This window comes from Cottoperca gobio, chromosome 7, assembly GCF_900634415.1.
Source record: "Cottoperca gobio chromosome 7, fCotGob3.1, whole genome shotgun sequence".
Taxonomy (NCBI): domain Eukaryota; kingdom Metazoa; phylum Chordata; class Actinopteri; order Perciformes; family Bovichtidae; genus Cottoperca; species Cottoperca gobio.
The window spans coordinates 9,932,245-10,179,596 of NC_041361.1; the positions used below are offsets into that span (position 1 = coordinate 9,932,245).

The 247,352-nt window shown below is 40.8% G+C and overlaps 17 protein-coding genes across 33 annotated transcripts; 5 read left to right on the top strand and 12 right to left on the bottom strand.

Moving 5' to 3' along the window:
- Positions 1 to 2,349: 2,349 nt before the first annotated feature.
- LOC115010534 (homeobox protein Hox-A3a-like) lies at positions 2,350 to 5,114 on the bottom strand. Its single transcript, XM_029435143.1, has 2 exons — positions 4,781 to 5,114; positions 2,350 to 3,489 (listed from the first exon to the last, which is right to left on the bottom strand). The coding sequence occupies exons 1-2, from the start codon at positions 5,112 to 5,114 to the stop codon at positions 2,945 to 2,947; spliced, it is 879 nt and encodes a 292-aa protein (XP_029291003.1). The 3' UTR covers positions 2,350 to 2,944.
- Positions 4,811 to 35,976, bottom strand: LOC115010536 (homeobox protein Hox-C6a). Of its 5 annotated transcripts, none has more exons than XM_029435150.1 (4): positions 35,568 to 35,976; positions 20,379 to 20,420; positions 5,285 to 5,432; positions 4,811 to 4,947 (listed from the first exon to the last, which is right to left on the bottom strand). In XM_029435150.1, exons 1-3 carry the CDS (start codon positions 35,661 to 35,663, stop codon positions 5,301 to 5,303), a joined length of 270 nt encoding a protein of 89 aa, XP_029291010.1. In that variant the 5' UTR covers positions 35,664 to 35,976; the 3' UTR covers positions 4,811 to 4,947; positions 5,285 to 5,300. The 5 variants fall into 5 exon arrangements, with proteins under 5 accessions (XP_029291010.1, XP_029291009.1, XP_029291008.1 ...); XM_029435149.1 differs by having other exon boundaries at positions 4,815 to 4,953; XM_029435148.1 differs by lacking the exons at positions 4,811 to 4,947; positions 5,285 to 5,432; positions 20,379 to 20,420 and adding exons at positions 28,206 to 29,172; positions 29,634 to 29,833.
- hoxc4a (homeobox C4a) lies at positions 13,263 to 15,629 on the bottom strand. The gene is made up of 2 exons (XM_029435145.1): positions 14,992 to 15,629; positions 13,263 to 14,484 (listed from the first exon to the last, which is right to left on the bottom strand). The coding sequence occupies exons 1-2, from the start codon at positions 15,425 to 15,427 to the stop codon at positions 14,114 to 14,116; spliced, it is 807 nt and encodes a 268-aa protein (XP_029291005.1). The 5' UTR covers positions 15,428 to 15,629; the 3' UTR covers positions 13,263 to 14,113.
- hoxc5a (homeobox C5a) lies at positions 24,392 to 27,161 on the bottom strand. The gene is made up of 2 exons (XM_029435151.1): positions 26,684 to 27,161; positions 24,392 to 25,366 (listed from the first exon to the last, which is right to left on the bottom strand). Exons 1-2 carry the CDS (start codon positions 27,159 to 27,161, stop codon positions 25,158 to 25,160), a joined length of 687 nt encoding a protein of 228 aa, XP_029291011.1. The 3' UTR covers positions 24,392 to 25,157.
- Positions 35,977 to 39,238: 3,262 nt separating the features above from the next.
- hoxc8a (homeobox C8a) lies at positions 39,239 to 42,942 on the bottom strand. The gene is made up of 2 exons (XM_029435123.1): positions 42,226 to 42,942; positions 39,239 to 40,790 (listed from the first exon to the last, which is right to left on the bottom strand). The coding sequence occupies exons 1-2, from the start codon at positions 42,659 to 42,661 to the stop codon at positions 40,456 to 40,458; spliced, it is 771 nt and encodes a 256-aa protein (XP_029290983.1). The 5' UTR covers positions 42,662 to 42,942; the 3' UTR covers positions 39,239 to 40,455.
- Positions 42,943 to 46,816: 3,874 nt separating this feature from the next.
- hoxc9a (homeobox C9a) lies at positions 46,817 to 48,954 on the bottom strand. Its single transcript, XM_029435122.1, has 2 exons — positions 48,315 to 48,954; positions 46,817 to 47,263 (listed from the first exon to the last, which is right to left on the bottom strand). Exons 1-2 carry the CDS (start codon positions 48,856 to 48,858, stop codon positions 47,019 to 47,021), a joined length of 789 nt encoding a protein of 262 aa, XP_029290982.1. The 5' UTR covers positions 48,859 to 48,954; the 3' UTR covers positions 46,817 to 47,018.
- Positions 48,955 to 56,945: 7,991 nt separating this feature from the next.
- hoxc10a (homeobox C10a) lies at positions 56,946 to 60,225 on the bottom strand. Of its 2 annotated transcripts, none has more exons than XM_029435119.1 (2): positions 59,463 to 60,225; positions 56,946 to 57,476 (listed from the first exon to the last, which is right to left on the bottom strand). In XM_029435119.1, exons 1-2 carry the CDS (start codon positions 60,127 to 60,129, stop codon positions 57,199 to 57,201), a joined length of 945 nt encoding a protein of 314 aa, XP_029290979.1. In that variant the 5' UTR covers positions 60,130 to 60,225; the 3' UTR covers positions 56,946 to 57,198. The 2 variants fall into 2 exon arrangements, with proteins under 2 accessions (XP_029290979.1, XP_029290978.1); XM_029435118.1 differs by having other exon boundaries at positions 59,433 to 60,225.
- Positions 60,226 to 68,102: 7,877 nt separating this feature from the next.
- hoxc11a (homeobox C11a) lies at positions 68,103 to 71,158 on the bottom strand. The gene is given in 3 exon segments (XM_029435117.1): positions 68,103 to 68,935; positions 70,284 to 71,029; positions 71,031 to 71,158. Coding segments are annotated over 3 exon segments (1,107 nt in total). The 3' UTR covers positions 68,103 to 68,702.
- Positions 71,159 to 82,499: 11,341 nt separating this feature from the next.
- Positions 82,500 to 84,407, bottom strand: hoxc12a (homeobox C12a). The gene is made up of 2 exons (XM_029435121.1): positions 83,819 to 84,407; positions 82,500 to 82,738 (listed from the first exon to the last, which is right to left on the bottom strand). Exons 1-2 carry the CDS (start codon positions 84,405 to 84,407, stop codon positions 82,500 to 82,502), a joined length of 828 nt encoding a protein of 275 aa, XP_029290981.1.
- A 7,885-nt stretch (positions 84,408 to 92,292) lies between these two features.
- Positions 92,293 to 137,232, bottom strand: hoxc13a (homeobox C13a). Of its 6 annotated transcripts, none has more exons than XR_003832542.1 (4): positions 137,059 to 137,232; positions 136,362 to 136,458; positions 136,167 to 136,273; positions 92,484 to 92,549 (listed from the first exon to the last, which is right to left on the bottom strand). XR_003832542.1 is itself a non-coding variant. In XM_029435697.1 (2 exons), exons 1-2 carry the CDS (start codon positions 95,470 to 95,472, stop codon positions 92,293 to 92,295), a joined length of 921 nt encoding a protein of 306 aa, XP_029291557.1. The 6 variants fall into 6 exon arrangements, 1 of the variants encoding a protein (XP_029291557.1); XR_003832541.1 differs by lacking the exon at positions 92,484 to 92,549 and adding an exon at positions 103,320 to 103,592; XR_003832540.1 differs by lacking the exon at positions 92,484 to 92,549 and adding an exon at positions 110,193 to 110,442.
- Positions 133,922 to 146,418, top strand: calcoco1a (calcium binding and coiled-coil domain 1a). Of its 2 annotated transcripts, none has more exons than XM_029435695.1 (15): positions 133,922 to 134,203; positions 135,229 to 135,393; positions 135,482 to 135,584; positions 137,700 to 137,902; positions 138,094 to 138,306; positions 138,585 to 138,733; positions 138,816 to 138,906; positions 139,021 to 139,176; positions 139,691 to 139,945; positions 140,251 to 140,376; positions 140,863 to 140,958; positions 141,788 to 141,875; positions 142,041 to 142,288; positions 142,581 to 142,672; positions 144,351 to 146,418. In XM_029435695.1, the coding sequence occupies exons 2-15, from the start codon at positions 135,262 to 135,264 to the stop codon at positions 144,376 to 144,378; spliced, it is 1,980 nt and encodes a 659-aa protein (XP_029291555.1). In that variant the 5' UTR covers positions 133,922 to 134,203; positions 135,229 to 135,261; the 3' UTR covers positions 144,379 to 146,418. The 2 variants fall into 2 exon arrangements, with proteins under 2 accessions (XP_029291555.1, XP_029291556.1); XM_029435696.1 differs by having other exon boundaries at positions 138,837 to 138,906.
- Positions 146,419 to 149,898: 3,480 nt separating this feature from the next.
- rarga (retinoic acid receptor gamma a) lies at positions 149,899 to 203,284 on the bottom strand. 3 transcript variants are annotated; one of them, XM_029435065.1, is made up of 13 exons: positions 203,143 to 203,284; positions 202,904 to 203,033; positions 191,939 to 192,065; positions 191,704 to 191,809; positions 186,249 to 186,318; positions 178,823 to 179,159; positions 156,029 to 156,177; positions 155,529 to 155,670; positions 154,290 to 154,453; positions 153,673 to 153,849; positions 153,170 to 153,374; positions 152,755 to 152,913; positions 149,899 to 152,623 (listed from the first exon to the last, which is right to left on the bottom strand). In XM_029435065.1, the coding sequence occupies exons 6-13, from the start codon at positions 178,989 to 178,991 to the stop codon at positions 152,259 to 152,261; spliced, it is 1,530 nt and encodes a 509-aa protein (XP_029290925.1). In that variant the 5' UTR covers positions 178,992 to 179,159; positions 186,249 to 186,318; positions 191,704 to 191,809; positions 191,939 to 192,065; positions 202,904 to 203,033; positions 203,143 to 203,284; the 3' UTR covers positions 149,899 to 152,258. The 3 variants fall into 3 exon arrangements, with proteins under 3 accessions (XP_029290925.1, XP_029290926.1, XP_029290927.1); XM_029435066.1 differs by lacking the exon at positions 186,249 to 186,318; XM_029435067.1 differs by lacking the exons at positions 178,823 to 179,159; positions 186,249 to 186,318; positions 191,704 to 191,809; ... (1 more) ...; positions 202,904 to 203,033; positions 203,143 to 203,284 and adding an exon at positions 169,035 to 169,539.
- Positions 193,379 to 204,573, top strand: nr1d4a (nuclear receptor subfamily 1, group D, member 4a). The gene is given in 9 exon segments (XM_029435064.1): positions 193,379 to 193,901; positions 199,106 to 199,355; positions 199,357 to 199,415; positions 199,508 to 199,596; positions 199,690 to 199,834; positions 201,854 to 202,425; positions 202,527 to 202,712; positions 202,829 to 203,039; positions 203,158 to 204,573. Coding segments are annotated over 9 exon segments (1,728 nt in total). The 5' UTR covers positions 193,379 to 193,882; the 3' UTR covers positions 203,355 to 204,573.
- Positions 204,574 to 205,402: 829 nt separating this feature from the next.
- Positions 205,403 to 208,181, top strand: mfsd5 (major facilitator superfamily domain containing 5). 2 transcript variants are annotated; one of them, XM_029436052.1, is made up of 2 exons: positions 205,403 to 205,550; positions 205,921 to 208,181. In XM_029436052.1, exon 2 carries the CDS (start codon positions 206,002 to 206,004, stop codon positions 207,448 to 207,450), a length of 1,449 nt encoding a protein of 482 aa, XP_029291912.1. In that variant the 5' UTR covers positions 205,403 to 205,550; positions 205,921 to 206,001; the 3' UTR covers positions 207,451 to 208,181. The 2 variants fall into 2 exon arrangements, with proteins under 2 accessions (XP_029291912.1, XP_029291913.1); XM_029436053.1 differs by lacking the exon at positions 205,403 to 205,550 and adding an exon at positions 205,601 to 205,759.
- A 432-nt stretch (positions 208,182 to 208,613) lies between these two features.
- On the top strand, positions 208,614 to 214,338 carry LOC115011098 (protein lifeguard 2-like). The gene is made up of 12 exons (XM_029436054.1): positions 208,614 to 209,018; positions 210,752 to 210,836; positions 210,993 to 211,081; positions 211,216 to 211,280; positions 211,379 to 211,432; positions 211,548 to 211,598; positions 211,695 to 211,734; positions 211,967 to 212,004; positions 212,153 to 212,240; positions 212,383 to 212,478; positions 212,732 to 212,785; positions 212,937 to 214,338. Exons 1-12 carry the CDS (start codon positions 209,004 to 209,006, stop codon positions 213,084 to 213,086), a joined length of 825 nt encoding a protein of 274 aa, XP_029291914.1. The 5' UTR covers positions 208,614 to 209,003; the 3' UTR covers positions 213,087 to 214,338.
- Positions 214,339 to 215,489: 1,151 nt separating this feature from the next.
- senp1 (SUMO specific peptidase 1) lies at positions 215,490 to 223,189 on the top strand. 3 transcript variants are annotated; one of them, XM_029435491.1, is made up of 19 exons: positions 215,490 to 216,174; positions 216,408 to 216,466; positions 216,578 to 216,735; positions 216,827 to 216,902; positions 217,014 to 217,206; positions 217,442 to 217,577; positions 217,665 to 217,783; positions 218,217 to 218,500; positions 218,624 to 218,687; positions 218,968 to 219,006; positions 219,104 to 219,188; positions 219,297 to 219,437; positions 219,858 to 219,986; positions 220,486 to 220,689; positions 220,776 to 220,855; positions 220,977 to 221,061; positions 221,370 to 221,393; positions 221,871 to 221,966; positions 222,047 to 223,189. In XM_029435491.1, exons 1-19 carry the CDS (start codon positions 216,041 to 216,043, stop codon positions 222,107 to 222,109), a joined length of 2,169 nt encoding a protein of 722 aa, XP_029291351.1. In that variant the 5' UTR covers positions 215,490 to 216,040; the 3' UTR covers positions 222,110 to 223,189. The 3 variants fall into 3 exon arrangements, with proteins under 3 accessions (XP_029291351.1, XP_029291353.1, XP_029291354.1); XM_029435493.1 differs by having other exon boundaries at positions 218,238 to 218,500; XM_029435494.1 differs by lacking the exon at positions 221,370 to 221,393 and having other exon boundaries at positions 215,491 to 216,174.
- A 76-nt stretch (positions 223,190 to 223,265) lies between these two features.
- On the bottom strand, positions 223,266 to 243,135 carry LOC115010748 (RNA-binding motif, single-stranded-interacting protein 2-like). Its single transcript, XM_029435495.1, is given in 15 exon segments — positions 223,266 to 226,072; positions 226,236 to 226,326; positions 226,422 to 226,502; positions 226,870 to 226,980; positions 227,090 to 227,140; positions 227,942 to 228,035; positions 228,121 to 228,167; positions 228,274 to 228,383; positions 228,483 to 228,537; positions 228,539 to 228,563; positions 228,813 to 228,970; positions 231,160 to 231,251; positions 232,234 to 232,292; positions 235,437 to 235,630; positions 243,064 to 243,135. Coding segments are annotated over 14 exon segments (1,227 nt in total). The 3' UTR covers positions 223,266 to 226,072; positions 226,236 to 226,248.
- Positions 243,136 to 247,352: the final 4,217 nt, after the last annotated feature.

The window sequence follows — 247,352 nt, forward strand, 5'->3', positions numbered from 1 at the left end:
AAAGCCACAGTATTGAAAGAGTTTTTTGTGCTTTTGGAATACAGTTTATAAAATGTTGTGACGCGTGTCAATTATGGGCATTAATTAGTGGTGTAAATAAGTTCACGTATGGATTGTGGGGATGAAAATGTAAAAACGTTAAACACTTCAAATCTAAAGAAACCCCAAAATATGAATGGGGCTTAGATCAATTTTGGGGATTGATTTAGCTCACCAACCAATCAGAGAATAAACAGGCAGAGCATACGCACCAATAACAGTATTTACATTTATTATTATCATGTTTTTCTCTGATAGTGAACCCCATATAATGAAGGGAATTACCACTTCATAACATTAGACTCCAGTAGACACCAGCAGCTCACTGTGATGGTAATATGATGAGTTTCAGGCTTTACGATTGTTGAACGCAGGGGCAAATGCTTTGAGAGATACTTAAAGCAGCACGTGTTTGTTAAGGACACAGCAGTTTCGTTTTCATAGCAGCTTAAGAAAAGTCTTGATGCATAGAGCATTTTTCAAGTCTAACCCCAAAATCAGTTTCACAACAGCTGCAAATGGGACAGTGGAACATCCGTCACTGTAAAGGACATGACGCAAAATTTTGAAATTAATGATGGACCGTAACCAAAGCTGGTTTCATGGCACCACGGCTGGCATCATTTATCACTTCAAAGATCCACTTAATGCATCGCTCCAGTCTGATCAAAGCCCAGAATCTTACAAGAAAACATAAAGGATTTTTGGCTTAGCAGATCTTCTCCCCTGAAAACAGATGTCATCAAACTGGGGTCAAGTGAGTAAAAAGGAAATAATGACTTTAGCTCCTGAGTAGGAGCGACCCAATGTGAGAACAACTGGCTAACCTAATGTTGAAATGGAAGTAGACTGTTCCCCCTTGCACTGGGGCCCTTAGGGGGGCTTTCCTTGACCCTTGGGGATCCCCCTTGACCCCATCCACAGAATTACTGCACTTCAGTGTGTGGATCCTCCTGGCTTTTAGCGTCTGGAAGGAGAATGTGGTGAGGAACCAGAGGTAAAGTTCCTATTGAGCCTCGGCACCATTAACACCATAAATCACCGGGCGTATGCAAGAATCTCAGGAATCCTACACTGTGTGCTTCTTCTTCCTCACAATCCCCCCTCTCTCTCTCTCTTTGTAAACGACATATTTGAAGGAGAGAATTTTTTCTTCATCTCTTTCTCTTGCCGTTATTGCTTTTCTCTTAAATTACCCTGCTGTCACCACCTCTCTGATACAGATATGGTGTAGACCTCATTTTATTTTATTCAAATTTCCAGAGTTATAGCTGTTATATAGCTCCCCTGACACCTACTCAGACCTGCTGAAAATGGTGTCAAATATTTACCAAATGACAGCTGATCCACTGACTGATTAGCTAATGAATTAGGAGCAGGAAGTCATTCTATACAGGGCCACAAGGGGATCAGATTCCTAATTTCATAGCTGTCAGGAGTCCTCTGTGACAGCTCATTTACACTACAGCCACTGATATAAAACTGTCAGCATGTCCAAAAAAATGTGTGGAGTTGTGTTAGGAATATTAACACTCCGGCTCACATTATCAAGTGTACAAGGAGGTTAACTCCTTCATCATGAAAGTTGCTGTCTATGTTTGACGTGTAAAACTGTCGAGTCCCAAGAGAACCTGTGACCCACTTCTGTCAAATAAACGCATAATTCCCTGTGTGAGTAATTTAGCTTATAAAATCATAAATAGCAAGCGGGAAATGTTTCAATGACATCGTTTACATTTGAGAATCCCCTTGTCACAATGGCACAGTGGATGCGGTTAAAAAAAAGTCCCCTCATTGTCCTTTAAGATAATATGTTGTCATTAGTGATTAAACCTCATTGGTCTGTTGTGGCCTATGGGCTGCTGCAAGGGTGTCTAAGCTACACAACTAACATGGCCCCTGAGAGGGAGGCCAGCCCCAACTTGCAGCACTACAATTTGGCTATTGAAAAGGCAAGGGTTGGGAAGGAGGAGGCAACAGATCTTGTCATGGTGCCCAGTGGGTTCAGACTTGTGGTTGGAGTGCTGGAAAGAATGCCTTGTCTCAGTGATTAATGGTGGGGAACTAGGAGGCAGGAGCGAGGGAGAGGCTTATGTGGCAAGATTGTGCAACTTGAATGCACAATACTGTAGAGTTTTCAATGAATCTAAAGCATGCCTTAATTTGATTACTTTCCGATTTTTTTCCCCCTTTGGGATGTAATCCAGGAATCCTTAATCATGACTGCTGGAAAAAATGTAACTCTTATCAGCGATGAATAGGGTAAACATTTCACAAGAGCTACAGTTTTCCCAAATGCATTTATTAAGCATGTACAGTATATGACATCTCAATTAATCAAGAACTGTATAAAAGACTTGCTTTTAATGGCTTTAACAAAAATATAACATCATTCGATATGAACATTATTCTGCCCATTTCACAGTTTCACATTTTACACAAATGATCTGCTATTTACAGTATATAATTAAAAATGGGCCAAATGTGACACCCACTTAGCTTTTATCTGACAACAGAGGGAAATATAACCACTCATAATATGATTCCAACATGCAATAAACATGCAACGACAATATAAATTTAACAGCCACAAAATTACAGCCAAACATGTCATTTTAAATTGCTCGAATGTCTTGTGCATGCAGTGTACGTACAATACGAGCAGCAAGTTTGACCTGCAGTCTTCAGTCACCGCGCCTGAGAAACACAAATGATATCACTGTAGCTCTACTTTAATTAAGATATGTTCATATAGTTTAATTAAAATGTTTCATGAATGGTGAATGTTCAGGGGATTTCAACCCAGGGATGCTAATAAGACGTCCCCTAGTCTTTCATAAGTAAGTGAAAGTGGATGTATCATTGAGATTTTGATGAGCACAGGAGGGATGGCCATTATGGGGCCCTAGGGCCAGTTTGAAATGCCAGCATGGTGATGACTATCAGCGCCTGTACAGGAGGGCGGTGGACCATTTGCAACAGATGGAAGTATGCAGTTTAGATGGGGCTGGTCTGCGGGGTGAATACACTGACCACTGCTGGCCTCACTGTGACAGCCAAAGAGAGAGGAGGACATTGTAGCGTAATCCATGAAGTGCAGCTCTGAGGAGGAGGAAGTTTTACCAACACATGCACCTGGAAACCCCAAGTAGTCCTCACATGAGCTCAAGCTGAGGGAAGGGTCGCAGGGAGACCCCTGGGACGGACCTGCCACCTCTCCATACTTGTGCTCCTTCTTGTACCTCATCCTGCGGTTCTGAAACCAGATCTTGACCTGCCGATCGGAGAGCTGCAGCCCGGCGGCCATCTCAAGCCTCCGAGGACGACACAGGTAAGGGCTGAAGTGGAACTCTTTCTCCAGCTCTAGCAGCTGACTGTTGGTGAAGGCCGTTCTCTCCCTCCTGACACCGAGGCTTCCTCTGCCTGTCAGACCCGCCGCCACGCCACTGACTGATGCAGGAGGAAGCACATAAAGAAGAGAGGGTGTTAAAAGCCACATTTCTAACAAGTCTATCAACCTCCACAGAAGGACTTCAAGTGCAAGAAAGGCCCGTGTTAATCCTCAGCCAATCAACCTGGGACAAAGTAGGGCCCTCAGCTCTTCCTGTGTATTCAGTCATGCTTGAGACGCTATACAAGACTGGCTGTCTACTGTGTCATGTGTTCAGGGAAAGTTACCTCCCGAAGAAACAGTCTGGGGGAAAACATCTGACGCCACTACGGCTGCCTGACAGGCCACATTAATCACAACTACACACGGAAGCAGACCTGTCAAAACCCCATCTCAGTCACTTAAAAGGTACCTTGGGACCACCACTGAAAATAACCACCATTAGAGATTTCATTTGACATGTATATGAGCGATACCAGGGCCCTGTTGATAACAACACAACACACTGGGGTTAATGGATACTTAATAAGGCCTGTGGTGAACTTAACATCCTTAACATCAGACTGAGAGTCTGTAGCTTCCTAGTTGTATGGTAGCTTGTGATGTTTATCTATTTCCCTGGAAAAGATAATAAGCATGTACGCAATAAAAATGTTGATTTGGTGTTTAACATGTACTTATGTTTTGTACATTTAATATTGTTATTATTTTCCATTTATATAATTCTCTTCTTTCTCTTTGGTAAAATGTACTGAGAAACTGTGATTTTACACTCAAAATAAACATATTTAATGATTGTTAGAGGAAACAACAGATCATAAAGTGATGCTATTTGTTGATAATGTTTGTATCTAAGATGGGACAATGCACATTAAATAACAGTAGTTCTGTGCAGCCTACTCACTGCAGCTTTTGAACATTACTTTGCCGACATGACCCCGGAAGAGCAAACAACTCTGGGAAAGACATTGACATTTGTTTAACAGTGCTCCAACATTAACGCTCATGCATAGACTTATTTTTACTTAGTAGAGGAGAAAGATCCTTCACATCTGACGAATGTATTTTTGTGCTTGATAAAAGAACATGACAAGTGAGACTTTTGCTTGCTCTGTTTGTAAATGTGTTATCAAGTATGAAAGACTTGGTGCTGACTGAATATATTCAGTTGCAGCATGTGCCTGCATGCCACAGAGTCGAACAGCTAAGGTCAGATATCAGTTATACATTAAATGCACAAATGAGGGAAATGCTAATTAAATTTGGATTTATGGATTCATCACATCAGAGCATCTAATGAAGAACGTATAGCTCTAAAAAGTAAATGATAATAAAGAAAACCAGAGTTACCAGATTGTTCAGAGTCAGCTGTCCGTGGATTCATCCAGGGAAAAATAACTCCTGAGCGGCAGATGGTGAGTAGACTGCAGCTTCTGCTCTTGATGTCCAGCTTGCCCTTGGCATGGCAGTGAACCAGAGGCTCCAGTGGGCACTGAAACTGTTCACCTGGGTTCAACCTGGAACTGACATGAGCAGAGGAGGTCATGTTTTGCTGATTACGTTCAGCTTCTTGGCCTGCTCCTCCTTCATTGTATCCCTCGCTTAGTTTTGGCACTTGTCCAGAGCTCATAGCAAAACTGTTGCCATGCAGCTGCAGTGGGAGGGCAGACAGTTGGGGGTCCATCATGGACCCAGCTCATCAAACTGTCTCAAATAAAACCAGGAATCCCTCAACAGTAGTAAAGACTAGGACTTCTGTCTGTCTAATATCCGATCACAATTAACCTGAATGTCTAAAGCCATGCAGGGATGAACACTTGGAGTAACCATGTGGAACATTTGAATAATATTTACCAGAAGGGTGCCGTAGTCACGTGTGGCCGTCATCCAATGGCAGAGCTCTGGACTTGCAAAGTAATCCGTTGGCAACTTGGGACACCCGAAGAAGCTTCTGCGATATATCTTCAGACAGAATTTCTATGAGCAGCCTGCGTTTCTTTACCTAGGGATAAAAAAACATATAACAGAATATTAATAGACGCCAAGAACAGTGCAATCCGTGTGTGAGAGAGAAAGGGGGAGATGTGTTTATACGGAGAGAGAGAGAAAATGGCAGAGAGGGGGGAGACAGAGATTTCAATGTGTGGTGAGGAACGTCTCATTACAAAACTGAGTGTTGATTTGTTGTAATATTGTAAATCTCTTGACAGGACGCGTTTATTAGAAGGAGCCACCGCTTGCAGCTGCACATCCTGAACTTTCTGTGGTAGGTTTGATCAGATACAACGCGAGGACTTCATGCTACAGTAGGCTGCTATGAGCTGGAATAATATACTGGATAATAACGCATTATTCACTGCAACTCATTATTTTTTGCTGAAGTTTTTTTAAAGATGTAAATTGCCTTAAAATAAATTGTGTTCCGGGTTATTTTTCCCCCAATTAAATCTAATGATAAATAATATATATTCCCGTACTACCCTACTATAGCTGCTCTATATACGGGCACTCTGCAATAAGCCTGCTTTTTGCCTGTAAAATATATCATTCCGATTATTTTGGATAATTTAGTTTGCAACTCATTTAACTGCCGAGTTAAAAAGAAAAGAATCGGCGGGCTTTTCCTTTAAATAACAGCATATGCTTATAACTGTCGGAGTGGAAATGTAGCTTTGGCTAAATAGGATTCACGGGGAGTGGTCAAACAAAGGCTTGACAGTCATTGCCACACAAAGACAAAGGAGGCAATCATTTGAGATTTTTTTCAGCGCATTTGCATTAATCAGGCATCACTGTACAGTATCAAGTGTCCCTGTCTGTGGCTCTGTGAGGCAGCAATCAAACACTCAGGACGTTTTGGATAGTAAACATCTCGCTTGCTGCGCGGCTGGATGGACAAAAGAGTAGGGGGAGATGTTCAGCAGAGCCCGTATGTGCGCCTGTTTGCACTTACAACATAGAGCATACAAAACACCAGGAACTTAGTTATAGGAATATAGTTATGAAGGCGCAAAGCACTTAAATAAAATATGATTTTTGCAACTTAATTTAAAAAACCCATAATAAATATTTTGGGGGGAAATTATTTGGGATAAATGTTACATGGCCTAACTGAGTTACACTTTGAAAAAAAAAATCTCATTAAACATGATTGCTTAATTTCAACACAGCACAATGTATGCAAAGTGAATAAATAACTAAAAGAATGAAGCCATCAGAATTTTTTTTAATTATGCACATACAAGTATCTTCTAAAACGTGAGGGCTCTGCATATTTTGTGTTTATCAATCTTAGTTGAAGCAGGCTTTAGATATAAGTTCCTTTTGGTATTTTGCTACAACAAAGCTGTCGAGAAAACCCTCTTTAGATGTCTCTCTGCGGTGATGGATTATGCACTCAGGGTTGCATATCTTAGAAGAAGAGGAGCCTTCCCCCTTTTTCGTTTCACCCCTGCACCCACCGTCACTGAGCTTTTACCTGAACACCTCCACAGTGGAGTCACGTCCTTGGATTTTTTAATTTGTTTTAAATAAATGAAATATTTGAAATTCCTTTCAGTTCAGATTAAGTGCTCAATCCAAAAAACCATGTCCCCCATACACTATGGCGTATTTTTTTGGTAACCATTGACATTACAATGACTATTACAAGATGTGATTATTGATCATTATTCAGTTTTAAACTGTATACAAATACTAAACGTTTAGTTTGGAGACTTGACTTTAATTTGGAACTGGAGACAGGTTTAATCTTGTCAGCCAGTCCATAAAAATAGCAGTAAAGTGGTAAATGTCTGTTTAGTTCATCTTGGTATTGGCTGAACGTGGCCATCAGAGCAAAAATAAATAGAAATTAGAATATAATGACATCTGCTTGTATGTTGTTTTGTAACAAAATCCACCAATAATGACAATAGAAATACTAATAATAATAGTAATTATTTTCATTATTATTATTATTATTATTATTATTATTATTATTATTATTATTATTATTAACAGGCGAATTAAGCCGTAAACATCAGCAGTGACTGAAATGGAGTAAAGTAATTAAATTCGTTTTGTTTTCCTTACCTCACACCCTTGAACACACTCTCTGAATTGGAGATAGGATCTATGATATACTAGCTCAGCAAGACCATAATTTAGCTCCTGCGCGCCTCCACCACAATTCTCCGTGAACTCTGTTTGAACCGCCTCAGTGGCAATAAATCATTTTTCTCTCTCACACAAAAGCGCGCCGGTCGCTCTGGGTGTCAACCCTTTTACAATTCCTCCTTACCTTCTGCGCTCTCTCGCCTGCTGACACAAACAACCGAGGAAATCGTCGATAAACTTTTATTTTTCATACCAATAACTAACAGGGAAAACGGTATTGAGGAATGGGGAGTATATGCAACCGCAGGGGGAATCTGCGGAATGCAACACAATTCTTGCATTTTTATTTTGTCTTCTCCCCATAAATTATATATATACCTCACACTCCAAAAACATAATTGTTTTTCAGAGCTTAACGAATGCATGGATCAGTTAATGTATTTCCAGGGGACAGAGCTGGGCAGATAAGAGGAGACTGAGAGAGAGCTGGGGAGAAGACGTTAATGGGCAGAGGATGCTGTCGGTTAAAACGGTGCATACAAATGGCGCTGTCTTGGCAGAGCAAGGAGAAGATTTATGAGCCCGGTGCCCTATATTGCTGTAAACAATGCAGAGTGAAATGAAAGGACTAGAGTTTGCAGACTGCATTTCATACGTGAGGAAAAGACACACATTGTCAATTTCCCAAACAAGTCCTGACTTTTGCATTAGCATGAGCATTAACATAGGGTATTAATTTGGGCCTGTTTAAAGCACAGCTCACTGTAAATCCCGGCCTGTCTGTGGAGAGTGCACACAAACATAAATCCTGCAGCTCTGAGCCAGAGAATATGTGAAAGTGTCAGATTTTGTGGGGGTTTTACTCAGGGGAAATATGGTTTCTTTTCAGAATATTTATAGTTTTAAAATAAAATAAATGCTGCAGCATAAAAACAAATGTTTTATGCATTTTTCCTGTGAAATTTGATTTATAGGGTGTACAATGAGTGTTGATAGTATGTCTTTATAATATCAATATTGACTATTAAATCCCTAATTGTTTTTGTTTCTCAACTGATGGCATTTCATTCCTGTGTTTTATATTTTGGAAGTGAGGTGACCCTTTTGTGTTTACATTCAGACGCAAAGATGCACTTTGCCTCTAACATTAAATGATCTGTTGCATCTTATGCAACAATATGTAACTACACGTAAACATATCACTCCAAATGCTGCAGCAGCTGTCCTCAGACTGTTCAAAGTACGAGAGGACTGCAGTAGAAATGCAACTGGTGGTCTCACAAATACACTGGAGAATCATTTTCAGAGAGAAAATCAAATTTAAAAAAGCATTTTCACTTAACCTATACATAATTGTGGATCTATAGTCTCAGGACCCCATATTCAGATCGCTTTTGCTAATGAAAAGTGAAAAACATAATCATAACTCAATCTAGTGACTGCCTGGGCCCCAGTGACACCTTGAACTGAGGGGAAATGACTGTAATTTCTAAGGTCCTCAACGATGCAGCAAATAGGCTAATGAAAAAATTCTCAGGGAGGCGTTATGATGACATAAAGTATTACTGGCAAGTTTACCCAGGCCATAATTTCCTGTGTAAAATGTGATGTTGAGTCTACAGCGGGATATCAGACTGTTGATTCAAGCTGCTTTGTCGTCCCCCTGCTTGAAATGTTTGCCAACACTGACAGTGAATCATTTTAACATGTCTGATGGAGATTTAAAATCTAGTTTTATGTAAATTAATTTAACACACGCACACACACACACACACACACACACACACACACACACACACACACACACACACACACACACACACACAGAGGCACAAGAACAAAAAAAAAGAAAAGACATGGTGCATCTGCTCCCTAGAGTGAACGGATGGGAGAGAGATTTACGGATTTATGACACACCCACTGCTGGTCAATGCAAGAGAGCCCCGCTGTCCCTGGAAAATAGCAGCGTGACCCCTGTTTCAACTCTCAGTCTTTATGCAACTGCCATGGCTGCCGTTTAAACACACTACACACTAACAATACACTGGCCCCGGACCTTTCATCACACACCAAAGTGGTTGAAGAAGACACTCACCTGAGACGAGTGGAGAAAAAAAAGCCACGTTTGTACTCAGACAATAAAAGCAGATAATAAACCACAGCAACGACACAACAGCTAATCATTTTGGTTTCATATTTGCTTCATGTTCAAACATTTCGATGGCTGTTTGTGTAAAGTTTTTATATCTTCCAAGAGAGAGAGTCCGCGCCTGAGGTGCTCATAAATCACAGGGAGCCTGCAGCGGTGCAATGTGAGCTGAAAATCATGTGTGATTCAACAGTCTCTCTCGAGTCAGAAAAGAAACCAGTTAGGGCTGAGTAAGTGCTGAGGAATTTAAACACTGAACTTCAAACACATGAAATACACGATATTCCTGCGAGGTGCTGAGGTTAAGAATAACTACAGCTTCTCAGTTATTCTACAGATTCTACTGAGGGCAAACGGCTGCTTCAAATATAGACATACAACTAGTTTATTTTAAACTTTAAGAATGGTTCTCATTCATAAGAAATCAGATAAACGATTAAGTATAAGTCTCGGATATCATGTTGTTTTCTTTTTTAAGTTGATCTTCTGACAAGTAAGTCTTACTTTGAAGTTAATAGATTTAAGGAACGATTGGCTTGCTTAGATCACATGTAAGGTATACAATGTAAATGAATATTCTGATGACAAATGTGTGTAAATATTAAGCAATAGTAATGTATCAATTGTGCATTGGCCCAAAGTTTAATAACAAAACGCGGGATAATACTGATTTATGACTGAAAAACGACACAAGCTTTTGTTTAAAATCACACTTTTAGTTTATTCTCATAATAAACAATTCCTTATTTAGCAATTAAATCATTCTTTCAGCTAAGTCAACGGAAAGTCAAGAAAGAAAATCTCTGTAAATTATGCCTCATGTTTCTACACAAATCTTCTTTTATAAGAGCTCACAAAAAGCAACATCCGGTTAGTGTGCAGAGTGTAATTTGAGCTCCACCTGTAGCCTCGAACACACGAGGAGGAGAAGGAATGATCACATACAAATGAGAGACACTCAGATTAGTTGTTTGGGTTTCAGTGTCAGCTGTTTATCTTGGAAGGAATGCTGCCGAATATTTTGTCCTGACCACACAAGAGAGAGCAAACGTTTTCAACGCATCCAAATAAGAATATTAGAGTAAAATCTAAAATAAAGTCTGCTTGCAACGAGAATTTGCAACTAAAGTAAACAGAAAACAGTTATAAATATATATCTCAAGACAGTAGCCCATATGTGTTGGTGTTTGTTACAACAATAATACCTTTGGAGCATAAAACAAAACTTAATTTCTCAGCAATAGGCTATATATGTTACATCCCTTTAATGTGAGGAAGAAAATGCGTTTGGATTAAAAAATAAACTTTAAGGGAAGAGTGGAATGTCAGTGGAAAGTTTGCAAGGTCCCTGTCCATAAACTAATCACAATGACCAACTGTCCCAGTACTGTCAGAAAGACCTGGCTATAATTGGCAGATTGCTTTTGAGTGGAAGTACTGGCACGAGGCCGGTTATTCTCTTAAGACACACAGAAGTCAAGTAACCTCACATACTATTTTTACTGCATAATGTTTTTGGAGACTTCGGGGGGTTGTAATTAATCCCTAGGAAGTGTGACATTTTTAAAGCTTGGTGCTCGTTTTAATGAAATTGTAATTGTATTGGTTTAATGAGAATACATAACATAAAAATGCTTCTGCGAAAAATGTAAAATAATCTATTTTGTTTCACAGTACAGGCTCGTAAAAGCTTGAAACACACAGATTCAGATGCACTCAGAATATTGCTACCATGTGCACAAAACCATTAACTCCGGTGAGAGTCACCACAAATGGTTAGCAGCTCGGTGTCAGATGCGCCAAAGAAGGACCATGTTTGGAAGTCCTGCAGGTCTGCTGGATGCAGAGAAGAGGACTTGTCCGAGAGTTCAACACTGTCCTGGGTCACTCTGATTAACAAAGGGAGCAACACTATCCAGTGATGCCCCGCTGCAGGCCTCTCTAAAGGCTCCACGCAGAAAAATCCACAAAGAAAGCCGAGGCCAAGGGGGACCAGTGAGGGCGCACACAGAAGGTACACGTATAGAGAGTGAGCCAGGTCACAGGGTTGTAGAGGTCGGCCATCCAGACTGAAATGAGCCTAATGGGACATAAAATGTGTCCTCGAGGTGAACTCGGCCTTCTCCTACTTCGCCCCCAAACTTTAATAAAGTACCTTTTCAGCCTCGCGACATGGAGGCGACAGGGCCTAGAAAGGGGTTGGAGGGATGCTGCGACTGTGGCGAGCACATTAATTTCTCTAATCTGTCCGGCAACATAAAGGCTTCTGGATCCATTTCTCAGCGCCGTCTCACCACCATTCTAGTGCCTTTCCAACAGCCACGTCCAGAAAGCAGATGTTAACCGCTCTGGTCCAGTTAATGTGCTTTATTTTAAAGTCAATTTAAACTCTCACGTTTGGGAATAATGGTAAAGGATACGGCCTGGTACATAATATTTGGTAGGATCAAAACTGGCTGTTGTCAGAGCTGTTTTCCAGAACATAACACAAAGCTCTGTAGTGAAAGATTGATGATGGAGAATACCTCTTCCCTTTGTGCTCCTCTGCCCCCCACTACGTGAGGCATTTTATAAGGCCTATTCATGTCACAATTCAATAATCTATCAAATTCTTGCGCGTCTTTAGGTTTAAGTCATGTTGAAACTGAAATCCTTCTGTCCAAAAAGAAAAAGAAAACCTAAAATAAAAATGAATGCATCTTTGTGAGAAAAAAACAATCTCAAGACACTTTAGTAGAGACGTTCAGATTGAGTGATATTTTGTGAAAATGTTGTATGGGTCCAGCAGCTCTGTAGTCGTAAACAGTCCTGCAGTGTGTTGGTCCTCCTGTGGACGATGACGTAGCAGTGAGACGAGACGCTTTTTAAAAAAAATTGTAGTTTTTTTGAAGCGAGCTGCTGCACACTCTGGAGGTAAAGTGCCCACTGGGGAGACAGCAGGTAAATATGGCAAAGTGTGTATACAAGCAAAAGCCAAAGAGTGAACACACAAATAGACATCAGCATTGTTTTTCTTTTAGCTAGGGCACTGCTACAGGGCCTGATAACAAAGGTCAGCTAGTTTACTCCATCACCACCCCAACACCACATGACGCATTATATTCAGTCTATCTGCACGTCTTTATTTAAATGTTTCTTTTTATTTCTTTACATTTGAAAACTCAGCCGCATGGAGCAGTGGACTATAGAAAAAGCAGGGCAACTACTCAGGTTACAAAATGAATAAGAATATTTTCACAACATTTTATAATCTCTAACAAATGTCCTCTAAATTAAACGCATGCAGTTTTGTGTTCAAGTGAGGACGGAGGGAGCACTGGCAGAGGCAGTGCAGAGTGGAGGGCCTCAGTGGCTTCTCTTTAGCGTTAATTGAGTGCCCTTCAGACTGTTGAGGTTGCACATAATGCACAGCGTAAACTATTTCATTTTTTAGAAATAACTTCAGTTCAATATAAATGAGGCTTTAAAATACACACACACACACACACACACACACACACACACACACACACACACTCACACACACACACACACTCTCACACACACACACACACACACACACACACACACACACACACACACACACACACACACACACACACACACACACTGTCTGTACACATTGCTAATTTGAAGACGCAAGAATGATCTGTAGGATTTACAAACACAGTTTGAAAACACAGTGATTCTTGTTTCCCTTATGAAATGTTCAAGTATTCACACATCTGTACACTTGTTAGGGTGATTTCTCAAACAAACAAACAAACTCCAAAATAATAGCAGACCTCATCTTGCCTAAAATGAAGTTCGACCAAACGTATTTAAAACTAGTAGACACTCACTGTTTTATTGACCAATATGATTAGCACAAGTACACTACACTCCGTTTATTGCATTTCACAATAATCTGCTTTTTAACGGTCTAAACACAACATCAACACCACAAAACTAAATTGTAAATCAAATTCCTGTGTCTGAAATACACGAGGTAATTCACACATTGTTATTACCCAAAACATACAAGTTCAAGATCAATGGTGTGTTCCAGCTTTTTTATACCAAAAATAACTATTATTATATTGATTTCCTTCCAGTGTTATTTGAAATAAATAGATTGTGCATTTCACCTTGGGCAGCAGGGCAAAAGAATGGCCCACAATAACATTTTGATAAAATGTATATTTTTTCTCCTTTTTTTTCCTTCATTCAAAACATTTTTTAATAAAAAACATTATTTTAATTGAGCTTCAAATAAATTAAACCCTGTGTCACGTAAAAATAATTCATCGGTATTCGCAGTAATCCATGCTATATAACATGCATTTTATATAACTGTGGACTTAAAGGAAACCGCACAAGATAGCTACGAAAACAAAATATATAATTGTTCTATAAATAACCAGTTCTTTTTCTACCCCCGATCTTGGCTCGTGGTTTTATAACCTGGTAATATCCTCGCCCTGCTGTGCTCCGGAGAGTTCGTCGGGGGCCACAATGTTAGTGGCCGAGGTAGCGGCAACAGCGCCAACAGCGCCGGCTGCTGAGCTTGTGTTGGACCCGGAGGAGGAGGAAGAGGATCTCACTTTGGTGTTCGGGAGCCTGTGGTCCTTTTTCCATTTCATCCTGCGGTTTTGAAACCAGATTTTAATCTGTCGCTCGGAGAGAACCAGGGTGTGGGCGATCTCGATGCGCCTCCGCCGAGTTAAATATCGGTTATAGTGGAATTCCTTCTCCAATTCTAAGACTTGCTGCCGGGTGTATGCTGTCCTAGACCGCTTGGTCTCCGTCCCATTGTAACCCGAGTTCGCTGGAAAAAGGATAAGTGGAGAGAAAGGGAGACAGAGAAGAGAGGAAAGGAGGGGTAAACAAGAATGACCTCAACTGAGATATGGCTAGAAAGATTTATTGGATATGAATGTTTAGCTGGTTGAGAAATTTAAATGGGAATTTAAGAACTTCTCAGGGTAATGAGAGGACACTCACATCCAACTATGAGCTAAATTATTAATGCAAGATTACAAAGCTCAATTTTTTTTCTTATTCATTTCTCCCCCTCTCTCTATCGCGCAATACATAACAGCAGAAGCCACATGGTGATACGGCTGCCCTGAGTATACCTCGGCTATAAAATTTATGGTGGGTGTAATTACCAATGCCGAGTCGTAAATCCGCCTCAATTGTGCCATTTCAAAGGCTTCCCTGCTATCGGAGCAGGGGCTGGCAACGAGATGGGAGTCAGAGGGACTGATAAAGGGAGGGAAAGGGAGAGAGGAGCATGAGGAGTGCAGGGAACATAAACACACAAGTTGCCTACCAGTGCTGACGTGAATTTTCTTCATCCATGGGTACACCACGGGCTGCTTGGAGGAGGCTGTGCTGTTTGGATGCTCCGGGGTAGCTTGGTTGCAGACGGAGGCTGCGGCCGGTGGGGTGGCGGGGGACATGGACAACTGTGGGGTATCACATGAAGCAGGTTGCCCTTTCCCTACCGCCAGGTGCGCAGAATGGGGTACTCCATGTCCCCTTGGCGTGTCAGGTTCAGGGATGCTTGCACAGTTATACTGGCGCTCTTGGTAGCTCGCCCGCGGAGGATATAACTCCTGATGGTGATGCTGGAAGCCAGTCTCCCTTGCGCGGCTGTAATATTCTGGACTATGCTCAGGGATGTAGTTATTTTGCGAATATTCCTCGCATGGAGGAAATTTCGGATCAATGTAGTTAGACTCCATCAAATACGAGCTCATGATCATTAATTTCTGGAGTGGAAAATAATTTTTCTAGCTTTGTCGTTTTTCTGCTCCATAAAGCCCTCCTACTTGCGAGCAGCCCTGTAAAGTTACTTTTACCACGTGACCCAATGGCCCAATAGCAGAGTAAGAGGTAGTTCCCGGATAAGGAACCAGAGGTATTTAGCATACCTACAGTCGCCATTGTGGGAACAAATCTCTCTCTCTCTCTCTCTCTCTCTCTCTCTCTCTCTCTCTCTCTCTCTCTCTCTCTCTCTCTCTCTCTCTCTCTCTCTCTCTCTCTCTCTCTCTCTCCTTCTCTGTATCTCTCTCTCTGGTTGTGTTACCAAGGCAATTGATCTTGGGGACAAAACTAGTAGCTAGTTGCTGACCAAGGAAAAAATAAAACAGGCAAATCCACTGGTCTCAATTATTCAAAGGTAGAATGGGTGATTCGCCAAGGATAAGGCACAACAATAGCAAACCAATCATTTTGTGAGCCTGTACACCTTATATAAAGGTTATCTGCTAATTAATGAAGGCACAAGCTTTACTAACAGCACTTCAGCTGTGAAACTGATTATGGTCCATTAATACACTTAAGAACTACAGCTGCATCAGTTTTGTAAGATGATATCCCTGAAAGCATTTCAGCACTAATATTGAATATGTTTGTTGTGAATCTAAATGTCAGAGAGGACTGGAGTGCTGAGATGCTCTGGAGGTGTGGTTGATTTTTAAAAGTAGGCCTGGTAATTTATAATGTTGGAGGAAGGTGGACAGGAAGAGTCAGGCTGCTTAAACAAAAGCCTTCATTCATTGATGAGATATTTGTCTATTTGGAAATGATGTCCAGTTTCTTCCCGAGGCTATTCATTAAAAGGCTCAGCCTTCAACTTTTAATTGGAAATGGGTGAGGATAACATTAAAAATGGGCCTGATTGAAGCTGTCAGGCAGATACTTTCAGAAGCTGCTTTGACATTCAAAGCAGCAGAAATCAGCTGGAACCAAAGGTGTCGGGTGCTTTACAATAAAGCAAATAAGATGATATGAATAAAGAAAAGTCCTGGTGGTCCGAGTCCTCGACAAGAGTGGGTAAAAGTAGAAAAGCAGACAAAGCCAAAGCGTAACACATGCTTTTAACTTTTAATAATAACCAATAATTCTGAAAAATACAAACACTTATTCAGCAACAGCCTTTGATATGTACATTGAAATACAAGAGAACAAATAGGGAAAAGTCATACTACAATTGTGACATCACAGACCAAACAACAGTGGATCAGCAGCCAACACAGAGCAACAGCACCACTGTGGTGTCACAAATCTGACAACAGTGCAGAGCAGCATCATCATGATGTCACAGACCAGCCAGCAGGGGAACACAAGATGTCACGGAGGACTGATATCCTTATAGAGAGTCTCACAACATTATGATCTGCTGACTTAACTGCAGAGGAGTCGTATTGTGTCACAGAGAAGTTAAATGTGCTCATTGCAGAGCGGTTGAAGCAGTTTCACTCCCTAACATCAGACTGAAGAGCCCTCCCACATGCAGGGCAGTCCTCCTTAGAGATGCATTCACAAAAAAAGACCAAATTCAGCTGAAATCCCCAGTGTTCAAATTGTACTACAAAGATGCTGCTCCTGAGTGTATTCTTTTCCTTTTCTCATGGCTTTCTGTTTTAACAACATTGAAAAGTCATTATCGTTTACTTGCAAGACATGTTGTGATCTTTGTTATGGCCTTCAATAAAAAAACATGTGACCACAATGTAAATCAGCTCAATCTGTGTGTGGACCCATTACAACAAATGCTGAGAGGAAGAATTTGAAAGATGCAATAATGATTTATTATCGTCTTTATTATTATGAATGATCTTGCATGTATTTCCTCTATGTACAGAAATACATGCAATTGATTTATATACTAACATGTTTACAACACCCTATATACATTTCCTTGAAACTAGTCACACTTATTCTTAATGTGTAAAAAATGATAAGAAAATGACTACAATATTTCAGTCTTGCTGCCTCTAAATGTTACATGCTATTCCTGGCTGAAGTCCGGACCATCAGCCACATTACTGGCGGTCTGCTGATGTATTGTAAACTGATCCTGCCTGGCTGTGTAAACTTGTCATGTGCTGTATGCTTCCCATTCTTATTTCAGAGTCAGCTGTAGTCAAAGAGAGAGAGAGGTTAACTCCCCATAATAACTTAGCAGCCTCCCAACAACTTCCAGATTATAATATATTTCTTCTGCTTTTTTATTGTTATGATATTTGTGGTGATGCTGTCATCAACAGCCCAAATACCAAGAAGGAAAAGTACAACAATAATAACAATAATAATAACAATGATAACACATTTAAAATAAAATAGTAATAATAATGATGATAATAATAATAATAATAATAATAATAATAATAATAATAATAATAATAATAATAATAATAATAATAATAATAATAATAATAATAAAAAGGCATAGACTCGCACTTAAAGAAACATTAAGCCTGAACAGAAGTAGCACACTCAATCTATGGGTCAAAAGCAGCAAATTGCAAGTTATCTCATTTCACAGCAATAATTACATAATATGGATAAAAACGAGACGTGAAATGGCATTTCTGGCTGTCCTGTTTGTACAGAATGCGCACGACATTTCTATTACCCCTAGCGAGGATGTTAGAGGCGTTTTATAGAGCAATAAAAGCCGTAAATCAGTCACTTTTAAACGACCCCTGGTTCCTAACGTGTTTTACAGGGTCTGAGACAGTAGTAGTAGCCGCACAGTGCTCACATGGGTTTGCTCTCTGTGGCCTACCTACGCAATCTACGGCTGTCTGGACTATGAATACACTTTGTGACAATGTTATTGCATTACTAGTGCCTGGATGTAGCCTGTATGTGTATATCACTGACGCTTGTATATTCAATTGCAGGGGGAAAAGGAAGCCGGAGAGACGTGAAGAGGAGCAGAAGCAGAAGAATCCATTGGCTGGTGTATTTCAGTTGCCCATGTATTCCTGTAGAGACGTATTTGCGATTGTTTGTACTTCACACAAATTCGGTTCTACAGGGTACATATAGACAACTAATGTGTTTTAGGTTAGACACGGCAAAGGTGATCTCTCAGGCAAACCTCTATGCATGCACGATATCATGTCTGAAGGAGTAGAGAAGTGTCAGGATAAATATTCAGGCCGCGATATAGTATAAATACTTCACAAAGAGAGATGCTGTTTATCACAAACACAATTCAATTCGGCTCTGCTCTTAAAGAAAATACGTCTTTAACATATTTTCTTCCCCAAAAAGATCCGCGTATACAAATCTGCCTGCAGACGCACAAACAAACGCGTCGTGTGCAAAAAGGACAAGAGGGTCTCTTTTCTTAACATTCAACCTCTGCCTTTGAGGTAGCTCATATATGAATATTCAGTCACAAACACGGCAGATACAAAGGGACGGCGTGACAGCACAGATGAAAAATAAGTTTCTATTGTTCCCAACCATTTCTTCAGCTTGCTATTACCATACTGACCGCTCGGTAACCTTTCTCCCTGCCACTCTGGAAGCTAATGAGAAAAGCCTCGGATGAAAAATGCAATATCAGACATGTGACCCGTTTCGGGGTTATTAAAACCAGCAAACATGCTCAGATTGTGAATCAATGAAATTGATTACAGTGGAAATGCACTGGGGACTTTAAACACTGTCAAAAATCATCTCAATCTAAATATTTCTCCACGTGCACTCTATGTATCAATTTCCTAGATTGTTTTTTATTGAGGAACAAAGCATCTTGAGCCAACAAACAGTGAACTAGCGAGGAAATAGTCACAAAAAAATCTAACTCATTTAATTTGGCTTCGTCATATGCTCATCTAAATACACGCTGTTTGTTGTGCACCCTGCCAGAGTGGAGGAGCTGCACACACACCACATACTCCCTCTTGCACCATGCGCTCTGGCGCACGCATTTTAATATTAGTTAGACAGCCTGACCCGCGTTTCACCCCTCGCGTTTGACTGGTTCCAATAGTTCACTGCCAAGGATTATTGATGGAGGGACAGCAATGAATTCTTTCTCCCCACAAATGGCTTTAAGATCGTGCACCTAGTTCAATAACTAGTTATAATGTAGAAGTACAACAAATGAGGCCCTCAGGCGGACTAATTTGATGTTTCATTTGTTCCTTTGAGAAATTGTTAAGCTTTCCTTTTCTTCCCCACTGCAAAATAACAGCAGTACAAGCGTGTTCACACATGTACATATGTAAACAAAATAAATCTGTGCGAAACTATGTGGAGGTTGTCGTTGTGTCCATGCATGGCATGTTTTTAATTTGGTGGCCCAGCAGCACCTGACCGCAGACAGTGCAGTAATAATCTGTTCCCTGATGAAAATGGTTACGATGCGCTTTTAATCAAACCCTTAACCTAATAGCCTTTACAGGTTTACTCTCCCCAGGTGTAATAACGTTAAACTGGATCGTCCAGTTAAAATAAAAAGTTTTAATGAAGTGCAGACAGACTGGAGACTAGTTGGATATGAGGTGGTTTCAGATACTAGATGCCCCACAGAAACCATTGGCTTGTTTGCAGTTCATTAAAGCAATGTTGTGGTTCATTAGACTCATGCTGTAGCTTTAAATCCAGTTCACCTGTGCAGCAAGTGTGCAACTTTTTTGACGATTAACTTGACAGTAGTTTGCAGGAGGACAGTAATTCTAGTTTAAGTACCCAATGTTAGCAATCAAAAAAATGAAAATGGATGTAAAAACAGTGTGATTGTTAAAGCGCAGACCTTATGAACACCAGTTCGTTAAGCGTGCAGGCAGCAGTGCCTGTGGTGTCAGTGGAGCCAGCTGTTTGCCTACAGCCAAATAACAAGCTCCATGAAGTGTCACATCTCTTGACTAAAGCCAGGTGGAAAGGCGTGGGGCGATGGAAAACACTTACTGATAAATCCACGGTCCCACTCATTTTGACCCGATGAACTGTCTGTAAAAAAGACAGAAAACGAAAATTAGATCAGGAGCAGTTTATATTTAAGGTAGGAAGGACTGTATGCATTCAAACTGGAACGTTTCAATTCTACACATTGTTAAATTATTTTTTACATTGTTAAATTATTTTTTATTTTATCAATAAAGTATTCACTGACTATTCCTTGAAATAATTTAGCAAGTGTTTGTAAAGTCACAGCAATCAGGCGTTTAACATTGAGATGAATGGATGCTTTGTGTGTACCATATTTCGTTTTTGCTCCATTTAAAATCACCAACAAATCATACAAGTAATACTAATTAATACAAAGATGAATCAAATGAAATCGATAGCAGCAAATGAAAATAAGCCATATTCATGCAAAGCTTCTTTGCTACAAGTGTCCTACAGTTAATCTCTCAGTGTTCAAACACAGAGCTGTTTTCATATATTGCTTTATTATTTCATCTTAATGATCCTCCAGTTTGTCCCTCTGCGTCCGATCTCTGCTATTTAGCCTAATTGAAGGGAGGCTGCCCTAGAAAGCTTTGACATGTGTGGGCTCCTGCAGAACTGGGACCGAGCACAGTACAATTTAGGACGGGTCATATTCAGACAGTAAAAGTAAATTTACAAGCATTTTGGTATTTCCTTGGGCAAATGTTCTATGAATAGAAATCCCTGGACTTCAGCGGTGCTGAATTATGGCGGACAGTCCATAAAAGATCACGACTCACATTATAAATAAATTCAGTCTGTGTTGGAAAACGATGTAATGGGACTTTGTGGTTCTTATTTGGACTCAGACAAAGGAAAGTCTGTGCTCACCCGGAAATGACCTCTGTGGATTGAATGATGACAGTGTCAGCTCCACAGGTCAAAGAAAGGAATACAGCAGCACGGAACATGGCAGTGAAAACGGATGTTTAGACTGTCCCTCTTCATCTGTAGTGGTATCCGATTGTTTTACGCTGGAGTGACTTTGATTTCAACAACAAATTTCCTCTCAAGATGCAATGCAATGAGAGCAAATGAGAATAAAATAATTTCGATTATAAAAAGGGCACCATCTAAGATGTCATATCACACATACACACATGCTTCCAATTTATTGGAGAATATAAAATATTCTATGTATTCTTTTAAAGGGAAAACAACTGTAAATGTTGGATTATTTTTTTATTTTAGTTTGGGACTTTATGATGATAATGTTCTCCCTCTGATAAGAATAAATATGATAAGACAACTGCTCAAAAAATAGGGCGAAATAATTTAAAATCATGGGATGAAAGAAGCACTAATCCATACTTTTACAAGGACATATTGCCCCCACAGTATATCACCCACACCGGAGCGTGTTACACAGTGCCCCCTATTGGAAGTGTATAATTGATTATCCTGCCCACCTGAAATCCAACAAACTGAAAAAGTAATCCTGATTATTATAATTTTTTAGATTAAATACAATAGAGCAAAGATTGTGTGTCATCACACAGTAGGACATATATCAAAGTGCACAGATTGTATGAAACTCCTAATACTTCATTCTTACTTTAGGCTCTCGTGCTGCAGCGTGTGCTCCCCTGCTGCACTTTGCTCTGTCAGCTGAGCTACACTCACCCAAACAAGACTTAATATCAAAATGAGCCATTTGCAATTCCACACATTGATTAAGAAAAGACCAGTATTTCTAGGCTGAACTGCTTTTCTAAGGCATATGGGCAATTAAATAGAGCAACAGAAAAATGATCGAGCTTATAAAATCACATCGCCTCATCAGTCTCCAAGCTGATCAATTCAGTAATATCTGCCCCTGCAGTGAGGATAACAAGTCAGGAGGGGTACAAGGGTGAAAAAAAAAAAGAATTATTCCTCTATTGTGCAACAAAGGTGCATTTTTGTAAAACGTGCAACAGACACACTAACATCCACACTGTGTTTTTCACAGGCTCTGAGTTTAAACATGCCATAATTACACTGCAAAGTGCCTTTGAATCAAACCTGTCTGTTGGCCCAGACATGACCCTAAAACAACAGATGCTCACGAGGACAAACAATAACCTCAAGGTGACACAGAGAGGTGAAGCATTTTAATAAGGAGCTTTTGTATTTTATAGCTTTTATGGAGCGGTATTTCAATTTAGACAACATTTTAGCATCACGCAGAAGAAAAGTCATATTTTATTTTCAACACATTGTTTCAGTTTCACAATCTGCACCTCTGAAGAAAACTATTAGACTTTACTAAGAATTAAATAAAAATGAAATACAGGTACAAGAGAGAATCCGTGTATGTTTGAGAGAGAAAGAGAGAGGTGGTGGATGGTGAAGCTGGACGCCAGAAGATTTTTGATAGTTGTGGCTGACTTTTCATTTTCCTCAGTCACCTCTCAAATATTTTTCTATTCTCTCATTGGCAGGATAGACATGCAAAGCAAACTGTTGAATCAAACGGGCTGCCACTGCGTCTCTAATGTGTTGAGAGTTATTAAAACGTCCTGGTTGCTTTTAATATCTTCAGATTTAAATATGGTACAAATAGAAAAAAGATGCAGTAAAAAAAGAATAATCCTCATGACAAAACCAATAACCATGAGCGGCATTTCCGCACAATCCCCCTTCTATCGGACTAAATATGCAACACCAAATCTCCTTTAAAATATCGCAAAAACAATTTGCCGATGATTTAAAAACACAATTCTATAATGCGTATTCACCATCAATTAATAGCGTTAATTTGGAAGTTAATCAATTCAACATCCATGCATTCAAAGTCACGCTAATATAAAACATACACAATATATTTTTACGTGGAAATAACGGCACAGTCGCAGGCCTGAGAAGGCAAAGTTAAAAGCAACTTACTGCAGCAGCTCTCAGTCCTCCGCACCACCCAACTACACAGTCCGGAGAAAGGTACTGCATCCTCACTGCCACAAAGCCCTTTCTTCCTCAGATAAGGGGAAGCCAGCAGCTGCGATTCCGGACAGTTAAGATTATATATGATGTGTATATATCGAAGGTTTGTCAGCTCTTCCAGGCCATAAAACCCACTTAAATGACACCACGTGCTTCCTGTGCACCATTCACAGGCACTGCTTGGGGCAATTGGCATATGTAACCTTGTAAACTTTAAAACACCCTAAAAGAAAGACATTCAAAAAGGGATTCAATACATTGTCCACGTATAGGTTAGGCCCAACAGAGCTCAGAGAAAGTGGACGCTGTACTGACCGGTTCTCATAACCGTTAAGGAAGTTGAATAGGAAGCTATTAGTTTGAGAGGTGAGTTGATTTTTATTTTATTCAAGTAGTGCTATAGAGAAATTACCTCATAACCTTGGGTTATGCTGCGTCATACTACTACTTCTACAAAACTGGCATAATTTGAAGTCACCAGCAGATAGTGTTTTTGTTTGTTTTTTTACCACAATGTAATGATGCCAGGATTAAAGAGCAGAGCGATATCATAAAGTTGCCATATGGTCTCAACAGTGATGACACGTTAGTCTGTGGACACAGGAAACCAAAGTTTTGCATCCATGTTGTGTTGTGGGCGAGTGTTATCACAGGCTAGTGTGTCCCTTCCTTCCCTGACAAAACAGGAAACGGGAGTCTGCTTGTGGTGGAGTGCTGGAAAAGGGGCAATAAAGTTTAATGAGGGCCTTAAACTTCAGAGCGCGTTTGTCAGTCAATGAAATTCTGTGGATTCCGAGTCAAGCTAAAAACGTGATCAATGGAATAAAACAAAAGAAAAAGACAAAAACTGTAGTCTTTTTTGAAAAGTACAATTTCTATGGTAGTTAAATTCAGTAGACTTGCAGGTCATTAAATATACGCCAGCTGTGTGATTCAGCTAACTAACACTGATATGAGAAGAATAATGACACAAATGTGCATACTGACCATAGGAAAATTTAATTTAATTTTAATGAGACTTTATTGGTTACAATCGACTATTAAGCCATCTATCAGTTATTCCAGGCACCTTAAGTGTACAGAGGGCAAGAGAAATGGCTTCATTGCACATCACAATATTATCACATACAGTGGCTGAATTATACACAATGATTTAGATTCACAAGGATATGACATACAACAGGGATGATTCCTTCACAGAAACTCACTCACAAAGATATTATCTCACAGAACACCATCACACATTCAACCACTGCAACACATTAGTGAATTTAAAAAGAAAAGGAAAGAGGTGGAAAAGTATTTTTTTTTTACTAGTGGGAAACAATCTCACTGTTGCTTACAGGACAGCTTGTATGCAACAAGAAATATGTTTTGCATTTTTGATTCGCTGATCTTAAAGTTTTATCACAAGATGATATAGAGTTTGAAATGATGCAGGTCACGACCCAGCCTCCACTACTCTTCATAATTAAAAACATAGATTATTAGTAGCATTGTGCAGTCTTTCAGTGCACTGCAGACCACAAAGCCTTGCAGCGTGAAGGACCCAGCTCCCCTCAACCTCTTGTCCCCTTCGTGCAGCAAAGTGAGGTTATCATCGCATGGGCAGCAAATTAATTTAGAAATGTAAACCGATTGATCAAAGAGAGTGATATTCAATACATTAGGTCCCAAACTGCAGCAAGTGACACATAATTGGTGATGAAGCACACAGAGCGGTGTCATGATGTCATTGCTCCTAGCAGTTCATCCGGAGGTCAGGCGGCACTCCAGCACTGTGCAGTGTAGGGCTGAAAACGTGCTGCATGCACCCCGCTCTCTGGTGCACTTTTACTCCTTCACTTTGATCTTTGAGTCCTTCTTCCACTTCATTCGTCTGTTCTGGAACCAGATTTTGATCTGCCTCTCGTTTAGACACAGGGTGTGGGCGATCTCTACGCGCCTGCGGCGGCTCAGGTACCGGTTGAAGTGAAACTCTTTCTCCAGCTCCAGAGTCTGGTAACGGGTGTAACTGGTCCTGGAGCGCTTACCCTCCGATTCTGAAGTGGTATTAAAATCAGTTAGCTTTCAGCAGCATTATAGTGGTAAATAAATAAAATAGTACTAATAGTATTATTACATTAAAAAAAAAAGATTGACTATCCATAAAAATAAGCAATACAAGCACACATCTATTAATTTACTGCCTTCCACCCTCATTTAAAAGATCAAATATATTTATATAACCTAATTTAACCTGATATAAACTTACAGTGGGTACGTGTAATACACATTTATGTCAGGCTGATAAGGATGGTTAACTACATCCAATAAATATATTCACTTTAAAGCAAGGAGGGCCCTCTACATATCGTTCGCATTAAACATATAATATACACAAGACTATTACTTAAGAAATCGTATCTTATTATAATATGTAAAACGGGATAACTAATAATGTGCTGGCCTCCCTGTAAACACTGGCCTCGGCCTACTCGCTGCAGGAGTATAACATCGTGGGAGGAAAAACAGATGTGTAAAATCTAAAGAAGTGGGATTAGAAAATGGAATCTGATGTTTTCCAGATATCTTTCCCTATTTATAGACTTGCTCATGGACAGGCGTGCTAACTTAAGCAACAGGCCTTTTTCTGCTATTGGACTTGAATATTTCTTAACGCTCCTGCTGTGTGCTCCAGGATGTTTGCATATGGAGGAACACAAAACAGAAGTAGCTTCTTTTTGCAGCAAATCTGCTCACTGTCCATCTGCAGTCTAAATAGTCAACCAGTGGCTTCAAGGCATGGACGCCTATTCAAATCTTTTAGAGGTGAAAAGTTCATGATTGGGTCAGGGCATTGGTGTTTCCCAGAGTTCAATTTAAGGCTAAAGCTTCTCTCACACTCACACACACACACACACACACACACACACACACACACACACACACACACACACACACACACACACACACACACACACACACACACACACACACACACACACACACACACACACACACACAGTGAGCCTGGTAATGTAACACATTAACTAATACTATAAACGCAGCAAGGCAAAAACTAATACTTAGAGCTGAATTTGTGAATATTATTTCATAGTTGTATCAGTTTTGTTCTCTTATCCAATTATACCACCATAAATCACGCCACAGATCACCTCTTCACCGTAACAGAGCAGGTTTACGAGCAATGGATGCCTTTGTCATAAAATTTATGACCGCGAGTTTTTATTATTTCCTGCGTTTGGCCTATAAAACTCAAGAGGGAAACTGGATCGGGCAAAAAGAAGTGTTGCAGCGTAAAGAGTGAATAAGGGAAAGCATCTTTAGTCGCACTTTAGAAAATAGGCAAACTTTACCGTGGCTCATGTGCAGTTTTGTCATCCATGGATAAATTTGTGGCCGCTGCTCACTGTCCTGACGCTGGTTCACATTTGTGTGTCGTTTCACCGTTTGCGTATTCTCCGCGTTTCTCTCGCTCTCCTGGCTCTTGTTGCCGCCGGATTTTGCGCTCCTCTCCGGGTCTCTGTCTGCCACTCGTCCCAGCAGCGTGGTGCTGCCGTAGTTCAGCCCGCTTGCTTCCACGGACGAGCTGCTGGAGACCATGGTTATCTGTGGTCCTGACGGGAGAGGTGTATCCGTAATGCCACGCAGGCTAGTTTTCATCTCCTCCCGTTCAACAGAGGTCGTGGGGACGGGACAAGTGAATATCCCGTTCACATTAACACCCTCATAGCGGCTGGACGGGCGCCCAGAAAGATCGAAACTAAACATAGTGTTAGGAGAAGTTGGCTCGCTTGTTTGTCTGAGATTGCAGCTGTCAACATAAGAGCTCATTTTTTTTTAACTATCACCGACACTTTCTTTTTAAACTAGCGATGGTTGCGGCATGTATGTTGCGGTTATTTTCCTGTTTTTGTTGATCATTGCTTTTCTTTGTAGCCGCTTTTGGAAAATTCAGAGCTGTCTGCCCTAAAAAAATAATCCACGATTTATAGGTGGAGTAGGCTTTGGTATCTTTTTTTCAAATTCTTGATCCGACGTGCGCTGCCCAAATATGGGGTATTTGTATGGGATCACGTGCACATGTTGGCCAGTCATAAATTGGCTTTGATACTCAATGGAGATATTGATGAATAGGAGAAACGTGTCCGGTAAACTTTGAGCTGTTGTTGAGGACCAGGCAGAGATCTTTAGCGCAAAAAGGGCAGGACAGTAAGACAAGAGCGTCATCTGGTGTCTGGTATAGGGCAGGACCCTCAGAACCGGCCAGAGCTCTCTGCCCTTGACACACTGCGAGTGCACCAACAGCCTCATATTATAATAATTATAACAATAACAACAACAACAATAGTAGCAATAGTAATAATGATGAGAATTTAAATTGCTCAGTTGGTTAAAATATATTGACGCATATGGACGTGGAAGTTGTGTTATTGAAACATAGCTAAGGGAATGTTATAGTGTTTAACTGCATATTGGACAATTGCTCATTCCCGTGCTCCGATGAAGCCAATAAAGTTGAATATTTTATATTTAAGAGGCCAACATTGGCTTAAAAATCACTTCATTAGCTTATTTGTTACCCACTTGCCTTTACAGCCTCGATTCACCATAAAGGTCATGATGAAATTAATATTTAACAACAAGCCTCCACAATCACGAGGTTTTTTTTGCGTATTTTAAAAAATCTTTCTTTATGAGCCAGCTGACTCAGAAAGTACAATGCTCCCAAAATCACAAGACGATGGTGAAATTTTTACAAATATTTTTATTCCATGATACACAATTATGACAAAACATGAATTCGTAACTCCCAAACAAATGTGAAGAATTACTAGTGTACAAATCTATCTCACAAGGAAAGCCTATTGTGTCAACTGATCAAAAAAAGGGGGCTAAGCGCAATTGTATGTTATGCAGCGTCTATCCAAGCGGCTAAATGCAGTCCTCACAGGATTTACATAGTATACTGTTACTTTGATTATATACAGGCATTTCAGTTGTGTGTGTGGACTGTGGTCTATATCCGTGCAACTTTCATGTTTATTCAGGACGCTTTTTTCTGCGGATGATTCAAGTACTAGATTATACTAGGATCAAGTAAAGTGTCCGCCCGCTCCTTTCCTTTAGTTCGTGGAATGTGCATGTACAACATTAAGTTAAGTCTGACCAACACTGTATTTTTTGAGGTGATCAAAGAGTTCACAGTGATGGATGGAGTGTGTGGGGATAAATACATAGATTTTACTGGCATGAGAAATAACGTAGAAATGAATACTTCTTTTTATTTTCACAATACAAGTGTGACATTGCAATAAACAAAAAATTCAACGCTCCAAATGTCAAAGTGGGCCATACTGTGGCTGAAATAATCTGGATTTCTAAGGCTCAACACTCCTGTGGTCAGCATGGGATATAAGTGGGAGAGCTGCGGGCTAGCCATCATGCAGTGAAGTCGCTCTCAAGTCCATGTAGATTTTTTTTTAGGTAGTTATGTTGGGTTTATGGTCATCAGGTGTTTTTCTTTTTTTAAACTATTCTTTCTTCTTGTCTTCATCCTTCTCTTCTTCAATTGCGCCACTGCGTTCCTCCTCTGGAGAGGCTGCTGTCTGTTCACTTCCAGTCACCGTGGAGGTCAGGTTGCTCTCTTTCTTCCATTTCATGCGTCGGTTCTGAAACCAGATTTTGATCTGCCGCTCTGTTAAACAAAGCGCATTGGCGATTTCGATGCGTCTGCGCCGGGTCAGGTAGCGGTTGAAATGAAACTCCTTCTCCAGCTCAAGTGTTTGGTAACGAGAGTATATTTGACGTCCTCTGCGTCTGTCTGTCCCGTAGCCCACTCCTGCTGAAATAAAAAGTGAAGTCACTAATTTAATATTTTATAAATCGAAGTCACATTTGAAATAAAATAAAAATAGCATGCTTCTGTTTGTGCTCTACTAATACTTTAAAGCAGTTGAGCACAAGTTTTACCTCATTGTTAGAATCATAATTGTAATCCAAATCCACGAAGAAAACTAAACACATTTTAACTGATAGGCAAATCCTATCTGAAAGAGCATATTTGCTTTATCATCTAAAATAATGAAAGCATCATAATATCTTCTCTCTGTCTCACGCTACTGATTATGGCTACTATATCTTTCTTAATATGAAAGCTGTTTGTTTGCACATGTAAAGGCCCATCTACAAGTCGAGGGGATACAGTAATGTTTTATGGGGCCATAAAAAGTAACTTACTCTCTTGGTAAGACATATCGTAAAACTGGCCCATTTCCTTAATTTATTTGTCGTAGTAAAACTCACCGCTGTGTGAGTTCATTCGCTGCATCCACGGGTAGATCGGGATGTTGGTTTTCTGATCCTGCGCTCCTGCTCTTCCTTGATCCAAACTGTACTCTTGAGCAATGTGGCTTTGTGAATTGAGTCCCATGTTTGTTTGTCTGCAACTGGGGAGCACGTCCTTGTCTTGAAGAAATACGTTTGATCCATATTCATATTGTGCCCTGCCAGACCCAAACACGACATTGTCTTGAGGAGAGTAGAAAGGTGCATATATCCGATTCTGGGTCACAGCAGCACCGTACGACGAAAAATGTCTGACTGTGTCATAGGTGGTAGAGTTCAGGGGTACGTTAGGCAAAACATCTTGACCACCGGATAAATGGCAGGAGAGCGACGGGTTTGCGAAATAAGAATTCATACCTTGCCTGTAACCCTGTCTCCAACTCTCCCCACTTCTTTATCGGTCTCTTTTCAATCTCCTTCTCAGTAAATCTCCTTCCCGTCTGTGTCAACCAACCACACCTTTCTCCAAGGTCTTCTTTTTCTCCCCTCGACTTTCTGCTTCTCTAACTGGACGTGGACTACTTTGAGGATTCTATATTATTAATTTCCAATCTCCGGTTAAGGCGCACAAACCCGAGTGTTATAGCCGAGGCTTGGCTCGGTGAGAGACAATATGACAACGTCAGCTGACCATTCTCCACCAATTGAGAGGCAGGAGTTAAGGAGAAACTGTAGCTTTTAGCTCAGAGCTTGAACATTAGTGCTAAATGCCGATAAACACAACGTAGAGTTGGAGTGGCACACTGTAAGCTTGGCTGGATTGCATATTTTTGACATGAAGTTTAAGAATGTTTGATGTTTGAGGAGGAATAGGATGCAAAATGTGGGCAATGTCATTCAGTACAGTGATCACACTCAAAGCAAGGCAGAACATTTGCATAAAAATACACATGAACACAACTCCAAAGGAGTCTTTAAGAGTGCAATTCAGGAAATCAGATATTAAATCAATTTACTCAAATATGAAGCAAAGCCCCTTTCCTGTGATTCTGAGTTATTGTGATTTGTGGGAGTGGTTGTGTGTGTGTGTGTGTGTGTGTGTGTGTGCGTTTGTTTGTTTGTGTGTGTGTTTCCAAAACTCAGTTTTAATTTCACAACACCACTGCAGCAATGGGCTACAATATATACATACTCTTATCCCGCAGCCCTTTGTGGGGAGACTAAAATTAATATTGGCATTTATTGTTTATCTCAGCCATATCGACGAGTTTCTAACATACTGTTAATGTTTCCATTGTGTATGAATTATCTGGCATGTGAGCAATTTCAATGCTTTTGCAGGGAACTGGGGGAGGGTGTAGGTGGTAAGAATGCGTTTATGGTCCCTCTTCTGTGAGGGCAATAAAACAAGTGACGTTCCCCAGCACACCAACAACTATCTCTGCAGCAAAGCCCTGCAACACGAGCAGGCTCAGAAATGAAAGCACTGCACAGCACGTGGAGGCTTAAAGTAAAGGGAAATAGCGTGTATAGGTCCGACCGACTAGTAAAGAACTGCGTCTAAGAAGATACTTTCTGCCACTGTCTTTGAAAATATAAGCAATTATGCGACTGTCCAGCACACGTCAGACAAAATCCTCCACAGGCCAACTGTGCCCGGTGTTCACTATGAGCTGATGGCTCTCAGGTACAGTCTCTTTAACTCTTAACTATACACTGTATGCTTTCAATTTTACGCACAGAAGTTAGAGTTATTAGAGTAAAATGCAACGTGTTAAAATGCTTATGCAGATGTTCCAGTCTTTTTTCCACTGTTCTGATCATACTTCGACATTCCTCTGACACACACAGGGGGAAGGGGAACCGATAATTATCTCAGCAGCAAATTATGGGTTGGAAAATGACTTTAAAGGTGTTCTGCAAAAATTTAACAAGACTTGAACGCCTGTCAGGGCGAAATGTGCTGCCTTTAAATGCGTAAAATTCTACATTAATGACAAGAGACCAGCATCACTCACTCTCAGTTTTCTGTGATCAATATAATTAAATTACTTTTTGTACAGCTGATAAGAGCGCAGTTTTACACCACCAGCGTTTTTTTTTTTTTTGTTTTTTTTTAACAAGCGCGTTCAGACAGGATAACAATATACTCCACAATATCATTCACATTATCTTGGTTTTTCGCAACAGGCCATAATAGATACCAATAAAATAATCAATACAGTTATTGAAAATGTCTGTTAAAACACAGCAGTCTATTGGACCACCTCATTTATTTCTTCAATAGGGTGAATACTTTCAGCCTAAACGTGCAACACTGTTTGGTCTGTTGTTTGGGATCCTGAATAGCCCATAAAAGAGACAAGAACAAAGAGAAGGAAGTAGCTGGTGCAATAAAAGTTTCCCTTCACCTTATTCGTGGCCATATGTGACATCCGCGTCGCACATATTTTAGGCAAATAAAGCACAAAAGTTGAAAGCTGTAAGCAGTCCCACTACTGCTATCCAGGGATTATTTTTTCCTTCTCACATTAATATTAAGTAACAAATCAGTTGATGATGAAACAAACAAACATATATAGCAGAATGAAACTACTGTGAGTCCCAATTTATATAAATGCATTTAACCCACAATGTTACTAAATGTTACCAAACATAACAAATTAAAGAAAACTAAAACAAAGTGTATACGGCAAAATTACATTTAAATTTAAATTCAACCAATAGAAATGAAGCTCAAAATGTGATGAATTTGCTGTGTGGCAGTCAGTGTTACTTTCTTGATTTGTCACGCTCACGGTGTCAGAAATGTGAACAGGATTTGTGAAAGTCTTTGTTTCATTATAACAATTTCTGTTGTCGTCACCATGCAGTTGTTGTAATTTGTTTTGTAATAACTGTTAAAAGCTTTTTTTTCACTAATTTAAATTAAAATATTTGGATTTAAAAAACACAGATTGTCCTTAATTGTTATTCACAGCCCCCCAAAAAACACGCTGTTCCATGAAGTTTAGGTTGTAAATAAAGGCTGAACACTGAAGCCAATGTGTGGACTGGAGAGGCAGGAATGCAGCAGCGGTTGTGCCAGTGTGCAGAATTAGAAAGGTCATTCTTTCCCTCGTGTTTTAGTGTTTTATTGCGGCCCGTGAGGCAAATCACATGCGCGGCTTTTGATGCAGGAAGGAAAGGAGCCGTTTGGTCCACGTTTCCACGATCTTTAAAAGGATATTATGACCGCCGATGAACGAATGAACCAAGAAGGTCTAAGACAAAAATGATAAATTATTAACAATAGCCTGGTACTAAGTACTAACCATGGATATTAATAATAGCCATTAATAATTCATTAATGAATAGTATATCCTCTTCATTTGTAGTTATCAACGGTGAATGCGCAATGAAGGCTAAGCATGATGGAAATAGATAATGCATAACAGGACTATATTATTATTAATATTATTATCATTTATATTATTATTATATTTGTCAGGGTTATTCAGTTAGTTACTATCATGCTGGATCGGTTTTAAATGTGCCTTTTAATTGGTTGCTCTGCAGAAGGCCTAACTTTAACAGCCTGCTCCCCATGCAACACAACAGGGCCCATCCACGTCCATGAACCTTTAACTTCTCTTTTGCATTCTTATACATCAATATCCAACAGCAAAACATCACTTAGAATTAGTTATATGGGACCTGTAAAATTTCTACATTATCGGCCATGATTAAAAACACAGCAAGGGAGGCAAAGTCTGGTCTGCCCCTGATGCTTTCTCCTCTCCCCCGCTTCTAACCTTACTAATAAGGAGTAATTCACATACTAACAATGTAAAGCCCTCTATAAGCACTTTACCATCGCTGGCTAGCCCAATTAATGTCCGGAAGTGTTCGACTTTATGCTCGTTAAGCACTCAGGAAGCTGTTGCCCAATGAGCGCATGTTGATCCACACATCATAAATTATGACCATTAGAAGGCAAAAATTTTGCCCTGTCGGGATTTGTAAGTGAGGTTCTAAATGTGGTGATGCGGACAGATTCATGACTTCATGGAGTTTTACGCGAACCTATCTTTGGTTTTTAAAACACTGCAGGGCAAAACAATAGAATGTGGGTTTCCCCTCTTATTTTAAACCACGATTTACCTAACAACCCAAACATCATGTATTGACTCTCTCTCTACTTTTCCTTTTATCCCCCTCTCTCTCTCTCTCTCTCTCTCTCTCTCTCTCTCTCTCTCTCTCTCTCTGCAGGCATAGTATTTGGCAGCAGCGGACACAATCCATTGCAAAAGCAATGTTTCATAAAGGAAAAGCAAACAACGTTTGTAACAGTAGGTTAAAAGACTTCAAAGGCTTCCAGAACAAGGCTTTGCCAATAAGTGTGTTTTACAAGATTGAAACGCTGAGACTGTTGAGCTTCAGCTGGGGACAGAGACACATGAAATCACTTTATGACACTAACAATATTTTGTCTCTGCACAGACAATAATAAAACACAAGGGGAGCATTTCAGCAACACACACATGCACACGCACACACACTCACACACACACACACACACACACACACACACACACACACACACACACACACACACACACACACACACACACACACACACACAGGTATTTAAGATGTCATTGGATACCTCTGCAATGGGTAGACTACTGTTTTGGGGTGAAAGACCAACCTAGTATCCCTTACCCTTTTAATTTATATTTTCTTTAACACATTTTTGGAGGGTTTCACAAACACACACACACATACACCACGCACCACGCACCACACAGACACACACACACACACACACACACACACACACACACACACACACACACACACACACACACACACACACACAGACACACACACATAAACATGGGTTTCAGCCCCATATGTGTGCTGTTCCACATGCTGACAGTATTTAGAAATGAATCTGTTATTTTTTATTGTCGACATGTTGGAAAGAAATTGAAGTACTGGAGTGTATTTGATTCACATTGAGCCACCATTCATGTATGATTTACTACAAGCAGTTCAAACATAACGCCCTGTTCACTCAAGTTAAAATGACTTGTTTCGTTATTGTTGGTGTTTTTAATGATGATGATGAGGATGATATTTGTGATGATGTTTTGCTAATTGTGTGAATAAAATCTCATGCTGCTCATCGCAATGTCGTCAGTGATTATGTCACAGCATCTTATAACAAAGCACTGCATTTCATTATATCAGAACAAAACCATAAAACAGACCAATCTCTCATTCTCCGAGGTGACAACAACAAATCAGACAGACACTCAGAAACACTCCTTGGTGTCAGCTCGTGCGGTTACTCGTTGGCAGCATTGTATCAGCCGGGTCAGCTGACATCCGCAGTGAAACGCCGCCGAAAACCAGCAGCCATAAACAACAAGCCTCAACATCCGCCCACTTCCACATGCGACACTTCTGATCGCTAGGGGGCACTGCCGGGATCTACACTGTGTGTACATATGTAGCCTATGTGTGCATGCGCGTGCGTGAAATTGCATACAATATTCAGGCCCTTAGCGCAGACTAAATATAACAAGTGACAACAAGTATGGGAACAGGAAATAATTGGAGCACATGAATGTAATTTGTCACTGCCTGGTCAACAGGGCCTATGAGTGATGACAAAGTTTACCATCATTAGGCAATTTATTACAACACATTGGCACAGCATCTCTTAAATGCCTCGCTAATGTAGGCTAATCGTAGGTGCCACTACACCAGCCAGTAAAGTACAATTCAAACTCGCCCAGGGCTTCAGCAGCCTCCCAGGCTACAGGTCAGGTCACAACTACACAGAATAGACATCTCACTCACTCTTCTGCATCATTCATCATTTCAACCCGGCCACCAGCGGCTCATAGCCAAACACAACATGAAAACATTAAGAAAGAGTGATTGAGATATGTGTAATCTTACCCCAGAAGGCTCTCCGTAGTTTGTAGCTTCGCTGAGGTCCAACAGAGCAGCTGAGGGGTCACGATGGCGAGTGGGAAATATCAACAGAGCGCACATCTCCTGCGTACTGTCTTCACATCCCGGCGATAAGGAGCTCGTGGAGGCAAGGCTGTCTGTTTGCCGAGAAAAGTCTTTTTTTAGCAGGGCTTGCTTGCTCCTTTTTCCTTCCCAGACGCGGCTTTATTGCCTCCGGGGGGGATAAACGCAGCGGCTGGTAGAGGCGGCGACTGTCCCGAAGATCCCTCTGTCAGGAAGTCGGAGAACGGATGAATATCACACGAAGCAGCGCCAAAATGTCTGTGCAGTGATTTTATATTAAAGTAAAGAAAAAAGGACGTTTCTACGCCCCAGCTTAGTCTGCTGCTGATACACGGGAAGGACCAGAGAATAGACAACAGCATAAAGTTCATGTTCATAGAGCGTGTGCCACGTGGCTCGCCGCAGCCAATCGCAGAAAGGATTCAGTCGTAAACTTTTATTACTCAGCTGTAAATTTCTCCCTTTAACAACCAGGAATGTTTGCACCCATCTTTTCCCCTTTCTTTTTTTCGATTGCACAAAACTAAAAATGGCCACACGATATGAAGCGCGTTGCTGAGATTTCCCATATGTCACAAATTAGACGTACGTCAAAAAAATATGACAGTTCCCCTGGTGGACAAGCTGTATGCCATAATGTACCCATCCAACGGGAAATGGGAAATAAAAGTGTGTGAGCGAGAAAGAGAGGGAGGGGAGACAGGACGAGAGACTGAGAGACGGATATGAGACATGGAGAGAGAGGAGACGTCTGATTAAACTTCAATTAGCTTAACTATACTTCCATATTAGGGCCTCTGTCTCTCTGACTGACTCTCAGGATGGATTACATGCCAGTAAGTGGATATCACTTTCCACTGTTCACATCAAACGTCCACTAGACGCCCTAGGTAGCTACATGCGCGTTGAAATGAAGATTAGGTCAAATTGAACTAAGTGGCTGGAGGGTAACGTTGTTTTTTAAACTTGAAAAGCAGGAAAGGTGCAGTTTGAGTCTGGAGAAAACATACACGCACACACCACAACAGCCACTCAACTGTCTGACAACATTCACTGTAAATATGGTTCAAACTTTCAATAGGATCTAAGAACAACACACACCGAGCAGGAAAAACAAAATACATTCTTACATGTTAGAAACCAGGAGAACATCAGACGGCCACTGTGTTTACGAGAAAGTTGCTTCACCTTCAACAATAATATTTCATTGAAATACATCTAAAAAAAAATAAGGATTCAAGATGAAGACAACAATAGAGGAGAAATCATTTAATGTGAGCCTAATGCGCAGCTTTTAGCTCATAAATCTCACTAAAGCAGGGCTTCTAGCATTTTTTTAGAAAAAGAAAATGATTGCATACAGTCTCAGTAACGAACAAAAATAAATTCCCTACATCCAAATAATGAAGGAAATGTGAGTTACATACTTGGACGAGCGGTGCATCTTGTCCTTGCAGGCCGTGATCTCCACACTGAGCCTCGGCAAACAGACAAAAGATTCAGACCCATCCAAGCCGTTTACACCGCCAATAAAGTTTACAGCAGGTACACTAAACTTTATTGGTAATGTCAACCCCGTGGTAAAAGTATACACACACAATGGTGCAGAATAGCTGTTACTTGGGGACACATCCGGAATTTTCTAAAGACTACACACACGTAAATAGAGGTATTAACACCCTGGATGAAAAGGCTGAGCTTTGACGCATCATTGTTTCATTCTGAAAAACACAAGACACAATTGAAGGAAATAAACTCTAAACTGAAGATCTGAAAGACCCTATTTTCTTCTGTGGTATCAGTTTGGATTTACATTGAGCAAAAATACTGAAATTAAAAATCAAGTTTGCAAGCAATCCGCCTTTTTACATGGAAAGAATGCAAACACAAAGCCTGTGTGACACTGCTTTCGTTACGATTTCATTCGTTAGGCTACACTAACTTTACCAATCACACAAAATAGATGTTACTCTTCTTTGTTGATCTGCAAGTTCCTTTTACTTAAAATAAATAAATAGATACAACTATTAAGAAACATCTGTCAATTGGAGAAAATTATGGAGCTGTGTTTATATTTCTCTGTGGTCTGAAAAATATGATTCCGTTTAGGTCTTGTTCTTTTCAAATCTCATAATCTACCTTCAACTTTAAAAAAAATAATTAAACATGTTGAGTCAAAGTTAAGGAGCTAATAAATAAATAATATTCCTTTGAGGAATAACAGTCTCCTAGCACTCACACCTTACAGTACTCTCCACGGTGAAGTATTTGCATCCACAATGTCTAACATACAGATCGAATGGATCACTAAAGCTCATTCAGACTATAACTGAGGGGATAAAAAGCAGACAGGCTAGAAGCACACCAGGAGTTTTGAATAATTTAGATGCATGACAGTGAAGCTACACGGAGAGACGGCACTGTTAATTAGTCGAGATGTAGTTCTAATAATACATTACATTTTAAATAAAAAAAAGTCTGTTATTGACCCTCAAATTAAAAATACAGCTGGTCTTTAAATTATGTTGCAAACATAGGCAGAAGAGGAGGAGGTCAAATTACATGATTGGAAAAAGAAGGATGAGATTCCTATGAATATAGTCGAGCTAGTATTTTATCTATGTGACCTACATTTCTGCACAGTTTGTGCTACTTCAATGATATTCTGATTTTATGTTGACTACTCATTTCCTCCATTTATTCTGAACCGTCATCATAAAAGCAGCAGCAGCAGCTGGGCAGGAGAGCAGGAGACACAAGGTGTTACCTGCACTTGGCCTCTTATTTCCGCTTTGATTTCAACGCTCTGATGCTTTCCGGAGGTTTGTCTGGACACCAAGTTTCACACAACACCTTGCATGGTATAGACAGATAGAGCCTCCCTCATGCTTTGCCATTATTTAGTCTGATTATTAACATCACGCCAGATGTTTGTTCATCTCATCTCAAACTGCCATTATTCATCCCAAGATTCATTAAGAAAAGCTTCTTATCCTCCCTGAAGAGAGGAAGTTTCTTATTAAGAGGATGAATCAAACACGACTCAGGCGTTGGAGAGTACGCATGCTGTGAATGGGATTCGCAACCTTTCCTTAAAAGGTAAAGAGATACGTCTGTAAACGCACGTCTGGCGTTTTATTAATCGAATAAGTTGCAAAGTTTAAATTAGGCAAACTTTAGTCAAAAGGCTATTCAATGCACATGCGCCTCCTCTTCCTTCCTGCCGACGCCAGTATATGTGTTGAGCACAAGGCATCATGAAAAACATCAACATTGTTGCACGTTTAGCCATTTCCTCGTTCAATTGTTTTTTGATTGTTTGTATCAAATGACTTCTGGATATGTAAACGGAGGCTCGTATTTGCCCCTACAGCCTCATAAAGTGTATAACTCATAATAGCAGAGAAGAGGCAAATGCATATTAGATCGGACTGTGACTTAGCTTTTCACCTTACGTATGTATACGCCTCATGTGTATGTGTGCGTAGGGGGAGAGGGAATACTTCCAGTAATCGAGGCTGTAATATTAATAAAAAACAGAAATGATTGTGAGCCATCTTGTTTATTTGTGATTTTACATCAACAATGGCGGGGACACACAATTCTGTATTTCACAGGAGAAACACCAGGAAACGAGCATATTGTTAACATCAATATATAACAAGACGTACATAAAGATTATATTCAGTGCAAAACAACTACGCTATGTCACCAGCACATTAAAATAAAAATTCCCTTACTTTAAAATCCTTGTAATTGTAGCAGGTATTATCATACACAGTAAATGTGCGTTATAGGCAGTTTTAGTTGTTGGGGAAATAGCTTGCAATCGAATCAGAGCGATGCCACAAGTGAGGAATATAAATTCAGCAAAGGCAAAGCTCTGAGTTTAGGTAGTGCCGTGGTACAATCTCAAAAATGTTTGCTTGTCTTTGAGCTAATTGTCTTCCCAAGACCCACAAATTGTCTTCAACAAGTGTATATTGTATATTGGGTAAATGCTACATACATAACTTAATAATATAAGGTTGATATAGAACACTTTTAAAATTAAAACCATATGAAATCTCTATATTCAGAAATCTCTATTGCAATTTCCCCAGGTTTAGGTAGCATCAAAGGATTTCAAACGATTGCATTTCCCTGGTAATCCTAGAAAAAAGATGTCTGAGGAGCTAATGGCTATCTTTGTCTAGGCCATTCACATGAAAACGAGTAAAACAGTAACAGTAACAATTATAATAATAAAACTTGTGGTTTCTACACAGACCGTTAGCCGATGTAACTGCTGCGATGATGTTTGAACACTACTACTAAGTTATAGGCCTACATTTCGCTTACATTTTCGGATGGGCTACTCTGAAATGACGTCCATGTTCTTTTAAATGTAGGCTATAATCTATTTACAACACAGGTCGGCACTCGTCATGTTTTGATCTTAATTGGCTATGCTTTTGACACAGTTATTAAAAGCAAATTGTAAAAAATAGCTAAGCCATTTTCCATCTAACATGCGTTTTACTTTGCCCTTTTTTTTGCAAGGGCGAATGTTCTATCAAAGAAAATAAGCTACAAGCGTTTGTAGCTTCTACAGAAAAATTCCAAATGCAACTCATGTTAGGATAATCGTGAGAAGGGAGAATTTTGTCTATTTATGACAACAATATTAAGAAGGATTCCTGTTCCCTCTTGACAAAATGAAAGGTTGGTCATAAAGTTGACGCTCTCTGCCTCCTTGTGACTCTTCGTCTGTTTATGGGACCTCTTTTTTCTCTTTTTCAGCCATATAACCATAAAAAGGACCATAAAATCACTCCTTGGTTTCTTCTTTCTCTTCCGCTTCTTTCTCTTCTGCCTCTTCCACTTCACCGTCCTCGTTGCCCTCTTCCTCAGCCTCAGCCTCAGCCTCAGCCTCGGCTTCAGCCTCTCCTCTCTGACCCGGAAACTTGTCTTTGTTGTTCTCTTTTTTCCACTTCATCCTCCTGTTCTGAAACCAAATCTTCACCTGCCGCTCGGTGAGGCTCAGGGCGTGGGACACCTCGATCCTTCGCTTGCGGGTCAGGTAAGGGTTGAAGAGAAACTCCTTCTCCAGTTCAAGAGTTTGGTAACGACTGTAGGTTTGCCTTCCATTCCGTCTTCCTGGGGCTTGAATGAAATAAAGCCATAGGTTAGCTGGGCTGACCACGGTCCCCCATAAAAAAAATAATTCAGAATACTTATAATAAATTCTGCTTTTGCTTCCCCTCAGCATGAATACTATTCGTTCAGCTTTCACTCCTGTTCACATTCACTCATATAGAGCGGGGGAAGTCCTTTTTTAAAAGTGTGATATGGTTCAATGTATTAGTCTTCAAATATTAGCAATACTGTTCAAAATACGTCTGGAATTTTCCAAAAGTTCTTTTATGTTCATACCATTTACAGACCTGTCTGCAGGAGCTGTGATTTTTTACACCCAGTTCACGAAAGAGTTACTGTGTGAGTGTGAGCAAATACTGTATTTATATAGAAATGGGAATCAATTATTAATTCATTTATCTAGGGGCAAAAGTGTCCTAAATTGCCATCAGTTTATTGATGCTAAATTCCTACAAAAAAAAATCAATATATTGTATTTTAGATTAGTATTCAAACAACATGTAGGAGCACATAAATGAGTATGGTTTTCCTCACAACAGGGCCTATACAAGCCTAGGTGGATATTTTCAGTCACACACACGTACACACACACAGAGTGACACACACACACACACACACACACACACACACACACACACACACACACACACACACACACATATACACACACACACACACACACACACACACACACACACACACACACGAAGAGAGGAGAGGAGAGGGGGAAAGTATGCGAAAAGAGGGAGATTAAGCTACCCTGTAACAACAGATGGGAGCAGGCTAATGATAAATATCTCTGTGAGTAGATAAAAATGAAGCTTACACCTGTGTGGAGTTAATGTAGCCTGATAGCCTGAACAGAATGATCCATGAATGGAGGAGGTAATATCTACAAAGCCCTTATGATTATGGCTGTATGAGTCTGAGCCACATTGGGCCTGTGGGTCAAATTACCCCCAAACCCCGGATTCTGGATAATCGGGCATGTTGTGTTTCAGCTAACCCTCCTGTCACTCTGCATGCTACTGGTGTGTGTGGCAACACCATATTTTAAACTATGACTTATTCATCCTTCCCCCTAGTGCGTTTGCAGTTTGTGAAATATCTTATGTCAACGATAATTGACTTCAAAGAGCGTGTGTCAAGAGCTGTGATCAGCAATTCTGTGTTTAAAGGCACTTTTGAAAGCAAAAATTCAGCCCTGTATGGACATGTGCTGCAGAGCAACAGCAGCCTGCAGTACATGTTGTATGTGCCCCATCATGTTCCTATACTTATTTCGTTTTATAGTTAAGAGACACAGTTACTGTATACTCAGGAATATTTAGCACACGTGCACACAAACACATACACACAGGCAGACACACTGACGCACACACACACGCGCGCTCACACAGAGTAACAGATAAAGAATAGGAAATAATTGTATGATTCTGACCGTGGGGTCTCATCCAAGGAAACATAAGACTGGGAGAGGTGTTTTGATTTAAGTGGCCTTGTCCTTCTCCGGGGTTAGAGCTGCTCGACGATTTACAGTCTGGGTATTGCGCTAGGCTTGCGTCTTGCTGGGTACCATAAAGCGTTTGCCTCGGAAGGGCTTCATATCCATAAAATTTCGTTGCGTCTCCGTGGCAAGCCAAAGCGCATGGGTTTTGCTGGTATCCGGGGTTGGAGATCCCCGTGGTCCCGTGGTGGAAAAAGTCCTGCACATGATGGGACGGGTGCTGAAAGCCCGGTGCGGCTGCTCCGGGTCCGTAAACCAGCGTGTGGCTGCGGGCAACGCTTTGTGGAAACCTGCAGTCGTAGTAAGTTGGCTCCAGTGACTCGCCGCCTTTGTACTTAGAAAAAAGAGGGTTAACAAAATAGGAGCTCATGTTTAGTTAGCATCAAGCAGACGGGCTCTCTCGCAGTAGAATATCTCCTTTAGGATGATGGCAGCCTTTTGTTTAGGGTCCCAACTCGCACAGCGCGCACAGGCAGACAAACCGGAACTAGGAGAAACGCTGCCCCTTTGGACAATATACGGCAGCTCACTCTCTCTGAGCCGTTCCTCTCATCGGATTTCGCTTGCAGTCGTGAGTGTTTTTTTCAGGTTTCGCAGGCTCAAACCCGGCTCATGGCATGTGCTTTGGATGTGCGTTAGCTAAGGTTAAAGCTGGCTTGCTCCAGCGGCACAGTCACAGACGCTGCTCATTTCTTTCTTTTTCCTTTTTTTAGCTTCCCACCGAACCACCCCCACCACAGGCGCCCCCCACCTTCCTCCACCCCCACCCCTTCATCTTCCTACGACCGGTCAGACGTGGGCCCTACGTATATCCACCTTGAGAGGAGCTGCACTAATCATAACCAACAACCCAAGAGGCTTTAAATATGATCAATGTTATGTTTATCACAAAAAGCTTTGTTATAAGAAGATCAATGGAGTTATGAAGTGGTTAAAATATAAAGACTGTGACACATGGTAGTACATTTCCACTATTGTCTGACTTTACAGTGCAGCTTGTTGTCTTTGCATGGAGGTTATGAGGTGTATAAAGCAGGGAAGGTCGCCTCTTTAAAAACGGATAAAGCTGTTATGAGTAGCTGTTTTCTCTGTCATCCCCTGCTGAAGCTTTTACACTGATTTCTAGAAAACAGTTGAGCTTTTATGAGCACCAGGGGGTCAACATAGCATTTGGGAAGTTCATGAAAACCAAAATGTTGCAACAACACAAAACAATACTAGAGAAAGACAGCGTTGAAGCTATGACACACAAGTAAATAATATATGAGAAGAAGACAAACACATCATCCCCGTGTAACCGAGTAAAGGCCAGGGCGACACACTTGCACCATGCGCTGTAAAACACCGACACACGCAAATATAAACACGACCTGTGAATACTAGGTGCCACTTACTGACCCCGTAAAAACCGACGAGGATCAGCAGTAAATCTCCCACGTGGAGGAGTTCATAAAATTTTACATTGGATGTTTAGCTACAATGAGCTCGCACAATTCCCAGCTCAATAGTCGTATGGGCTCTCTATCCAAATATGCTAGTGTGGATTTTGTGGGGTTACTAACGTTTTATACACATCATCGTAAAATATGAAAGGCGCACTGGGCGAATTTATAGACCTTTCACACTCTATAAATATGCAGATTGCCAATCATTGTTGCATACTTCTTGGGGACATTGAGCTACACACGTCACAACCAACACATATTAAGGATATAAAAAATAAGCAGGTTTTTAACTGTGCAGAAGACAATGACATTGTTATTGTTATCATTATTACTATTATTATTATTATCATTAGTTGTAGTTACATTACAGTTAAATTATATTATTAGTAATAATATAGTAATATTATTATTACTTCCTTGTTGCTGTAATATGTGATTATTTTATATAATGTTGTTGCTGTTTTTGCTATTTATGGTAATGATGTTACTTATGCAACTGTTATTAAAAGTCTTTATATATATTTAAAATAAATATGTCTGTGCATTAATTATGTTATTATGTTAATTATGAATGTATGTGTTTTGCAACTTCTTTGTAATTTACACCATGAAAATTAAAACCTACAATTACAAAAACAAATCCAGACAAGGAATCCAAACACATAATGCCGTATTATCCCGTCTGCAGATGCAGATGTTATTGCCCTTTGTCAAAACTAAAACCTGTCTGAGTAAAATTATCCTATTTTGATGAGCATAAAATGGGTAGCAAATAAAACAACAATATAACATCCTAATTAACGTATAAATGTAAGGACATCGGATACGTTTTTTTTTACTGAAATAGTGACAAAAATAAAAATAAAACTGAAAGTCAGAAGATTAAAGAAAAGAAAAAAAATCAAATAGAATAACAAAAATCCTGTTTATGCACACACTTCGTGTCCAACAGAACAACCAGCTCGCTGTAGACGAAGTGCTGCTTTGTGGCCTATTACACATAATGCGGTGAGTGACCATATCTGTCATTTTGTCATCGATAGGTTACTCTTCATTTTTCAGCCAAGCCACAGAGCTGTAAAGAAGCCCTTCAACACACAGACCCTGCTCAAAACGTGGACCAACAGCGTCATCTAGTGTTCAGATGTGTCCCTAAACATGAAAGAATCTACCAATCAGAAACAACTGTGATGTGGACAGAAAGGGTCTCCACATTTGTCCAAACCTTGTATATATCCCATCTTTAAATAAAGCAGAGTTAAAGAAGCTGTTAGCCAGATATGTAACTAAATGCCCCAAGTCTCCTCTGTTTTACAGCAGGCTTGAAATAGTTGTTGTACTGTATCCTTTTCCTGTCGTGGCCGCTACCTGATCTTATATTAGAGAGATACCAGTGTTCTGCAGCACTCGTATTTATGCACAATAACTATTGACGTTTCCTCATCTAATTGTAGGCTAATAGACCACTCATGTGATGAAGTGCGGGAGGGGGGGGGGGGGGGGGGGGGTTGCGGCTGGCCCATCAGGCAAAAGTCCCCTGAAAGGTGCGCATGACTCTCCTTTGAAGGAGTCCACCACCACCGTCCATTAAAACCATAAAGTAATTTAGCCCAGACGTCTAGCCAGTTAGTCGAGTTTGCTTTGTTCGTCTGCATTTGAGACAAACAGCCGAGTTCCAACAGGGGCTGTAAAACTGGCATTTTTGTCAGAGCAGAGCGGAAATGCACTGGATTAGGCTTTGAAATTACAACATCCTGTCCGTATTGTTTGCTACCACAAAAAGGCAATTTAGGCCTATCCCAGGAAACAAACGTGAGACTTGGGAAAGTGTCTCTCACTTTAACTCTCAGAGGTTCAAATTTAGACTCGGATTTTCTGATCGCCATGTGGACCTGCATGGCGAAAGTATAACACTAGCAGTCTATAAGATTATTAAGATGGTAATTCATTAAAGAAAATACCTCATAGCAGTGGTTAAGATTTATAAACGAATTCGTTCGTGGAAATGTGACAACGGCATACAACAGTTGTGGGTACTTTATACTAAAGGCATATAAAACAAATCACACATACCTCATGCATGTATGTTTTGCTCTTTGTCTATCCGAATGTTTTGTGTACAATTTAAGAGAACTATATATTCATTGCTGCTGATCACCCAAATTAGTTAAACGTAAACAAAACAGCAGAATTAATAATTTGCTGCAAACCCGGTGCCTATGCTAAAGCTTATGCGTGTGTTTATTTGGTGTGTGTGTGTGCACTTATCCATGAATACATATTAAACTGAAAATGTACATGGCTGTGGATTTAATACAGCTAATTAAGAACCCAATTTAAAGCAATTTAAAGCTACATTAAAACAATGTTGACTTTCTAAAGCCTGAACTGCACTGACAACTTAAGTTTTCGACCTCGCCATTATTTGCGGTGGCAGAGCTCATTTAGGCCTTAGCTGTACTTGCAGGAATGTTCGTCGGGCAAAACATGTTGGACGAAGAATTGTGAAGGCATAGTTCTTTAGTAAACACACATCTGTTTGCAACGTGTAGCTTAACCAAATGGTAATTCAATTTCCCTGCGGTTTTTTTAATCAGGAAAATAGTTAAGCTGATATTGAATGAGATTCTGTTTGCTAGGCCCTCGCTGCAGCCATGTACTAAATGAGTTTGTTCGCAAACATGATATCCACGTTGAGTCACAATGAATACAGCATACAAGCACTTAGTGATTAAGTTTATATTTGCAGAGGTCTATATCTACACTCTATAGTTAAACTTGTAGGCTACAATCAAAAAAAGAGATGCACAAATACAACAACTATCACAAAAATACAAGACAGATAAGTCCGATCGCAGATGTTCTGTTTCTGTACAAAATACTACACCTGCACAACAACGTACAAAGGAAATAAACATGAAAGAAAACATTCACATCATAAATTATGGGTTTGTGAAATTCAAAAGAATTCAAGTATTTTCTTTCTTCAGACAGTTTTAATGTGTCCAAACTGCACTTGTATAATTTCTCTTACAAAAAAACACAAAGGTATTTCGAAGTGAAAGCCGAATGTAAGTTGATTTTTTTTTTTCTTCTTATACGGTGGACACATACATGTGCACTGGAAAATAACATAATCAGCATTAAACAGTCTCGAAGATAAGGTTAATAAAAAATCCGATAAAGTGATAAATATGAAGAGGAGGGCAAGGGGGTTTTGGTACATCTGTGCTGTCCATGTGACTAGTGGTTATTATGGTTGTTTTGTGACTGCAGTCCACATTATTGTTCTTTTCTGTCGGACCTTTCTTTGTTCATTTTCTTCATCTTCATTCGCCGGTTCTGAAACCAGATTTTGACCTGCCTCTCGGTCAGATTCAGGACCCTCGCGACCTCGAATCGGCGGTCTCTAGTAAGGTACATATTGAACAAAAACTCCTTTTCCAGTTCGAGAGTCTGGTACTTTGTGTAAGGGCATCGCTTCTTCCTCGTGGAGCGGGCGTGTATCCAATTTGCCACAGGGTTATCTGCAAGTAAAAAACATATTAATAATAATACAAAATAACAGAAGATATAGTCAACACTTTGAGACATTTTCTAAACTGAAACCATGCCAAATGACGACAACATTAGTGTTGAGCATTTAGAAAATGTGCTTCTGGATTTACAGCAAATATGTGTGCTCATCACAAGGTGCTACATTTGAAAACAATGTCAAAGCACACACAGGTTTGATGCTTATCATAAAAGCTAAGCTAATAGTAAACATTTTGAGGAAAGATTCTCAGCCTCAGACTACCCAACCCTACACTGATTTGCTTCCTTGTCCCCTTGACTTGTGAGTAACACCGTCGTAAAATACTGAATGCGCTTATTCACTTTATTGGCCCATAAAATGGCCCGTGGTTCAAGCCTTTACAGGTCCGTGGTGAAAGTCCTCCAATATGTCTCTACATTCCTCAAGTTGGCTGGAAAAGTCATGCGAATTAGTTTTCCTAAAAAAAATGTTTATGTGCAACTATATGCATAGCATCTTCTTATTATTATATGGGAGAATAATGTATTTTACCACTCGGGATGAAACAGAGCCTAATGTGGCTTTCCCTCACAAGACGGGCCTACATTAATAAACAGCACTGAAAGTCGTCTTATAGGGCTGCATGTGCCGTGTGTAATGGCACGGGGTCAAAATATGGTCGTAAAAATGCACCATAAAGCATTAACTGATGAATATTATTTCATATGGCCGTGAAGGTTGTTCGCTTAAAAAGAACAACTTGCATGTTTTTAACATTATGCAACAGCCTTCCAAATTCAACGTCTTCCTGTAGGTTTGAGTCCATGTTTACAACCCCGTCTCGTTTTATAGCCCCAATATTAGCCTAGTAGCGTTTGTCAGTTCCTAAAGCTTTCCCCCTAACAGAGGCGATTCTGAGCTGAGCTGAAAAGGGAGGATGAAACACCTTATAATTTCACTTTATGCATGACGTTTAAATGGCTCTCAGCAAAAGCAGTTTTACACATTCACAAACCAAAACTTCCACCCGGTTGTAAAAGACAGTAGGAGCTTGAACTTACTCGGATCTAGCTCTGGCTTCTCGTCTTTATGTTTCCCTGAAGCCAGGAGCTCCGACTCGGGAGAAGGGATATTCTGCTGCGTCTTGTCTCGTATGTCAGTAGATGAGCAGTACAGATAATCCGCGTAGGTCCGTCCGCTGGAGCCGAGACATTCGGCGGCTCTGTGCTCCTGATAGGCGTCGGGCTTCAGCCCATAGTGCCTGCTGTTCCCCGGATAGCCATGGAAAGGCACGGCGCCTGATATCGGCTCCAGCCATGACCGCATATACCTCGAGTCTGTGCCTAAGTGAGGTTGGTGACTGTATGGATGGTAAACCACTGATGACTGGGGGTGTACAGGGGTCCATGAAGTGGAGAAGACGGGAGGCTTGGGTGCAAAGCTGCAGGAAGGATAGTCACCACACTCCGGTACTAGGGACGTCGGACGCGGGCCGGCTGAGTGCGAACCGGCAGCCGAATACCGAGCTGCAGCAAGGACATCCTCGTTTTCATGGTTGATCAAGGAGTCCACATAATAATTACTTATGGGACCCGTGGTCGACATGTCGAAGCTTCCCTGACTCTTTTACATGCATCCGATTATTATATGGAGTGTATGTGTACTTTTTTATCTAGCCATAGAACAATCAAGGCAGGTAATTATTTCTCAACGCTTCCCTGGCTGCGATTGGCTGCTTCACCGACACGTGATTATATTTACCCCCACAAAAATTGTACAGTGGATCAATGCGCCACTCATCCTGGGCTCCCAATGCACATAAATCGGATTAAAGAATTTGCTCTTTTGCTCTCTCTCGGACGTTTTAGAGGTAACTTTAACAACCATGTTTCTTCTTAAAGAAAACGTGTCTTTGTAGAGCTAATGGTGGATCTTTATGTAGTCGCAGTACAGACCTGCGCACATTACGTCTAAAACCGAGCAAGGCACTATTTGATGGTGTAATCAATCTCTGTCTGGCGAAATCCGTAGCCCCTGTTATTGCAATGGATAGTATTACAGCATTTGAGTGTTTATTGAATCGTTGACGCCTTTTATCTTTATCAAAGCGGCACATTTGATAAGGTGTGTCTAACTTCCGGTGGATTGCCGTTTATTTCTTAATAGAGAGAGAAGGCTTCACAGTAGCTACATATAGCCTAGACAGGCGAGAGAGAGAGTCAAAATACGGGATGCAAGATACACCAACAATTAAGTTTGCAACGTTTTAACGAGGGAGCAACAGACCAACCATTTTCCAAATGGGATGTGCGGAGATAGGAGAGGAGGGGATTCAGATTCTTGACAAGCAGCCCACTACAGCGGGTTATATTCGGCTAGTGACCGTCCATGTTTTTATGCCCATCAATAAATTTTAACGAGGACCATTTGATTGTTCATAAACGTGTCGTTAATAAGACTGCATACGGGTTCCTCGCTCAACATAAAACCACTTTATGCATGTGAAACAATTCTTATCAAACAGAAAGGCCGAAGAGAGGAAACAGAAGACTGCAGAGAGCAGAGGAGGTAAAAAGGTTCGTTAAAGAGCTCACAAGATGAAAGCTTTCATAACAGGGACAATGTTACTGTTGCTTCTAATGGCAGGAATTGGCCGTGTTGCCCTGCGATATACGAGTGTAGCTTGTCAGTTAGTGGGCTGTGAAGCATCCCTGAACTCCTCGGCAGGGTTGCAGCGACACAGCAAATAATACATTTCTAATAAACGATGAAGCAAAAGAACCCCACTGTCACAGGGAATACAAATTAGACTAATTGTGACATAAATACTGAAAGTTTAATGCACATGTGCAGACTGGACGAGGTCGATAACAACATCGATGATGTATTATTAAATCCAAAGAGCTGCACACGTTATATTTATGTGGTGTGGTGACTTTGGTGCAAGAGTGTATTCATACATTTTTGAGAAACGGTGATGATGATGCTGATGAGTGTCATTGTGATGGGTTTTAATCTTGCGTGTATGTATGTTTTATCTGTTTTGGTGTGTTGTATGCTATTTATTTTTGTGCGATAGGTATGATGATTACCTATTTTTAGATTTTCTTTCACTTTTTGAAATAAAAGCTAATTGAATTATGGCAACATTTAAGACGAGTGAGCTAAATATAAGAATGTATAGATCTGCAAAAGTGAAATTACAGTAGCAGCCAAAGAAACCACAGGTCGCTATGCTGAAATTAATTCAAACTCATTGCACTGTGTTCCATAAATAAGAAATTACGGTTCAAGCAAAGACTAAATTTCAAAATAAACCTTAATTTACGAGGGATAATTACGCGCTCTGTAGGAAAATAAAAACTGTAAATTGATAGGATTTGAAAACAAATCTCTCCTTTGTCATCGCCAAGCTATAAGGATCACATGACGTCACTACTTAGTCTAGACTAAATACAACTTTAGTTCAAATTAATTCTTACACTTGGGAAATAATTGGTATAATACTCAATAGCTGGACTCCGTGATGTAAAACTAAATGTAAACAGTATGCGCATTAGCAAGTGCGATGTTTGTCATGGCTGCTGAGTTCAGATTCAACCATGAAATTTAAAAGGCCAGACGCCAGACCTTAACCCGGATAACACCAAACGGCGTCCTGGTGAGCGCTGATGAATGCGCAAGTCTGCGGCGAGTCAAACATTTTCCCCACAAGTTTACAGAAATACAGCCATTTAGTAAGTTTACCATATCTTAATTAAGGTTTTAAAGTTTTATGTTTTCTGCATGTTGAAGGTCCAAGTCCGTTTATTCTGCTGCTGCCATTAAAACAGAATGAAAATGCTCTTCGTGGCCATTTAATACCATAACATATGGTCATATAAATACATGATATAGCTCGTATCTCTGTCCGAAGTAATCCACTGAATAATCCTTTGTGTTGTCGTGGGTGTGCGCCTGTGGGTGTATGTCTATGTGTGTGTTTGTGTGTGTGTGTGTGTGTGTGTGTGTGTGTGTGTGTGTGTGTGTGTGTGTGTGTGTGTGTGTGTGTGTGTGTGTGTGTGTGTGAGAGAGAGTGTGTGTGTGTGTGTGTGTGTGTGTGTGTGTGTGTGTGTGTGTGTGTGTGTGTGTGTGTGTGTGTGAGAGTGTGTGTGTGTTTGTGTGTGTGTGTGTGTGTGTGTGTGTGTGTGTGTGTGTGTGTGTGCTATTAAGCATCTCCATGAATGATAAGTGAGGATATTGTTTAACAAAGTATCTATTCCACTCGTATATCCATGTCTGTTGTGCTTTAATAAACACTGTTGCATCATTAAATATTCCTTTGTTGTTGTTGATTCTTATTTCTGGAATATCTTTATTTTACTGTTATTATTCCTGAACACAAGTGGAGTTGCAACAAGAACCTTTAAGATTATACTGCCAAATAAATGCATCGTTTTTGCATTGCAGACATTTTTGTATTTCATATGTTCCCTTCTTCCTTAGCATTTTACACAGACACACACACACAGTCTGATAAACAAAAACAAAAACAAAACGTGCTCTGACAATTTCGTTTCGAATATATTTAATCCAGTATCACCAATATATGAAAAATAAATAATAGAAATTGATAAATGAAGCATCAGTACACATTTAGAAGGAGACACATAATACGAAACTGTTGGGTTTGCGTTTAGGTGGGCCGAGGTTCTCCATCGTCAAGTCAAGTCCATTTTATTCATAAAGTCCCAAATCACAGATGTGCCTGTGAAGGCTTTACACATGAGACCTTCTATCCTCAGCCTCTCTAAGATGATATGGAGCCTACTTTGTGTTTTCATCTTCAGGGATGTACTGGAATTGTCCTCCATCTCAAATGAAAGTAATGTATAGGTTTATAACAAATTAATTATGATGATAACAATTCCTGACACTGACTATACGTTATACGATTCCGTTTTATGTTCATAAAAATGAACACAGCTCTACTTGTGCAGTATGACGCAGAAGACAGGCCTATATAATATTCGCTTTACTGGGGTGAACAATGCTATTTTTGTCTTGGATTTAAGACAGTTATGTAAAGCTTTGAGCCGTTATACTTCAAGTGCACGCTATCGGACACACACATTACAGGGAGAAACAGTTTGGGTGCATTAGCGCCGTCGCAGTGCAGTGACGCTTCATATTAATGTGGAATTATTGTCAAAAACAAGTGTTTAAGGACATACGCCTTTAATCCATTTGCTACTGACCACCTTGGTTGAAGTCTTTGTTTCGCTTAATGTAGTTTTTAGAATACACATGCAAAGAAAGATAACTATTGAACAATGCAGCTTCAATTGGTATCATTAAAATGTCCGTAGGTTAAACAACACGACCCAATCTTCATAGCGGCACAGTACAGATGCGTGAATAGTAGATTATGACAGGCTGCAGATTATTCTTTCTTTTATTATAATCATAAAACAGATAGAAGCACAAGGCTCGACAGGCTGATCGAGGTAAATATGATCCATCTTCAATGTCAAGGGAGTCTGAACATTTGTTTTCACTTCCGTCAGCACAACACGTTTGTGTCATTGCTTGTTGGACGAATAAAAAACGAAAAATGTATGCTTTGCATTGCAACATGACTTTCTCTCATTACACAAGTGCGGTCACATTTGCAGGTTTGTGGGATGACACGGCGGAGGCACATCATCTATTATGTCAATAATGAAGATATTAAATGTAATTTCCACCAGGAAATAGTCCCAGCATATAACAGTATATTTGCCCATGAACCTTCAGATCAAACAAGGCTTTTCACTTACAAAGACACGCACAGTACAGTTTAACCAAATGAGTGGTTTATCTATATAGGCAACATTTAATCCATATTATACGCGCTCTATATAGAAAATGCAAAGTAGATACGACAAGTTATTTACAACTAACATCTGATGAACAGAAAAAAAACGCACAACCAAAAATTACTGTGTGATCTTCTGGAAAGACAGAAAATTATCCGTATTACCCAAACTGTAGCCTACTACCAATGTCCTCGACAACCGCTTAATTTCACAATTTCATCAAAAGACGCCTCTTATAATTCATTATTTAAGACCCAAAAGCATTTCCAGATTAAGAAACTTGATAAAAATTCCTCCGTGTCCTGAGATTTATTCCAGACCAATAGGCCAATAGATATCCTCACGGTGACTGGGCCTGCCGCAGTGATATACATTTTGCATTCTGGTCCTACAGGACAGTTTTTCTTCGTTAAAAAAGACAAAGTAATTCGTATGGGATAGTGTTCATGATCCCTTGAATTAGAAAAGCAATCTCGCTATTTGTGGCATTTTTGTAGCCTAAATGTCGTTTCTGCTATACAGTTTAGTTAATTACAGTTTCAATCAATGCCGATAAAATTGATTCCCAATTGTTAATTGTAATTATTGTTTTGCTGATGTCGCCAACAATGTTTAAAGTAATACAAAATATGAACATTTCCCAGTGAAAGAAAGTTAACGTCCATCGTGTTCTATATTGAATCGTCTTTATCTTAAAAAAAAAAAAGTTTTGTACTAATCATTTCTCCCTATATCTCACAAGAAAAGCTAATAATGTATGTCAAAGAAAGAAGAAAAAAATAAAAAGGAAAGCCGTTAGCATAGTTGGTTCATGTCTGATCATGCCAGTGGCAGTAACACATCTTGAGCTGTCCCAAGGAAGTGGCTGACTAAAGCCTTTAGTTCCTGTGCACCACTACAAAGTGAAATAAATTGCTTTATGTGTATATGGTTTTAGGGGGAATCTGTGCAGCTCTCGGGGCTGTTTCCAGCGCTGTAAAGTCTTTGTCAGTGATGCATTCCAAGGGAGACACTCATTCACTGAGCTGAATGAAAGTGACTTTGGATTCCAGACTGTCTCTTCCAGTTGCACTACCGGGGAGGGGGGCTGAGAAAACAAGGGGAAATAGTGACCAGGATAAACACTGGACTGCCTTAAAGGAAAGATGCTGACTGCGCAACAAGAACAAACTGTTCCATAAATAAGTCCATGTGTTTCTTTTAAGCTCATCACTTTCCTGAAGACTTTTATTTTCCTTAATGGCCTATATTAATTTCACCTCTGCTGAACACATCACTAATCTTAATAATGAAATGGAATACTCGATTAGGCGAGACTTAAATAAAGTTAGGCCTATACTTGTAATAGTTAATGGTTCACTGACGTGCTACCGATATAAGATGCCAGCAATTAGACTAGTTGAATAATTTAGTTACAGTAATCTAAAAATATAATTTAATAGCGAGGCTATTTTAATCAACATAAGATAGAAGTATTCTTATCTATAAACTCGGCTAAAATCTTTAAAATATGGGTCTTAATTGATCAAATTAAGGTAATATAATGCATTAATATAAAATACGGAAAAAGGCCGGAAAAAAAAAAAACCTATTCAATAAAACAAGACAAATAACAATTAAAGCATGATATGAACGAGTTCAGCTATGTAATGCACAAAATAAAGTTTGCAGGAATTTAACTGAAAAATCAAAAATTAAAATCAAATAGGCCTCAATTAGCTAAATGTGACTTCTAATGGGATGATTGCTGTCACGAGTGTCAGTGTAAGTGTTCCTATGTGTGTTGAAGTTTGTGGAAAAAATGTACTTTCAAAGTAAAAATAATTCTAAATCATATAGTAGGCCTATCAAATATATTGTAATATTAGGCCACTTCTCTGTATTAAACGTAGCAGTAAATGTTAAACTGGGATTGCACGGCATTTTGAAATAATACATTTTAAGCAGCCGTGTATTAGCATTAACGAGAACAAGACGTATGCTCACACACATAAAATCATGGAAATGTCAATATGCATCCATTTCCTGTTATAGACCCAGATTAATTTGTCAGATAATTGAATGAGTCAAATATGTGGCATCTATCTACTGGTATCTATCTATTCAGATCATCATAAAGCAGCTGAAACCATTAAACCTCAGCAGACAGCCAGTGATGACAGATGCAATACAACGCAGTCTAAAACTTTACCCCATGTTGTTTACAACCTATTCTCCTTCTGAGAGCCTCAGAAGGTTTTACAGCCCACCACAAAATAACAGCAAAGAAAGAAAGCGTCTCTGTCCAAGGTATTGCAGCTCAGTTCATTTACAATGCCATTTGCGGGGACCTGGATGACTATAGGGGGTAATTCAGCGGAAATTGTGCCCTTGATGAAGACGAACTGACGTAATCAAGGCAGTTTCTTGTTGCCGAGCCAGGAAGCCAACCCCAACAACATGAAACTACCTAAACCACACTTCAGCTTCGCGCAAAAGGGGGTTTAAAATCCATGGAAAGGACAAAGCATGCAAAAGCCAAGAGAGGATTAACACTATTCAGCACAAAGAGAAAAGGCGAGTACCAACACAATAAAACATAACATTGTCTAATAAGGCTGGATATCAAGCTTCTTTCGAATCACAACCTATATAGCCAGGCATGCCTTTACTCGTTTTATCATAAAAACCGTATCAGTCTTAATATGATATTGTCCTTATTCCATAATTAGCATTGAAGCGGTACATCAGAACCATATCGGCTGTTCCAAATAAGCAAAACTTAAAATAAATAAATAAATCGGTCACAGTAAGTAGACAGAAACATAATGCAAAATATTCAACAATCAGCATTTTGATAGCAGCGATAAAGAAAACAAAAATCAGCAGCACGCTGATTGATCCACAACTTATAAACTATCGACGTGTGCAGGCGTGCACCATGCGTGCCACAAGAGCTGTCAAGCAAGCTCCCCCTGACAGATGTGGCATACTTTCCAAAACAGGAAACAACAATATTACGTGAAATGCGAGTCCTACCTTCACTTGCATCCTGCAGACGCCTCTCCGGTGCGTTTAGTTATCCACGTGTTTGCCATGATGCCTGTTGTTATTGTTCCTGCAGCCGTCGCGGTCCCTTTTATCCACCATCTTTCTTATCTCCTGCTCCCATGAAGCTCCATTATCCCGGGTGGAGGCGGCTTGCTCCTTCCAGCCCAGCGCCCCGGCTGGATCCTGCACATTGCAGTCTCTGCTGTGTGGATTAGCCCTCCTCCACACACACCTTTAAACGCATCTTTACTGCTGCAGCACATTATATTTGCAGATCATAAAATCCACCCCCAACGCTTTCCAGGGCGAACCTGACATTAGAATTTTATGACCTTGACTTACTGTGGTCACCTGGATAATATTTAAATCAACGTTATGGTCTCTCACTTCTATTAAAAGTGCCATGATCTCCTTCTCTCATCCGCAGTATCTCTCCCTCCCTCTCATTTGCACCACTATGCCAGGGGAAGGACAAAGTTGGTAATACCTTTCCATTTCCCCCTCCTTTTATTGTTTTGGAATCGTTTGCCATGACATAGCTTCATATCGTCTGGTGCATGCACATTACACTGCACGAATATGCCACAGCAACAGACACCAACGAGGAAGCGGCACAAGTGGCTAAACATTCATTATAGCTCAGCAAAGTGAAACTGCTTACATGCCACGAGTTATTTATAGACTGCTTGGGATAGCCTCCTCCTTTCGTTTGCTTCATGTCATATTATAATTGCCATTACGAGATAATAGCACCTCATTGTTCCAATGCTGCTGCAAGTTTTCACCTGGAACTCAAGTCTAGTCTGCAGCGTTTTAGAGTTCATATCAAGGCACGCCGTGGGTATGTGAATGTGTGTGTGGTGTGGGTGTGGGTGTGGGTGTGTGTGTGTGTGGGAGTGGGTGTGTGTCTGTGTGTGGGTGTGGGTGTGTATGTGTGCACATAAAGAGAAATTTGATAAATGATTATTGAATGCATTACAAGATGACACATGCATGTCTGTCAATATCTGTCATGTACATGCATATGTATGGGGGTGTGTATGTGTGTGGGTGTATGTGTGTGACGGTAGAAATCTCTTCAGGAATAGTTATAAACTGTACTGTGTTCCCTTTCTCGGCTCTCCCTGTTGAATTTCTTGAGCTTCATGCGTCTGTTTTGGAACCAGATCTTGACCTGTCTGTCGGTCAGGTTGATACTCCGGCTGATCTCCAGGCGGCGCTCCCGAGACAGATACATGTTGAACAAGAACTCCTTCTCCAGCTCCAGCGTCTGGTGCTTTGTGTAGGGACACCGCTTCTTCCTTCCACTTTTGGCTGTTAACCAGCTTCCCGTTGTCTTTTCCGCGGATAAATCATCTACCGGAGCAAGAGAAAGACAACAATGAGCAACTGTGGCCAAATCCGGACAGTCATTTTGAGTAGAGATCATATGCAGCTTCTTATCCTCCTTCAATACACTGGATGCTCGGCACACGCCCATATCTCACATGCACATTCAGTAGCGTTCATCTGGATCAAAATAGTTTAGAAGACTAGTTTTACCTAGATGTTGACTCTCCGCGACTCTCACTTGAACAAATGAACACTGCAGAACATCCCACCTTTTGCTGCAACTCCTACTGCTTTCAAATTGCTTTTGTGTGATGTACAGCTATTATTAGATCAAATCAAACTAGGGTGTGTAAGCACTTCTTTTGTCTGTGTTGGACCTCAGACTCCCATAAAATGTTATTACCTTTGCACGCCGGAGTCAAATGAATTTTTTTTTTTTGGAGGTTCGTCCTAAAACCAAAGGAAGTCTCTGTAGCATAATATCAGACTAGAAAAAAAAAAAAAAAGACAAAGAAACAAGGAATGTCGGTGATGGCAGAGAACACACACTGCTGCACATTCAGTTAATTTCTTGATTAGGTTGCACACTCTAGGGAATAACGCCCCTGTTGCGCGCACACGCACACCCACACACGCGCGCGCGCACACACACACACACACACACACACACACACCCACACACACACACACAACATGTAGGTTACAGTAATAATTACCCTAATGTGAACATTCAGTGTGTAGCCCACATTTAATCATTACCAAAACATTTAATTCAGTAATATGAGATTAACAGGACACACACATACACACATACACACACACACACACACACACACACACACACACACACACACACACACACACACACACACACACACACACACACATTCAAAAATACGGTCCTATTGCCTGGCTATATCTTCTAATTAAATTAAAATAAAATAAAATTAGCTTATTGGTCATTATGTATGGAGCTAACGCCATAAATAACTAAACGCACTGAAACTAATTTTAAATAAGAGATAAAGACAAATGGCAGAGGGCTATGCAATAACATCAGTTGTAGCTAGCATCAGTTTCTAGCATCAATGTCTTAAGGGCATAATAATAACTATTAGTATTATTATTATTATTATTATTATTATTATTATTATTATTATTATTATATGCATGTGTGTGTTATCAACCGATCGGTTGATAACATTTTCAGTTAAAATAGTTGTACATATTCGTGTTTTTTTTATCTAACACAAGAAGACAAATTTGCTTCATTCTTATCAAGCTACCAGTGTTAGCATGAAGGAAATGAAGGAAGAATAGTACTCAGAAGTGGACTTTGACTTTAAATTAAAATGTTTTAAATACTGGACTGATCGTGAGTTAACGCTGCATCGACGCAGCGACATGTAAATGTATTTATGATAAATATAATAGTGAGAATTGTTCCCTATGGTTTAAAATAAGCCAGGGCATTGTGACAAAAGGTTTTTAACTGTGGAGCAAAACCGTACCATTTCATGTTGGCTCAATACCAACTTTTTTATGCGTAAAATGGTGCTGTTAAAAATGGTTACGTCTCACAATGTAAATGGCCCATACAACAGAGAGAAATAGTAGGTGAGAGTGTGAGATAAGTGAGAGAGTGGGATATGTGTGTGTGAGCGTGTTTATTTCGATGATAACTGCCCATCTCACATTCTCACATTAAAAGAAAAGGTGTTAAATGCCACGGGAACCGTAACCCCTGCTAGGCGAGGCTGTCAAATGCCCATACAGCCCGTAAGACTGCATTCAAAGACATGTCTGCGTTATTGGGCCATGACACAACACAGCGTGCACACACAGCACTGATAGAATACATGCACGTGTGGAAATACTTTTCCAAATGATCTGTGTATGCATGTGTTTTGTATGAATGGATATGTACGTGTGTGTACGGGAGGGGAGGGGGGGGGGGGGGGGGGTAAAGTAGTGGTCTACCTTTTAATTCCCCGTCCGAGTTATCTGAACAGCTGTCACTCTTGGCCTTCTCTTCCTTCCTGCTCTGACACTCATCTGACTTTGAAACCTGCGCCGATTTGCGGCAACTTATTTTCGATTTTGATGCTGATTCAACAGATGTCGCCAAGTGGGTCAGAGAGAAGACGGAGGGGAACTGCTGGTCGTCGTCATGCGGCCTCTCACCGTTATACACCTGGAAGCCGCCGCTGGACGAGGCGGTTTGCTCAGGCCGGCAGCTATTGTCCCCGAGCCGGATGTAAGTGGCCGACTCTGTTGTCTGTTTCCTCTTATTGCTGTCATCCTGATAGAGGCAACAAAACGCCTCCTCTTTGACGTTGCCCGCTGGAAACGAGCAGTGTTGTAAACACTGGGCAACAGGTTGTTCGTCCCTACTGGTTTTGGAGCCTGGGGTCCATGTGGCCAGCTGTGTTGACAGGTAGGGCGCATCCTGGAAGCCGCTGAGCGACAGACCGCTCGGAGGAACCTCGTCTCTTTTGGAGAGTGAAGATGGTCCAGCCTTCCCAATGTTTCTCATCACTGAATATCCGTACTCTGCAGCTGTGTGGATGTACATCCCGGGGTTGCTGGAATAACCCTCACCCCTGAAGGAAGATGATCCTCCCATTAAAGAATCCATCAGGAAGTTACCGGGAGCTATGTTATTCGGACATGACATTTTTGTATTTGACAACACAGTAATCGTTTAGTGTGTTCCACCCAGTCTGAACTACGGGATTCCTCCAGGAGAATAAGGACAGTATGATGCTGACATCTTTTAGAGGGGGGTGCAAAAATATCAGTAACATAATTATGGATGCTGGGAGACATGTCATGTGATTTTCAGACCAATAGCGGCGTGGAAGTGGCCTTGATGCTCCAGACTAACGTGACGTCAGCGCGGTCAAGTTTGGGAAGCTGGAGGGTTTTTGGTGGAGCAAGAGCGCCACCTAGCGACCAAACGCCTGTCAGGACAGCAGGCCCACACCAGGGGGAACAAAGGGCGACTGCTGCAGTAGAATTTCTTTAAGGCACTTACTACGTGGCCTCTGAGTATCTTAATGCGGTTTAAGTTCAGAACTTCAAATGTTCAAAAGAAAATTAATTTCGTCAACGTATGATTTCCTTTTCGCCCTGGCGCCAGCGATGTGGAGATCGAGGAGCCATCGAGGAGTTACCATAAGAGGGCACAGTGTCTGTTGTTTTTGTTTGTTTTTGTCTATTTGCGTTGTTGTTGCCACCGTTTAAGCAAGGTAAGATGTGCGCAGGTGTGTTATCCAAAAGAAAATCCGAACAGAAATGCGAATGAATCAGAATTAATTCTCAACTTGGAAAACATCGTCAAATGGCAGAGTAGGTTTCACGTTGTGAAGTAGCATAACAATTAAAACGTTCACTTTTGCATTTGACTAAAGTTAAGATTATGATATCTTCTGAAATGTGTTTTACCGACATCCTTTTGTAGATTTACGGTAATACATTTCATGCATTAATTAATAAAAAACATTATACCAGGTCTTTTATTTTGAGATTTCAGATTATTATTTTTTATTTAAATAGCTTTAGCACTTCTTCGTAACTAATTTGTTAACAAGCAAACATATTAGATCTTAATGGACCAATTAGTTCACTTTAACTAGACTGGGCTAACTCTTGAAGCCGCACTTCGCTGTTAAACTGCTTTTCTTCCTGAAATGAGCAACAACATATTAACTAGACGGTGAAATGTGTATACTTGTGGATAGTGGGCCTATAAGGGTATTTATTATTGTGGTGTAAAAGGAAACACATACAGAATTACGTCAAGCGTATTGTTTCACTTTTCTTTTTCTTTTTACAGTTCACACCAAACATCTTACAACCTAATAAATAATTAAGTGCATACCTGAGCGATTGTTATATACGATCCTGTATTATTTTTATGATAATTCTTGTTAATTTCTACTGTGCTTTCAATATTTTAAAGATCTGAAATGAACAGTCTTACTTGGCGTTTTTGTTTGTGTTAAAGTTTTCATTCTGAGACTAGGTGTAGGCCAGAAGAGCTGGCATGTGAGTGAAGTGTGGCTCTCTCATTTCACTGAATGCGTATTCATGCAAAGACACTTTCTTTAATCAAAATATGTTGATACTGTCAACGTTTGATTTCTCCTCAAAACTATTCACATGTTGCCAACATTATTGTTAGACTTTACATTTGTCTCGTTGAGGTGAAAACTCTTTTAAAAAATAGATGTCAGTAGCAACAAGTTTACATTGTGCTGCACCCGAAACCAGCAACGATATTTATAAGGAAGTCCACTATTGCGAAACACCAATACGACACAATGAGCATCTTGTCATAGTTACTCAAACTGACCTCGACTACACGTAATTTAAAACATCTAAATTAAAATACACGAGAACAATATTTTAATAGGCCTATTTCATTCCTATTGGATAGAAAACTAAATGTTCAAATGTTATTTGCATTGAATACCCCAGGGTAGCCTAAATTGTTTTTGTGAATGTTGCATGTTAATACAATGAAGTTAGTTTCTAACCTACATGCTACATTTATTTTCACACTCTGTGTTTTTTGTTTACTGAAAAAGCCCCGTCGTCTTTGTTTTGGTGTTGCTTTGTGTCACGACTATGTTTTCTGTGCTGCAGTCAGTACACTTTAGGACATCCAGTCCAAACAAACCCGCAGTTGCTCGAGGGACAGCTAATACACTGCTGTCGAAACCTCACGAGATCCTGGTTCTCGCTATTGTTTGAAAACTTTATACAGAATCAACCGGTTTAATAAATTGTACAAAGGCGAACACTATTAGTATATTATTATTATGAATTAATTTACATAACAACAAAGTTCATACAACTATTTTTATATTTTTGAGAGGTTTTCTAAAATGTCCTATTTTAAAAATGGCCTCAAAACGCTCAGTGAGGCTGCAGTATTGCAACATGTCAAATACGTATAAGGTTTTATGACTGCCACAAAACTATGTCTCGTCAGCATTTTGGTCTTTAAATAATTGGATTGTATTACTAACAGATCTTTAGCAAACATTTCTGTTGCAAACAAATCTGCTTGCGTCCTCTAGATTGGTTTGTGCGAGATGTGCACGCGCATCTGTCTGCCTGTCTGTGTTCAGTTCAGAATCATTTTCAATGGCAAGGGCAAGATAGGCTCTATTAGAAATGTGTTTCTTTCAATATTTGTTTGCATTTGCATGTGTACAGTGATGTTTCCAGATGAGAAGGTACATTAATTTGCATGTTATACACTGAATGTAAGTGAAATAAATAATGTAAATAACGATAAACAGTGACTTTGTGGTATTTCTCCATTCCTAACATTCTCAATATTTCTGAAAGAAATCATAGCTTCAGATGGAAATCTTGTCACTTTAGTTTTTGTGATTTCTGTATTAACTGAGGATACACGGACGGATAACCTAGAGTGCAGAACATGTTGGGCTCTTGAAACCCTTATAAAGACCATATTATTAACTATAAACTGGCGTGCGCCCGTGAGTTAAAAGTTTAATGAAGTTCCTGAAAAATTTATATTTTGAAGAAAGACGTTTTTCACCCAAGAACAGGAAAATCCTGGAATAAAGGATTATTAAGGTTATAATTTTCACACTCCATCTTTCTTTAATCCACACACACGTTCTGCCTCGCGTAGGGATGCATTAATAACCACACCTAATATAATGTAGCCCACCTCACAAACTCACACCTCTGTCACACAAAAACTGCTTTATGACAGATTCACACCTAGCCTGCAGGCTACCTTCAACTCAGCCCAGTACAAGAAAAAGGCATGCACATAAAACAAATTATATACAACTTTTCAAGGAGCACTGAGCTCTAAATAATGATTACATTTCAAAAGAGAAGCAGAGAACATTGTGACGCCTCAGACCTGCTATTATGATACCAGAGACCTGGCGGTGCAGGGAAATAAGCATTATAATACCATACGCCTGAAATGATAATGGGGACTGTATACTTGCCGGAATGTCACACACCTGAGATAATTATAGCCGAAGTATTGTGATGTCACATTTAGTATTGTTTCAGAACTGGCAGCGAAAAATATGTAAACAATGTGTAAACATGTGCAAAATAATGCCCCAGACTTAGTAACACGAGTTTGGGATTTGACAGTACTGCCGGTTTAGAATGGACATTATCATTGCACCTGGTGACATAAGATCTGAGCCGGGACAAAGCACACGCAATTGTGCAATACACACAATATTATAACACAGAAGTGAGAGAAGCAAACAACTGCTGAACAAAACTACTCTGATGCTACAGACCCAATAGTGGGCAATTACAGAATATATAATAAGTTGGACGGGCTTGTTAGCCCCACAGTTGTATGTGATGAGAATTAAGAACAAAACTGAACTTTTCAAAAATGAAGGAAAGCTTTCACTGAGCATGCATACCTTTCTGCTTCCATAACAAATTGCACATACTATTGCTCTGCTAGGCTTTTGGATGTTTATCCAATGGATGTCTTTACTCATGGAAACCATGTTTTCCCGAAAGAAATTCCGACAAATGTCGTGATCCTCTTTTTGCAGATGTGTCGATCAGTCATTTTCAAGTAAAGTACTCAGTTTGCAGTGAGGATAGTTTGTACATGCTATAGTTTTGAGTGCATTAAACCTTCAAGAATCCACACACACACACACACACACACACACACACACACACACACACACACACACACACACACACACACACACACACACACACACACAAACAGTATTTTATCGTGGTCTTTACACTTGTCTAAACTACAGCCAACACGCCAACACTTTCGCCACTAAATTGTCGTCCAATTGATTGCAAACCTGGAGGCTGTTCTTATATTGCAAACAGGTATGGGTGTTGAATGCTGCGGGACAGAAGGCATGGTAGCGGGTTTCCTTATTGTACTAATCAGGAGCCACTGGGGCGACACAACTAAATTGCTCCTGGCAGCCACTTTGAAATATATTTCCAGTTGGACGTGAGGAGGTTCTGCTTTGTGTCCTCTTTCATGCTGCTGTCCACTCCATGCACAACTGCTAATTTATTGTGCCAGAATCATGTAAGTTCTTAATTAAAAACCAGAATGGTAACCGCCATCACAGTAGAGCAGTGTTACATTATTGCCACTGACGATCACGGCAACTACACACACCAGCCGTTATATCTGACTTAAAACTTTCTACAAGTTACAGTCACAATAAACTCGGTGGCAACCATAAACAAATAGCAGCGTACAAATGCACACAATGTAAATTCAAGCGTTTTGAGAGTTATTTGGTTGCAGCAATAGCGCGAGCTCGTTTTACAGCGTCGAACTGTTTTATGGCCCTATAGAACAGGATAGGTGCTGAGATGCGAATAGTACACTGTAGTATAAAACCATTCAATAGCCTATAACCCCTTGATTATGATGTGCAGATAAAAAACAGGAACACCCCTACATTTACAACACAATTTAAAAACACAATAACAATTTATAAATTATAACTGATGAAGTTTACTTAAATCCGCAAAAAAATTAACTGGAAATGTAAAAAATAAAAAGCATTATCGAAAGCACTTGTCCCCCTCTATAAATACTGTCTTTTGTATTTTTCGAGCTTTTTTATATATTTATTATTTTCATAAAAATGCTTTTCTAAGGTGTTCATTTTATTGCCAAGAATTTTTTTTTTTCGTTTTTATGTAATTCAGTTTATTCACGTTTATAATTCCTTATGTTGCCATACTATTTTAGTATGGTTTATGGGCCTATGGGAATAATTTTACACCTTTCATTATAAATACACACCCTTCCCTGAATATAAGAAGCAGATATTATTTGTTTATAGCCTACTTATATTCCAAAAATAAAATAAAGTCTTATTGGTAGTTTACAGCATCAGATCGAAAAACTGAGATTCTTTAAAACAATTCCTCAGATTTTATGGAGCTGAATCAATCAATTTTCCTTTTACATTTTAATAGCAGCAGGCTACATCTTCTCCCTCCTGCCTCGTCTCATCTACATAAAACACACCGCCATTTTCCTTTACCACAACAACCAAGCCGGACTGAGACATAGCAGGAGTTGCATTCCACCAGAGTGGACTTTACTTTTGTCACACATCACAAAGGATGTATCTAGGACTAATAATACTACTCTGATGTCACCGAGGCATCCATCTCAGGAAATGTTTTCAAGATTCCGTTGAGGAACCAAAACTGTACAGAGGCCGGGAGACTCCTGGCCCTCGTGTGGTTGATAGACAACACTTGCAGGAGCCTCTGTAGCTCTATCCGTTAGTGACGTTGTGTGTTGGTGAAACCTAGGCTACAAATTACTCATGTCACCGTCCCAGGGCCAAGGTTGGTGGGTGTGGCGAAATAGGGGCTCCTATAGCCTTGATCTCCGTTAGTGTGCATCGCCTTTCTTTTGTCAGAACGGCCACCTGTCCTTTCTGATATTACACTGACATATGCAGATTGAGCCTGATCTCAATTCCTGTAAAATTCCTCCCAGGTGTTCGTTAGTACATGATGAATACGCACTAAAAGGTGTGCATCACGTGGATACATCCAGGATAGTTTCCTTTCCTTTTTATCTTCTCTTAATTTACATCAGAAATATTTTAAAACCTTGGCCAAAACCTTTAATTATAACCGTTAATTAATCAAAACGACCCAAACCTTAACTAAACACTCAGGAGTAAATACACAACCATGCAATCATTTGCACTGTAAAATCAGTTTGATCAATTCACCTCAGCCTGAGCAAGGACTCACATCTAACGTCAGAAATCAAAGGATGGGCTGATGCACACACCCACGCGTGTACAAACTGTCATGTTTGCAGAACCATCCATTACCACAGGCACGCTGCGACAGGCACTCGCAAACATGATTTTTGTTTCTTTGGAGAATACAAATATAGGTCTACAGTTTATACCAACATGTTTTAAAACGTCTCATGCGTGAAAACGTAGACATTTTACAAGGACAATAAAGTGTATTTACTGGGCATGCTAAAGCTGGCAAAGTTACCTGCTGTAGTTTAATGCGAGGGGTCAAAGTTGGTCTCTTTACACATTCCATTTTCTGTTCCCACTCACTCCCATTGGCCCATTCCACGCTGCACACATTTCCGGGCTAAAGGGGCTCCTTGATTCCACTTTATTGCAGCGGGTTAAAGGTGAAGGCCTTGACATTATTGAAGTTCAAAGACTACATTTAATTATAAATTGTAGTTAATGCACACGTGCAATCATCATGCACATATGTTGCGGAACACACATACGAAATACACATGCGCTCAACACAAGTCACACACACACACACACACACACACACACACACACACACTCTCACTCTATCTCTCTCTCTCTCTCTCTCTCTCTCTCTCTCTCTCTCTCTCTCTCTCTCTCTAACACACACACACACACACACACACACACACACACACACACACACACACACACATATATATATATATATATATATATATATATATATATTTGAAAAAAAAATTATGATTTCCTTCCCCCTAGCTGTATATTCTTAGAACTATTAACAATCAACAACCATCAGCTGATGTTTAGGATCAGCTCAGACAAATAGACTACTATTTTAAATGTTTGGCTGAAACGGGGCAGACAAACATTAGAATTACACGATCTTAATCGGGCCAAATCTTGAAAATTAAATAAATAAACAAAATTTACTCAAGGGGAAAAATCTCTCCTCTGGAAACACTGGATTTGTTGCATTCCAATATTCAGATTTGAGGAATAGCGGAGATGGCGGTTGTGTGCAGAGGGGGTTGGGGTTTAGACTACACAGACCTAGTTCATGTTGAAATCTCTTGGCATTTTTTTTAACCCCCCTTCGGACATCCAGGCTTGCTTGTTTACTATTTACTGCGGAAGTGGACGCCATTCCCCCGAACAGACGGTGCAATTAAGAGAAAAAAATAGCCATTTAGTGCCTCTGTCTTTATGGCAGTGTCTAGACTACAAGAGTGGCGATTCCATTTAGTGGGCACTAAAGGAGCATATCATTCCACTCTCTTTCTCTACATTTCTAAGATCTGGGCTTTATCCTCGTTTAACACGCTTGCTAAAATTTGATCATGATCTTTCAGACTGGTGCGACCTTAAATTTGTCGAAAATCTGAAAAGTGTATGTCCGCCGACCCTATTCCTCAGTTTCACAAATCTGCCACAGCAAATGCGTGCATCATCATGAACTGACCATTCACACAAGTTTAAAGTGTGCTAATGTCATGTATGTGGGCCAACATTTTTGGGTTATACACACATTTATCAGGCAGTTGCTATTTCCCGAAAAGCTGACTCACGACTGAGTAAAAGCAGCAAACATTGCCGGTCAGTAATCAGTAATTGTAAATTGTGATAATGATAGCACAAAAAGCACAAAGTCGTTGAGTTTTGCCTATACGTTTCTGTTTATTTCATAGGTATTATATTAATGATACACAGGCCAACAATCTGTTTCTCCTCTCTGGAATCCAAAGCACCAATGTTTTAAGCAAATAATTTAACGAGTGTTGGCGTTAAAGCTGTTAAAGTTGTATGGGCAGTGAACTGAAAAATAGCAGCAGGGATAGGGGAAAGGAAATTCAACATATACGCCTATTTACAGTCACTAATGCACATTGCATATAGGCTACTCTGTACAGGGGGATATACTTTCACAGATTGGACGTCACAGTTCTTAATGGTGAAAAAAATGTAGCCAGGATATTTGCTTTAACTTGTTCATACTCTGGTCGAGAAATAATTAGATAAGGATATGCTATATACATAGACCAGAGTGACGGGGAAGAGCTAAAAGTTGTCTGCGCAATAAGGATTCAAACTGTTTGTTACATTTGATATTTCAACAACAAATATGTCTATATGAACAATATAATAACACAATGGAGAATCGTGATAAATAGAGAGACATATTCAAGAACAGCATAGTATAAATGATTATTCTAACCATGTATAGGCCTTTCTGGGGACCAGCAAGAAATTCACCGCCGCCCGTGGGGCAATAAGAAAATGGCGACTTTATCCCATGCAGGCCTATTACTCCCACTGTCCACTTTAACATTGCACTGTTGGTGATATGGGCTCCTTTAGAAAATGGTTATGCCCACGATTACAATTCAATGAGATAAGAGTAGGCCTTAATGTCACTGACCAAGATTGTGACACTTTCTGCTCCTGCTCACAATAGGGGGTTTCCAGAGAAGTACTGGAGGCGATCTCTGCTCAGCTTCTTCTCTTTCATTCTTCTATTCTGAAACCAAATTTTAACCTGGCGGTCGGTGAGGTTTAACATTCGGGAAAGCTGAAGCCTTTTCTCTTTGTTGATGTAAACGTTAAAGAAGAATTCCCGCTCCAGCTCCCGAATCTGGAACTTGGAATATGGACACCTCTTCTTTCTTGTGCGAGGAGTGCCTGAAGAAAAAAGTACAATTTAAATTTAATCAGAATATAAATAGCAACAGAGTCATATGAAATAAAAATAATAATATGGATTCAAAAAGAGGCTTTAGTTCTGAGGTGACTATAGGCTCACCAGATGCTAAGAATTCAGTTTCAGTGACATTAGTATCGATAACATTACAGTCAACATTCATCAGGCAAAGTGGCTGAGGCTATCAGATAAACCAGCCATAAAGAGTGTTACATATCCGAATCGTTTAGACGAAATAATATCAACTTACAGGCTCTAAGTACGTGTTTATCTGTTATAAATATAAAACAACAAAAGTATTTCACCGCATTATGTCCGTCACATTCCTCTGGAGCTAAACTAACTATTTACACAATATTTTGGCAGTGAGTTGAAATGCATCGCCCATGTTTGCAATGGCCTGTGTAGACCTCTGTGGCCCTATAACTTCTTATCAAACAGGTGACTGGGGAAATAGTATTTTTATAGTTTTATTGTTTTGTGTGAGGAAAGAAGGTCAACCTCAGTTAGCTCAGTTGTATCTGCAGCCTGGCTGGGCTAATGCAATGTACATGAGGCTAAACACCAATGTACTGAAATAACAGCCATTTAGGCACTTTAAGTCAATCATAATTTTAATTCATGCTGGTCATTCAAGTTAACAGTAATGCCAGCTTGCATGCAAATCGTTTGTAGAGAGATGAAATGAAAAAGAAAACCAATTTGGACTTAAGTTTATTTTTCAGAGGCTACTGAGGAAATAGCATAAATTGCTAAATGCATTCCCTACTATATATGGACGAGGCAAAACACTCGTTTCTCTACCACTGATTAATTTACTGCCTGCTTGTAAATGGAGGAAACGGTTATAATCTGTCATTAGATGGTTATCTAGATAGATAGATGTATAGATAGATAGAGGTGGGCTCATTTAACCGTAAAGTGTGTAATACTCTGTGCAGCATGTCTTTTGCGGCAAAACCAGTGCTAAAAGAAAATTCACAAGACGCCAAAAGCAATGTTCTGCCCAATTGGTTTTTACTCTCGACAGCCCAACGAGAAAATCCCTTAAAATGCCCAACGCAAGTTCATGATCAAAGTTAACATTTGTCACAATAGCTCTCTCTTAAACATTTCACAGACTCTCACCATAGAGGCGTCTGTGTATAACATCCTCTTTTTTTCAAAGCGCTTTCCCATCGTAAAAATTCTTCTCGTTGCAAGAAAGAGCTTTGTAGGGTTATAATAAAATCCTTTGAATGCTTATAAAACTCCACATAAAATCTGACCGACAAAACACCGGGCTAGTCCCCTTAACCTTCCCCCATTTTACAGCTTCGGTATACCTACTCGAGTGGCTGCTCTTGCTGGCGGTGCCGTCCTTGGTTGTTGCGGAGGAAGAAGTGCATGAGCCTGAATTTGTATGTTCCTCTTCATCGTCTGGGTCTTTTTCCTGCTCCGCGGCTCCGGGTACAGAGGCTATGGGCTGCTGTTGCTGCTGCTGCTGCTGCTGCTGCTGGGAGTCGCTTTCGAGCTTTCCCCCCTCGCCCTTTTGTAAACAATTGTCTGACTGATTGTCCGTGCTGCTGCAGTATGCGGTCTCAAAAAAGCGGTCAAATCCTTGCGGGAGGACACTGTTTTTCCCCACGCCGGAGTAAAAACCTGTGGCGGGGTGATTGGATCCCGGATGGGTGTGATGGTGATGGTGGTGGCTGTACACACTCTCGTTCTTCATAAGCATTTCTGTCATGGTGGATGGTGGAAGACAATCCCTATGCACCAGATCCTCTCCCGAGTAGCACGATGCATAATTGCTTCTGTGGTGCCATTTACTAGCAGGGTCCAAGCCGTATGAAACTTCCCGTACCGGCTGTACTTGGGACAGATTTGTGGAATAGGGGTAGCTGATTTGCCGGGACGGGGCCTGTGGAAGAAACGAGGAGACGGCAGAAAACTCGGGGACGTAGTAGGTGCAGCTGGGGAGGTAGATGTTGGACGCGCAGCCCGTCCTGTCCCCAAACTCGGATGTCCGGTCTTTGCGCGTCTGGGAGCAGAAGTTTCCCAGATTCACCGAGTTAAACATCTTTCTCTCTCTCGTACTCCGTACTATAGATAGATGTTTTGGATACGAGCTGCAGCAGAAGGGGAAAATTTGGGAAGGCGAGATGACGCGCAATCCGTCTAAGTCGCCCCGCAGACACGTGATCGAAAGTAGATATTGTCATATATCAATTTGTAAGAGTTGGATGTGTAGGAGTGGTTGGCTTTAGGTAAGATCGAGGAGGTTCAAACGAATAATTTTCAAACACCACAGGCGCACTAAGAAACCCAGTAACAGATTCCTGCTTGTTGGCGTATGACAATTAGAGAGATATGTGCGTGTGTTTATGTTTATGGGCTGGGGGTAGGCTAGCTAAACAGCTACAGCTCCTTAAACAGGCATAGCACAAACTGCAGGGTGCACTCAGTGACATGCATTTCATAGTGTTATGGAATTTTACAGGTAAGATTATTATATTACTATTATTAAAATATTATTATTTATTAATATAGTCATCATTAAATGAGAATCACTATTCTTATCACAAACTATTGGTCATTTCAATATTTAGGAATTATTCTCACTGACTCTGTTACACACAGTATAACATTTGCTTTAAGAAAGTAGGATAGGTCAGTATAGTCTCTGTGAATGTAGCGCAAATACGGTACAAACCTGTTAAAAAAACAATCCCACGAGCCTAATCATCGATTCACTTTTTACAAAAAGTTTAACAAACCACAGTGAAGGAATCGTTTCCCTCGACAAATCTCTGAGACTCCCCAGGACATTTTCATACTGTGGTCTGTGAATATGCATGAGATCTTTTCATAAGGGTTATCTTTATTTAATATCCTTTCATTCTTCAATAGTGGCTACACGAGTCTGCTGCACACATGATTATTACACATATGAATGAGCTGGTCAAGTATATTTAAAATGATGCGAAATATTAATTCGTCATTCGTTTTATTTAGGTTTTTCTCTGTTTCACTAAACAACAAAACTTGCTACACCAGACTCGTGGTGTACGACTATAATTATGATGTAAAATGAAGTTGAACCAACGGTTAGGCAATGTAGGAAACACAGCATGCATGTTGTCTGTGTCAACTAGAGTAATCAGCCCATGCTCATTATTCCCTTTGACTTTGGATCATGACAGAGTCCATTGAGAACAACTGCGCAATTCAAGACCCAAATTGCTGGAGTTCCTGCAGGAGTACTACCAGTGAAGCCCTGGGACCTTGCATCTCCTCCAGTGGGAAAATGCGCCCTGACGACATAAACACAAACTCTGAAAAACGTAATTACTCCCCTTAAATTGCTGGATTCAGCATTATTCCCTTTGGAGTGGTTATTGACAACACCGCCCAGAAAATCACCGCAATGTGTGAGTCTTTTACTCTGAAAATATTCAAATTGATATGTTGGGATATAATGTCCCATTGGACTCACTAGTCGATCAAATTAAATGTTTTGGGTTACATATTTTGTCTACAAGCTTCTAAGTAGAGCAACAATTAGTCTTCCTGCAAACGGCTACTTGTGTGCCACTTAGACTGGGCCTATTGAACAAGCAGAATGAATGTATCCGACGTGTCCCTCTCAAATTAAATAAGTCCCAGCTGATGATCCAAGCTGCTGTAATCACTTTATTCTCTAACAGAATGTCGACATTTATCTGTGGGTGACTGTTAAACAGAGAGACATGTCATCCGGACTTCTTTTCTATTTTATTTTTTTAATAAAATGTAATAAATGAATAGTTTGGAGAAAAGATGCGCCTGCGTGTTCTTTTCTGCGTCATTGTAAACTTTTAATTATACTGTTGAGGGCCATCTTCGAATCTTTATAGACTAACTGACACTGTCACAAGGTGAAATTAATATGATGGCCCATTGTTTATGATAATAGGCCACTTCCTACATGTTGCAATAGACTTTTGAATTATTATTCAATAGTCCAATAACAATATCGTTCAATAACAATCACTTATAGGACACCTGTGTTGTTTAAAAATAATGGAAAACAAAGTTTGGGTCTTTGGTGATATCCAACAGCAAGGGTCAGAACAAACAACATCATCAGACCTCAGCATTGGAAATGAGAGTCCATTGCAGTCTTATTTGTGGAAAAAGGTGGCATTGGCATTAGCTTGTTTACTACCTCTACAGACAAAAGGTTGTCTCACATGATGCATCCTGCATCCAAGTACAAAGAAAGCAGACAGCTGTCCAGACACAGCACTTGAATTTGACCACTAAAATCCTCTCTACGTCCACCATAAAACTCCGAATGGCTGTAGTAACGCTAAATCCCTTTGTTCTATAGTAAACCATAAACCTTGAGAATGAGAAGAATTTAGATTTCAGCAACTAGATATTCTGCAACTTAAAAAAAAAAGAAAAAACACCAGTGTGCTGAGTTTTCACACCGAACATAATAACGCATTTTCTGCAAGTGGGTTTAGGGTGTCCATTAAAAAACTGTAGCAATTTAGACAACAAGTAATAGCCTAATAAAAACCTCAAATTATGTGTTTTGACATTTTTCGTAAGGACTAACATTGCAGTGAAATTAATCAAAATAATAGAGATTGTGAAAGTGACAAATAGTACGGGAAAAAAAACGAAAATATAAGTGTATTTTTGCCCTGGGACGCCAAGGTACTGGTGTAATTCTCAGTAGATTAACAACTGCAGCTATAGAAATATTTGTATAGATATTCTGGCCTGTGGCCTTAATGGACACATGCTCGACACATGCTGCGGCATTTGTGTTTTGTAGTTGCATAGCAATAACAATAATTGGCACATCAAAATTTCAGTGCCTATTCTAACATTATGAAAGATATAGCACACTGTGTAATTAAAAAGATAAAACTCGGGGCTTGAATTTGAAGTTCATTTCCTAAAAACGGAAAAGCCGCCATGCTAATTGGCCTACAATAAAGGCTATGAATTACGACATTTAAAATGTATCCGTATGTCATCTTCACTCTGATCATAATTTGTATTATAATTAAAAATATCCCATAACAATAAATACAAACTACAAACTTTTCTTTCAGCAGGCAGAAACTATTTTGTCAAAAGTCCTCATCATAATCATTCCAATGATGCGTATCTGTATAAATAAGTAATGTGAGAGTATGAATAAGTGATGCACTAATAAAGTAAAGGGCTTCTAATCAAGACAGCTGAAAACTGCGAATTGGTAGTTTAAGACTACACAGTACACATGAAGAATTAAGGCGTTTAAACCAATGGGACAAAGTCGCAGTAGTTTGTCATAATGTGACAAAATATGACCAACGGCCATCACTTATATCCGCATTCCGAGGATTTACACACTATTCTCGCCTTGGTGCGCTTAGACCATCAGTCAAAAAATAAGGTTTACTATGTGCTAATTTCCCTAGATGGACTCACAGCAGCTGATATTCCGCTAGCAGTAGGACCCATGAAAGTTTAATTTGGATGCACCAAATAAGCAGGCTAAGTATGCAGAGTTCTCACGCAAAAGGGTTTGTATCTGAGTTATAAGTCTCATAATTATCCTATCTTAAAATCACTCTTACAATGATACACACTATTTTAAATGTATGTACCGAGTACTCTAAGTGATGGTCAAAATATTCTGCCGTGTGCTCCAAAGAGAGGGTTGTTGTAAACATTTGCCATTCTTTGCTTAAATATTACTGTTGAAGCACTAACTTTACGACTGTGTCTGTGGAATTTAAGCAATGTATTGTTACCTAGCACCATCATTACAATGGTTAACCTAGGTGCCACTGTCTTGTTTAGAAGAACTCTCAGTTCAAAAATGGCGCTCCTAAATATTGCAGTGTTTTGGCTCTGCGTCGATAAATCCTGTACCAAATGATACAACACTCTCCCCCCCCACACACACACACACACACACACACACACACACACACACACACACACACACACACACACACACACACACACACAATGGGCGCAGTTCACCAAGACTCTGCTGCACAGTTAGCTGAAGTCAAGGCTAAATGTAGGAAGCCCGTGTAATCATATTACTGTCCCCTCATGGCCTAGATAAGTTTAATTGGATGTAAGTCGGGCAGTTAAACTTGGCTGTATGAGCTGCGAACAGTTTCAAGCAACACTAAAGAGGCTTGTTTTTTTTTACTGAGGTCTCAGTGAATGCACCTAGCGTGAAGCGTTTGTGGAGGCAACAATAGCTTATAAGATAAGGATGTGTGTTGCTGTTACATTTAGAGCAATCTCCAGAGTGTATTTCTCTTTCAACCACTAGGACATAAAGCTTTCACAACAATGTGTTAACTTTTTTATTAGAAGTATTAAATGATTTCACATCTCAAGAAATTGCCCAATAGTGACTGCTGGGTCCAGCTTCTATGTGTTATTTAGATGTCCTGGAAAAACCCAGAAGACCTTTAAGCAGAGGGACAGTAAACACGGAATTGTATCCATCTTTGAACACATTCTAGATGACCTAAAAATAAGCTTGTGTGTGATATTTTGCTAGAGGGGCTCATAGTTTCACGGTTAATACAACTACACATCTTTACTATACTAAGTCAAAATAAAGAGCATTTATGTGCTGATACTTGAGGCTATAGACTGTCACATGACGATATATTCAAAAAAAATATTTTTAGGCACGCCCTTTATTAGACCTCTATTATCTGCACAGTTAATCTTCTAACATATTGGACTCGCCTTTTAAAATCAGCAGGGATGATGTGCACAATGTTTGAAAACAATTCAGGGTTGACTAAGTATCCTAATTAAACAGTTTTTGCAATGTTTCGGAAATTACGCACAAGACGGCACAACATTACGCACGACATGCGAACCATTACGCAATGGTTTGTTTTGGAATGTGTTGATTTACAGGTAATGTACTTAGTTTAGTTACAATGAAAAAGTGATTACAAAATCTGAGTTTGATCATATTTTGACATAGCCTGCGTATGTCTGGTAATTATACACAGATATTTTGTAAAATGTTAGATACAAGCGTTCCACTTGATGCTATCTTTTCCGTATTTGGTGCAATCTTGTCTGTTGTAACCAAACTATAGTCGGAGTAACCGTAAGGTTGGGTGAGCATCAGGTGACACATGGATTAAGTGCCTAAAATTGCATAACCCGTATTTGGCGGTGCGTATTTGTATATCAACCTGTATTTAGAACATGTATTTCACATGAGGCGAAAATAACTGTTTCTTTTCGCACCGGGGGTCAAAATGCATTGTTTTAGTTTGTGCTGGCCTTTCACAGGAGTGGTTCAGTATGTGGAGCCAAAATAGAAGCTCTATGCTTTACGGTACAGACTCAGGTATCGTTGAAATGCCTGTTCAAACATTTAGTACTACTGTTTGTTTTGCCGTCTGAGATGCAGATTTTGCAAGCTGTTCCTCAGAGCCAGACCTTTAAACACAGAGAAACTGCATATAGAAATATTAATATTTTTACAGACAAAAAGCCCAGGCTACAGTGAAAGTGTACTGAATCGATACAGGATCAACTTGAACAGGTGGGCAGAGAGTTTGCCATCTTGTACTAAATTGTAAGCGCTTTAAGCAGGCAGCGCCGGTTGTGTAGCTCTGTGCTGCATACTTGACCTTCAGCGTCGGCCTGGAGAGGATAGCCCACCTCCAAAATACTACACGTTTACTAAGAATTAACCTATTTATTCGAAACATTGAAAATCTGACAACAAACTGAGATTGCATAATACGGTGTACATATTACGAAGCAAAATATTGATTATGGCGCTGACGAATGCCGTACACATTGTCACTATATGGTCACACGATTTCAAAAATACAACATGAAAATGGCAATGATGCTACAATAACAAAACAACTCGATTCTATTAAAAAAACTGCTCTAAGAGGAGTCCGGCTCATCCAAGGCAGCAGTGAAACCTTTATACCCTGTATTAAGGGGTTGTTTGTCGTGAGATGCTATTGTAAAACAAATTGATAAGATAGCACATTTCAGAAAAATGGAGCTCATAGAGAACTCATTCCATATCATGTCAAAATCAATATATAACAGTTCTGAAAGGAGTGAAACGATCTTTCTTGTTAAGCATTCTACGTCTTCTATCTTTCTCTATCACATTAACCCTTTTCTTCAAAGCATACACACACACACACACACACACACACACACACACACACACACACACACACACACACACACACACACACACACACACACACACACTCTACACTCACAACCCCACACACGTTAGGAGGAATAACATTGCTTTCTATTTCTCTAGCCAGCTTCGTACCATAAACGGCAGAGGGGTGGCGGGGGACGTAGACCACATGCCACACAAGTTCTCTGCGAAGGGCACTGTGAAGCTCACTGACCTTTCGGACGCGGAGACAGGCCGCCATAAACAGATTTAGCCAGTCTCAAAGTCAAAAGTGCTCAAGAGCAGTGAAAGACCTATTGTAAAGACCTGCAAAGCCAACCGAGATTTCATCCTGTTTTACAATCCAAATATCTCGAGGTTCTTCTCAATGGTTTCTTTTGAGGTGTTTTTTAATTCCCTTCTACATCCTGTATACAGTGAATTATACTGTATATAATATATATAATTAGAATGCAGACAAGGCAAACAAGTGAAAACTAATATTAGCTGTTATGCAATGTTCTTTCTAGCGTTTGAAGAGAAGGGGTGGCAGATAAGGACGCAGTCCAATGTTTAGTGGTTTGTTGGACATCTTAAAAACGTTTCCAGCACAAGATTATTTGTCACAAGCAAAAATAAAGGGTGAAGAAATATCATACACAGAAAAGTTGTGCGTAACATGAGAAGATACGTCTGGTTTGAAGTTCAAGTTAAAACTGCATGTTCAGATATCCGTTTGGCACCGGACCAGACCGCCATGTTATTCAGTCCAAATAATCATACCATTTTACACAGGAATCACCTAACTAGCCAGTAAAAGCACAAACCACTGTTTGAATTATCTAATTTAGGCAGCAAACACGATTCACGTGGTGCTCAATGTTGCAAGTGGTTTATATGCCGACACTATTTTCCTCGCAGTCAAAATACATATGTTTTAACACATTATGCAAATTGTTGCTGCTGTGAATTTAGGTTTACACTTTCCTCAGTTAACTGAACGCTTATTTACCATCATATACATATACATATATATATATATATATATATATATATATATATATATATATTTATTTATTTATTTACTATGGATCCTGGTTAATATATATTCGCTTTCGCTCTCTTTTGCATATCGCCAAATTGTTTGAGCATTTGAGCACAAAACCGTATACACTAGAAATATAAATAATTTAACTTCATTAAGTTATTACAATTGTTCACGTTTAAATGTCAAGAGTGCGTATATGGACACGTTTCATGAAGCCTTTTAAAGTTTTTAGACAATATGTGTAACATAATTGACCTTGAAGATCTTTTGCAAATAATGGCTGCGGTACTGCAGGATTGTCAGGAGCGTCATGGGGCATTTTGCATCCATTATTCTCCTCTAAACCATTTAACTAGGCAACACACAAACATAAGACACTAGTTTATCTCCTTTCGTGATCAACAGCGCATTTGATAGGCTAAAAAGATTGGAGTTGTTATAAACGATGTCCTCTGGATGATCACGTTCAATACACGCAATTTAAGATCTCCTCAGTATTATTTCATAGTCTTGGTTATTATCATAATGAAGCAAATATTTGGTACACTTACTGGTTGTACTTTGCATCAGCCTGACGCCACTTCAAAGCTAATGCACGGTGTGTTCTTTGGATTAAAAACATACACAGACAAGTGAAGTCGTTGGTGCGTAAAAGGGTTCATATCAAACATATCAAACACGCCTGTATATTTCTTATTATGGGTAGGAAATCATTCAAATTCCAATGCTATATTTTCTCTGTTATTCATGTTCAAATTCTAGGTAGTCATTCAACTGAAATAACTATTCAAACCACCTTTAAACAGATGCGTAAATGTACATGGTCAGCATTTTTCCAAAACATAAAACCAGCAGATGCCATATATGTATATCTAGTCTTATTCAGACTAAACAGATGTGGTATACAAACAGTTTGTGTTATTTCAAAGATGTGTTTGTAATATTTACAGAAGCTACCAGCATTTTATAATTAGTATTTGTTGGTATCTGCAAACTGACGCATTGTGCCTGACAAATAGCAGCGCGTCCAGGCAGCCCTTTTCTCACATGGAGGATATTACAGTCTTATACTCATTCTATACATGTACTGTACTCAAATAACTATTAGGCATTATGTTGATGGATGGAGGGCATGTGTAGCCTATTTGGGGAAGGTGAGGGATTGGAATAAGGTAAACAGACACAAATATCAGAGGCTTCTGTTACCGTCACGACAGTGTAGCTACTATGACAGCAACACTTGTACCAGCTCAAAGCCTCGTCTTTATTACATTGAATAAAATACAAATAAATCGTAATTGACAAACGTTCAAGCCGGTAGTTAATACAGCACCTAGAGGATTGTGTTAAGTAATGAGCTCACGTCATCTCACATGTGTGTATTTGTGTTGTGATCATGGACAGACCAACTCAGGAAGCAGAAGCAGCCGTTCACAGTTCACTTAAAATTAAACATCTGATCTCAACATTGGGACAGCACAAGAGTTTCCAGTTGGACCTACTTCAACTAACTGAGACCGGAAGCTGTTGAGGACGAACGCATTAATATGTGCTTAGCTAGCTGATATGAAAACACTGCAAGGCCCTGCATGGCTTTACACTTCCTTGCCAGTAGGGAGAGATTTTTGGATTATAGATATGGGTTATTATACAATGTGTCGTTTGTAAAGATGTATATTTGTGAAAGCATTTCTACCTGATCTGTGTATAGGCCTATGTATTAACACACTATGCTTTGATATGTCGCTATAACTTGTTTGAACCCCTAATGCAAACCAGAAGACACAGGGTGTACAGGCAGTCCAGGAGGCTTGACTATATGGCGCACTGGGGTGTAACCCTATTACTGCTTTACAGAGCTGTTGCGTGGTTCGCTGTGCAGTTATAGGCTTGTAGCGTGCCAGTTACATTGATTAGGTCGAACTTCAAGGGAAACCACTTCAGAAGACTTCAGAAAATGTGAGGAAATACCTTTTGCTTAAAGAAACGTTGTCAAACGGATAAATTGAATATAATATTCAATGAGAGATGGGGTTTAGCATATGCACCTGGCCGCCATTTTGCATTGAAAGATTTCATAGCTACCTATAGCGTATACCTTTGTATCCGAGCGGCCATTGTAAAACAAGGCCAACCTGTGTGGGCTCCTATTGATTATAGTTCACAGCATGTACAATTATGTGCCAACAAAACACCCTCTCAAATACTTCAAAATGTCCCATTAATGTTCATTTCATTGCATTAGACACATGTATTTTTAAACTGTGTTACAGGTCACTACTAATAAAATAATCCCACCAGTCAGCACTCAGAAAAGCTGATTTTAAAGGAGAACATTCAGATGACAGACTGAGGTAACACCAATAAACGTTTCAATATTCTGTTTATTGAAGACCTTACGCATATACATTCATATCATTATTACTTTTACAAGACAACGTAGCAATCCTTACAAGCGCAAAGAAGGGAATGCAATGAGGGACGAAATAAAAGAACGATAACAAACAACTATTACACTGAAAAAGGGTTTCTTTAAATGCCATGTATGGTAAAACTTCTTGCATACCATTTCTTATATCCATTCTTGGCAGTATGATATACTAGGCCTACATATCCAACCCTTACAACCACAAATAGGCTATATGGAATGCGATATTGTACAAGACGATTAATAACATAACGCACTAACATAGCGATAAGGGATCCTCAAACTGGATGCAAATAGTAACATATGTAATTTCATTTTACAAAGTTATACACGAGTACAAGGTAATGAAAGAGACAACATTGAGCACGTTGCAAGGAGCAAGTACATTTAGTAGCCCTAATAGGCTCTCCGTTCCTCAATCCTAATAATAATAATAATAATAATAATAATAATAATAATAATAATAATAATAATAATAATAATAATAATAATAATAATACATTCTTTGTAGACGTTTTTGTCAAAAAAGCTTAAGGTTGTGTTCACTTTTGATTTGTTCAGAAAAGAATTTATAAAAAAGTCACCTACAGAAAAAGTGGCCCGCAGAACATGACTTATAGCTATTTCACATCAATAACATGCTGCAAATACATTTCACTGCTATATCTTACTCGTTATACATGACAGATGATGCACTGCATTCGCTCCGAATTAAGGGAGCACACACGTAGGCCTATGATTAACCTTTCTAAATTTCTACATATTTATTTTTATATTGAGCACCATGTTTCAGAAATGCTCTTTCTGAACCACCCCCCCCCCCCCCCCCCCCACCCCCCCTATAGGCGGTTCCCTTGCTTAACCAAATTGGCCTAAAATATAAAATGTTGAATATTTCCATTACAGATCCTGGCGAGTTTATTGTTGAATACACTATTTTTTAACGGGCACAATCTGGACATGGACTTTTAATAGCAGCTCTAAACCGTATTCACACGGTGATCTCACTCAACTAAAGAAATGCAACCCATGCAGGATTCTGAGGTTGTTGTTAAGACAAGTTGAAAGGTAAGAAAAGTAAGAAAAAAATACCTTTAGAAACTTGTTAGCACATGAACAAAGTCATGGAAATTAGTTTTTTCAATGCGCAGTCATAAAGATATCGATATGATTACGTTGCGGTTTTAGCACTCCCTCTCCTCATGCAGACTTCCAGACTTCCTGCCCGTGACCATGAACGTGCCCACAAAGCGTGGCGAAAACTATAGAAAGGAGATAGGGATTATTTTCCTCTTACCCAACATAATATGGCTGTGGAAGTATTAAGCAGCCGGGAGGGAGATTCCTATTTATCAGTTCATAACCTCAGAGAAATTATTGCGCAGATGCGGCTCCTCTGTTTTTCTAAGAACACTGCTATTTCTAGGCCTATTATTTGAGATTTTACCAAATGACCCCACTCCCCTCCCACTTTTCTCTGACAAAAAAATGGAACAAAAAGGATATAGTCATTATGTATCATCCAAACAGAGCTATTGCCTAGACGGCATATTTCGCGTGGTTTACATGTGACTTATCTCTTGACAAATGAGGAAAAACAAGAGACGCATCAAACACAGAATAACACATTCTCACATCTTTTTGTGCGATTATACCAAACATGAAGGCAGTCTTGCTGACACGTAGACTACAGCTTTGAATGCCAGACAGTGGCTTGTTCAGGACTTGTGTAGCCCGCACCTTTGAGAAGAAATAATATCTGAAAAGGTTGTAATAATTGTCTGCAATGTAAAAGATGGACAGATGAGTGCATGCATTGAAATAAGACCTAAGGGAGCGTAGAAGGCTTGGCTTTTACTGCTTATCGATTCACCTTCTGCCGCATCTCTAAAAGTAGGCCAAGGCTTGCTCCCTCAGCATGAGTCTCTTCTTCTTCATCCTGCGGTTCTGGAACCAGATCTTCACTTGTTGGTCGCTGAGGTTCAGACGGTCGGAGAGCTCCCTCCGCCGCTGCCTGGTGATGAACTCATTCAGCATGAATTCACCTTCTAGCTCAGCCAGCTGAAGTTTGGAATACGGTTTGCGCTTCTTTCTGGTCCGAGTGTGCATCGGGTACCACGGGGCACCTGGAGGAGAGGGAGGAGGAGGAGGCAACAGTTTAGTCACCACAGTTGCAAAATCACGGTCACCTCCAAGGTTATGAGGAGCCTACAGGGGCGTCAGTTGTCCAAGAGAAGCTTGGGTAACTGCTGTACTGTAGGCTGAGTGAATGTAAAATGGAGAGTAGACATACAATTCAATCTAGAAGTCAGATTACATGATAAAGCAAATCCTAAAGATATCTTTGGCCGCGGAAATTTTGACAATCTGATCTCTGTGTTTTGTAAAAGATCCCAGATTCAGAGAACTGACGCCCCTGGAAGCTGTCACTTCCTCCACACACAGCTACACTGGATTTGATTTGTTTTGGTCTCTGGCTGGACATATCTGATCTCAAACCAAATAACAGGAACACCAGAACCCGCCCAATGCTGTGCAGTGATTTATCATAGGGGTTTATTTCGCATATTTTGAACTCTCTTTATAAAGACCAACAGTATACAACGGCTTGTGTCACAAGAAGTTTTATTGTTGCAGTTAAAGTAGCATTAACGTGATAATTAAGCCGTGCTTGCAAATACCCCTACTTATTTGTGAGTTTCAGAGCATATTAAATGACTCTTGAGTACACAGCGACAGATATTAATTCTGTTTACGAGTCATTAAAAACAAAACTCTCTCTTTCAAGGCAGTCAACCAAATCGCCTCTCCTCTTTAAATCACTGCGCTAATTTGTTTATATAAAGAGTAACAATACACCAACCATTTATATGCCTGAATCACAGTTTGGTCGTTTACGGTGTGGAAACGCAATGACAGGGCTGATCATTTATGCAAAAACTGGTGGGCATTATGGTTTGGTGGGGTTATCTGTAACTGTACACAACCACATGGCGCGTGAGGCATTTTAGGGCAACCCCTAGCGGCGTTTGCGCACCACGCAAGTACCCTGCAGGCTAATCTAGGCTGCAATTTGTGCATCAAGATAACGAGCTCTAATCACAGTGTAATACCACAAGTGTACACTATGTGCAAGTCACTTATAAATAATGTGGACGTGCATTTATAATAATTGTGGTAAAAAAATAATAGAAAGAAGCACCCACCTCCGCCTGCAGCTATGTTGCCTGAATGGCTTCCCGGTGACACCAGGGTCTGTGTGTCGCTGGATGGAGGCTTGCTGCCCTCGTTGAGCAGAGAGGAGCTGGAGTCCGATTCCATTGACTGACAGGATGGCGGGTCTTGCGTTAGTTGCTCGGTCCCAAAATCATATTTGGAGAAGGCGGCTGTGCTGCCAATTCCACTGTGCATCCCGTGGTCAGATGTTAGTGATGATGTGTCTCTCGCCCTATCCTCTCGTTTGAGGCTGCTGCCACCTGAACAGGTCTCCCTGTTCCCGTTGCCGTTATTATAATAACATTTACCCTCTTCTGGTCTGCTAATTTCACACGACCGATTGAAAGAGGGGTTAATAGACACGGGGTTGCTAAAGTAGGATTGAGAGTATCCATTGCACGGCTCCGAAGGATTCCACGGGAGGGAGCAAACATTGTCCCTTCTCGGGTAGGAGAGCGACGGTAGCCCCGCCAGTTGTCCCCCTGAGGCTCTAAAATTCGGAAAGTAAAATGTGTCTCCAGTGTGGATGTTTACCAAAGGTCCCACAAACCCTGGATTAAGGAGATTATGCTCGCCCATTTCCGCGGGCCCGACCAACAGCTTCTAGTTTATTGCAATCTGACATTTAACATAGTTAAACCTGGAGGGGCTCCTGATTGGTCATCCCCAAACCACGTGTCCAGGCTAACTTCTGCTACACATGGTACCACCCACTCGGTCCATCTCAGACAAAACAAAACATTAACTTCTGTATTACAGAGGTTTATATGCTTTTTAAAAATACTATAAACCTTTTATTAAAAATGTAGAATCTTGTTTTTCTTGACTTGAGTCATGCAGAGTCCAAAAGGAGCCCAGGCTGCTTCTCCTTTTACACTCGTGGAACTGTCCATGGCCTCGTTTAATATCTTTATAAGCTGGCAAAAGTTTTTAAAATGCTATTTCTTATGAAAACTATTTTTCTTGAAGGAGAGGGTGCATATGACATGTTGTTTTCTAGCAAATTATGGTTGAATCCCATGTCATATAAAGCTGTGATGTCCCAATTTTACAAGCTTGTTTTAAGAAAAGACTGATGCTCATTGCTGCACTCTACTCATATTTACAGTAACGGGGTCAGCAGGTTGAAGCCACTGGCTCTGTAAAAGAGAACGATATTCTACAAGGTTACTTTAAGAGGGTATATTTCACATAATATTCCCTAGTACACCTCACATGAACAACTTTAACAGATACCTCCAATAAACGTTCACAGCCAAACTCTGGTGGGATTGTTACACCTCCACAATTCTTTTATATGAATTTTACAAGATATCAGAGGGCACGTAACTGATTCAATCAACCGAGAGTCTCTGCTTTATATCTCGCTAATTAGTTGATTTGTAGAGGCAGCTCTGAAGACACTAAACAAATATGTAATACAGTAGTCAAGCCTCTGCTCTTACAAAAAAGGCCTCTTTCTACCAACAAAAAAAACTTTGCAGAGACTGCACAACAGAGTGCTTTGTTTGCAGAGGACTTCGCCATGATGTGCAAATGATTCAGGCATTCTGTCAACAGCTGGCGCAAGAATTTCTAATGTGGTCTTTGGTCATCAAACTGCCCAACCATCATCCTCAAACATATTCTCATGACTGACTCTTGCCTTTAGCATTCCTCCCCCGGGTCTACAGTCTTCATTAATTGAAAAAAAATAATATTGGAAGACTATTCAATCGTTTAAAACTTTATATTATGTTACATCAGTCCAGCAACTAGTTAGACTAATCCCCCTTTCCCTTTATACATTCATAATTTACCACATCCCTCCTCTCCATTATATAAGGAAGACTAAACCAATGTATGGATCTCTAAAGTTTTCACAACTCAGCAGTGCGGAGCTGCTTATATCTCAATTATGACATTTAAAAAAGGTCTGACCACGTCAAGGACAAAATGTTTGACTCATCAATGACAAGGATTCCTAAATATAACCAAACACACAGAAGCTACGTCGCGCACACACACACTTCAATCCACTCAAGTTCACGACACAGAGTCACGGTGGCTTGAACTTGATATTGAACTCAAATACTCCATTTAAATGAATAAAATAAGTACAAATTACAATCAATAAAAAAGCCTTTTAGGCTGTGGCAGCTTAAAGTAAGGGCTAACAGCCCGAGTCATAAAAATAATGTGAATATATTCCAAGATACGCCCGTAGCTATTTCACTGATTTAAAAAAGCAAATAAATCATCTTCCTGAACATGGTACGATGAACATTAAAAAAATTGAGAAGAGTCCAAATAATAAAAACAAACATGCTGATTAAATTAATTATGAATGGATAATATGGAGTTAGGGAATAACAAAAAATGTGCAGGGTTACACAGGCTTGTACATGCGTGCTGACTGGTGCTGGTTGCGTGCTACACATTTGCCAATGAAGTGTTATGTGAGAACATTCATTTAAACATTGGTTTGTGAACGATTTGCAAGTCAGACGATATTTGATAGCCGCATCCGTCACTAGCGACCATGTATCCTAGCTAACCCAAAGGCACCAGGCCTTGCTCTAGCCCTAAATAGAAAGACAAATACCAAATGTTTAAACTGGAGAAGCTCCCAGGGATCCATTGCGGCTTCATTTTGTGCTTTGGACTCATTGCCTCTCATACCACTGTACATTCTTGCATCTAGTTAGTGAGTCTCGCAATGCAGCACGACATCAATCCAATATAATATTGTGTGCCTCAGTCTTATGAGGAGCAATGGGGGTGTCATGGTATCACTTCTCCTGGTATTATAACAGCAATTAAAAGTAAAAGCAGTGCATTGGGATGTTTACAACAAAATGGCCCGGGTGGTCATCCAGTGAGTGAGTAACGTGTAGGCTTAAATCACCACTTTACCTCGGAGAATGAGGCCATGTGTTGCGCCTCCTTGCATGGTCTCTCCACGCCTCCGACCCAGAGCTTCCATAGATCCGCATTTCACATTCAAACAACTGATCGTCTGTTCAGTGCATCTTTAGCTCAGCTGCCGATGATGTCATATGTGACCATGAGCTATAGGCCTTGTACTCTCATTTAGCTAAACGAAAATCTGGTGTTAAAAAAAGAGTTTGGTAAACCGAGCATATCGCACTGTCAAGGTCACTGTCTAGTACACCGTCTGCTCGATATTGAAATTACCCTCCTGGAATCCACTGGTCCTGTCCAGACAGGGCAATAGCCTAAACAAAGGGCTTTTCTTTCCCTTTTCTCTCTTTGATTCTCTGCAGGCAGGTTGCCACAGTTATAGCCTTGTGCAACCCCTTTAAAGCTTCCTTCAAGGGAAACAAACCGCCAAGGGAAGCCTAAAGAACCCACAAAAGTGCTAACGTTTAAGATGAAATGTTTGGCTGATCTTTTTTTTTATTTGTTTACAACAGACGATATTTCAAGCGGCTTTGCTACATCAAACTCTCTGACTAAGTTCAGGAAAACAATATGTTTCATATAACTTAAAATATTTTGTTAAGGATAGCCCATATCCATCTGGAAATAAAAAATATATGATTTCCCATTTAAAATATAACATTGATAGCCATACAGTGTGTATCATTTATATGTTCATATATGCAAATTAAACATAACAAATTAAAATTAATAAAGGCATTAAGTCATCTGATATATTTGAACTTGACGGTCATTTTGTATAAAGTTATAATGCTGCGAAAGGCCACAAGGTGTTAGCTCAAATATTGTATTATATTTATTAATTAATTTAAATATATTAGATATTATATTATATTTCTATTCTAGACTTAAGAACTGTAATGGTGTGTGTGTGTGTGTGTGTGTGTGTGTGTGTGTGTGTGTGTGTGTGTGTGTGTGTGTGTGAGAGAGAGTGTGTGTGTGTGTGTGTGTGAGTGTGTGTGTGTGTGTGTGTGTGTGTGTGTGTGTGTGTAATATGTAATGAAAATGTAAAATATAAATCGCTACTAGGACTGTGTATTCATGATCAATAAATGATGAATCTTCCAATCAAACTTGGCTCATGTTGTCAGTAAGATGGGATACATTTTAAAACACTTCATGACAAAGTTACTTTTCAAACAACAGTGTTGTCAAATGTGGGATATATATATTTTATAGCCTTATATCCTAATATCAAAGACATCAAATAAATACATCAATAAATCAAAAACTGAACGTCAAAACCTTCGTTTCTTATACTTCTCCGACATGTGATTTACACATTGTCGGACATATTTCACCAGAAGACTCATCAAATCACAAAACAATGCCAAATTGCATTTATGTAAAATTAAATGTAAACAAACGTCCCATAACAAAACAGCTGAAAACAAAGGAGGACTCCCGGGGCTTCAGTTGTAACTTCTGTAACATTCACTATAAGCAGGACTTCAACTTTAACACTTACAAACATATTCTGCATCATAATGATGAGCATTGTCCACTCCATATTTGATAAATAGTGTTAAATGCCCTGAAATAAAGCACCACCACTGAGCTTAATGAGTCATAACAATGAAACAACACATTAACTGAACGACAACATCCCTAAATTACAGACAGTTGCAGCACTTCCTGATATTTTCCTCTGGTCACCACCAGAGGTTATCAGCCCCCTGTCTCATGTGTCTGTCTGACAGCGGCCTGCAGCTTTGACGCCTCCACACACAACCAAATGCAATGTAACATTTTATACATTTTACGTTTTCAATGCGAAATCAGCAGCTGATGAGGGTGCAAAGCGCTTAAAAGGCTTAAAGTTTTGTTTATTTTGTGTTTTTATTTGAGAAGATGCAGTCTAGATAAGTGAGTTTATTCTGGCTCTTCCTTTGTTCAGCATAGTAAATGTTAATCCCGGGCGTGTCGGCCATTTCTTTATTTTAGTAAAACATTAACTTTCAAGGAAACCGTAAATTGCAGTGCTCGCATAACGGAATATAATTCCAGATTTTCATCCACTATCGTATATAAAACTACATTAAATCTGCGTATATGAATTTTACTGTATTTATCCATTGTTAAATGTTATTATTTTGAAATACATTTCAAATTTAAATTAAACATTCATGTACATTTAAAAGAAAAATTCTCCCTTTGAATAACACTTCAAAAATAATTTCCATAATGTATATTCTGCCAGTCTTATAACATTACGTTGTTTGGATTGAGTGATTTGATGTGGCCGACATAGGCTAGTGCTACACAACTTTAACAAAATGATCATTTCTGCTATTATATTCTTAAATATCAGGAGTTAATAAACTATAGTTAAAGCCGGCCAATTCTTCTCTCAACTTCATTACTGCATCGCGCCCTTTACTGTCATAAAACAAAGTCCAAGTAGGCCTGCTGCCACAGTAGGAAGAAAACGGCCATACCTTTAATCGTTATATAGTTGGCGAACGTCGTATTATCATTTCCTCTCGCTGTGTAGACAGAATGGCTGCTTGCTGCGGATTACTGGTGTTGGTGTGAGACGTCAAAAGTCCTACCTGTCCTTCGTGGTCAATAACACACACCTCACGACGAGTGCATGAAACCATTGGTGGTTCCAGAGTGCATGGGCCACAGCAACTACTTTTAAGAGACTTCTGCACAAAATACAAAAGAACAGAGTCCAAATGTTAATGCAAAGCTCTGAGAGATGGTCAGAAATGCAGGTCAGAGGATATCGCTACACTTCCCGTTTTTTATGTATTTATGGCATGTCATTAAGGCCGGCTGTCTAGACAGGGAAATAACACCTTGTTTGCCTACAAACAAACCGCCAGCATTGGTGTCCAGCCCCCTATTTATTATGCACAATCTGCTGTGATGTCAAGGTCAAAGTGACTGCATAGTCATGGTCAAGGGTAAATCAGGAGACCCAGAACTTTCCACAAGGATTGAAAATCCAGGAAGCAGACAAACAAAAACGTGAAGTCTGACGGCTAAACAGCCTGGAATAAGTGATTTAAGCCAAGACAAACAACTGGCCTATAGAGATTAAAATACCAGAACACTAGCAAACTAACTATTAGTCTTACTAACTATTAGTCTTACTAACTATATTGCAGACTTGATGTTTTGAGAAATAGCTCCATTAGACATATTAGGCAAATATATTTAGGCCTCGGACGGGATTAATTTGGACTAAAACACAGAGGCCGCATTTTTATTCATTTACGTCTAACATCTTACGGCTCATCTGCGTCCTGTTTATTCAGACTAAAAACTGAAATGACAGATTTGAGACGAGTCTCAAGTGTCTTTACGTAAACCACCTTGAACTTCGAATATTCTCAGAATTTTTTTTTTCTCAGAAAGTTTTTAAATATAATTTTCCAAATATTTCCATCTTTCATAGCTACAACTTAAGTAACATACCATGCTTACATGACATTAAGGTCTTGCACTCCAACACCGGCCGTGTGTAAGAAAAAAATCTTTCCGAATCCATACGTACAAAATCTGCAAATAACAAATATAAATCTCTAAATAAAATTGCAGAGACTCAATGTGCCATGGTGCTTTAGATTCATATTTGCGATCAATGTGCGTGAGCGCACGTGTATCATTACCATTTATACCCTTTAGAATAATACAATTGAGCAGTTCGTGAAGGTGATAGAATCAAATGCATCTTCAAGTTCATTGCTAAACTCACCTGTTTTCTTTACATATTGAAACTGTGTGTTACAGCAGGGTCTAACTAAAACCAAATATGCGCGAGTGCTCCACAATACAGGTACCATGTGCTGTAAAGGTACATTTACGCCAGAAAATGCTTTGCAATTTCAGTTTAAGCATGTACTAATATCTTACAGAAAGCATAATCAGCTAAATATGATGTGGGCCTAAAATACACTGGACGGGGAAAGAAAGGTTACCGTTGAACTCTTATAGGGTGCGCGTAATAATGTTCTTATATGTACCTGTGGAATATGAAAAGGTCTGAAAACAGTAAATGTGTCAGTGAGAGTCGTCACATTCATCGCTTATAATTGCTTTTCGGTTTGTGTGCGATTATTCTGAAATGTATCTGCCAAGCAGCCTAACAGGTAAAACATTTTTCACATTCAGTTTCATTAAAAATGCTGTCAGGGCGGGATAGATCTGCACGTACAGTGCGTGGGTTTCTCTCACCCGCCAACTGTGTTTAATCTTAATTGATCAATTCGAAAGATCAGACCCTGCACGCCCTAATATAATATTCCTAGCTGGAATATAAATGTGTCTAAATAATATGATCCAGTTTGTATTTTTCAGTGAGAAAAGGCGCCTTGCTGCTCACTAACCATGCGCAATCACTGTATCATCTCCCAGTGCCAATAACAAGACTCCAGGACGCCCAATGAGTCTTAATCAAGCACTTTGAAACATAAAATCCTCACTCGCACATCCGCTGCTGATATTATGAACCTAACGTGGAGAGGAAAGACGACAGCGCTCAGAGCTTCTGCTGCGTAATGACACCAGTGTAACTTGAAACGATAGGAAATGCTGTAAGGATGGTTGATTGAATATTTAAGCATTTTCATAATCATCATTTATTTATGAAACACGTTACCAGTACGTAATTCAACACCACAATACAGTTCACATACTGCACGAAAGTAGAAATGGCAGGCTTCGTACAAGGCGTGTGATCAGCTGCAATGCTACACTAACAAAGACAAAAAATAATAAAACGATTGTGCATTTATGTTTAATACTCACTGACTTTTAATGGTTTACAATCATTCCAGTTGCATGACAGAATCCTCCACTGACAAAGGATAACATACAGGTCTTGGGATATTCCAGTTTACAGTTCCGCCATACTAGATAATATGAATTAAATAAAAAGGCATTGCACTATACAGATTAACAACATATGAGCATTTGTTTTACCCCAGGCTTAAGAGAACATTTCCCACACAGAGGAACATAGCTTTTAAAATTAAGAAGGAATATTTAAAAAAGAAAATCATTCTTTCTCTCGAAAGTCCTCTGTGAGCTTTTTGTTGAAGAAGTCTCAAGGTCAACGTGTCATTACGCCACAAATTGTGTCCATGTGGCGAGTATCTTTATAAGATGACATCAAATAGTCTCTATGACATCAAATAGTTTCATCTGCTCGTTGCAAGTCTTAGAAATGTCATCAGTCCTTTTGAGATTTGGCTTGAAGGAAAAAGGAAAAAGGAAAACACGCAATACTTGTCTTTGAAATACAGATATCGTTTTAAATATTATATATTTATATATGTACATTCATATAAAACAAATGTGAAGTGAATTTTCAATATTTTCACAGTTTTTAGAGCGTTTCTCTAACTTGAAAACAGGGGACGTGGAGGCATGGTCGATGGACATGATGGAGGTTAAATAAAATAAAAACACTGCCAAAATGTTCTTCAGCCACGATTTTCAATGCAGAGGTAAATATATGGTATGATGTCGGAAGGTATGAGTTGCAGTTTCAAGGAGGTCGCTGATCTTATCAAGTGGTGTGCATGTGATTGCTCTTAGATTTACTGACAAATTTCTTCTCCTTGACTCGCCGGTTTTGAAACCAGATGGTGACTTGACGCTCTGAGAGGTTGGTTCCGGCCGAGATGCGCCTTCTCTTGTCTTTGGTGATGAACTTGCTGGCTGCGTACTCTTTCTCCAGCTCCTTCAGCTGCATCTTGGTGTAAGGGACACGTTTTTTACGCCCACGGCGGTAACTGCTGACCTCAGGCTGCAATGGCACAACATCTGTAGGAGAAAGGATAAGAAAATGCCAGGAAAATATTAGACTATGTGCAAAAACACCGCAATGTTTCACTTCACAAAATTATCAGCAATTGCAGTTGACTCAATTGGTCTATTCCTGAAAAAAGTACAATCTTTAGATTTAGCTACCGACTTCACCTGACCGAAAATAAGAAAGTAGTTTCAAAATCTTTTCATTTTCAAGGTCGATCCACATGTCTCTGTCTCTGTCTCTGATCGTGTGTGTGTGTGTGTGTGTGTGTGTGTGTGTGTGTGTGTGTGTGTGTGTGTGTGTGTGTGTGTGTGTGTGTGTGTGTATGGTGCATGTGCACGCGCGTGCATGTGCTTAGGAGGAAAACGTGGAGGGGTGCGCAACAGAAATGGTTGCAGTCAGGATCTCAGGTGTACTGCACCTGACATGCAAGAACGCAATTATAAAATCGTCTCAGAGAGTTCACTAATGTAAAATGCACTCCACAGTGTTGGGTCATCCTTTGTTTCTGTACATGTACAATCACTATCAAGTTACAGCCACTACAATTGTGCTTTGTTTCCAATGGCACGTGATCAATGTTTTTCCTTAGGCTACATGTCGATACTTAATCTTGTGGTTAACTATCTACTAAACTACACAACAAACCTTGTAAACAGTATCTTAGATAAATCTCTTGTATCTATGTTTAATTGAACGGCGGAGTAGGAGTGTTCAAATATAAACTGCAATAAGCCTCAATGTGGGTGCACTACGCCGGTCAGTGCCTGGTTGGAAAAACTAGATTGGGTTATTTTATAAACACATCCCAGAATTTAACTAATTATATGTATTTTTGTTTTTAAAAAGCCCCAAAACCTTTTGAAAGTGGGGACCTTATTTGTGCAGGTAAGAAAAGTTCTGGGATTACACCCTTTCGCCAAAACTGAAGCTGAGTGCAAGACAGCCAATGCAAAACATGACAGGACAAGTATATGGCAATACCTTGAGAAATAGTGCCAAGCTGTGAAACATGTCGTTGTTTACCTTCATGTCATTTTACAGTCCAGGGTTGTGGATATTTCACCACAGTTTGTGTGAATATAAGATTATGGTAGTAATTCTCTAAATATTCAAACATGAGTTTCATGATATTGTTATTATTCATTAATCAAGTAAATTGAGGATATCTGAGTGGAGTGGACTGTTGTTGTTTTTTTATTTTAAAGAACAATAGTTATGTGTGTCTGTTTGTGTGCATGTGTATATGTTTGTGAAGCGAGACAGAAAGACGTTGACAGCGCGCCCTTGTATTTTTATGCATGTGTGTGCGCGCGCATTTGACTGCGTGCCCGTGCTTGCGTGGCTTGCTCTTGTGTATTTTCAGGGCAAATGTCGTGTGAGAGATCCAGTAGAGGTTTGACAACTTTCCTATCTGAAATTAAAATACCTACAGTTTGCACACAGATAATAAACCCTTATGGTGAAAGAAGCAGTGTAGTAAGCACTCTGTAAACTGCATACTGACCGGGCCCGGTGCATTATCAGATAGCTTACATGTATGACAGTAAGTATAGCAAAAGGCGAGCCTGAATATATATTGTTAACTGACCAGTGGTTGTGAAACACATGGGAAATGCCTAGGTCTGTATGCAATACAAATGTTAAATAAATGAATCCGGATATATGCAGGGGACTGTGGACATATCGCAGGAGATTTATTGGCACCATCCAAACACTGTAGGCTAGCTTAGTCACTATATTGTCAAACAGGGGGCAAAGGTATGCACTTCCTTCATTTTCTACGTGACTGAAACTATATTTATCATATGACTTCAGAAGGAAAAAAAACTGCAAGCTGTCGAAAGCAGATGCTCCGTTTCTGAATTTGTATTAACCATTAAAGGGCCATGCAACTGAAAATCTCCTTGAACTCACAATTCTAATTTTTACGCACACTTCTAGGAAAATGCATAATGATTTGTTTAATGTTAAACTTAACAATATAACTGCCTTGCTAACAGAGTCCATAAAAGTTATATGATAACTGACATAAGACTTGACAGTTGTATGTTTATTCGGCACATTTAGACTTTCCCTGGACGTCTTTGTACATTTATATTGGCACATTAACACATTAAAGTTCATAGACTAAGCAATAACATCTCAGCAGAGTAAACATATCTGACTATTTTTAAATAGTTTACTTTATGAGATAACACGTGTTTTTAAAGCGTGCAGAGACAGCCCAGAGACAGCTTTAAAAAAAATCTAACTTAATTTTTACATACCTGGAAAAGGTGATTTCCAAAGATGAGATGACTGCGTTTGGTCTTTGGAGCAGTACACCTGCCCATCCCAGCCATTGGAGAGAGCCCAGTGTTGGTAGCCCTCCATGGGGATCAAGGCGTCGTGCCTCGGTTCGGGATGGGCACTGATACCGGGCACCACCGACACGTCCAGATATCCAGGGACAGCCTGATATGAGCTGGCGAAACTCGGGTAGAAGGCAAACTCTTTCGCCCTGGTAGACAGTTCTTCCGTGGGCAGCGCTGTGCTGGACTCGGCATATTTATCTGCGGGATGGTACGAGCAAGGCTTCTGCTGCAAGTTCACGTTGTGCGAATGAGATAATCTACAGCCGTAATATGGGTTTCCAAAGGGATAACCGTAACTCAAAGAAGCACTGGAGGATGTTTGAGGAGCGGGACACTGCCGGCCGGTGTCTGGAGAGGAAATATCCGAGTAGACGGAGCCCTGGTGGGTCGCTATGGAGCCAGAATGTCGTCCCAGCGCGGGGTGCGACATCAGGTCCCTGCAGTGGGTCGCAGGGCAATTACCGCTCAGTCCCTCCATTGTTTGGCTTTTATTCTGGTTGTTTTCATTCGGGCTTTTTTCATAAACGTACATCAAGGTGTCCGCCCAGCGTGGATGCAGAACCAGCGAAGTCGTCATATCAGGGGCTGCCGATGCTTTTTAAAAGTCGACTACTCCAAGACGGACACCTCATTTCCAACTACATTTTACACCAAGCGCATGCGCACAAGAGACCCCCGTGTGTCCACTTCATTAAGAATCGAGCACGTGATACGCTAACAAGTCCTACGAGATTGGGTTTGTGAGCTGGGGCAGAGCAGCCCTTTAAAGACCCACTGCCTCACATGTCACAGTTTTTTCCTGCAGAGTACGGAGACATATCATTGGTTTAAATCACCTAGACCCACACCCTTAAAGGGGAGTATGGATACTTTCGCGATTGGGGCAAACGAAAACAACCTGTGAAATTTGGCCGACGAGAATATGATAGCATATGAGACATGTTACAGTTGGCACATGAAAAATAAATATATATACAAAAAAATATATGTATACATATATATATATATAAATTCAAATCTTTGACATGAATCGTTCAACTTGCTTCCTGGAGCATTTGTGCGCAAACTTTGTGTTTCTGCTGTGGTTTAGTTTGATTATTAAATAAAATAATACATACAAGAGGATTTAATCTGGAATATATGGTCTGTTGTCAATTTAATGTCCATCATGTAACAAAGTATTAGACAGTGCTTGTCAACGCAAATATTTCTCCGTCCAATCTTATCAAGACTCCTTTTTGAAGGACGCATTTCCTTTAAACCCGTATACCACAGCCACTGGTCACCTATTTACATGCTGAGATGAGATCCTGTGACTAGTTGTGGACAATTACTGTTCCAGCAGGGCATAATAATTACGTTTACTATTATTGTTGCATTTTATTGTTCAGCCTAAATATAGCAAATTATGACTATTGCATGACGGTATTTAATGTGTATCAACCAGTGAGTTAAAAAAGAAAAGAAGATATTTGGTTTCCACGGGATGTGTGCGTGTGTGTAGTGTGGTAGAACGAGAACTATGAGTTTCATTATTGGCAAAGTTTAATGTGTTGAGTGGGTGTTGTTGCACCTCAGCAATAACAACCACAGGACGAGGTGAAAGCTATGCCAGGTAAGATACCGTCATTTTATTACCTTTCAGTACATAGTGTATCTTTAATTTGAAGGTATAATTACAGTTATCACCTACACTGAATGATAGCTGCCTTTAGTTTATGCAGGCTACAACTATGTTATGATTGAGAAAAGTTAAGTTGTAGTATTCTCGATTGATTTTCAGCGATAACGTGACCACTGAAATGAGCACTAAAAGACTTCATGTGATGCTTCTGGATCACTAAGCTATTCATTCACAACACACAAGTGGATGCTGACGCTTCCAGGCGAAAAATAAGAACACTAGGTTGCTTTCAGGAGATCTGTGTTTGGAATTTTACTCAAAGACACAATCATTGAAACGCGGACCCATAGGAACTCTTCCGCCTCTATTTTACACTCACCCTTCTTCTGATTTGATCAACTGTTCACTGGCTAAAGCTCTCTTCTAAATTCAAAACGTCTTTTTACTTCATATTTTTAGTTTCCGGGCCCTAAAATCATAACCTTACACCCCTCTCCTCTTATTTAAAAATACTTCTGGGTTAATATTTAAAACTCTATTTCTGAGTTTGAAATATTCTCGATGTGATAGGCCCACAATGTCCATAAAGTAGACTTTCTGCAATGCCTATCCTATGAGTCACTCATAAAGCAGGCTACAAGCTGCCCTACGAAGGGTTCCTAGTTAATCAACATTTTTGCACTGCTGAGCTGCCTTGGGAATAATCAGGCCACCGTTTAGTATCTGTGTACTAAGGAAGCTAGACCCCTGTCCTTCCTCGGACAGAGACTATAGTTCTTTTGTCTCAAGGAAATTACAACTACGAAAGGCTCATCCAAACGGCAGCTGCACGGAAGTCCAAGGTCAAGGTAAAAAAACGCAGACAAACAGGGTCGTAATCAGAGTCTAGACAGACAAGAATGAACTTCACACTAGAGTATGCATGCAAACTAGCTGTTATTTAGAGACCCTTACTCTAAATATCTGCTGTGTGTGAAGAGAGAGAACTCCAAATAATCCCTTGTGTTTTTTTTGTTTTTTTTCCAAGGATCAGGAATTTGACAGCTTTTGCGCGACAGGAAACCGGCTCCTTTCAAACTAACATTTTCCATGAAAGCTCAGACTTCAGAAGATCACGTCTTTTTTTTCTTCCAGTCTTTGAATGATAGCATGTTATATTTTAGTTTGGTGCATTTTATTTTCACTCTGCCTAACTTCCACATTATGCCCAAATGTTTGTGGTCATAGTTCCGCCCCGTGTGATATACGGATGATGTAGCGTTGGTCCAACAGGCAGTACACTCTCAGATAATAGTTGAAATTGTTACATTTAGAAATAAATACTATGATTTGATTAAGTTACACTTTATGTTGCAATAATCATAAATCACACGTCAAGCCTGTCTCTGGGTTTCTCCAAAACTGGGATTGAAAAAAATTGATTAAAAAAAACAACAAAAACATTATATCCTCATAATTGAAAAAGAAAAAGAAAAGCATAATAAAGAAACATCTTAAATATAGGGACAAGTAAAGCATTCATAAATGAATAAAATTCTCTTTTTAGCTTTTGCAAGAACTAATAGGCTATAATTATTCTACAGCTATGGTGCAAGAAAAAATGATTAATCTAATATTAAATATGTAAGCGTCTGGCGCATAGGCCTACAGCTAAATGTGCACTGCAGCGGCCATATCTTAAACCACACACATGCCAGCGACGGTACTGTATCTAATACATGCCCTGCAAAATTATTCACAATGAATTCTGTAAGGTATCAATAACTGCTAAATTTTTCTTTCATCAACAGTGGGCAGGTTGTAGACACAGGTGGATTCTTAAAGGATGAAAACGACTTTTTTCACGTTTATGCATGTTCATGTTTGTCTTTGCAGGGCTGTATTATATTTATTGTTACCCCCCTAACTACTTACCAATGTAATAATTAGAAATAAATAATTTAGCCACCGATATACACTCGTTGAGACAGCCAATTGATATGCAAGACGATATTTTCTAACCCTTAATCCAACCTAAACTCTTAGTTTATGCAGCAGAGATGCTATTTGGTTACGTTGGATGTTGCTTTTTTATATAGATTTGTAAATCTTAAATAAGGTTATGATGAGAAAACTCAAAGTTTAATTAATTGGCCCGGTTTGAATGTCAATTTAGTCACCATAGATTGTATTATAATTCCTACCACTCAACCAGTTATAAGTAAGCCATGGGTGAAAGGACAAATAATAATACTCGCGTGGTTGTCAGTATTATATCACAAAATTCCAAAACCAAATCCACCGAATTAAACCAAAATCTAAGACTGCAAGGTAACATGCTAACTGTAACCAGGCGTCATTCAAACAACATGGAATGGATTTTACATTATTTAATATAAACACAGCTGCAGTGTCAGTTTGCACATGTGAAGTGTTTAGATCATCAAGGTGGTGGCTGGTTATTAGTACTCTGCATGCAGTTTATAGTTGAGCTTCACACTTCCTCATTAACGAATATTTGTCCACTTATCTTTATAAATATATTTTTTTTTAAAGCGTAAAACAATCTGCCAGGATGAATGAAATATTTATAATGCGCTGCAGTTTCACTTTATTCAGGAACTGTTAATTGAAACGACTATCAATATCTTGACAACCAGCCATGATGTGCTGCTGTAAATATCTTGACAACCAGACATCATGTCCTTCCAGACAGGCCCTGTCAGAGGAGAGAGAGAGCCGGTCTGAGGCGGAGGTTTGTGGGGGAGGGGAGAGCATCCATCCCCATTCAAATGCTGCCTACCTGCGGCTTCCGCTCTCAAGAACTCATTGCATGTGCACATGAGTGAGCCAATGGATCTTATGTACGAGGAACAAGCTCTTATAAAAGACAGTATATGAGAAGCATCTGCAGTAACATAATACAATGCTATTCTACTCCATCATCCTAATTCTTTCAAAAATAGTATCTCTTATTCACATAACTTCAAAAACTAATGCAAAATAGGGCAATTGTTTTCTTAGCATTGAATTAAGGGGAAACTATTGGCCACATTTTATGCAGAGCAGTCCCTCCATCAAGTCCTTCGTGTTTCATATATATAAAAGGTTAAACGCCGAAAATATACCAGTAAAAAGCAATACTATTACTTGTCAAACAGTATCTCACCGGTCTTGAGAATGATGCAGGTCCATGAGCATAAACAGTCTTTGAAGAGGCGATGTAGCGATCCAAGAATGTGTTGACAGCTTGCAGGTAGAGTCTGCGCCATGCATGGTGAAGTCCGGCTGCATTTATGTTTACGAGTTTCCAGCCAGCTTCAGGCTCAGCTTTGAGATAAAACCATTTTTTATATAATCAAAGTTAACCAAGTAGTACAACGCATTGAAGAGTGGACAACGTCAACCAAAAATAACCAAATAGATTCGCACACTATAGCAGTATAAAGGCCAAGTGCATTTTCAAAATGAGGATTCAAAGATTTAAGTAAATGAACATGTCAAACTGAATGGAATAAACTTTGGACCTATTAAGTGTCTGAACTAATTAAATGGGCAAAAATCTGACTGTAGTGCATACATAAATCTCATAGTAAATCAAGACTGATGCTCATTTGCAAGTTGCGCATGACTCACGAGCTCCATGTCTGGCGTGTTACATGCATTTTGCATTAAGGCTTATGTACATGCAACATTTTCCTCTGCAAAATACAGAATATTGGTATATATGGAATATTACTAATTCATGTTGCTCTATGTTGCCTGTGTGTGTGTGTGTGTGTGTGTGTGTGTGTGTGTGTGTGTGTGTGTGTGTGGGGGGGGGGGGGGGGGGGGGGGTGGTGTGTGCGTGCGTGTTCTGGAGGGAGAGCAAAACAGTTCCACTGTCATGAAAACATTCCTACAAAACTAAAACAGCATCTCAATCTGGTGTTTTCCCGTTCAGTCTGGTTTTAATTTGCGATCTAAAATGTTCATAATCATATAAAACACTGGACCACTGGACTTCATCCAGCAGGCAGGGCACATGACATTGTCAAGAAAATACTAAAATGTGGTCTAAAATACTAAAATGTGGTCTAAAATACTAAAATGTTTTCTAAAATAGGGCAGTGCAGTGTTGGTGAGTGACAAACAATGCTATAAGATAGGGACATTTAAAAAACAAACCGTTAAAATGCGTAAATAGATCAGTATGGAGCGTTTTGTTTCCTATTTCAGCTGGCACAAAGGTTCACGCATTCCTAGCTGTCGCATTTCTCACAGGATCTTGCTGCATGAGCATGAACACATTTTAAAATGCAAGTCCAACAAAAACTAGGGAACTGGGTAGCTCTCAAGTTTTCCAAAAATATATCTAGTGCAACACGGTAAACTGGTGTCATTGGTAGGAAGCTGTGTTTGCCAAGCAAATTCGAAATTAGCTTAAGTATTCGTGAAACGACATACAGTGAATAGAGGACACAAAACGTGTCGAGTTTAAGCCATACAGAGGTATGGGGGAAGGAACCCCCCTTACACTCACTTCACCCACCAACACGTTATTATATATGTGACAGACTCTTCTTAATCGTATCGACGTTATAATGTCCAGTGCAGCACATCTATCAAAGTAGAGGCTTTAAAATCTGATATTAGAGCTTCTCTGAAATTCAGTCACTACGAGGTAAAGACATCTTTTCTATTTACCACTGAATATATAGCCTAGATTATTTACTGTATGGTTCTTGAAGGCTGTTGGAAAGCCATGCGTTAAAAAGACTACCTCCAGTACGGTTTAGGGCTAGTTTACCTCGGATTTGACTCGTTTAACCTCATCCAGAGCAGGTAGACTACGAAAGGATGGCTGTGGCTTAACCGCAAAATAAAGCAGGCAGGCGGAGCCGCGCCCACAGGACAGAGGGCAGGCTGGCAGACCACCGCTACAGCCAGGCCAGAGTGGATTTACAAAAATACAACACAAGCTTTACAGCCTTTTTATTCAGTGAATATCATATTGTTATTAAAACGTCAGTGGTTCGTTACTCGATGCTGACTGCAAGATTTTACTAAATTGGAGAGGTAAATATCTCTGCACGTCCTTTATGCAATATGAAGTGTAGTTTCACAATTTAGAGAACTATACAATTAAAAATACACTACTAGAATACAAGACCGGTAGATTGGCGAGAATGCAAGTCTCGTGCGCTTGCACAATGTCGTACAATATAGTAATCAATAAGCTCTCATAATAGATATTTACAATTTCTACACAGCAACAGTCTACAACTGTAGACAATAAAGTAGATTTGTGTATTCCTAATTAGGACAGAGTTTGGAAATGCGCTGCGGCATGAGATAATACGCGTCTGTACCGCACGACCACAGAATGAGCGTGGTTAATGTAGACAGAATGTTCTAAATTCAACTTTTTGACAGAAGTTACTTCATTAAGATATATTTACCTTTAATACTATTATAGTGCCCACCAACAAGTCATTTCTCGTTAATATTGTGGGTCTAAGTCTGTCCCATCTTATATTTTAATATGGTTTATAAACAAATTGCCTTTTTTAAAAGTTGTTATTATTAGATGCAGACAACACTAGTTTGTTAGTCTACAATTAGTCTTGTAAGAGGTTATCTTAATTTCCCTGATTCACTCTGGTTGGTAAACCGGCGAGAAGCAGACAAAATAAATCCACAGTCGGACACGTCTCGTCGGAAGTCCAAGTTCAAGTTAAGAGAGGCGGTCGCTCCATCCGTCCAGACAGCAAAACAAAAGACCCACACGTCCATCATTAATCATCTCACTTCTTCACTCACAGAATAAAGCGCTTCAAACTTCCTGAGCATATTTCAGACTTGATGCAGGGTAGCCCAAATGGAACAACATGCGTGCAGGTGCATTTATTTTTTAATGTTTTATGCTTCGATTGAAAACAGAGATCTTTGTGCAACTACAACTTTTACTACTACTACTACTACTAACTACAGTATTTATTTATAGAAATAGGTTTGAAAATAGAAAGTTCTTTAAGCCTTAACATGTATAATTTAAATGTGATTATGAGTTGTTATTAATTGATTAAACCGGGCCATTTTGACAATGTTGTGATTTTTGAAGGTCACCTCAGTCTTAATCGGCAGCTTTGCTAAAGTGCGGGAGGAAACTAAGTCCCCAGAAAATGCAATCTGTATTAAAATATATATATATATATTTAACAAGGGTATATTCCGAAATCTTGAGGCTTGCGTTAAAGGGAAATATTGCCACACCACCTAATGTGCATTACAGCCTGTAACACCATGCAACTTTCAAAATGTTCACACGTAGGAAATGTGTCAAAATGCTGAGGACACGCGCTATGAATGTTTGTGAGCTTAAACACGCCGCTTCATCGTCTGCTGAGAAAGTCATTTACCAATACTGTTTCTGAAAACAGACAGTAGGCCGAGTATATGAAGGCAAATTATATCTGTTTTTAATATTGCCTGAAAGGGGATAGTGTGCAAACGGGAAATAACTTGCATTCAATTCAAGCACTGCAAACGTATCCAATACAGTTCTTTCTTTATAATCATACAAACTGAAATAACAAATTCTACTTTGTGTTCTTCAAATCACCTTGTCGTCGTTTCTATGGAGATGCACATTTCCCCCTTACATTATTTATTAATTCTTAAATGTACCTTAATGTTCTTTACAATTACTCATGTAGTTCCTGTGGAGCATGACGGCGACATTACATTTACGCAAAGACACTTCTGGAATAAATAAGATGCATTACTTTCTTTGCATCATTAATAGTAGTTAATAATACAACACGTAGAATCCGTTTTGCTGTATAGAATGTAAAACATGAAGCCAGCTATATTTGGTATAGCAAAATGGTTTATTTATATAGCCCACGCTGTGAAGCCCACTTTGCTTGAAGACACCAAATAAAAATCCGAGAAATGTACAGAAAGTGATTCTAAGGACAACAACTTCCTCGTCCAGTGACTGTATGGAGATCCTAAAGTCAACACGGGTTGTTGGTTTGGAGGAGCTGCGGATTGGAAAATGATGTCTGCACCTGCTTGTTGTAGCATAACTCGTTGTGCAGTGAGGAAATCTGAAAGTGAAATGCACAGGAAGCCATACTCTGAATCATACAAACAAGGTAAAAGCAAAAAGGCACCATTTCTAATGTTCCAAATTGTTAATGAAGAGCTTATGTGAGAAGCCTCCAGGACAATAATATTAATCACATAAACCATTGAAGCATCTGCCAAAGCAGCCATATTAGGATTTAACAGATGTATTTGGTAAGAAGTGAATCTCAATCTTATCGGCCAGAAGCACGTGGCTATGGGAACCTGCTGACTGTATGAGCAAACAAAGTAAGCTATTTAGAGGTGGCATTTAAAAAAAAGTAAAATCCTGCAGCGATGAGGCTTTTCTTTCTTATTTTTAAAACTGACAGTGAAGTCACTGAAAGCTATTTGAATTCTTTAGTTGACATTTGATTTTACAAAAGGACAAGTTGACCAAACACATCAGTTAGAGCTTGTTATCCGCTGTTTGTGAAGGGGAGTTTTAAATGACTTTTCGCGATGTCTGCCTTCGCTATTCACGCGTGGTTAAGATACTGTAGGTCTAAGCCTATAGGCCTATATGAAATTGGAGGTCCTTACACACAATAAACAGCTTGAAATAGATCCAGTTTAGTGTTTGCTTTGTGCAATTGGATATTTCTCAGCGCACCTACCTGCAATCAAACATATGTGGCACTTACGCAACTATTGACTCATACCCTTCAGCATGCAAGTCACGAGCTCGGGGTAAAAATTAAGTATTTGCATTCATGCATGTACCAACATTTGTCAACTGGTGTCCTCAGATCTGCTCATTGATGTCGTTTTCACGCGATGTGTCCAAGAATGTGTTTATGTGAACTCAAGTATAGCAAAGAAGGTGTGCGGCTTAATATTACATTTGATACATTTAATGAGGTGAGAATAGCAAAAGTAGTGAATGCAATTTTAATAAACATACTTTAACAGACAAGTCGTGAAAAAAACAACATTCATTAAATGTGTACAAATATTTCTGATATGCGAGAGACGTGGACCTAATAGTCCAATTACTTCCTGTACAGGTCTAAGATCCTTCTCTTGCGCGAGTATGGAACATATAACACGCGATGAACTGTCGTCCTGAAGACTGAGAGGCCTTACAAAACGAGACCGAACATAAATTCGTCCTTATTTTTTAAATCCCATGCGTCTCATTTTAAACTTCCTCCAGGTCACTACAATTTACTGTACCACAAAAAAAAAGTGGAATTCAAAATGACCAAAGTTTGAGCTAAATGAAAGGCAGATTGGAAACCCAAAGTGGAATTATGGGGAAGTTTGAACTGTCGCCTGTCTGGTGATTCACATCCTGCTCTTGATGTTTTTGTTTTTGCGCAAGGCCTAAATGAACAGAGATGGATTGATAGGCCAACCAGGCAAATTCACCCATGGACTAAAATGAATGTAGGTTCACTCGTGCCATTGTATTGCACATATTATGAAGATGAGCAAGGCGAAGTTCAAGTTCAAAGTCGCTGTGCTCAGACAGAGCTGGATGTGCTCAGGAGATGACTCCCCTCACCTCTCTCACCTCGCTCGTAAACCAAAAACCAAAAACAGTAGCAGTTTGTATAAACGGTGTTCAAATCCGATTCTAATGAAAGAATAGCCGAGACTCCCATTCAACCCGACAACCAACAACGAAATGAAACATAAACTGCGAATAATCTTATCAACGTCTCCAGAGCGGATTCCAGTGACTGACAAAGGGCCAAGAATTCATGCATTTTAAGTAGACTCATCACGGGCCTGCTTTACTCTGATCTATAAATAATTAGGTTAAAGCAAAGAAGACAGATGTAGACATATAATGCTCGTTATCAGATTACTGATCTTTTTGTTGTTTTCAGTCTGAATGACATTAGACTGACTCTCCTCACTCGGGACTAAATCAATCAACAAAGTATCAGTTTTTAAATCCGATCCTAATTCAAATGTAATTAATTTTATTTGTAAGTGTTGTGCCTTGTTCACCCGCAGAGAAACTGTGTCTGGACAATGTTATCCTCTGAATTATTATTATATATTAATATAATATATTCATTATTCATATGAAATCAGGACTCAAAAAAGACGAGCATGATTGCAAGAAATACACAACTTCAGTCAAACTTTAGTTATTTGCAGCATAAACAAATACATTAAATAAAAATCAAGAATCCTATATCAGATCTCCAAACCGGTCCAGGCTGTTTCGGGTTTTCTGTTTTGTTGTTTAAAGTGGTGGTTTTAAAAAGCTGTGCATGGTTTTTCTCTGTGAATTATTCTATAAAGAACACTTAAATACAAACCAGCACTTTTATTAACATATTCAGAGGAGTAATAGGGCGATGAAAAACCACATTCTTTCACTTTTTCTTCCTGCGTGGGATTTTATAGAGAAGCCAACAAACCTCCAAAACTTCGGACCCTGACTTGTGCTACTGTATCACCAGAAAAGTGCATCGGCGCCTCAGAGCTTTAATTATTTTTTCTATTTAATTGCACAATTAACGATTGAAAGAGCTGTAAAATAATCCGCATCGGTAAGATATTAAATGCGTGAGAGGGTTTTACATGTTATGTGGCAATAATTTCGAGACAAAGATACAGGGTATCTATAAAATAATGTGCAACATCGAGCCATCCTGACTGGTTACATAACCTGTTGACTAATAATACAGAGAACAACAAAACAAAAATCTTTTTATAATGTAAAATAAAGAAATGTAAAGAAAAAATGTAAGGATCGATCTGATGTTTGAAGAACCTTTATTTCTAGTGGCAGAATACAAATCAAAATAATAAACTCATGAAATATTAATATTCGTCCTTTAATACATCAGGAAACGTGCTGGTATTACTCATTAACGAATAATAGCATTGCTGACCGTTTTGAGAAGCTAAAACAATAACAGTGCATATTGTTTGGGGGGGAATGTTACCATTTTCAATGTTTGTAATCTTTTTCTCTACATTACTGCAAAAAATGTTTAATATGAGTCACAGCCCTTTTAATTTGGGCAGTTCTACGTTGTATACTTCACTGTAAGAGCAAACCAATGATAAATAGCTACGTGTGTGTATTAGCAGATCAAACTGTAATCCAGTCTAATTTTAGCATTTCTGGAGCAAACAAAACATCTAACAGAGCAGCTGCACAATTGTATTCAAATGACATGCAATCTCTGTTCAGGGCTTTATTCAAAGTACTTCACATTTAAGCATTCAAATGACAAGTGAACACAGTTACACATTGTGAATGGAGAGTGTGCAGAACCGTAGGACAGGAAGTAGATCAAATGTTCAAATAAATCATCTAATTTTTCAAAATGAATACCAGTGGTCCACAAAACCCCTCCTTTGCATAACTCCCGTGCACATGTTTCTGTTAAGCCGGCTTTGACTGTCTTGGAAAGTAGAAATATTTGTGACCTTGCTTTAAAAAGGTCAGAGTAAACACAAAAAGACAATAATCTGTGTGAATACAAGAACTGGTAGAGATGTACAGTATATTTAATAAGCCAACCTTACCATATAAACTGCAATTAAATGACATTCCCAAAACTACAGATTGAACTGACTGCGAGGCACTGGCTCTTAAAGCAGAGAAATTGATCGGGTGGGCAGTTTTAAGCTGGAGCCAGATGTGACAGGCTGCTAAATGAGCACTGTTTTAAATCAATTTGGAACTTCTGCAATACGACGCAGTTGTTCTCACTGTCTTGCTTTACTGCAGTGATGTCAAAACAATATCTTAAATACACCTTAAACATCATTTACTAGAAACACTTGTTAGTGAACATGAAGAACCTCTTTGCTGCAGCCATGAGCCAGTGTCCTTTCTGTAGTTTCATCTTACTTTGTGGCGAGTGTTTCACCAAATCATATATACATTTACAAGACCAGCAATAATACAAGTAGCAAGTAATATGACGTCATTTTGTTCTATTCATGCAATTCTGTTTTACTGCATAATTATATTTCACAAATCCAATATCGTCTTTAAGTAGTCGACTTCGCCACAGTAGTAAACATTAATATTAGTCATTACATTTTATCTTTATTTTTCACTGATTTTTTGTCACAAATGTATTTTAATGTATCTTATGTGCTGTAAACTATACTATCATATAATGTACAATAATCACCTCTGAGTATGTTTCCCATTAAAGTAATCATTATCCTGTTTTGCCTTTAGCCTTTATGTTATGTCTACCGGTAAAGCAAGATCTGAACAATATTACCCAGGATTCAGTTCAGCAGTGTGCATATTTCATTCACTCGGTTATTGCTTCCATAGGAGAAAGACACAGTCTGTGCTGTCTTTGTATCGTCTGAGAAGCGTAACAAAAAACTGAAGTGGGGCAACCCACGAGGGTCAAACAAGTATTTGTGAGAAGAAAAAAAATTGAGATTCACTGGAGTGAGACGTCCCTGAAAAACTGTGATTCACACGTACCTAAAGCTGCATGTGAACACCCGTCAGCACCATAATCAGTTAGGATGTATTAGCAGAAATGGTGCAATTGACCTTTAAAGTATCTTAATAAGGTTGAAACAGCGATTACAGCATCAAACAAGCAAACAGTAAACAGAGAGTAGTAATTGTGTTGTTTCTGCAGCTAAAAACCGACTAATGAATTGTGTATAATTAAACTCAGAACAAGAGAACATATTTGTGAATGTAGGTCATCCGTGTTGGTTGCTAAAACAAAACAAAGAAACCGATGGCTTTATTGTTTAACCTGAAGACTAATGTTTTAATCAAATACCGTCGTACATTCAGAACCTGTACTACTAAAATACAGAATCATTGTCATCAGATATTTCACTGTACAGTTTAATAATATGACGTTATTAGATTGGACTTCATTCATTTGAACACATCATTCACACACACACACACACACGAGTACATTTAGAAACATTTAGAAAGACAACATATGAGATCTGCAAAGATTCTCACAGCCATCTCTTTAAAGACTACGCCTGCACGCTAACACAACTCGGAGCAGTTTGATGGAGAATGATGGACAGTCTGGGCAGAAAGAGTGTGTGTGTTTATTTATGCACTCATTCCACTGAGCAAGGAAATGTCGTTTTTACAGCTTGTTCCCATACTGCGTGTGGGTATAATAACCACAAGAGGAGCTTTTCCAAAACCGGATATCTACCGTTTGGAAAAAAGTCTCAAAGTCTCTGCATATGTGCAGTTCAGAGTTCAGTGCAGAGTCCAAATCACAAGTTCTTACATCTTAGAAACAAACAATCGTCTCCAAATAAAATAAGCAAAAGTTTTTGCTCACTATTATTTTTTCTGTACCACCATTTTTTATAAACGAGCAAGACAACTACAACAGTATCTTTGCATCCTGTACACTGCACATTAATAATAATATATAATACAATAATACATTTTATATTCTTATACAGTGATTCTGTATAAAGTGTATACAGTCTCTGTAAACACGCTATACAGTGTTTTCTGTAGACCTGCTAATCCAAATAAATACAATCTGTACAATCTTGTTTTCTTCCTTGTACAATGAAGAAAATATTACTGATAATACACTTTACACAAAACATATTCTGCATATTTCTTCGTTAATTTCTATGCATGGCGAATTCATCTGTCACTGCTTTCCAAATAAGTTTCATCATACTGCACTGCTCTTATTTTGCACACTAATAGACTAATAGACATCCATCATGTGCTCCCCGTGTTTCGATTGTGCAGTTGCTCCACTATTCTGGTATTATATTTTCATTTTTTTTCTATATCTGTGTAATTTGCTGCTACAATTCGCTTCATAAAGATCATTCATGTTCCATCTCTCGTTATTTTAGATGATAGTAAATCCGTATTTAGAAAAATAAAATGTACTTTATGAAAGTTTAATTTCCCTGGATAATTTACATCAAACCTTTAGGCACTGCGGGGCCAGCTGAGTCACTCACTGACAACAACTTTCAAGTGGCTACAGCAGGTTTTACATCCATTTTATGGCTAGAAGGCAAATAAATCCTGACTTTTCTCCCCCTTTTCACCTTTCCTCTAAATCCTTACTCCGGTGCGTTTGGTTCTTCTCTCCAATAGATGCAGATGCTAAAGCAGGTTTTCAAGAGTGCCTTCTTCACCGCTGATTTTATGGGCTGCGAGTTTGAGGGGGATTAGCAGTTATATAAAAAAAAAGTAAACTTTAATATACTTCTACTAAAGTCTCCAAAACTAGAGTTCTAGTGACAAAGTGTTTCTGAATTGAGGGCTCCAAATTTTGAATTTGTACCCTCAAAGCATACTGTGAGCATGATGTATGTATTAAAGCAGGCAACTGCTCCATAAAATGTTCAAACTCACTAGTTAATGCTTGTTGTCAGTCTGATTAACGGCGAGTGGAGAAACTCTCGAATCTGTATCCTGAATTAAACAAATCCACAGTATATTTTATACTGCAGGAGAGATGTGAACATGTGGAAATAAATACAAAACTACAGATGTCATCTAAATAACAGCTATAACAAATACACGGCTAATCATTTCCATTGAGAGACTTTTCATTTAGTTACACTGGGAGCAGCAAGAGTGTGGTTCATGTCACAGAACAGACGGAAACTGAAAATCTAAATTAGTGGGGAAACTGCAGTAATCTGAAAGTGTCGGCACTGGATTAAAAAAATAACCAAAAATGGTAAAATATGCAAATAAGAGGTTAATGAAAGTCCTGGAAATGTAGTTCAAGTCAGTTGAGATGCAGTTACCTGCAGTTACCTGCAGGAGTGTACCGGAGGTATGTGTAAAAGATCAGTTGGCTGTTCAAACACACAGTGTTCAAGCTGCCCGTTACTGGTCGGGCACGACAGCAGCTGAGAAACAAAATCAAGAAATCATTTTTAAAAAAGGAGAATGTACAAATTTACAAGATCAGTTTCTAAAAGTCACTGCAGGGACTCAAGTAAAGACAGGAAGACAGACATGGGGCACAATGAGTTCAGAATGTCGGGTTGGTTCGGCTTTGAAGAACACAAAAATAAATCAAATTGAAGGATTTCAATACCAACAAATCATGTAACATAATATAAAGTAAGTAACTTAAAGCAGTATAATACATGGATACAAACCCGCAAATCGCTTTATGCCAAAAGAATACCAAGCAGAAGACAGCCAATCGGCAGCATCTTCATTAAAAGGGAATGGGACACTCTTTGCTGTGTAGCGTAGCACAGCCCCGGGGTGTGGCATGCTCATGGGCATTTCCACTGTGCAGGGGGGGGAAACAACGCATATTATGGATTTAATATTATGGTTCTGCTCGACAGCAAGAGTGATCCTTGAAGGTGCCTGCCTGCAACTGAGCCTTCACAGCTATTTGTATCTTTCACTTTTGAGTTTGAGTTTCTGAGATTTGGATTTGTGTTTCACTCCTGGGTTTCTGTGCTGACATTCATCTAAAGAAATAGGAACCTCGCTGTTTTCGGATCCCTCTTTTTTTGGTGTGCCATCAGAGCTGCAGTAACGCCCCTTACTGTGTCAAGCTATTGATAACACAAACTGGAACGCTTTTACTGCGAGGCAGCTGAAACAAGTGTCTTAGCAACCAACTGCTACCTATTTTCTTTTAGTCACACTGAAGCGTGCTGGTCCACAACTTTTTGCCCAGATTAAAATCTCTCAACAGCTCATACATGCAGTGCTACGACATTTTAAACAGAAGTCCTTGGTATCAATATGAATCCTAATGATTTGGGTGATTCTCTGACTTTTCATCTAGCACCACCAGCCGGTGAAATATTTGATTTATCCAGTGAAATGATTGTCAACATTTTTGTATAAACATGTTTGGTTCCCAGATCTTAATAAATGTCATGCTCAAGTTTGCTTAAAACCATTCTGCAGATACAAGTTCAAAAATGATTTGAGAGCATTGCCTGTAATAAATTCATTTATGCGGCAGCTTTCTGTATTTTCTGTTATTCCGGTCAATACATCTCCACAGAGACAGAGTTTTTCCAAACTGCCACCTTTCATATTTATCTGCTGCTAGCAATTGCACTCTGTGATAATCTTATTCATTAGCATCAGAAATGCTCAAAACCCTTTGCTGCACTTTGGTTACGACATCTGTCCCATAACAATAATCAAGAATTAGATCAGTCTTAATCTCAACACTCTAGGATTTTACTAAGGACTCGTAAAGATGCTTTGCGACAAGAGCTGAAACTACAAGTTGATTCATCCGTTAGTCTTTCGACAGAAAATTATCTGCAGCTATTTTAATTATCCAATCAATTATTGGAGTTTTTCAAGGTAAAATGCTAAACATTTGTTAGTTCCACATTTCTCAAATGTGAGGATTTGTTGCTTTTCGCTCTTAAATATAGTAACTGAATACATTGTGTTTTGAGACTGTTGGTCAAACGTTACACAACTTTGAATGTTCTAACATTTCACAGATTATTATTTTTTTTTTTAATGAAGCAAGAAAATAACCATCAATAATGAATTAGTTACTGCCCTGTTTGTGACACATCATTGGTGTTCGATTACACTACCCTACTTTTGATATGATGTCAACAATGTCTGAAGTTTACATGCACAGAGAAAATCTTTCAAGCTATGACCATTTCAGTGTTGAGCCTTTTACTATTTGTAATTTAAAAATTAAATTGCATTAAAACAATTAAAAGATCCTCATTTTTATGACCCCTGAAGCGTGAAGGCAGCACAACTTTCCAGATATTATTGTTCGTAATCTCAATTTTGAGGCAAACACTGTCTTCGGTCTTTGGTAATTAAATAAAAATCTGACAGTTCACCACTGACAATGTGGAAGTTAAAATGTCTTTATGCAGCCTCAACAAAAACTAATTTCCACAACTGTGCTGCTCAACTGATCACAGCAAACCGCCTTTTGTATCTAATTCTACAGGAAAGGCGAGAGCCCCGCTGTTGAAGTAATACTTTGTAATGGTATTAGGAGGGCTATAAAAGTGTCAGAGCCCTGTAAACAGGCAATCAGAGAGTGAGCCATGGTCTGTTGCTTTTGCAGGCACCAATCACTAAGTAATGTATATGAAGTCTGAAAAAAACTGCTGGGCAATTGACATAATGTGATACGTCTACTTTGTTTGGTATTACCGAACGGTAATACTTAAAAGCGTTTTTCCCATAAATGCACAAATATCTGTGCAAACAACTAGTGAACCAGAAAAAAAGGATAAACCTACAAAATACTGTCATCAAATTCAAACGGGGAAACAGTCGCTTTCCCTTCTGCTCGACATTTATGAAACATCAAAATGATGGAAAACAAATAGTTTCATGTTGAACATCAAAAGAAACACGCTTTTCTTATTTTACTTCCAACAGTTTGGATACAAAACAATGACAAAAACAAATCACACGAATATCTAGTTGTGCTTCTTTAAAATTAACTACAGCAAACAGTTCAGAAGTGATAGGAAACAAAGGGACAGAGGGAGGGGAATGATATACAACAATCCAACCAGGACGTTGTGATCACAGTATATGGTATGCTCCAATAGTGTTAGCTTATTAGGATATTACTCTATTGAGATGAATTAATTATGCTACTACTTAAATACTTATTTGTAGTCAATGATATTTAAATTCTACTCTCATTGTTGGGACTTTCATCTAGCACTAGCAACATCAGCCTTAGCTTTGTTGTTTTTGGTACACATGTTAGCATGCTACCATGCTAAACTACGATGGTCAACATGGTAAACATTATACCTGCTTAACATCAGCATGTTATCATCGTCATTGGGAGCAAGTTCACGTGCTGTTGTCAGCTTTTAGATCAAAGCACTGCTGCGCCTCAGCAGAGCCTTACAGATCTGCTAGCATGGCTGTAGACTCTTCGTCTTGTTAATGAATGAGGCAACATATGACCAGTTTATTGGGCAAAGGAGATACTAGAATTCTGAGTAGAAGCGCTTTACTATTCTGTGGCGGTAGTGCTACCGCCAGTTGTGTGAATGATTTGTGTGCTCCCTGCTCCTCTGACAGAAAAGGGCTCGGCTGACTCAGTTTTAGAGAAGGTATAACAGACGAGCCATTTCTTGAAAGTATTCAGACTACCCTAAACATTCATATATGTAAAAGCAGGTGATCGGGCCACTAAAGAAGACTGATGGACATTTTCAAACCAGCCATGCAATGTCGAAAGTATGAAATTCTAGCTACACTGTGTCACTCTCCTATAGAATATATTTGTTTGTGTGTCCACTGACTGAAAAACTAATTAAATGGGTGTGGGGTTGGTGGGCCATCCACTCTTTTCTAAAGATGTTAAATGTTGGATCTTTGACTAAGTCTCTTGCAATAAAGTGAAATGCAATAAAGTCACTGGGGCGATGTGCAATGGTCCCTTTCAGATCAGCTTTGTTCATTTCTGCTCTCTGTTGCTTTTGAAATGCTCGTGTGTTATTGTACCTGAAAAGCAAGTGTACCAACTGAATTAAAATCTCATTATTTGGACAAATTATTTTTGAATATCCTTTTTTTTTTTTATGTTGTTGCGTTAGTTTTACTTGAGTACTATAATAGCCATTTCAACTGTAAGATCATAATAGACCGTTCTAGTCTGGGAGCAGAGTTGAAAAAAAGCTGCATGTCAAATGTTCTTATAAGATCATCTACCAAACCCACAGTGGAAGATCTGAGTAAACGTGAAGGCACATAAAGTCCAAGGAATCTGCAATACAGCACCGGCTAGGCCATCAGGAGCTTTATATACACGCAAAATGACTTCAAAATCAAGTTTTAAAAAGATACAGGGAACAGATGTAGTTCATCTGAATAAGCTCTCTCTCTTTAGTTTTAGTCAGGAGTCTAGAGGAAGACCAGGGGGGAAAGCATTGATATAACATCCACAGTTTTTTTTTGGCATAAATATTTTCTGTCTTGCATTAGTCGAGCTATAGAAAGTTTTAATTTTTTTAATTGCAGTGAGCAAGTATATATTAAATGTAGCTCTACAGACAGGTATAAGCAAAGGCATCCGTTTTTAATTATTAATATAGTTATTGTCTAAAATCACCCATTTGTTTCCCAGTATATATACTGTATGTACACATGTACAAATTAATGATACCTCTCAGTCGAGCTTAAGTTTTAGAAGAGCCCTAACAATGGCCTAAATCAGAAAAAATCTCAGTCTCAAGGTATACACATATGTTTTGGACATTACACAACACAATGTTGGAGTCATATTTAAACAAGACTGAGGGTCTACAGCCATGCTAGTGGCTCCGTGAGGATGCACTCAGATAAAGTGCTGCTTTGAGCTAAAAGCAAATGTCAGCATGGCAACATGCTCACCGGGCCCAGCCCCATGAGGGGGCTTAAGACGGCTTAGCCCCCTCAGTAATAATTTCTGCCACCTCTGTTTAATATTTATGTAGCCTGTCTGTATTGCTCGCTGTTGTCATGTGTACTGTGTAGGGGCCGTGTGTGTGTGTGTAGGGGCGGTGCTGAGCAGAGGAGATCGATAGACAAACAGAACATGTCACTTCTAAGTTTCTAAGCTTGCTTACTATTCGTAGTAAATAGAACTTTGGGCCCTAATTCTATTTTGTACCAATCTACAGACGGGAGACGAGAGAGAGAGAGCGAGAGCGAGAGAGATGAAAGCCACAAACAGCTTTATTGGCAGAGAATCCTTCATAAAATCCAAATAGATTTAGGCTCCAATGGTGCTACGTTGTTATGCGAGTGCTGCGATTCATAAATGTATTCTTTGATTTTAAAACAGCATCTTTGTGCTGTTGGTATTTACCATTTCTGAGTCTATCGCATGGTTTAATTAATGAACTGTATTTATAATCTTTACCTGCGCCCTTAGTCACTTTATCCTGGCGCCTAGCCTGATGCTCACAATGATAATATAATACGTATAATGTTAACCACGTTCAACATTTAAGTTTAGCCTGTCAGCATCTTAACATTTGCTCACCAGCACTAAACAAAGTACAGCAGAGGCTGATGGAAATTAGTTTTGCAGGTATTTAGTCATAAACCAAAGTATTGTTCAACAATGGTGTTAGAAGAAAAGTTAAGGGAGATATAAATGTCTGTAAAAAATGTAATGGAACCCATAAAAGCATTTTTGAGACATTTCAATCAAAACCACAAATGAACCTCAGTGAACCTCATCGATTAATCGTCGGGGAATCACCAAAATCATTAGGATTCTGTTTAGCTTAGGGTTGTGACAATATAGGATTTTTAGACTTTAGAAATACAGGAATCACCACGTACCAAAGAACAGACTCTGCACAATGTTGCTATTTCTAACCAGCCACGACAGCCATGCTGGTATTGTTTTCAGCTTGTGAGTCTGTGTGTGAGTCATCATGACAAAATGTGGTCGAGGAGGCACCTACTGTAGCCTGAAATACCACAGAAGCCATGTTGAGTACTTTGCCAGGTGCTTATATTTCTGTCTGTCTGTGGACAGATTTGTTTTACCGCGATAGCATTACAACCGCGCAAGACGCATTCGCAAAACTTTACAGATGTGTAGTTAAGATCAAAATGAAGGTCGAGTTTCAAAGATGGGCGTGGTCCGAGCAAGGGGGGGCCAAAGGGCCATTGCCGTCCTTGTTGGTCACTAACAAGGATGTTCACAAAAAAGAAACGTGTGTCCCATCTGTGCATTAAATATTTGATACTTAACTAAATGTTATGTTAAGCGATTCCAGTATGTTTTAGTGCCATTTTTAGTGTAGAGTTTAAAGCATTTTTTGATGATAATATCGTGAATCACAATTAATTTGGCCAGGACAATAGTGACATGAAATGTTCGTATCGTCCCATGCCTACCATGGGTATCAGAACCACATTTCAAGGCAATCCATCAACAGTTGTCAAGACACTAAAAGCCAATAATGTCAATCTGCTGGTGTTGCAAGACGTAAAACAAGGAGAAAACCAAATTCATGAGGCTTCATCCTCAGGGGACCTTGAATTTCACAGCATCCATTGGATAGTTGTTGACATACAGTACTTCAGTCTGGACCAATCAACAGACAGACATCCCTAGAGTCATGCCACTTGCCAAAACTCTAGAGCTCAAGACCGCATGTTAAATCCCAGTCTAATAGGGTTATAATGCAGAAATCCAGATAAAATTATTCAGCTGACTGTTTTTCAAGGAAGCAAGTATAGAATATAACATCAGCTGTTGGACATTTAGTGCTAGAAATTAAATTAGAAAATGTATCTTGCATATTCCTCACACTTTACAGTGGAAGCTTGGTAGTGAGGGTCAGAGGTTGTGTCAGCATTTAAGAGCAAATCGATAGAGAACAATTATCTAGATACTCCACTCTGATTTTTATAAATTAATCAATGGACCCAAGCCCAGCATGGTGATGTTCTGTGCCACAATCTTTTCTGTTCAAACTGACGCTCCGTTTGACTGTCAGTTTGAATGTTGAGGAGGTTGTTGTTTACGATCTTAACCATTTAAAGTACCGAGCAAGCGTCACAGTGGATTCAAAGGAATAGTTCAACATTTTGGGAATTTGCTTATTTGCTTTCTTGCCAAGATTTAGATGAGAAGACAAAACCATTCTCACTTCTGTGTGGTTAATATGCAGCTGGTTAGCCAGCTTATATTTTATGATAAGTGCATCTAATATCATATGGTGACAGACACATCACATAATTGAATCTGAAGCCTTTTATTCTTATCGTAAGGAAAGTGCAGATCCAAACAGACGAATCACAGAGGTGGAGACTATCGCAGGGTGGACAGCATCAGACAGTTTGGAAGCTGTGCTTAAGAGCCGTCTTTCCACGAGATCCTCACAAACGTACCAACAGACCATCATATCACCATCTAAGCCAGATAACAGTAGTGCCATTCTTTTAAATGCATTTATCCATCCAAGCAAGACTAAATTATATAGAGACAAAATCTAGACGTGACAGGTTTTCCTAACAAAGCCAGACTGCAGGGACCACACACCAGCCTGCACGCAAATGCACACACACGTAACAAGATGGCTATAAATGCACAGACACGAGGACTCAACCCAGCTGCAGTGAAAAGCATAAATCAAGAAGAATGATTTAAATGGTTTGATTGGTTTACAGTACAGATAAACGGACATAAAGTGATAAAAATGGAGATAAATAGATATAGATGGAATGAATAATTCCCCCCATTTTAAGGCTAGTGTGCTAAATGTAAACTGGCTAGCTTTGCAATTTAAATACTGAATTTAGGAAAATGCCAGTTTTCATGCAAGTTAGATTTCCCAGATTTCTTCTCCACTTATACCAGGTATTAAGGTATAAGGTGTTTTACTGTCCAATAACAACCAACAACCTGGAAATGATACAACACAACTAAATGCACATACAGACACTGGATAAAAATATATTGAACCAATTTCAAGGTGATTTATTAGTTGATGGACAGTTAAATGTTAAGTTTTGGAAAGAAAATCTGCTATTTAGTTTTATTTATTCAGATAAAATCGAGCTTCTTAAACAAAAAAAAATCTATTTTACTGCAGCGACTGGGAAAATGTGAAGAGACAAACTTGTACCTGTAAAATCTCTTCGTAATCCAATATTTGACTGACACATACATGGAGTATAACACTGAATATGTGTTCCCGTTTCAAATTAGGTGTAACAAAAACTATTATACAGTTTTGGCTATATTAGGAGTATTTATAGATATTTCATGAGCTATAGCTTTTCACAGTTTTTTCATCACATCGTAACTCAAAAATAAAGGTCTTCTTTACTAGACCTTTAACAATCAATAAACTGTTTTTTTTAATCTTGTTTAACAGTCACTTACTGTCATTTTTGTATAAAGAACTCAGGCTATAAATTTAGGAATTAAATTTACTCCAATCGCTTGTTTTAACTTTCGGTGGGAGGTTGTCTGTTTGTTTATGATTGCATTTGGCACACGTTCTTAAACTCGTCTACAACTGCAAAAGCTGTGAATCTGACTGCTGCACCTCTACAGAGTTAACCACATACGTCCATTTGACAAGGTCTTTAATTCCCTTCATCTAAGCAGTTTCCCCTCTACTTCACTGTTTTCCATGTCTGCATGAGCACACACCCATGTCTGGAGCCTTAATGTGTCCCTGTAAATAATTACACGAGAATATGCATATACCATTGTCATAAAATCCTTGCAAAAAGTATTATTTTTAATCCGACCACAAAACCCTTTGCATCAAAGGAAGGTGGAGTATAGTGTGGCTTTGGGGACTTATTTGGTCATGTGCGTGTAGTTCAAACTGTACACAGAAAAAGATCCACCCGTTCTTGTCCACTTTGGCCCAAATGGAGGAAATACCCCTCCGCGTAACATGGCTCCACCTTTCCTGCCTTCTTTAACGATTTTTCCATATTAATTATTCAGAAATGTTTCCCGTCTTTTTTTGACACCTGTGAAGGAGTTCAACCTCACGTACCATTACGGCAATGAAGGATATTACGTAATTAGACTTCATATGTTTTCCTTTACATATGCTGATGTCATTCTTTTTCACTACCGCCTTCCAACTCTATGTCTCCACCACTACGAACCATTTTAGAGCAACATGGAAGCCATTCGGTAGCCTCTAATCAAAATGCCAGAAAGCCTTTGTCACTATTTATTTCTGGCTAGATATCGAATGGGTTACAAGGCAAGGTATATTGCAAAATGTCCACCAAAATGTAAATGTACATTTGAAATGAGTCATTACGCCTATGGGCATAGTAGAGCATTGTGGAGCCCATGAACCTATATACATAACTTAAAGCTACAGTTTGAAAATGCATTGTTTTTCTGTCAGTTCTGACGGATTTAATTGAGGCGATAACCTCAAGGAAATATTTATCTCTCAGCAGCTGATGGTATATGGTGTGTATCGGAGATTCTGCTGGTCTTAATCATTTTTCCTCATGTCAAGCGTTGCTTAGGTACTGACATCTGGGCATTTATAGTGCTGGCAAGTACTGGCTGCTGGCTGGGGTTTAGCATACTTCAAGCCATACCTTAGAGGGCTAAGCAGGGGTTTGTTGAAATGGACACATATTCCCGCTCTAATTTGAGCCAAACACAAGCCAAAGGTTTTGCAGTTTAGACTAAACTGGTTGAGGCAACAACCATCTAGTTATTGTGCATATACAATTAGTCTCAGCTGATTCTTTGAAGAGAGTTCTTTCACTGTCAAAATGTAGACAAAGCGTGAAATAGCATTGTAGGCAGCAAAAGTCTGGATTCAGACAGAAATATCAGACATGTATGCGTCACTTTGTCACATGACAGGGAGAAAGAACACAGTTCATGTTATTTTGACTTACAAATTCAAACAAAAGAAACCCTGTATAATATAGTGTAATTGAATACAACATCCCTCCAATGAATACTACCTTTCTCATACTAAGAATAAGTCAGATAATTGTTGGTTTAACTAATTTATCAGTTGTGTTGCATTGTATTATAAGGTGTACCTTAAAAACAGTAAAATGATGGTTGAACACATCTGACAAAAACACAAAGGCATTTTTAACAATCCATTTGCATTACATTTTACTAGAGTGCCAAGCTTCTGTATTTCCATCCATAAAATGGAAATAAATGCTAAATGTTAAATAAAACTTTATTTTTCACACCACTGACAAGACCATAATTCTAACACAGATTTATGTTAGCTCGAGCTATTTTGCGGTTATAAAAATGCCCTTAATGGCATGCAAAGTCATACAGAGCCTCTCTACTCTTTCCCTCATTGTGGTGTCAATCACTGTGTCATCCCCACGAGTGTATAATATAACAATAAATATGTTTATGGCAAGACATAACATTTGACTGTATACATGTCTTGGCCAACACACAAATAAATGGGTATGCTAGTTGACTACCATATGCAACTAATTATGAAGTCTTTTTTGTGTGTTTTAACAAGAAAGTGAGGGAGGCTAGGAGCGATGAAGAGAGACACGACAGTTAATCTTTTGGTGTAATTTTACTCAGCGATGTATAACTTGTGCATTCGTACACAAAACAAGCACACAAAGTAACAGTGTTTCCCTTCACTGTCGTTGCACTGCTATCAAAGAGCTTGGTATTTACAAAAGATGTTGCAGCAACCGACAAATTCTTTGATATGCAGATAGATTTACCCTCGCGATGTTCCAAGTCTTACTCCGGCTCAATGAGAACAGTTTGTTCCTGTGTTTAATCGCTGCTAACTGGCAGGGAGAGACGGCTGTGGTTATGAAATGCAGCCAAACATGTCAGGGAATGCACCAGTAAGGAATAATGGCTTAGCACACTAGCTGTATTTTACATGTTTACTTCTATGGCATTCAGATTCCTATGTGTAACAACTAACCAGTCAATCATTAATGATATTACAAACTCAATTTTGAGACTTCTTTGGTGGCTGATTGAGTTGTCCTTGGTCTTAAGAAACAAAAGACTTAAGGGTGAGCAATAAATCAATGCAGACCTCGTTTCCCCAGGGCTATTCAGCCACTTGGGGTGTAAAACACTCAAAGGCAATGAGCACTTGAAAGTCTGGAGCTACGGCCAGTTTCTGCCCAGCAATTATCCTGTCTGCGTGCCTCCTAAACACTGCATACCAGATATGTTTGGGCTTCTTCAGCAACAGTCCCAGTTATGGAGACACAGATACTAATGACCATATTTGCAGAGCCACAGAGACGGAGGGCCTCTGGCCATCACTTCTAAAACACATGCCACACAGCCTGCACCACCCACACCACACAGACCTGTTATTGATGACCATTGACTGCTCTCCTCTTCACTTGACTCAGGGTGGCCGCCATAGGCAACAAAGCAGTAAATACAACTTGTCAAGGTAACGTAACTTACTCATAACCGCTTATCAGTTAGCTACACTTGTCTTGTTAGTGAGGATAGATATCCTATAAAGACTTGTTCATATATCGACACATTTGCTCTCCCCGTATTAGAGTTGTGCAGTCTAAGACTTTGCGTTTCCTTTTTGGGATCCTGCCCATTAAGGAGCAGACTGACAAGCACCTGTCACATAGATTGATGTGTCCAGCTGGTGAGCAAGAGGTGGGCTAAGAGACACAGGAGCAGGAGCAGCACACATTAAATCTGACGGCCGAGACGAGAGGGGTGTGGTTGAGGCCCAAGCAGAAGGTTTGTAGGTGATAGAACGATGAGGTAAGATTGAGGGGTGGATCATTGAGGGAGAAGGTGACAGGAAGTGACTACCTTGGATACCTTCAAGGTGACTCAGTATGACAGAACATTCCCAAGGGTTTACTACTACAAAGAGAGATAGTCAGGGAGTGAGAGAGAGAGAATTTCAAGGTGCAAAAGCTCTTTGCAGATGTCCAAATACGCAGTAAATCACTCTGAGGACCTGAGGGTGCTCAAATGCTTTTTGACTGAATCTGTCTCCCAGCCCAGCGGCTCCACAATGACTAAAACATTAACAGGAGTCTTCAGGGTAGAGGTAGCAGCAGCAGCCCACCCTTCCCCCACTAGCGTCTGCACAGTCCCAGGGCTGTGCAAACATAAGGCCAAACCAAAATGGCCTCCATTCAGATGTTGTCCAAATGCACGTTTTGTTTGAAACCAAGGGGAATGCTCAACGAGAGGCTTGTACACAAACTATCTATTTAGCCGTGTGTCCCCATTCTCATGAGTCATAAAGTTGCCCCTGGCATTTGAGTAGAGAAGTCTGTGTGTCGAGTTACAGGTGTTCTTTTTAACACGGTTGCTCGAAAAAAAAAAAAAAAAAAAGTTTATGACTTTTCTTCTATGGAGGGCTGAGGAAACAGAAGTGACATTGGGCTTGAAAAACAAGTTTAAACCTAGGATATAATCTCCTTTATAGCACAATAACAGAGAGACCTACACAGCGTGCTATGCAACCATACTTTTGCAATCAACATACAAACACCCGCTAAGCAAAAGCAGCAAATCTTTAATCCCACCGACAGTCAAAGGAAACAAATGACTTGTGAAAACAAACAGCAATATTTAGTTTTATAATGACCTATTATAAACCAATAAATAAGCATTACAACGAATATAAATAATAATACAAAATGGAGGCTGCTTTCAAAACTTGGAATCATTACTTGGTTTTACTTTCTTTGGTTTTAAATAAAAGAAAACCAGTGTGTGAATGTTCGGTAAGAAGTTTAGTGCAGCAGCATTATTCAAATGTGCAATAACATTAATGTATCTATTTCTTATTGCTCATAAATGGGAAATGAGTAGTAGTGAAATGAATGAAATTCTTTTAACAGTTTTATGGGTACAAAATTACAACTACACATTTTGAATTCATTGAACTGTAACTGGCAAGCTTACTTTGGAGAGTGAATAAATGTTCTTTTTATGTATGCAGTTTAAACTTTTTGAATGCTTTAACATTAATGTGTTATAGTCCTAACATTTCTTTTCCCCCTAGACATTGTCCTATACATAAGACCATTTTCACTCCATCCCTCATTTTGCCTCCTCTGACCTCCAAATAGAAAATGACTGACATGATTTAATGCTAATGAAGAGAACATTAATAGGGGATATAAACCAGTGAGTGCTTCTAATTACAGCAGAGCTTCACACAACTATATCCACAACTCAAAATAATAATTCAAATAGTAGTACTAATCTCAACAATGATATATAACATTACACAGATATGCTTGATTAGCAACTTTCTGATAGAAGGACAGAAACTGCAATATTGCCACAAAGGGAGAAATGAAGATCTGCAGAGGCAGGACTGTGACTCTGTGCTGCCTTCTTGTGAGTGCTCGACTGCCCCCTGGCAGATGCAGCCGTCACTGCACTAACATTTCACCAGAAAGGAAAACCACTCCCTAAAACAGAAAACCCCAGAAGGAAAAAAAATCTGTTTTACAAATCTGTCATATTCCCTCTCACCCGCCATTTGCTTTGTTTGGGGTCAATAAGAGACACAACTGATCCAGAGGGGGGGGGGGGGGGGGGGGGGCAAAGAAGCACATCATCTGAAATCCTCAGAGGTTTATTACTTCTTTCAAATCTTTAAAAACACACAAAAAACAATGAGCTTCTGAATACATACATAAGATAAACAATAGTATTCAGAGCATTGCAAAAGTGCACACTCTCAAGTGAAGGCCAGCTTTATGACAGCCTCATCTTTTAAAAACTACACAATAAAACTAACTGCAGCCTTGACAAAGGAAATTGAGACAATTCATGTCAAATGTCTTTGGAGTTATGCATCCACTGCTGAGATCAGAGCCTTTCCTTTTCATTTTCCTTTTCTGGAAATGCTGGAAAGCCAAAACCTATAATTGCTCACCAGTTTTTGGCTGGTGAGCAATTAAACAGTTTACATATGCATGGAGAAGTGTTTCAAGCTGATCCAGTGACCACTGTAGAACAACTTTGATGTTGGAAAAACAGCATGCTGATGACTTTAGCAGCAACAACAATAAGTAACATTTACATGTGTAAAAAAAAAAGATGGTAATAAATGATCAACAAATATAAAGCAAAGTACGAGCATGGTAAAGGACACACGACGGCCTAAATGCATATCAAACCTAAAATGCATGGGAATACAGTACTGCGCACAGAGTTAATGCCTAGTTTTTAAACATTAATGACACTGAGAGGGTAGAAAAGCCTAACCACAGTTGGACAGTATATCTTTGTGACAGTCCATTTTACATAAAGCCTGCATGTTCACTGGTACACTAGCTGTAATGCAGTAAGGTTAGATGTGTTGTTAAACTACCCTCTGTCACAAACACATGCTGTGTGACTGAACTGCAGAGTAGCCCCACCAAAAACTGATGTGGGGAATGGATACTGCATTACAGTACCTAGGTCTAACTAAGGGTGGCAGCACAGCCCCTGACACAAGACTCTGCTAACTGTGATCACTGCCAGAGAGCATCTAAAGTCTCAACATAAACCACCAGGACCACAGAGAACCACTTGGTCGCTGACCAGAAACTTTGGTAAAGGAAGCCAGAGTTGTGTCAGTCCCACATGAACATTATAACTTCATAAACTCATCAGGACTAGAACTATTATACTCTATATTTTCAATCAATAGTCCATTCTATCTTTGTCATCATTTTTAGATGAGAATTACAACGTTGCCACTTTTCACTCCTTAAGGGCTGCTTTGTGCTCAGTAACACCTTCCCCTGATAAATGGACACAGGGCAGAATATACTAGATGGGCCAATGCAGATGAACATGCATCACTGCATCCATTTCGCAGTCCTTAAAGTCTGCTCAGTGCAGGATGACATCACTCAACCAAGACCACTGGAGCAGAACCAGAGCCTGTAAGGCTATTCAAATTAATTAACAAATGACCTTAGATTAAAGAGGGAGTCACAGATCAGACAATGAAGGCATTTATCAATTCAATCGGCAAGGGTACTCTCACATGATGCCTTTATATAATTTCCACACACACACACACACACACACACACACACACACACACACACACACACACACACACACACACACACACACACACACACACACACACACACACACACACACACACACACACACACACACACACACACACACACACACACACACACACACACCCACCCCTTGGGGAGGAAAATTCTACAATAAAGAAGCAACAAGGAATCATGTCACAGTGCTGTCTGATAAAGTGTAAAATAAGTGTCAGCCAAGATGGTATTTTCTTTTATTTCAAGTACAGACTATATCTGAACCATCTCAAAGAGACAAGTCAATCTCAAGGTTCGCTAATACAGTCCCATGGACAGGGGATAAATCCCTGGCAGGCAACAAAAAGTGGATCAATAAAGAAAGCATGTAAACAAACCACAGTGGAAATGAAGTTGAGACTGATGGAGAGTTGGGTAGTGAGGATGACCAGCACTGCTTCAAATGAAGCACATGGCCAGGGACTGAAAGAAGAATAAAAGGGCAGAAAGCCAGGGGGACAGTCAGGGTGAGGAGCAGTGGGAGTGCAAATGAGGAGAGGGAGATGCACGGCCATGAAGGATAGAAAATGAACAGAGAAAAGGGGAGCGAGCGCGTTAGGGAGATGGGGGAAGCGAGAAAATGAGGGAGAGAGAAAAACGGTAGTGTAGAAGTGATTTATGCTAGTTGTATAATTTTCTACAACGCTGCTGCTGCTGCTCCCCCCCCTTCCCCTATATCTCTCCTTTCCTCCACAATATCCAACCCTCCCACCAGGGTGTGCTACTCCTCACTGTCACACCAAGGAACAGTCCCTGGCCACACCAGCCAGTGATTAAGATTCTGCCGTGATGCGACTGCAGCACTTCGCAAATGGAAGACTGGACATAATTTCCCTAAAATGCTGTTTTTTATCACCTATTTCCCCTTCATCAGCTTGCCGCACACGATTGATAGCTGATGGCACCTCTGACAACTTAACGTTTTTATGGCTAGATTTATGGGCTATCTGCTCCTCTCCTTTTACAGCTCAAACTCTGTAAAAATGCTTATTTCTCAGATAAGGAGAGGGAGGGTGTGTGTCTATGGAATGGTATCACACCCAGCTAAATGTACGTATGGGAAAGAAAGGGCCCACCTCACTGCAATGCAGTACAGATCAGTGCTAGGCTTCCAGGGCTTTATAGCAACTGAGACTGAAATTACCTCTGCATAGCACCATGGATTAAATAATACTTCCCACTCCTTGGACAGCATGCCACTCAGCTCTCATCACCGACTCAGCAGCAAACATTTGCCGTCATCCTCTTTCTTGGAAATACTAAACACTCTCTACAGTGCATACAATATGTGTATTCCTATAAGCATATCAAGGCATCATTTAATTTATAGTTTTTACCATGAGGCAAAACAAACGCATAAAACCGAAAGGGTTCGACAATAAACCACCGCCAATATTAGCTCTAAAACATGTTGGTCTTTGTTACCTTTATAGAAAGGCACATGCCCTGTTAGCATGTATATGCATGCTGGTTGACTTGTGTGGAAAAATGGTAAAGATATAGCACCAGAGCTCATTATCACCCTCAGGCTAAGACAAGTTTCGCTAATTGCAGTGACACTAAGTTAGGTGAGCTTTGATGGCAGTGAACACCTGGGTAAAAACTACCTTGTTGAGTATTTGTGTTCATGTGTGTCTGCACATGTTGATGCAAGCAAGAGGTTTTCAGTGTACTGGGGGGCTTCTGGACTTTCTGGGCTGCAAATGTGGCCACTGCAGGTTCCCTTCCCTCCCTTTCTTGGGCAGATTTACAGCTACCACGGACTCCCAGTTAGCCTTCTCCTCTCCTACACTGATGATCCTGGCAGATCCCAGACACACGCCCCAGGGGACTGGAGTGTGACAGGGAATGGGGGAGGGGAGCGAAGGAAGGAGAGAGAAAGAGAGAGATGTGTAGAGTAGGTAGGAGAGAGAGAGAGAGAGAACCAGTCTGATGAGATCAGTGATTCATAGACACCCAGGAGGACACACCCTGGAATGGGGTAATACCACACATTTTAACTGGGCTGGCCCATAATTCATTAGGGTTACCAAGGCTACAAGAAGCACCTTTGGAGAGAGGCCCCAGAAATCATCTCTGCATGTTGTTAGATGCATCCATATAGGGGATGGGGGTTGGGGTTAATATTCAAGGCTACAGTGTGTTCATCCCTTAGTGGAGAAGACCAGCACATCTGATGTCTGTGTATTTCCACATTATGTTGCTCTTGGATTATTTTCCAAGCTCTTTTTTTCTTGGTACGGTGTCTGCATCTGAGGGTGTCAGTGGAAATTTTATGACGTAAAATACCATATGTAACTGGAAAAAGTGCAGCTCTAATGTGCTTAAATACAGCCATCCTCCCAGTGCAATAAACTCAGTATGGTGCTAACCTCTTCCAGAATTTTAAAAGTATTAAATGTTGCAAGTACAATTGTGCCTTATGCTTCATACAGGAGATAAATATAGTAACCACTGTGCACCATATGAAAAAGGAGGGCTGGTCCTCATTAGCAAGAAGAAGAGAATTACATACAATTATCTTCGTTTATAAAAGGTCTTCTAATAAAGCTGCCTTAGCACGTCACGTCCATTTTCAAGTTTAAAGCTACCGGAGCAGATCTCAGGACTACTTATATCTAGATACTGCACAGATAGATATTCAATTGGAAAAGAAAGACTCCCTTCAAATAATTGTATGTAATAAATTAAGCCTACAATGGATTTAACACCTTAAACATCTCATCCCACTGTTGGATTTCAAAGTTTCGGATTTGGTTGTGCATCTTCTGTCTTTGCTTATTTCTTCTGCTGTATTCAGGCCTTTCTTGCAAAAGAAACCTTGATCTCAATGTTATTAGCTGATTAAATAAAGGTTATGTATACACGTCTGCATAAGGGCTGTGCCTTTTCAATATGCATCATGATAGAGGTTAAGATTAATTATATTGCTATATATTGTCATACTGTAAGCAAGGCAATAAATTGCGATTTTTTAATATTTAATTTTAGGAAAACTGCCATAGTGTAAAGAACACACCACTTTTTTATGCAATCAGAACAATGGGGTTAGTCCCTGTAACAGTATATCAATATTTTTTTGACATCCCTAGTCTGCATCACACCCAAGTTTATGAGTACATTATAGTGAAGTGGTGTAATCATGACTAAAACTGTGTAGTTCACCTAAATTCAGAGTGTGTCCAAGACACTGTACTTCTACAACACCCATTGGAAGCCTTTTCCCATGAGTCCGGAAACAGCCCTCAGCTCAGCCCTGACTGGAGAGCTTAATCACTCCGATTATTCTCCGTGATTGCTGTTGCTTTCTCCGTCTTGTGCTTTATAATGGTGCAATGAACAGGTATGTTTAATTGTTGTTTTGGAAAGTGAACACAGCTCATGTTGTTGCAATTCAATTTGGGGCATTTATGCATCACGCTTTGGTTGACTGAGTCAGACTCCTCATTTTCGTTCACCGAAAACAAGGCAGGATTATGCACAGGAGGATGACGACAGTGAACAAGGCCATTACAATCTTACTCAGCACCTGGGAGGTCCCGTATGACTATACTGCATCAAGGTTTATCATCGCCTTGTTTTCCTAACACGGCACCAGCCTGTTGACAGCATATTGTGAAATTCTGAACATATGTGAAGTATTGAAACAAATTCAGAACTGCCAGGTAACAACATGACCTCATTGCAGTAAAAAAACTCTTCATCATCTAAATACAATTTAATAGAAGCCTATTAATCACATAATGTAAAAGCACGGTCTCTTCTAAAAGGCCACAAACTGGGTTATCCATTGAAAAATGGTCTCTTTCTGATCAAGCAATCACATTGCATGCTTACGCTGGCCAGTGTTCATAAATCACTTCAAACATACATGGCATTTGATTAGAAGCCATTAGCAATGAGCAACAGTGTGTGTATGATGTGCACGTGGGGAGGCATGTGCATGTGTCTCATCTCACATTTTCCATGGTCTGCTCTTTAGGATGTTCCTCATTAGTGTGAATATTAATGCGACCAGAAAGGGGGAAGAGGGGAAGAAAAATGTAAAAGGAATTTGGAAGAGCTTTTTAAAGGGGCCATTTCATCAGAATCGTTATTTCTTTGCGGTTCTCTGAAGGCTCGTAACCGGCGGTCTATGAAGAGAGACATGCCGCAGTGGGGCTTAATTTAAAACCAGAAAGGTCACTGCGCTAAGAAAGGTCCTCAGCTCAGCCAAAAATATAAAATGTGGAGGAGAAAGAGAAAGCAGTGGGGGGGGGGGAGGAGTGGGCCAAGAAAGCAAGCAAAATGAAAGGAGATCTGAGGATGCCGAATGGGAAGGGGGGACCCAAGCGGGAGGAAATACGTTAAAATAATTTGGAAAGACAGTGTTATGGAAGAGAATACCAAAATGGAAAAATACTGAGGAAAGAGTAAAACAGAGACGATAATGAAACAGAGTTGCAATTGAACTGGAACGGGCCTAGCATCAAAACAGATGCAAGAGGTTTTTTGTTTACTTTAATGGTGTTTTTGCAAGTAATTTGTTATAATGGGCAACAATTTCAGGGAAAAACACTGCATCCATACACAGTGAAGGATTGCCAATCTGTCCAACAATCTGTGTTGGCAGAAACACAACCCTCCCCAAGCCTTTGCTGAATTAGGCTGCCTGTGCTTGGTACTGGACCAGAGTACTAATGGTCAGATGGGAAATTAGCTTTGCCATATGCAACTCAGCACAAAAAAGGTACAACTTTGAAAACAACATTTCTCCCCAGATCAGTCCGTTTATAAAGTGCTGATGACACTTGATTTGGCTGAGAAATGCATGTTATGTGTTGGACTTGGCCTTGTTAACCATAGTAAACCGTTCCGACAATGAAGTTGCCCTCCCCCAATTCTACCTTACATTCCACAAACTAACATCCCTGTCTTCAATCACTTGTTTATCTATCAGCTCACTTTAATTGTCCGCTGGGTTTTTGACTGCACCACATTACATAAAAGCACACAGGAGCCTCATGGCAGCAGCACGACAGCCTCTGATGTAAAGCCTCACGCTTTGCACAGATAAGACGGGTTCAATTTTAATGTTGCTAGCACACCGAGACGCACCAGGCTCACTTGTAAAACAGAATGCCCCCTTCGCTTGTAAACGCAGCAGCCCAGGAGGAGGAAAGAGATGGGGGTTGGGCTGGCTGAGGTGGGGCTGAATTAAAAAAGGAGAGAAATTCCACTTGTCCAACTCCTGCAATCCATCCAGTGGATCAATTTCTTCACTCAAATTCCCAATCCATTCCCCATCTCTTTTAAAAACTAATACCCAATTCCAATCACAGCTGCAGTAAAGCATATCTTGTAAAAGGTCATAGTGTGACCTCTGAGTTCTCTAAATTGGATGTTGGTTGGTCCACTTTCCTTTGAAATACTGCACAGCCTGAAATAAAAAAAAAACTGCCCTGTACACAATCACACCACCAGTGGGACCTGCATCCAGCCCATCAGTAGGTGTTCATTTTGATGTGAAGTGTCACAGCACAGAGAGTTTAACAAGATATTGGTCGTCTGTGTTGAGGGGAAACCGGAACCAGAACTCAAACCTAAACTACAGCATGGGGACCCGGGGATGATTTTGGGATAGGTATATATGTGTGTGTTTGCCATAGGCAGCAGTCATATAGTGGAGCATCTCTCCTGCAGCCAGCCAAGGGAACTGATCAGATGGACGATCAAACACTAATCATTCCCTCACGGCCCATACCGAGTAAAGCTGTCATTAATTTTGCGGAATTACATCAAATCTGAGACATTCTTTATGTGGCCCACGGCCTGTAGACAGTTATACGACAGGGACTGCTGCGCTAAGCAGATGGGGCAGCTTGGCCGTGCATACTAAATACCACCGTCCCCCATTTCTCCATCTCCGCCCTCCCAACACTCTGCCCTCCTTCCAGGCACTCTGCTCCCGCTCCCGCTTTCTTTGTTTTCTACCCTTCTAATGCCTTTCCTTGACTACATGGTCAAACCGCCTCACTGATCACATCACTCACCCCACCCTGAGAGGCAACATTTAACTCAAAACACTTGATTGCTTCAAACAATTGATCCTTGATAGAAAACAATTATTTCTAAAAGCTCTATTTACACACCAGACCCATTATGCTTTAATTTAGTATAATGAGAAAATAAATTGTTTACCGACATAAATCTTTAATGTTTGTCTCTTGGATGTTGACAACTTTAACAGTTTACTTGCCTATACACAACAGAAGGTCATAATCCCATTTGAGGTTTCCTTGGCAACTGATTACTGCTGAAGGCAAGTTACAATTTATGACTAGTGACACATACCTGCCATTCCCTTTGAATGAGACATGTGGTAAGCTATATTCAGACCACCTCAGGTTATAAAACTGCAGTAGCACTCAGGGCTATACCATTTTCTTATATTGAGAGGAATTCCATGCCAGGCAGCTAGAAATCAGCAGACGACAAGGATTACATTTGCGTGGAATAGTTCTGCAAAAGATAAATAAACCGCATGCAGAGGCTTTTGCCAGAACAGTTGATAAAGTGGGGTGTCTTTCAAACTAATACTTAAAAGTGTTGATATTAGTCCAGCTCACACTTTCCAAAGAAGAAAGTATACATTCAGAGTGTGTGTGTGTGTGTGTGTGTGTGTGTGTGTGTGTGTGTGTGTGGTGTGTTTTGGGGTGGGGGGTTATGACAGACAGAGGAGCCATAACAGCAGGCAGCCAGGTCAAGATCAAGCAGTTTCATGGACAATCCACTTTCAGTCTAGTCTCTATTAGGGTGAAGCCTCACATTCCTTCTGCACAGCCATCTTCTAACAGTGATGCTTCAAAGTCAAGGCTAACTGAGGTCAGCCATACTGTTTTCTAAAACTACTGTGGCAAAAAAAAAAAAAAAGACCAAACAATAATTCAAAACAGGTACAAAGAGAGAAGAAGTCAAAGTGTGTGATTCATTTATGAAAAGTCAGGCTTTTCATACTGGTTATTAATATTAATAATATTAAAGAAACAAGACACCCATTTTGAATCTTTTGCAACTAACAGTTGCAACAAAATCAAACTAGGAGAATTTCCTATATTTTTAATTTTGTCACATGATGCCTAAAACACACATGTAAACAACGGCTACTGGTCTGGATAAGCTAGTCATTGCAGTACAACCCATTTAATTATCCTACTGCATCGAGAGCCACTACAACCAGCACCACTTTGCTCACACAGGCTCAGCACACTATTAATCCACTTAAATACAATTTATAGGGTCTCAACATAGACTGTCCGTCGGCATAAAATTACATGAAGCGTCCTTATAGTGTCTTCAACAGACCAAATTAGCCAAACTGGACTTACTAATTGAGGAGAGTAAAGTACTGTGTGACTGGATTGACTAGTCAATGAGCAGAGATAAATCGGCAGGCAATGGGAAGAACATCAATAACTATAATATAGGATGAGCATTATTTAAACTGCGGTTACTGAGGCACGATTACCTTAAATCTTAAATACTAATTTAAATTCCCACTTCTATGATCTGGGTATCTCCTTTATTGTAGACACAGGCAGCCAACTGTCTCCTATTAAGTGTACTGCAACAGAGATTTGTTTTTACTCCCTTAATGATCATTTTAAATCCTGATTGAAATTCCTGTTTGATTAGAAAGCCAATATTTAAATATGCATGTCAGTTAAAAACTCACAATTAGGCATTTTGGTACAAGCAAAACCTATTTGGCAAATTACTGTAATACACTAACTACTCAGGACAGTCCTATACGTTGCTATTCTGTTGTAATATTTGCTCAATCCTAATTGCAGCAGGCCTAATTAATGCAAAGTATTTTTTTCTATTTCAGATAGATTTATTAAATACATCTCTTACATTATGGAAAAAGACAACAAAAATGTGCACCAGGATGACTTCAGAAGCCTTTGGGAAAGTCTCTGGAGGCTAAAGAACATGCACTGTGTCTTATAGATGGTTTAGGAATATGGTCTGCATGTGACAGCCTGAATATAAAGCATTTGGGTTTTCAAGATGGTATACTGCCATCTGCTGTCCGACGTGATAACATCACAATGCTGCTTAACTTGTACCCCCTCATGTTACAAGGCACACTATGAGATGTGAGGATGTGGAGCGTCTCTTAAAACCCAATTGCCAAACTGTGGCACGCTTCAAAAAGTATGACTGTGTTTGAATAAAACATGAACTCCCCATCAAATCCAAAACACGGATTTATGTCTAAAAAAAGATCTGTTCCAGTTATACAGGTAATTCAGTAATCCTGCTTAACTGACAACTGCAGGACATTGATTCAACTGATCACCAAAAAACAAGGAACTATAATTATAATATAATATAAATAAATGCAGGTGGCAGAAAACCTATAGTATTGTACTGGCATTCAACTTAAAAAGCCTTCATAGTGTGCATTCTCTACTTTCCAGCTGCATGGAAAAATAACAATAGGTAATAATAGTGGTGAAAACGATGTGCAAGATTTGTGTAGCCTATGAGATGTGGTGAGCAAAAAAAACAAAATCACAACAGAAATTGAACAAGGGTCAAATTGCTCTCCCATTCTGCACACATCCGTTACGCCGTATCACGCGCTAATCGTTGTTTTTCTCCTCGCACACCAGGATTCTAAATTCCATTGGTCCGTCTGCACGACTCTGTCGGACAGCCATTGGCTCGCGGTGCTTTGACATCCGATGAGAAAAACAACGGCAGCCGATGAGAAGCATCATATTACGTCCAGTGCGACCTCTGCCATTGTGCTTTGAGGCTGGGGGTTGTAGTTTAGGTGCGGAGTTTCAGCGTAATTGTATCTACGTGGTGAACAACAGCTCCCATAATTCCGCAGTGGAAGTGAAGCTGTCATGCTTGTGTTTTGCTTTGGTTTTTTTGTTATTGTTTCGGGTTATTGGAGCAACTGAGCCCGAGGAGGAAAGCACGTCGGTGTCGCTCATGTTTTTGTTGTTATTTTCTCACGCATTGTGACTGCTGTATTTGATAGAGAGACGGCTCGTTTAGACCGTTTACAGAGACGTGAGAGCGATAAAGGTAAGCGAGATACCCGGCCGAGACGGTCGAGATAATGTGCGCAGATGTCTTCTGTAGTTAACAAAGCCTGTTATTGTCTTGCCTGGCGTGCCTGCGCGGCACATTAATCAAGTAGACATAGCTAATTAACGAGTAGGCCTACAGGTTCAAAATCTACCTTTAGTGGCTTTGTTTACATGTTTGTCCTCCTAAGTTTGCATCGACGTGCACGGGCACACTGTTTTCTCGACATGTGCTGCTCCTGTTGGGCCTCAAGCCTCTTGATGTGTAATGTGAACCCTCCGAAAACTACTGTATATTTCTGTTACTGATCCATGTTTTTTGAAGACATCTGCAAAATTGTCTGCAATATTTACACAATAAACAGTTTCTTCCCTTATTCCTAAATTTAAAAGGATGGTTTACTAAAATAGAAAACTCTACACCTCTATAATTACATTGGATTATGGCTGTACCACAGGGAATATATATAAAGTATGGGAAAGTCGCAGCTAATCCACAATTGCAAACCCATATAGGGTTTTTAGAGTTCTCTCTAAATGTTTCTTTCCTTGCAAATGTTGTCATATTAGTCCGTTGAATTTGTGTCATGATGATAGGGTACATCCAACAGTTACACACATGACATATGGTGGATTCAATACCCCACACAATGCTAAATGAATAAATAATGATTTCTGTAAACCACACGTGTCTCTATGTGATGTGGTTAACTGCAGGCAGGAATTTCCTCAACACACAGAGTGCAATTTGAGCCCTATACATGCTGGATGCCCTAGACACCTTGCCCTTCATGTTACACGTGATGGTGTACAATAGCAAATGATGTGGACGATGACTGAAATAGCCCCAACACCAAACATGTATTATGTCATGTTGTTCAAAGGCCATGCTGTCACTGAGGTTTAGTTTTGGTGTCATCACCTCAAGTGTGCACTCATTTAGGATATCTCCTTACACAGACAACCGGCTCTGTCTTAGTTTGTTCTCTGAACAACATTGAACGTTGTGTTTTTTTCCTGTAGGTGCAAAATAGCCTGCCTTTCTTTTGTGTTGCCATGGAAAAGGCTTGGCGGGTGGAGTTCAGAAACGTGGGTAGCAGTTACTTCCCTCAGAGCAGAGTCGAGTGCCACTACACACTGAGCTCACAGCACAACTGGGCCAGCAATGACTGGATAGGTCTCTTTAAGGTATTGTTAACCTGATGACTGTCACCATAATTGGATGAATAAAGAGTATTCAACAGCAGAATAACAGTGTGCATATTTTGTTCCTCAGGTGGGATGGTCGTCAGTGAAGGACTACCACACGTTTGTTTGGGCACTGGCCCCGGCTGACTATCAAGAGGGCACAGATGTAAACTGCTGTGTGCACTTCCAGGGTACTCATGCCCTTATTTTCTAATTGTATTTTATTTCCCATAGTTAGCCAGAATCTATACTGGTACGGTGCTTAGATCCGCACATTAAACCTTCAGCAGGAGATTGATGTTTCTGTAAATTGAATTGCTCTCTTGTACACAAAAGACTACCGACTGGTGTATTGAGTGGCGGAAAATGTTAGTTATTTCTATCTTAAAAAGTCATTTCCACAGAAAGAATCCTGTACTAAAGACAGAAATCCCTCTCAGCATGGTCTCCAACACAGGCAGAGTCTCTGTCATGGTTTGAATTAATTTCTTTAGGATGCAGGAGGTTGATTAATGAGGATGAGGATGACAAAGACAATGCCTTTGTCAAAGCCTGCTCTGAATACGACTAGTCACTGAAGAATACAGTTCTCACTCTGTCCAGTCTATCAGTTGCAACTGATAAGCCTGATTCAGTGTCAGGGACATATGTGCAGCATTGCAGCATTGACCTCAAGTAGAGAGATTTATCACTAAGCTAAGCATAGTGTCGATGTCATTATTCATTTGAAGAAGAGCAGAGGGGGGAAAGTCAAAAGAAACTTCTGATGGTACCTTATCATCAGCGATGCAGTGAGGTTTCCTGCACTGTGCTGTAAGTTACAATACAGCTCATAAACTTTGCTGTATGTCATTCTTCCATTCTGTTTTCCATCTGGCCCCTTTATGTTGTGAAACGGAAAAAAGTAAATCATTCTAAACATGAAGTTATAGCCTGTGTGAGATAAGGATAACATTAGGTTAGCTTACTTTATGGGCTGGATGAAGTCACAGACTGTGGCTGGCTGCTCTTCGGTCAGAGTGGGAAGCAGGAATAATAATCATCATCATCATCATTAGGTCCTGCCTGTTTAGTTGAGGGATACAAATAAATAATACAAATAATTAAGATTGTGGAGATATGAAAAAATATGGTAAACCAGCAAATAAACTTGAATTCAGTTGCAAGGTTATGTTAATAGAAACTCAACTTTATTTATAAAGCACTCTCATACAATCATGCAGAAATTTAAACAGCACTGACAAAAAAATTAAATAAATAAACAAATACAATTTTATAAGACTAAATATAACACAAATATAAATAAATATTAAAAAATAGTCACTAGAATAAAAAAAACCTTAAGGTCTAAGCATAACTAACGTTACCACTTATTAAGTAGCATTACCAGCCAAACATCAGCTGTGAGTGCAGGCTGCTCCTCAGCACCTGTCCTCAGTGAAGTCACTGGTTTTACTAAGTTTTTGAAAAGATGAAACTTGATATTCTCAAACTAAAACACAAGCGTATCTGGCGAAATGTTAGTATTTATTTTAGCACCGCAACACTTGTTAAAAGTTAGCTAGCACTGAAACAGAACCGTTGGAGTCACCTGCCTATTTCAGGTTCACGCTATCTGCGCTCATTAAGTTCTTTAGCGGTTGAATAACGAAAGCGGGAACTCACTCAAGACAAGCTGGACTTCTCAACGATATATCAGGATAGACAAAGTATATGACATGTCGCTGTAAAGCAACACACTCTTAGCTAATTCGTAAGGATCCCGCTAAAGTGGTTGATTTGCGAACGCTGAAAAATCAAAGATGGCGCTCAACGCCATTTTTCTTCTCGCGCACCTGCGCTGTTTGACTGAGTGCTACCTCTGGTGGTGGGAAGCTTTATTGCAACTGCTCATAAATGAATGTTGCTGCAATACAACAAACATCCATTTGTAAATACAATTTTAATATTACATTTGTAAATGTGATGTTTTATGCATTTCAATATTGAAGCCATATAAATATAAATTAAATGCGTTAACTCTTTGAAGGCTTGTATTGTATGAATACCAAAATACCGTCAGGCTGTTTCATAAAGATTTATAGTAATCTTAAAAGGGGATTTTCTCTTCCAAAATTAGAGGTAGTTAAATTATCTAATCATCTAAAGTACACTTAGCTTCCACCTTGTTCCTGTGTCAACACGATATATATCATAATGGGAAGCCAGCTCAAAAACAACGATTGGGTTAATTTGAAACAATAATAATTATTCTTCACTGAAAATGTATTTCAACATGTCTCATCTTTTTACCATTCACTTCTCAGCCTCCTACCTTCCCAAGCACAGCTCCCAAGACTATGAGTTTGTATACATCGATGCTAAGGGGGAAATGTGCTCCTGCAGTTCCCAATTCAGTTTCTGTGCTCCGAAGCCACTTGAGGATCTGGTGACCGTTGAGGAGGGGCCCCATGGAGAGGAAGGAGGCACAGGCATGTTGCTGGTAGTGCCCAGGGCTGAACTGCTGCAGGTGAGCATAACAAATGCAGAAGAGATTTACTAGATAAGGTAGTGAGGTAGAGTTTTCAGTTTTGCAAAATTAATGAGTGCTGATAAAACACATATGCTGGGAAATCAATACTGTTGTTTACTGCTGGCACACAAAGACTAGAGCACAATTATGATTCCACATCCACTGCCTGCTTCCTTCTGTCTTGTCAGAGTCGACTGCAGGAATGTCTGCGAGAGCGCGCTGAGCTGCTGCAGGCGCTGGAGGCGGCAAAACGGCAGGAGGAGAAAGAGATGGAGGGGTACAAGAGGGCAAGGGAGGCCTGGGACAGACGACGTAAAGGGCTGGAAAGTGATATCAGCAGGCTGCAGGACGAGCTGAAGCAGAGTCAAGAGAAGGTCGAGGAGATGGAGATGGAGCAGAAGGTGGTGTATAGAGCTAGTCAAATGACAAGGGCCGTTTGATTAGGACTAATTTGCTTACATTTCCATACTTTGCTCTGTATCTGTTCCCACATTCTCAGCTGAAAAGCACGTCTTGTATTCATGTCTTTTTCAATTTTCAATTCTAAAGTAATTCAATAAAATGTCTGGGTTGTTATATTAAAATATTAAATGTAATATATTTTTATATGGGTAGCCTAGTCTACATCATGATAAATTAAAATTCCTCGTAAAAAATAAAAATGCCTCTGGTCTGTTAGGAGGAGCAGGCTATTGGAGAATCACTAGCCCAGGAGAAAAGTGCTTTATTGGATGCGAGGGAGGCAAGCAAAGTGCGAATCAAAGAGCTGGAGGAGGATATGAAAACCCTGACACAGAGAACTGTGGAAAGAGAGACTGAGTTGGAAAGGTATGATATTTTCTTTTCTTTTTTTTTGCTATGTATCTTCTTTTAGTTGTATGTGGGTTTCATGAGTACTTTTGATCATCAGTAACCAAAGCTGTGTGTCCAGGATGAAGGAAAGAGCAAAGAGGGCAGGAGCTCAGAGAAAAGAAGAGGACAGTGAGAGAAAGAGCCTGCAGGTAATTGCAATGCAGAAGAACATTGCTGTTCATCACAATAAAACCTGTTTCTGCGTTGTTCTTTTCTTCCAGATCTTACTCTCTTTCCCCATCTGTGTCATGTCTTTCTTTTAGACCAAGCTGGAACAGACAGAAGGTGAACTCCGAAGTCTGTCAAAGGAGTTTCAGGTCCTGAGGAATTCGCTGGCCCAGAGAGACACGAGTGTCCTGCAGCTCCAAAACAGCATCACTACCCTCACCCAGAAACTCACCACTGCCCACAGGAAAGAGGTCAGACATTTCTTTGGAAATCAGATGGGAGGGGATTGAAAGGAGAGTTGAAATGAATGTACGGATTGTTAGTTCAATCTTGATTTGGCAAATTTACATGCAAGAGGCTTCAAATATGTGACATGCTGTGACCATCGGCACACTCTTTTTATGTAAGATACTTCACAGATGTTAAGGAGACATTTTATTTTTTTGATGCAGTACCTCTTATAAGTGGAGAAGTATTTGCACTTGACACCAAAATTTATTTTTAACATGTGGTCTCAATTACTCGATATGAGTCTTTCTTTTTAATTATACCTTTACTTATACATGAATCTTTTCCTTTATAAATATGCTTAGCTTTAAATAAGAGTTATATATGTCAGCACATCTTTGCTAGACTTTGACTTAAAACATGACTTTGGCATTTTAAATTCAGTATTAGTTATTTCCAGGACTGGCATTATGTATCAAATCACCTACAGTCACAGATATGTAGCCAACACACGCATGCTTGTCCCTTTATGGCCAGGCGGAGCACGAGGCCACACTAAAGGAGATGAGGAGCCTGCGGGAGCGGCTGAACCTGAACGAGCGTGCTGCAGAGGGCTTGAAGAGTGATCTAAGTGCCATGGTGGCCCAGAGGGATCACGGACAGGCCGAATTGCATCAGGCTCGTCTGCAAGCTGCCCAACTCACCCTTCAGCTTGCAGATTCCAGTCTGGCCCTGAGAGAGGGAAGAGCCCGCTGGGCCCAGGAGAGGCAGATTCTGCAGCGCACTGCTGAAGTACTGTACCGCTGCAGACACTTAGAACTTAAAGTGCAGAATTTTGGAAGTGTAATTAAATGTGGTAGAGCTAAATAATTTAGTATATTTTTCCATATGTCCCATTTCTGCCCAAATATTTGAGTTAGATGTCATGATGTTTCAAAACAGTATCTGATGGCTTCAAGAAGAAGTTACCCCCTAGCTCTCTAAGTTACATACATTGCTTATCTTATTATGCACTGCAGCTGTGAAGTCGTTACATACATGAACATGTTATATACTAAGTAAATGTGTGTGTGTGTGTGTGTGTGTCACCCTGACAGAAGGACCACGAGCGTCTGGAGAAACTCAACGCCGAGATGCAGAGAACGGAGGAGAGGCTGCAGGAGGAGAGGATGGAGAGAGTGAAGCTGGAGGTCGAGCTTGGGAGAGAAAAGGATTGCAACCGGGTGAGAAAGATTAAGAAGTTACTGCATTTAGTGTTTCTTGTTATATTTAGAGAGAGCGGCTAGTGGGGGTTTGCTCTCGTTCTTAGTTTTTAAACTAACTCTTTTTTTTTTTAAATCACTTTGCACTGTGACTTTTATGACTTGTGTTTGTTGTGTCTTTGTATTAATGTCCTGTCTGTCTGTAACTTTATGTTGGATTGCTGTTGGGTCTTAACAAGGTCTCATATGAGACAGAGACCCAGTGTCTAAATAAAGGTTAATTCAGTGAATTTACCTCCATGTGTTTGCATCTACATTTACCATACAGAAATGAGAGTAGTATCAGTCTTCTCATATAATCTCTTCAGTAAAGAAAAATTCCCCAAATCTTGAGCTATCCCTTTAACTTTCCTGGGATTTACTCAGGATACTCCACAGTTGTCTTTCTAAAGTACGGTAGCTATTGTTCTGACATATCCTGTCGTCCTCTTGATATCTGGACTGTAGGTTCAGCTGAGTGAAACCCGGAGGGAGCTCCAGGAGCTGAAGGCTAGCCTGAGGGTTGCCCAAAAAGAGAAGGAGCAGCTACTTGCAGAGAAACAGGTCAGAAACACAGTTTAATTAGTCACTGAAGACTAATTTAATTTATATTGATACTGTTTTGAGACGGTGTATTCATATGTAAACACTGCATGTATGGTGTCACAGGGACTGACTTTGTGCACTGTTCATTATCAGCTGATGAGACCTCAAGGCTAATGAATTACTTGTATGGATTAAACCCCAATCAACTGCAGTAGTCATTATCATCTTTAAATTTAGTACATGTTTAGTTACAATTTTTTACCACTCTCCAGCTCAAGTGCACTTATAAATAATATTTGTTTTTCTAAAAGCTCTTTATTAATAATGTATTCATACCCTAAAGCTTACTGATATAACATATATGCAAGTATACAGGGATTGTGAATGTCCTAGGTGTTGAGAATCTTCTGTCTGTTGTTGTCTTCTTAGTTGTTATTGTGCAATATAAATTGTTTATAGTGCAATATAAATCAGGGGATTTCAGGGCAGTCAGTGCTGCTGCTGTTAAAGTGCCTACAGAGTTTTTGTTGGCTAACCACCATCACATTCGTTCGCTACTGGCAGAGTAGATGGTCAATGATTTTAAAATCAGTGTCCAGCTTAATTTTAACATCCGCCACATGGGAGCATAGCAGCCAATCTGCGGCACATAATAAATCAAACTAATGTTTAAATGTTTATTGAACAGTGATAATGATATTTATATAATAGCAAGTGTTTTACCATTTTATGTGGCTTTGGCTTTAAGAAGTCGGACATCATGAGTATTATGAGGGGGATGGCAGCTGAAGCCATGATGAAAGTCCTGCCCAGGCATGTGATATGATGGCTGTATTTTTCACTGCAGGAGTTGATGGAGTACATCTGTCAGCTGGAGCAGAAGATGGGAACAGTGGTCAGTGCCAAGTGGAGCGCTGCCCCGATTTCCTCCACAGGTGAATGGAGCCGCACTTTGATCTACTGTATGCTCTGCAGATGTGAACAATAAAAGTGTAAACTATCATTCAACAGCAACGCTAAACATTGCTCAGAATGACTGAAGGACCAGTGCTCTGAGGAAAAGTGACCACCTTTTCTTTGCCAATGTTTCTATCTGGCAGGGCGGCCTGGCAGTGCATTATCTGAGGACGAGGACGAGAACCCCGAGGCTTTGCAGCCCCTCCGTCCACCAAGGCCTCTGGGTCATTACAGCTTATGTGAGCAGGGCCAGTCGGACTTCTTGCTCCTCGCCACCCCTCCTCCCTCCCCCAGGGAGGTGGAGAGGAGCGCGGTGGTCATCAACCAGCCAGCCCCGCTCTCCTCGCCACACCAGGCCGACGCTGACACTCTGGCGCACAGCTCTGATTCGGTGAGTCACGCTATCGGAGCCATTCAGTGTCGCCATAGTCTAATTGCATGTGATACTGAAAATGAGATACGTCTTCATGCTGATAGGCGTGCACACCAGTTAAACGGGGGCAGTGGATCGTTTGATACAGACATTATCTCCTCGGAGCAATTAGTCTGCTAGTCTGCAAGTTATTAGACTGTAATAGCTGCTGTGTGTGTGTGTGTGTGTGTGTGTGTGTGTGTGTGTGTGTGTTGTGTGTGTGTGTGGTGTGTGTGTGTGTGTGTGTGTGTGTGTATTGCTCTCTATAAAGGAGGAGGAATCTGATACACTTCAGTGTGGAAGGCACAGCTCTGCAGAGGAAACAGCACTTTTGCTGCCTGAGCACACGGACACTGTAATCAGGTACAACCTCCCCGTCAAACACACATATTCATACATTAAATATACACACACACAGCACGTGTGGAGAAAAGTACTTTTATCCATTACTCTGGAGTATCAAAGGCGTAATACCAATGTTAAAGTATACATACTGCACGTATTTGCAGTAAAGTGTCCGTCACTTTGAGGAGGAAGCTTCTTTCACCAGTGCTGAAAATTAATTAAGTAACTCATTTACTCAAGTACAGTTTTACTTGTTCTTTACTTGAGTATTTGCATTTATTGCTAATTTAAACTTCTACTCCACAACTCTGCTACATTTCAGAGTAAAATATTGTACTTTTGACTTCTTATAAAATACAATGTGTTAAAGGTTCAGCTATTGGCTTGTGACAAACAAGCCGAGTGTTGCTGGGGCTTCTTCTCATGGTATAGATGTCTATAGTTGTCTATGAGCATTTTTACACAAATTGAGTATTTTTATATTGTTGGAGTGATATTTTTACTTAAGTAATGGATCTGAGTACTTCCTCCACCACTGCCTATCACACTGTAACACATGGATGTGTGTTGCTACTAATATAACGATTTCATATACTACTACTGTAACAGCTTCTAAAATGAAGAAATAACATGCTGCTTGCCTTAGATAAAGAGATCGTAGGGTACTCAATCAAAAATCAAACTAAGGAATGAATCAGACGAAAGATCAGCACACTGTATTAAAAGCTTCCAGAAATGTTGTGCAATGTTTCGATGTAACAGTGACGAAGATCTCTGTTGGACTGAAATAAAATTGCTGAAAGCTTTTAATACAGTGTGCTGGTCTTTTGTCTGATTCATGCTGCTTGCCTTCCCTTGAGATATATACTGTAGGATTTGGGTTAGATTAACGAGGGGCAAGGCAAGTGACGACAAGACAATCACAACAAATCGAGCACACTTGAAGATTTAATGTTCAAAGATGGAGCTTTGCATTGGCTGCATGTTAAAATGAAAATTTCTTTAAAGGCCAAACAAGCCAACACATTTGGCTTGTCATGCTGGCTGGTTTTAAACTTCAGCAATGCGTCATATTTTATGAGCTCATGACTTGATTTGTGTACAACCTTACTCTGCAAAGTAATTAGTAATTAACACAGCAGCCAGATAAATGCACTGAAGAAAAAAGTATCGTATTTCTTTCTTAAATGCAGAGAAGTAAAAGCCTAAAGTATTCCAAAAAGGAAGGAATGAAGTAATCTTACTCAAGCATAGCACCTGCGTACTGAGTTTCCACCTCTGGTCTCGCACAGAAATGGTTTCAGGCGCACACAATGAATTCAAAGCTTACTAATGCACACAGACACATGCAACGGATTATTTATGGTGACAGGGTGAGTATGGCTGGAAGATGGAAGTTTTGAATATGTCGTCGTAAAAGAAGTTGAGTCAGGGTGAGGCGGGGGAGACTGTGTGAGACAGAGCTGGGACGTGGGAGGGGCGAGATGGGAGGACAAGGGGACAGATAAGTTGACAGCAAGCTGTAGGAATGATTTACCTGAGGGCTGTACTGCAGTCACGGGCCAATTTTCAGCATCATTAAAGCCCTCTCTCTCCCACTCACCCGCTCCTTCAGTCTAACCTTCCTCTTTCAACCAGAATGTGTGTTTCTTTCAGTTTTTCACACACGCACACTCTGCTTTGTCTCATCCTCCAGTGATCTGGCCGACACCTCGCTATGGTAACCAGTGAACACTCGGCGGGAGATCAAAAAGAGGAGAAGGGGGTCTTTTTTTGGAGTTAATGTGGGTCCACATTACTTCCACTAACAAGCACATATACAGCTCACTCACGACACACACACACAAAATGTTAATATGCAATTTACATCGTATCTGCCGTGAACCTTGATTTTCCCCTCGTAGACTGTCGTGTTATTGCCTTTGCTGTTTTGTTGTTAGGGATGACATAATGCTTGTGGTGGCAGGTCAGCACCATCTTTATGACTGACATCAGACTGTTGCACAGTTTGAAACGGCGTGCTTTTAGGCTCTGCCGTTTGAGAGTTTGCAGGCTGTAGCAGAATGCTTTCTGTTGAATCATTGCTATGTCGAGGGCCTTACGATGGATGTTATGTTGTTTTTATGACATTTGTGATTAGGAGTCATGACAGGTACTGTAATCATAATGTTTTGTGCAGGCCCGGCTCTGCTGGAAATCACGGCAAAAACTCTTCCAGCATTAAATTCTCCACAGCCGCTTTGAACTCCATTCGCGGCAACATAAAGTTATGATACAGCATCCTGCTAGAATTATATTGCAGTAATGTAGGTCTATGACATCATATTTCTCCCCCATTTACTCAGAAGTAAGATTTGATATGCACTTTCTTGTCCACATTAGAAGTTGATTGTTGATGCAGATGCAGTTAGGGAGAGTTAGTGATGCAGAGGCGCACAAGACGGTGAAGCATTTGAAATAGAAAGCTTATTGAACAGATTGTGTTTAAAATCTATGAAATACATGACAGATGCAACTTTCTACTTCAGTACCTTTATTTCATCATTATTATCAAATTAATGCTCATAAGCTTTTCACTATTTACCAGATGCAGTTTTTACTTTGTAATGACCATGGATTTCCTAATTATTGAAAAGAATTTAATAGCTGGCAATTTGGATATTTAGTGTTTGTTACAGTTTGTATTGTACAGAAATGTCACATTCATGCAGTTTTAAATCTGTGCCTAAAATAATTTTTAAAAAAGAATCAAAGAAAATCAGCTTTATAGATCCTGACATCATGACATGGTGTTGGTATTTTCCCCGAGCCCTACGGCAGTATACTGCCTAATAAAAATAGCTGCCTACCTTTTAATCAATACTGTATGCATTTTTCATGATTTTCTATTTATAATTAACTTGAGTTATGCTGCAATGAAACTATATTCAGGTTTAGTTTGAAATAGGTGTTCATTTTTTCACACACCCGTGAAAAAGTTTTCCATGCTTGGCTAAGTAAATTTGCTCGACACTTTGATGCTTGATGATATTATCTGCTGTATTTGCACCCTATTTTTTACTATAGAAGAGTTTTTAGATGAAAAGTTGATATATGGATACTATAATATGTCAGTTGTGTGTCCTTTCATCATTATCTTAATCATTACCATTGTGTGTTGTGTTTACCTATATTTTATCTACACTTTTTCTTTTTACCTTCTTCTTTCAAATACTCACTTTGACTCTATAAATATTTGATATATGAGTTATATTGTTGCAAGATATTGGTGCTAATGAAAGGGAATGATACCGGCGAGTTTAAGGTGAAGGGATGATTGATTTGAATGTTTAAACAGGATTATGAAAGTAGTGAAAGAAGTAGAAATGTGTGTCCAACGTCTTACTTACTTTGTGTACTCGTTGTTCTGGTGTTGCAGTGTTGATTCTCTTTTTATAGAAGTGGGAATGTTTTGAGCAGCCTGGTGTTCTTTCCCAGAAGATAGCGCACTACACTACATGTATTCTCCATAGTCCTTGTTTGTGGTTGTAATCTGACTTTATGTCTAAGAGAAGTTCTTTTTTTGTTGTCCCACTGAGAGCTCGAGTACGAGTGCTGCTCATCGGGACACCGTCTCCGGTTGCAATAAAGCTCCAGTGGTTATGGTTTGTTTTGAAGTTTTGTGTGTGAAGGTTACCCCACATGTACACCGCTGTGTATTTTCTTATCAGTCATGTACCGGGGTTTGGGTGGGGTTATGTACAATAAAATGGTTTATGTATCCATTATTGTGTATAATGTGTCTTTTTCTGGCCAAAGATCATAGCAATATTGTGATCTTCACATGACATTTCACTGGTAATTAACTATGCCATTTCTTTTCACACAGCTATATAACCTATATTCCCTTTTGGCTCATTGCCTGTTTCAGATAGATTTTCCATTCTGGATTTTCTCTCCACTCACCTTTTGGCTCTCCCGCACTCTCCCCTCAGGCCTGAGCTCCTCATCATCTTCATCCTTGTGCCTCAACACTCCTCCGGCGGTCTCCCGCTCCCTCCACCACACTCCCTCCATCTTAAGTCTGGGGTGACGATAGCTAATTATAAAATCAATGATGCCGGGCTGCCTAGTTTACAGCCCCCTCTAAAACCTTAACTGGGAAATCACTGTGGGATTGATGACTCCCTCACTCTTTATCTCTTTTAATTAGAAATGTAAAAGATATGAAGACCCAGAGGCCAGAACACATCTCCTAGTTTTTATGACCCCGACGCCCGCCTTCCCCAGCTCTCGCTCCCGTTCCTCAATTCACCCCTTCCTCTACCTGGCCTTGTTTATTCCCTCCTCCTCCTCCTCCGCCCCGCTGTTAAACTCTCCATTCTCACTCTTGTCACAGATACCTTTACCCGTTTCTTCATCACTTTCTCCATTACCCTTTCTTTAAGATCGCCCTCCTGCCTCTCTGCTCGCACAGTGGAAAGTTTTTAGATTTATGGTCTTTGCATTTGAAAACGTTTCTCACCTTCCCCTCACCTCTCCTTGCTTCCCTTGACTGATTCCCCCAACCCTCCGTGGATTCGCTGCATATGTAACAAATGACGAAGATGTACTTTTTGTCTCTTCTGACCCGAGCAGGAGACGCACTGTAAAGGATGTTTCACATTGTGACCCCGCTTCCAACTCCATAGCCTCCCAACACATGACTCATACACCTTCCTGTCTTGTATATACGTAGCTTTAGGTGCACATAGAAAGACCCCGCAGTTTCTTTTATAACATCAAACCCAGATCTCATGCACCTCCACTCTCTGCCTTTATCGCACCCTGTGCTCAGGTCCTTCCTCCCTAACTGCTGCCAGGTGCACTTGGGTTCAGTGAGCTTTATCCTCCCGATCACTCTGAGGAGCCAGCCTCTCCTGCTCCATTATCCCTCCCTGTTGACAAAGGTACCACTGCAGTTTGTTCATGTGCAGAGCAAACTCAGTGGATGTGCTCTCTCTAGGTTAAAATATTCAAATTAATTTCTTTGCTATGCCGCACTCATGACCTGCTTTTATGGATTCTTTACTATTTTTTATGAATAATTGATGTCTGAGGCTGCAAGACTATTACACGGGAGATTTTTACCCTTTTTAATTCATTGTACAGTTATACCTTCTTTTTTTTCCAGGGGCCTTTCTTTACACATTTCCATCATTTATTTTTCATTTCCAATGAATAAGCCTTCCTTACTCATGTAATTAGTTAATCCAGCATCATTGATGTGGAAGGATGAGTATATAGAAATCTGGCCCGGCTCCTTTAAATTCCCCCAAGCACACCCAAACCCTTCCCATGGCAACACCTTCCTCAGTATATGAGGCCATTTGATTGTTCCTTGTAAAATAGTGTATAATGTATGGACCTTATTTTAATTCCAGTCTGCCGTTATTGATCTGTCTTTAATGATAGTTAATTAAAGCAATCATATAATTGATAGAATCTCATCTCTGTTTATCACCCTCCTCTGATTCTCTCTCTCGCTCTCTATTAATAAAATCAAGGTGAGGCATTAGTATCCCACACTGGTACGCTGAGAAAAAAGAGATGTTTACTATCAGTAGCCCTTTACAGAGAGGGTTCCTGTTCTTTATCAGGATGTCAAGAGAGCTGGTCTTATCAGTGGCACTGATGTACTCAAGGTAATACATCTGTGACAAATGTATAACTCTGGATTTTTTGGTGGCATTTATAAGGAATCTGACAAATGTTTCAGGGTTTCCTTGTTTTATTCAACTGCTAGTTTCAAATGTATTCTTAGACATGTGTTGGCTTTGAGTTGAGGTTAAGGCTCCAATATCTTTTCACATTTCACGGGTCGTTACCAAAAACAGATTCAGTTTTGGATCTAAAATGCTCTCTTCTGCAAGATCAAATATGGCACCAGTCCAATCAAATCTGAGACCATGTTGGACCCTGTACTGATTGTTTAGCTGGAAGTATCACTTTCATTTTCCTTGGCAGAAGTACAATATGGACATGACTAATATCTGGGGCTGCATCTAACGATTATTTTCATTATCAATTCATCTGCCAGCTATTGTTTTGATTAATGGTTTAGTCTATTAAACATAAAAGAAATAGGGGAAACAACTTGGCAGAGCAGAAGGCGATGTCTTCAAATGTGTCGTTTGTCTAAAAGTCCCAAAGCCAAAGATGTTCAATTTACAATGATGCATTCAATCATTTGAGAAGCTGGAGAGAGGAAATCACAATTCTTACTTGAAAAATGACTGAACCAATTAATCGACTACTAATATCTGATATGTTTAATTTAATGTATCTACAAATTAGATAGAGTATCTATCTTTTTTTATTCGTTGTGCACATATTTCTAAGGTGCACCCTTTTTCTTCTTCTTTTGAGCTCATCTTTCTAAAATTCAATAAATAAATCATAGCAGACAGATTTACTTTCCAACTTCTTCTTTGAGACTAAACTACAGGACTTTTTACACTACCTCCAACTACAGAGTGATCAAATCTTAGGAACCAAACTTTATCTGATGTCCTTGTTCAGCAAGAGGCTGTGATTTATTAGTCTCTGCACCCACAGCTCTGCAAGACCTAACAGGCCCCGCTCTCATCCTCCATGCAGGGGGAACACTGCTGCATGCCGTGCACCCTGCAGTCATGGTGCAAGAGCTCCCTCTACTGTTACATTTGATAATGCAATGTTATATTCACTCAAAGCTACTCATCTACAGTGATAAAAGACTGTATACCTAATGTTTTCCTTGTTCCTGATGTCACTTATGATGCATCAAAGATTATATTAATGCATGAAAATGCATTACATTTTACTTACCACCAACGATGAAACGTTATGATAAAGATTGCGTTGTTATGGATGCATCAATATGCACTTCACTTTGCTTGACACATACAATGATGACTTATGATACTGCATGGGCTATTATAGCACACTGTGAGTCCTTACTTCAGCTGATTGTTGAGGTGTGTATAAGTAGTCAGAATGTATTATAAGCCCCGTTAGTCAACCTCTACTTTATAACAAGTCAAGAGCATCCATGACACTAATAACTCATTATAAGTCACATCTATAATGTCGGTTGATATATTGCATCAGCAAGCATCACGTGTGTTTATGAGTGTAGTCATGAAGCATTATAATTCACTATGAATGCCCTCATAATATACTATAGTTGTGGTCTTTATAGAAAGTGTTACAGACATTTATGCTGAAAAATTAAAATAGTCCAGTAATCTCACAAAAGTAGTTTATTGTGCCTCTTACTGTTTATATGGCTTTTCTTTGTATGACAAGAGTTGACATAAACAGAGGGTAGACAACACCTTGGCCATGTTGAAAAACAAAAAACATGAAACAACATAATCTCATTGTTCTGCCTGCATCACCGTCACTGACATCATGACAGTCTGGCAGAGAGAGAGAAGGGATGAGGTCATCACACAAGAGTTTTTGTGGGACAGCACCGTGCTGACGACATTCACACAATGACTCAAAACATGTTAAAGCATTCACACACATTCCCACACACATTCCCGCACGCACTCACGCACCCACACGCACGCACACACACACACACACACACACACACACACACACACACACACTGAGGAGACCTGCCCATATTCAGAAAATGGGACCTCTCACCACTCCAGAAATATTTTTCATATTGCTTCAAAGAGAGACAGAAAAAACCCTCTGTACTGTATATCAGCCGCGCTCCCCCAGCTGATCGCCTACTGAGACATTTTGGCAATAAAGAAATGATACATGAGAACACATAATCCTCCACAGCTCCTTTAAAAAGAAGTGAGGATATACAAGGAGACAAGATGATATAATGGCTTTTGGGATGAGAAGGCAGTTTGTTGCATGGATGCCGGCGCGAGCACAGGCGGGGCAGTGACGATGACAATGATGATATGCCCCCCGCTGGGAGAGTCATACTGGCATCCATGCTGTTTCTCAGACTTGTCACCTTCTATGTACACGCAGAGGGGTTGAGCTGATCAAAACGGAGTCAAGAATACACACATAAATATTGCCTGTTTCTAGCGTGCCTGAAAGCAGCTAGGGTTTGGTCCTTAGTGAAAAGCCCTGAGTCTGATTCCAAAATGTCTTCCATAAAGATTCCTGCTTTCGACTTGCATATGTCTTTGATCGTTGTGTTGATGCGTGATGTTGCTACTGGATGTTTGTTGTCCGTGCTGAAAGTGTGCATTCGTCTACTGACATCATCGGGGAGTGCTCTAAAGTTGATTGTATTCTATGTGTTGTTGTTGTCATCAGGTTGGACATGCTATCGGAGATATAAGCTCACAGACAGTGACTCTACTCTCAGCGGACGAGATGTGCCTTTGCTTGAATAGAGGATCACAAAAGTGCTACATATACGGTCAAGTGTAAATCTCTGTCCGGGCACTCGATGCCAGGTCGGCACATCTGCTCCAGCTGAGGGCAGAGCCAATGGAGTGTGTGTATGCGTCTGTGTCTGTGTGTGTGTGTGTGTGTGTGTGTGTGTGTGTGTGTGTGTGTGTGTGTGAGTGAGCTTCATGGTGTGTTAGTGCAGGTGTATGAGCCCGCTGTTGTGAGGATCGCTGGATCATGGCTGGAGTCCCTGCCAGTAGTCAAACTCATGCTCCAAAGATGACTTTTCCTAACTTTGGCACAAAGATACTTACTTTCCGCATTGACAGCATTAGTCGGCTGCAACGACAGTAAAATAGAATAATGCCAATTCCCTGATAACAGAAACTGATTAAGTCACTGCAACATAACAATAGTCCTCTGGGTTGATTATCATTGACATCCACAGTGAGCCAAAGTGCCCAAAAAAGCCCCAGCTAAGCATATGTAGCTGGTAAGGAAGACCCAGCCAGTTCTGATTACCCTTCTTTCCCTCGGAATATCTTCTCAGGAAAGCTCTCCAAAGAAAAAACTTGTCTAAAAAGTATTCATATATAAAACCAGAATAACAAATAAAGACAAAAATATAATGGTATATAGATATGTATGGACTTATTCATAAAATTGAAACAAAACAAAAAAGTAAAACTGAAAACAATATTCAAAAGCAATAACCACAAAAACAAAAGATTAGCATACTCAATTTGGTTTTGCCCTGTACTCTTGTTGTCTTTTGAGAAATGTGCTTGTTGTAATCCATCGGAATCAACTGCTCAGTTCTGGTGTCCGTTCCCCTATTCAGATATAAACAACAATAGTGGAAAGAAAGAGACGTTTAGCTTTCTCAAAGAGGTTCTGTTCTTTTTGTCACGTTAACTTCCCTCTTGGCTATGCCAGGAGTTCATGTGATTTACTGTCATCTCCTTTACTTAGTTTTTCTGTAGTTCACTTGTCATGGACCATGAGGCCTGAGTTAGAAGTGTCTGTACACATAAGGCTCTGCTGTGCTCCGCCGTGGAGGACACAGTGATGTGCAGTAAGGAGAGAGAAAGGGTGAAGGGAGGGCCAGCATTTTGTTGAGGTGGGAGAGTGAGTGAGGCTGTGTTGTATGTTTCTAAATATGTTTGTGTGTGTGTGTGTTTGAACCTGTATGTGAGTGTGTGTGTGTATGTATGAAATGTTTGGTTCACTGTGCCCTCCCAACAAGGCTTTTCCTCGCCCCATCTATGGCATCCAGAACCCCCCAGGGCTCCCCATCACTGTCCGAGCCCCTGTCTCGATCTTCATCCCCCGCGTCGTCATCGTCGTCTTCGTCCTCCTCCTCTGGCGATGGCTCGCTGCCGTTCTCTGTGGCCCAGCTGTCGTCCTCATCCTCAGCCTCCTGTTTGACCTGCGCTGGTGGTGGAGGTGGCGGCGGTGGCGGAGGAGGTGGCGGGCTCTCGTTGTCCTCTGTTTGGTCGTCAAAGGCCTCTGGGTTCTCAAGCATCTCCCTGATCAACGGAGGCATTGGCCCTGGGATCTCCATCTTCAGAGTGATGGCTCTCTCTGCACCTGGAAGCAGAGAACATAGTGATGGTAGAATTAGTAATCATGAACTGCTCCCATGACACGAAGAAGACACAAATCATTTGAATTGGTTATAACAGCGGTCAGGCCTTTTGCAAAACTCTCTTCACACTTACCCTTAGTGCTGATGCCCCTGAGGTCGGTGATCTTCATCAGCATGCGGGGGAACATGTGAGGTTTGTTGGGGCGACGGCGGCGGGCGTAGATCTTCAGAGCCTCAAGTAGAGGCTCTTGCAGTTTATCCACTTTCTGCGGCTCCTCTAGATCCATACGGTCTGATAAAGAGTGCAGAAAATACATTATATTCTCTATTATTTACCAGAATTGTACATTGACATAAAAAAAATAAAGAATTGTACCAAGTTCTTTTATAGTTCAAAAATAATTTCACATATCAAAAAATATTTAGCCCTTTTACTTTTCTTTACTAATCCTATCAAATCAGTGACATGTATGCTAAAACCCAGATTTACTAAAGCTACTTCCTCTTTACAACTGATAATGTCCCCGAGTATGTGCACGCTGCAGTACCTCCACAGATGAGACAGATGGCACTGAGGAGGCCGGTCTCTGTGTCGTCCATCTCCAGGGGTAGAAGCTGGCCAGCAAAGGCAAACACCAGGTCTGTGAGTGGTCCGAAGCCGGCGTTGTGCATCTGGGTCCGGTTCAGAGTCAGACCATCTGAGAAGGTCATAGTGTCCTGTTCTGGGGTGTAACGTGTGCAGATCCTCAGCATCTGGGAGCAAAAGAAGGTGGAAAACTATGTAAGCATTGAGCAAAATATGAGAAATATCTTGGTTATTTAACAAGATTTCCTACAGCACACAAACACATATTTATCAGTTCACAGTGTCATGTGTGTATAACTATTACCACACCAAAGATTCAGAAGGCTCAGCATTATTTGGGCAAACCGTCCTGCACTACCACAATATACCACCAGGTGCCAGTGTTCCCTCATCTGTCAAGTAAGTTTATTTGTAAAGAATAGAGCAAGTGGACAAAAGGGAAAAACAAAGACAAGGGTTTCTCACCAGAATGTCCAGGCAGGCCGATTTAAGTAGAGTGATCTGGTCAGCGATGGTGAGGGTGGTGAAACCGGGCAGTCGCTTGGCGAATTCTACAATCTTGATGATGCATTTGGTGGAGAGCTCACTGAACTTGTCCCACAAACCCAGATCCAGCTGGACACGGTGGTCTGAGCTGGAGTTCTGACACACACACACACACACACACACACACACACACACACACACACACACACACACACACACACACACACACACACACACACACACACACACACACACACACACACACACACACACACACAGATCAGTATGTTGTTACAGAGATGGTGTAAAACCCTGTTTGCATCAAGGCCGAGTGTGTCCAAGCTTCACAACACATTTACATTTTACATCAATCAAGGGGGAAAAATCCATTTACATGTTGCATCAATCATTCAGAGGCCACACAGATGGCTTAATGGGGAACTGAATTAGTTAAACCACCACTATGTTGGGAAAGCTACGGTGAATTTACGTCTTTGCATGCAATCTGGGAGCCCTTAGTGACGGCATAGCTTGAAGAATGTTGCCACACACAGTATGGTGAGGTAAGTTTGGGTGTGTGTGGGTGTGTGACTTACGGTGGTGTACTTGCCCAATTGGCAAAGTGACGGGAAGGTTTCTTGGTGAGCTTTGCTGACTTTATTGACCAACTCTTCTAGCTCTCCACTTAGCTCATAGCTCTCTGGAAGCACCAACTCCTCCTTCACATCCTTCTTCTTTTTGTTTCTGTCATTACGCACCGCTTTGTAAAGAAAAGCAAAAGATGCAACATAGATGAGCCACAGAATGTTCCTCTTCTTTATCTGTGCAAAAACATCCACAGCGCTCATGCTCTGTGTCTTTCACCACTGTCAAGGACATTGTGCTTGCTAGTGGAAACCAGAACTCGGTAGCTACGAAGGTTTGCTCTTAACAGTATCATCATATTTCCTTTAGCGCGGGACGGACACTGGCTATCTCTTTCTTATCACCCGCTCTCTTCCTTGGCCATCTCTCTATCCACTTGACCGGTGCACATAAGCCAGTCCTCCACTCTCTGCCTCCTCTCCCTCCTCCTCCCATACTTTCCTTCCTCTCAGGATATCCAGTAATAGCAGAAGCACAATGTGATCCCGGTCTTAACACACATCCCACACAAACATTACACCCACATACATGTCCCACAGGCTCTGTGAAGGGCAAGAAACGGCCACTTACACACACAAGGTCAAACTAAAGAGGTCACAAAACTGTGCGTTTGAGTCGGCACACCGCATGAATACTGGCGCCATTAGCTTTGTCAAAACTCTAAATCTTGTTTTGTGCTCTGTATGTCTTTATGAATGAAAGCAGTGTCTGTGCTGGCCAGAGGGGCAAGGTTCTGTGGTGAAACATCATTTCGTAAAGCGATTAGTCATATGATTGGTACAGTGCCCAGCCTCGCCCCGATCACCACCCCTGGAAGGCTCATCATCTGCTTCTGCTTCTGCTTCTCTGCTGCATAGTTTCCCAGAGTCTCGCTCACTGAACATTAATAGATCAATAAGTTCACACTGTGTGAATCAGGTCAGATCTTTCCTTTGGTGGGAAAAAAGAAGGGGGGAAAAAAAAGGATCGGCGCCAAGTAGAATTTAAATGTCAACTGCTTGCCAATGTCTCCAAGGTACTCGGATATATCATGCTGTGTCTTGATCTATGTCTGAAACATTTGGAGGAGGAATCTGCAGCATTGTGTGTGTGTGTGTGTGTGTGTGTGTTGATATTAACACACGAGTGAATATCCATGTTTTGGAAGTAGGTCTCTTTATATCTTGGGACTCCAGTACCGGAGGGCTCACCTTCCTTGGACATGCCGACCTCAAAGCACTTCTGCAGCCTGCAGTACTGACAGCGGTTGCGTGTGACCTTGTTAATCTGACAGTTCTTGTCTCGGTGGCAGGTGTACACCATGTTCTTCTGGATACTGCGGCGGAAGAAACCCTGGAGCACCAGGAAGCAAGAGACAAAAGGGGAGAGGGCAAGAGAGAGAGAAGGATTGTGTGTTATAGTCAAGTCATCAAATTTAGGACGTGACATTTAACTTTCTCTTTCATAATCCCTCTTCTTTCCTCTTTTTTCTAACTTGAATCCAGAAGAGAAAAGCAATTTATTTTATTTTATTTTTAACTCTTTCCATTATCATGATTCCATTTCTCACACTACGATCTAACCCACATTATAGAAGTAGCTTCAGACTTCCTAAAGGCTGGTAACTAATCATTCTTGTAACCCAGCATTTTATGTATTTAATAAATCCAGAAAAAGCAGAGCTCAAAAGGTTATGGCAGGTTCTTCTCACCTTGCAGCCCTCACAGGAGCTGACCCCGTAGTGGTACCCCGAGGACTTGTCCTGGCACACAAAGCAGGGCTTGTAGACACGAGGTGGGGGAGGTGGAGACGGAGAACTGGGTACCATCTCCTCTGAGCTGGTGCTCTGGGTCTCCACCGCTATTGGAGAAGAAGAAAAAAAGAAAAAAAGACAGCGGACCACATGAGCACATGATTTGTCACAAATCGTTGTCCTACGGCTAGTAAGAAATGTCAAATGTGAACTTGTCAATACATGTGGCAGATGTGGATAATCGAGAGTGTTCAACTGCATTCAAACATGATATGACAGCTGACAGCATTTCCCTTTTCCATTTAATTTGTGCGGCCAGCGAGAGATGCTGAGTAATGGTTATGTTCAGTTTGCCTGGAGGTGGATTTAGATACATTATCACATATTCCTTTTTAGCTCGTCTCTCTGTGGGACATAATTAATTAGATAAGAGCGAGAAAGAGGAATGGAGCAGGAACTACAGGCGGCAGTTTCTATTTCACACCGATTACCAGAGGCAGCACTCAGGTGAGATTATTGTTTTGTGTGAACACAGATAAACAAAGGAAGGATGACAGCAGAGACAAAACTGATTTGTACAGCAGCAGCTGTTGATCGACAGCTTGTCTGATAAGGCCAGGTAACAGAGTGAGCTGTTGCAGCCGAGAGTCAAAGCTGGCTCTTCCTCATTCCATAGACAGACTACAGCTCATGATGACATCTTGCACGCACAGAGTAGACAAATGACAAACACACATGCGTGCAAAGCTCTCCTTCTACCTTTCAAACTGGAACACAACTGTGACATCAGCACAAACTTGAGTCACATGCTTGCTATGGTACATTAAGCTTCCCTATATTCCAAAGAGAAACACATACAGGGTATTTTGGATGTTCAAGTGTATGGATTCCATGCTTCCCCTGAGAAACATAAGCACACATATAGGACCAGACCCCTCGTTACACATGCTACTCTGCAAAAACTCACAGACACATATGTTGTTCTGGGAAAGTATGGAATTCATACGCTGTGCACTTGAACATCCACTTACCTAACAGCACCTCTTTCAACTTTCACCCTTAGTTACCCTTAAACTTCAACCCCCCAACTCTGCATCCCACCACCCCGACACACAACCCCTATTTTCTCTTGTTTCCTGCCCCTAAATTCCTCAGTGCAGCCCTGCCAGGTTTTAATAGAGGCCTAGGCTCGTAAGGCGGCCTATAAAGGCGGTCCGATGGCTGGACTGGAGGCCCCAGCCCGGCTGGCCTACACTTTATTGGGAGTCGGTCACCTTGGGCAGCTATTCACACCACCAGCTGTAGCTCCCAGCCCGTAAAAAAAAAAGCCAATCATAAAATAAAAAACAGGGAGGCTCTAAAATTCAAACTTTTACTACACTCACCTCCCCCCCAGCACCTTCAATGGAAAGCACAGAGGGATAGCCTAAACTTAACCTACAACCCCCCCCCCTCTCTCTCTCTCACACCCAAGGCTGAGGCAAAAACCACCAGCTTGGCTTTTTACAAGAGAGGGGAGACTTCAAAAAGAAGAAAAAAAGGGGGCATAAAAAAAGGAATTTGATAAAAAACAAAGAAAGGGGCAGAGGGGGGAAAGGGGGAGGAGAGGACACAGTTGCTCCTGAGGGCAAGTCTTGTTCAAGACCAAACTGACCATTACTACCACTTCTGCTACAGCTGCTGCGACTGGCCAGCTCCTACCTCATTAATGAGAGCAACAGAAATATGTCAGACATTTTTCATTTGTTGCCTGCTGCTCAAACATCTGTTTTTCATATGCATTTTTATATTTGACTATTCCGAATCCACATTCAAAATTCCTGCTTTGAAAGCCTTACTTTGCTGGAGGCAAAGATGTTTTCCATTAGTTTTATAAGCGCAATCTCAAAGCCAAATGTGCAAATCAATCTGAAACCTGAAGTTTACACCCGCTGAATGTTTCTACAGCAGTTCTCATATCTCCCTGGCCAGAATGTAACAAAGCAGCAGGGTCAGTGGGAGAGCAGAAACCCTCTGAACGTGCCATGAACCTCTGTGTTTATGCAATAATAACAGCAGCAAATGAGGCTCCAGACCGAGCGTTGACAACCCCTAAGAAAAGGACAAACCATATGTGGCGTCAAGTAACGAACACTGACTGACACCGTCTAAATGGAGGAAGAAAGCGAGCCAAAGAGAGAAAGGCCATCCTGGAGAAAACTCGGACAGCGGTGAGAGAGAAAATACATCAGGCTCCATCAACACGTTGAACCTGGGTCCTGCCAGAGAACATGACTCCTGTACCCGCCTCCCAGACCTCGCCTCATTCAGCCCGCTCTATCCAAATCCCCCGCACCACTTACCCCAGGGCGCCACAGTGAGAGGGCCCATTCAGGCAACCCCTTTCCCCAGTCTCCTCAACTCATCTCATCACTGTTTAGAAAACAAAGCCCTGTGAAATGAGAGGCCCTCCTTATCAGCGCTCCGAGGCCCGGGGCACCATTTGCATGACAATCCGCCGGCCGAGGCCTGTGAGCCGATGACGGACGGATGAGATGAGAGTAGTGGGATAGGTGGTTGGCTGCTGTTGTTGGGGGAGGAGAAGAGAAGCAAGAAGGAGGGATAGTTGAGTCACCAGTAGCCACTGTTCGTTTCTTGCTAAGTATCAGTTTACTCCCTAATCCCTTCTCTCAATACTCGCTGTGCACAAGTGGCCCAGCTGCACTGACCAGGCCCTAATCCCCCGGTCATATACACGCCCAGATACTATTCAATGGCTACAAACTACACACGCACCAAACAGGAGGGTAATATTCTCTGGCTACAAACTAGCAAACACACACAACAATCCGCCCTCCCCTATGTTACACTTAAGTGCTTCAGCGTGAGTGGGATGTGCAGGACATCATTCTCCACAACCTCATTAGATGTGAAATGTAACTGCACACGACAGAAATAGCGGTTTAGCTGAAGGTGACTTCAACTAGGTCAATTACATTAAATTCTAGGTCAGGTCAACCGGGCCAATTGACGTCCCCGTAGATTCAACAGATGCAATGGGAGAGAAGAAGAGCGAATAGAAAGAGATTATAAAAAACAAAAAGAACTCTCTGAGTAACACTGAAGCTGCCTGTTGTTCACTCAACTGGAACAGGGAGTGTTTCTAATGTATGTGAGCAAAGGCTGTGACTATGTGGCTCGTGTTTTGTGTTGCAACACACTCCTTTTAACTGAGCCACATATGACATTCTGGCAGGGTAACAAGTATTCTTTCACAATAGCCCTGCAGAATTTGTCTACGTGACTTATTGGTGTGATTGAATCTTCAGTGGGACACTGTTCCAGAAGTCTAGTGTTGACATGTGAGAGTGAATGCACAGGCTGTGTGAGGACAGTGAACATACAATACAGTATGTGAGTGAGTGAGTGAGTGGCAGAGACACATTTCTGTGTTTATGTCGCGTGTGCCTCTCTAGCCTTCGGCTCTGTCCACTTTCTGCAGCTTCTATTTGATTTCCAAATGGAGGACTGTTCATAGTAGTTGGTATAGTGAGCCTCACTGTTCCCCATTCAAATATCCTCCTAGTGCGTGCGTGCATGTTTTCTTTTTTCCTGTTCGTGTTAAACTGCAAGCAGGGGGGTGTGGGGCCTTTGTCTCCATCTCTACCTTCATTAAACAGCCTGTAAAGCTTGCGTGTTCCTGTCGAATGCACTGAGCAGTAAAAGAGTGTGTGAGACTTGGAGGCAGTGTGTGAGAGAGGGGCACACAGTAGGGCTCACTGTGAAAAGAGGGGTGGGCACTGGGCAGACAGCAGTGGCAGAAGGGGAGCAGATTGAGAGAGGATGGTGAACAGTGGGCTGGAAGACTTGCTGGCACACTAGGTGGGGCCTTTGAGGGTGCCTTTGGCCCTCTACCCCTTGGCAGAGGCGACAGAACTACAGGGTTCTCCCTGAGTGACCAGCAACACACCGAAAGCTTTCTATGAAGAACTAGGTTTCACAAAAGAGGAAAAGAAAGTACCACACCCATGTCAGTGGTGCCAGCATGTTTCACACTCCTTCTCTGTTTCTCTGCCCACGTCTTCCTCTGAGGCTTCTGCTACAAGGTCCCACACAACACACTCATTTCCTTCCTCTTGTCAGTACCAGTCTTTCTGGAGGCTCACTGCTTTTGTAGCCGCTTCTCTGTGTCCCTCGCTGCTTCACCTTCTTACATTTGCTCTCATCTCCACCAGGTCGAATAGTACTGCTGCTCCGTTCAAGCTCTGTTGCACACAGTTGAGTCACCTGCAAGCTTTTAGGTGGGAGGTCTATCAAGTCCCTATTGTGTTGCGTTACACAAGCACTCACAATGTAACCTGCCCTCAACGGAGAAAGAAATGGTTTTAATGGTGGGGAAGTCGAAAGCTGGGAGGAGGGAGGGAGGAATGTGTGTGTGTTGACAAGGAGGGGGGGGGATGCTTTCATTAAAGGTGCTGAGCAGTAGCAACACCTTTCAACAGCTGTCAAAAAGCTTATTACCTGGGCTCCTACAGACACACACACACACACACACACACACACACACACACACACACACACACGCCTGTAAAGAGGCGCCGCTAAGCTGTCTTTTAAAACAAGGTCTATGATAAAACTGGGCTGCCGACCAGGAGACGGCTCAGGTTTGAGCGGAGAAAACACAGGAGTAGTGAGAAACCAGACATTGACACACACCTCTCCAGGAATTTACACCCTTCTGTCAGAACCAGCAGAAAGTCATGAAACACAGACAGAGATGGACTCGTGATGCACACTTAGACGGATATGTGGAGTACAACATTTTGGCATGTGTTCATAGCGGCCATGAGTTCCAATGAAGAAAACTCTGGACTTTTGAGAGTGACACAACGTGACATGGCGCACAAACTCTTGCCAACACGCACACACTTCACACTTCTTCATCTATAGCTCCCCCGAAGAAAGCGTACAAACAGAGCAGAGCAGGAAAGGCAGCAGGTGGGATAAGCCTGTATCCTCAGGGCACATTTTAAAAAGTGGAATTACCCCTTGCAATCTGGTGGCGCTCTCAAAACACCCTTTCTTCTTTACAGCACCTCATAAAGGGCCTTTTGATATTTTCTTGATGGAGTCAGCCAAGCCAACATTTGGCAGCAAGCACCCCCCTTTTCCTGCACCACACAACCCTGTCAAGAAACACACAAGTTGGCTTCAAACAGACAAACTTGCCTACCAAGCTGCATGTCCCTCATGAACCCAGCAAAAAAATGTTTCCTTCAAATGTCCTTGAACAAAACCTGAGGAAGGAGGTATTAAACAGAGAGGGGAAATTAAAGGAAACATACTTTCAATGAAGAGATTTTAGTCACTGGCCCTTTTGTGGCTAGTGCAGGAAAAAGCAAACTGTCAAGTGCAGATCTCTGGAAAAAATGTGCCCCCTCATCCCTGTGGTGAGCTCCAGCTGACTCTTCATCTGCCCACCAGAAGATAGCGAGGAACACAGCTCTCCTCCGGTGACTGCAGCGTGAACTCAAACCTGGCAATCCGGCGCAGGCCTGGGCCATTGATAATGTCAAGGAGACAGGACAACTCACGGGCAGGCGAGGAAGCAGACAGAGAGCGGTGGCAGGCCGACAGGCGAGGTGAGGAGAGAAGAGAGGAAAGAAGTCCTTTGATCCTCAGGTTGTTTCTCGTCCTCCCAGGCTTCCTCTCACCATCTGTAGCCCTGGCTCTCACCTGTCTGTCTCTGGCAAGGCCACTAGCGCTCGTTCAATTGCTATTGCTTCCTCCCCACAACAATAGAAACCTACAAAAGTAGAAGTAGCCCAGCTCCGGCAGCAGCCTCGCTCTGTCAGAGGAAGTGAGGGGAAAGGAGGATAATGTAAACAACAACAGTAGTATTCACTCCTGCTCATTGGGGAAGCACCGCAGACCAAAGCGTGCAAACGCAAACCTCTTATTGGAAGAAACAAGCACACCCACAAGTAGTAGCACATAGTTTATTCCCACTCAATATGTAAATGTGCGTGGCAAAGCGTCTGCACACTTGACACTAAGCGCTTCCTCTTGCTGCTTTCCTAGACCTAGCTGTCTATCTAACACATTTGTATTTACAGCAACAATGTTTTTCATTCTGCAGGACTTTAAAAGCAGCACTACAAGAGAGACACAAGCAAAGACAGAGCCTTAGAGTAATATTGACAGATTAAACAGAGCTTCCTGATGTCTGAGTGATTACAGTCCAAAAGGATGTGGTGATTATTGAAACACTGCAAAACTGGCAAAGTCCCCTTGAACATTCACAGTCAAACCGCTCTGAGATACTTCTGCTTTGAGTGGTTCAGTAGAGCAATGATGTATATCAGAGTTTTTCCCTTTTGCTTGGCAACCAACCGCCAACAGGTTGCCCAACTTGCACCTGGGTGGAGGCTGTCTGAGCACTGACAAGAAATTCAGATTGGGGCCCTACAGTGATTCATTTCTTTCTCTGTCTGACTCTCGGTGAGTTGGAAGTTCCATGTGAGATTGATATGGGGCAACAACGTCACATTTTGACTATTACCGTTCAGAGAGTACAAATATGTCACTGAGAAAGTAAGCAGTGCCCATTCAGTCAGTTCCCACAACGGAAGTGCACCCTGAACTCATTCAGCATTGCACAACAAGACATACATCATCCTAAGCAGCACCTAACTCCTTAGCTGGATGGCTTCCTTTCTAACTTGCTGTCTGTCTTGCTGGCTGGTTTTCTCTCAGTGTTTTCTGGCAAATGTGAGTTCAAACAGTGGAGCAGGAGCTGATAAATCCAGGCGGGACAGGAGGACTACAGCCAACTCTCACTCGACCACAGCATATACTAGAGTGAAGACATTGACATAATTGTTATGTGCTAGTTTCTTTCTGTGGGTCCATGCATACCTAATCATGACACACACACACACACACACACACACACACACACACACACACACACACACACACACACACACACACACACACACACACACACACACACACACACACACACACACACACACACACACACACACACACACACACACACACACACACACACAAAGAGCCAGCACAGGGAAGTTATTGCTGTGAATGCAATGCAGTGGGATGAAAGGTAATTACTGTAACTGTACATCCTTGTATTTTAAAATAAATATATCCAAAATCTGCGTTAAACAGAAACAAGAATAAACAAGTCAGTTTCCACAGCTGTAGAGTCGACTACTTGTAAAATTCGAACACATGTGCACAGTAAAATAAAGAAATGTGTGGTCTGAGATTCTTGGTTCAAAAATATGACAGTAGGTTGGAGAGATCTCTGCTAACTGTATGTAAAGTTTTCAAGATGTGAACACATTTTCCTGTTTCCTGGCTTAACCTGATTTCTCCCAATTGCCTGGTTTCATGTGCGCGTGTAAACATGGTCAGTGAGTAAACACAGCAGCACACACACACACACACACACACACACGTTTGTGTAGTGTTTTCTCAATAAAAACTGTCGGCTAATACTGCACCTGTTCCCCCTCAGTGATCACACAGACAGAATACACACACACACACACAAACTAATGCAAGTATATACAAATTAACTCATGCACCATTTCCAGAAAAGTGGACATGGCAGTTGCACACATGCACATTGGCAGAATTTGACTAATGTCCAAGAGAGGACAACGCCAGCGGGCGTCCCCACCCCCCTCCCCGTCCCTCGTCCAACTTCTCTTCCATCACTCTCCACCCCTGAGCCCAGATAATAGCTGTACTACACCAGCCGCCCACCACTCCCTGCCAAACACTGTCGGCTGCGTAAACACAGCCCATTCACACATACACAGAGGGAGGACAGTCGGGCTCGTCTGGGTTTCTAGACCCGGCTTGCCTGTCCGAGCCCTCCGCTTCTCATAACAGTGAGCCCCTAGCAACGCTCGAGCCAAGCCGTCAGTCAATAACATGGTGGTAACAGAACTGCTATATTCACACTCAGCTCACACATGGCTCCGAGCTGACATACACACATACACTCCTATATATATATATATACTATACACAAACACACATGCGCAACAGCACATTCGTGCTCACCAGTGAAATAAACTCTCACAGGTGCATGCATGAGTACAACATGCACACACATACACACACTGCCTGCCAAATGCCCACGCCTTTGGCAGGAAGAGAGCTGTTCTCAGTAAACAGCTACAATAGTAGCAGCCAGACAGGGGTGTTAGGGTGAGCAACCACAATACCTCCGTGACCAGAAAACTATTGTGAAAGAACGTATGAAATTCCACAGTTTACACCCTGCTGCTGATACAAAGGGGCAAACTGCTGGTCCAGTTCCCCCATGACAGCCTGAACGAGACTTCTCTTAATGTTTCAGCAAAAGCACTCTTGTGAAATACTTCTAAAACAAATTAAATCACAAAGATGGACAGAACGTCCAAGGTGACAGATTCAGCCACCACATGGTGTTTGATGAGTTTTATTTACAGTGGTGTGACTGACGCTGCTGAGGGCTATAAACTGCTATTAGAGCAGAGCTGGATTCCAACACAGGCCTGTGGAATCCAGCCTGGCACATTGTCCGTCTCTGGATTTGACACAGCAGTCTGGGTGCCCAACGCCAGCCAAACAGGCACGTAAACACTACATACATTGACATATAGGAATTCACATACAGACTCCACACACGCAAGCACAGGCTGACACGCTCATATTTATGCATAAGCAAAAAACCACGCATGAAAAGGGGGCTTGTGGAAATAACTTTAAGCAACTGCAGGGATTGAAACTGTTTATTTATAGGCGACACTGCCTATTAATGGGCTTGGCTATTACTGCAGAGCTGAGACAGATCTGTTAGCAGGGAGGTGTGATAATGCAGCACAAGTCACCTTTACACTGAAAATGGCTTTGTGGTAATAAAATGTTTTCCACGTTGTAATGTAATATAATAAGTAAATATCATATAACTATTACGTGTTGGAATTACATTTAATTATATGTAATATTCAGTTACATTTTTTGTCTAGCAAGAGTGCAAGAGTGAATACAACAAAAAGATTTACACCTGTCCTCATTGCACTTCATACCCTGATGAAGACTTGTAGATTCGAAACGCATTCAATACAATCAGAGTTACTCATTTTCAGACTGCCAACTAAAACCATGGACTTCAAAGTAATTTGGACAGTAATAATTTTTTGCAGCTGCCTGATTTACTTCAAACTAGAGTATTATTTACTCTGTAACTTTTGTGTGAATCGTTTTGCATTTTATTGTATGCATGTGTGTGATCAGATTTGTGTCTAGTTAAATAAAGGTTAAACAAAAGCTAAATGTAAACATACCTACAGATCAGCCTCTGCATACAAATACTTACAATTATATATACACATAGTAATGTTCCTTTCCCCAGTGAGCAGCTTACTGAAATAGGGACTCTCCATCCACTAAACGCACTCTAAAATTAGGTGCCTTTTCGATTACCGTTTGGAATTAGAGAACAGAAAAGGTTACGCTCATGCTTCAGTGTTTTGTACATTTCACTTTGAACAGATTTTCTACTTCAAACAGCTCATTTAGTTTCTTTAGCATAATTGTTTTCAGAGACAAGTGGAGGCCTTTCCCTCGGTCGTATCAATTACGATTCAGTGACCTTGGACCAGCTGACTACTTAAGCCTTTTAACTTCAGCACATTCATTTGACATTATCTTGAAAGGATCAACAAGGTTTATGTATATATAACAGCACTGACAAGTCCTCATTAGAACTGCAACCATGGTGCTATAAGTCTCTTTCATTCGCTCTCTCATACACACACACATACACACACACACACATACACATACACCACCCCCTACCCAAGAAACCACTATCTATTCCCAGTCCTGCCCCCTCAGGCATTCTAATCTTTTAATTGAATCTTTTGTAATTATAATGAAATAACTGCGGACTTCCATCAGGGAGAAAATGATCGGGGGCCAGAATGTGCCAGTGGTCACAGGAAGCTCTTACTTCTCTGCCATTGCTGCCGAGATATACTCCCATTTCAATTAGCTCCTCAATTCACATTTGAACAGCACATTAAGGGAAAACAAAGAGGCGTGTGTGCCTGTGCGTGTGTGTGTGTGTACGTGTGTGTGTGTGTGTGTGTGTGTGTACGTGTGTGTAATTGCACAGTGATGGATCACTCTAGCAATCTGTTCGTTAATACCATGTCATTCTCTTGTATGTATCGCTTACAAGCATCACAACTAATATCCAAACAGTGTTCAAAAAGATCGAGCTAAGAGTGTGTTTTGGTGAGAAAAACACACTTCTCCTTCTTCTGACCCTGGAGAACTGCTAAGCGTAATTGCCTCATTCTTCTACGTAAATGAACATTGACGGAGAGGGGATCGGTCTGCATAGGCTCTCTGAAATGGCTTCCCTGGCAGTTGACTAATTCAGTTCTCATTGACGTATGACTAAATCAGTGTCCATTATCTCTACGCACAGGGCAGCTCAGATGTAGTACCAGCTCCATGGTATAAGGCACTTAAGAGTATTACACAAGCCAAGCTGGTTGAAAGGGTCTCCTTTTCAGCACGCTGACAAGGCTGCCACACATGGTGTAGATCTGACATTGGCCAGGCCGCAGCCTCTCACTAACCTCTGACATTGAGGTCTCCCACTGCTGAACAAAAAAACAGGAAAACTGACCACACACTTTTAAGTCCTCTGACTGTCCCGGGCTAATGGCCAACAACAGTGACACTTATCACCGCAGGAGATTTACTGCCGAGACAATAGGATGTACTCATTTTGTGGAAGATTTAGGGGGACAAACGTTTTCCACCAAATCATCTAAGAAATACTGACAATTTTAGGATTTCTATCGACGCCCATGTTTTCAAGAAATCCCCCTCAGAGAGCACATTTTTTCACACTGTTGAATTATTTAACACAATTATTTATACACAACAAAAGCACAGTTTGACTGCAGTAATTCATTGTTGAGTATCATGCCAGGTGAATCTCTTCACCAACCCCGTGGTTATTTTGGTGTGCAGAGTGCATGCTTGTGTGAGCGTGGCATTAGGAGCCAGACAGGTCCCTCTGTTGTGCAGCTGGGCTGGCTTAATGAGATATCAGACTCAAACATCAATTCATCAACCTCATTGATGAGGACAATGAGGGGCAACTGCTTCAGCAAAGAGAGGCATTATGGCTCCTCGTGTGTGGATAGGGCTGCCTTGTTTACAAAGGTTATTGGGCACAGAAGGCTTGAAACAGTACACCACACCAGCCTCTGCTTTGCTCTGCTCTGTTAGTCTCAGCTCCCTTACCCTCGGGGCAGCTTCTCTGGACTTTTTTAGCTCTTTGATTTTATGGAACAAAGACCCAAAAGGGAGGAAAAAAAAGTTATTCTGGAATCCTAATTTTTAAATGTGTGCATGTCTGTGAATGGGTTAAAAAGGAGAGGCCATAGAAGTCTGATTGATTAAATAAACAAATCTCATCTTGTTATCATCAGGGCTCCCCTAGCTAAGCAGAGCAGGCTGAGCTGGCTGGAGTCCCCCCTGGCCTCGGCCTCCACTGACAGGGCATCTGTCTTCATTAAAGCTCAGCCAGTGTGCATGACAGCCACTGAAACGCTGGTGTCTTCACGATTAATGAAGACAGATGACTCCCCCTGAGAGGCAGTAAAAAGGAACAAAAAGCAGTAAGATGAACAAACAGAAAAATACCAAATGAAAAATTCAGAACCAAATTCAAAAAGCTTCGCAAAAACAAAAACACAGTTCAGCTGTTTATCCCACCGCTCGATCTCTTCTTGTATTCTTGATTGTTTTTCCACTGTCATATCTGGCTTAGCTCCCTCCACACGTCTCCCACCGTACCATGCATACACACCCCCACTCCTTTTCCACTCTCACACGCTCTCTCACAGCAGTAGAGGCCCCCTGGAAGTGTATGGAAATGGACCCCAGTTTTGTCTGTCCAGAGACAGGCCTGTTGTTAGAGTCAGAGCCTTGTCTCAAGTCAGAGGCGGAAGCAGGGCAACGAAAAATGAGAGACTGACAGAGAAAACTGGAAAAAAGAAAGCTGGCCAGAATATCCCACCGCTTTTTAATTTATATATTAAATAATTCATCTACTTATTAATTCATAGCTCCAGAGGAATATCATTATCCATTTCGTATCCAGAAGCATAAACAAACCCCTGACCTAAGAGACACAAAACTTTCAACATCTGTATTAATAAACAGGCTGTAGTTGCCAATAACCTTTCATGACAAATATATCAGAAACCAAACTTGTAGCGTCAAAGAAAAGAACAGATGAACTAAACCTGTTTATGTATCCAAAGCGTCAGGGTTTTCTCTTCCTGTCACACACACCAACCCCTTTACTCTTTCATCTGAGCATACTCAAAGTTTTGTTTTTAGTATACAGCACCTGGCAAGGTCAAACCTCAGGTGGCTACACATTGTCACTGAAACTTGACTCCATGGGCTCCAACACACAACAGACACACACACACACACACACACACACACACACACACACACACACACACACACACACTAACACACTAACACACACACTAACACACACAGACACAGTGCATATCATATCATAGCAGAGTTTCTTTCAGATGGCTGAGCAGCTCAAACTGGCTGTGGGCTGTGAGGGGGGAGAGGAGAGGAGAGGAGACTGTCTGTCCCAGTCTTTTCCTATGCTGCTCTGTAGCCCCTGACAGCAGCCCCCTTGGTTGAGCCCTGAGGGGTAAGCAGGCCAGCAATAAGAGAGGGAGGGAGGGAGGGAGGGGGAGAGAGAGAGAGAGGGAGAGAGAGAAAGAGCGAGAGAGAGAGAGAGGAGGGAGGGAGAGAGAGAGAGCGAAAGAGAGAGAGAGACAGGGAGAGAGAGAGAGAGACAGACATGTGTCATACAAGAAATCCAAAACAGGACGCCACTTACACTGAACGCTGGCACTGCCCGTCCAAGCAAAGGGGTCCAGCCCCGCAAAGAAGGGGCTCGCCTTCCGCAGCATGCACGCACCGCGGCTGGTGACATCATAGAGCTGACGGGGGCCCATTCCCAGAGCCTCCATACAGTCAAACATGGCACCCCCCGCCCTCAGCAAAAATCACTAAGAGCCCTCAGTCCTGCCCTGCGTCCTGCCCTGCGTCCACGGCTCACGTCACTCGCTGAGGCAGTGACAACAACAAACAGCAGCAACAGCTAGCTGGATCTGCTACCTTCCCGTCCCTGCCTTCACTTATCTCTGGCTGTCACTCTCACTGCTGCCCTTTCCTGCCGATGCTGGAGTTTCCCCTCTTTCCCTCTCAGCTGGAATGCAGATCTTGTTCCTGCCTAGCTGAGCTGAGCTGAGCTGAGCGTGACTCTGATTCTCTCTTCTCCCCCTGCCCTTGGGTGAGCTGCTCCCTGTCTGCTGTAACAGACCTAAATAACAGCCTCTCACAGCTCTCACTGAGCCCCAGACACGGCGGAACGAACCAACTGCCTCGGCATGACGCTCTGAGAGGGGGTGGAGAGAGAGAGAGAGAATGCCAGAGAGGGAGGGCTGGAGAGAGGGACCCAGGAGGAGGGGGAGAAGGGAGGGAGAGGGAGGATAGGGGGCCGGCCAGCAGAGCCTGCACTGGAGGAAGAACTGATCTGGTTAGAGGGCAAAACTCTATTCCCATTCTTCTTTGGTTTTGTTGTCCGTGCTGCTTTTGTGTTTCATATTTCAGCCCAGAATGCAAACAAACACAGTACCCCTCCCCTCGTGTCCCATTCAGATCTGGTCCCTGTCTCGGTCTGTCTTTCCATCGCACCTCCCCCAATTCCCCTGCAGTAAATATGAGCCCCCTCCACTCCCTTCTCTGAGCCCCCGTCTCTAATCATAACCATATTAAAGTCCAGCCACTGGCCGGGTGACTATGTGTGTGTGAGAAAGAGAGCCACAGAGAGAGAGAGAGGGAGAGAGAGACAGAACATTGTGCTGTGGTTGAACCCAGAAACCAGATGCCAGGGTAAATCCCTCCCTCCTCTCTGTCTGTTTGAGGGAACAGAGGATGGGCAGATCTTTCTGTCTTTCCCTGTGGAAGTGCTTTAACACTGATGAATGAGTGCTGCCTTGCTCAATCACCGCAGACAAATACCCCCAATATACACTATGTGCTGGACACACTTCTCACAGGTTCTCTTGACCTTGTTTGTAATTTATCTGATCAACCATCGCAAAGAAATACAGAGAGAGCAAAGCTGTGGTCGTGCGAGTCATTTATTTTAATGTGCCACCTGAATGTATCATTTAGCCAGAAAATCTGCCTTCCACATTTAGCCTTCTTCAACACAGGCTGTTCTGTGTTTCTCTCAAATAATTCAATTTAAAACATAGCAGTGCCCTCACAGTGACGGTAAATCAAAAGGAAATCAATAGGCGGTCTGCGGTCAATAAAAAAGCCTGTCACTGGTCCTAACTGTTGCTCAGCAGATGGATGGACTCTGACTGGGCTAAAGCAAACAGCTTGATACAATGGGAGATATATGATAATAGAATGGCTTTAGTTTGTGTGCCCCGCACAATCATCTCCCCCTGTCAGGCCAGTACAAGTGGTACAGCCCATCAGGCAAAAAAAAAAAAGACAACATTTCCTGTCAATCTGTGCTGCTGGCTACGCTCTCCATAAACACACAGTGCCCTCCCTCCTCCTCTGTCTCACACTCTTTTTCCTGTCTCATGAAAGAAACCATGCTTTTCACCTTTCTGGCTATTTTTGAATGATTTCAATCAAAAATGTTTATTGACATAAAACCCTTTCCTTCAGTTGAGATCTCTTGTTTATTTTGTTAAGCTGGCACACTCATACACACATACAGGCTGATCCTCCTTGCATACACATAGGCAGGCACACACTCTCTCACACATTTAACAGCTCTTTTGTTGCATCAAACAGTAAACAACATCAGTAGTTTTTATGTGTTTCTTCATACAGCTGTCGGGTCATAAAGAGGAAGCTTTATGACAGCAAGAATAGAACAGTGAGGCTAGATAACAAACTGTTATCTATCAAAGATGCCCCTGCTAACAGTTTGTTGTTAAAAATGACTCTTTCTTTTCCTGCCTCTCCACCCATTTACACAATAATTCAAAAGAATGTCCTGATCTGAATGCATTTCAGATTAAATCATCACTTCCACGAGTCACATTTTTATGATCCACAAGCACTCTTCTCACACTCGTCTTTCGTCTGTTTCCTGTGTTGTTGTTTTTTCTTTCTCGCTGCTAGTTTCAAACAGCATCCTGGAAACTTAAAACTGGCTAATCCCCTGGTGTTCAAATGTTCCTTGTAACATTAGCGTTGTTTGCCAGGGCTGCTCTCTGGACCGGCGAGCCGCAACACAATCGATTTATAATATCATGTGCTCACACTTGAATCTTTGTTTTCGGAGATTTATGGACCTTATTCGACTCTCTCCTGGTTTTGACATTTCATTTTTTACTGTGTTTGAGACATAATAATTCAGACCACTAACTCCAGGTTTTCCCCTTATTGGCACACAGCACTGTGAGCTGAGAGTCTTCCAGCGCTTCAGAGGGTTTGCGGAGTGAGTTTAGACATCTAATCTACACATACTCCATACTGCTGCTGACCCAGGCCGGTCCCTGCCTCCCCTTCCTCCTCCCCTTCCTTCCCCAGCCAGAGAGGTTGAACTCTAGAACAAACCCCCACTGGGCCACTAACTTTCCCCCCAAACTTATCCTGCCCTCCCTCCTTCTCTCCCTCACTCTCTGGCTCACAAGTCTCTCCATCGCTCTCCTTAATACTCTCCCCTTTTCATCAAGTTCCCTATGGCCATTTTTCCCCCCTAACGACGTGATTTGTTTTAATTGACAAAGTTCTCGGCTTTTGTTTCTGGTTTTGAAACCATTTTCAGTGGCTGCTAACTCCCTGGTCATTTTGTGCGACTGCTGAGTTCAATCATGTGTAATGCACCGATTAGACCTGACTTCTACACATATTCAAAATATTGAATGTTTCTTTTGTGATATGATGTTTCATCTCTTTATGTGTACAGTAGATAGGGACGCTCTTTCAGCTGCTACCGGACTTCTCATAGCTCCATGTGGGCTGAAACCCAGAGAAATCAGGCTTTACTACTGTCTGACACTCTGATGCCGATTACAGATAAGACGTATACAACACATTGTTGCCACTTCCTCTCAATACAGTCATTCAGTTTCCAGTCAAGCAGTCAACAACACAGTTGTGTGAGAGGCAATAAAGACGGCTTGTTTATAAATGCCTATGCGCTAAATGCAGCGTGGTGATTTTGAAAGGAATGTAGAGCTTTTTCATTGCCGATGTGAACATATGTGCAGTGTGTGGACGTGCTGAAACAGATTGCCGGTGATGATAGAGACACTGAACACCAGTACAGAGCGCCCTCTCACTGCAGACAGATTCAGGTTACTCAGAAACACACACACAGATCCTACATAGGTTGTGCTCTTTACAAATAAAGTAGCTTAAGAAGAATCTAACAAACGAGGACCATGCACCAAAAAAAAAATTCCCCATCTTTTTGATTTATGAACTTGTGAAAAATAGCAATATCTTATGGAGGTGACGGTGCATTGTCATGTTTGATAGTGAAAACAGTCTTAGCAGTCTCACTTATCACATCCATCAACTGGATTTACACATGTTCAGCTCTGACAAGACATGTAACCTTATCCTCTCATCTACCTAACTCTCACAATATATCTCTGGAAGATACCCGAAGTGTCACTGATGGGAGGGATGTCAGGAAGGTCAGGCATGACTTATGAGAGAGCGCGTTTCTCAGAGGCGGCCATGTTGGCCTCTGTTCACATGCTGGTCCCACCGAGGGCCTAACAGAGCTACTTTTCAGAGCTCTATCACTCTTGGCCATCTTTCAGCAAAGTGTTTTTCACTCTCTGTCCTTCTCTCTCCCTCTATCTGCACTGTCATGACATTTCGCTACCCGTGTTTTGTGGGAAAAAAAGAAAGATCTTTTAGTTGTGCGGCCAAAAATACGAACCCCCCCACCCCCCATCGTGTCCTCATAGGCCTGCCCTGTACCCTCCTACGCCTTCTGAGGGCCCATCCCTCCTTTCTCGCCATTACGCGCTCTTCGCCTTGCACGTGCCCACAAAGGCCTGTCTGAAAACAAACCCCTCCCATTTTTAATAGTAGCCTCTTTATCTTCATCTGTCATCGTGTCAGAGCTGTAGTAAACTCTGTGGCCTCTCCTTTACCAGCAACCTTTGCTGACTTTCCACACACGCAGGCAAGCAGGCACAAGAAAGCACGCACACACACACACACACGCACAGAAACACACACTTAATACACAAACACGCAAAGTTTCAGAAAGTTTCCAGCACTTAGGGCAAATTGGCTCCAACTTGCACAGAGGGATAACGAGAGGAAATCCAAGGTGGAGGCTGAGAAGAAAGAGAAGAGAGAAAAGAGCAAGGGAACTCAAGAGAGCATAAGCCGACAGGGTTTAGGTGGATATCATTGGAGGAGCAGATTTTCTACTCAGTTTCACAAAAACTCCTTCAATGGGTGCTTTAAATTGACGGGAAAAACAACGCTGGCCTTTCTGCTTTTTCAAATCATGGCCAGCGATAGTTGAAAAATTAAAAAGAGCAATGTGAGGAGGATCGCTTTCCAAAAATAAAAAGAGGAGTGCCTCGGAGAGCTGTCATCCTGAAGCTAGCGGTTGCTGAGGGAAATGAAAGCAGGGATGTCAGATGATGCAATACTGTTTATTAAAGCAGTGGAGCCTTCGGTCTCACTGATAGATCAAGGACACAGCCAAACTGCGCCGCACGTGCTGTCATCACACACAAGTACACACAAATGGTCCGGTCCTAGCATTGCTAATTTGCTATGTGGATCATGGTCACCGTAGCAGAGACGCCAGCGAGCAGATGGCTGTATAATGGCGCTTTCTTCTGATTACGTTTTTGTCACTCGTAATGGTGTAATAACGGGATGCTTCATAATTTGATGGACTACTATCTTTAACAAGATTCAAAAATTCAAAGCTGTTGCTGGATAGAGATGTGCAGTTTAACATATCCACACTTTTATATACATAATATATATGTTTATATGTTAAGGAAGAAATACAATGTTGGCAAGTGATGATGGAAAAATCAGGTATCAGGGATGATATTATTCATGTGTATCAAAATACACGTTACACACCATTACAGATCCCTTTGTCTGCTCCATTTCAGTCCTTGAAATGATTATAATCCATACGCAATGACCACCTAAGAGGCTGCAATCAATCTTAAATATATTCCTCTCATTCCTGAAGTGTTTCCTGAAATTCTTTGAAATCCTCATTTCAAATGTTTTCACCCCAGGCTCAGGCCATTCTTTTCTGCCCCTTCAATAAATCTAACAGAGATCAGTAAATGACAGAGGGATTGACAGAGGTCAGAGATGGATCGGCTTTGCTCTCAAGAGCAAACAGAAAATCAAACTCTCAGGTGTCTCTGGGGGGCTTTCACAGTTTTAAAAAGAGCAAATAGGAAGAGAAAAAATGGTGACTCTTTTTGTGTCTTTAGGGAAGGAAGTGAGGGGTAACAGGGCTGAGCTCATCATTTTCATATCCATACATAGCTCACTTTCTCTTTTGTCTCCCTCCCTCCCTTCACTCAAATATACAGTATAAGCACGCACATTAAGCAAAATCCAAACCCGACACGTACCCACCTACAGTACCTCCATCAAGACTGGGCTGAAACCCGGCACTTCAACATTTATGAAAATAAATAAAGCGGTACAATGTGCTGTTTATGCTCTGCTCCCCATCCAGCGGAGAAGGCTTCACTCTAGTTGACATCCTTCCCTGCTGTCCCTATCCTCCATTTAAAGTTTTGCTTTCACATTCCCTCTCATACCACATTTCCCACCAAAATGGCTCCTTTACGCAACTCCCCGAGCTCCCTAAGCCAACATGACCTCCTTGTGTGTGTCTGTGTGTGTTTAAGAATGCAATAAGTGTTTTTAATTATGTCACTCTGCATGAGGATAGTCTTTTCTGCTGGAACATCTTGGTCCTTTTCACAGTCTGCATGACTTAATGGTGTGTTTGTGTGTGTGTCAGTGTGTGCGCACACATGAATGCATGCGACCTGGCAGCTAGTATGCTAATGTTTATGTGTGTGTGTGTGTGAGTGTGTGTGTGTGTGTGTGTGTTGTATAAATCCATGCCCAACACACACTTTACATAAACATCTGTTCGCCTCGTCTCCACCAGAGGCACACGTGAGCAGACTCAGGCAGCTTTTACACAAGTTTCAACAAGCTATTCATTCCTTTCTATTAATACAATGCTTTTAATTTTCTCCCACTGTCATGCAGCCGAAAACCTTCACAGCTGAGCCTCTCATGAGTTTTCTGTTTACGTCACTCAACATAAAGCTCAAAATGAAGGCCTAAATGGAAAGTCCAAGCCCAGCAAAAGACTGCAGATGTTGGTCAGAGCCATGTGGGCTGAAGGAAATGACCTACTAGCTTTTCAAAACATCCCTGTGGCTGGCTTTGGGGCCAGGGCTCTGGCCCTGATTGGTGAAAGCTTATAGAGGTGTTTCAGGGCTCAGTGGTGATGTTATCACATAGTAAGTGGCCTTAATGGGCTTCCAACTGTTTGTTTGAAGGGCTCCCATAATGACAGGGATCAACTGATAACGGCCTCTGCTACACACAGAGAGCCGTCAGACCCTCTCATGGATGAACAAACTCCTTTGCACATTTATAAAGACCTGGGTGGTAAGGATGGGAGTCTTGCAGCACACCCACATGGTCAGTGAACCTCATTCACACATGCACTGAACGGTGAAGTGAAGCACTAAGGTTTTCTGGTGCCACTTCCTCCATGTATGCATTATGAATAAAGAAAAGCCTACTATCTCTGCATGTGCAAACACAGCCATCCCTCCCCTCTCCTGTCTCTTACCACCTCTGTGCAAAACAGGTATTTCCAAAGACACTCTGGTGCCAAAACACAGCGCCGCCGTGGGAGGTGCTCCAGCCTGTCGGCACAGCATGCACGCGCAACAAAAAGGTAGGTGTCATCTGGGCTACCTTTTTAACAACAATTACACAGGTAGCCCTGAAGTCGGGCAAGAACGAGGTCCTATTTACTGCACAAACTCAGAGAAATATCCGCATCGCTATTCCCTTCAGTTGGAAGGTACTTTGTTAGTCGGCCTACAGACAGGCCTGACAACAATGAGCAGGCCTGTTAAGCCAACTCCTGGAGAAGAAGTAGAGCGAGAAGAAAAGCAGGGCCTGAGAAATGTCCAAAACAAGGCCTTTTGTCTTCCTCGGTAACGTTTAAGAGACTGCGGTCAGTAAAATGACTTGTAACATTCCTCTTGAAGGGATACAAAAGCCGATACTAACAGCTGATCATTTTCCACCCACTGGCCTAAACATAACACTAAACACTCAAATGTATTTTTGTATTAGCTTTAGCACAAATAAGCTGTGGGCATGTCTAGTGCCGAAACAGTTAGTCCATTGACTTCGAGGACATTACTTATTATTATCTTGTATGTTTCACTATTTCTTGACGATTACTTGAATAATCAACACAGTTGACAGATTACAAGTCGTTAGTCACAGCTCTTGATATATTTATTCAAAGGACTCCTAGGAAAAAACTCATTATAATGTCGATCCTCACATTATATTCACAGTAAATAATGTGAGACCAATACTAACATTGAATTGATCAGCCAATAAAGAGGTAGAAAAAAAGTCAATCGGCACACATAAAGCCGAGTCATCGCTAATTGTCACTATGATCCCGACTTAATCTTTGACCCCAGTCTTGTTTAAGCTCTGACACAGAGCTTAAACCAAATAATTGCCGTCTTTAACCCTTGTGAACGATACTACTGCCAGCGTGGATGTGTCAGTACAAGCAGTCATGTATGAGAGCCCTAGTGCATGTGGTTGCTTGTGCTTTGATACTTGTTTTTGTTTTAACTCATGCCAGTGTAAAAACCAAAAAAAAAACATCTGTCAGTACGGTGGGATTTCACTCTGCGTCAGGGGCATGTTCCTAGTTTTTAGATGAAAGAAGTGCTCTGTGTGTGTGTGGTGTGTGAGAGAGAGAGAGAGAGAGAAAGGAGAAAGAGAGCGAGAGAGAGAGAGAGAGAGAGAGAGTGAGAGAGAGAGAGAGAGAGAGAGAGAGAGAGAGAGAGAGTGAGAGTGTCTCTGGTGGTGTGTTTGCATGTGTGTATCTGTGTGTTTTCCTAGCAGGGTGTGTTCTTGGATTCCACCACACTAGGACATTACCCCCAGGTGCTCTCGCTCACTCGCTCTGGTTCTGTGAAAATACCTTGAGGATTAGGTGGGCAGCAGCGGCGAGGAGGAAGGGGGAGGGGGGAGGGGGGGGGTGTAGTGATTGACGGCTGAAAGGCTGGAGAGGTGCTCAGGCATGCTGTGGTAGGGGAGAGAGGGGGACTGCACACACAGGCAGGGGGCCTCTCAGGCTCAGCACTCAGCTGTTGCCACCCACACCCATTATAGCCCCTCCACCACCTACCACCCACCACCACCTGCCGCCCCTTTAGCACTGCACCCAGATAAGATTTCAAATAACTCCCGCTTACCTTTACCTCACGCCCTAACCTCAACGAAAGTGCTTCTTCTGTTCTCTCTCATTCCGTCTTCCTTTCTCTCACACTGACTTCCTCAGCAGCCAATTATGCAGCAGTGGTTGTATACGAGGATACTGCCTGACCTAGAATCCTGATGCTGATTAAAAAACAGCTTTTGGAAACTATCAGGTGTATTGAACATGAGTAATGTATGTCAGCATTGTGTGTGTGTGATCTGGCTAGTTTTTCCATGACAGAAAAACACTCTGGATTGCCAACAATCTCCTCTTTGTACTCTGTGTTACATACATCATCCCAGTTTAGTGCTTCAGCATACAACAGTGCCCCCTGTGGTCAGAATCTGAAACTACTGGAGTCTGACACTACTGGAGGGTGCTGCTGTGGCTCGTTTGAATTGTGCCTTCAGCTCACCTTTCTTTCTACAAAACGGTGTGTGGTATGCTCATTTCTGTATACACCGTGAGATAAGTCTTTGAATTGAAATTGTGGTCATTTTCAAATATTTGTTGATGCTCCGAGCACTCATCACCTCACACTGAAAGAATGTTGTTTTGTCTCTAATTGCAGACTTGTGGGTTGCCTGCCTCACAAAAGCTCTGTGAGAGGTCCAGATACACACACAGATGTGTACACACACACGCACACACGCACACACACACACACACACACACACACAGATGTACACACACACACACACACACACACACACACACACACACTAAGTGAAGCCAGAGCCAGAGTTTGTGGTAAAAACCACACCATCTACGAGCATCTATACGGAAACCACAGGAGCAGAGTAATCATTGTATTGATGAAAGTGAACATTTTCTTCATGGTTTTTTGGGGGGATTTTTTATACCACTTGTCCTACATCACAAACGGAGCGTAAGGTTTCCCATTTCCACAAAATTACACATAATGGAGTGCAATTTAAATAGACGTCGTTTCCTCTTTCCAGTGAACGTCCAAATTGTATAATGTGATTTTAAATGAAGGTATGGACCATATATATGTAGTTAGAGTTGAATTGGAAAATGATACGTGAGAGCAAACAAGCACAGTAATGAAAATGACTTACAGAGAGCCGCCATCTCTTTGGGCAGGTCAGCACCAAATCTCCCAAACAGGCTGCTGTTGGCCAGCAGGTCGAAAGGGGAGTGGCTTCTCATTGAGTTGAAGGCGAAGGGGTAGACAGCAGGTGGGAAGCCGGTCATGTGACCCACCTGCTGTTCCCTGTTGGTAGCCATGGCGACGGAGCACACCCAGGGGTCCGCAGCAGGCCGCTGGGTGAAAGTAATGGTTCTAACAACACCTGGAAATCCCCAAAAAAGTTGAAATCCGTGTGCTTTCGTAGACCCTCAGAATGTGGGGAACGGATGAGTGACGATGAGGCCTCTGGCTTTAGTGACTCCACTCTAAAAGGGTCATCCAAGGAAGAACAGAAAGAGAAATGTGTTATTTCTTCCTCATAAATTCAGCACATAAAACATGAGGATTAGTGTCTGTGATCGGCATAAACATGATAATACAATCAGTGGTTTGTGTTAATATCCTCTCTGGAATCCACAAACACAATTCACCTCATGCCAACTCTGAGACCGTGATCTATCTAGGTTAAGGGACGGAAAATAGTTTATCCACGGCTCTAATGTAAGAAGGATGTGCACACTTCATACCAACAGGTATAAGAGAATAGGAGGGAAAGAGGAAGTGGGGAAGGGCGGCGAGAATCAAAACAGATAAAGACGTGAGAGCAAAAGAATGAGTGAGCCGTGAGAGGAAAAGCCAGGAAAACTGGGACTGGGCGAGGGGAAAAGAAAATAAGAAAAAAGTTTGGAAAAAGTTATAACAGGGAAGAGCAGAGCGAGGGAGGGAGAGGAAAAAGAGAGAGAGAGAGAGAAAGAGAGTGAGCTCTTGTTCTTGCAGTTTTGAAGAGCCTCCAGACTTCTACAGTGATTCCAGGCTATGCCATATGATTTAAATCACCAGAACTCTACTATAAAGAGCTCCTCTGTTCCTGCTGCCAGCCTAGCACAGCAGCCTGCCTCTCTGCCTCTTCCCCCCAGGACCAGAGGCCCAGACACGGGGTCCAGAGCATGAAGAAGGGAGGGGTTTGATGGGGGTAGAGGGTAGGGAAAATGAGATCCACTGATTGCTAACTGCTGCTGTCACTTCCAACTATCTTCTCTTGAGCTCAGGCTCCCATCCCACAGAGTCATTTTGGCTCTAACCTCCTGCAGCCAGCACGTCACTTTGACTCCACACAGTAGGCACAGACAAGTCAGACTCAAGTGTGGACAAGGCTGCAGTTATGCCCCACTGTTGACTGTTAATACAAGAGGGGGGGGGGGGGGGGGGGGAATCCCAGAAAAGCCTCCCATTTTCTTTTTCATGTTTTCTTTTTGTCTTTCGCTTCCCTAGCGTGATTTCATGAGTGGGTGGTGTGATCAGCTTGTTTTTTAAATGTGGCTTTGAAAATGAGCAGAGCCAAGGAATTTGGGACTGCTGTGGCTTGTGAATCTGGGAGAAAAGACAGGGAAAGAATCTTGGTAATGAATTCGGTATAAACAAAGAAAATGAGGAGGGAAAAAAAGATCTGAGGCTGAACTGGTGAACTGCTGAACTGAGTGAAAAACGCACTGAGGAACAGTGACAGGGTCTGGGCACTGGGGGGCACTAAGAGGTGGCGCCGTGCCCAGGAAAAAGAGGGAGAGCTTTCCAAGACACACACATATGCACCACACAGTCTGAAACACATACACATGCAATCAAGCACCAGAGAAAAAAGAAAAAAACTACACATGTGTGAGAGCGCCACACACACACGCACGAGCGCACACACACAAAGACACACACACACACACGCACACACACCTCTCACCCTTCGCCTTTTCCAGGGCTCTGGCTCCCTCACTGCCTCTCTTTCTGGCTCTTTCTCTTTCAACAGAGCCAGTTAATTACACCCTACTGCTGCAGGCAGCTTCAAACCACCACTAATTTAGAGTTCCATTACAGTAAACTGTTCCACATGTGCATCCAGGGCCCAGGCAGGCTCGGGTGGCCACGTTTCAGGAAGGAGCAGCCGCCGATAGGCACCCACCCCCATCCTGCCAACACAGCCATACTGTCATCTTTCTTTCCTTCTTTCTCTCCGTCTCTCTTTCCCTTATTCAGTCTATCTTTCATCTAAATTACTTTTGATTTGTTTCCCCCTTTTCGGACCCACCCCACATCATGTCCTTGTACCCCAATCCTCTCTCCCCCACCCACACCTCATTTCCATCCCTCTACTGCTTATACAACTTGTACCATGACCCTGTGCAGCGGTTCCACTGTGTGGCTAACACACAAAAACATCACTAAAGATTTCACAGTGGGCCTAATGGGAGCAGAGGTACAGACTGGAAAAACAAAACTGCCAGAAACGCACAGGCTCATAATGTGTGTGCATGTGTGTTATGAGTATATACTTGGCCAGCGTTTGGCCCGTTTTGGTATCTGCCTCATGAACTCAAACCAGGCCCATAAAGGCAGCACAATATGTCTGAGAGTGCGGGGAGAAGAGAGAACAATAAAGAGAAAGAGGAAGATGTATGAGAAAAAGAAGGATCATGGCAGAGAGTCAGATTGTACACATGTGCCTTTTGTATTGCCACAAGGGGAAACAGCAGTATGTCAGTCAAAAAAATGAAGGTTTGGCACAATAAACCGCAGTGCCACTGTACATTTGCACATATGTCATGAAACAACGAAAGAAAGAAGTAGAGTACAGAGAGACACACAGCCTTTTTAAATAGAACCCAGTAACTTTACTCTCCACAAACACAGTAATGAATTAATAAAAGAGTTGGCGCCAGTGTTTTTTAATGAGTCACATCAGCCCAGCAGCTTTACAGAGCCATTTATGTTTTATGTTGGGTCCTGTGGTAGGCTCACTTCGCCAGCCCGTCTGGGGCTATAAGGGGATAAGGGGAATTTGGAGTGACCTCATCCCCTGTTAGCCAGGGCCAAATGGGCATGGAGGGCCTCCCCACTTCCCTTGAGCCTGGGGGGCACACAGGAGGCAGCAGGCAGCCAGGCAGGCGAGCAGCACCACGGCCTGCTATGAGTGGGTTCACGGCTGCTGCTGCTGCTGGGACTTTCCATCATTCCCTAAGAGGTGCGCTGTAGCAGTTTAAATGTACACAGGAAGTAAAATCAATCAAGAAGACAATTTGGAGATAGAGCTACAAGACGAGGCACGCGCAGAGAGAATGAGATTCTCTTGTTTGCTTAAGACTTTGGATTTCCTACAAAAAGACGTAGCAGAAAACGTAGAATCGAGCAGAGCGAGAGAGAGAGAGAGAGAGAGAGAGAGAGAGAGAGAGAGAGAGAGAGAGAGAGAGAGAGAGAGAGAGAGAGGGAGAGAGAGAGATCCCAAAGATTGAATGTCTGTCAAGCAATGGGTATCAAATCCTCTGTGAGCAAAACAACAATAGTGCCTTAAACGTTGTGACGGAGTGAGGGCCCTCAAGCAATAAGAACTGCAGTCAAACATAACAAATAAATCACGGCAACTCAGGAAGCTCTGCACCGCACAACCAAGAAAGGCGGTGGGTTTTTTAGTCAGCACAAGAAACCACAGGTGATTACTCGGTGTATAGGAGCAGGATTCTGGGTGCCATGGTTGGCCCAGTTTGCTAACTGGAAGACGTTTCCTAATGCAGTAACGGAAACACCATTTTTTTTTTACAGTAACTGTGTGTGATGTTATATTGAGTTATAATTGTATGTTTGTCTTTGTGGATCTTTGCCTTTGAAGTCAAATTCGAACTCCACTCCTCACTCTCCGACTCTTGTGAAGACGTCTTGCTTCATTTTACTGAGCTTGTGTGGGTTCACACGTTTTCTTTGGGTTTCCTGAACTCTCCAGAAGGCCACAATATGCAATTTAAAGAAATTTACTGCGAGACAAACTAAAGAATAGGTGTCAGTCAGTCCAGGCAGAGCAGCAAATCAAAACCTTTTACTGGAAGGATTGAATTGTAAATTCACAGCCTCGAGACGAATGAACTGTACCATGTATCCTGGCAGTGGAAGCTTTGGCAGAATCACAGAGTCCTCTCACTCTTTTTCCATCTCTGACTTGCCCACTCCTGCTCATTTTGTGTCAGAAAACTGTGCATGTCTTCCAGGCCCTGTCCTCCAATCATCAACATACACAGAGTGAGTTATTTTCGGTAACTTTTCTAAGGAAACCGATTGAAGCAGAGTTATGTTTGAGTTTTGGGTCGTGGGTGAAGTCACACTAACGCAGCACTTAAACAAACATGTGTCCTGAGTTGACAGACTGGCTTTTCCAACTGCTTGTAGCACTTGGACACTTGGTGGCATAATGAGAAACTGTCTGTGACTTTCGCAGACAAACAAAAATGTTCATATTGAAACATCAGGAGAGCGTTATCTGATCTTGCTGCTGGCGTCAGCAGTATTTTGCCTGTGAAAACAATATCCCTAACACTATTATCTGATGCAAAGCCGACAGCTCACCGTCTTTCAACAAGTGGCTGGCTAATGGCTCTGAGAGAGACACCTAGTGACAGACGGTCCAGTGTCTCCAAACAGACCGGCATTCCATCGCCTCAAACTTGTTTGACATCTGCCGGCTCTCTGCATCTCACAAACACGTATTTGCTTACAGCAACATTGCAAAGCAGCACCTCTGTGTAATCACTTGTCACTAAAAGAGGAATTGTTTTTCATGAGTGCCACTGGGGAGTGTCATTATGAAATCATTGTTTTGTGAATTTATAAATCATCAAACATTAATTCCTAAATCTTTTTTTGCTCTCTCTCTCTCTCTCTCTCTCTCTCTCTCTCTCTCTCTCTCTTTCGTCTCTTTGTTTAAACGTAATGACACAAAACAGGCTGTGTTGACTTCCAGTGGTGGAGAGAAGTATGGAAAGAGTGAGAAGTCAGTGAGACATAAAACACTTTGTGACATGATGAAGTCATCCTGACAGCTTGCTGTTTCCATGATGTGGTAGAGCTCTTTGGAGTACTTCATAGTGAGACTTCAGTGGGTCCAGCAATACAAGAAAACACACCACAACAGGAAAAGGCAAAGGCACAGAATGGCAAGACATTTGAAGAAATAAAGAGAGTCAGAGAGACAGGAAGTAAAGCGGCAACAGTGTGATGGCTACTCTACTCTATATCCTTTATTTTAAAAGGTAAAGTTGGTGCTACTAATACGTCTTGTTTTGTAATTGCAAAGAGAGGATTCACACAGGTTTCCCTTCCTCAACATACAGAGACTAACAATCATTTCTCTGTGTGAAGAGATGCATAATGGAGGGATTTCATCGCCGCCCATTTTAGCCTCAGGAGTCAAAGCAACACTAGCAGGCCCAAACACACACAGGCAAAACAACACACACAGTTTAATGCTGTGCCAAAACATCTTTTAATGAGAGAGAGCTTGAAGGCAGGCTGAACATGTAAATCCTCGCAATCAGAGCATCACACCTGCAAAAATAGACATAGGAAATGGTGTGCAGATAGTTTCCATGTTAATTATAGTGTTGTAGCGGTAGAGCCCCTCGATTCTCCTCAAACCACCTGTCCAACCCCTCCCTACTACTTGGTCTTAATTGCTATAGAAATTCCAGAGAAATACAGGTATCAACAACTCCCAGATTTACTGCTCAAAGTCATGTCACAAAGAAGGACTGTAAGATGATTTTGCAATACAGAAGCGTTTATGTTCCTACCAAACCTCAGATGTATCAGAGTATTACCACGTAACACACCAGGTGTGTTTAAAGAAATCAATGTATAAAATACATTACAGTGTTGTGACATTTTAAAACCCTGATGGTTTAACTGGATGAATGAAATGAAAATCGTTGTTTTTATTATTTTGTGATTACATTTAACCTTTTGATCCATAACATGTCTACATTTAAGGCACATATACCTGAAAAACTACTAATCACACTTCAATATAATCTAATATTTTGCGCTTTTGTTCCTAAATAGTTATTTCCATAGGCATTTAACCAGTTTATCATTGCTGATCTGTACTGATAGACAGTATCTGAAAATGGACTATAGAAATGTAAAGCTGGTCTGTAGCAAAAATGAGAGAATGTTTTTGGCGAGGGCGGATAAAGCTGACATACACATGATCACATGGATCATGATCAATGACCCATCTGGAGCATATAACAGCACGCGCAAATAATAATTGATCCCAAACTGTCACTGAAGACGAGCAAAATGCTGTGACTGCTCTGCATGGACAGCCTGTCCTCGAAGACAGACCCACGGGTGGTGCTCTGTAGGAGGAGGAAAGCGCAGTGACATTACTCAGAGATGAGCTCCATTTCTTCCACTCCAGATGTCACCGACTCTCAGTCAAACTGATAGACCAGATGACAGCGGAGGGCGCCACAGATATCACTGTGGCCTTCAAGCAGGCATCCCTCACTCGACCGTGTGGGCGTTTTGTTCAATTCCCTTCACTCAAACTGTGCCTCACACTTATGTCAAGTCCACCAGGGGAAATAAGCGGTGGACAGCAGGTGCAAAGCCAAGGCAGTCCAGCTGCAGCGGTTTACCTACTGACCAGTCACTGCTGGAGCAATAAACCGAAACACTGCAGAAAGCTACACTCTGACATCAGGCGCATGATCATCTGATATCCAAATCAAACAGCACTAAACACACTGTGTTACACATGGCGGTAACAAGTTCAACCTGTTTACCTGGCACATATGCCAGCATTAATAAATTACCTTGACTGACACGCTGCTTACTATGGGAACATAATGAATAAACTTCGACCAGAGTTACAGACCCACCTCACGCCACAGGAATTAGCCTCTGCTGTTTAAAAAGGTGGAAAACAATGTTTCTCTCTTCCAAGTGTTCATATGTTGCTTATTTAAAAAAAGGTCAAGGACTGGTGACTCCTCTGGTGAATACATTCATACACATCAAACACATGCAAGCCTGTACACACTAACACACACACACATGCTAATAATAAAGAGCTCCACAGGCACTGGGTAACACTTGAAACACTCACTAACAAGCACATATGTGCACACATGTGCAAGTATGTTTTCATATAAACTCAGTGTCATTCTCACATTAATAAAGCGGAAAGAAACAAAAACACTGCACGCAAACAAACATGTGTGTTAGGACGTTTTAGTGTTTACACATGGAAATCTGCTCCGATTTCGGGGAAAACAATGATTAATTGTCTCAAAGCCTCTCAAGTGTTATGCACACTCAGTCTCTGTCTTCAATTAAAACCGTCGACCCGTTCCCAAAGAATTGCAGCCTCTCTCTCTCTCTTTCTTTCTCTGTTAACAGAGAGAGAGAGAGAGAGAGAGAGAGAGGGGACAGAGAGAGAGAGGGAGAGAGAGAGAGAGAGAGAGAGAGAGAGAGAGAAGCGGAAGACAAACAATGACTAAAGTTACCGTTTCTGAACTTTTTAGGTATAAATTACTCACCCGCTCTGGTGTTGATGAGGCAGACGGACAGATGAAGCAGTTGCCGGAACGGTCTAATGAGCAGAGCTAGCTGGGGGGAAAGGAGAAAAGATGTGTGTACGTTCATCAGAGTCCTTCTGACAGCGAAGACAGAGTAGCAGTGAGCCTCTCTCTCTCTCCCTCACTCCCCCTCTTTCACTCTCTCCTCCTCTCTTGCAGTCTCTACCTCCTAAAATCACTCTTTCACTCCCCAAACACAGGCACACACTCACTGTCTCACTCACTAAGAAATAATTATACTCTCTGATTCATAAAGCCTTCCTTTGTCACGTGACCCAACACTTCAAATATACAGCACATTTTTTCACAAGCCACAAAATGCCTGGGGGGGAAGAAAAAGGCCCAGAGAGCTTAAGTTTCTGTTTTTAATTCTCTCTCTCTTCTTTGTCTCCCGGGTGAAATCTTTTTTTCTCTCCTTCATCTTCTTGGCCAAAGAGTTGGTTTACCTACAAAACTGTTTGCGCATGTCTAAATGCGGCGCCATGTCGTGATCTTTAGATCGTTCATGTTTAATCAATAAATTCACAATTTCATTTGAGAGGATGTTTGAGTATCCTGAACACAAATGACACAGTTTTGATCCAACACAGATGATACTTTAATGGCAAGCCGATAGGTTTACGCTTCCAAGAAGTCTAAGTAGATTCACCTATTTCATTTATTCCTGATGTGATCAATTTATGGAATTATTATGATGGACTTTTGCCATAGCTCTCTGCTCACTACAGGCATGTAGATGCTGTATTTGTGTAACTACACTGACACTGTGTTTTATTGCTCCTAATGTTACTGGGATAATCTTCCTAGAGCTGTGACAATAAATCACTCTTATTATTATTATTAATATATCATCACTACTAATGCAATTATTATGGATAGGACATAATATTAAAGAAAGTACGAGGACCCTTGTGAAACTAATCAAGGAAGTATTGGACACAAAGAAAGCTGATAGAATATCTACAACATTCTCACTGAGGATAAATGAAAACCAGAATTTGGCATTCAAAGCAGGAATCCAACATTCTTTCAGGATACACAACATCTGTCAACATCCTGCCAAACATTATGCAGTTAGTTGTTCTTTTTTAACTCAAGATTCTTTCAAAACAACCTGCAGATTTCTCTATTTAAAAGATAATGAAGCCAGTGGTGGCACAGGGAAGTCCTGTGTGAGATGGCAGAGCTGTGCAGCAGCAGCAGCAGCAGCGGCAGCAGCAGATTTGGGTGTGCCCCTGAACGTGCCCCTCTCTCCATATGAGATCATATGTTTCAGATCTGTGTTTATGTGTTTGTGGTTATGGGCGTGTGCCCCGTTTTTCTGAATGTAATGTTTCTCAAGTTGTTTTGGTTATGAGGAGCACCTCAAACCTCAGTACTGGGAGGAGAGGGCACACCTCAACTGGCATCTCAACGGGCACTTTTACCTCTGCAGCAGAATATAGATAAACAATACAGTTCTTCTTTAAACACTCCCATAAGAAAGTTCTAGTCTAATTAGTATCTAAATCAAGTAAGTGCAGCAAGCATTTTCAAAATAAGCAAGTTATACATGCACTACTTATTCTGAAACTTCATCTAAAACATTGCCCTTGAGGCATATCGACCATGCATCACTTCACATTCTCCCAAATATCACAATCAGAAGCAGAACTGCCAACCAATGGAGCATGTGGAACTTTCTTTTTGGTTTTCCCAGCTATCTGTACCTTTAGGACCTGATATAACTGCTGCGTATTTTGTTTGTAAATCGCAGTAACCGGCGTGATACAGGCAGAGACCTTATCCTCAAATACACCGGCCCCAATATGTCTCCAGGATAAAGTGAAGCCATCATCATAATAAAAAACACAAGTGCCCTTCCTTGCTCTCGTTATTCCTATGCGCTTCCGTTCTTTACAGCCACATATGGTCTACAGTAGCCCACTGAAATACCCTTTCATGCATTTTTTGATGTGGATTTTCTGGTACATAATCAGGGTGAATGAATGGATAAGCAGTGCTGCCTTTTTGCAGAAACCTTATATTCAGGAAGCACAGATCTTAGTCATATTGCAAAAAGCACTTCAGCTGATCCTTATCTTGTTTATGTTTGATTTATGTGTTGCTTATGAGGCCACTAAGGCTAACAGAAATCCCTTAACTGTTTTCATAGCAGTGCTAAATCAGCAATATGAAAACAATATGAAACAAGAAGGTAAGAACAACCACAGGACACTGCAAACACTTTATATCAGCCATTACAGTGATGCGAGCTCTAAAGTGTGGATATCAAGTCGTTGTGATACCATCACACTGACTGAGACCAAGTACATGATGATAGTCGTGTGTGTGTGTGTGTGTGTGTGTGTGTGTGTGTGTGTATGTGTGTGTGTGTGTGTGTGCTGTGCTCCTTATTAAATTATGACAGTGAGCTTAAGCAGGGGTTGTGTTTAGGCTTTGCGTATGTATGTGTGTGTGTGTCTGCACTTGTGAATATATGTGTGTGTGTGTGTGTGTGTGTGTGTGTGTGTGTGTGTGTGTGTGTGTGTGTGTGTGTGTGTTTGCATGGATGAGTCCGCGTAGGAAGTAGCAGCGAGAAGGTCAGAGGTTACTAGTGTTTGTGTTTCAGTGTCAGTGAAGTGTGCTCCAGGCAGAGATTTATGATCATTGTGTCTGGGAGGCTGCAGAGTGGGGGATAATGAAGATAGATCAGGGTGCTATCTCTCTCTCTGGGCACCACTGGAAACATGGCCTATGGCCCCGTCCGTTCTCGTGTCATTAACTTCAGCCTGTGACATCATAACACACTGCCCTGACATCAATCCTGACACAGCACACTCTGACAAAAAGTCGAAACGCAAGAGAGGCAATTCCTCACAGGAAGTCATCCGGCAAACACAGGCATTGTTCAGCTTTGCAGCTTCTCTGGGTGTGTTTATGAAGATATGAAATATTCATGGTAACATTGTACTCTGTCGTGTGTTTCCACTTTAAATTCAACGTATTTGCATGCACAGAGCCATGGAGGAGAGGCCTGAGGCTTGCTGGCAGAGGAAAAGCAGCAAAGGATAGGAAAGAGGAAAGGGGGGATGATGGTGGGAGCAAAAGAGGGAGGAAGTGAGGTTAGAGGGGTTAAAGTGAGATGGAGAGAGGGGGAGGAGGGTTGGAAGGCGAGAGGGCCATAGTACAGGGAATGTGAGAGAAAGGGGTGTGAAGTAGTAAGAGGGAGGGAAAGAAAACTGGAGGGTGAGATGGAGAGAGGGATGGATTGTAGGAGGAGGGGGTTTGATGGGATTGGTGGTGGGGAGGTGAGAAGGGGTGCAGGGTGCTGGTGCCTGTGGCGGCAGGTTTTAATCAGTAACAAGAAGCCTGTAATGAGATCACTATTTCCCCACATTCAGATTGATGTCATGTGAAGTTTGGTGCCACATTGAGACAGGCAGGGGATGCAGGGTGGACACACACCCCACTCAATACTCATTTATACACACACACACACACACACACACACACACACACACACAACACACAAATATACACTTGCTTGCACTTTCTTGGTTACAGACTTAAACACACATCCTGTGAAATGAAGGAGCTCATTCATCCAGCCTGGCAAAGTGCGCTCATTTAGAGTCCAACCGCCTTGAAGTAAAAACATAAACGGAGGAATACTACTCACAGGAAAATTAGTTACTCATGGCAAAGGAGAAATGTATGTGTTAGGGACCGAAGGGCACATACCGCTATGTACTCCTCTAACAAAAACAAATGAGCACAAAGCTTGGAACAGTTATAGAGAGAGAGAAATGCTTCTTTTTTTACTGCTGAAGAAATTAAGGGAAAACGAGAGGGGGAGAGGGAGAGAAAATAAAAAGACGAGTGTGTGTGTGTGTGTGTGTGTGTGTGTGTGTGTGTGTGTGTGTGTGTGTGTGTGTGTATGCGCTTTTTTTAACATATTTTGGGGTGCATTCAGAGGCTGTCGACACAACTACCAGCGTGTGTGCCAGCACATGAGCACTCTGCCTATTCCCCAACATGTGTGTCCAATGAAAGGTGAACGGCTCTCCTGTCTATACTTTCCTCAAAAATCAGCCATGATGTCATCATGAACCCATCTTGAACCCACCTCTGTCAAAAAGCATTACTCCAGCCCTCCCTCTCGCTGCCTCATTTTCTGTTCCACCTCTCCCTCCTTCATGCTTCGTCCCTGCCTTCGAATTCTTCACTGAGCTCCCATTCTTTTGCTTTCCTCTTTTTCATATTTCCGTATTCTTCAACATTTCCCTTCACCCGTCCATGTCTCTTTTCTCTCCCTCCCTCCTCTCTCACTGAAGCACAGAAACTCTTTTCTTTTTCTGGCAAGCGTGGTCTAATTGAATCACCAAAAAGCGCAGCCGTTTGCCAAAAATGCCAGGATGTTCTGATTATCATAAACTTTGTTTAAGCTGTGGTTTTACAAAAAAATGCTCTGAGTGCATGAAGGGTAGCCAACAAAATAAAAGCAGAAAAAATGAGGAATAGGGGAGAATGCAAATGAAAGAGGGGAGAGGAAAGAGAGAGAACACTGGGGAAGAAGAGGGGTGGTGGGGGCAGCGAGAAGGCAGCCAGAGAGCCACATATGGAAGTGATTCTGTAATTACTGCAAATCTGTGAGCTCAAAAGGAAAGGTCTTCTTTTCGATGCCTCCTTCCCTGCACATAAAACTGCCCTTGTGAGAATGTTGGGCATTAAATACTGAGCAGGAAATATGAAGAAAACGAAGTTCTCATTAGCTTTTTGGCATGTGGGGCTTGTATATAAATATGTATATGGTATATGTTTAGTATGTTAAGAGCTGCTTTTTCTATTCATCTACACAGAAGTAGAAGAAACAATCTATGCATGCTCATTCAACAAAGTCTACTACTGGAAAACATTTGCTTTGCTTTCCTGAGCTTAATCAACCGTCCTGGAAGCTAATTTAAAAGAAAGTAGAGGGTTCAGCCTGGAATAAAGTGAAGCCTCTCATCAGCCACACGCCAAACTGGCATCGTTCACATAAAGCACACATTCAACAAGGTGCGTGAGGGAGGGGGCGGTTAGGGGATGGGTGACAGACGTACAGACGGAAAGACAGAAAGACAGTGATGAAGACTGTCTTCCAAGCCTCAGGCAAAGCAGTGCTTTGCAGGTGTGTATGTTGGCAACGACTTCTGTTCTGCTCAGTCCCCAAACAGTTTCAGCAGCCTGTAATTATCTCGTGCCCTGCCATAACGTGTTCTCATGATGAGTGCTCGAGTTTTACACACACACACACACACACACACACACACACGCACGCACACACATACATACAGTAAACACACCCGGATTGACGCAGTTTGGGCAACGTTATTCTTAGACACATCCAATTAATCACGGCAGGAGATGATTTATGTAAAGTACACAATCCTACCTTTTTCACTTAGAGTAGCGTTTGCCTCGGCTTCATACGCGAGCACATTCCCCCAGAAGTTAGAAACATAAATAGTGGATGACAAGCGCACGCACACCGAAGTTTTCTGTGAAGGAGACAAAACAAAGTCATGGACAGTCTTCAGATAAATCCTCAAATACAGCACAGCAGCTTGTAAAAATCACGCCATTTGGTTTTACGTGTCAGAGATCACTTCAGTCATTTGTCAGATTACCTTCGTTTGTTGCCAATCCGTCACTGTGTCCCGGCAGCTCAAGGGCGTCGATGGGAGCTACCGTGCGTGGAGATTTCTGGCACTGTGTCTCCGCCTAGTGACGGAAAGGAGGACTGCAGCACACGTCCTGTCAATGACGACAAGATAAGAAGGAAACCCAAACAAACAAATAAAGCAAGTAATAGATAAGTAAGTGTCAAGATGTATGTAAATAGATATCTTACTAAATCTGCTACTCCTTGCTTCCCTATGATCATGACGAAATTGAGCATAATCTACTTCTTTTGGCTAATCAATTAAAAAACGTATTTGTAGTGCTTCACACGTGTAAGCACGAGGAAGTGGAAATAAATGAATATTGGTGAGTTAACAAGCCACTAAAGCAAATAATTACTAGATGGAAAAGGATCAAATATATAATACAAAACACAGCTTTTTATTACAGCTTTGTAATAAAACCAATATTTGATTCAACCATTCATTTTATACAAAACCAATTACTTTACCATTGCTATGCTTTAATGTCTTAATTTGTGTTTGTTATTTCTGATTATCAGCAATACTGCGTGTTTATAGTGAATAAAACGCAATAAGCGTCTTTAGAACATATAAACACATATCATGACTTAGTTGAAATTCAATTTTCAAAAGCTAAAATTGACTGTCTGCAATATCTACATGAAAGTGTACTCTTGCATTAAGACTTCTAAGGAACATTTTGTCTCGACAGAGACGCACAGACAGAAAGATTGTCAGTTTGTGTCAATTCCATGAATTTCCACTGAGAGGCGCTTTCCACAAGCTGTGTATAAACCTGCATGAGTCACACAGCAGGTTACAGAGTGTGCAGCTGACTGAATGTTATAGAACTTATCGTTGCGCAAACATTTAAAATTAGGAATAGCCTACAATGAAAAACTAACTTATAAAAAACTAACTTTACCCGTAAGCGCACAGAGGAGGCCTAGTTTTAAAAACACCAAAATATCCATAAATGCTCAAATAATATAGGATCTACATGTGTCAGTATTCTTTCCTTTGACACACGGGCTTTAAACTTGACACTTGCTTGTTGTTTGGCATGTCAATGTTTGGCATGTCTCAGTATTTAGCATCCGTTTGCACCGCTGCTTGTCAGAGAACCAACAGTCACGGTGAGCCACGCCTATTGTGCATGTGCTTCATCCTCCAATCTCTCCATCCCTGCACACCACACGCTCAGTATTTTTGCATAAAATGTGTATCAGTAGGGCAGCGCTCTCCCCGGCACATGCAGAGCTCACATGTAGCGTGGCTTTACTGAACCCATACCACGGTCGAATAAGCGCACCACACTCCCCTCCGCTCCAGATCCCCGCCAATGAAAACGCACAAAAGCGTGAAGGAGAGAGAGGGAGAGAAGGGAGTCCGCGAGATACAAAGAGTGAGCCGAATCCCACACTAACAGACACAACACAAGTTGAGGCGGACACAACGGAAAGGCGGTCACATTTCACATACTTACCTGCAAATGTGATAGACGTGGGTGTTTGTATCAGTGGGTGTGTATGCCGTGCCTGATAGAGTTCACGGATTTGCTGATTGTACTTTCTTGGAATTCGTGAGAATCCTTTAATCTCCGCTCGTGCAACACCACACTCGCGCACGTCGAGGCGCAGTATCCAGAGCACAGAAGGCATCCATGTATCTTTGAGAAGACCTGTATAACTCACCTCTCTCAGACCAGAACTGAGCACTAAGAGAGACACATCTCTACAATTTACCGGGAAACACGCACTGGACACATTTCCATCACTTCTTCAGATTTTTGTATGTAGCAGGTGTTTTACGGAAAACTGTTTTTTGACTTTCTCACCTGTCTTCAAAATACTTTTGCTCCAGTCTAGTGACATTCACGACGTATATCTTCAAGTCAGTTTAAAGTGATCGACATCAACGTGAGACATGGATAACAGCCCTGGTGGTAAGATTAACTTTATATTTGACAGCAATCTCTTCATTATATTAGCAATGCTGACTTAAGAGTCAGGATTGATTAACGGGTCATTGTTTAGCGATTTCGATCATGTTGTTGCCTGTCTGCTTGTCTGACTCAACCTTAACCTTAAATAAAATATAACTTTGATTTAAATCTAAGATATATTTAATCAATATAACGCGGCTAAGTGGCTTTTCCATTATTTATTATTTGACTGATTGTGTGAAACATTTAAAAGCTGAACATTTATTTTCGCCAAATATCTGCATTATTGGCAACTATGCGTACCATTTAATGTACGAGTTATTGTCATAGGACATATATTAGGAGCACGAAATATAAGTTTTGCAGGTTTGACTGAGCCGAGTTGTGTTTATGACAATAAGACTCATGCACGAGTTCGGTCTTTGGTCATTTAATCACGTCAACTTGTTCTTAAACTTAATAAAAGTACAATGTAAGAGTGGACTTTACGCAAACTTGTCAAAACAGTTGCGCTGCGTTTTGACATTTGGACGCAGCGCAACTCTGCTGACAGTGAACCGCGACATATGGGTGTAGCTGGACGCTTCCTGTTTCTTTCCATGAAAACAAACTCACGTGGAGCTACAGTACACTGGCTGTCACTGTAATCAAAACATGTCAGAGCTTGAACTTTAACTGCGCACTAACCCTTTATCATCTCACGGGGGAAAAAAACACAGAAACTTTGGCGTAAATGGCGTGCTAGTTTTTATTATCAAGGCCATGGTGAAGTGCCTTCAGCCTAAAGTTGATAACCGCGGGACTTCCATCCGTTAAGTGGTATTAGACAGCACTTTCTCGAGGTCAGCCAAATAGTGCACATGCCTTCTGTTTCCCCTTTCCTAATTGATTGTGAATCATTTACAACAGCGACAGTCACGTTCCAGCACAGGTGATGGGCGCTCCCTGTGCAGCGTCAACATGTAACTCTAATCTGAGGGCAACACTGAACCCACACAGAGTTATGGCTTTCTATTTATGTTGATAAAGTAGGTCAGTGTTTGTCACGGATCAAGCAATGCAGTTAAAAGTGTGATCACAGATAATATAGATGTAGTATTAGTCAGCCTATAAAGATGAAGACTGCAGACTGGGCTTTTCTGGTGGTGTTTGATGATTGGGGGATGTTATGTGGTGGGGGAAGAAGGACATTTTAAGCTTTTATATGATAGTCTATTATAGTATATATATATATATATATATATATATATATATATATATATATATATATTATTGCTTATGTTCTATTTAACTGACAGTGCATCTTTAAACTTTTTAAGTCTTTTGTAATGTGTTCTTCCTCTCACCGATCTAAATCTAAGTGACCACCTTGAACTGGTTTCCCTGACCTTTAATGTTTCACTAAGTTATTGGAAAGCACTTGACTTAATTTCAATCATGAGGTCAGTGTAGTGACCTAAATAAAGCTCATAAACATCATCATAACTTAGCAAAAATATGGCTGCAGTGGTGGGATGTAAGGCTCATAAAGTAGATCAAATGAGATTGTGTGTGTGTGTGTGTGTGTGTGTGTGTGTGTGTGTGTGTGTGTGTGTGTGTGTGTGTGTGTGTGTGTGTGTGTGTGTGTGTGTGTGCCACACAGTTGGCCTATTATCTATTCCTTCCTCGTATACGCGTAATGTAGGGGAGGTCAGGGCCAGTTTACAGTCCCAAATTTTAGAAAAACAAAAATGAATTTGCATTCGAATTATAACTAGAATATATTTAGCTGCCAAATGATGCAAATCAGAACAATTGATTTTCCCCACTCTCAGGGGCGCACTGTTAGGAAAGGCAAACCAGGTTAATTCTTTTGGCCCTCCAAAAACCTTTTGGATATTGGGCCCTGATGGCCACTCACATTGGCACATTTTGCTATGACAAATATAAACGCCCTTGAACCTCCTATAAAAAGGCACAATACAGCCCCACCTAAAATAATTTATTGTCATTACTTTATTCTCGTAATATTTCAACTTTTTGTTCAAAATATTATGACTGAGACTGCCCCGGTGGAGGTCTTCTGCAAAGGAATGGAAGAAACTGAGTAGTACAACTGATCTTCTCATATAGGCGATCTAAAATTATTAGAATTTTTTCTTTAATTATTATAAAAGGGGATTTTAAGAAACCAACTAAAGCGTAGACCTATATTAAACATACTAGGCTATAATCAACAAAAGGTATGGTGATTGTATATTAGAGAGAAATTCTATTATATGCATTTATGGGTTTGGCCACATACCTTTACTTTACATATTGTTTAAAAACTAGATGCCTGGCTGACTGTGCAGGTGCTGCTGCTGCACAGTCAGACCACCCCGCCGCATAACATGCTGCTCTATTTAATTTGGCTCTTTAATTGTAAGCCCATGGCGGGCTGTGGGAGCTCTGGCTTCTGGCTGGGGCGCAGCTTCATGTCTTCCCAGTGAACACTCCGTCAAAAGCCTCCTCACGTGGCTTCCCTCGCAGAGCCGCGTGCGACGCGTGAGATACCCGGACCCTCCTCCCGCTACTTCCCCGCTCTCACGGACGCTTCCGTGCTGATGCCGCCTGCAGCCATGGTGAGCTTGGTCAGTGGGTCAGCGATTCCATGCATGAACTTTTTTTTCTCTCTTGTCACGTTTTCCCGCCACATGCGCCTTTTGCTTGCATTGAAGAAAGCACCCCCCCCCCCTTTTTTTTAACCACAGAGCTCGCAGTGCGGTAAAAGCTGACTCGATTTTGACTCTGCAACATCTGTACCCAACTCATCGGTTTAGATCCGCTTAGGGTGGGTTTCAGCTGGAACGTGACTCTGCTGTTAAACACATCTCTCCTCTCATCCGCTGCGCTCTCCAAACGATGCTGTAACATATATCGGATTAGAAACATTAAGGCTGCAACTCTGTGGCACAATCCTGAAAGGGATGTTTTTCAACCCATGTTTGACAGAGCCAGCTTGCCAGACATGAAACTATTTCAAGGGCATTAGACTATAGATTTCCAATCATATACTGCTGTTAATAAATGATATCCACTGTGATACCAATACAGTTGCTCCTGGTAACGGCATGAGCCAGTGTGTGTGATACAGCATCAACTTGAAGAAATGCTAGAGGCACGTACACTCAATTATATCAAGTTCCTGTGATATTGACCTACTTACACAAGCCTAGTTAATGAAGTCTACTGCAAGCACCCAAGTAGTGCTCACAGATTGGCCATGTTCAGTAGCACAACTCTTATTTATGGGCATTGCAGATATCCTACATAATGTTCTATTATAGCAAACACGGCATTGCTCTGTTAAGGAAGCAACCTATATGCCATGTTTAGAAACTTTACAAGGGCAAACAAACACTACGGTCACCTTATCTGTAAGCTATCTGTTGCTCTTTCCATGGCCTGTATTATAAGGTGAATGAGTGAAAGTAAGCGATAATATGGATACCTAAATGTCCTATATTTTGCATTCAAATATTGAAAACGACAATATCATTCTATATTCTCCCTCAACTATGCTGAGGACTGAGGGCATATGACAACTAGGCTACTTCCTTCTTTAACCATATGTGGCAAAAAGTTATGATCATAATATAACAAGACATGTAAGAAGAAGGGAGCCTGCAAGGCCAATTCAATTGTAGTAACCTTTGGACTATGACACTTGACACAAACAGGTTTTTATAGTATCCGTCCATCACTACTCGAGAGCAGACTGTAAAAGAGATTGTTAATTGACAGTGTTTACAGCAGGGCGGCTCTCAGGGTCATTCATAAACACTTTCTGTACATGTGAGTCTTCAAGTGGACATGTTTGGGTGGAGTCACGACTGTAAGCTCAGGAAGAGGTGAGGCTCAGGTCTGCTGGGTCGCTCTATGGCTCTGGCATGAGTCAACAAACCACCATCACGTGCTGGGTGAGGGATTATCAATACATAAGAGCTCAAACAAATACTGTGGGCAGCAAATGGCAACACACAAACACAGGGATAGGTCTACTGCACCTGTGCATGATTTCCATATACAAGGCTGAGTTGGCTAAACCACTGTACTACTTGGATGTTGGAAAAGTATTTGAATGTTGTACATTTCTCAGTTGCATGTGCAAAGCCAATCATGAATGAAGTTATAATTTGGACCCATATTTGTTTAAATTATTTTGAATATTAACTTGCATATAATTGGCCATTGAACGTCTCTCTGCTGGACTTTACTGTACACTGAGTTGTTAGTTTATTATAACACCAGTCCAGTCCATACAGTTGAGGTTTTTCCTTTGCAAAAACGTGACTCACATTCTCCAATTGTTGGTGGCACATGAACAGCAGTGGCTGAGATATGGTGTCACCTCATGCCTGGGGAGCCTCCCAGTCAGCTTGTGTTTGTAAACAAAGATCTGACTTCAGATAGTTGAAGTGATTCTCGACACGAGACTGCGGATTTGGTTCGGGCAGTAACAGTGTCAGGAGTCCATGCATGTGAGGCGGCGGTCAGGTGTCGTGCTGTTAGCTGACGCTGGGCACGGTGCCAGGAGAGCGAGGCTATTATTGGAGCGGAGGAGGCAGCAGACCCCGCAGACACGTGAGGCCGTGTCTCAGCTCATCCACAACGCATGACTAGAAGTGCGCGCGCGCACGCGAGAGAGAGCAAGAGAGAGAGGAGGGGGGGGAAACGCAACTTCAGAAACAACCGCAGCTGAACCACGAAAAAAACATTCCACGTATACGGTTCCTATATGAATACTGCATTAGCATGACGCAGGAATTATTTACAAAAAGGTGCGTGTCGTTGGCGCTTCTAATGGAAGCCTGCGTGCTTTGTTGCTGTGCTACCAGCAGTATTTTTAGCGATCACTGTATCCGCTTGAACGCAACATTATGCATATTGCACTCAGGATGAGACAACGACGCAGCAGATTCTCAAAACTGTTCACTGCTGCCCAGAACGTGTGCAACTTTACATCACATAACATCCAAAGCTGTAGATTAGCTGAACGGTTTTTAGGGAATAGGGATTGCCAAATTGAAAATGTATAATACACTTTAGAATTTGTTTATTTAGGCCACTAATTACATGTATGGCACATAATAATGAAAATAATCAATACCTGCAAAATGACATTGTGTGCTTTAATTAAGAGCCGACTCCAAACTCTCCTCCATTCTTCCCCTTGTCTGCAGGAGTCATCCTGTATGCAGGGTCCTCTGGCAGTTCCAGCCCCAGCCCTGGCAGCCCTGGCAGCCCCTCCAGTGGGTACCAAACACAGTCACCTTCTCCACACTCCCAGCCCTCATCTCCAGAGGAGGTGGTCTTCACAGAGATTGGGGTTTTGAAACATAGGGCAGCTACGTGCAAAACCTCATCCTCCAAACTGGTATTCCAGTTCCCACAGATCCACAGTGGCCCTGCAGCGGCAGCCACTCCACATGCATACCTATGCACACCCCATCGCCGGAAAGAGGCCTTGCGGGTTTACAGGAACTTTCACGAGTAAGTGTTTTCCCACTGTCGATTATGCATAAAGATTTATGCCTCGATCGACAATTAGCAGCTCATCTAACTATCTGTTTATCCTTCCTCAGAGACAGGTGGAATGGTTCTGCTTTGCAAAGTCTGTGGGGACATTGCATCTGGTTTCCACTATGGAGTACATGCATGCGAGGGATGCAAGGTAAACCCCTGATCAGAAAAAAAACTTATGGAGTGAGTCAACAATGTGTTGCTCTTCGTGCACCAGCTTCATGTGATTTTGTTTTTGTTGCAGGGTTTTTTCCGCCGCAGCATCCAGCAGAACATCAACTATAAGATGTGTGTGAAGAATGAGAGCTGTCTGATCATGCGCATGAACCGCAACCGGTGCCAGCACTGCCGCTTCAAGAAATGCCTCTCTGTTGGCATGTCAAGAGATGGTGAGACATCCTGACACATTTTTCATGAGAGAGGCCCTCATGCAGTTCTGCCAAAATGCCACAGTGCTCTGATTAGCCAAAGCTTCAGGGAAATGGGCGGCCCAAAAGAGCCACAGTACAGATATGTAGGTCTGTGTGAAAAATGTAATGCGGAAAGTCTTTTAAGGTCATCGTGCCAGTAGCTCAGTCACTCACTTTGTCAGCAGACCTGCACCTGCTTCGCCCTTCTATGTCACTGCACTGCCAAAGATTACCATATGTCCTTGTATCAATCCCTTAAGTTTCTACGTGTCTTTCTCGTGCCTTTGCAGCATCTTCCCACATTGCTCTTACCTCTATGCTCTTGTTCAGTACAGCACCTCCCCCTCCATGTGCCCACCATGTTCCCTCAGCTCTCTTGCATCTCCCCCTCAGACAATGATTTATGAGAAAAGGAGCCTTGGAGTCCCTAAAGCCATCTATCATCTAGAAAACTGCAGCAAACACAGGAATTATTTTAGGAAATTGGAACAGGGTCAACTTGATTACCTTTTGTATGCCCATAGAACGTCTTACTGCAATTAATGAGGGATAGGGCGACACTTAAGCAAGGGATGCAGAAAACAGCCAGTGGTTGTGACAGACTTCATCAGGCGTGATGCTCACATCAACTAGTTTTAGTTTAGATAGCTGAACATTGATTGATCACCTTTCATCACATATTAAGAAAAGAGTTGGGCTGACCTAGAAAAAAACAATACAGAATTGGGCCTATAGTGTACTCATGCATCGTGACCTACTTGGTGTAGTTTGCATGCCTTCTTCCTCTCAGTATGGTTTCTTCTCATCTCCACACGTCATTGCTTAGTAAACAGGTTACTGTTGTTTCTGCACTTCTGGTGCAGAGAAAATAGGGTGGCAAAATATGACTCAAAAAGAGAACAAAGAGTCAGGTCGACCCTCAGAGGAGATTCGAAAGTGTTAAGGACCACAACCTAGAAACCCCTTTTCGTTCTGCTTTAATCATTACAAAAACAGGAAAACCACATGCAACTGCCTGCAGCAATAAATAGTACACCCTGAATTCACACCAAGCAGCTGTGTGACTTTGGCTCTGCAATATAGACAAATTATAAAGTCTGTTGGCATGATGGCACACTTTTCTTCCTCTAACCAGAGCATCATTTTTCCAGATTTGCTTCTTTTTAACCAAAGCAATATCTACTGTGCATATTACACCTCACTCAACCCAACACTGTGGCTTTATGTACATTTCTATTGTTTAACATATGGGACTAACAGTACATTGCTTTACAAATATTGTTGCTGCTATACAAAACTTATGCTACATTTCCAAAGAAATGTTCAGATATGCTATACTGCAAACTTTTCTGCCTTATCCAACTCCACCTAGCACACTCTCTTATTCCCCATCCATCACAGTCTCTCACGTCAGTCCTCTTCATGTTCGCAATACTGTCTTCGCAAATCATTTATGCTCTTCAAGCCCACCTCTCTTATCTTTCTCCCTCTCACGATCTCAGTGGCAGTGACATCACGCTCACGTTGCCCCACTGCCCTACTTACAAATGGAGGGAGGGAGCTGTAGAGGAAGCAGACAGGGGTGGATAGAGGAGAGGATCAGGCAGATGGCAGCAGCGGTCTATAAATAGCCTATCCAGCTGATGGTTACTGTGGGAAGGGGGTGGGGATATGGGTGAAGAGAGAGAAGTTTTATCTCACAACTTATGTGATTCTCCGTTATTAAATTTCATTCTGTGCAGCGTGTGTATGAAGAGGTGTGTTAGGTAACCGTTTCACCAAGCTTCGCTTTAGCTTATAGCCTTGATCTTTAAGGAGGTCATTTTGTCTTGGGTGTCATTTGAGCGTTTGTGTCTTTAGAATGTTATGTAACTTCAGAGAGCATTCATTTTGAGCAAGAAAACAAACTCTGAAAACACAAAACGTGTCCAGTGTAAATGTCCATGTTGTCCCAATGACTGAAAGCTGATCTGTCTTCACTGCTTGTGTCTTCCATAGCTGTGCGTTTTGGCCGCATCCCCAAGAGAGAGAAGCAGCGACTCCTGGATGAGATGCAGAGCTACATGAACAGCCTAAATGAGTCGGCTGCCATGGAGATGGACTCCCCATCAGTGAGGGAAACTGCCAGCAGCTCAGAAGATGTCGACTCAAAAGAGGCCATTGGGGCTATCTCCAGAGCCTACCGTGACATCTTCACCAGCAGCAACAGCCAAGAGAGAGCAGCCAAGAGGGATAACATCTCTACCAGCAATAACACATGTCCCTTTTCTCAAGGTGCCAGTTTTAGCCAAGTCTCCTCTCACCCTACCTCCGGCCAGAGTTATCAGTCTTGCCCTGTTGCGTCTGCCAGTCATTGCCCAGTTGCACCAAATGAAAACCAATCTACGTACCACAATGTTGACAACAATCGCAACACCTACTCAGTGTCAACCAATCAGAATCATGATCAGTCCAACGGTACAACCTCTCAGAGGGGCAGCTCTGCCAATCATAACAGTTTTCACAATGCAGGAAGTTCCCAAAACCAGCCCTCCTGCCCATGGAAATTAGCTTCAGGAGCCAAAGTGCTGGTAAGTGCAGGAAGCATACTAAATTACATCAGGACTCATGTGATGTATCTTGTCTGGGCAACAACTTATGATTCTTTCTATTTCTTTTGTCTTTCTCTCAGGCCTGTCCTCTCAATGCGTGGCCCGTATCAGGCGCAGAGCGCACGAGTCAGGAGATATGGGAATCCTTCTCGCAGTGTTTCACTCCAGCTGTCAAGGAGGTGGTAGAGTTTGCCAAGGGCATCCCAGGATTTCAAGAGCTTAGCCAACAAGACCAAGTCATGCTGCTCAAATCAGGCACCTTCCAGGTAATGACATACATTTCAGAGGATTAAGTTCCAATGTGTGGCTCTGTGAGTCCATGTGTTTCCTTGGTGTAAGTATTTGCCTTGAACTTATCTTTTTGTTCCTCGTGTGTTTTTAGGTTCTGATGGTGAGGTTCTGCACCTTGTTCAATGCTGAGGAGCGTACAGTGACTTTCCTGAATGGCCAAACTTACCCCCTGTCCACCCTGCGGGCCTTGGGCATGGGCACTCTGCTGGACGCAATGTTTGACTTCAGTGAGAAGTTGGGCTCCCTGGGGCTGGAGCCTGATGAAATGGCCCTCTTCATGGCTGTGGTGCTGGTCTCTGCAGGTGAGAGAGGCACATCATTTACTCAAGCTGCAGAGCAGTGACATGTTGTTAGTGAACAAATAATGTAGTCATTGTGTCTGTCAACCACTCACACTTCGCATACCTCTGTGCTCCTCAGATCGTTCTGGCATCTTGGACATGCAGGCTGTGGAGCAGCTACAGGAGGGTCTGATCCGTGCCCTACGGTCACTGATCACTCGTCGTCGCCCAGATGAGAACGCCCTCTTCCCCAAACTCCTCCTGCGCCTGCCAGACCTGCGCACCCTCAACAATCTGCACTCTGACAAACTGTTGGCCTTTCGCATCGACCCTTGAGCGCGCACACACACACACACACACACACACACACACACACACACACACACACACGGGACAGGACTTGAAAATTGAAGAACAAGGACTTGTGCAAACTGAGGAGTGCTTTTCAAAGGGATAGATGAGGGCAGTTGACTCACTATTGATCTTCATGCTGTTTTGGGCCAAATAAACTCATGTCGACACATAAACCTCAACACCCCTTGAAAAACATTGTGCCAGTAAAAAAAAAAAAAGATCATGTAGATTTAGTATAACTCTTTTGGACAAATCATTTGTGCACTTGCTTATTATATCCAGTGTACTTAAGAATAAAAGCCAGTTCACTTCTGTTTATTCCTTAAGCCGTACAGTATCAACAGGCCATCACTAAGCAGCAGCTAAAAGAAAGCAATTACTTAGGGACCATTAGTGATGATTGACTATGTCAGTCTGTGTTTAAGAGAAAGGGAACCTGTATATAATACATAGTGAAAACTGAAATATTAAGGTAAATGTGCATCAATGTTTCACAAACATACCATCTGCATTACTGAAATGAGTTCAATGTTTTAATGTGTCCCCTGTACACAATAAGCTGCATTCTGTCTCTTCCTTTTTTATGACCAATCTTCCAGAAAACATTTGGCACACGTTGGGTTTAAGTATGCCAACTTCATAAATCAATGGCATGTTGTATTATTTCACAAAAACATTGTATCTGCGTCACTATATCGTATGACAGCTGGACTGATGGAGACGCCTCGTGCATGTTTGGTTTTGTAGTTCCTTTGTTTATTTGTGTTGCTGTAAATATTATGTTACCCTAATGTCTATGTATCAATGATTGAATTGATGTGATGGATCGGAAGGATGAGTTTGGTGTAAAGAAGAATGTACTGACCTTCCTGTAATAGGTGGGGGTTTGGCCATGCCAAGGGGGCTTTGCACTGGAGAACATGTAGTAGGGATTCTCAGACGGCTTAGACGCACTTAATGATGTAACCAACCAGCATAATCCCTGAAATCACCAGCACTCACTCCAAAACGCACCCTTCCTCTGCCCCCAATGTTTGTCATACAAACACAATAGATATTTTTGTGTGAAAGATCTTATTTGATTGGTCTTCTCACTGTTTGTTTGTTTGATTATGGCTGATTGAGCACATTGTGTACATTTTGTAAATATCTATTCCTAAATAGAAATTATATAATGATATAAAATTCAAATTATGTATTACTTCGCTTGTGTGTCATTCTTTTGTGTCCATTCAGGCAAAATGTAGGAAAGATTTAGATTTAGAAAAATAACTAAGTACATTTTCTCAAATATTGTATTGTACAATTTGCTGCTTTTATGCTGCTTTGTACTTATACTCCACTACATTTTAGGAGTATTGTAAATAAAGAAGTTTAAATCTTTTCCACTTCAACCAGCTACAACAGTAAAATGCTGCTTGCACACTGACACATCAGTATTGACATCTAATAATGACATAAATAATAATACACCAGTCAGAGGGGACATTTTACTAAAGAAAGAGTTATTTTACTTGTAATTATTACTTTATTAGGCTTTTGGATGCAGAACACTTACTTGTTATGGATCTAATTAGTCTACTTCTTCCACCACTGGCTAGGATTGTATGGATTTGAGAAATTAGTAGCCCAATGCAACCAGAAGTGTGCAATGGTATATCTTAAATTAGACTTAAATTGTCATCATGTTTACACAATACCCTGTGAGTTGTTAGCTTGTGCATTTTAGAGTCACTGTGTTTTTGCCATAGCTAAAAATCTAGGTCATACAGAGTACAACAACGTATGCTAGTTTATTATCATTAGCCTATAGCATGCTTTAAGGCCTACACATCTGTAATGAAGTCTGTGTGACGATGTTATCAAAGCGCGTGGGAAAAGTAGGCCTACTACTTCAAATGACGAACTATTAGTAAATGAATCAAATCAACCTTAAGAATGGACTGGCTCTCTGAGAAAGTTGCAACACTTGATGTCTGGAAACACGAGACAACTTTTTCCTACCTGCAAGAAATCATAAAGCAAAGTAGTGATGCCACCTTGTGGTGAAATAATATATCCCGGATCCCGGAAGTGAATGGCCTGTTTTCTACTCTATCATACAACATCCATCACTTTTTATGTTTCATAAACTTTTGTACGTCGATAACTAATATGGAACCGCCTTCAAACGGCACGGTAAGATATATCCTATAGTTTGTTACACTATAGTAGAAAACATAATGGTAGGATAGTGTCGCAGGTTACAACGATTGTATCTTAACGTCGGCAGCACGTTAGCTTGTAGGCTAGCGTTAGCTAAATAACAAAAGCACGTCGGTACATTTGACGTGTATAAGTAAACAAAACGGAATTGTCACAAGTCAAGCTTTCCTTCATTGATGCAGGTAACCCAATACTCTACTACCCTATCTGACTAGTGTCGTGTTGTTGAATAGTTTAATTCATTAAAGTAAAAGCTTAGTAGCGAAGTTAGCTATGAATTAACGTGGTGACGTAAACGCTCCTCTTTCTGTCTTTACTTCTTGTTCCCCTCGTCTCTCCACAGGTGCTGACAAATAGAAAGAAGAGAGTTGAAAACACCCCAGGACCTCAGGTTTGACCTCAAGTGGGTGCAGTTTATCACACCATGTTGGTGACAGCATATCTTGCCATCATTTTCCTGCTTGCCCTGTGTGTTGGCCTGGAGCTCACAGCTCGCCGCCTCACCCCACCTCAGTCTACTCCTACTGCTGTAGCCAACCCAGTGTTCCGTCGCTTCCAGAGTATATTCCTCCGGGCATACCTTTTGGCTTTGTGGGCAGACTGGCTCCAGGGTCCTTACCTCTACAAACTGTACCGCCACTACAGCTTCCTGGAATCCCAAATAGCCATCTTATATGTGTGTGGCCTGGCCTCCTGTGTTCTGTTTGCTCCTGTTTCAGGCTGGCTCCCTCAAGTCTTGGGCCGCAGACAGACATGTCTTCTCTTCTGCCTGTCCTACTCTGCTTGTTGCCTCACTAAGCTGTCCACAGACTACTTTGTTTTGATTGTGGGTCGGATCCTGGGGGGTCTGTCCACATCCCTACTCACCACCACATTTGAAAACTGGTACGTGCACCGTCATGTAGAAGTCCACGATTTTCCCAAGGACTGGATCCCCAGTACCTTCGCAAAAGCTGCTACCTGGAATCATGGGCTCGCTGTGGGAGCAGGGTTGGTGGCTAACTTACTGGCTGAGTGGCTCCACCTGGGGCCGGTGGCTCCCTTTCTCCTGGCTATCCCCTGCTTGGTGTGCTGTGGCTGGGTGGTGCTAACAGACTGGGGCAAGGAAGAGGCCGAAGAAGTTCCTGAAGGGGACAAACAAAAACTGCCTCTTGGCACTCCAAATGGAGGTGAAACCCGTTTGTCTGCGAGGGCCCGTTTCTCACGCAGCTGCTTTGATGGGTTGCGTTGCCTGCTGTCAGACAGGAGAGTTATGCTCTTAGGTGGAGTGCAGGCTCTATTTGAAAGTGTCCTCTACATTTTTGTTTTCCTGTGGACCCCTGTACTGGACCCTCATGGGCCTCCTTTAGGAATAGTGTTCTCTTGCCTGATGGCTGCCAGCATGGCCGGCTCCTTGCTCTACCGCCTAGCCACCTCCACACGCTACCGTCTGCAGCCTGGCCATGTTCTCTGCCTGGCTGTGCTGATGGCTTTCTTCTCCCTCTTCATGCTGACCTTCTCCACTGCCCCAGGCCAACCTAGACCACATGAATCCTTTCTGGCCTTCCTGCTGCTGGAGCTGGCCTGCGGACTCTACTTTCCTGCAGTCAGCTTTCTCCAGGGCAGGGTGATCCCAGAGGGGAAGCGGACCAGCGTGCTGGCCTGGTTCCGGCTGCCTCTGCACCTGCTTGCTTGCCTCGGGCTGCTGGCGCTACATGGGGAGATATCAGGAACAGGTGGAGGGGAGGAGGGCAGCGGCACCAGCCACATGTTTGGAGGCTGTGCAGTTATGATGCTGGCAGCTTTGATGGCTGTAGTCAGTCTGTTCACTCTGGGCAGAAATGACACAGACCTGAGACTGGAAGGAACCAGAGGGGAGGGGGAGATGTTCTGAGAAGAGGGTCCACATTTTCATTTATGCTTGACTGGTTTCATGTGTAATGTGCCAGTTTTGTGTGACTTAAAGTCCAGACGTCATGTGTTCGACTGGAACATAAATCTATGTTTTGCCAAATGCAAAAAAGAAAAAGTGAAGGAAATCAAAGTTTTTGCTATTTAAAAGCTAAATTTAATATTATTTTTTATATGTTGCCTTGTTACTTCTTTGTTGTTTCTTTGGGAGAGAATTTTACAAATCCTGTCTGTAGGTATGCTTTAGGAACATGGCCACACAACCTACATTTCTGGAATATCTCAAAACTCCTGTATTATTCCAGATAACATGCTATTGCCTCATTGCTTCCACCTAGAGGGAGACGGGGGGGGGGGGGGGATTTGTTTGACAGGATATAACTAAATTCAACCATCAGTATCCCCATCAATAATGTAGTAGTTCCATCATATGTTTAAAAACAGACATGAAAGTAATTTACAGAGAGCTCAATAAATATCCAAAGAAATAATGTCATGACTAGCATGTGGACCAGTATCTGAATGTCAGTTCTTTAAATATTTATGTGTTTTTTTTCATCTGTTTTTTTTTTTATTGTAGAGAAATCTACAGTTGGTCAGTTTTCCTTTTGAATGATTTTTCTGCAACATCAGGGTAGTTTATCTGTATTGTCTTAACATTTCTGTGCTCTTTACACTTTTAAATAAAAGTGAACATATTGTACATAATGAAAATGTATTTGTCTGATATAACTGGAATTTCTATTGTTTGGCATATTGATGTTTTATAATATTTATTCAGTATAAAATTAATCCAAAATGGTACGAATATTTGTATTTACCTAATTTTTAAAGGGAAAATGTATTCCCAGTAAAGACTGCCCTAATTGTTTCTAACTACTTCTTTTTGATTTAATTCAATAAAAAATAAAAAAACTCTTTAGCATAAAAGTAATTCGGCAAAAATAATTTAAACGTATATAGAATATTCATAATAATGAGGATTAATTTGAAAGTTATAGCTGTAAATTGTTCACCTTTACTGGAAAAAGCAACCTGTGTTTCAGGTTTTCAAATGCAAGAGGCCTATTTATATTCACAGAAAACATTTTATTGAGCATTGATTGAACTAATCTCCCTCTCCTAGTTTTTGCTGCAGATAATTTTTCCAGATTTCTCTCGACTTCTCTCCTCCATAACGCACCATGCAGGCATCCTTCCTCCCCATTTTTAGTCCTGCTTTGGTACAGTCACAGCTTTTCTCTATGGTGCAGCTTCACCTGGATGCTGCTAGAACACCCCTCTGTGGGTGAGGGAGGGGTATCTGCACGAGTCTTAACTGCGTTGTTTTGGGATTGCATCACCAAATCGTCACAGGGTGTCCAGTCAGAGCAGGCAGGAAGAGCATTACCAATCTGAGGTCCTTTCTCACAGCTGTCAGTCCTTTAGCTAGACTCTGTAAGAAATACTGTATCAAGAAAGGAGACACCAGAGCTCCATTGACTGGTTGGCATACAGAACGAAAGACTACCTACTGCAGGACGACACACAGGCATCATGACACAGGGCAAGGTAAGACTGTGCTTTAATATCATTCAGTTAATATTTCCATCCTTTTCTATACTTAGATTTTTTGTATGGGACTTGAGTATTACATAAGTCAGTTGATATGCCTGTCTCTACTCTGTCCCTTTAGTGTCACTATTGTGAAATGCTTACTGGCAATGCAGGCTATTCAATAGTGAATACCACCAGATGAAGTCATTTTAATGAATGATAACTAGAGCTTGAGCAGTGCATATTAATGACTGGTTTTGTGTTCTGCAGCATATTTCTAGCCTTAAAACAATAGTTTACTCATTGAGTAACCTATTATTATTATTATTATTATTATTATTATTATTATTATTATTATTATTATAGGTATCTTAATCTTGTTGTAATTTTCATTTCTGCTGATATATTTGTTTGTGGTGTTCAATGCTAAACAGTTACATATTACTTGAGTTTATGAATGAAGTGCGTCACACGCTGTTTTGCCATGTTGTAACTCCTACTTGTCTCCTAGTCCCAGTTTGTATATCACATCCAGATTTTGAGGGTTGGAATAGTGTTGGGTGGTTTTAAACGACCTTCTGGGTTTTTCAAGCATCGCCGGTTAATTATCGTTTAGCATCAACGCAGCTGAAAAGTCCGATGCACTGTTAGCATCCGTGACGTCGGCTGAGGTTCACGTTAGCTGCTCTGACGTAGTGACGTCCAATTCTAACTGCGCACATTTTCAGCGTGGAATCCCATGGTTGAATCTCTATTTTCCTAAATTATATACATCTACGTGCGTGTGTGCAATATGTTTTTAATGAATTGGCATTAAAAGCACTGCTTTTCTCCCAATTATTTTCGTTTTCGATGCAAGTAACTGCTATATTTCTCATCATAACTATTGAAGTAATACTCACATGAAATATAGAAATCACAAGAATTAAGAATAATTGTACAAATATAAGTTTATTATATGAAATAGTATTGGGTTAGAAAATGCAAGCCGATGTCAACAGGATCGGTGTCAGCCATATGTGTCAACCTATCAATCAAACTTTCAAAAGTATTAAGAATAATCAGGAAAATGTATTAAAGTAAAAGTATAAAGTAAATATACACAATGCAGAAAAACTATGCAAAGTTTTTACATTAAAAATGACTTAAAAGATAATACAAAATAGTTTATTAGCCATAGCCTTTAGGCCTATACTGTTGGGTAGTTTAATCTTCATAAAAACATCATATTTAAGAGCAAAAAATCTTAATTAGTTAAATAACTATAGCTGTCGGACACGCAGTTTGTGTGTGAGTGAAATGTAGGCCTAAAAAATGACAACACTTGAAATGTGCGCTGAAGTGTCAGTGTAAAGTACTATAGTATTATATCTAAAGGGGCTGCTACAGTAACAACAGTCTAAATTATTGTAATTTATCCTTGTATAATACATCCAGCAGCATCTGTAAATCCGTCATGACCATTTATCCCAATACCTGTTTTCCATTTTCTAAGATGGAGAAGCTCCTGCATCATGACACTTGTAATCATCCTGAATAGTATGAATTATATGTGATTCCTTGCACCATAAAGTTTTACAATTTCATATTTGTATGTCACGCTTGTTACTTTAGTGACACTCTGGGGAACAGTAAAGCATATGCAACACTGTATCTGGAGCATTATTGACTTACTCTCACCTAAAATGTGTAACATCATACTCTAAACTAAAATCTAACATTGTTCATCTTGTGTGCTCCTGTATCAGCTGTTACTTGCAAGCAAAGCCGCCAATGGCAGTGGAGAAGCTTTAGTCGCACCAGCTCCTCCCAGCTATGAAGAAGCCACTGCAAGTATGACAACAACTCATCGTCCTTTATTTAATCATAACGTTAGCGTGTCGATGTTTGGGATGGTGTGGTGGTGATGAGATTACAGAAGTATATATTGGCTGTTATGCATTGTACATCCTAACCACCAAAATGTCCTAAATAAATGTATTTCTCAAGGCACCAGTGCTCCTTGCTACAATGATGTTGAGATGCTCACAGAGTTCACCTGGGATGATCTCAACGTCAGGAGGATCTTCATCCGTAAGGTATCAAAAGATTAAGAATCACAATAATAGCTCTGTTGTGAATGTTGTGCATCACTAATAATTTACCTCAGTTAACAGTGTTAATCATGTACAATTATGCAAAAAAATAATCATTCTGAGTTGCTTTCTTTTAGGTGTACACCATCTTGATGATCCAGCTTTTGGTCACTCTCGCTATTGTGTCCCTTTTCACATTCTGGTGAGTTTTAGACTAATCTTTTTCACATTTCTCTCATGTTTAACAATATTGAACAAGTGATTCTGGGTAGTGATCTTACTTAAGACTGTTATTTTTAGTGATCCCGTGAAGGACTACATTCAAAGCAACCCTGGCTGGTACTGGGCCTCTTAGTAAGTAACAGGTTTAGTCAGTCTGAAGTCGGTAATACACAGTTCCTCAGTACATTGTTGGTTCATGTCACTTCTATCTAACAAAATATCTAACAATGTTTATGTTGTTTAACAGCGCTGTGTTCTTTGTCACATATCTGACCCTGTCTTGCTGCTCTGCACCAAGGTAAGTCTTTTTTTTATTATTGAATGGACATCCTCATAAAAATAATAACATAAATCACTTAGTGTTGACACTTGACACTTGTCCTCACTCCTACAGGAGACAGTTTCCATGGAATCTGATTCTGCTTGGCATCTTTGTAAGTACAAAGCAGACATTTATGTATTTTATAAACATTTAATGTCTAGACTCAATGTTGTGTTCTTCATTAGCACTGTTTACAAATCAAATCAAACAGATGGAGGTTTAGACTCATAGATTGACAATATTTGTTCATTCATGTTTGCAAATTGACCGCTAAAATGAATGTATGAATATATTTTATATAACAAATTCCTGCTTTTTAACATGACTATCATGTTCTGTTACAGACCCTCTCCCTCTCCTACATGACAGGGATGTTGTCCAGGTACACTTTTATGTTTTCTCACAGACTCTCTCCTTAGCCAGCATGTTGGCCTTTGCATCCTATGTAGGCCTACATACACTGTGTTTTGTTTTTAATGTCTTAAAAACATTTTCAGCAAGTTTCGTTTGCATGTTTCTTGTTTTAACAGCTTCTACAACACCAAGTCGGTGGTGATGTGTCTGGGCATCACAGCAGCAGTCTGTCTCCTGGTCACAGTCTTCAGCTTCCAAACTAAGGTGAGAAAATAATGTTTTTCCTTAACTGCACTTTATATATAATCTGATGTACTGTATGCATGAGTGGAAATCATTCACGTGTGTCAGCTCTTCACGTTGTTGGATTAACACAGGTTTGATTTCATGTGCTTTCTCCATCCAGTTCGACGTGACATCATACCAAGGCGTGCTCTTTGTCTTCTGCATGGTGATGTTTGTCTCCGGACTGGTGCTGACACTCGTCCTTCCCTTTCAATATGTAAGTATGACTGTGCAATTACACCGGTTATGAGTTATGTAAGGATGACTCCCAAACAACCAGGTTATAGTTCCATCAAATACAAATGTACATTTAAAGTTTGACAAATATTTGGCATGAGACTAATGCAGACTCAACTATAAATTGAGGTCATAATTATGAATTGTACCATCATATGCATTCAGATATTACATAGTGGAACTTTTATGTTGGGATCTAAACACTCACATCACATGCCATTTTCACCATTTAGGTACCCTGGTTGGATGCAACCTACGCTGCCTTGGGAGCCATATTGTTTACCATGGTAAGAGTACAGACCATTACTGACAGTCAACTCTATATATATATATATATATATATATATATATATATATATATATATATATATATATATATATATATATGACCATTTAAACAAAAAGATGTCTTACTTACTGCTTTATTTTCTGTTGCAGTTTTTGGCATTTGACACCCAGCTCCTCATGGGGAACAAGCGCTACACTCTTAGTCCAGAAGAGTACGTCTTCGCCACTCTCAACATCTACCTAGATATCATCTACATCTTCTCCTTCTTCCTCCAAATCTTTGGAACGAAACAAGAGTAAACCATCGCCCCACCTTTCTTACCTACAGACAACATTTAGCCAGACATAAGAATCTTTTAAAGTTTTGTGATTGGTGTGATTGTGATAACAATGCTTGCAATTGTAACAGCTTTATTTATTTTTTGCCTGATACTGACCAGGCCAAAATACATGTACATAGATGTGTGTCAGTGTTCACATCCAAAATGTCTACAACCTCTCCCTCCTCTCGAGCATGTTGTGAACCCACACCACATTTTAGGGTTAGCTTACTAGCTTTACCAACAAGAAACAATCAGTGATCTTCCTCCATTTAACATAGATAACACATACTGTGAGTGTCCATCTAAAGCTGTATGGGTGTCTTTATGTCCGTTCCTGCCTAGATATCATAAATGTCTTTCATACAATAGATGTCCGTGCTCTTCAAGAGGTATGTGATCTACAATACATTATGCATGACTCTTAAAAAGCCCTAACTTTGCCAAGTGTGGTCATTCAATCATTGGGCTTTTGCTGTGAGTGTTGATTTGTTGACTGGAAGCTCAAATCTAACTTTATAAAATAAGTTTATTGTATTTTTAAGCATATCTAATGTTGTCTCAATACTGTGAATTACATCTCTGCCTTAATTTGTTACCCATATTTACTGTATACTGTTTGGTCTGTTTTTATTTTACTCATGGTTTTACCCCATTTAACTCTGAGGCTGTCATACATTGTATTGACATTGTTGTATTGTTTATGTTTTGTATATCATTTATTTAATATGTATGATTGAACCTGAAATGTTTTGAATGAAGATTGTGTCGACTATCTTTTAAAAAAAAAAAAATCTTTCATTAAAGACATTTAGTTTGGGCAAACCTTAATTGATGGCATTATAGTTTTTGGTCCTAATATTATTTAAACATTTGATTAGTTTGAAGTGGTGACTCATGATAATTGAAAATAAACAAGACAGTGCCATAAATGCATGGAATCTATTGTACATTTTGATAATGCCTGCATTTGTGGAAGGCTTGAATGCTATATTTTATGACATTTGAAGTTTATTTTTTTATGACAGAATGAAATATATATTTCAGAAAGTGTGTGATATATATATATAATGGTGAGTTTGAAACTTGAAATGAATTCATACGTCGTCTAAAGTGGCCTTGGACTATCTTTATTTGATGATATTGATGTAGTATATTGTTTATAGAGCACCCTGCATTTCATATTGGTGTTACTGTATTGATTTATTAAAGGGTGAATGTGTATGAATGGACTCACTGGGTCTCTCTCTGGCTGATTCACCCACACAGTTAAGGTATAGGTAGCCAATTTGAGGACTATGGTTAGGTAAACGTCATGTACTGCTGGACTATTCTGCATTTTGATGCACAGGCAACCTAATCATTTCCAACACAGAGCTGAACTAATGATCTACCTGGGCCTCTTCACTCATCCCCCAATATTTTTGCATTGTTGCCATCTGTCAATTCAATTAGTTACAGATGGAAGAGAAATACTCAAAACCTATTGGAATATGTTATGCATCATTATGAATTATTAAGACATCTTAGAAAATGATTAAAACATCTTAGAAAACACTTTGTGACTACATGTGTCTGATTATTTCATTCAAAATATAATTAGAAAATCAGAGAAGACGCCTATGTCTACGCCTGTGTAGCCTAAATAAATATTTAAAAAACAAAACAATGCAATGAGAGACAAATAAATATTCTAAATAAGTTGATAATTAAATAATTATAATACCCTAATAAGAGAATATAACTAGAAAATGCATTTTGTGCAGAAAAAGTGTGTAAATGCAGACTTGAATTGGAAAGCATTGCTTAATATTTTGAAGTATTTATGCACAAAGACATTGCACTTCACTGCTGAAAAACAATACATTCTAGAAATGCTGGAAGCTGAACTCAAATACTGTCAAAAGGTGGAAGTTGAAATGAATTAACTTAAAAGGCTGAAAGAAGAAATACTTTATACTTTAAAAGGCATAAAAGGTAGAACAAAAGTTCAACACAAGGATACATGTCCTTAAAAGAGCTGAACTGTAGCTGAAAGTAAGCAGAAGTAGTAGCAGACCAAACAAAAAAAAGAATAGAAATAAATTGAATAACAATTTAAATAACAATAGTGCTATCGAATCAGCAGTCACACTATAAAACCCTTGTTTGTATATTCAAAAGAGTTAAGCCTTGAATTAAATGTAATCAAAAAAAGGAGGGAAATAAGTTTGTGAAGCTAAAAACATTCTGTTTATGATTAAATACCTTTTCCAATAATAAAAAAAGAAAAAGAAAACAACATGGCTTAGTGATGTGTTACTCATATTGTCTAACAAATTATATTAACAGTGTAAAATGTCAATGCCGGCGGGTGTGACGTGATGTTAAATGGTCTCCTCCTGGCTGCAATCAACCAGTAGATGTCGGCTACACTCGGATTTACAGCATCCAGTCATCCAATCACAATGTGCGATGGTGGAGCGTCTTGTTCAGCCATGTTGTGGTTTTGAATGAGGAAGAAGCGGGAGATAATATTCTTCAACGAGTTTATATACAATTTAAAGTCACGCTAAGGATATATAAATGAGTAAGGGTGTGACTCAAGATGATGAACTTTTTTCCGAACGCGTTGGTTGCGACTTGTCGCATTCCTGTTGGAATTTAAACATACTTCCATAAATTAGCCGTGTAGCTAGCACTGTTAGCTAGCGAGGTAGTTAGCTTAGTGTGCTAGCCAGGCAACTAGCTAATTCTCAGCTAACTAGCTAACGGTTAGCTCGTTTCGTGGGAAAGTAAAATGTTAATTGTGAAGAGTGTTAGCATTTGAAATAGCCTCTGCTAACCTGGCTCAGTCGAATGAAGCGCGTTAGCTTCATTTGGTTTGACTATATTGATAGGTACACTGAAAGCAGCTATAGCGATTTATCTTTAAACCGACCGAACTTTTGAGCCATGTTGAATCAAATCTACGAATGGATAGAAACAAGCTTTGCCAATCTTCGCAATGGTGTACCAGCTGCAGAGCACTCTGATGCACACCCGGCACCGGGAGACTGTCCAGTGAGAAGGAAAAGACGATTTGAATGGTATGAGCTGTAACTGCATTATTCCCATGTGTAGCCAAAAGTCAGTAGGTTTAAAAAGACCGGACCTAATTTGCTTTTAAGTAATTTTATGAGTCAATTTAACTACCGTTTCCGTAGAACCGCAATGCATTGCGTCTTTTCAACGATTTGTTATGTGACGAAATTGTTTATTTTCAGTTTGTCGAAATGAAAGTATTAACCGTCTAGCATCAATCTGTTTTTCCTCCCTTAAGTTTGGAAGATGGACATAACCTCGAACAAGATGGTTTAATTCTAAAGAAATCTCGAATGGGTAATTAAGCACTCACTTTGTTACATATTAGGGTGTTAGTATATGCAACGATATAGTTATTTAAGTATTATGCTACTTACAATGTTGTCTGTCTGTTTAAAATTTCTCTAGGCAATCTTATTGACACAGTCAAGGTTGCGGCTGAAGGAGTTAAGAGTCACAGCTCCAGTGTGGCTACATGGATGACAAATATAATGCCTGCCTCCCCTGGTCCTCCACCTGGAGAACCCCAGCCCTCAACATCAGCAGCAGTCTGGACAGGGATGCCAGTAAGGAAAAAATGCTTGTGGACTGACTGTAGAGATGTCAAAACAATCGTTTGTTTTTACTTAAACACTTCATATGTGCGTTTGGTTTAAGATTGTTGAAAGGAACTGTCTGGATGAGGAGTTTGCTGCTCCCTCAACAACTTTGGAGTGGAAAACATCCAAATCAGGTAACATTGTCACTGAATGCATTGTATAAGCTTTTGCCTCAAGTTTGCTAAGGCTTTAAGATCTTTGAGGGAAGTTAATTATTGTACTGTTTTTTTCTCTTCCAACTCTAGAATGGTTGCGCAATGAGAAGACCATTATGGGATTAAAAGTCTGTAGGCGAAAAGTGTGCATGAGTCCTACACATCGTGAAGTGCCAAAAACAAATGGGCACTTGGTCAACTTACCACCTTCCATAACACCAAAATTGCACCCATCTCCACGGCTAGGCAGGCCCCTAAACCTCCGACCATATGGAACACCAAGGTATTTATTGCATCTTTTTTACCTCCCTAGAAAAAAAACTCAACAATAAGGATTGTCCACTTGCCCAGTGCAAGTAAATCAGTGCCCAGTCGGCAAGTAAAAAAAACCAAAACATTAAGGTTGAACCCTGATATCCACTTTGCATAGTTGCGTTTGTTTTTTGATGTGTGATCATACTGTTTGAACTATTGTCAGCTGATGTTGTTTTGATTTATTACATATTTTGTGTCTGCAGTTTTAGTGGAGTGGCAAGCAGCTCCTGCACCAACATGTATGAGAAGACTTTTCCCATCAAGGTGGTGCAGAGCCCAACACACAGCACCTCATCTGGGCGCCTGCACAATGCCAGGCCCCGCTGCACAGCACAGGAGGTCAGACATCAGGACAAATGTAATTCCTTCTAACTCGGTTGGTTTGTTTCTTCGTTCATTTGATGGTTCTCCTCTGTGTTTGTACAGTCTGTTTGTGAAGAGGAGAAGGAGGTCTACAGGCAGCTTCTGAACATGGTCTCTGGTGGTCAGTCAACATTCCTTCACAACGGCAGCTCACACGCCATCGTGAGGTCACACAGAGATTTGTACGTATCCATACAATTACAGTAGAGTTGAACAGTGCCATATTCAAACTGTTAATTAAATATACTAATGAATACAGAGTTGGGAGGCCACAGAGAAAGAGTTCTGTCAGAATTAAGTCACAGTCCAGTGTGTTGCTCCCAAAGCATATAAGGTCAACTATGGCACTTTTTCCAAAACTCTTATTTTTTTGTGTCAGTTGCTCACTCTGCGTAGCCTGGACATTGTTGACGGATACTCGATGGTCGTCGCATGTATTCTTTGTAGATGGAACGGGCATACAAGGAATATACTATGCATCTATCACAAACTCTCCCTACATTTATAGGGGTAGTGAATTAAAATAATGAATTTTAATAGTACCATGTCTATCCTTTTGACAGTTCTGGACTGTAATTAGATCGTTTTGGCTTATTCCTGTCAATTTCTCATCAGTACCAGTTTCCTGATTTCCAGCCGCAGACTGCAACCGTTCTCTTCACCTACTGGGTCAGCAGCGGGAGGGACTTCAGAGGGAGCCAGCAGTCCCCCCAGCCCCAGGGGGATATCTAGCCACAGCTCCAGCAACCTCCCCAGCCCAGGTGGGACCTCCAGCAGGCCAGGGATCCAGATGTGGTCTCTGGACACAGACCCCAGTTCCAGCAGAGCAGCTACTCTCACATCAACTCCCTCTCCATCTGCTCTGCAGGATAACTCCTTTCAGGACACACAATCATCAGGTACAATTTCTCACCAACTTGTGTGTGGACAAGGCATTGTGAAAGAGGTTAGCATAAGTGAATTGAATATTTGCTGCTTCCACATTTCTTTTTTGGTTGTAAAATCATTTTCTTTTCTTGCAGCTCAAGATGGTGACTCTGTAATTATTGTAAATGAGCAAAAGGGTAAAAAGCAAGACAGCTCAAGGTTAGTATTTGTTTTCACTCAGTGTTGCCATTTTGTTCCTTTCATTGTTTTGTCACAAGATACATTTAACTATTTAATAATGTAATATGATTTAATGTCATACAAGCTTTGACCAAGATGTTGATGTCTAAACATTTCATATTTGATGCTGGTAATTTAATAAGTTCTAAGAACACACCATGTTAAGTCTGTGATGCTTTGTGCAAAACAATGACTTGTCATCAAAGCTTAGAGTCAACTCGGGAGTTTTGTTTGTTTACACATTTCTCTGTCTTCACAGTGTTCCATGCTTCCAAGCAGAGTTATGGATCAAAGAATTGTAAGTACACTCCTACGTGTTTTAATTATATAATTGATCCATTATTCACTGATGGTATTTTTGAACGGAGGAAAACGTGTATCTTTTGTCCCTGTAGGACGAGTATGTATGACTCCCGGGCAAGAGAAAGATGGAGACATATTGAAGAGCAGAAGGCCCTGACTGCTTTGCTGCTGAGACAAGTGAGTGTGCAACACTGAAGCCCTCTTTCAGATTCATTTGTATAATAGCTGTTGTTTCTCAGTTAGTTTTCTCCCACTTACCGGTGTCCTGTTGTTACTGGTTCCCAGCGCTTGTCTGAAGAGGGGCAACGCAGCCCAGATGTGGAGGTCCACGTTCGAGTTCCTTTGGAGAAGGAAGTTCCTTTGACTCTTGTGATAGAAGAACCGAAGCCTTTGGAAGAGAAACCAGAATTCCCTGAACTCACAGAGGTGTGGTCATTGTGTCTTAATTTATCAAGTTTGTTTACCATGTATAGCATGTATTTAGTTGACCCACCAATTTACTTTATTTAAGATGTAAGATTATGTGTTTCTGAATTTCTTCTGTCTAAAGCAGTTTGAAAGTAAAGAGTCACAAAACGTTTGCCTGAAATTACCTGCATTTTGGGTTTTAGTGAGTTCCTTCAAACTGACATTAAGTGCTCTGTGCTGCAAGAGCAAATAGTTTCCCCCCCCCCCCATCAAGTCCCAAACTATGGTTCAAAACAATAGGACCAGACATAATGAAAGTATTATAATTCAGGATACAACCGTGTGTAACGACGGTTTTCTTTTGTTTCTGTACGCCGTCAAGCTTTAAGTTAATATTTCCTGCCTTTTCACTTATTCACGTGTGCTGCATCTATTAAGGAAATGGATGCCGAGGTGAACCGGGCGCTGAGAGGAGCCAATCATGAAGTTTTAAGTGAAGGTTTTGGTCTCAGCCTCACTCGCAAAGACCTGCAGACCCTCAGCAACCTCAACTGGCTCAACGATGAGGTGAGTGCACATTATCCTCAAGGTTACATCTGTGTGTGTGTGTGTTGTGTGAATTATCAGCAGGCATTAATTTAGCACCGGATGGACAAACTCGTCTTTTGTTATGCATACATACTAATATACAAAAAAAAATACATATCCATGATTCATATTTAAGCATTAACACGAGAGGCCGCCATTTAGAGTGATTTTTAAAACGGCTACGGTGTGTCATGCCTAACAACGCAAGTGGATTATTGCTTTTATAAAATAGTTACTACATGTACCTGGCAAGGTTTCATAAGTTAAACGCAACAACTAATTGGCGCACTGATACTATTGTAATGCGGTCACAGCTGTGTTTGTAGTTGTTAACAACGGATTGGAACACGACTCAGCCAATCATACTCAAGTACCAGAACTATACATTTTATAATGTACATGTAGTAATTGTTGCACAACTGAGCTATGCCATTGTGCTTGTTCAGTTAATTGAAACTCTCCCTCCTTATTCTCTCAGGTGATCAACTTTTACATGAACTTGCTGGTGGAGCGCAGCAAGGACCCAAGCATGCCATCAGTCAATACGTTCAGCACTTTTTTCTATCCCAAGCTGCGCAGCAGTGGCTACTCTACTGTCCGCCGCTGGACCAAAAAGATGGACATCTTTTCTAAAGACATACTGCTGGTTCCTGTCCACTTGGGGGTTCACTGGTGCCTCTCTGTAAGTCTTAATGACCACCATTGTGAACCTGGATGTAACAATCTTGGGATTTCTATTGTTTTTTATTGTGCAAATCTTTCTCTCAGGTGGTGGATTTCCGCAAAAAGGCTATCATGTACTTTGATTCCATGGGAGGAAACAATGATGAAGCATGCAGAGTATTGCTGTAAGTTTCGGTATCAGATGTGCGTTTGTTGAATGGGATGTATTTGGAGAGGTAAATGTAACTCCTGCAAATTGATTTTCATGAGCCATGAATAGAAAGTAATTTATTTTTGATTCCCCAGAGAATACCTGCGACAGGAAAGTAAGGACAAGAAGGGCAAAGAACTGGATACATCAGACTGGACTATGCACAGCAAAAAGCGCAATGTAAGTCCTAAACACGCGAGGGCGGAGAGAATTAAGTTGTCTGTTTTCATAGTTGTGCCAAATCATTTTGAGATGGGTTTCTTATTATCGGCTTAAAGTTTTTGGAGCAAATGGTGCCTCCATCATTGGCCAGCTTGTTTAGGTTTGTCCTGCACTGCATCATTGTTAAACAGTGGACTAGTTGTAATATTCATAATATTCAGGGTTCCTACAGGTGCTGGAAATCCTTTGAATTTTGTTGTGGTGTTTTCAAGGTTTGAAAAGTGCTTGGATTTTGAATAAAGTGATTAAATATTTCCGTTTTATAGGATGCCAAGTCTTCTTACAAACAGGTGACACATTTTTAAACATGAAACTTTGTTGTATGTTCCTTGTTTTGTCCCCTTCTGTAGAATGCTGTCAGAAGCAGCCCTTCTCCTAGCTTCAAAGCATAAACAATAATCTGAAATATCAAATGAAGAGAAACTATACTACTCTGAAAAATCTATTAATGATTTAATGTGATAAAATGCCATAATAAATACTGCATGTACTGTACATAAATATTTAATTTACCACAGCTGTAAGGTGCTGATGTTGCTTTATGTTGAAAAGAAATCTATTAATAATGCTAAATATCTCATGATGTTGGATTCTAGGACGAATGTCACACTAAACATGATAGAAATGTTATATTTAAATCACATTCTTAGCAGTTGGTTAAGTGATTAGTCAATCATTAGTGTTAATCAAATATCCTCTCAAGTCTGTACAGATAGTTAGTCATTGTGTAATGTCCAATAACATCTTAATTCCTCTTCTGCTCTCAGGAAATCCCACAGCAGATGAATGGTAGCGACTGTGGAATGTTCACATGCAAATATGCAGACTACATTACCAAAGACAAGCCAATCACATTCACACAGGTAATCACAAACAGATCTATCTGGTAATCGTCATGATCGTGGCCTAAAAATGTCTTACGTGACCTCTCTTCTCTTCACAGAAACACATGCCCTACTTCAGGAGGAGGATTGTTTGGGAGATTCTGAACCATAAACTATTGTGATATGAGGATTGTGAACTTGTCGTCTCGTGATGTTAGAAATACGAGTCGTGGCGACGGCTGAGCTACGCTCGACAGCAGGATCCGCTTACAGCACGTCGTTCTGGGAAAGACGTGAACACCAGCTCATCACATCAGGAACCAGCTCTGGTACAATCTCTACCGTCAATCGAACCCTCAGCTGATCTTAGCTGCTGGGATGTTGCTGGAGCACCAAGCGCAGCCTCCAAGTCCTCTACTACACTTTGTTATTTTTTGGTGCACCCATGGAGCGTCAGTATAGCAGCTGAAAACACTGTGTGTTTTGTATTGCCTGGGCACAACTGTACTGACTTACAAACCATACTCTGAGCTGCAATGTTCAGTTTAATGCAGACATGCAAAGTTTACAGTTTTTTTGTCTTACAGGGAGATGAGTGTGTTAAGCTGCATCATTTTTTTTTAATAACGTCAGTAATGATACATTTTGGTGTCACTGTCGTTGTTTGATACTCTTTAGTACGCTCAAAGGAACATTTGACTACCGTGACATTTGAATGGCATCTAGTCTTAAAAATCGGTGTCTTTGTATTTGGGCATGAGACTTTTATTTTCTTCCATATTATAAACATTTCACCTAAAACAGAACTATTTTTGTAATTTGTTTGATTTAAAAGGCACAGAGGTTGTCATGTATTGCCTCAGAGTATGATTTATAATGAAAATACAATGTTTTACCTTGCCACGGACTTGCAGGTGTAATCAGTCTGTTACACCTTGAAAAAGCAGGGTTAATAAACCCTCATCTGTTAGTCTTGATAAAAGATTGTAAATTAAGGTTCAAAGTCTATTTTATGTAATTCAGAATCTCTTTTACAGCAACTTTTGGGCAAATTCAGTATATTTTGAACTATGTACATACTTAAAACATATACAGCCTCTTGAACAGTGTAATATACTTTTATTTACGTTTTTCCTATCTATTTTTATCTAGTCTGTTTTAGTAATAACTGCTCATGTATTGTGACTGTTCTTTGTGTATTACCTCAAAGTCTTTTGGGTTTGATATAAAAACTGCCACATTTGATAAACAGATAACCCGGTCATGTGTCTTGGCTTATTTAAAGTGCATTATCTATTAACAAGAAATGGTCCCTTGTGATACAAAAAGCACACAAACCACAGTGGAAACAATTTATAAAAAACAAAAACAATGACATGTTTCAAATCAAACCAAGTTAAAAGTTTAATAGCTGTAGGGTTTTTTCTATGAAGAGGACAAAGACCTGCGACATGGCAGACAAACATTTACAGAGGAGGTCGATTGATGCACAAACCAAACGACTGCACAGACATCTCTGAACATGAGCAAACTGACACCACGTGACTTGATATATTCAAAGACCTTCACCTAAATGTGTTTTTAAATAATCCAACATTAGCAGCAATAGTTATTTAGACTCAATAAGCCACCGTTCAGTTTTTCTTCAATATTTGGGATAGAAATAATGTAATAGTAATTTAAAGATGTAAATGTTTCTTTGCTTCATAGATCTATGTTCAGAGTAGTTTGATAGAACAAAACATCTTTCAAACATTAGCAGTGCATGAAATAAAAAGAAGCACAACAAATCTGAGCAGCACTTCATTATCCCTTTCAGTGAAATCTAAGGCATTTCTGTGAAGTTTAATTTTCTCCTGGAAATGAACGGTCTCATGATTTAAAAGAAGAAAACCACATCAATTACTCAGAAACAAAGTAGGTCAACAAACAGGACCAGACCGGACACAAAATGTAACCAGAACATAAAAAAATACAGCTAGATGGATCAGTGAACTATATCTACATGGTGTCCATGTAAAAAAAGAAGTTGGGTAGACAAGTAGGCATTTACATAAAGCTCTCCTGCCATATATTCTATTTATTAAGAGTTCCTACTCTTTTACAGTCATACTAACAACCAGATTTTGGTTTGAAATAGTTCCCTTTTAATGCAGAAATGTTACTAACAATTGATGAACCAAACATGAACGTGTCAGAAAACAAACAATAATGATGTATAATGAAAGATAAAAGCAAAGTGAGCCAGAACGGGAAGTCGTATCGTGAGGTGATCATTGTCATAATGTGAGGTGTCTATTGGATATCTGTACTATTGCATTTGTAAGGATAATAAATTAATTGCATAGATCGTCAGACCTTGGGCGTGTTTTCCAAACATTGGACGGAAGAGTTAAAGTATGTGGACACAGTACCAGCTGTGAACAGCCATGAGACCTACTGTAGTTGGTTATTGCCTGTGAACCTTGTACACAAACTGAATCTACGTTTCTCTGGCAGGATGAGGTAAGTCGAGGTTTTGAACATATATTTCTCTGTCGTTGTTCCCAACTGCTTGGGGCACAACTCTGTAACAATGCATCTGGACCTAGCATACATAATTAATCCGTGAACAGGAGAAATGCTGCAAAGTGGCAACATTTGTAACACAGACAGAACTGAAATGTCAGTAAAAGAGAGACGTTTGCAAACATACAAACAAATCACTATTTCAAAAAAAAAAAGGTTGAAAACATCTGTTTGTCACTATTTGAAGCACACAACGCACTATCAAAAATAAAAACAAAACTTCTTTGAAAAATAGGATCAATCTTAAAAGCATTAAAACTGAATAAAACTTAAGAAAACCTTTAAATAAGAAATGTAAAAAAACATGAAGGTGAAAAACAGAAATGCAGAAGTAGATGCAAACACACAACAATGGCCCGTATTAAACCGGCCATAATAAACCTTGATAGCGTATAACAGAGCCACACTTCACCAGTTGATCTCCATGACTATGTAATAAGAACTTCATTCTATAATAACAACATCTAATTCTGGCTTCAGAAATTAATTTCTTTTAGGATGTAGTGGAGATTCAGCTTCCCCTTTTGCAAAAGGGATAAAAAATGAAAAAACAAAGCAATACATACATTGCTAAATTCAGACAATTTGGTATAATATTGTTATTCAGATAACTGAAGCATTACTACACTGATAACAGGAAAACAAAAGAAAGCCTAAATACATTTAAATCTCTTATTTACAGGCAGCTCTGTGCGAGATGTGATCCCTGTTAAGCAACTTTGGATTTCCTCAAGTGGAGCATCTCAGTGTGAAGCAATATTTAGGACTTTCTGATAATAATCTCTGGAATGCTTTAAATCTATGTCGCTCTTTTATTCAAGTCTTCTCTGTGAAATCATCTCTAAACGTTCTTTGTAATCTTCTGATTGTCTGAAGCTTTGTCGAGATTGTTAGAACTATAAATTATTTAAGAGTCAAGTGCCAAAAAGAAGCGATACCGCCTCAGGTTACGTTTCATACCTGATAAATTTGCTGCCACTTTGAGAGGCGCTCATTTTTTTATTTTTTTTAAACTCTTTTGAGCTCTGTATTCAAACATTTGCGCCAATCAATCAAACTAGAACACATGAAGCTAGAAACACACCAAAACAATGAATTATATACAAAAAGGCAGGTTCAAAGACAAAAAACGTGAAGTAAAATCAGCATCTCTTACAAAAAGGTGAAAACTAAACATGACTTAAAATAAAACATGGCGTTGAAATGAAATTCCTGGTTTCATTCTAGCTCCCCGGGGTAGTATTCTGTAAAAAAAAAGAATATGAATAACATTCACAAAAACCTTTAAACATATGCAGTGTGTGTCTGTATGTGACTTTTTTCTTTGACTGTTATCAAAATAGATGCTTCCTTGTCCTGTTCTTCCATGTCCCATTGCCTGCCATCCTCCAGCCTTGGTTGTTTGGAGTAAAAGAGTTTGCTTTAAAACATGAGTTTGTAGAAAATATTTTTTTTTTCTTTTTTTTTGTAACAGTCCGTGTTCCTCCCGAGTGTCCTGGTGCCTTACGTGCAGAGTCTCAGTGCAGAGTTTCTGCACTTTGGGACCCTTGAGAGTCACTCCGGCTCCAGAGGAAGATCTGACGCAAGGTGACAAGACCAGACAATAAGAAACAAGATCTCCTGCTGCACCTTCTCTTGTAGCAGTAACGTCATAGCGAGGCAACACAATGTTTTTGGATTAGGATATGTTCACATACAGAGACACAAAACAAGCAGACGCTGACACTAGGAAAAACCCACCTCTGCCACCTCTTCACTTGTTATGCTGGTAGGTGTAGGTTGCGTGTTCTGTGGGTGTCTCTATGGCAACAGCTGGTTGGACGGCACTTTCCTGAGAGGGAGGCAACTAAGATTAAAACCGCGTGCAACTGTTTCACAAAATATATGAACTGTTAACGAGTGAGAGCAAACAGAGTCCGGCGTTACCTCAACTGAGATGTTGGTGGCAGGCACTTGGGTGTACTGGGGGATGTAGGTCCCCTGCATAGATGTGTTTGCAGGCATGTACTGCAGGACAGTGGAGAGGATATCTTGCATTAGACAGGAAAGCTAACACTGTGAAATTAAGCTGCACTAGACAAGATTTATAAGTGAAATTACACCTGTCTTTATCAGCCAACATTACAAAGGGGAGCTGCCACTCAAGAAGAACATCCAATCTGATTGTTGTTTTCATTTACCCAGTTTGCCCAAATAAAGGTCTAGTTATCTCCATTATAAGTATTCGGCAAATCCTTCAAAACAGTGAATGGTCACTCAGGAAAGGTTGAGATCATTGCTTATCTCATTGCCGTGGTATCTTCTTGTATAACACATAGACCATCATAGACTGGTCCGAACTGCTAAACATCAATGATAGCTGAATGGTACTGACTGTGCCACTGCTGCCCATGGAGAGGTGGCTGAGCTGCTGTGCCAGGGGCCCCATCATGGAGGTCGGCTGGATGGACATGGTGTGGTCCATTCCTGGCGTCAGGACTGCTCCCTAAAAAGAAGAATAATACAACAGTGTTAGCAGATGCCATTTAAACAAAGAGAGTGTGTGTCAGATAGACAGAATGTGAAGGCCAACAGCTTTAAGATTTAACACTCACTGTGGGCGGCATGATGTATGACTGGTGATGTAGCCAGGATGGGTTGTGTACCTGCAGGAACAAGAAGGAAACAAGTGTACGAGAAGATTACATAACTGAACTATCATTGTTTTTTATATTTAAATTAATGTTTCACTATTTATAGGTATGTGGCAGCAGGGCTTGATTAAGTCTGTCACAGTTTAGCATCTGTAAAATATATTATATATATATTATATATATTATTATATTAGAACCAGACAGCACAGATATTATCAAATTACAGAACAAAAATACATAAATAATTTAACGTACATGGGTTGCATAAAGGGCTGCCCCCTATTAGTCGATGCTCATTTTAGTTCTTAGTCGTCTAAGATTTGTTTAGTAGATTAGTTGATTTTATGCTTTTTTATGCTGAATGACTTATTTTCAAGAAGATTCTGAGTACATAAGATTTAAAGTGCTTATTCATGATTCTTTCCGGAGAAACTCAGTTTTAAAGATCTGTTGTTTAAACCAACTTATCGATTATGGAGTGTAAGTCGACTAAGAATGTCTTTAGTGCAGGACAGTCCTAATTAAAATACACAGTATACATCTTTGTATTTAGTTTACCCATTAAAGTCAGGTAGGTTCTGCAGGTTTATTCAGGAGAAACAAGTCTGGTTCTATCTTTACTTTTTTGTGGAAAATTGAGCTTAGCTCCTCTGCAGTATTTTTCAGCAGATACAATGATAGCAAGTTCCTACTTCTTTCTTTTACACTTAACACAGAGGGGAGAGATCTTTGAATTAACTTTGTTTTGAAAATGAGGAGTGCTAGTTTAGTTTTGAACTAACTAACACTCCAGCTTTGAGGGTCTGAAACTACCTGGTAGGTGGACACAGGTGAATGCATGTATGGGGAGAGGGAGGTCGGCCCCATCATCCGGTTGGGGGCGATGCTGTAGGGAGAGGAGTAGAACCTACAGAAAGAGACACAAAGTTATTAGTCACCACAACATGATCCCTCTGGGTATACAAAGGGGTTTGCAGGGTAGTTGAACTGACCCGTTCTGTAAGGCTGTGGTGGGGTCATAGGTAAGGGTCATTCCTCCCTGGAGGAAAACAGAGACAAAGGACTGTGTCGTTATGAGGCTGATCACAAGCAATGTTGTATACTAAAGAGTTTCCACAGAAGTCATTTGGAAGAAATAAACTCACAGTGTCCCCATCTCTCATCCAGGGCCGGCCGTTGTGCAGATATTTTCCTTGGCTCTGACGCTTCTTCTGGCCTCCATCAGCAAACTTACACAACAGGGGCTCTGGCGGCACTGGACCAGTAAGAAAATATTACGTTATATGAAAATATATTCTGTGGACTAGTAAGAAAAAATACATTCAAACAAGAATTGATGTCAAAGAAACCTCACCTGGAACTCCAGGTGGAGTCTTGATGTATTTCCCATTGAAATGTTGGATGATGGCAGTCACACTTCTCTGTTGACTCCATCCTATAGAAGAAGGTAATACTAAATGTTTAACAGTAGCACGTTACAAGGTATCCTGCTGTGTGTTAATATTTCCAGTTGGAGATGTTCTACCCTCGCTGGCCACCAGAGGGCTCACTCACCATGAATAATACTGAAACTTGTGCAACTGGACATTTTCTTCAGAGCACACGAGGCTACACCATCACAAAATCAACTTTAACCATCTGCCGTAATACGTGTGACTAAATAAAGCATAAATATAAACTTTACCTGGCAAAGCCCACTCCTCGGCTAGTTCCGTTGGCATCACGGAGGATGCGAGTGGATATGGCCTGGCTGAAGGGCTTCAGCATGCTCTCCAGCTCCTGCTCGTCCATGGACATTGGCAGATTGGAGATGTATAAGTTGGTGGGGTCCTGCTCCTGTTGCTGTATGAAGAGAAGCCATGAGAGGATTAATGCACGAGGATGTGGAGCAGACGAGAGCTCTTCGTTCTCTAATGTCAGAATCCCAACTGCATTATGATGTCATGAGCCCTCCAACAATCAAGAGACACACAAAAACTGCCGGCTAAAGTATGAGGGAATTTATATAACCTTTTAACTGTGTGATATGTGGAAGGGGGCCAGGAGCAGGACATTAGTCAGTTAAAAAAACAGAGAGAGTTGGCGGATTTAATTTTGGCGTGAGCTGCAAGGTTGAGGTCTATTGAGAAAAGAGATATTCAAAGATGGTGGAGATATTATTGTGGCTGGACATCAGCTGAACCTCTCTCATTTTGACTCTCTATTTCTGTCTCTTCTACTTTTACTCATCCAACCCGTTTCTTTTCTTCTTCACGCTCCTCTCTCATACTCCATCACCCTTACATTATTACCGAAAGGGTAGAAGACAGGCCCATTGTGTGAGACTAGCCTCTTTTTTTTTACGAGGATGAAAGCGCAGGATCGAGGTAATGTGACATCAAAGCATAATTACATTTCAAATGGCTGTCCATCCATGGATGATCTAAAAAGATTATGTGCTCTCGCTGGATGGAGAATCACAGCAGATACGTTTTGGACAAAGACCTTTGGAAATGATCTGAAGAGCATCTAAAGCATTGTGCTATCATCGTCCCCACAAGGCAAACATTGTCGTCCTGTTTCCCAGGTCATGGTAATAATATGTCGCTTGCATTGTAGCCGTTATATTCATGTGGTAATCCCGACCTTGAATGCAGGCAAAGAGGCCGGCTCTGTTGGCTTGCATAAATCAGACAAATTATGCAGATTTGTGAAATCTGAATTTGAAATTATTAGAGAAACACCCGGATAGAAACTCCTAGAAGTGCCACCGTTTCATTTTATGCTTCCGAACTATTTTGTAGACTTTTTCTTTTCTTTTCTTTTCTTTTGCCTCCTGCTCAAAGAAATGTAATTTGAACAACAGCATCTTGTAAGATAACCAATCTGTATCACCCTCTAACCATTATGCATATTTATTATCTCAGAGTGCAGATGTGATTAAAAACCTCTAAATGCAGTGTGAATTAATTTCCATCCCATGAATAATGCATGTAATCGCTGCGACCTGTGCTGAAGGTGATTTCTCCTTCACCTTCCTCCTCCTCCTCTTCCTCCTCCACAGCAGCGCAAACTGAAGATGAAGCTTAAACCCATGAGAGCGAGAGCAGAGAAGACCGGCTGCGGTTTTCAACGGCGAATGACTCAGAGAGAAATCTGATGCAAACATAAGCCTTGTTGTAAACCCGGAGTGAAGAGGTGAGTGAAATCAAGTTCTTCTGTGAGAGAAGAGCCGTACGAATGTCAGTGATACTGCTTACAGAGAGATCAGCTTTCCCAGGGTGTTGGTGGTGTGTGTGCACGTGGCCTGTGAGTGTGTGTCATAATCCGTTTCAGGCAAGGCTGGTGAAGTGCATGTGTGTGTGTGTGTGTGTGTGTGTTGACAGGGCGGGTGGCTGGGCACAGGGCCCTTCTGACTGGGGAGCTGCTCAGACACTGAGTCAGATGCCACCAGGGAGAACAGACAGGTCCTTTGTACAGGGAGCAGGGACTCACTCCCTCTACACCGTCCCCACTATGAAGCACAACACACATATACTCCATGTACATGTGTACACAAATGTACCTGTGTGTATCCATGCACTCTTGTTTGTGCACACACATATTCTACAGTGCATTAATACTTATAAATACACTCATTTAAGCAAACACCCAGTGCACCGCCCAGCAAACACACACGCACGCACACAGGCACAAACTGAGGCGTAATGGGCTTATATTCCTGAACCGCGGCTCATATAACAACAACAGGAAAACATGGGGAGAGAGGGCAAGATAGAGAAAGAGCATGCGACAGCTTTAAAAAGAGAAATTTATAAGCAGCAGATAAGGCTGAGGAACAACCTTTCTGCTGGAGGTTAATAATTCAGCACTTAATTTGTAATTAATAATTCATCCTTCAACTTTTTGCTGAGTCACTGTCTAAATGTCTGAAAGTTTTTTTTTCTTCCATGTCCTTTGAATTGAGCTCTGACCAATTATTTGATTTAAGCTGACACCAAGTCGTAAGCAATAAACCCACCAAATATTGACATTTGAAGTGGGGTTCTTACCTTGGCCATCTGAGCCTGCACTCCACCCGCCTTCAGCGCTGTCACCGCCTTCTGAGCTGAGGCCAGACTGTCAAAGTCAACAAAGCCATAGCCTGCAGGGGCCGAGACATACGGAAAGACATACACGTTATGACAATGACATATACAGCAAGACACGATGGACACAGGCATGTAGTGTGAGCTCATGAAGCACTCATAGTAGGATCTGAATCTGAAGAGACAGACAGTTAGATTTGGACTGTGCTTCTTCACTGAGGACAGATGTAGTTATACAGCACTGCTCATATTACCACACAATAAAAAATACAAACCTGTTAGGTCGTTATAGTGTGAACCATAACACAAAAACACACCTGTAATTTCCGTTTAATGTTATAGGTGTCGTCAAAGAGAACAAAACGGAAATCGTCAAGATTGTAACTTTAAGTTTGGAGCTTTGTGAAATAGACAGGCACAATCTGACAAAACACTGGTGCATCTACCACATTTAAATGTTGTTTATTTTGGACTGCCACTGAATTTCTGACGGGCATTTTCTTTTAACAATTTTCTGATCGATTAATCGAGAGAATAATCAGCAGATTTATCAACAATGAACATAATCGTTAGTTGCAGCCCTAACCCTGATAGAACAATGGCACCTGATAGGAATGAAGTACAACACAAATGACGTCAACAAAGGTAGAACAATCTTCAAGAAGGCATTTACAAATACCTTGTCTGTATCTTTGGTTAAGCGACTGTCATAACAAAAGTAATTTAAACATGGATGAATGATTTAAATAACCCTTTGGCAAGCACTTGTCCCTGTTACTTATACAAATGAATACAGCCAAACAAAATGTGATGCTTGTCTCCCAAACAGTTAAAAAGGCTGCAGACCCTCTGATTTCTATCCAAGCCTCTTTGTCTTCCGTTGACTTTGGGAGTTCTGGTGTTACTCTGGCTTCGGTTACAAATAGCCTGTCTGTAATTTTAGTCTTCATACAAAAGGAACTTTCACCATTTTAGCTCGTGTTAAAATTCAACATAAAGTCCACACGCTGTATTTGTGTTACTTTGAACCAGCCTCACCTTTGCACTTGTTGGTGGTCTTGTCCAGGATGGCCTTGGTGGACACGATTTTCCCATACCTGAAAAACAAATGTCAAATTTACACTCAAGGATCGTCCTTGCACAGTGCGCTGAAAAGAATGCCTTGTTTACATGTAATGTTAGCATTGCGACATTTCGGAGGCAATTTGGTTTCTCTCTACTTAACAAAACCCGAAGGGATTGTGCTCCATGATGACTGAATTATAATTCACCCGACAGATTCTATGACACTGAATACAATTACACCATCTGATAATAAATGATGTGCATGGGGAAATCTTTAGAAAGGAGGTGGGCCATAAATTAAATATAAAATAATATGAATAATGTCCCGTGGGTTTTTTGCATGCTAGAAAAAACTATAGATTTCCCATATCTTATTCATTCCTGCTCGCACGCAGATGTCAATAGGGATCGTAACTCAAGGGGAATCCAACATGACGTGGCAATATAGTACAAATAAATTTCTCTGCTGCATTTTCAGATTGCTTCACAATGCGCTATTAATACAACAATCCTGCATTATCTATCCAGCTGGCCAGACACTGCAGATGCATAGGATAGTGTTTGGCTCAGGCAAATGCTTGTGTGCGGCAGAGTGTCTATCGGTTCCCATCTCTCCAGGCATGTGCATGCAGTGTAATCTGATATGCCTCTCCTTGGCTGTCCTGTCCAACGCTGGCTCCCAGCCATACTCTCATTCTACTAACCAGCTTCTCTCGGCAGCGTTCTGCCCTCCACTGGGTCTTAGTGCCTCTCACAATGCAACCCAGCTTTCACCCACTGACACTGCACCACTGCCACATATAACCCAGGCTACAAGAGTCACTTTCAAATTATACTCTATTAGTAAGGATTATACGATGACCTGCTAAAATTGTAATCTGTCAATGAATCTGTTGGATTACTCCAAATTGGAAATGAAATTGTTTCTTTTCAATTAATTTAGGATTACTTTCCCTTTAGAAAAAAAAAAGAAGGAATCTGTAGTCCTTTAGCAAGGTGGCTTAAGGTCACCTGAGAAGAGGTTGTTAGTGGGAACATACAACAATTCTAAATGATTGATTTGAATATTACAACAGTAGTTGTGTTTATCCAATTTCAATACAGAGCAATGCAGGAAGAGCAAACCATGATTGGTTTGACCCTAAAATAGTTTTTATCATCTAAGTTCACATCATGGAACTCACTCCCTCTTTCTGCTTGATTATATCAATCCACTGGAACATATTTATACTCAGTGGCTTTTAATAGTCTCTGATTTCCTGTAATACCCTACACAAACACACTTTGATATGTTCTCGGTAAATATTTATTTTTACTTGACATTCAAGGCGTCACAGGGAATTGTGATTGTGTTAATCATCTATCCTTCACACATTCTCTGCAAATTGAAGCCTCCCAGTGTTGGTTAGCCTCTGATATAAGATGACTATTTCATGGTGCATTTATGATTCAAAGCCATAAAATGCCACCAACTGAACAGGGTTGATATACCAACATTGTCTTCCTATATTGTCATACGCATCATTACTGATGATCTCACCAGTATGAGACTTCACATTATGATGAGCATTTAAGCTGTGAGGTCTACTCACTGCACTCAACTGCTTACACAGTTGAGATGCCCGTTTACCGAATAGCGCTCAAAGGTCTCAGGACTACGTGATGCAGAGCGAAAAGAGGGGCTGGAGACTCAGCCATGTGTGAGAGAGCACAGCGTAGTCCAGCCCGATGTCCATCCATGGTCAACCACCAGAAACAGACCAGGGCAGCAGCGAGGCACCCAAAGAAAGAACCAACCCCCATCCCGTCATCTCATCCCTCGCTCCCTACACAGTACATCTCAGAGCAGGCATACAACAACTCTGAGTGTGGGGGAGGGGAGCTTTGGGAGTGTTGTGTCCTGATACAATGCACACATTTGCTGTTCAAACTTGAGTCAAACAAAGTCAAATTGCCTCCATGACTTGTCTTCCTACTGTTTTACATCCTCATCTACAAGCATTTCCCCCATTAACTATTATTGGATACAGTATCCTCTCTCCTGTCTCGTTAAACCGAGAATTACATTGGCCTTAATGTGTCTGGCTAAAAGACAAATTTCATGCAGAGATTTTATCTGCTTTGTAAAAGCAGAAATATGAGAACTACCCCCACAGAACACCACCTGACACACAAACCCTGAACTCCATTCACTCCTCCCCCTCCGATTCTCTCCATCCAACCCCTTCAGCCCCCCTTCATGCTATTGCCCTTGTTTGTCTTTCCCTTTCCCCTGGGCTTGCCGTTTCCTGTAGGGTTGGGCAGCCTCATGTGAGCCATATCTTCCAGACAGCTATAAAATAGCAGGCCTCTCCCTCCCTCTCTCCCTCTCTCCCTTATTCAATTCCCCCTTTTCCCTCCCTTTCTCTTACTACTCTCTTCTGCTCTTCTGGTCCTCATCACCAGGCTCCAGAAATCAATTAAGTGAACCCAGACCATTCATCTCAGCCCTACTTGTTTTGATGTCTTCCACTGAAGGCCTAACAAACATATGAGATGGATTGGATGACGCTGTTTTTTGATGTGTGACAACATGCTGCCCACAAGAGTTCTCAAAGACTCCCACTCACGCTGATGAGCAACATAGTGGGTTATTTATAGTGCAGAATATGATTTTGAATAAGGGTAGCATAGTATAATTATCATCATACTGTTTGATGATAATCTACAAGACTAAAGCACAGAGGAGCAATAACTCATGCCCTTCAAAAGACGGAGCAATTGAGGAGACATCCAGCAAGAATTAGCGTGAGAGAGGGAGACTAAACATTCTGTAGCTAATTGTTGGAAAGTCTTTGCTTAGCTGTGCCAAAGTGAAAGGGCTTAGTTTGCTGCCAAAATGATTGTTGTTTTTTCCACAGGGCCACTAAATGAGGGGCTTTAAGAACATGTGGATGAAAATGGGGCCCTCTTCTTTGCTCCAGAAATACCTGCTACGGTGTGTTTTAGCATTTATGGGCATTTCAAGTGCATTCAGCCAGCCAGCCAACCTTCCTCCATCTATCCATGCACCCGACACTCTGTAGTATCTTAATCTACTGCAACTGTAACCTGGTTCATGTGCGCAGCCGGCAGACAGAAAGAGATTTATTTGCTGTACATGTGAAGTTGGAACAATTGGTTTTCGGGTGACTTACGGCTGGCAGAGTTTGACCAGATCTTGGTCTGTGGTTCCTGGGTGGAGGCCGCGGATGTACAGGTTGGTTTTGCTCAGCTGCTCTCCCCCACAGCTGCTGCTGCTGCCGTTGCTGATGGAGGTGGTGGTGGTGTTGCTAATGTTGTTGGGGCTTGGAGGAGCCATCTGATGGTTGGAGGGGGACACATACGTCTGCTGCAGAACAAATACAGGGTATATTCAGATTCGGTATGGTTCAAAGAAGGTACATGAAATTAAATGTTTACACTGACGCAGAAGCTAACTGGATATTAAGCAAGAACATCTGGTTAATGGTTTACTAACTGATTTCCTCAAACTACAGGCTTATGAGGACAAAGTCAATTAGAGACACAATTATCCAGAACATGAGCAACAGTGGCTGGCTGAGATGAGATGGATATTAAAGAAAATATACCAAAATCTTTAATATGTACAGTACAAGTGAGCGAAATAAATGCAATCGTTAATGTTATGCAATTAATGTATCCAGAGCAAGAATAATACGTGAGATTACAGAATGTAACGTCAAAAGAATGAGCAAAAACATACGTACAGAGTATCTTTGTGGGTGTGATGATGTGTAGACAATCAATCAATTAATTACTTTTTGTCACATGTAATCAAAATTTCAGTGAAATAGTATTCTGCCAGTTCCTTCAATTTGTGAAATATATAAAATACAAGCTACAAGGTTAGATTTAATATCTTAATAGACTAAGTAATTCCTTAAGACAATTATACCCTGTCATCAGGGAGCTCAATGCAGATATTTCAGACAATATGCACACGGTACACTGGTCCCACTGATTATCATGAAGGTCTATCACAGGTTGTCTATTCGAAACACAATATAGATGTTGGATTGAGTGTAAATGTTGAGACCATTGAACATGCCATTCAAACTGACCTACTTTTTAATATTATAGACATTCAGAGAAATGCTACGTTTGGCAGTAAATGTTAACTATAAAAAAGTATAGCATACATGGGAACTGTGCTTTGCCTATCTCGTGATGACAAGTGAGCCCATTTAAATGTTAAACCAAAGCGCATAACATTAAATCTGGTTGGAATTAAAGTTGCTGAGCTCCACACTGCTGCAAGAGAGGCTTTTATGTTGTGGGTTGAAGCTGGACGTTTTTTTATGAACCGTTTTCATTGGGAGTATTTGAAACAGATCCAATCCAAACTGTTCACTGGCAGATCTGTGGATTATCAACTGTAACCAGGACATTGTTTCTGGAAAGAAACTTTTATATTGACAAATTAGGGTTTTCATTACTTTGAGAAGCAACAAAAATTAATTTCATTCACCAATATTATCTTGTGGTGGTGGCAGAAATCTCAAAACCTAAACTATCTGAATGCTTTTTTATTTTATTTGGATAAACTGACTTTAAGTGCAGATGATTTAAAGGTCAAATTTGCCAAGTCTCTCTAATCACTGTATATATATTAACAATGTCAGCAAAAATAGGCCTATGTTCAATGTTATGCACTTGTACCTAAACTTCACATCTGTTGCGGTTTTCATGACCTGGCAGTTCAGTATGCCACTGTACACTACTCAAGGATGTGTAAGTATGGAAGGAGCAGTAGGCTATATGGAGATACTCGCCTCACATCAACTCATGCATGAATGAGCATGTTTATTGGTTGTGCCAAGATATGTTCATCAGCATAACTTAACCCACATACAGTATAAGACAGGGACAAGGAATACTAAGCGTGTGTGCAGATGTGTGCATACACATTATACATTTATGTGACAGCTGTTTTCGATGATTGCATTAAAAACATTTTTGTGGAATAAATAAATCTGGAAGTATCATGTCAGCTAATTTTGGCCTTGGTGTTGCCTTCCTCTCAGTGCTGGTGGAGGAGAAACTGTTTGATTAGTTAGGGTCAGCAGGCTCGCCCCGGGGAACAATGGGATGGCTTGTTGGACACCACAAGGTCAGCACTGGACCACCAGCTTATTAACAGAGAGGGAGTTGTCAAAAGACTGCGAGAATCAAGCCAATTATGACCTCTCTATCTCTCTCTGCGGTGAATCTGTTCTTACCAGCTAGCACAAGTTACATTCTAAAAACACATAACTATGATGGAACATCACATCTCACAATATTAAAACTAAAGATTTGAACGTTTAAAATAAGGTGTAAATGTTTGTTTCACTCTCACTACGTTTGCAGTCTAATTCATGCAATGCTGCAAACTTCAAATACATTCTAAGATACACTGATTCAGATCCGGTCTGGATGTGTTAACTCTGATTATAAAACGGGCATGTCAAATCAAGCAATCTGATTGGTTCTTAGCCGTGATATAATGAGCGTATATCACGGGTAGAATTGCAGTTACTTTTCACAACAAGTATCCCTCCGCGTCTGAGAAAAAGCTACACCGTTACAGCTGTTAAATTACGTCCATTAGTTAATTCATTAAGTACAATTACACACCTGGTACAAGCTTACAGACTTGGTATACTGTTCTAAACAAGTCACCACGCAATACAAGTGTTGATTTACATACCGTCTTGCTTCCATTTGAATTAAATCCGCTGTATGTGTATTCGCTCTAAACAAAGGCGCTGTTTCGCGGGCTCCCGGGAGGGCCGTAAGTGAAGTTACCGTAATGAATCGATATATGATGTAAAGCGCAGAGTATCAGCTTTCAGAAACCGTTGAAATATTTTCGATTGCGCAAACTATGACATAATTACGATAATCTAAAATGTTGCTTGCAATCGCCGACACATTCGGTGTTAAAGGGAAACAAATTTACAAAGCTTTACTATGGAGGAGTGGATTGATCAGTGCCTATCTCCAGAGAAAAAAGCCCCTAAAAGACGACATGCAGAACTACGTGAAGAGCAGGTAGATCAAATAATCGATCAACGTTGTCTGTCTAATATGTTCGCTAGCTGTTAGTGTTGTTGCATAGCAACCACCTCGCACTGTTTTGTGCAGAAGGCAACGGAGGGACTATTTTATTTTGAACATCATTATTTAATAATAAAAACTATTTAAATTGGAGTGTGTATTTTTCTTTCATATTGCCACACTTGGTAACCGTTTTATAAAAGCAATAGCTCACTTCAGACCTGATATATGCTCATTATATCACAGTTAAGGGGGTTGTCTGCCCGACGCGAACCACACCCCTTAACTGTGATATAATGAGCATATACCACGGCCTGTCGTGAGCTATTGCTTAAATATATATCTGAACATTTAGGGGAGGAAAACTCAAGAAAGAAAAATCAACCAATCATGTGTACGCCAGCAAACCACAACCAATCCACTAACAGAGCTCTTACTAACCGCGTTTTTATTGGTCATACGTCACATCAGTCAACCCCACAAAAGTTCAACAACAACGCAAAATCGATAGCAAAACGAGATTGTGCTGCATTAAATTAAGATGATAAGATTTGTTAGGACTTAATTTTTGCCAAGTGTCATACAATAAAAACTCACAAACCAGGTGTTCCCGAGCTGTGAAGAAACTTTGCAGAAGAAAAAGCTTAGCTAACATTTAGCGTTAGCTAGCTAGCTATCTGGAAGTCCTGCAATGAAAGGTACCTAGCAGTTGTTTTTAATGCTAACGTTAGATGCAAAAATGAAATGCTTTTTCTAACGGTAGTTCACATTTTTTATACTTTTAGAAACTTTGTTCAACATTAAGTTAAACTTTAAGTCCCTTTCACACTATATAAAACTTTAATTTTGTGACTTCATCTTATAGTTGAAGGAAACTACTTCGAGTCAAACAAGATTTTAAAGTCACGTTTCCGGTGTGTGAAACTCTTATACTGTATGATACCAAAAAGTAGAGGTGACTCTATTGTGTTACCTCAACATAGAGATGCATATCAAACCTAGTTATATAGCCAGCTGATGTATGATCTAGGCAAGTCATTTTTACCTGACAGCTAAACCCTGAATACAGGACGAATGTGTACTCTGATATCTCTCATTACTTATACTGAGTTGTATATGTGTATTATAGCAACATCCGTTCAGCCACTATTGACATGAGTGGCTCTTTTGCTATCTTTATTGTATCGACGCTACCCATCTTCCAGATGTTTTTCTAAACTGTCTAGGAATCAGCCTTCAGAACTTACTCTCGTCTTTTTAGTCAAGCTGAGAAAATCACAGTGACTCACAGAGCCTATTCATCTCGGCCCTCTTCTCTAATCTCTCTCTCTCTTCTTAAGCATCAATAGAACACTGTTTGTTTTTCCACAATCACAGCCTCTTCCTGTGCTTTCACTGTAGGTGGCCCGCACAGACTATCAGGAGGGATGCACCTGCAGAGGCCTGGGGAGATAGGATCTGACGGGAGACCGAATCCGGGCCCAAGCCGGGCTAGTGAGGCCTGTCTAATTAGGATCTGAGCTTGTTAGCGGAAAACACTAATCCCTCTCATGTGCTCTCAAGTCAGAAGGTAGTGTCTCATTAAGACCGCTCTGCTAGGCTCCAGGTGTTTCGCCACCCATGTAAGGTAATGCCAAACACAGGCAAACATTCAGAACAACACAAATGCAGTTAGAAAGGGAAGGTCGTACGTATCTTAAATGTGCATGATTGGGGATCACAAACTTTTTTTCAGCTTGTAAGGTTACATACACGCTCAGTTTGTCGGTGACCAAAACCTGACCTACTGGCATGTTACTCATTTCCTTCCTACTTGTTACTGGTAAGTCTACAGCTGCCCACATGTCCCACATGCATCACAGTGTCATCTCTGAGCATTCTTTACATTCCTCTGAAATACACAACTGTGTATGTTTCTGTATGTGGGGGACATGTTTTAGATTTGAGTTCAAGCTGTCATCGTTAAATTGAACTACATTCCTGGAGGCATCACAGCTCTGTGGGAACTGGTAATTACAGGAAAGCCTCATGTGCACATACAACATACACAAATGTACAATTTACAAATGACGTGATAAATGGATAATAAAAAAAAAAGAGCATTTATTTTTTGTATATTAACAAATTAACCCTATTCTGTCTATGATCAATTGATGCTCAGTTGCTTCCATTCACTCTTTCTGCACAGAGAAGCTGGACAAATATACAGTCCTCACATCCCAGTTATTGTTACAGAGTATGCAGTTATAGTTGCAGTGAGATAAATAAGCTGTGCAAGAAGTACAACTAGCATAACTACAGCAAATGGCCAACAGCGTGATGGAGAGAAAGGTAGTGTGCGCAAGGCAGCAGCTGAAGACTGATTAGGTGATTACAGTTGGAGAGAGCAGAGATGATCCCTGCAGGGAGCGCAGGTGACTCAAGGACTTTTTCATCCGAGAGAGAACAGTAAGTGCCAAGTGAGGCAGGATGTATGCGCGAAACTCTAAAGTAATAGCAGAGATATGAGTCCGACTGTCAGGCGCTTGAATAAAACACAAACATTTTGTGAAACTGATTATAATAATAATGTTATAGAACAATCTAACAAAATCTACTTACAGTCACATTTATTTCATTATCTTTATTCCAAGATAAGCATATAGTTTCCTACAAAACTCTAGGAAAAACTATTATATTAATTAAAGAATTGTCAAATGTATTAATTATTTGAATAAGCTGCAAATTGAAATGCATGTTGCTTGCCATTATCAAGATAACGGTACTTCCATTACCGTACAGTAGCATTTCAATAATGCACAAGTTAACTGCCTCGACATTTCTATATTTTGAAAACAGTTATTATTTATGCTATGCAACAAGTATATGTTTACACGTACATAACATATTGTGTCTTGAATGAGAGGGAAATATCTGAAATGTGGAGTCCTACCTGCTTGGCTAAAGAAACTTTAAAAGGTATCGTGGAAAAGATCATAGTGTAACAGACAAAATTTCTTTATATTATATTTCTGCAGCTGCAAGACAAACCGTGCAAGGTAGGAAAAACCAAATAAGAAAAGTGATGAAAATCCTTGGCGTCCTGTGGCTAAAAGGTGAGACTTCTCCTTGCTCTCCTTCTCCTGACGCAGTCCAGTTTCATTAAAAAAAACACTAGAAAAGTCTAAACAGACAGATAAAAAAAGTCTATTTTCAACAGGTATCAAGCATCTTAAGGAAAGCAGACATTCTTAGGACAAGGCATTCATCAGTTATGAGGAATGTCCAGGCTCTCTTCTTCATGTGAACTGAACCACTGACAGACAAGAAATCAAGGTATGTGAAACACACAGGGGAGAAAGAAAACGGACGCGGGGAGTTAATCGAAAGCAGAGGAAAGGGGGGGGGGGGGAGATCTCTTAATCCTTTTTCTTTTCTCCGCCCTTTTCCCCGTAGTAAAAGACACAGACCAGGGGTTACCACTTGACTTTGGATTTACAAGTCTTTCCTCTGTTTGACTTTGGCGCTCTAACAATGTGAAATGTGTAGTAAAAAAACCAACATGTGTATGTCTTTTTTTTAAGTAAAAGGTTTGAGTTTGCAGAGTCCCTCTTGAAATGAGCACATTGTCTGAATCCAGGAATTCCAGGTCATTAATCTGAGCAATCTGAATTCCTGCCAGCCGCAAGGCAGGGAAGGGAATAACACAGGGGGAGAGGGAGGTATTTGATTTCAGCTTTGTTCAAACGTTATTTAAGAAATTCAGCCAGGCAGTCAGGCATGGACATACTTCACTTAAGACACATTTTGGCATGAAATCTTAGTAGTTTAACAATTAATTCAAGAACCGGCGCTCAAAATGTTCCAAATCCTAGACATGACTAACTATTTCACACTGTTGCTGAAAACAGACCTGTGTAATCCTGTATTTTCTATATGTCCTAAAATTTAAATAAATCTATATAGTCTGTACAGAAAAGGTGGTTGAACAATGTCACCCCATGAATTATTCACATGAGAGGACTAGCTAATCAATATTAGACCTTATATATTGATCCAGCTCTGTTGTAATGCTCTATAACTGATCTGCACATCCTATATAGCCACATATATTACATCTATATTGAGCTTATTACATGGGCTCTGTTACTTTCCTCTTTTCCATAGTGCCATGCAAAACCCTCTCAGTCATCATTAGTGGGACTGAAGGGGTGAGGCATATCGGGACGCGTAAAAGAGGAAAAGAAACTTTGCTAACTTGTGGTTAATTCAATGAAAACATGACCTAAACATTACGCAGTTGATTTAACCGCATACGAATTCCCATTAAAGTCGAATATAATTAGCCTTTATTAGCTAGTTCTTAGCCTTACAAGCATCTACAGCGCATTTATAAGCTGTTCTCTACGTGCAGGCTACATGTAGGAAGGGAACAGCGACCGTATCGGGGGGGAAAAAACCGAAAGCAAACTGTTGTAGTAATCTACAGGCAACAATGTAACGGGCCCCGTGTTAGTTCTTTTTACAATGTAGCAAAAACATTTAAAAAAAAAAAAGCCGGGCGCAAAGGTTGCAACAGCAAGTAAGAGTTTAAACGTCGCCTGAGATCCACTTTCAAGGACACTGCAGCTTAAACAGTCGAGCAGCTTTTAACTGAAGGGCTCGAACAGCACCGCATCGAGAAATGACTCACTGTTACAGAAAGAGAGAGGGTAGAAGTGGGCTGCGTGTGTTCTTATTTACCTTCTTGATGTTTTTGCCGGTGTAGCCGTTGTACGGGTTGAATCCTGTCCTTGGCGGCACAGAGAGCAGCATTTTTACGCGGCGCTGTGTCCGGAGGAGCGGAGAGCCGAGGCAGTCAGCTGACGTCAGCTCGGGAGATTCAGCCAGGAACAGCGGTAGTGATTGGAGTCGCTCTTCCCACCACTCTGATGTGCTCCACGCACTACACTGGCTATATGCTCATGTGTGGGATATCTCGCTTCAGGGTTTCATGCCCACAAGCCTCCTATCCGACCTTTAAAGGATAATAACGGAGATAAACAAACACCCAGATATGTTGCCAGAATGATACATTCCACTGTGCAAGATTTAGTGAATAAATGCAGAAAAGCACATGTTAGTACCAGTCAGGTGGGGGAAATCAAGTATGTTGCCCCATTCTAGTCAATACTTTTTAGCAGCTGGTTTTAGTGTCAGGCCAAATTATCTTCAGGTCAAGAGGCAATAACGCACCAGAAGTGAATAAAGGAATAGCCCACTACTATTCCCTGAGATGAAAGTGAACATGGTTTACTGTGATCCTGGAATGACTTGTTTTTAGAATCTTACTTTTGTCCTGATGAAGGGCGGAATGGTTCAGGAGATAGAGCGGTCATCTAGTCATTGGAAGGTTCTTGGTTCGATCCTGAGCTCCTGTTGAAGTGCACTTGAGCAAGACACTGAAGCCCTAATCACTCCTGATGAGCTAGTTAGCACCTTGCCTGGCAGCCTATGCAGTTTCTGTGTGTGAATGTGCTAAATCAAGGTCACTTACTTACCACATGGCATATTCTTCCTTTATTTAAATTTTTATTGGAAAACTGTAGTTAAAGATAAGTTAACTGAATCAGCTAAACCTTCTGAAAAATCATGTTCAGAGAAAATGTAGTTTGCATACAAGTATATGTCTCTTTATACCCGTTCACTTCCTGGGCACTGCTGAGGTGTCCTTGAGGAAGGCACTGGACCCCCACACTGCTGATAATATATTACTAGGATGGGTTAAATGCAGAGTCTACATTTCACTGTGTGTTTATTAGTGGAGTATGAGCTCCTAAAGACTTGGACAAACAACATTTGTGTTGGTCCTGGTCACCTGATACCGACAGGAAAGATAAGTAATCATAATTTATGTTACTTTACAAACTACAATGTCACATTCTCATGATCTTATATTTCCATATTGACGTCTTTTTAGTTGTGACCACAGTTTAGATGTTTGATATAAAAAAAAAACTTGTATTTTAAATGTAAAACAAAGCAAAAAATAATGTAAGAAAATCAGGATTATTTGAATTCCTTCATTTTCAACAAAGCAGATTTATCTCAACAGGGTGGAAAGGCTTTGAAACAGCATGTAAACCATCATGGCATAGTTATTCTCTGAATACAATAAGAGAGGAAAGTGAAATTAAATGTCCTAAATTTGTTACATTATGCTACTTTTGGAGTAAATTTGTCATATTCACCAGACAATGTGAAAGTAATGATTTCCTGAATATATACCTGATATTTGTTATAGTATTGTATTTGCCTATTATACTAGAGCTTAAAGTACACTCACTAATTCATTTAGTTCCTTATCACTTCTTATACTAATAATAATAACGCTGGAAGATATGACTGCACCTCTACTAATGTTTTTATGTTTCTGGATCTGACCTAAATTTACAATTTATGAATACGCTTTTAGTTGGCTCTCATCATATGAATAGAAACAGTGTTTTTATCAACAGAAGTTGCTTGGCAACTAATTCCCCCGCCCCTTTTGTCACGTCTTCTGTACCTTGACTGATTAGCCCTCAAGTTTATAGGAAACATATGCAATTGTTCGTTCAGCCATACAGTGTGTATTTTCTAGTCTTGGCATTTGCATAATACATCTATAACCGCACAATTCAGCAGCATAGAAAGACAGGACAGGTCTATATACTTATGTTGATCTCGATGCACAAGGGATTTCATCCTGATTTCATCACGACTGTCTAGTCAGACAGACAGAAGAGGCTGGAATTATAATCTCTTTCTCTCTCTGTCTCCCACACACATACATTCAGATGTCAAAACTTGATGCATTGGCTTCGTTTGCATCAAAATAACATTATTCTGCGTTGCCATTATTCTCTCCTGCCAAATATTGACGCTTTTTCGGCTGGGCCGTTTTCACACCACAATTAGGTCACTCAGAGTTGTTCACTCTCGCCGTGTCAATCGATGCAATGTTTTGATATGTGTGAGCAAGTGTTAAGCCAGATGGGCTGCGAGTTCCACAGAGCTCAAGGACAGTTTGGGGAGTGACTCAGCCAACACACAATGGGAATTCACTAGTAACGGGAATAGTGGGGGCTTTTGGGAGCTGTGGGTTTTTGGATAGGGTTTCCTCCACTAACGGCTAGAAAAAAGAAATCTGATGTGATTGCAATATAATTGCTTTGCTCAAGCAGTTTAATCTAGAGTTGAAGTATGTGTTCTGGTAGAACAACCAAAAAATTACATAAAATAACACCTGCATTATCTACAAATCTAAGACGCCTGTGAAAATGTCATGCTGAACTTTGTGTTGGACTGGGGTTCTGGCTAGTGGGTTGGGTGGGGGAGGGTTACAGATGGGGGAGAAGTGAGTCGGGGTGAGTGATGAGGGGGGGTTAGCAGAACACAGGCCGCTGGTGCATGCTCTGCATTCCTCAGGTGTTGTCAGCATAGCTTGCTCAGTAATTACCTCTCTGTGAAAACATGCACAAAGCCACACTTTACTAGCAAGCTGAGAGGCAGCAACCAAGAGAAGCTGTTAGGGGAAATGTCAGAGACAGATGGGAGTACATTTATATTCACATTTAGGCATAATATGAGCTGGAATGGTTATTTCTTTCAAGAGAATGAGTGTGTCAGAGTAACATTAGTTGAAAAATCACATTCATGAAGTGCACCGTTACTTCATGAATGCAGTGGAGCTACAGATGCAGAGTGAGGCTGTGAGAGTGTCAGCAGCTTGAATTATGTAGCAATCCATCTTCTCCCAAGTATATGGGCAGGTTGGGTAATGATTGTAGCCTAGCAGACCACATTAATCTAGTAGTGTGATACAGATGTACAGTTGCAAAGATGGTGGTCAGCCGACATACATATAATCTTTTACTAACTTTGCATACAAGGAATATATTCTTATGATCCTCCCTGTGCATGCTGCTTTTCATTGTTTCTCTCAGATGTCATGACTTTCATCATCGACACCAATGTCACAGAGGAAACAGGTTCTTTCTGTCTGAGAACTCTTCTCTCTCTCTCTCTCTCTCTCTCTCTCTCTCTCTCTCTCTCTCTCTCTCTCTCTCTCTCTCTCTCTCTCTTTCCCTTCTCTGCCCCGCTCTGTCTCCTTGGCTGGCTTGCTAAAAGCTGAGGGATTGTGTGCAGATGTGCCTGGAGAGAGGCCAGCCCCTCTGCCCTGGGAGAACATGTGGTCCGGGAGTGTTTACGCTGGCACTCTTTCAAGCTGTCTCCCACACCGCATGCTGGCGTCTGTCTCTCCTGGATGACAATGCTCAACCCTCCTCTCACAAAGGGGGCATTCTCAGGTTGAGCTGACACCAGCGATCATGTTGATATATTGTGTTGACAAACAGAAGAGACAGCAATGTAAAGAAAAAGTAATCTAATTAAAGAAAAGAAAAATAGCAGCTTTAATGAAATAAACGTTCAACATAGTAATTTCCCCCTAACCTTCTCGGTGTATATATATATTCTGTTTCGATGCTCGGATTGAAAAGATGTGTGGATTCAACAGATATCCAGACACCTCAGGCATGTTTTTCACAGATTCTCGGCATACTTCACATTCTCTCCTGTGATTCAGGCTCTGGATAAACATCTGTAAGCTGAAAAGCCCTGAAAGGTACGCTTATTCTTAACATCAGTGGCACCAAGGTTATTGTCAATTGTGTGAAATAGACACCTTTTTTAGTACCCATGATTAAATGCTAGTGGGAAAAGGAGCCACTCATTGCATATTGCCAAAGACTTGCAGAAAGAGTAATTTATGAGCATTTCAGTTAGACAGGCGGAGACAAGTATCCTCTCAAAGTTCTCTTTATATCCGAGTGTCTCTTTGATCAGAGCTTCCTCAGAGGAGGTGCCATGTACAATTTGCCAAACATTGCATTAAATTGTTGGATTCTTTTTGTTGTGTTAGTGAAATGAGTTACAGTCTACATGTCTCTCTGTAATGTAAGTATTCAGTGCCCCCTGCAGGTTTGAATGGTTTATGTGGAATAAGGTGA

Coding starts and splice junctions, on each gene's coding strand:
- LOC115010534 (XM_029435143.1), bottom strand. CDS start 5,114: ATGGACCCCCAACTGTCTGCCCTCCCACTGCAGCTGCATGGCAACAGT. Junction 3,490..4,780: donor AGCTGACTCTGAACAATCTG/GTAACTCTGGTT, acceptor CTCCTGCATCAG/TCAGTGGCGTGGCGGCGGGT.
- hoxc4a (XM_029435145.1), bottom strand. CDS start 15,427: ATGATCATGAGCTCGTATTTGATGGAGTCTAACTACATTGATCCGAAA. Junction 14,485..14,991: donor GAAAATTCACGTCAGCACTG/GTAGGCAACTTG, acceptor TCCTTTTTCCAG/CGAACTCGGGTTACAATGGG.
- hoxc5a (XM_029435151.1), bottom strand. CDS start 27,161: ATGAGCTCTTATGTTGACAGCTGCAATCTCAGACAAACAAGCGAGCCA. Junction 25,367..26,683: donor AAAACTGCACATGAGCCACG/GTAAAGTTTGCC, acceptor ATACCACTTCAG/AATCGGAGGGTAAGCGCTCC.
- LOC115010536 (XM_029435146.1), bottom strand. CDS start 30,030: ATGAATTCTTATTTCGCAAACCCGTCGCTCTCCTGCCATTTATCCGGT. Junction 29,173..29,633: donor GCGAATGAACTCACACAGCG/GTGAGTTTTACT, acceptor TTTTTATTTCAG/CAGGAGTGGGCTACGGGACA.
- hoxc8a (XM_029435123.1), bottom strand. CDS start 42,661: ATGAGCTCCTATTTTGTTAACCCTCTTTTTTCTAAGTACAAAGGCGGC. Junction 40,791..42,225: donor TCCTTGGATGAGACCCCACG/GTCAGAATCATA, acceptor ATTTCATTCAAG/CCCCAGGAAGACGGAATGGA.
- hoxc9a (XM_029435122.1), bottom strand. CDS start 48,858: ATGTCGACCACGGGTCCCATAAGTAATTATTATGTGGACTCCTTGATC. Junction 47,264..48,314: donor GAAGCCAGAGCTAGATCCGA/GTAAGTTCAAGC, acceptor TTTTACTTGCAG/ATAACCCTGTGGCAAATTGG.
- hoxc10a (XM_029435118.1), bottom strand. CDS start 60,129: ATGTCATGTCCGAATAACATAGCTCCCGGTAACTTCCTGATGGATTCT. Junction 57,477..59,432: donor CTCGGACGGGGAATTAAAAG/GTAGACCACTAC, acceptor TTGCTCCGGTAG/ATGATTTATCCGCGGAAAAG.
- hoxc12a (XM_029435121.1), bottom strand. CDS start 84,407: ATGGGCGAGCATAATCTCCTTAATCCAGGGTTTGTGGGACCTTTGGTA. Junction 82,739..83,818: donor CAACATAGCTGCAGGCGGAG/GTGGGTGCTTCT, acceptor CCTCTCCTCCAG/GTGCCCCGTGGTACCCGATG.
- hoxc13a (XM_029435697.1), bottom strand. CDS start 95,472: ATGACGACTTCGCTGGTTCTGCATCCACGCTGGGCGGACACCTTGATG. Junction 92,550..94,808: donor TTGGAAATCACCTTTTCCAG/GTATGTAAAAAT, acceptor TTTCTCCTACAG/ATGTTGTGCCATTGCAGCCT.
- calcoco1a (XM_029435695.1), top strand. CDS start 135,262: ATGGAAAAGGCTTGGCGGGTGGAGTTCAGAAACGTGGGTAGCAGTTAC. Junction 137,903..138,093: donor CCAGGGCTGAACTGCTGCAG/GTGAGCATAACA, acceptor CTGTCTTGTCAG/AGTCGACTGCAGGAATGTCT. Junction 140,959..141,787: donor AGCTACTTGCAGAGAAACAG/GTCAGAAACACA, acceptor TTTTCACTGCAG/GAGTTGATGGAGTACATCTG.
- rarga (XM_029435066.1), bottom strand. CDS start 178,991: ATGGCTACCAACAGGGAACAGCAGGTGGGTCACATGACCGGCTTCCCA. Junction 156,178..178,822: donor CAAAGAGATGGCGGCTCTCT/GTAAGTCATTTT, acceptor CTTCTCCAATAG/CGGTGGAGACCCAGAGCACC. Junction 155,671..156,028: donor GCTCCTGTGAGGGCTGCAAG/GTGAGAAGAACC, acceptor CTGGTGCTCCAG/GGTTTCTTCCGCCGCAGTAT.
- mfsd5 (XM_029436052.1), top strand. CDS start 206,002: ATGTTGGTGACAGCATATCTTGCCATCATTTTCCTGCTTGCCCTGTGT.
- LOC115011098 (XM_029436054.1), top strand. Junction 212,241..212,382: donor TCTTCAGCTTCCAAACTAAG/GTGAGAAAATAA, acceptor TTCTCCATCCAG/TTCGACGTGACATCATACCA. Junction 212,479..212,731: donor TCGTCCTTCCCTTTCAATAT/GTAAGTATGACT, acceptor TTCACCATTTAG/GTACCCTGGTTGGATGCAAC.
- senp1 (XM_029435491.1), top strand. CDS start 216,041: ATGTTGAATCAAATCTACGAATGGATAGAAACAAGCTTTGCCAATCTT. Junction 218,501..218,623: donor TCAGGACACACAATCATCAG/GTACAATTTCTC, acceptor CTTTTCTTGCAG/CTCAAGATGGTGACTCTGTA. Junction 219,987..220,485: donor TCAACTGGCTCAACGATGAG/GTGAGTGCACAT, acceptor TTATTCTCTCAG/GTGATCAACTTTTACATGAA.